At 38.2% G+C, this 285,082-nt stretch overlaps 11 protein-coding genes across 24 annotated transcripts in view; 6 read left to right on the top strand and 5 right to left on the bottom strand.

Annotated features, from left to right (window-relative positions):
* The window catches only part of man1b1b (mannosidase, alpha, class 1B, member 1b), an 18,098-nt gene extending 8,455 nt beyond the window's left edge, over nt 1-9,643 (top strand). For all 3 annotated transcript variants that reach the window (XM_034298992.2, XM_034298991.2, XM_053228842.1), the window contains 5 exons: nt 2,701-2,891; nt 4,769-4,889; nt 5,138-5,332; nt 5,826-5,957; nt 6,793-9,643. In XM_034298992.2, coding sequence (XP_034154883.2) covers nt 2,701-2,891; nt 4,769-4,889; nt 5,138-5,332; nt 5,826-5,957; nt 6,793-6,999 — 846 coding nt within the window. In that variant the 3' untranslated portion in view covers nt 7,000-9,643. The remainder of the gene's footprint in view (nt 1-2,700; nt 2,892-4,768; nt 4,890-5,137; nt 5,333-5,825; nt 5,958-6,792) is intronic.
* A 1-nt stretch (nt 9,644) lies between these two features.
* Nucleotides 9,645-14,967, bottom strand: dpp7 (dipeptidyl-peptidase 7). The gene is made up of 13 exons (XM_026931235.3): nt 14,801-14,967; nt 14,478-14,616; nt 14,245-14,384; nt 13,571-13,734; nt 12,923-13,058; nt 12,706-12,787; nt 12,421-12,587; nt 11,693-11,753; nt 11,448-11,566; nt 11,146-11,302; nt 10,557-10,621; nt 10,337-10,407; nt 9,645-10,149 (listed from the first exon to the last, which is right to left on the bottom strand). The coding sequence occupies exons 1-13, from the start codon at nt 14,873-14,875 to the stop codon at nt 10,047-10,049; spliced, it is 1,479 nt and encodes a 492-aa protein (XP_026787036.3). The 5' UTR covers nt 14,876-14,967; the 3' UTR covers nt 9,645-10,046.
* Nucleotides 14,968-16,701: 1,734 nt separating this feature from the next.
* noxa1 (NADPH oxidase activator 1) lies at nt 16,702-29,302 on the top strand. Of its 2 annotated transcripts, none has more exons than XM_034298915.2 (16): nt 16,702-16,848; nt 17,561-17,744; nt 17,840-17,922; nt 18,148-18,256; nt 20,681-20,812; nt 22,114-22,221; nt 22,326-22,385; nt 23,039-23,076; nt 23,371-23,509; nt 23,632-23,697; nt 24,133-24,211; nt 24,598-24,677; nt 26,216-26,358; nt 26,461-26,566; nt 28,376-28,499; nt 28,793-29,302. In XM_034298915.2, the coding sequence occupies exons 2-16, from the start codon at nt 17,571-17,573 to the stop codon at nt 28,900-28,902; spliced, it is 1,551 nt and encodes a 516-aa protein (XP_034154806.1). In that variant the 5' UTR covers nt 16,702-16,848; nt 17,561-17,570; the 3' UTR covers nt 28,903-29,302. The 2 variants fall into 2 exon arrangements, with proteins under 2 accessions (XP_034154806.1, XP_034154807.1); XM_034298916.2 differs by having other exon boundaries at nt 16,713-16,848; nt 17,534-17,744.
* Nucleotides 29,303-44,164: 14,862 nt separating this feature from the next.
* On the top strand, nt 44,165-116,190 carry whrnb (whirlin b). The gene is made up of 12 exons (XM_053229186.1): nt 44,165-46,321; nt 71,110-71,316; nt 74,799-74,924; nt 87,253-87,458; nt 89,496-89,532; nt 96,526-96,717; nt 97,435-97,647; nt 99,261-99,335; nt 102,043-102,661; nt 103,239-103,420; nt 105,387-105,503; nt 113,786-116,190. Exons 1-12 carry the CDS (start codon nt 45,641-45,643, stop codon nt 113,966-113,968), a joined length of 2,838 nt encoding a protein of 945 aa, XP_053085161.1. The 5' UTR covers nt 44,165-45,640; the 3' UTR covers nt 113,969-116,190.
* A 1,437-nt stretch (nt 116,191-117,627) lies between these two features.
* stxbp1b (syntaxin binding protein 1b) lies at nt 117,628-147,384 on the bottom strand. 2 transcript variants are annotated; one of them, XM_053228937.1, is made up of 20 exons: nt 145,114-147,384; nt 144,932-145,004; nt 133,529-133,578; nt 133,285-133,366; nt 132,031-132,107; nt 130,877-130,955; nt 129,876-129,979; nt 127,695-127,843; nt 126,612-126,696; nt 126,312-126,442; nt 126,086-126,193; nt 124,996-125,056; nt 124,845-124,910; nt 124,549-124,629; nt 123,058-123,196; nt 122,758-122,867; nt 120,960-121,061; nt 120,764-120,849; nt 120,530-120,684; nt 117,628-120,027 (listed from the first exon to the last, which is right to left on the bottom strand). In XM_053228937.1, the coding sequence occupies exons 1-20, from the start codon at nt 145,273-145,275 to the stop codon at nt 119,921-119,923; spliced, it is 2,007 nt and encodes a 668-aa protein (XP_053084912.1). In that variant the 5' UTR covers nt 145,276-147,384; the 3' UTR covers nt 117,628-119,920. The 2 variants fall into 2 exon arrangements, with proteins under 2 accessions (XP_053084912.1, XP_026787189.1); XM_026931388.3 differs by lacking the exons at nt 144,932-145,004; nt 145,114-147,384 and adding an exon at nt 138,929-139,042.
* niban2b (niban apoptosis regulator 2b) lies at nt 142,397-186,610 on the top strand. Its single transcript, XM_026931445.3, has 14 exons — nt 142,397-142,859; nt 152,427-152,557; nt 154,001-154,129; nt 156,616-156,721; nt 157,169-157,336; nt 169,691-169,806; nt 175,188-175,292; nt 175,390-175,552; nt 178,116-178,303; nt 179,347-179,502; nt 182,236-182,349; nt 183,093-183,200; nt 183,281-183,392; nt 184,647-186,610. Exons 1-14 carry the CDS (start codon nt 142,805-142,807, stop codon nt 185,600-185,602), a joined length of 2,607 nt encoding a protein of 868 aa, XP_026787246.3. The 5' UTR covers nt 142,397-142,804; the 3' UTR covers nt 185,603-186,610.
* Nucleotides 186,611-188,422: 1,812 nt separating this feature from the next.
* npdc1b (neural proliferation, differentiation and control, 1b) lies at nt 188,423-217,092 on the top strand. The gene is made up of 9 exons (XM_026931066.3): nt 188,423-188,721; nt 206,078-206,224; nt 210,207-210,299; nt 211,520-211,765; nt 212,489-212,555; nt 212,721-212,805; nt 212,888-212,964; nt 213,727-213,826; nt 214,029-217,092. Exons 1-9 carry the CDS (start codon nt 188,631-188,633, stop codon nt 214,110-214,112), a joined length of 990 nt encoding a protein of 329 aa, XP_026786867.1. The 5' UTR covers nt 188,423-188,630; the 3' UTR covers nt 214,113-217,092.
* Nucleotides 217,093-219,846: 2,754 nt separating this feature from the next.
* Nucleotides 219,847-223,397, bottom strand: LOC113537065 (plasma serine protease inhibitor-like). Its single transcript, XM_026931372.3, has 5 exons — nt 223,241-223,397; nt 221,775-222,397; nt 221,433-221,700; nt 220,675-220,819; nt 219,847-220,381 (listed from the first exon to the last, which is right to left on the bottom strand). Exons 2-5 carry the CDS (start codon nt 222,388-222,390, stop codon nt 220,172-220,174), a joined length of 1,239 nt encoding a protein of 412 aa, XP_026787173.2. The 5' UTR covers nt 222,391-222,397; nt 223,241-223,397; the 3' UTR covers nt 219,847-220,171.
* Nucleotides 223,398-226,892: 3,495 nt separating this feature from the next.
* Nucleotides 226,893-229,886, bottom strand: LOC113537064 (plasma serine protease inhibitor-like). The gene is made up of 5 exons (XM_026931369.3): nt 229,732-229,886; nt 228,845-229,464; nt 228,485-228,749; nt 227,359-227,503; nt 226,893-227,125 (listed from the first exon to the last, which is right to left on the bottom strand). Exons 1-5 carry the CDS (start codon nt 229,869-229,871, stop codon nt 226,922-226,924), a joined length of 1,374 nt encoding a protein of 457 aa, XP_026787170.3. The 5' UTR covers nt 229,872-229,886; the 3' UTR covers nt 226,893-226,921.
* A 2,290-nt stretch (nt 229,887-232,176) lies between these two features.
* On the bottom strand, nt 232,177-241,211 carry trafd1 (TRAF-type zinc finger domain containing 1). 7 transcript variants are annotated; one of them, XM_053229224.1, is made up of 13 exons: nt 240,917-241,211; nt 240,340-240,463; nt 240,135-240,223; nt 239,809-239,857; nt 239,570-239,705; nt 238,704-238,757; nt 238,080-238,497; nt 236,310-236,647; nt 234,898-235,140; nt 234,643-234,778; nt 233,810-234,044; nt 233,119-233,179; nt 232,177-232,716 (listed from the first exon to the last, which is right to left on the bottom strand). In XM_053229224.1, exons 4-13 carry the CDS (start codon nt 239,841-239,843, stop codon nt 232,672-232,674), a joined length of 1,701 nt encoding a protein of 566 aa, XP_053085199.1. In that variant the 5' UTR covers nt 239,844-239,857; nt 240,135-240,223; nt 240,340-240,463; nt 240,917-241,211; the 3' UTR covers nt 232,177-232,671. The 7 variants fall into 7 exon arrangements, with proteins under 7 accessions (XP_053085199.1, XP_053085198.1, XP_026787169.1 ...); XM_053229223.1 differs by having other exon boundaries at nt 240,422-240,463; XM_026931368.3 differs by lacking the exon at nt 240,135-240,223 and having other exon boundaries at nt 240,422-240,463.
* A 683-nt stretch (nt 241,212-241,894) lies between these two features.
* traf2a (Tnf receptor-associated factor 2a) lies at nt 241,895-253,208 on the top strand. 4 transcript variants are annotated; one of them, XM_053229219.1, is made up of 11 exons: nt 241,895-242,136; nt 242,469-242,714; nt 243,111-243,189; nt 245,579-245,677; nt 246,566-246,727; nt 246,842-246,916; nt 247,024-247,098; nt 247,680-248,201; nt 248,771-248,948; nt 249,065-249,213; nt 249,828-253,208. In XM_053229219.1, the coding sequence occupies exons 2-11, from the start codon at nt 242,527-242,529 to the stop codon at nt 250,044-250,046; spliced, it is 1,746 nt and encodes a 581-aa protein (XP_053085194.1). In that variant the 5' UTR covers nt 241,895-242,136; nt 242,469-242,526; the 3' UTR covers nt 250,047-253,208. The 4 variants fall into 4 exon arrangements, with proteins under 4 accessions (XP_053085194.1, XP_053085193.1, XP_053085192.1 ...); XM_053229218.1 differs by having other exon boundaries at nt 241,895-242,370; nt 242,498-242,714; XM_053229217.1 differs by having other exon boundaries at nt 241,896-242,136; nt 242,498-242,714.
* The last annotated feature ends 31,874 nt before the right edge of the window (nt 253,209-285,082 follow it).

The raw sequence follows: 285,082 nt of genomic DNA, 5'->3' as shown, positions 1-285,082 counted from the left end.
GGGGATGTGACATGAGAAGAACCAGTGATAATAACCAGTGAGTTGAGTTCTGAAGCATATGCATGACAATTTTACTAGACCCTGACCTGAGTGAGCCATCATTCTGTATCAGCATTAGTCGATGAAAAGGGGTTTTAGGTTTACTGCACCAGCTTAAATGAAGTTGGAAGGTATCAATACTTGCTTAGCTTAGGTGGTGAGTGGAAGGAGTTGGTGTTGGTCAGCAGGTTCTAGTCGGATCGGAGTTGGAGGATGTTAGAGGAGTTATGGATCGTCGCCGGAGAGAGAGGATGGAGTCTGAGCGGCTGGGAGAAAGGTTGATTCAGGCGAAGTTCGAGGTTGCCAGTCTTGGGACCTTCTGAGGCAGGTTCTCTTGCTGTTCTAGCTCTGTTCGGGTTCCAGCTTCAGCTCCACCTCCAGCTCTGGCTTGGTTCTTTTCTTGGTCGAGGCGTTCTGTGTTTCTGTGTTCCTCTGTGTTTTACTTGCTTGGGCATGCGGTTTTTATGTTAGTTTAGATGAGCCAGCCTCTTGAGGTCTTCAACCAACCGCAGGCCGTTTTGGAGATGATTGGAGATGATTGGAGAGTGGCTTGGCTGGCCCTCCAGCTAATTTGCAAGCGACCCCTCCCGGGTTGCCCCCTTCTTAATGTCCGTGTGATGTGGTCTTATTTACCTTTAATGTTTATAATAAATGTATGATATGAGGTACTGAGAATTGCAAATCATCAACAGCTTCAGCACATGAAGACAAGCATGCAGATACCACACATGACATACATTAGCCATGGCCATTAGCTACTGGGTATAATGGCGTGTTTACAGAAAGAAACAGACTTAATATTATACAATTCCATTAATAGTGGGGTTGTAATATAATGCTGGTTAGAGTACGTGATTTGGAGGTAACACTGGACTTCCCACCATGTGAGAAGTCACCGTGGCTGAAGTGTAAGTTAACTCTTGCCCTCTGGTTTAATACAGGTTGTGGGAATGCATGTTCCCCATACAGATTTAACACAAACTCAACGACTATATTGAAATAAAATAAGGCAGATACAGAGAAAGAAAAGGGCATTCTTAAAAAGTGGAGGAGTCTTAGGCCTGGAGTCCTTCTGCTGATTCAGTTTGGAGCTGAAGCTGAGTATGGTGTAGTGTGATAAATCTCAACCAGTTCCCTAATCCAAACAAAAGGCATCTGTTAAGGGTGGTCAATTCGAGGTCAGTTTCACGGAGGGGTAATTTACACCCATTTTTTTTGGGGGTTTTCTGCGTTCCGATGACCGTTATCATCCCTTAATGTTTAACAACCTGTCGTTTAGCCTAGACAGGCCAGAGCCATCTTAGGTCCGTTGGGTGTGAAGGAATGTCTTTGTCCTCTGTGTGGTTGTAGAGACAGTTAGTTTTCTTAATTTGATAGTCTCGATTCCTACAGTTGCCAACTACTGGCCTATTTCAATCCTATCAGTAGTTTCCAAGGTAGCAGAAAAGTTATTAACAGAGCAACTTGTAAACTTTCTTAATACACAAAACAATTCATTGTTCCCTATGCAATTTGGGTTTAGAAAACAACATTCAACTGAAACTTCTGGTTATTTTATTGTGCAAGTAAGATCAAAACTAGATAGGGTGGGGGTGTAGGTGCTGTATTTCTTGGTCTATGTAAGGTATTTGACATGTTAAAACACAATGTACTTTTATCTAAATTATCACATTTTAATTTGTCAGTTAATGCATTGAAATGGATTGAGTTGAAGTTGACTAAGAGAAAACGGTGTACTTTGCACAGTCTAAGTCACAACTGAAAATATTTCTAAAGACAAGCCAAATATGTGATCACTGAACACCTTGCAATTTAGCAACCCATTATATTACTGAGCACTTTCCAATCTAGTAGCCTTTCCTACACTCATGTACCTTAGATATGTAATGTTATTTATTACTACTAGTTTTTCTAGTTTTTTTTTTTTTTTTTCTCAAAACAACTAATTTAGTACAACTTTCTTGCAATCGTATTATTATTATTATTATTATTATTATTATTATTATTATTATTATTATTATTATTCGCAGTGTACTCAACATTAGGTGTGGTGATGTACAGTTCACGTTTTATGTTTCGTGTCTGTTTATTGACTTATAATTTTATATGCTTCCTGCCCTGGGACTACAGATGAAATTTAGCTAATTCTGGGGCAGTCATAGTGTCCATTGTACCTGTCAAACAAATAAGCAGGTGTACAGGTATTCCTATTAAAACGACCAGTGAGTGTACATTTACTTATTAATATCAACAGATTTATTATTATTTAAACATTTTTCAAATGCAAGACTACTGTATTGCTAGCCGTTTGTTAGCAAACCTAGGTATCGTGATGCATATCGTGTATTGGAGAAAGGCCTTTGATTAATCATGATGATAGATTTGTCATATCGCCACCCCTACAGTACACATCTTTTTCCAAGTATAGGAAGAAAGCGTGCGGGTAAACTCCAGGTTTCACCTTAGTTTGGTGTTTTGTTAAAGAACTATATCAAAAAATGTACTGTGTACTGTGGGATTTAATCATATTTTTTTTTCTAGGTTTAGGCTGACATTGTAGATTGTACTTGTATGCAGTATCAAGGAAGACACTTAGAGGTTGGTGTGTGTGTGTGTATTAAAAAGTGTATTTTACATTCTTTCTTTTCTTTGTGTGTCTAGGATGCAGTAATGGAAGTAATGAAGCAGGTGCACAAACTGGAAGGGAAGCACGATGGCCTGGTGCCCATGTTCATCAACACCAACAACGGGCAGTTCACTCACCTGGGCGTGTACACGTTGGGTGCCAGAGCTGACAGCTACTATGAATACCTGCTCAAGCAGTGGATTCAGGGAGGCAAGATTGAGACCGAGTGAGTCAGCCCGGTGCGGGCGTGTGTGTGTATGCGTGTGTGTATGCGTGTGTGTATGCGTGTGTGTATGCGTGTGTGTATGCGTGTGTGTATGCGTGTGTGTTCCCAGCAGGTACCATAAATCTGTATTATGCAACATGCTCACAGAGTTGACAGCTTTCATTCCCTCTTGCTGTTTGATACGCTCAGCACTCCTCTAACTCTCGACATTTCGGAGTGTGATTAAACTGCATGGTGCCTCTTTACCCTGCTGCATCAAGTGCTGTTGGGTAACACTTTCCCTGAGGAGCTGTGTGTGTGTGTGTGTGTGTGTGTGTGTGAGAATAACACTTGAAATATTCATAGCTAGGTGAGTGAGAGTGGTTTAATCTTCAGGCGCAGATGTGGTTAAAAGTAAGGGCATTCATTTTTCATTCCCTGTAACTGGGCGACATTTGCACAGCCTTTTCACCTGGCTAAGCTATTCTGATCTTGCCAGTGACATGGCTTGTGAAACATCATGGCAGTGTTATTTGTAGACATTATATATATATATATAATGAGTGCACAACGTAATGCATACTAACTGGTCCCTGTGCAGTTTGCTAAAAATGAATTATTTGACAGCTGAATTTTTCTGTTTTTGAATCTGCTCCTCCCTGCATCACATTAGTGTCGCCTCAACAGCACTTATGGCCTTGATACCCATACAACATTTAGCTAGCACTATACCATGGTAAAAATATCCTTTAAAATGTAAAAGCAAATAGAAATTAAAACATGCATAGCATATGAATATTCATTCATTGTGTTGAACTTTGCCCCAAGTTCGGCTCAGCTTGAACTTGATTGACAGTTTTGTTTTCTTTGATTGTTTTAAGGCCAGTTGCAACACTTGTGCATAAATTAAAGCCAAGTGTAGTTTAGTGACTCTGCCTTAATTACAGCTCACACACCACTACAGAACATGGTTACAAACTATACGACTTGAGCATGGCCACAACTAGCTATGAGGACACTGCTGTATGGACCTCAGTATTTTCCGGAAGGGTTGTGCTTTTTTATTTTTTATTATTTATTTATTTATTTATTTTTCAAACCTTGCACATATAACGTGTCTCTGACTGCTGAATTCAGTGTGGCTAGACAATGTAGTTTTACAGCTTTGCAGAGCAACTTGCATGCAGACCCAGTCAGCATTGATGATTGGTTCTCACTCAGTAGACTTAATGGCTCAATATGTTTAGCTCTCCACTATGTTCCAGCTATTATACAAACTGGAATGTGTGTATATGCAGGGTTTTACAGTAAACACCAAATGTTTGGGGAAAGAAGCTGCCACTCATCTCTTCTAGTTCAAATGTAGACAGAAGCTGTAGTGTATGTCTCAGCTCTGTAATTTACCTAGAATTTTAAGTAGAAGGATAATTAGTTCTACCAATACTGCAAAATTTTAGAATCATATATTCTGGGTTAAAAATGGATCAAGCAAAAACATGCATGGGATTTAGTGTTCTTAATTCAGCAATGAATAAACACTGAAGCAAGATGCAACATAAGTTAATATGGAATAGCTTTTCCTTTAATTATTATTTGTTTTTAAAATAATGAATAATGAACTCATGCATTACAGACAGCCTGTCAGGAGGCTGTGGTCGGGTGTATTAGCATGAACTGAGTCTTAACATTGAATGATCTGCAGCACTCCTTTGGCAAAAATAACCTTGGCCCATTTTTTTTTTTTTTTTTTTTTTTTACAGCTCCAGAGTGTATTATTTTTAGTCTGCACCTCAGTGGCTTTTCAGTATCTGGCATCCTGTGCAACCACAGACACATTCCTGAAAATGAAAATGAACTGTCAGATGCTGCTGTGTTTATGTTGTTGTTTATGTATCCAGGTTGTTGGAGGACTACATGCAGGCGGTGGAGGGGATTAAAAAGAACCTGCTGAAGAAGTCTTCTCCTCTTGGCCTTACGTTTGTAGGAGAGCTGTCTCACGGACGCTTCAGCCCCAAGATGGTAAATTGGACTCCTCTGTCTAAAGGGAACTTGAAATGTAAATTAAGTTTCTAATTCTGCTTCTAATTTTGGAAGTTCCCTATGAGTCAGACTTGTATTAGCTTCTGGTGTCTTTCTGTACGTAGCCCATTTCAGTTGCATTTAATAGAAAAAAGTAGATATACAGGAGATTAAAGAGGCCTCCCACAGAAGCTGCCTTAAATAGAGCATTTATTGTGTCTTGCTCTCTGCTCTCTTCTTTCCCTCAGGATCATTTAGTGTGCTTCCTGCCTGGCACGCTGGCCCTGGGGGCGCACCACGGCCTGCCAGTCGAGCACATGGAGCTGGCAGGGCAGCTGATGGAGACCTGCTACCAGATGTACACACAGATGGAGACAGGCCTGAGTCCTGAGATAGTGCACTTCAACATGGAGGCAGGCAGCACACAGGATGTGGATGTTAAAGTGAGCTTGATTTACTGCTTAAACAATTTACTTACTGTATTTTTAATACAGCCCACAATATTACAATTGCAGCACTTTTGATGTCCAGGCTTAAGAACAAAGTGAATACTGACCTCACTTGTAATGATGTGTATGTTTAATTCAGTGCTCAGAGCCAACATGGGCTGAAAACACAGCTCTCACACTGTAGGGGTTTATTTCTACTTAATTCTTAATAGGCAATGAAACAGTATCCGTGTCTGTTCTTGTAAGTCATATTGAAATGTCACTTATTTATATAGTCCATTAAACTGTTTATAATTTTTATAGACATAAGAACAGTTGTGCTTATTTATAGTAGAATCTATGAGGATTAATTTTAAAGTGCCCTTCTACTCAAAGCTGTCTCTGGGTATTTGATTGTAATTGTAAAATGAAATATATTTTATCTGTGGGTGTTAGAGCTGCTGTTAGCTGCTGACAGGCTGAACTGATTATTATTTGTTGTCCACAGCCTGCAGACAGACACAACCTGTTACGGCCAGAAACCGTGGAAAGCCTCTTCTACCTGTACCGGTTCACCAAGGACAAGAAGTACCAGACCTGGGGTTGGGAGATCTTTCAAAACTTCAATAAATACACCAGGGTAGGACAGGAAATAACAGCTGAATGTATTTATTTTGTATTTGTTTGGTTTCTTGGAGTACATAGTAGAATATTAAGGTCTCATATGCTCAAGTTTCACACTTGTGTTGGCTTGCAGCCAGAGCGTGGAGCTGTGTGTGAGCCTGGCTCCAGTTTCTCTGGCTCGGATCTACTCGAAATGTTTCAGATGCTTTGATTCAGCACTTGTGTCCTTTTGCATAAACATTGATCTGATCTTTTACAGCCCACTGATTGTTTTTTTTTTTCTTTCTTCCTTTTGTAACAGTAGTGGAAGTCACAACTTGCCAGTGGCAAAGTTATGCTTATATATAATGTTAACAGGAATGTAATGGCAATTTCATTAAAACAAAGAGTCCTGTGGATGGAAAGTTGTTAAGTTAAAAAACTTAAAAAAAAAAAAAAAAAAAAAAAAAAAAAAAAAAAAAAATACTATTACACATTTAATATTAATATTCATTATTTACAAGGTGTCCCATACAGCCAGCATCATAGGGGAAACTGGCAAAACAAAAGCTTTTATGTACAGAAGTTGCTCTATATGAGCACCATTTTTCTCAATACACAAAATCCTATGAGTAGAACGATTTGGATTCATTCTTCCTTGCTCAGGTACATCATGTAAAAAATGTCTGAAAAAAATATTAAAATATACATTAACTCTATAATGATGGACACCCTGTAGGTTAAAGAAAAAAAAAAAAAAAGAGGGGTGTGTAAAAAGTTTAAGATCCCCTGCTCTGAGGGGTCAGCTTTAATATTTTACTATACACACGTACAGTTTGTCCTGTAGGTCTGACTCTAGCTTGTGTTCTTAGGTTGAAACTGGTGGTTACACCTCCATCAATAATGTGCGGGACCCGAAGTCTCCCAGTCCACGAGACAAGATGGAGAGCTTCTTCCTGGGCGAGACACTCAAATACTTCTACCTGCTGTTTTCAGACAACTTGGACCTTATTAACCTGGACACATACATCTTCAACACAGAGGCCCATCCTTTGCCCATATGGCCAAAGGCTAAGTGATGGACACAGCCTCTCTCTCTTTCTCTCTCTGTCTCTCTTTCTCTCTCACACACACAAACACACACACTCTTCTCTCAGGGCTTTACAGAAAGACTTCTCAGTTCCTTTGATATCTAAACTGCCTTGTTTCTTTTTCCTGTTTTGGGAACAAGAATCTTTTCGTAATTGGATTTTATTTAATTAGTGACAATTTCTAAAAGCATTTACTAAAGACACAAGATACACGCACAAATCAGAATACAGACTGATGAAGCTTCTTTTATTACAGCATAAATCTCATCGTTGCTCTACACAATTTCATTAGTGCTGAATGAGAACACATCCAATTCTCTATGCTGTGGATTATCAATCGTATCTAGCAGGACTGTGCTTAACTTCTCATCCTCCATCGTCAGAGAAGGAGGCTTCAGAGTCGACTGTGACATGATTATAGCCTAAGCCACAGCACTGTAGGGCACAGTGAGAGAGCAAGACGAAGGGCGACAGGCATGAATTACTGTTGTTAGCCTTCGGGTTTTTTTAATCGTTTATATCTGTGCAGTTTTATTCAGTCCAAGAGTTGAATTCACTTTCAAACTGTGAACCTTTTTGTACAGACCGAGCACTTTATTGCGTCCCCCATCCCCTTTGCCATCAAATCTGTCCGTGACATTTTATTTTTCCACTTTGTGTTGAGTTTTTATCCCTTAAAAGGAAAGTTTGTGTACTTATTTTATATATACTATATATTTTTTCTGTGCTGACTTGAGCACAGAGCTCACTGCCATTCCTGTATATAGGGAAAGTAACATTATGTTTTGGTGTTGTAACATTTCTCTGTTTTATTTTGTAATTCTACCTGATCCTATTTGTGCAGGAGTCTAGGTGATAGTATACACCCAAACCATGGACCAGTAATTCATCAATAAACTTAGAACGGAAGACTTGCGAGGAACTTCCCTATTTCGTTGTTGCTTTTTGTTTTTAAACCCTTATTTTGGTAAATCATGTGACGATTATCCCTGCCTCCTGAGCTACGATTGGCTGTTAGTTGTTGTTTCAAAGCCATATAAACACTGGACAGTTAAGGAGCCAGACTGGAAAAAGATGACTCTACACTATATGTACAGAGTAATAGTCAGTCTGTCAGTTTAATTCTGTCTTAAATTTCCTTGTACCACAGCGCTCTTGAATTCTCGAATCTGACTGGTTAGGAGGTGTTGCTTAATTTCTATAACAGTAGCTTGCAGTAGACTTCAAAGCAAATCACAGGTTTATACTAATGCACTCGATCTAATACGCTGTTGTTTCTATAGTAATGACTAACATTATATGGAGCATCTGCCATACGAGTCTAAGACTGATTATATGCAGATTAAAATGTTATTTAAACAAAGAAAAAATTATAGTCATGTTAATGAAATGGTGACGTTTTCTGTAAGGAGATTTGTTTTGCATTTCTGGAATGAGTCTCCAGTGCCAGCGCTTTGTAACAATCAGTGGTAAAGCTGTAATTTTTTTTTTTTAGACACGAAGAATTCTTCAGGATGGAGGGCTTTACATTTTCCTAGTAACTTAGAATAAGCTGCGTTTTTGGTCCTGTTAACTCAGAGAGAGGAAAAAAATGAGGCTGTTTACAGCTGTTATAACATACGTTACAACAGGGACTTGCTTATTTCGCAGGCGTTCCACAGTAAATGTAACTATAAACTGATAAAGTTTTTTAGTTAAATAGTAAATTGTTAGTGTTGGCAGTTTGCTGTGGTTGAGGAAGAGGAATAATCAGTGCCCCCTCTGTGGCTGATTTTCCTAAAACATTTATTCCTTACATATTTCTTATCAGGTGTCATTAGCGTTGTCTTTTTCTAACGTAATAGACGTAACATCTGTGATAGCACATCACCTTGTTCATATGATGACGTATTTTAGACCATGGTGGGTTTAATAGCTGTATCTTGCTCATTACAGCTGACTGAATAGACGTTGCTTTAGTCTGAACTAGCTCAGAGCCAAGAAGGGCTGAAAAGACTGAATTTGTGAATCATGTGTTGTTCTGCTTGTGCCTTTTGAATCTTTACTGAGCAATGATAATGAAGTCTATTTTGATTCCTGAGACTCATGTTTTGTATTGAAATGTCACATATCCCATGAATATGGCTGTGGTTTTAGTGTTTACAGATTTGTTGTAGATACTAAGAAATCTTTTTGTGCTTATTTATGATCGATTCTATGAAGATTAACTTAAATCACTGATCAATGAAACCAGCTCACATGCATTTTATAGTAATGTGTTAATGTACAAATGGCCAATGTTCATATTTTACATATACAATTAAGGGCTTTGTATGTATTTTTTTCCAGTGATGAATGTGCAAGTTTCTTAAATTATTATTGTCCTTCTAGAGATTGACCAAAGACAGTGCTGTTCAAAGACCTGAATTAATTTTTTTTTTTTTTGGGGCGGGGGGTTCTTGATGCTGAAACCAATAATTCAAATTTGTGTTTAATGCTGATGTTGTTAATGTAAAAAAATTTAAGCTAAAGTAGTCTGTCATGGTTCAATGCTTTAAGAGTTTGGACAATGTATGTGATGTGAGGTTGTGCAAAAGAAAAGCTTTTGTCAATAAACAATTTCAAAATCTCTTGTAGAAAGAGATACAAGTGACTGGAGTTTGTGAAAATTATTTTAATCTTGCATCATTAAAAAATAACAAGCAGCAATAATTACAAGTAAACTTTAAAGGAGTTTGATGAATTGCGGTGAATTTCACGGCAATGACAATAGACAAGTTTTCCCTTTCTCCTGAAACATTCCACCTGCTCTGAGAAAACTACATATGCCTCAGAAGTTGCCTTATTTATGGACAAGGCCAAAACTGAGCAACTGTTCTGACTGGGGAGCAGAGCTGATGTCAGGGCCGGAAAGAAAGACGTTTGAAGTGAAGAGAATAGCGTGCCTCATTGCATAGCAACACTGTGAATCAGTGTTTCGAAGGTACTGCTGAAATTATTTGATTACTATATATGTGGAGCTTTAAAATGTACAAACCGCACCATTGAAAAGCTATTCAGAGAATCTTTTCTCTTGCAGCTTTGACCCACTGTGCGATGATGGTGGCCTCCTGCTGCCGCGCCTTTATCACTGATGCAGGATCATATTTGTTAGAAGCCCTGCCAAACAACACAACCGTCATGTGATACCATAAACACAGGTGAGTGCAGGTGAGTGCTGTTAGAACTATTATCATGTAAAGCAGACATGGTTTAGTGTATAACATCACCGTTCCATCTTACAAAACATGGTCATTACTCAAGTCACATCAAATTACTAAAGTGGAGATTACATTTAAGATTTCACCTTAAATCCAGATGATGTGCTCCATCTGCTATGTTGATTGCAATTAAAGACTCACTAAGTGACTTTCTGATCTGGAAGAGAAAAACATAAATAAGGCTCCAATTATCACTTCACCTGAACGTGCTGGAGTGTGAGTAATGAATCAGTAATTACATGGTTTTTTTTGTGTGTGTGTTTTTTTAACAGGATTTTAGGGAGGGAGTGTAGTCTAGGATCTTACCCCTCCGTTAGCCCAGGGGTCGAGATCACCGTTAGAGAAGATGATATTGCTGGCTGTTGAAAGAGCTGGAAAGAATCATGGGCAATATGATATCAATATTGTGACAGATTAACAATACACCTTTCTGCTATTTCGGTATTGTGATATCATTTTATAATATTTCAATTTTTTAAAGCAATAATTACATTCTCTGGAAGCTGAAAGTGAGGTTTAATTAAACATTTCAAATTTTAAAGCTTGAGCTTGTTTTTCCTCCTTTCTGAAGACATTAAAATATCATTAAATTATAGTTTCTAATGTAATACTACTGTTTCATTCTTGTTTTGTCAATGTCATTTCGGACTAATAGATATTAAAATTAAATCTAAACTGAAGTCTTGGAATTTTAAGATTCTATTGGAGGGTTTTTTGTTGTCAAAACTTAGAAGTTAATTTTGTAAATATATTGGAAATATCAGATTGAGATCTGGGGAATTTGGAGGCCAATGTTGTCATGTTTCTCAAACCATTCCTGAGTCGCCTAGCCATCACAAGTTGGCCCATTTTTTCCTCAGAGTATATTTAAATGTGACAAGTGTTTGATGCTCACCATCACCCCAATACTGGGTTTTGAGCCAGCCTGGCCGTGGCAGCACTGCCCACCTCTTGGCGCAGTATACCTCTCTCATGCTCTGTGTAAAGGGCATGGGGGGAAACATGTCCGTCACGTTGTTGCTCTCGAAGCACATCTCGATCTCCGTGCACGCCTGATCAACATAAACAACATGGTTGGTGGCATAGTTGCTATGTCTTGAACCAAAAAGGAATAAATGAGATGCAGTAAAGGGATTGGGGCACAAATAAATTCTTTTTTAAAGGATATGTACAGACAAGTCTTCTAAAGTTAAGCACCTGGTAGTCCCATGCGTAGCTGTTGAGGCCGAGGCCACAGCCTGTCGGATCTGCACACTCCACATACAGCGAGTAAAGGTCAAAGCATGCCTGCGTCCCTGTAGAGTTATACACAATACCTGAAAGGAGGCGCAGAGACATCAGTTAATGACACTAATCTAAACTCAAACTGAGCTGTACTCTCTTTAATCTTCACAGCTGCTTAGGGAAGAGAACCCAGGTTTCCTAAAGGGCAGCTTCCTCACCCACGGTGTCTCTAAGTGCAGACAGCACATCAGTTCCATTCAGCATCACCTCACACGCCACCTACAGCAGAGAAATAAACAACCAATTCATGGCCCAATCAGTCATCCTGATTGCAGAGTACCTGAAAAGCAGTACATATGTCTGAATCCCATCTGGACAATAAGCAGTGCTGCTGCGGAGACGGTAGGAGTGCGTTCACGTCATGTGTTCACAAATTATGGTAATTAAAAGCTTCTGGTCTTTGTCAAGCTCACTAATTACCACTTGGAAATCTTCTAGAGGCTTTAACTTGCCAGTATGTGACATCACATTATAAACTGGGGTGTGTAAACCTCAGGCTTCCACACTACGATATATGATTTTGTGGTGACAGTACACACCATCCAAACACTGATTTTCCTATACCAGCATGTCCTCATTCCTTATATGGCATATTATAAGCCTTACACCATTCAGACACAAAAATCTGCTAACACAGTTAAACTCCAAATAAATGGATGTGTGCATTTTATGTCTAGGTTTCTTTGTGCAGTTATCTTTAGTTTTCCTATACAGCTGACTGAAACGGCACTTATCTTACATATTTGGGAGGCAGAGAGGGAAAATTGTCATGCTGCCATTAACCACACACTGTTTTTAATGCCCCAGAGTGCATTACTAGTCTAGTAGTTTTGTCTCTCTTGGAATATATGAGGAAAATTTGAAGGAAATGGTCAAAATGTTGTACCCGAACAGGGAAAGGAGGCATTTTTGACATGAAGCTGGTGTTGTAAGGGTAGTCCATCATGGCCATTAAAGTAAAGGCATTGCGCAGGAAACCGTTCAGCTGGTGGATGTCCTTATTCGAGGACGGAGTTTTACACAGCGAGAAAGCTGACTGGATACGGGCATAGTCTAGAGTTTCACCAAAAAAAAAAAAAAAGAGAGAAAAGGAGCTTGTTTTAATAAACAGGTTTTACCAACTGACTAAGTGTTTCACAGTTTAATATCCTGATCATTTGAGGATAATGACCTTGCTGTTGTGCCAAAGTCTGAAGCTCCTGGAAAGCTGCTTTCACGGCATCCTTACAGGCTGGCTTATAATTCTCAAAGTCCTGCACATAGTTGGAAAAAAAGCATACTCAAATGCTTTACTTCCAGTAAATAAGTAATCATTTGAACAGCACAGTAATACACGATGTTTGAGTATACACAATGAATAAGTACAATAAGTACAATGGTTTCCTTACAGCTGTAACATCTCGGAAGAACTGCCTGGAGTCACCCAGTCCTGCCGTAGATAAGATCGGAGCACTAGCAGCTAGAGCCCCAGCTACAATGTTGGGGTACCGTATTCTCATGTACACACTCAACATGCCACCATAACTAGAGGGAGAGAGGGGAAAAATGAACAGTAGATAATGGTTAGTTGTGGTCTACATCATGACTCAATGAGAGTGCATACAAAAGCCAGTACGGAACTGAAGGAAGCCAAACAAAATGTAGTGCACAAAGAAAAGGGACAAGGAGACCTAGGAATTATACAGACTGATTACTGAAATTAGTCCCGACAATCTTTTCTGTTGATTTTGATTTTTGGATCATTGTCTTTTTACCCTATTCATAGGAGCACAAACCTTTGCACTCAACTGTATGTTGGTATCATACTGTTGCATATTGGTCTGGATTCCCCATAAATGGTCACATGAGCAGAATTGCAAAGTGTCTTACTGATGCAGAACTTGTACGGACAATATGAGGTTCTATGTCACATCCATTATATACAGTATTTTTTCTTCAAGGTCAAAAACTGGCTGCAAATGAACTTTATATCTCTGCCTATGCTTTTGCCTAGAACTGAACAGCCCTAGCTGTGTGCAGATACAAACATGTCTTACCTTCCGCCAAAAACAATGACGGGGCATTTCTGAGCTCCCAGTTCCTCCTTTAGCTCTGTGATCATGACCGCATAGTCGGCCAAAGCCTGCTCCACCGTCAAGAGCCCGACGTTTTCAGTGTTGAAAGACTCTTTGCCAAAGGGTAGAGAGTTCCCATAATATCTCTGGAATTGGAATAAAATTGAGATATTTTGATAATACAAGTACAATCAGAAGAACGTAGTGTTGTGTTTATGTACATGTAAAAAATAGTCAAGAACTGTACAGGTCAATGTCTTATACAGACCTAACTTGTAACTCCACTTACTGGACATTTTATCAGCTAAAGCACTTTGTATGTATGCAGCATAGTCTATCTGTTGCCAAGCACAATGTCTCATTCTCTAATATGGACCACCACAGGACCTGATATGAGTGTTTCAAGGATAGCAGCATTAGTGAGCTTTTTGAACACCTCTGTGCTGAGAATGGTCCACCACCCAATGATATCTGGTCATATCTGGTCATTAGTGGTCCTGTGGTGGTCCTGTGGTGGTCCTGTGCTGGTCCCTGCCCATTAATGGAGGAGATCAAGGTTTCCCAAATTATACAACGCAACAGATTGGTAACAGTACTCCCATAAAATGGGGTTCAGACATCACTTCAGGATAATATCACATAATTTTCTTTCTCACATGCTCAGCGAATATGACCAGCGCCTCCTGCTTAGCTGCAAGCTCCCCTATAAACCCAGAGTTCAGGGCAAAGTCCCACACGTCCCCTTCATTCCCAGTGTAGAAGAACACAGGGCCATGGCCTTTCCTCCAATACTGATCTAAAGACACAAGAAACCTCTGAGTAGAAAGAAATCTCTACATGGGCTGTGTTGTAATAGAAGTGTTGGAGGGGGCAGGGAAAGGATACACACCTGTGATCAGGTAGCGCTGTGAGTATGTCCCATTGCCCCAGCTGTTGTAATTGAAGTGGTCCAAAATCTGAGTGAAGAACTTCTCCTGAAACTGAGGATCAGCCCCTAATCTCTCTCTTCCTCTGCTTGGCTTCCAGCTCTAAACGCACATACATGGACAAAGGAGGGGAAAAAACATCAACACTGATTTAAAATCAACTTTAACTCAGGTGAAATGAAAACTAAGGCTGCGTCCAAAACCGCACGCCCACCTACACAACCTAGGCTCACTCGATTAGTAGAGAAGTGTGACATTTTGGCAGAAAGTGAAGCAGAAACCTTACCGTAGATAACGCAGAAACATGATGCACACACAGTACAGTTAGAATAAACCCCAAAAATATCCACCGGCCCTCCATCGTGAGAAAAGAAACACACCCGAGTCAAGTTACAGCATAAACAGCGCCGCTTTAAAGTACAGCCGTCATGTGATGCGGGTTAGTGTCACGTGATCTAGTGCCACGTGATCTAGTGTCACGTGACGTGTCCTTGCTCTGAGTCAGTTGTTTCCTCATCGCTTCAGGTCGAAATGTCATCAGAGCGCACAGGAAAAGCTCTGTTTACAAAAAATTAATTCTCTCTCTCTCTCTCTCTCTCTCTCTCTCTCTCTCTCGCTCTCTAGAAACTCATGTTGAAAAAAAAACCGATTTCAAATTAAACCCCATCAGTACAGAATGTGATGTAACACCTTATTTAACACTTGAAGTGTACACAGTATTTAACTATAAAAACTTCACCTAGACTGAACTCCATCATTATTAATTATGATTTCTGTTCTCAGTGTCCCCACTTACTGTGAAAAGTGTTTTCCTGAAAATGTACACGTGTGACACCATCGCCATCTGCTGGACACCTAGTGCTCTGCAACTGCTACACAATTACACTAAAACATTTTCTTTTCTTTCTTTTCTTTTTCTTTTTCTTCTCTTCCTCATCTGATCATACACAAGCCTCGTGGGATCACACAAAAGTAACTGCATAAGTAATAAACACTAAATATTAGCCAGACGACACAAGGCTATCTGAAGTTAAATAATGCCAGTATGAAATATGATTAAAACAGATTTAGAATATATGACATTTCTGATAAACAGCTGTTTATTGTACGACTTTTCATCATTAAACAAGATTGAATCAGATTACTAAATAGATTTTTAAAGATTATCATAACAGACATAAGCACATTGAAGCTTTTCTGTCTTATTAATTGGTTGAAATTTATTTAATACATAAAAAATAAATAAACAAACAAAAATAAACTACAATCAACAACAATGACAACAACAATAATCGTAGTAGTAATAGTAATAATAAAAATAATAATAATAACAATAATAATAATAATTATTATTATTATTATTATAATAATAATAATTATTATTATTATATAAACAGTGTATATTAGTATTTTAATAACATTAGTAAATGTTTTATAATTAATATTACAGGTCATATGTATGTATATATAGTGTGTCTGTGTGTGTGTTTATATATATATATATGTGTGTGTGTGTGTGTGTGTGTGTAATTATCATTAAACAATAACAGTAACAAAAAGAATGATTTTACTATAATTTACTAAAATTATTTCTTTTTTTACTAATAGCAAGACAAGACATACAATCATACAATTATTACTGCGATCATCTATAATAAACCATTATGTATATTTATAAGTTGTATTAAAAAAAACTTTGATAGTAAAACATATATACTTTAGGCCCAAAATTATTGAAATGTTTCTGGGTTTGGATGAACGAGTGACCGAGTTACAGATGTGTACACATACATATGTAATGTCATAATGCAGATATGGCAATCATGGTGTTTAATATTACTCAGGTACAGCAGAACCCGGAAACACTGCTAGCCAGAAAAAAAGTGTAATACTATTAAAACAAGAGCAGCTTTTTTCCCCCTTACACAAGGTTGATTGTTATTTTAACACTAAAGTCAGTAAACTCCACCTTTTTTATGAATGTAAAAGGTAAACATAACCTTTACTCTCTCTCTGACTAAAGAGTCTTTGTTGATAGAATAACCTGTTTTTCTGAATGAGGTTTTCCATTTAACAACTGCATTCTTTCTGTTTGCTCTGTCTGTCTGATACACACACACACACACACTCGGGAATGTCACAGGCAGAGTTTCCTGCTTTCCTGAGAGGTGTGGGTGGGACAAACAGTCATGCGTGTTGTATTTTTTTTTTTTCACAGGGCAGGTAGGAGAGAGAGCATAAATGACCTGCTCTGTAACTCTGGACAGCTCTGGATCTCCTTTTCAACTAGCTGAAGAGATTTCCTACCTTTCTTTTCTCTATCCTTGCCTGCTGGTGAGTAACTTGTTTGATATACTTGATGAAAATAATAAGTGTATTTCGACACAGCTGTAATTTACAGGCTTGTTTCAGGTGCTGCTTTCTTACAGCTTCACCAGTCTTTCAGATGAACTTCTTTTTGTATTGATTTTGTACTTATTGTCAGGTGCAGATATTATATGTTATGTGTTATATAATATTAGTACATAATATTAATTCAGGTACAGAGAAACAACCGGTTCCTGCTATTCTTCATCTGTGTAAACCAAATGACTTCTGGGAATTTACCTCTAATTTAGCCAGAGTGGAAGATATAATGAAGCACAAGGTGTATATTCACTACAAATCTGACATCTTAGTGAAAATATCTTGAATATAATCAGATTTATCTAGTATTTCCTATTATAAAATTACAGTTAAACAAATATAGGTTTATTAAACCTATTTCTAGACATTTTCTATGTTATTTTGCTTCTTTCTGGAAATAAATGCTTAAAACTAGCAAAATTCTCCGCCAATAGAACAAGACTATTTCAAGCTTGAAATTAGTAAAAATGTCTAGAACTAGGTTTTAGTAATCTTATTTGGTTTGCTGTAATCTTGTAATAGGAAATACTAGATAAATTTGACTATATTCAAGATATTTTCACTTGGTAAGATGCCGTTTTTGTTGTAGAGTAGTTTATTGCTGTTCTTTTAGATTCTGAGAAGAGATCCTATCTTCCAGAGATAGAGTCATGCTGTACACTGAGCTTATCCAGTTATGGGACGAGGCCGTGCGAGCCGTGGACAACCGAGACTGGGATGGTGCTCTCACTAAGCTCATTCAGATCTCTGAGCCCACATCCCGCACTCTATTCGTCACCGCATCTGTCCACCTCGCTTTGGGTCAGCTTGAGGACGCAATTAAAGTGAGACTCTAAAAACAACACACATTAAGCGAAAAAGGAAGTGTTATTCTTGTAGCGTGAGATTAATTTCATTCAGGGTCTCCCTGATGTTTCAGGCTCTGGATCGGGTTATTGCCAAGGATGAGAGGCTTGCTGTGGGCTTTTTCCAAAGGGCTGCAGTGCACATGATGGCAGGAAGGTAAGAACAGCTTAAACCAGCATAGATGGTGACTTGCATGACAAGCTTTAACAGTGAGGTTTTGGCCATGATAAACCTGCACCAATTCCTGCTGGATGAAGATTTTTTAAATAGCAGAGACACAGATATCTTATCATGTGAATGCAGCATATCCAGTATCATTACTTTTTTTCATACATTACCAAACTCTCTCTCTCTCTCTCTCTCTCTCTCTCTCTATCTCAGACTGGATGAGGCTCTCGGAGACTGTATTTGGGCGCAGAAGCACATGAGATCCAATGCTGTCATTGACTACAAACAGCTGGGACTGCGCTATAGACTCTACAGCTGGCAGGTTCTACCTCCTGTTGTTTTACATATATTGTAAATTTGATCTTTACATCATTTATATCATTTACATCCACATGTGATCATTTGCCAGACAGCTAAAGACACAGCACTACAAATTATCTGGAAAATCTATATGGTTTCATAACCTGAAGGATTGCCATGAGCTACAAATTCAGTGTCACACTTTGAGTGACAAACATCTAGTACTTGCAATGAGTGCCATTTTTCACAACATAGTTTTATTTTAAGGTAACATTTAACATCAAGTTACATTTGATGAAGTGTCCTGTGGAGAGAATAGCAGCACTGTGCCTCCTCCTCCAGTAATGTCTAACAAGGTTGGAGACACTTGTAGAGGATCTTGGACTCTCCTCCATGCAGAACATTTCTCCTTTATATTATGAGCTTTGTGCATCTGGACTTTCCTTTTCATTTTAGACAAACAGTTTTTAAAAAAAAAAAAAAAAAAAACATTATTTTTTAATAATAGCTCAAATCCAGAGACTAAAATAGTCATTGAAAAACACTTATTTAGTTTCCTTGCAAATATTTCTGTGTTTGTTTGGAATCATTATAATGTTGAAAGGTCCATCTACAGCCAAGTCTGAACCTCCTGGCAGAGGCAAACAGGTTCGGGGTTAAAATATCGTGGTACATAGCAGAATTCATGGTGCCATCCATCTTTATTGATTCCCTGGACCAATAGACAGTAGACAAAGCAGCACAAAGCATCAATGATCAACATCCATATTTTACAGAGGGTTTGGGGGCTTTTCTCAGTATGTAGCTCTCCTATTCTCACCAATCATGGTTATGATTATGTTTTAATAGAAAAAAATACAATTTTTGTCTTATCTGAGCACAACATACAATTCCAATTGTAATTCCAATGGCGCTACAGTTTGTACTGTATGTTGTGCTCAGGAAGAGTTTCTATCCTGGAACCCTTCCAAAGCGTTATTGTAGGCGGTGTCTTATAGTTGATTTTCAACAACTCTAAAGATGAAATAATCTGTGCAATTCTCAAATTGTGATCTTTGAGCTCACTGGTTTCCCAAAGCTGAGGGCTTTCACATATGTGCAACCCTAACAGGAAATTGTTCAACGATTTCCCAAAGATTGGAATATATATTTTCAAAGATGTTAATAAATCCAAAAGCACAACTCTAAGATAAAAAGGACTTTTTACTGGAGGTGAGTCCAAGAACTTGAAGAACTACAACTACAAGAACAAGTACAAGAACTACAATTGCCTCTAAACATTTTAGACATTACATTAAGAAATTAGTGCTGTTATTCTTTCCAGGAAAGGCCTCACACAGTATTTATTGGGGTGCCAATTCTTTTAACACAGTTGTTTTCCCAAAAATGGACCAAAACCCCATTGGGGAAAAAGAAGTGTTAAAATTAGAGATGGCACTGATCCAATACGCAGGATAGGTATTGGGCCAATACCAACAAAACATGGTGGATCAGATTTCGGAGAAAAGAAGAAAGAATTGGAAAGGAATGGAAAAATTTGGAATTGGATTCGGAAAAACTGGAACTGGGAACTGGATACTTTATATTTATTCTATTTATTATTTTTGTAATGTAAGTGATTTTTGGGTGAAAGCTGTGGATTTGTGTTAGTCATGCTTTTAGCTAATTTTTTTTTTACTCAAGATTTCAGTAACAGTATTGGTATCAGAATAGAAAAAGTGGTATTATACCATCTCTAATTAACATAAAACCACGTCCAGAATGTTTAAAAATCAGAATATCACATTTCTTGTGTTATTCATTAATGCTAATTTTCAGGACGTGTGCTAATAATTCTGGAGCTGACTGTAAAGGACTCATCTGTGATTTATAATTTAATATATTCAGCTCTTTCTTTCTTATCATTGCCCTGAATGTGCGTGGAAATTGCTCACATTCTCTCGTCTTCCTTGGCAATACTGGTCTTGGTTTCACCTGTCAGCAAAGTTCTCCTCTGACTTATGCAATGTCAGATCCAGTGCTGGGGAAGATTAGACATATCAGACATTCCTCATTCGCAAAACAGAGCTTTCCTCAGCCCAAACAGGTGGAACGACTTCAGATATATATCAGGATGAAAAAATATCCGTGTGTGTCTATCTTTGCTGCTTCATAAGCAGAAGGACTGGATTCTGTTGTTTATTGAAAGGACAGAAGTATTCATAGTTTTGTGGTCTATATCCTTCTTCCTGGTTTGTGAAGGAATGGAATTTCTTCCCACACATGTACACACACAAATCTGGCTATCTGAGAGAACATTGATGATGTCACCATTAAACACACATTGTGTTCACAGGAGACCTGACAAGCTGCACGTTGTACTATTACAGAGATAATGATACCAAGCAACAGGACAGCAATACTGATTGTGTGTGTGTGTGTGTGTGTGTGTGTGTGTGTTTGGCAGATTCTTTATAACGCAGCAGCTGTGCACTGTAGACTAAAACAGTGGAATAAAGCTACAGAGATCCTGCAGGCTGCTCTACAGGAGGGAGGAGGACGAGGAGGTCAAGTCGACTTGGCCATGCAGAGTGTAGCAGTAAGAACACTCATATACTGATATCACATGCTGTTGTAGGATTTAAAAGTCTGAGTTGACATTCAAGAACTCAGTAAAGATATACACTCACTGGCCACTTTATTAGGAATACCTGTACACCTGCTTATGCACCAGTCTTCACCTGTCCAGTATTGGTGAACCTGTGGCCTCAGATTCCTGTTCTTAGCACGCAGCAATGGAACCTGATGTGATCTTCTGCTGTTGTAGCCCATCTGCATTAAGGTTCAACACGTTGTGCATTCTGAGATGCGTTTCTGCTCACCACAGTTGTAAAGAGTAGTTATTGGAGTTACTGTAGCCTTCCTGCCCATTCTCCTCAGATCTCTATATTAATGAGGCGTTTCTGCCTGTAAAACTGCTGCTTACTGGATATTTTTTTGTTTTTCGCACCATTCAATGTGGCCTGCTGTGCATGAAAATCCCAGGAGATTAGCAGTTTCTGAATAACTAGCTTGTCTAACACCAATAACCATGCCACGGTCAAAGTCACTCAGATCACATTTTTCCCCATTCTGATGTTTGATGTGAACACTAACTCAAACATCTCTTGACCTGTATATGCATGATTTTATGTATCTCACTCATGTCACATGATTGGCTGATTAGATAATTTCATGAAAGTGCAAGCATAAAGGTGTTCCTTATGGACTCAAGTTGCTGGTGAGTGTGTATAGACTATTAGAATTTGTTTTACAATACTTGCAACTTTTCTAGCGCCAATTCATCCTACTCAAGCTAACATAATACTGCAGTAACCTGGTCAGTTTAATTGGCACTTTTACACTTTTACACTTTTATATCAGGAAGAGCAATAAACACTTTTTAATTCCTCCTTCCAGTGCTGCGAAAGGGTGGAATTTCTTCTCACAAAGAAAAATTTCCATTTGTCATACCTCTATGACACACACATTCACACCCACTATTGTTAGAAGATATATTGAAATATTTAGAATTGTGAAAAGTAGTGTCTGTTAACTTGAAGTACCAAAATAAAAGGAATTCTTCATCATGCACTCAGGTATTTTTTGGCAAGATAACCATTACTGTTATCTATCTATCTATCAATTTTATTTTTTTGTACCCCTTACTAAAACCCATTCAACTGTAATTCGGATTATATTTTGTTATACAGTAAAAATAGATAAATAGATATTCTACATTAAGCTATCAGACATTACGTATAAAAGGCCAAAACTCCCTAAAGAGCACACTATATAGTGAATATGGTGTGATTTTGGACATGCAGGTAATCACCTGCTCTGCTCTGTTGTGTGTGTTAGAAGAGGGAGCTGATTGCGCCTCTCCTGGTTCCAGAAGGAGTGGTGTTCCGGCCCAGGAAACAGTACGTAGAGGAGCTTCAGCCCAGAGACTTCCTAGGCAAAGCAGAGGTACATTTCCTTACATTTCACTAAAGTTGCCAGTCTCTTTCACCAAACAGCTTTGAGAAACTAAAGTGGCCAGTAATTATATGTTTGATGTTTTCTTCTTCTAGGTCATCATTTCTGACATCCCGAATGATGACTTTGGTGGTTTTGAACCTCTCAGGTTGCAGGTACGGTTATCTATTTTTAAATTTGATGAATTATAAATGAAGCTGAATCCAAAACAAGCATAGACCTGAGCAGTTGTGGGTTATGGGTTTTGCTCAAGAGGTTAACAGGAGCTCTGTGGATCTGAACTGAGACCTGAGCTTACAGCCTTCTGGCCAGTAATGCTGAACCATAGCTACAGAACCAACACTGCCTCTCCCTCTGGCACAGCTATTACAGATCAGAAATGTTGACGCTTAACAGCTACCAGAAATTCATGACATATTACCATACTGGTAAATTAAACAAAATCTGAGTTGTTACTATGCAAATGTTCAGGCTACATCCCAATGTCTGTGTATGGCTTTTATTTACAGGATTATTGACAGTATGGTGCGCAAAAGAGAATTTTATTGCACAACTATAACTTAGAAAAACATTACACTACAGTTCACTACAGATACATACTGTAGGTACATGTGTTTTTGCTATTTGTGTAGGTTTGTATGAATAAAAGTATTTTCTCTGATGATAATGACATACCTAAGAAAAGACAGTGGAAGGAATCAGCACCGATGCATATGACTTTGCTTTCCCATACAGAAAGCAAGAACGCTGTAGATAACAGTCTTGTAAAGCATACTAATATCGTCCTATCACTATTTATCCTTTTCAGAAACCTGGATATTATGAGCCACAGGTCGAAGAGGGCCAGTAAGTATGCTCATCAATATGAGAATTTGAAGTACTTTTCCTGTTATTGATAAGATTATTAGAAGAAAAAAAAAAACACTGATCCCAGAGTGAAAAAAGTGAAAAAAGAGAAAATTGATTTTGAAGATTTGACTGTGGAAAAAGGAGAATTGGAGCCTTTTGGACAACTGGTGACTGATTATAAATCGCTACAAACACCAAGTTTGATTCCTTCACACAGTAAATATCATGCTTTGATCAAGTTGAAAATGTTTGTGAGTTGACCCTGAACACTGTGACGTTCTCTCCATACAGGGATTCGCGCTACATGTGTGTGAAGAAGGCTTATATTGCCAGGAATGCGGCTGAGCTCACTGTGCCAGCCGGTGCTTACGTGTACGTGTTCAGCGAAGAGGACAAGGAAGGTCTCGTCACAGTCATATATGACGGCCAGGTGAGATTTTCTTGGTGTGTTTTTTTTTTTTTTGCTACTTTCCAGTGAAGCGTGAGTCATCTCTCTGTGACTCACTGATGCTTTTTATGCTTCTCTTTGTGTTTCACTGTCTCATGCTTCAGAGAGGCCTGCTGCCATACTTCCTGCTTGAAACAGTGACGAAAAAAAAAGATAAGAGAAAGAAAGAGGTAAGATTGCACTTCGTCACACTCCAGCAACACAAATGACTTATTTATTCATGATGCCATTTCATCTAATCCAAAGTCATCTTTTATCCTGCTTTTTTTTTTTTTTTTTTTTGTAAGAAACTCCGTTTTTTCTTCAGAGCCCCAGACATTTCAGTATTGGATTACAGTTTAACTTGATAGTTTTTAAACACAAGCTTTGAACAAAGGTTGCTTTATCCGAAGTTGGGTTTCTGTGAAAAGGAAAGGGGAGTGATTGTGTCATCATGAAAGAATGGGACACAGAGAGAGTTTTATAGCCGTCTGGTGTCCTGCAAGCCAAAGGCTTTATGACACAGACCTTATAATGAATTAGACAAATTTAGCATTGTATGTGCAGAGGTGACACAGGCCCTTGCCTCTTATGGAGCACTCATTTTTCTTCTGTGCCCTTTATAGACTGCCGCTAGTGGGATTCCTCTCCCGCCGAGTATGAAGCCCCCTACACGCCCACAGGCTGCTGCTCCTCCTCTTCCAGGTACAATCAAAGCTTATCAGCACTGTTTCCCATACAGGTCAATGAGGAAACAACGCCAGGGTGTAACAGTCAATATGAGTTAATACCCATATTCACATCCTGCGTACTGTGTACATGGTGTATACATTACTTTCTGTATCCACCGTTGCCATGATCCTATCACACACTGGGATTTTGTTAGTACAAACACTAAAACCATCCCTAACCTAAAACCTTCCTAACTTTTCATAAGGCTTGAGGAAGACTTATGAGTTTTTTAATTTCACTCATGCATGTATGATTCCTTGAGGACCTGTTTGGGAAATGTTGCTTAAGCAGTGTATAATATTCTACAAGAAATGCTGAATATTTATAGCCAGTTTGCTTTTTATTTTCCCCGTATGTAGAATTGCCTTCTTTGTACACCAGCAGCACAAACAGCACACCTACACAGCAGAGCAGTGAAGCCCTGAGCCCTATTGCCCAGGTAAGACTGATCAGAGACTGAGCGAGAAGAAAGTCCTGACATTAAGTTGAAAGAACACTAGATATTCTACAGTGTGTCTGAAAAGTCAGGAACCAGTAAGAGTAAAACTACATATAGTTAATTTTTTATTTGTAATTTACAGCATATGTTCTGCATGTTTACCCTTACGCTCTGCATACTCTCTCAGCTACTCTATCAAGTTTTTTGTGGATTTTGCTCAACATATTCTGCTCAACATATCTGCTTGACATATTCCCATTAGTTATTGACATTTAGGACATCCTGTAGATAGGAAATATTCTACATATTCTAGAGCAGTGATTCTAGAAGTAGAGGAAGCATAACATGGCGGTTTGTGAATTTTTATAGTTATTAATCTACTTGACTGGTCATTACAATTGTATAAGTTTATTCCAAATGTCAGTAACTCATAAACAAGTAACCCTATAAATAATGTACACTTGGACCGTCTGTGAGAAGTTCACGGGAAAAAAGCTCTAAGGCTCCAACAAGTAGCAATAATAATAATAATAATAATAATAACGATGATGATGTACACATTTATATAATATTCAGGTGGAATTTATGATCCGTGGAATTAATTTTACAGTTAAAATGGTCCCTGACTATGAAAAGTTTAAGATAGCCGGCGATATTATTCACATTAATACTAAAAATGTCAAACACAGAGCTCTCAGAGGAAATCTGAAGTCATCCTGCTCTGATTTTAACCAATACACCACAATGATATGTTTAGTGGTACAGTCAAAGTTTGGGATGCACCCTCTTTTTTTATATCATATTCATAAATTTCATTTCTCTGTCATGTCATGCTTGTTGGGGGGGAGAGGAAATGAGTCTGAGGCATGCAGTGGTGTATTTTGAATAGCACTTTGACCCCATTCAGTCAGAGCAGAAACCCAAGGGAGAGAAAGGATGGCAGATAAAAATATGAACTGGTCTATTTGAGACCAGAGCACTGCAGGCTGATTGCATTATACAGCTTAATATTGTCTGATCATCTTTTAGAGCATTGATCTGATCATATGGAAGTTACAGCAGATAAAAAGATAATGCTTCCTGGTTTGATATAAGTACAGTATCTGAATATGCACTGGTATAACCGAGAAACAAAAGAAAAAAACAAAAATTGTGCATTAAAGGTGCAGTTGGGAATGTTTGCAAATGCTTCTAGACTTCTACTAATTACATAATTCTATAGATACCATAGACAAAGCCTGTGAATTACAATATTACAATAAAACATCTGGCTATTGTCTTCATTCTGCTTCTGTTTAGATTTTTTTCTGACCCAGAAATTAGCTCCGCCCCAGCCAAAGTAGAGGTTTTTAGCTTCGCTCCTTTTCTCCTAAAAGGCAAATGACCAAGCCTATATTAAGCCTTGATGATGTCCTCATTGGCACTGCAATTCATCTCTCAAGCAGCAAACGCTCTAAAAATGACAAACTGCTCCTTTAAAATCTAACAATTCAATCTGCCCTTTATTAATCATGTCACATTTCTGGTCCTTCTTGCAGACGACGGGAGCAGACTCAGTCACAGTTAAGGTGCACTACACTTACACCATTGCTCTGAGTGTCCCACTAGAGACACCATACCGGGAGCTGCAGGAGAGAATCGCTCAGAAACTAGGACAGCCTGCTGAACTCATTCGTCTGAGGTGATTGTGCCGACCTGCTTTTTCCCAGCTGTAGTTTGAAATCAAGGCCACTCAAGAGGGAAAAAAATGTTTCCGGTTTGTCCTCTGTCTCCTTTCTTACAGACATAAGCAGCATGGCTCCTCCGTCCTGACACCTCTGGAGGAGGATGGAGGTGTGAGGAGCCTGGCTGAAGTGGCAGAAGCAGGCCGAGCCACTTTGTGGTGTCAGGTACTCCATTAATTATTCACAAAGCTCACAACCTCTGGTATTTGGACCTGAACAAAAATAAAAAACTGATTAACACTTAAAGGGGATGACTTTTTTTACACTGTTTTTATTTCATCAGTTATTGAAACCTAATAACATTATACAATCACTTACATATTATTCAAGAATGCACTGTTTATAACTGTGACAAATCAGTGTTTAGTTACATAAAGCCCTGTTTGAGCTGAAATATTCTTTATCCAGAGGCAGTACTTTAAATATAAGTGTTTAATGATGACATCTATACCTTTAGTTCACTATCAATCAGTACTGACCGTAGTAAGTCTGAAAAATAATAGCAAATGCTCCCTAGTAATAGGAGCCCTGTTTGAAATCCTTGTTTGAAATTCAAATCTGAATATTTACTTAAATTCTTGGATAACACTTTACATTAAGGAGCCCGTAACATTATTTACTGAATTATTTTACATGAGCACACCATAGAACTCAGCATAAATACACTATAAGTAACAGTAAAGTAACAAAATAAGATGTAAGTAAGGTGTATTAATTGGTGTCTATTGGAATACAACTAAACTAAATACACCTGCATTAACCAATGATTATTCCATGATTATTGGCTGAATGATTATTCAATGATTATTGGCTGAAAATAAATCCATATAAATTAAATGAGGAATAACACACTATGGGGTAATAAATGATGGGGTAGTGTGATGCAGCCCAACCCAAAGCATAGATAATGTTACCACGTCAAAGTTAGTTATCTTCCAATTACAGCCAGTCCTGAAGTGTTTTTTATTCCTCTCACACAATAGCAATTTGCCAACAATTGTTAGTAATACCTCTGATCAATTTATAGTCACATTTATTGTTGTGCAAACAATAACGATGTCCTTAAAACAAGTTAATTCTTGTTATCACTTACGTTATAGCAGCTATAAAGAGTTGTTATCTCACCAGCCTCTATTTTTTTAATATATAATAAGACGAAAAAAATAAAAAATAAAAATCTGCAGCTTGTTATGTTACTAAGAAACCAGAAAGGACAAAGTCCTGAAGCCTCTCCTGTGTTGAAAATCTTACTGATCAATACAAAGCACTGACACTGGAGACTCCTTCCAAAAGTGTTAAATAAAAGTACAGAAAGCTTCACCATATCAGTGATTATATGGTTTTCTTTGTTAAAATAACCACAATTTTAATTTGATTTAGTTTTTAATAAATATGGAGACTTACACATTTTACTGATATTTCACTGAAATGCTTCGCTATTAAGAAGTAAGCATAATAAATTTGATCATAACTGGATAATTATTCGAAATAACATGTTAAGTGGAAACACAACAGATTTCATTGTAATGGCATCTTTAAATGGCAAAGCTGTAAATTTGCAAACTGTAACTGTAAATTAAAAAAGTACTTATTTATTTATTCATTTATTTATTGTATAATTAACCAGTTGTAATTGTACTACACATATATCTGCTTAATAACTAGAACTTGGCCAACATCTCAGTTAAATGCCTTGGTCTGAATTTTTCCCCCAAATAATTAACCAGTATTTATGAGTTCATACCACACATTTTGTTGATTAGTCCATAATATTTAAGGTAAATATGTAATATGTAAATGAAACATTACCACAAAGTCTTGAGGAAGAGTGACAAAGACTTTTGACCTGCGATTTAATCAATTTAAAACTGATGTTCATTTTAACCTCATAGTCATTGTTTCATTTCGAGTCCAACATCCCAGATTTAATGTCCAAAAAAAAAAAAAAAAAACGGTGTCACTGTCCAATTTCAGGCCGAGCATCCTCTGGCCAACAGGACAATTCTCTACCAGATGGTGGCACTATATGACTACACGGCACAGGGGCCTGAAGACCTGGAGTTCAGTGAGGGAGACACCATCGACATCCTCAGTGAAGGTATACACACACGTACACACACACACACACGCACAGTGTACATACGCACAGTGTACTGGATTCATTCTATTTTTAGAAGTAGCTAAAAAATAAAAAATAATTAAAAATATATATAAAAAGCTAGTTAAGAATGACCTATTTGCTTTGCTGTACCCTAATTTGTCTATATTATATCTAAATGCCTCTTATTTCCTGTTATACAGTGAGCTTTCTGCCACTCCTTCACTTTTCCTCTCATCCAGAGGTACACTGTCCTGTATCTAGAGCAGTTCTTCTTTTATTCTTTTTTGCAGTGAATGAAGAATGGCTAGAAGGACACACAGCTGGAAATATTGGCATTTTCCCCAGATGTTTTGCCTACAGAGACTCTCCAGAGAAAGTCAGTGAAGCGACATCACAATGAAATGATAAATAGTGACTGTAAATAGATTAAGATGTGTTTGCTGAGTAATACTGTGTATAAAAAAAATCTATTCAAAAACATCAATGAACGTGCAGTACTGTATTTAACCCAGCTTTTCACATTCTAATCATATTGATTATATGAAATCACAACTGCAGTTGTTTGCATGTTTCTATTAGTATCAGTGTATGATATTTGTTTCAGCCTGTAATGGAAATTCCACACCATATGACCTTCATTTATGTTAATATTAGCTATGTTATTTGATTACATATTGTATATTATTCCACTAAGGTTAAATCTGTCTGCCAGGCATAATTAGCAGCTACTTATTGTACAAACGTAATAGGTGGGGCAACTGGATGAATGTAACTTCACATAAAACTGGATTGTCAGAGTCTCAGGTTGTCTTTTGTGCTTCATTTCCGAGCAGAACACAACACTGACACAGAAAGGAAACAAAAAAAGTCACATGAGCAGGCATTATTACTTTCATATGAGGGATTAGATATGAAGCTCGGCCATGTTTATTGACCCTACTTTCACACTAACAAGCAATAGGTCCTTCTTGGTGAGACCAGAATTCTTTTTGGGAGCAGGTGGGATTGGTCAGAATTCCTCCAGGAGCAGTGGGATTGGTCAGAATTCCTCCAGGAGCAGTGGGATTGGTCAGAATTCCTTCAGAAGCAGGTGGGATTGGTCAGAATTTCTTCGGGAGCAGGGGGATTGGTCAGAATTCCTTCAGGAGCAGGTGGGATTGGTCAGAATTTCTTCGGGAGCAGGGGGATTGGTCAGAATTCCTCCAGGAGCAGTGGGATTGGTCAGAATTCCTCCAGGAGCAGTGGGATTGGTCAGAATTCCTTCAGGAGCAGGTGGGATTGGTCAGAATTTCTTCGGGAGCAGGGGGATTGGTCAGAATTCCTTCAGGAGCAGGGGGATTGGTCAGAATTCCTTCAGGAGCAGTGGGATTGGTCAGAATTCCTTTGGGAAAGGTAGGGACTAGTCAGAAACCCTTCAGGAGCAGGTGGAAATGGTCTGAATTCCTTCAGGAGAGGGTGGGAATTGGTCAGAATTACTTCAGGAGCAGATAGGATTGGCCAAGAACCCTCCCGTAGCCGATAGGACTGCCAGAAATCCTTCAGGAGCTGGTGGGAATGGTCAGAATTCCTTCAGGAGCTGGTGGGAATGGTCAGAATTCCTTCAGGAGCAGATAGGACTGGTCAGAATTCTTTTGGAAGCAGCTGGGATTGGTCAGAATTCCTTTGGGGGCGGGATTTAAAAACCAGTCTCGTGCGCAATTCTAACGTGAAGCTCGCGGGAGAAATAAAGGTCACGTTCATTGTCATGAGAGCGTGCTTGGTGCTCGCGCGCAGCTCGCGGTGTTTAAAAAGACTAATTTGTTTATATTTAAGGAAATCGCTTCAGCGAAATTCGTTAGAAAATAGCGCGAGCAAATCTAGTAAATGCAGCAGCAGGCGGAAGTGGTGAGAATTCTAACAGAGGAAGTGTGGGCTAAAACTGACGACTGACGTCACAAGACACTTGGTGAGGGGAGGTGCAACAAAATATTACACATTATTACATGGTTACTGTACTTAAGTAATATTTTTTTGCAAGTTTTGAACATACAAATGTATGTATGTATGTGTGTATATATATATATATATATATATATATATATATATATATGTATATATATGTTGACTTTCACTCAAGTGGATATGTGACTCCATACTTCTACTTTTAACTGAATATGTTTTTGACAGAGTACTCATATATTTACATAATCACAGTTTCTCTGTCCTTTTCCCACCCCTGCTCTGTTGACAGGAACTTCAGACATTATGATAGACCTTATTTATGCCTCGGTATCATGTAGCAGCTGATAGCAGCTTTAGAGACCATTACAGTGTGATTTCATATTTATTTTTGTCTTTTATCTCCACCCTTTTACTGATTTAAAAAAAAACTATTTCAGGCATGTTCAGTTCTGCAGAACTTTCCATTACAAGCTTTTCTATAATCTATAGCTTTGTCCTCGACTGATGTTTCAGTTTTATGTTTTTTTTCCTCACTCAGATTAGAGCCAAGTCCTGGAAGTGCTCTTAGCTGAAACATAATGGAGTTTGGGGGAATTTTAAATCTTCTGCAGTGAAATATGCGTAATGCCAGTAAGATGACTGGATTGGGTGTGAATTAAAATAAAGCTGAATAGGAGCCTTAGCAAGTTGATTTAGCAGAATATTAATGAATCGGAGCTACAATTTCGTATTCTTTTAGGAGCCACAAATGAGGTTAATTGAGTTTAGAAGAGTTTAAAGGGATTTAGTGTTGCATATGCTGCCACTTCTTTTTTGCATAATTTTTACCACTTCGCATTTTATCGGCAAGAGTGATTTATCAAGGGCGTTCTAACGAAAAAAGGAGCTTTAGAGTGAGTAGAGGCAGTCAGACACAACACTTTCAGCAGTCATTCATAGTTCTTTCACTACTATGATGTACAGTTGAGTGCAAAAGTGTGAACCCCCCGTCCACATGGCAGCTAGATGGGGAAAAAAAAGAAAAACATATCTCAACTTTTTAAAAGAAACCATTTTCCAAGAGGTGTTTGTATCCTGACAGAAGATAATCAATACACAAATTCAGGAAAACATTGGAAAATAACCAAAAGATTTGTAAGGATGCGCAAGTTATTAGAGAATAGTTATATTACATTCAGAAAGTATGGTGTAACCTGATATATTTTTCTATATTAATAACTAATTAATGTCTATTTTTGACTGTTTGTACTTTATTATGAAGGAACATCCATAAACCTCAACACAATAAATGTGTTAAAGTGTTGTTATACCATAAATAAAGTCTTGTTCTTCTTCATTTCCTTTCATGGATGTGCAAACTTTTGCCCTTAACTTTACACATAGCACATTCTGCCCGTGGGTCTCAGCTAAACCAAATCTCACACTTATCTTCATTTGTTCAGCCATTACATTTCATCGCATATTACAGATTTTAGTCATTACCTCTTTATACTGAAATGAAATGAGGCTGAATGCATCTCCGTGAGGTATCAGCAGTATTGTATTTAATGGTGTGAAAGCCTGGCCCAGGTTCAATCCTCTATGATGTTTGGCTTTTGGACAGTCAGAGTGCAGCATAAGGTCCCTCTCTTTTTTTATCGTACGGTAATCATAGGGTTGGCAGAGCTTTCCGTGATACACTTTCCTCCCTTACTTCCATTAAACACAATGTCGTTAATCAAACAGCAGCCTCTTCCTAGTGCCAGCCCCGTAAATCAGTTACTTCCTGCCTTTCTCCTCTTCAATTTCACATGTGTATATGGTAGTGACAATTTACTATAGCTTACTATGGATTGTTCCAGGATTAAATAAAAGAATTTAAGTACAATAAATACTCACTTAGTGTGGTATACATATATGGTATGACTTTAATAGGAAATGTAGGAAAATTTACTGTTGCTGTTTCAAATGCCATTGAAGGTTTAAGAAGTTAACATCTTTATCTTTGGAAAAGCCAATTCTGTGATCAAACAGTAATCATATGCTTCTATCCTAAATTTATCCAACAGTGTATTTTGCCTCAAACACATCACCAACTAGTTAGTGTAGATTTTGGTGGACAGCATTAATAATGACCTCGCCTCAAACAAATTTAAGTCCTGATGCTATCCCACTTGACTTACTACTATCTATGGCTACTATCTAGTAAATTTTTAGAGTAAACCCCATAATAAGCAGTTAATAGTCAACAAGACTTGAATGAACTCGAACAAAAGATCTATGCACACTAATTTTTAAGTGAGAGAACAGAAAGATGTTTTAACACAGACGAACAGCCTAATAAAAATGAACATCTCTGACATAACACTGCTATCTCACTGTTTGTTACATTTAAAGAAATGTATCTCGCAGATCTCTTAGGTGTGCCAATCTTTGTTGAAATCAGATGTTATAATTTTCTAAGTAATGTAGTGCAATTATGATGGTTTTTGGTTGCGGATAATTGTACTCCAAAGACACTTTAACAACCTAGCTAGTTACTTACCTAGCTAGATAACAGTGATTTCACTTGCTAATCACATTCTTACTAATAAGGGAAAGGACTGAAAAATTTGGCCTAAAAAAGTTTGTTAATTTTGATAACTTACATTTAGATGGATTTTTTTTAAGAAAATCAGCTGTGTTCCATACAGCGGGTGTGGTTCCCATCGCCAGTGTCACAATATCATAAATGGTTCTGTTCACTGCCCATCCCCCACTCATAAACAAAAGATACATAGAGCAAGCTTGGGGCAGAGGGAGTCGTGCCCCGATGGGCCTCTATTGGCGCATGTTGTCGTTCCTATTTTTGACCACTAGGTTTAGTAATAACTCTATGGAAGCTGAGCATGTTGCCCCACGATTTTCTAGAAAGGTGAGCAAATCAATAGAACATCAGCTTGTATCTGTCAAATAGCAGCGTTTTTTAAAACTCACTGGTCACTCAAAAGAGGTAATTAGTATTTCAACAGGACTCAAAATATATATGGGGTTGAGAATGAGCATTTTATGTAGATTAACATTTGTTGAATGGCTGATATCTATGGTTGGGTTCTGCCCCACAATTTAAACTGATGTGCTTAGACCAAGAGTAAGCAAACATTATATACGCTTTACAGTTAATATGATACAGCCATTGGAACAAATTAAAAAAGATAATATTTAGTATGCAAAATGAACAAAAGACAGTGCTGCTTATTGTGTATGGATTTTATGTGCTCTCTTTTCCTTGGCTTATTTTCTCAGTCAGTTATCTTACAAACTAACCTATTCCCCTCACACACTCCTGCACTGATATTTCCTCTGCTCCTTCTCTGTCTGAGTCCAATAAGGAAAGGCTCAGGCCCCTGAGCAGATGCGGTGGTAAGTGGTAAGGAAGAGAAAATCTGGACTTTGAAGCCAGAAGTGTGAGAATTAATTCTGCCACGAGAGATAAGACCCAATACACACACCCACACCCACACACGCTTGTATATATTCCATGACAGTTCAGTAATTACCTTAAAATTATAGATAATGTGAAGGAATCAGGTATCAAGTCTGTGTCCTTGGGCTAACCCCAACCCAATTTGCAAACAAAGTTCTAACATTTGTCTTTGGTGTGTGGGTGTGTGTGTGCATATGCCTGGAGCAATTGAGTTAATTCAATTCATACACAACTGGCTAAGTGTCAGCTTCCTCTGCTGGCCCAACAATTCTCAAAGTAAAGAAAAACACGAAAGTATGGTTTTCTTTTCTCATCTATCTGTTTTCGTCTGCATCTTTATTGTTTTTCACTCAGACTTCTAATGGTGTGAGTGAGCGCACAGTGGTCAGAGACTTAATTCTCGGAAATTTCCGGGTGAGCCTTTAAGGAGCTTAAAATTTTTCAGAAGTCCAAATGAATGGAAAATAATTCATACTCACAGCAAATCAGATGTGTTTATTTGTGTGTAGTTTAGAGTTGTCATTGCAATCATGCATTTTACATATTCAACATATCTGTGGACCTGTCCCAAAAGTCACTGCAGTCTTCTAAAATCTATATGGCACTTTTCTCAAAGGCAGGATCCCTTTGCAGAAAGGATAGACATCAAACTTCATACCTCAATGAAAGAAAAAAAACATTACGAAACACCCTAATAAGTAGGGCTGTAGGACTCGAGTCTGGTTTTGGACTTGAGTCCAGTCTCAAGACATTTTCTGTTTTGAGTTGGACTTGTCTGGGATTTATTGCCATTTGTACTTGGTCTTGTCTCAGTTTTGGGCACTGGTCTAGCTAAAAATGGTCTGGTCTCCAGATTTCATAAAATAATGTTTGTGGTGTCTTCTAGTGGTAACTCAATTATATGCCTAAATCTATTGTCCAGAATGATTCTGCAGGATTCAAAGCTAAAGTACAGGCTTGGCCTCAAAAATGATTGGTTTTGATGGTTTTCAGTCTCAATCTTGACAGTCTCATTTTGCTTTGGATGAAATCTTGATTTGGCCTCGACCCGCTTAAGGCTCTATCTTCACTCCATCTTTATTTTCAAGTTTAGGTCTCTAATAGTTAGTTGGGGATTGATAGTTGAATGATTCCCGTCCATGTTCATGAAGCTCTTCCCCCAGGATCTACAGTGACCTGTATAGTGTCTATAAAATAACTGACAGGAGGCGGATCTGAAAACAAACAAGCATTCCAGAAAGAAGTCAGTTTTCTAAACAGGTTTTCTCAGTGTCTTAATACACTTTTGCTAAGGCCACAGCTTAATGCATAATTTTTTTTTTTTTTTTTAATCTTCCATGGTTTTTGTACAAGTAAGGAATAAAAAAAATCAACTATTGATACAGGACTGTATCAAGGGAGGAGTCCTGTAGGATGATGCTGGCTACTTTTTAATATGGGAGACAACTCTGTATAAGCTATGTATATAGATTTAAGCTCTGTAAACATGAAAGATTCTGAGTTTGTAGCTTGACTGCAAGTAAAAAGGGAATTATAGAATTTTAGATGAATAGTTATAGATAAAAGGTTATGTTTTCACAGCTCCAGGATCCCCAGTTTGATCCTCGGATCCCTGGTTTGAGTGTGGGTTTGCCCCAGATTCTCCAGTTTCCTCCCATCTCCCAAAACATGCTTGTTGGTGGATTGGCTACAATAAATTGACCATGGGTGTGAAAGAGTGCATGTATGGTGCACTGCAATTGACCGCTGTCCCATCCAGAGTGTATTCCCAACTCATTCCCAGTGTTCCCTGGATAGGCTCCGGATCCATCCTCCAACCCTGACCAGGATAAAGCAGATAAAGCATTTTGGCGAGTGTCATAACATTTGCCTGAAATAAAAGAGGAACGCCATAAGTTATACTTGAGTAATTTATGGTCACCCACATCATTGTTATCTAAAGATCCAGTGGCAATGAGTAAAACCGTTAGTGTTAGATTTCAGAAAACTGCTGTTTATCCACAGGTGTTAAGATTGTGGAAAATGTATTGTACTAATATAAGTCTGGGTATAATCAACAGAAACTGAGGTTGTGACAAGATATTGCATGCCCCAAGGATAGCATGTAAATAATAAAGAACAGAAGACCATGTGCTGATCCCTGAGGAACTCCTTGAGTGAGGAAGGCATATCTGTGTTTGCCTGTGACAGCAAAATAATGTTTGCTAAATAGACATACTTGAGATATGGAAGGTTTATAGCATCAAATGAATGTTCAGGGTAGAAAATCAGCAGAGATCACAAGAACACATTTAATGGTGGTCTCACAGTTGTGTACTGTGAAAATGAAAAGAAATGTTGTTGTTAGCAATTGGAGCTTGTACCAGGAACTCCACATTACTCAGCATTAGGAATTGGTCGATAATTCTCTAGCAAGGCAGTGGAACAGGCATGACAACAAAAGAAAAAGTATATTAATGAGATGACACTTCTTAAAGAGAGAAATGGAGGCTGGCTCAATCACGCCAGGCAGTACCTTTGATTTAGAGTTAGAGATAAAGATGGACTTGGTTAAAAAAAGCTCTCATGAATTTGTCAGGTGATCTATAGAGGGTATTATAGTTGTCAAGTGAAGGAGAGGCTGTCAGAAAATGGTGGTAGCCAACATCATGCTGATTTTATCTTTGATGAACCTAAGAAAGTCATTAAAATGACTGGCAGGAGTAGAAACTGTGCCAGAAGGAGGCTAAAGGAGCTTTACTAGAACAGTGAGGTGAGTTTTGGGCTTGCAACCATTTCCATTGATTGCAGAGGAAAAGTGTGGTGAACAAGCAGCATTTAGGGCTACTTAGGCATTTGGTAATGCATGAGTATACTAGGCTATTAGTTTTCAGTATACAGCTCAGGTGTAAACCAAGGAGAAGAGTCATTTAATGTCCAGATGAACCAGTATGTCAGAAATGGTGCCAGTGTAATGTGGCAGAGGCTTGATTGCGGTGCTTTGGAATGGGAATGCTACAAACACCTTCTCTATGGTTATGCTATGATTCTGCCATACTGAAAAATGTGTTTACACCACCTCATTGTCACGCTCCAACTCCTCTCCTACACCCTGAAACGCTCTTGCAGTCTTGTTTGCTGAAGGATTGGAGGCTGAAGGCTGTGTTGCAATAACAGGTGTAAGTTTTGTAGGTGAATTTGGAGCTGAATTAAACTCATGGCTGTTTTGTTTGTCCCTTCAGCACAGCAGAAAAGATCACACAAACAAATATTAATGAAGAACGGCAAATCAGGAAAATCAGCGACTTAGTACACGGAAGTTCCATGTCAGATGATGTAGGCTATAGATGAAGCTAAGTAATCAAGCATAATCAGTTTAGTCACCTATTTTACATTTTTTTTTTTTTTTTGCTCTCTCAATTTGATACTTTAATGCTGCTTAATAATGAATTAATTCGGGAATAAAATACAACTGGGTGTGCTGTTAAAGTGGCAAGATGTTGCCACCCATTATTATTATTATTATTATTATTATTCAAAAACAGCATATCCCAAAGTGTTTTATTCCTCTTACACCACGATTACAATTTTTAATTTATTAATGAACATCGTACTTCATCCATTTATAGTTACATTTTAGGATGTGGTACTTTTGCAAGACAAGTTAGTTCCTGTTATCAAGTACGTTATAGCATAGTAGTCTGTTAATCACCAGCCTCTCTTTGTCCTCTTTCTTCAAATTAATAAGTTAAAAATAAAACAACTCAGCTTGTCATGTTACTGAGAAACCAGAAAACACAAAGTCTTCTGTTCTGAAGACTTTCCCATGGCGGAAAACTAACTGACTGTTCCACAGTGTTGACACTGGAGACTCCTTCCATAGATGTTAAATAACCATCTCCTTACAGAAACATACATATCAAAGGTTATACTTTTTTCTTTGTTAATTAACAACACATTTTTTCAATGAACACCTTCTGACCAATCAGATTTGTGGATTCAACAACTGTTTTATACATTAACGATAAAAGACGATCTTATTACTGTTGATGTGCTTGCATCGGTCATGTAGCCTCATCCATGCTTCTAGCCCCATGATTGGTTCTAGCCCATATCGCAAGGAGAGACTGCTACTGACCGCTAGTGAGTTACCTGTCAAAGTTAGTGCAGATAAAAGGTAGGAGTGAAATTGTGAAAAAAAAATACATTATATGACTCAGGTGTGTTATGTAAATAATAAAGAGGATAGGACCAAACACTGATCCCTGGAGTCTCTCATGCCACAGCTGGACCATTCTTACTGGGTCTGCATTGATGTAGGCCAAGAGGGCACACGTGAGCTCTCTTTTAAACCACAAAATGAGAAGTGGGACACGTTACGGCCTCAGGAACTCTGTAGGATTTCACAAATCAGTACGAAACTACAAGTGTGCCATTTAGGGAAAGTGCTTATGTTGATCATGTGAGCCTTGAGCAGCCGATTTTGGTCACAAATTTGTCTTTTGTGGCATTTTCAAGGAGACTTTAATGAAAAATTGAATGAATGGCTGATCAGTAGGCTTTGTGGGCCAGTTTTGGTTCAAATGTCTGTGTATGTAAAGTATGTCCTCCTTTTATTTTAGGGTGCGTACATGTGAAAGCTGTGATGTACAATGTGCACTGAAAGCTTAATTACACACACACACACACACATGTGCACATGAATTTGAAGACAGCTGAAGCTGGCTATATCTTATTGTATCACACAGCCGTCACGATTATTCAGATTCGTTAATTGTCCATTAATTTCCTTACATGTGGTCTGGTGCTGAGGACAGTAATTGCAGACGAATGATGAGTGCAGCTCCTAATGGCATCATCTCAAAAGACCCTAAATTGACGAGCCAAAAATCCTGAAAGACATGGTGAGAGGTGCTCAGAGAAAAAAGCTGGACATGTGAATTAGAAAAGCTTCTTCATTTACAGCAAAGTGCGATAATAAATCCATGTGTATAAATAGTCCAAGGGAAAGCATGTGACTGACTGTAGACGTCTTCTCAAGGCTTCGGCTAATGCTTCTTTATGAGCTTAAGGGGACACAGAGCTGCTGTTATACAACTGGAGTCTGTCAACACATCTTGTAGCTACAGCGCCAGGCTAAATCCCTTCAAGGTGATTGACAGACTGAGGCAACATGTCATCAGTAAAATAACTGCCAAGTCTTTCAGTGCTACTTTACCGCTGCTGTTGAGTTTGCTACACTGGTGAATAAGTTCTTCTGTGTGGATTTTTTTTTCTCTTATGCAGATGTTATGACTCACTATAATACAGTATACTTGCACAACACATTTCAGAGTTTGTGTGCTATTTAGATAGCACCTGAGGCTAAATGTACCACAGTCATCCCATCTTACACCAATACACTCTCCTGTAGTGAGTTTTCATCTTCGCAGCAGTAATAGAGCTCTACTGATTTATATTGGCATCATTTTCTGAATGACACTGCGTGGAATAAGGTCTACCTAAGTGAGATTAATTTACATTATACCACAGCGCTGGTGAATTGGTGAGAAGGTGTTGATTAATTGCCTATAACAGCAGCTCTGACAGTAATTCAGCTGCAGGTTTATATTAATCCACTTGTTCCAATATATTTTTTCGCTTGTATAGTAACAACTTACAGAGACTTATGTAGTTGATGCTCCACTTAAACAGATTAAAAGTGTGTGCAATTAGTGAGGTTTACTGTGAAGAGATGTTTATTTAGCATTTTTGGAAGGAGTCTTCAATGTCATTGCCTTGTAACTTGTGTCTTGGAGGGCTGTAACATGACACGGTGGATTTTTGTCTTATTAACTTCAGGAAAAAGAGCGGAGAATGTTTATATCTCTATAACATTGTTTCATGGACGTTAAACATGTCCACGTCTATCTTTATTAAATAAAAAAATTGTTAGTGATGGCAAATGACTGTGCTATAAGAAGAATTTGCGTTGGGCTTTGATTATTTTCCTATAAGAGCATACCCTCAAGGGTTTTATTCCTTACATAAACAAGTTTTGGAGCAAGGTTGAGTAGATTTTTTTCTACTCTTGGCAAATACTCACTGTACTATTTTTATATAGCACCATTTCACAATCAAATGCACCAATTCATATATAAATGCAGCCCAATATTTTAGAATAATAATAATAAAAAATAATAATAAAAAATGTAGAAGAATGTACAAATGTAACAAAAATGTTTAATAATATTAATAATAATGACAATTATGATTCGAATTTCAGTAACAAAGGAATATACAAATATATGCTACTAAGCTAAAATTACTTATAGGGATGCTTGATGTATGTTTTGTGGGACTGACATATAGTCTTTTTCATTTCTGTTCTTGAGACTAAAAGTAATACTGGGTTTGATCTTAGATCTCGTTGTGGAGCATGTTCATTTAGTTATTCTGAAGGTGTTAGTTCATTATTGAATATAAACACAAATACACTATATGGCCAGAAGTTTGTGGACACCTGACCATCACACCCATATGTGCTTGCTGAACATCCCATTCCAGATTTCGTCCCCTTCTGCTGTTATAATTAGCTCCACTCTTCTGGGAAGGCTTTCCACTAGGTTTTGGAGCATGGCTGTGGGGATTTGCTCATTCAGCCACAAGAGCATTAGTGAGATCAGGCACTGATGTTGAGTCAGGAGGCCTGGGGTGCACTTCCAGTTCATCCTAAAGGTGTTCAGTGGGGTTGAGGTCAGGGCTCTGTGCAGGACACTTCCACTCCAACCTTGGCAAAGCATGTCTTCATGGAGCAGGCTTTGTGTACAGGGGCATTGTCATGCTGGAACAGGATTGGGGCTCTTAGTTCCAGTGAAGGGAAACTGTAATGCTACAGCATACAAAGACATCCTGTAAAATTGTGTGCTTCCAACTTTGTGGCAACAGTTTGGAGAAGAACCATGTATGGGTGTACTGGTCAGGTGTCTGCGAACTTTTCGCCATATAGTGTATAATAAGAAAAAAATGTATTCGGTATTAAACAGCCAGAAAAGTGCTTGTGTTCATGCTCAGTCTGGCATTCTATACGAGCTGTGATTTGTTTCTGCCCTTTTAGTGTAAGCCAGTGAACAGCGTGCACCAGTCCCAATGAAAGAATTAAAGCATGAGTCAACTTCTCTTGGCATCATTCAGTGTGACATAAGGCCTGACTTTGGCAATGTTTCTAAAGAGGAAAAGTGGTGGTTCAGTAACACTGTCAGTGTGAGACTTAAATAAGAAGAAAATAAGAGTGGGCCAGGAATCCATGAGGTAAAACAAAGCAAATGTCAGGCTTTTCAAATAAAAATTTACTAAGGCTAACAAAATACTATCTGTCAATAAAGCCATTTCTAAACATTTCTAGTCCCTCCAACTGAGATTGGAGTCTGTCTAACAGTATATTATGATTCATAGTCCTTTAAATGAAGGACTAAGGTCTAAAAGGACCGATACTTTGTTCTCATCAGTGTTTTACCAAAGCTGTTTCAAATTTAGAATTTTAACAGTCTACTGTAGCTGATTCTTTAAATGTGTTTCTTTATCATTTACATATTAGGATTTCACAATTCAACACACAATGATCTGTACCAGTGCTGTTATAATAAATATCAATTCTGTTTATCTAATTAAAACCTGATAAATCACTAAATCCAGTTTCATGCTAAATAAAGTCCAGAGAAAGCACAAATTACATGAACTCCATAGATATAGAGTGTAGAACTGTCAACATGTTTATTAATTTTTTTTTTTTTTTAAATAATATTGACTTGTATACTCTTAAAAAATGTTTCTTTAAGGGTTAAGTGGATAATTAAGGTTTCTAAGCTTCCAAAACAAGTTCTACTTGGAATCCTTTCTGCTAAGGAAACACTCTGTTGTAGGGTTTAAAGGTTCTTCCAGAAAGATTACCAAAGAACCATCTTCTAAGAGTAGATCAGAGAAACCAGGTACAAAAGATGCCATGTGGTTTGGTGGGTGTTTAACAGTTAATATAAAAATTGATGATAGACCATTCAGAAAGACAGCTAGGTATTAAAATAAGGTGAATTTATTGGAAGTTTTGTAATCACATTTGTCTGGATTGACCATGGCTGCTTTATCTCACTACCTCTCCTTCAAAGCAAAGCAAAGACAATTGTACAGCAGAGAAGAGGTTTCAGTTGGAGTTAGCACATCATTAGCACCAAAACAAGTCTCAGTTATGTTCCATTTTTATCATTCAAAGCTAATCATAGCTAAAAGAATAACAAATCCCATATAACCCCCACATAGTTCACTGGAACCATGGAGAGATCGACTCTGCGACAGGCTGGCTAGCTAACTTAAGCTTAATTTACACTGTATGACTATTAGCCCGATTTTCTTGTTGCAGACAAAAAAAAATGCACCTTCGTGAAAGAATTCTTTGGATTGAGTTGAGATCGGCGGTCTTAGAATGCAGAGTTAAAATTTTTCATTAAAACCCCAATGCCTGATGTTATGACACTCATCTAAAAGCCACCAATAGGAGGAGATCATGTGATTACGTGAAATTCACACGACAGCTACAAATACGGTAAGGCAATGATGAAATGTAAATGAAACATGCTAATGAACAGAAAAATATCTTTCTGTATACCTCAAGCCCACTCTGAATATGTTTCTGTTTATGCACGAGCCCGCGTCACGCACATTGATGACGTAGTAATTTTTTTCATCGCAGATCTATCGTTAGAGAATCTTCATTGTCATCACAGTCTGTCATAGAATTCAGACAAGAATTTATACAACATGACAATTGCACAGAGTAAAACTTTAGCTAGCTAACTAACAAACACAGGGCACTAGCTAACTAGCTAGAAAGTTTGGTGGGTTGTATATTGGTGTAACATCTAAAGCCCTATCAGGACGTGATTAAATTTACATATGGTCCTGGGGTAATTTCCTATTTTACAGTTGCTACTTTGTGATTTTATTTCTGCCCAGATCTGGCATGTCGGTGTTTTTCTCTCTCATCCTCTGAGGAAGTTACAGGCCAAATTACCTACTGTTTTTCACCAAACTTAGCAGTCGTCCAGTCCTGATAATTTTAGTCCAGTCCAGATACACATGTCCGTGATTTTCTATGCAGATGTTACCTCATGCTGGAAAAAAAGATGTTTGACTGCTGCTACTTGCTGTATTTAGTCTCGTAGCGTGTGTATCAGTGACCCTCCCCCAGATGCTAAACACTTCGTAAATCAAAAAACAAAAAATGGATACTTTCGAAGAGGCACTCAACCTTACGCTTGGTCTGGGTGGTAAAACCTCGACTACACAGTCTACCTGGGAAAGCACATGACACAAACATCTGTTTGTAGAAAATACAGCTCTCTAGAATCTCGCTCCTCCTGTGGCCATTTTATTGCTGTCCAGATGTGAGAATTTTATCACAAAAAAACTGATTACTGACTTCCCTCTGATAAACTGATCCAATCCGAATAGGGCTTAAAATGTAGTCAAGTCGTTCATTCTACTCTGTGTATTCTTCACATCTGTAAAGAGTACTTCAAAATTACAGTTGGGATTTTATATGTATACAATTACAAAACCCTCTGCATGCATTTTCTGTGTTTTGTTTCTGAATCTTTCTTTTCTGTGCTGAAAAAAACAATAGAAACCATCACAGAAATTCTAATGGTTTCCACTACAAATACCATTACAATCCATCAGCTAACCATTAAAATTATTACCATTACCATTATTGGTCCTTAATGGTATCCACTAGACACTAGACATAACATGCCACCAATAGAAGGCAACAAATTACCAGTAGAGACCCACAGGGACCATTAGGGTTTCCATTAAAACCAATACAATTCCCATTAAAACCATTACAAAGTCTTTGAGGGTTTTTATTGTGTAGTCTTTGCCTTCATTTTGTGTCTCTCTTTCCCTTTTGTACACTCTTAAGCTCTTACGAGTTCATTTTTTATCATTTCTTTCACAACAACGTGTGAAATCTCACTAAATCACACAAACGAGGCCATTTAAGACCTGATTCGCGTCATACTCCAAGTAAACCCTGAGGACTAAAAATAACTCGGGCTGAATCCCAAACGCCTCCCTGTTTGACATAAATGGCGCAATGCAAAGCGTTGAAGCCAGTATCTCATCCACTATGAAGTGCACTTGTATAGGGAGTAAGACGCCATTTGGGATTCAGCCGTGTGCTTAAAAAAAAAAAAAAAAAAAAAAAAAAAAACCGGTTCCGTTCATTTATTTATTAAAAAAAATCGCCTTAAGTGTAACACAGTGTTGTTGGTCGCTAGGCGACGTCGTCGCGCGCGCCGCTGTCTGCGTCATTTCCTGTGGAGAGCTCGCTGGTCCGCGCGAGCCGCTGCTCCAGCTTCTTATGGAGAGAGAAGTAGTGCGGTGTGTGAGTGACGGGCGGGCGCGTGCTCTCTCCGCTGCTCTCCGGTGCTGAACGCGGGAGGAAAGTTATCCTCCGCAAACTGAGGCTCTTTTATATCACTGCATCTCAGTAATAACGGGATTGAAATGATCTGCATTCAACTTGGAGGTGTTGCGGAACTTGCTGGGGTCTGGCTCAGGTTCTGAGATTTTTCTGTCAGGATCGTTTCTGTTTCCTTTTACACGCTGATCATCATCATCATCATCATCATCATCCTTCTCTAAAGAACAGCTTTTTAAAACAGTTGCAGAGTTTACTGTGTTGGTAAAGTGCTTTAAATACTCGGGGAAACTATTGCGTAATAATATCTTCTCTGAATGTGTTCTCTGAGTGAGTAACCTTTCCACTGAAGAAGTTAACTCTTCAGTTAATGGAGCATATATACATACATATATCTATAGGGGTGTGTGTGTGTGTGTGTGTGTGTGAGGGATATCTCTGTTTGGAAATCAGCTAATCAGCTTTCTAGCCCTGTATAATTACGAGTAGGCATTTTGACTGTTTTTATTATTATTATTATTATTATTTAATTTTTAATTTAAAAAAAAAATCCCCGACTGCAATGCTGACGTCTAAATTTGCGATTTTTTTTTTAGACTACAGCAATTCATTATAACGACTTAAGAACAGATGTGTGTGTGTGTGTGTGTTTCTTGATCCCGAACACACTTCAGAAGAAGCTTTAAAGCAGCGATTTTACAGAAAATGCACTAAATATTAAGCGGTTATTTCCAGTCTGTAGTCTTTGCTGGTGTGCTGAAAGCTTAATACTGACTTCTAAAGTGATCATTTCACTAAACACATGTTTACTAACTACACTGGCGCTTAACATTCATCTTGTTTGGTCGGAATATGATCAGAATTCACTCTATATTGTGTTATGAGTGATAAATCTCTTAGACATTTGGCTTCAGACTATATATTTTATATTTCTGGGGATAGTGTTGACGTAGGATTCCTTACTGCTGATATTATAGATTAGAAAACTGTTAAAAACACACTAGAGAAGGCAGAAATGAGGAGCAGGATGACGGGTCACTGCATGCCGGGGTCTCGGTGTGCCTCTGTTCCGCATTGTGTCCGAAATGGCACCCTACTCCCTATTCCCTACACACTGCAAAGTGCACTCTGGGTGCTTTGCGTCCATTAAGCTGCACCGTTTGGACACTGAGCTTCTACAGAGCATCGTGTGACTTTAGGACTGCGCCAGATATTCTGCAGCACGCTTCCAGACATGAATAAGAAACGGCAAAAGTCTCTCACTAGTGCACTTTATAGTGAATAAGTGGTTGTTTTAAGACGCACGCACGCACGCACGCGATGAGCTCGGAGCTGGAGCGCGTGTCGCTCAAGTCGCGGGCGAACTCCGTGGGCTCGGGCGGTCGCGCGCTCTCCGTTAACGTCCAGCGGCTGCACGACTCTCTGCACGTGCTGCTCAGCGACACCGAGCGCGAGCAGTTCGCGCACTGCCTGAGCGTGTACCACGCCAAGCGCAACGTCTTCGACCTGGTGCAGACGCTCAGAGTGATCCTCGACACACCCGGCAAACGCCAGCTGCTGCCCATGCTGCGCCTCGTGCTCCCCCGCGCAGACCAGCTGCTGTTCGACCAGTACACGTCCGAGGGCCTGTACCTGAAAACAGAACCGCCTACGACTGCCGTGGACACGCACCACGCACCCGGAGAAGTAAATCACGCAAACGCCGTTACGAGCGCCCACGCGCGCGCGCCCTCGGTGCACTTCGCCAGCGCGGCGGATTTCAGCACCGCGGCTGAAGGGACAGCGCACGACGACACGCGTCACGTGACCCTGAAACGCTCCAAGAGCCACGAGGGCCTCGGTTTCAGCATCCGCGGCGGCGCAGAGCACGGAGTGGGGATCTACGTGTCCCTGGTAGAGCCGGGCTCCTCAGCAGAAAGAGAGGGACTCCGCGTGGGAGACCAGATCATTCGAGTCAATGACGTGGTGTTTGACCGGGTCACCCATGGAGAGGCAGTCAAGGTCAGGGGTGTGTGTGTGTGTGTGTGTGTGTGTTTGTGTGTTTGTGTGTAACATGACAAAAATGATTATTTTGTGGGGTTTCATTTTGGAGTGCACATACAAGGCAATTTCTGAACCTTTGCATGCCCTAAGGGACGTCTTTCTTGCCACATGTGTGAGGAATAAAACCCAACAGGTCATGCTGTAACAGGAAAATAATCAATGTCAGAGTGGTGTGATGCCATAACCTTACCAAAGTCGAGTTATTTTCCAATAACACCCACATCCTAAAGTGTTTTATTACTTTTATACCACAGCAGTTTGCCAACAATTGCATTTATTCTTTTATTAATTAATGGTTTGTCATGCTTTTTTTTTATCCATTCACAGTTATGTTTAATGTTGTTGAACATCTGTGAGGCAAGTTAGTTACAGCAGCCGTAAACACTCATTCCCTCACCAGCCTGTCTTTTTTTCGCTCTCTTTCTTGAAGTTAACAAGATAAAAAAAAAAGCAGCGTGTCATGTTACTGAGAAACCAGAAAGCACTAAGTCCTCTCTGAAAGAGCAGAAAATGAACTGACAGTTCCAACAGATTTCCAGACTGCTAAATGTTTAATAAAGGTCTCCTTACAGAAAGCTTCACCATATCAACGATTTTACTTTTTTGTTGTTGTTGTTGAATAAGAACACATTTAATTATTAGCCTTGCATTATGTGGAGCTTCTGCCGTACAAATCCTTGTGAATGAGCTGTTGCTATAGAAACATTAACATATTAAAAAGAGCACATTAATATAATTTTTTTTGGAGCGGTCACAACTGTCAGAGCTGCTGTTACAGAAAATGAATCAACTCCTTCCAACCGATCAGATTTGAGCATTCAACAGTGCTGTGGTATAAATATATATAAAGTCCTGCATTCTTATGGGGTTCCTAGTGACTTGCACCAATACAGCACTGAGCATCCAAGTTTCACATGCATGATATTATCTATTCCTTAACCAAACGAATGTAATACAGTAAAGCATTATTTTCATTTCCTTGTAGATATATATCAATGCAAATATGAATGAAATTCATTATCGGCTGCACAAATGTGTTTACACACAAAAACAATGTATTATAATTCTTAGTATTTGATTTCAAAGGAATCCAGTACAGATAAAAGATTGAGGTGGTGTGTGACGGATAAAATGTCTCTGTCTTTCATTTTCTTAGAAATGGTTAATGCTATGAAAGGGAAAGGTTTGTAATTGCTGACGGCAGACCAGACGGCAGAGAGGTCAACTACAAGTGTGACACATTGTACAGAGTAGACTGTGTAACTTGTCCATCTGTGACTAACTTTGGGTTTTTCGTGATCATAACGCAAATGCAGCTGCAAATATTCAGTGTATGAAATGTTGTTAAATTAGGCAGTGTAATGGACCTTTGAGTTGGTTCCTTTCTTGGAAGGTTATAGCAATAATTCTATTTTACCTAGATCTGAGATCTAAAAACTAAACACCATGATATTTACTACATGCAAAGTGTAAAAAAATTGATTTATAGCTAACCAAATCATTGACATATCTGCATTATATCAGCAAATTATGATTACATATGGAAAACATAGCTCTTCGTGTTATACCTCCAACGGATTACTGCTGCTTCACCACTTGCACTATAAAACTACTTGTGTACAATTTGACTAACAAGTTCCTGCTTTTGGGATGCGCAACTGCATTTGAATTTTTGTCCTTTCAGTCTCCTCTTGCTTTCCCCCATGTGCTTTCTATACATGTTTTCCTTCCTGGAAAGCTTAATCTGTGCAGCAGCTGAATACATTTCTCAAAAAGAACACGTGTGTACAGAATAAAGAGACGCAGAGAGGAAAGGAAAAAGCAATCTGTGTTTGGCTGTGCTGTTATTTCTTCATACTTCACCATGGACACGGTGCAGAAAGCCCTCCCATTATACCTGAATGAGCCTCTCTCATGGTCACACTGGATTCCTGTATTGTGTGTACAACATGGCAAAGTTCATAATAGGTTCAATAATAGGTTCATTAATGAGCTGCACGTCCACTTTTCCCTTCCGTTCTGTACAGATTTCCTCTAGAGTACTTGTTAAAACAAGAGCTTTTTGTAACATAGCCATGAGGGGGGAGGTAGGTCTAAGTCCAAGGCCTGGAGGCTTACACAGGACAACAATCGATATTTTCTTCATTCTGGCCACCTAATGACCCAATGTTCTGCCACAGGCAGATGATCACTGATTGGCAGTTCTCCCACTTAGCTCTTTCTCCCTGTCTTTGAATTTTTACTGGCTTTTTTCTCTGTTTTCCTGCCTAATTTCAGATAATTGGATAATTGAATTAAAATGGGCCATTGACTTGAATGGACCTGTTTGTAGAACACGAATTTATGCAGCTCGAAAACCCAATGCAAAGCAGTACACTCAGGCATGTGTACACACAGACCTCAGAGGGGGCTTGAACCCCTGCCTCTTGCCCTCAGACTTTATGTGTGTATAATAATTGCAAGGTATATAGCCTTTGGGTGGCTCCCGGAGCAAAGATTCAGCCTGGATTGTGTCTGCGACTAGGGATTCATTTTTGTCGCTGAACAAAATCAAGGCACAATTAGCTCAGCTTCATCCAAGAATAGAATGGGTTTGATCAGATTGGGTTCCAAGAGCTCCATGGCTATTGGGCGCCCCCTGTGATTTAGTGATATAGCTTATATATGCCTCAGTATCTACAGGTTGGAATGATACCCAATCACATCACAGCATTCTCAGGTAAATCATGTTATTATTATTATTACGGGAGGCACAGTGAATCAGGTTGCGTTGCTGCCTCATAACTTCAGGGTTCCCAGTTTGATTCTGAGCTCAGGACACTGTCATTACGGAGATTCACATGGCTCTGTGTGGGTTTTCTCCGAGTATTCTGGTTTTTTCCCAACTCCCAGAAACATTCCAGTAGGTTGATTGCCTATACTCTAAATTACCTCTGTGTGTGAAGGTGTGTACAGTGAGTAGTAAGTATTTGGACACTTTTTGTTATTTTGTTATTGCACATATCCTCTTCATATTTACATGTGCAAAGTCTTTTGGCTTTGTACTTATAAAGATGAACAAAAAAGTATGTATTCATAAGCATAAACAAAGATATGTTTAAAAAAATGAAATTAATAGGGATGAAAAGAGTTGCAGGAAGACCTGAAAGCAGCGGGAAGAACAGTTCCACAGAGAACAATAAGCAATGAATCTTCTCTGTTACTACACTTCACGCAAAATGCTCTGCTAAAAAGAAGCACAGACACGTGTTTATAAAAATTGCACGCAAGCATTTAGACAAATCAAAAGTCTTCTGGAGCAAAATATGAAATAAAAATAGAACTTTTTGGCTCATTATGTTTGAAGAAGGGTTTGCGATCGTGTTATTATTAAAGTCTGTTTAAATGAATCAAGTTGGCCAATTGGTTACAAGTGTCTATGAGTTAACTTTGTCAAGCAAAACAGCTTAGAAATAATTTTACTTCACCTACGTCTGAGGTCTAAAATCTGAAAATGTGATGTTCACTAAATGTGAGGTGCAGTATTCTTTTAGGCACTGGAAAATATGAAGTGAATATGAATATAAAATACGGTTATAGTGCACAATGAAAGGCAAAATGCTGACAATCAGGCTTATCTTACTTGAGAGAATGGAAGTGTGTATATGTGTAATGTCCAGCAAAATCAAAATCACAGCAAGCTTTTCAGTTTGTGGCTGACTCAAGGTTTGTAATGTCCATAAAAGGTAATGATTATCAGATAATGTGTATTTTACAGAATGTACTGCACAGTGACCTGATAAAGTGTCTTGACAGATTTAGGTTGGATGCCCAGATACGGCTGACTAATGGAAACGTTGTGGCTCCAAGTCTACACTTGTTTGGAGGACCAGCATTAATGATGAACATGCCAGATATTAATTTTGCTCATGTGCTGGTTGCAGTGCAATGGCCAGAAAAGAAAGAATAAGAAAAAAAGCAGGCAGCTCAGTGTAGCAGCTTCTTCTGTTAATGGATCAAGCCAGCTAGTAGAAGTGAGGAGAGTGAAAGAAAAAAAAACAGATTTTTATTTGGATATATTGCCTGCAGGATACACTCACTGTGATGTTTGTGTGAATTGATGCTGAAGTAGAACATGAACAGATTTATATAGCACACTAAGAACTTACACTCAGTGCTATTACATTGCATTTTGAAGAAACATTTTTGACTAGCAGGTCTAAATAACCAAGCCGTGAATAACATGTTATAACTTTTTCTGCAAGAAATAATGATTATTATGGTGAATTTAGGGTATGGGTAGTGGAGATGTTTTGTGTGTGTGTGTTCCTTTGCACAACTTGTACAACTGTTCATTCATGCAATGGGGAAAATGTGACTTTCTCTGTGACTTTGTTCTGTTCTCTGTGACTGATCTCCTGGGTCTCTACAGTTTACCCAGAATGGTGCGAAAAACTAAAAAATATCCCGAGAAACACCTGGTAGATGAGAGAGGTCAGAGGAGAAGTGCTATACTGGGTTAAGCTGACAGGAAAGCCTGACAGGAAGCTGACAGTAACTCAAATAACCACTCTTTACAACCGTAGTGTGCAGAAAAGCATCACAAAACGCACAACACGTTGAACATTGAAGCAAATGGGCTACAAGAACAGAAGAGCACATCGGGTTCCACTCCTGTCAGCCAAGAACAGGAATCTTTACCCTGAGCTACAGGCTCACCGAAATTGGACAACATGTGTGTGAAAATCTCAGGAGATCAGCAGTTTCTGAAATATTCAAACCAGCCTGTCTGGCACCAAAAACCATGCCATGGTCAAAGTCACTGAGATGACAATTGTTCTTCATTCTGATGTTTGATTTGAACACTAACTGAAGCTCTTGACCTGTATCTGCATGATATTATGCATTGCGCTGCTGCCACATCATTGGCAGATTGGCTAATTGCATAAATAAGGAGGTGTGCCTAATAAAGTGGTAATCACCTGGAAATCAGCTTGCCCCAGGGACCTGGGCTATAAATACCTGAATAATAAGCTGTGAGTTTAAGGGTTACGTTGCTAGTTATCTATAGAGTGATCGATTCTTACACTATTCAGCGACTTGTTGTCTTGTACATTATCCTAGTTCTGACGTTGCTGAAGGAACCAAAAGTGGGGACAAAATCTTGTCCCAACCTGACCCTCTCAGATGAGATCATCTAGAAGCGCCACATGACTGTGGAAATTTATTTCCTTCTATCTATGATGGAATCTGTGCTTGTGTTTAATGTTAGATATTGGTGTGAGCTTAAAGCAGAGTGTGATTACATAATGGTCAGAGATAGTAAGGTGTTCAAGAGGGAAATAATGATAGGCATCTCATCCCTTCTCGCTCTGTCTCTCTGTCTTTTTTTTTTTTGTATGTATGTGTGGGCTGGTAGCAGTGTGCTTGTTCTTGAACACTGAATCGACATTAGTGAGAAGTGTATCTCACTCACACTGCTTTCTCCCTCTCTCTCTCTCTCTCTCTCTCTCTCTTTCACACACACACACACGGCAACAATGCCAGAAAAAGTGTGTGTGTGTGTGTGTGAGTAATGCCAATCTCACCACCGCACAGTGAGAACTCAATCCTCAGCCTGCACAAAGCAAGACAGCACGGATGCTATAGAGAATATGTCAATTACCAAAATGCTTTGTGCTAATGCAACTCATTACTAATAGCTTGGCTCACAATATTCACAAAAATCACTTTTAATGGAAACTAATCATGCTTTCAGTGAAAAATCCCAATTTGTAAACTTGCACAGAGACTCAGGGTACTTTATTTCCTAGCCTCTAGGATGTAGCATGGTTTCTTTTCGCTATCTGAAAACGTATTCCTGCATTTTTTGCCACTTAGCTTAACCTTTCTGTTTACAACTAGCTAAGCAGGCTGCCTTGACATAGCCTACTGTATATAGTACATGGGATTAAGAGTGACTTTTCCTGCTCAGTTAGTGTCAGCTCCTTTTAAAAAAAAATTGTCTCTATCCTGAAACACAGGAAACATGTTTATATGGAAATATTTGTGCACAAATTAGCAATTCTGGTGCTAATTTGTTGGTTGGTGTCGTTATTCCATAAACACTGCACAATTACTCTTTGTCATAAGTGATAACTGTCAGGTTTAGCTGTTAGCTCCCAAAAACAAAACCAGCCAACTTCTTTTGTCATTCACTGTTTTCCTGTAGCTGACTACACTGAGTACACAAAGTACCACATTGTGCCATTTTATATATGTGCAGAATTAAAATAAATAGAAGTCATTTCATAATCCTTTAAAAACTGTAAACAGTTCACTTCAGCTAGCTAACCAGTGTTAGCTTCTTAACTAAAGCTAGCTAGTGCTGCCTGTGGAGTACAATGTGGAGTAAATTCAGTACCTAATAAGTAATTAAAGGGTATTAAATATAGCTAGCTGGGCAGGCATTGGTGTAGCTAAGCGTAAATAGCTAAAACGACTAGCTAGCTTAGTGGTTACCTACTCTCCTTTGGTAAAATGAAGTATTAAATAAAATAAGGTATTAAATTAAGTGAGCTTCAGTTGTAGTGACTAAATATTACTCCATGACATAAAGAGCTTGCTTAATACTGTAACGTTTATGGTGTCCTCAAAAGTCCTTTTGTAAGTTTATTTATCAGGGGGGACCCATTTAGTAGCATGAGCAGTTCCTAAAATGGACTTGCTTATTGAACCCTCGAGTTCTTAATTTAATCCAAACTAAAATTGTTTTAGCTGTAAAGAAGAAGTAGAATCCTGTCCAGCTCCTTCCCCCGTGCCTTTGAGTCTAATTGTTTCTGGCTAATTGGGTTGCCACGCTAAGCTAATAGAGGTGTAGAGCATTGCTCCTGGTGGGAACCGCTGCGCTCAGTTATTCATCAGTTCTATTCTGTTTCTCATCAGGAACTAAATAATTCATAACAGCATTTAATTAAGCAGGCAGTTGTTAAGGTACGGTGCGCACATGGAGATTTGAGGTTCCTTTCTGTCTGTTAACTTTCATGGAGCTCAGCTTAAGTCACACAAAGAGCTGGTTTTCTGGGTGGTGTGTGTTGTGCAGTGGGCGATTATTAAACCTCCCGAAACGCGACATGATTGCTTTTATTGCTGTGCTGAAATGAGCAGATGTTCTGTTGTGATGCTTTCAGTCCTGCTCATAGGCTCTATGCTGATAGTCACTGTGTAGAGGTGAGAGTCCATAATTACAGTTTTCTATTAAAAAGATTTTATTCTTATAAAGATATTGTTAAATAACCTTGGCTTAGCTGAAGAAATCGTTTATTGAAGTGACACAGCTTACAAGGTTACGATCCCTCATGGGCTTAGTAATATAAATTTAAATTAAAGTCTGAAATAATTATTCAGCATGGGCCGTGTGAAGAGATGGCAACTTAAATCCAAAAGTTATGTCAACATTTACATCGGAAAAGTTATTTAGAGATGTACTAGGCAGATGATTAACTGACTTTTAATGTGATATAAGAAGAATAAAACATTTTGGAATGTAATGTACTGAAATGTTTTATTTCTCTTATAATGCACACTTTGCCATCAATAACAGGTTTTTATTTATTAATGAATAACGTATTGCTTTTTAGCCATTTATACTGCAGTGGATAATGAGCATAGATTTTGCTGGGCAGGATAACATTAATAACGACATCAAATTACATCGAGAGACTATCACACTTGATTTATGTGATAGACTACTATCTAGTGATTTTTTAAATGTAATTCTGTAATAGGAAGTTGACAACATACAGTCATCCAGCATATAGATGTAAATTTGTTCAACAACAGTTTTGTTTCCTGTCACTGTATCACTAATCAGGGTTGCCAGGTTTCAGCAAGGTTTCCAGCCTAACTACATCTCAAAAACCACACAAAAAACTAGCCCAAAACAATTCAGGCATTGGAAAAGGGAGACTTCTTTTTTCTCAACCTTTCCGTGGGAAACAAGGTCACCATGGTGCGCATGCATTTCTGATGCACAGACATTATCCACTCCATAATCCCCCTTTCCTTCTCCCAAACTTTGCAGTATATATTACAATAGAAATGGTTATGTTCATCATGGCACACTGCCTGTGCTTACACTTTGCCTTCGTTTGTGTCCTGGTGTAAAAAAAAAAAAAAAGCCCTGGAAACCGTGTCAATAACTGTCCTGTCCTGGCCTCTTTTTATGTCTCTTGAAATTAATAAAACAAAAACAGCAACAATAAAAAAAACAAAACAAAAAAAACTTAGCAGCTTACATTGTTACAAAGAAAACAGAAAGTGTAAAGTCATCTGCCTTGAAGACTTTCCTTTGGCTTAAAGATTATTGTCTGTTACAAACTGCTGACACTGGAGACTCCTTTCATAAATGATAAGTCATCAATGATTATACATATTTTTTTTAAATAACAACACATTTTTAAATCTGCTTATTATTAGACTTGGATTAAGTGGAGTGCACTCCATACAAGTCCCTGTGAACAAGCTGTTACTATAGAAGCAATAATGTATTGGTGTAAACCTGTGATTTGAATTACAGCCAGACCTACTGTCAGAGCTGCTCTTAGAGAAAATTAATCAACACCTTCTGACCAATCAGAATTGAGAATTCAACACAGTTGTGCTATATGCGATGATTAGAGACTATGTTTATTACTGCATATTATGCTTGTATTTTTGAAGGGTTTTGATACTGTTTTACTTTGGTAGTATACCTACCATATGTTATGATCAGCGCACACACACACACACACACACACACATACACTGGGTAGGTTTGATTAAGCATGGATGATTAAACTTTGCTTGCACAGCTGTGAGCAGTGCAGTTTGGTCAGTGTGTATAATTCTCAAGACAAGCACATCTGAAAGACAGGAAGATATCCGCTGACTTCATCTGTTCAGACATGGAAACGGTCCACTCTTCTGACTCTCATCAAACCATCAAACCCATACACTCAGAATCTTTATCTGCTTCTAATTTATCTGTAATTAATTTCTCCAGGAGCATGTAATGGCTTGCTGGCAGGGATCATTTGAATGTCTGAGCACGTCTCTCTTGTTTCAGAATGGAGAGATGAATGCCATCATTCTAAGTCTGCTGTGAAACTTAATGGCAGTCTAGATAACTTGTTCGCTTGCCATCGACATTGTTTTGTGCCTTTGCTCCTTTTTGTCTCCTGTCATCCCTGAAGATCAGTCGTATAGCTCTCGTAGTACACATTCAGAATATCAACTCAACATTTTCTCCTTCTCTGTCTCCCTCTTGTACACATTTGTTCTATTCTATCCCGGTGCTTACTAAGAACACACAACCTGAGCCTAGGCTGTGAGGTTGAGATCATGCATTTTGGCTCCAAGTATTGACCGGATATTTTCAATTCAAGAATATCTGGTAATGTTTTGGCTTTGAATTTTTCTGGTACTAACCTGCAAAGAACTCATCAACATTTATAAGGCTAAAATGTTTATGGAGGACATCGTTTCCAGTTCCGTCACATTGTGCTATCACTGGTGAATATTTATCTCTCTGTTTTTTTGGGTCAGTGGCCTACTATTTTGCATCTAACACACTCAGTGTAGTATTCTTCCTCAGTATTTTGTTCATCCAGCATTCATCAAGGTTCAGTTATGAACTCTTGTAGTAGCTGTAGTAATGAATAATGTTAAAGCTGCAGTTTGTAATTTGCAAAATTATTTCTAGTCCAGTAATAAAATATAGCTTTTCAAAGATATATTTAAACAACCCTCAATATTTGGACATAATCTGTTCTGTATAACAGTATCTGTAGTGAATTTCCATAAAGCGGGAGCCTGTTTCTTATTATTTTCAATGGAAAAACTTACGATACATTCCAAACACTAAAATAACTATTAAATGCAGTACTACGTCTAATACTAATAATAATATTTACAGCTCTACTCTTTTCACTGTTTTAATAACCTCCATGTTCTCCTCGAGAGTGTGGGCTTTTCTTGGCCTCTTTCTTTCCTCACACCAACCTATTTGGGACTTGTAGTATTGCTGGCTTATGTCATGATGAAAATTGACAATATGAGTGCAATATAACAAAAGATAAACAAAAACGATTGTGCTAATGCACATGTATATAATCTACAGCTGATGCTGGTACACCAGCACCTAGCGTCTATTGTTTTTCCTTGATGCAGATGGAAAGATGGGAATCCGGGACATTGTTAGTTTGCATATCAGGGTACAGTGATTGATAACATTGCCATACAGTGAATCTGGCTAGTTTCTTTGTTTCAGGTTGATTTTTATATTTTTATGACCCTGAAAATAGCTCCAGTCAGAATACGACTTGTGAGGAGAAGGGGGTGGGGTCTGTGCTTTGTATTTACTTCCTGCCAACATGCCAAAGAGAGTCATATTTCAGCTTTCAGGAAAGTCTTTAGTCTTCAAAACTATTTATAGTAGACGATGTCAAAATGTCACCATTTAAAGAGTTGTCCCAGGCTGCCACACATATAAGTTCTTCTGTTTCGGCATACTATGAATAATTCTGATATAACTGTAATGCATAAATTTGGTTTTGACATTTTATGCTTTTTTAAATCATGCTAATCATAAAGAATGTACATTATTATAATGTAATTATACTGTACATTATATCTGAATTGATAAGTTGGGTTCAATTGTTAGACATACAAATTAAAGCTGGATGATGAACAGACAAGCTCAGGTGATTACCAGTAGTGATGGTGATGATGATAATGATGATGGTGATGAATCCATATGCAGTATTTAATAACCTTGACATGCTGATTGACCCTAATCAATGAAGAACAGGTCACAGAGTGAAGTTTTGTGCCTGTGTCTTCTTCAACCCCATGATTCAAAGAGGCTCTATTTTCAGCCTATCAGTGTACTAATGTCTTTCTCAGTAATGTTCTCTGTGTTCCTCTGCAGTCGTATGAATAGAGGAAATAGATCCTGTCCAGGTTGATGTTGAGTTCATGTGTTTGGAAACTAACCTTTTGGTTCGGGCACCAGAATTCATACATATAGTTTGGTGGTTTAATCAAGTAAAAACTCTAGAATTATTGGCATCCGTGAATGAAGTGTGTGTTTTTAGCAAAATGTTGGTCCAAAAATTTATGTTAAATAATGTGTGTATAAAAACATTTCTTGGAATATTCTTTAGGGGTGTTAATAGTCTTGCCATGTAGGTTTTTGAAGACATTTATAAAACAAAGGACATTCCACTTTTGTTTTGGAGTTTATTAAATTTGAATTGCTGCATGCAGTGTGTTATTATTATTGTTATTATTATTATTAGTAGTAGTAGTAGTAGTAGCAGTAGTAGTATAACTTGGCAAACACTGACCACTGGGAGCGCCCACAAATCAACCCTTGTGGCTTTATTTATTAATTTATTTTCTAACTTGACAAGAACTGGCCACTGAAGGCCCTTTTGCAAAGTGTACTTAGCCTCCGCAAATTGTTGCATGCAGCTATTATTTTGATGATGATAATTATTATTATTAATAGTAGTATGTATGTATGTATGTATGTATTTGTTATTTATTTATTTATTTGTTTGTTTATTTGTGTATGTGCATTTTCTGATAGGGTGCCAATAATTCAGATGCATTAACTGAGTAGGACAAGCTTTTACCAGGCAGTAGTTTCTATTTATGACTTTGCAGAATAGACCTGTCTGTTTCTATAAAGAACCTGGGAGAAAAACGAGTGACAGTAAGGAATGCCTAAGGTACAGTCTAAGGCCAAAGAGGGATGGGAGGAAAAGAGAATCCGAGAAGGAGAGGAAGAATGAAAGCGAAGCAAAGGAGAGCAGCGTATCTCCTTACAGATTAAAAGTGACAGCTAATTTACCTGTCCTCTGCAGAGCGCAGAGATCAGTCCTCTCCGCATGCTTGGAGCGGAATCCCATTTAACACTACATATACCTTAGCTAAAGTAAAGCAATGCCTCCTTTTCCAATTTATGAAGAGTGTGCATGTCTTCTCGAGTCAGATCAAGGAGAAAGTGGTAATTTGGTGACACTTTTCGAAAGGCAAAGCTGAAAGATCTAAATGATGCACTTTATAAAATGCTGACCTTGTTTAGCATAAAGTGTCCAACATTGGTCTGATGTCTGAAATAGAACTTTTTACCTTTAATGCGGTAAAGTGCTGAAGTCACTACGTTTTTTTTCCAGTGGTTGAATATGGAGCGTGGTGACTGGCGCCCCCTATTGTGTTTAATCCTGCATTCACACTAGCATTTCCTTACATTGCTCAAATGGCTCTTAAGTGGCCGCTCATCAAGTACCCCAGCTGTAAAACAAAAAGTCCATGGGGTGGAGTTAGCCGTGATCCAGCTCCTCCTACCTGGGCAGAGCTGTACGAAGTTGAGCCAAATGTCCAGTGGGTGGAGTGTGTTTCTGGCTGGGTAAGTGTGTTTAATGTTCTGTTTCATGTTGTACAGCATTGTGAGGATTAGATTTACCACCAATTTGACTACACCTCAGAATTCTTCTTGCTAAAAATTAGATACAAATGTCAGAAGACATCATTCCACTCTTCATGATTTCCACGACCTGTTTCATGAACTTTAATGCGCCCAAACAGAATAGCTTAAAATTTTATTTTGAGTCATTCAAACACTTCAAACACACCCATAGCAGCATGCCGAGTCTTGCCAGCTAGGAAAATACAAATAATCTCACAGTGGGGAGAAAATTCGCCGCCGTTTCTCACTCCCAGTGGTAGTTCCCACATCACTTTACTTCTCATTTGGATAAGCTTTTTTTTTGCGTCACTCAAAATGATGTAAATCTTTCCTGGTCACTAGATCTCGAGCCAAATGAATACCTATGGGAGAACTATCCGTCACCATCATGACACCAGATATAAATATCTTTAGGGGAAAAACGGTGGTTATCGCTCCAGTACAGCTCCAGAGACTTTTAGAATCTCTAAGAAGTGCATTAAAGCTGGCACTCGTCTATAAATTCCACATTATATTGTCAGAATATTTATCTATATATATTTATCCAAATATTATAATATTATTAGTATTAATAAAAATTAATATAATATTGTATAATACATGGAGCTGCTTGACACCATGTATTATTATCCATATATTTTACCATATATGGAAAGCAGCCATAATTTGCTATGGACATATTTGCAGTATATTATTGATTTGACAGATTGATAATATTGATTGATTTGAAATGTTTTTATTTTTATATATAATATTTGGGCAACATTTTGGAACAGTGGGTAGCGTTCCTTACTTACAGCTCCAGTTTTCCCAGTTTGAGCCTGAGCTCAGGTTACTGTGTGGAGTATGTTCTCTACGTGTTCGTGTAGGGATAAAACGGATGCTGACTGCAAGGTTTTAATGATGCTTTTCACTGAAATCATAGTGGAGAAATATCTGGATGCAAGACCAGGTGTGGTGAAATAGTCCAAAGTCCAAGATTGTCACCAAGATTGTTTTTTTTTTTTGCAAAATTATGATATATTTCTTGCTGACTGTTCTGCTGACTGTTCTGGGTGCATCACTTAAGATGGGAAAATTTTCAGATTTGGACAACTGCTTTGGAAATCTGCTTTATTTTTTTTTAAAAAAAACAAAAACTGCAGTTTGTATTTAAAAAACTAAAAGAGCCAAAGGCTTTACTTTTGGTTACTAACGTTAAGGTTGGGGTTAGATTTGGGTGTAGGCATAGCATTAATTAGCTGCATTAATAATTATGGCAATGGAAGGGCCTCACAAGGATAATAAGACAAACATTGTATGTGTCTGTGTGTGTGTGTGTGTGTGTGTGTGTGTCCTAACAGGGTAACATGGGGATAAAAATGTGTGAAGCCTTGAGGCGCTTCCCTCCGCATCAGCAGCTCGTCCTCATCCTTTCCACCTTCAGCATAGGAATGAACTCTGCCATTTACTTTCTACACATGCAAAACAACTCCCACACACTCTTTTAGACCACACTCACACACACACACTCACACACTCACAAAAACACCCAGGAGATCTCTGTTTAGGCACACTCCACTAGAGAGGCTGTGTGGGGCTGAAATGCAGCAATGCATTTATAGAAGACTGGCACTCATCTCTCTCTCTCTCTCTCTCTCTCTCTCTCTCTGACACAGAGTACCTCTCTCTCTCTCTCTCTCTCACTCTCACTCACTCTCTCTCTATCAATCTCTGTCTATCTATCTATCTATCTTGTCCTCGATCTGTCCTAGTGGTCCTGTGGACTGGGACACTGCTTTTCTTTAAAAAACCTGGACAAAGTACATGGGAATTCCAAACCTTTGCTCTACAGTGATGAATAGAGCTGATTTTTTTTTTTTAAATCTAGGTCAGTTTTAAACTTTATCAGGTTATAGCCAGTAATAGCTGCTATGAGTATTTGAACCTTGAATGCTTCTTTTCTGCGTTTCGCCTTACAGTACAATTAACCCTTAGTGGCACTATAAAGTGTACAAATAAAATTTGGACACTATAAACACATCAAGTACACATGCTTATGTGGTGTACAGAGCCTCAGAGTCTTGTATGTTGCACTGTGATATAAACTCACCAACCAGTCATGTGGCATCAGGGCAATGCATAAAATCATGCAGATACAGGTCAAGAGCGTAGTTCACATCAAACATCAGAATGAAGGAAAAATTGTGATCTCAGTGACCTTGATCGTGGCATGGTTGTTGGTGCCAGATGGGCTGGATTGAATATTTCAGAAACTGCTGATCTCTTGGGATTTTCACACACAACAGTCTGTAGAGTTTACACAGAATGGTGCAAAAAACAATCCCAAAAAAACCATTCAGTTCTTTTAACAGCATGAATTCATGGAAGCAACCTGCCTTGTATTGGCAGTGCAGGCTGGTGGTGGTGGTATAATGATGTGGGGAATTGGCATACATTTCTTAGCATGCATTAGGCCTCTTAATACCAGCCAAGCATTGTTTAACAATTTATCAGTGCATTTCTTCCTTAATTTTCCATATTGCCTTATTAGATAATTAGCTGACATTAACTCACATCTGAGTTATCACTCAAACAATTGCACCAGAAGACAGGAACAACATTTGTTATATGTTCTGTCAGCCAGCTGGTTATTTCTATTACAGAAAATATTGATGTAAAATCCCATAACATTTGAAGATCGAATCAAATAACATTACGAACTATTATCATTAAACCCACTCGCTTTTTAATGTCAGCGAAAGGAGCTAATTTGTTTAGATATTGCAACAGCAAGTCTAATTACACCTCTGTAACCCTCTATAATATAATATAATATAATATAACCCTCTATTTATTTATTTATTTATTTATTTTTACAGTTACACCAGTCTTTGCCAGGTTAACACCTCTCCCCTGAAAACACAAGAATATACAACACCACACTCATACATGCCTTACTTTTGCATTTGATCAGACAAATAAAGTCATAAATATCGGTATACAGTCTCTTTTAGTGATTTAGATAAGAGCACAGTGTTGATTTAGTATTCCCGTTCATTCATTATTTTACTTCTCACATCATCAGCTTCTTAGAACATTAATAAGGACTGACATTTAAGTTGTCAGATATGGGATTAATATAAAGCAATACGTATCTGAATACCAATTTATAACCCACATGATTCATTCTAAAGCTCTGGAGGTTCAAAGCTTTGTTTGCAATTTCTTTTCATAGCTCTGAATCATGTACTACACTCAAGCATGTCATCTCTTCCTGCTCTGTCCCTGAAGGCATGCATTCTGATCTGGAGTGCTTTCATTTTAGAAAGGCCACAGCATTTCACAGCCCTAACCTCAGCATGCAGTGCCACACACACTCCACGGAGAAAGAATGAAATGCAAACTAGCAGGCACTTGAGAAAACAAGGTTGGATTAAGAGACAAGATGCAATGAAGGACAGAACCAAATGCAGGAGCATGATTTCTTTTGGAACGGCTACTCTTTCATCTTCCGCTCCTGACAGCCTGAATGTTAACGCCGTAGCTGAAGAGGCAGTTATGTAACATATTTACAACCATTCACACACACAGCAGACTGGAATCTGTTGTTTTTTTTTGTCTTACTGTCTTGTTTTTAAAATGTTCCATGTAAAGACCTCAGTATAAGCAATGCAGAGATGACTGCAAGGGTTGTGTGAAGACGTGCTATCAAGCTCACATACTCTCTGTGGTTTTGTACTGGCTGTCACGTACAAGTGCTCCAGTACTGCAGGTGGCACTATTAAAGTTTCATGACAATTTCCATGACTACAGGATGAAGATTGCCTGCTGCGAAGCGTTGACAGAAACAAATGATAAAACAGGAGGAAAAGGAAACTTATTTTGTTCCGTATTTACGAAGAGAAACAGAAAAGAGAAAGAAGACACATCTGGTATGTGAGACCATTAAAGTTAAACCATTTGTGTGTCTTGATAATCCCTTGATTATGAGTTATAGAGTATCGTCTTCCCGACAACTCGGAGTGACAGACACTCCTCAGAGGCATTTGTGTTTTAATTTGAATTGGAATTTGTTTGGGAACGCCTTGTTTGCAACGATCAATCACAGGCTTTGTTGTGTACCATGTTAGTTCTCCCTGCTACCATGTCAATGAAACCAATGAAGCCAAGCGAAGATGTCCGTTTGCGTGGCAATTACGTCATATTATTCATGAACCGTAGCCAGACATAATCTAAAATATGTTGAGGACATGGGACAGGTGCATACGTCTTGAGTAGTAACAGAACAGACCTACTTTTTCTCTCCTCCTTCATGTTAAACCGTGTTTCTGGGTCTGTAGTCTACAGGGGGTGTAGTGCACATAAGGTTAGTACGGATTGTTCCGGATGTATTCACTCTTTTGCTCAGGGGCAAGAGTATAGGAGCAGCTTCATGTTTCAGGAATGCCAAATGGATAGTTTTTAAAACTGGCTTGTCATATTGTCTCAAAAGGTTTTTTTTTTTTTTTATAAATTACCGTATTCCTGCTGCATGTGGTCCATCACTGAAATCTTATAGCTTCTCTCAGGCTTCAGTTGATTCCGATATAAAATGCATTATATGCAGAGGATGCAGCTCAGTGAAGCTCGTGTTCAATTATGATTTTGCTGAAACAAGTAAAATTAAAAACCCATAAAATTATTTTCTGGCTCAGAGCTGCTTTGAGCATGTTCAAGCGCATCAAGGTGTCAATCCGATCGTCACTCGCTTTGCATTTGGCTCCGGATTGATGCAATGATGCAGCAGAAATGAGATTACCACATTTTGAGGTAATGAACATAATAAAAATCTGGAGGGGTTAATAAAAAATCCAATTCCACTTTGGTATGAGTATGATTGTTGCAGCATAAGCATGTGATGGTTATATCTGGTTATGGCTTACGGACTGCTTCAGTACGCAAAGAAACACAACATAGTTCAGTTTTATATGTTTTTTTTTATTACTTGCACAGATTTATGTGTTTGCTGCATTGCATTCATCAAACAGTATCCTGCTTTACTCAAACTGGTTTCTTGTGCCATGCCAACTCAACAGACAGACCGCTAAAACACCCATTAGTAGTAGGACATATCAGCTATTAAAAAAAAAAAAAAAAAAAAAAAAAATCTTGCTGATACAAAGCTAATACACATAAAAAAACAAAATATTTTGTACATTTTTGGTATCTTCATGACCAGTGGTGCAGGTAGTAATGTAGAGCAGAGCCATGCTAAATTTAAAAAGAGGTAAGATTTGAAATAATACATTATAAAAGGTGTGTTCAGGTGTGCTGCTGAGATGAACCGAGCACACACAGTGACATTTTTTAATGTCATATAATGGGACTTTGTGTACGGATTTTTATATCATTTCTTTTGTGATTGAAACAAACAGCAGACTGACAAAATTTACCCCAAATATATTTTCTGTTTTCTCTGTCACTGTATTTTAAGATAGACATTTTAGTGTTCAACTAAACACAGATACATACTTGTTTACAAGTGCATACATTTTATTTTGAATGCCAACAGTCTAAAATCTGCAATCAGTAAAAAAAATACACAAGGGGGTTAATATACAGATGTCAGGCTAATGTAGAGATGGAAGGGCATTAAACTGTTCAGAAGGTAAATGATGAATGTAGATATAATGACACAGAGGTCACCAGCTGTGCTGTAGTCCGCTTGGCATGGTTTCCTGCTATAAACACTATAAAAAAAAATTTATGCCATGCAATTCATAGCATCTCACATCCTGGTAAAATAGAGGCTTATGTGTGAATAAAAGACATTCCATAAACGTCTACACTGTGGCCTTTAGTAGGCACAATTGGGTTGTGTTTCCTTTAGAAAAGCGAAGAATTGATGGCATGGATTCCAAACATTCCTTTGAGATTCTGGTCCGTGTTGACAGGACTGCATTACATAATTGCTGCAGATTTGTCAGCTGCTCATTCATACCACTAATCTCCTGTTCTATCACATCACATGTTCTATCTATTGGATTCAGATCTGGTTACTGGGGAGGACGTGGAAGTACACCGAACTCATTGTCATGTTCATGGAAGCAGTTTGAGATGACTTTGTAACGTGGCACATGGATGTAGCCATTATAAGATGGGTAAATTGTAGCCATAAAATGATGTACATGGACAACAGTGATACTCAGATAGGCTGTAGCATTCAAACAATGCTCCATTGGTATTAGGAGACCCAATGTGTGACAAGAAAACATTCCCCACACCATTACACCACCTCCACCAGCCTGAACTGTTGACACAAGGCAAGTTGAGGTCATGGATTCATGCTCTCGACTCCAAATTCTGACCCTATCATCTGTGTGCTTCGGCAGAAATTGAGATTCATCAGACCAGGCAACGTTCTTTGACTGTTGAACCCGTCTGGCCATTGTTCTCTGATCTCTCTGATCAACAAGAAACTTCTGCCTGCTGAACTCTCACTTACTGAATGTTTTTTTGTTTTTCATACCATTCTGTAAAAACTCTAGAGACTGTTTTGTGTGAAAATCCCAGGAGACCCTCAGCAGTTTCTGCAATACTCAACCCAGCCCTTCTGGCACCAGTATTATATACACGTATGTTGTACTTACTTGTGATTCACAAAAACAGCTGTAAGAACTGGGCCCTCGGGACCTTTAAGTTTGCACCTGAAGTCAAGGGAATAGGATTTTTTCGGGTGTCTGTGCTGAGAGGGGGTTTCTGCAGGGGGTAAGGCATGCACATTTTTGCTGTGTGGTGGTCTCTGTAGGGGGCAAGGCATGCCTACTTTGGATTAAAAAAGGATAATTTATGATCACAAAAAGCCACAGAGTTCAAATATGAAAAAATTAGCTTGCACCCAACCAAAACAACAACAGTGATGGCATTAACCTGCAAAATCTGCTTGTACTGGCACTCAAATCGAGCCCTGTGAATCCTGGTGATTCCTAGGCATTTGCAAATTTGCTTCATTTAAATGGACTGTTGAAGGGTTTTTTTTCACCCTGCATTACCCTACATTATGTTTGGTTGTTGAAAATAACAACACATTCTTGGATTCTGTATTTGGATCCTCTTCACTATTTCCATTCAATTTTAACCACATAGAATTTAAAGAGACATTACATATATATGCCACTTATCAGGGTGATTTTCACTGATGCCGGTTCAGCGGAACCATAACTCCTTAAACTTCCAGAACCTGAATCTGCGAATCCAGTCTTTCCTTTCCCATTACTTTCACTGTTAGTGAATAATTCATAGTAGATATTGAACAAAATGCTATAAGATGAATAACAGAGTAAAAAGCTGATACTGCCTTTCAGAAGGCAGTATTATCAGGCAGCTGGCCTTGGTTATATTTCCTACATAATTAAGTCATTTCTGACTTGCATCACTGCTGCATCGGCCCTAGCAGCTTTCTTTCCATAACATTCACCTCGTCAAAACAGTACATAGTCTAACGTACTGTATAAGTCTACAGGCACATAACAGCCATGTCTACAGAATGAATCCTCTGAGCTGTCTCTGCTTTTTTGTCTGGACGTGCTGTCTCTTCCTGAGGCCGAGCCTGACAATAAGTTGACTCGCTGTTTGACATAGTGAACTCTCTGCATTATAGCAGGTGTTAATGGCTTATGGGTTTGCTCTGTGACAAGTAAGGAGGCGTTAAAGATTATCTACTGAGGTAGAACTCTCGTCTTACACTCATGATATTTGCACTGCGTGTACTTGGGTGTAGAGGCTTTGTGTTGTCTTGTATGTTGCATTGTTAGTCCTGGGGGCTCAGAACAGATCCCACTGTTTGTATATTCATATTCATCCATGTTTATATGGGTATGATAAGACTGTCAGCATTGCCAGTATTACCTGGCAATACAGATCTTCTGGCTTTGAAGTTTATAGTTTATAAATAGTACACGTTTCTTTTAGGATCACAACCATTGGTAGTTGTTTAGGATCCAGGTAAATCCGCTTCATGCTTTATCTAGTTCAGCTAGACACAAATCCTGAGTAGGTGCACGCTTGAGCAGCTCAGCTCAGAAGCTTCTGTTAATGGTAAGACGTGTTCTGATAGAAAAGCGAAAATAACGTTTAAGATACTTTCATGCTAGGCGTTTTTTTTTTCCCTCTAACACTTCACCACATGTATTACACGTAATCTTATGAGAAGTAGTTACAAGATGAATAGAATGCAGTTGCTTTTTGCAGAACTTCCAAAAGTTTTTAAGAAATATATCTTTTCAGAATAGCAGGGTCCCTGGAGGACTAGTGCTTAGGTCTCAGCGTGCTCACCAGGGAACCAACCCCAGCCAGTGGAGTTGCATAAATCAGTGCACTCCCAGTGCAGGTCCCAGGTCCAGATAAAATTGGGGAGGGTTGTGTCAGGAAAGGCAGCCGGCGTAAATACTGTGCCAAATCAAATATGCAGGCCAGTGATCCGCTGTGGTGACCCCTAACGGGAGCAGCCGAAAGAAGAAGAAGAAGAAGAACAACATCTTTTCAGAATAGCATTAAGTGACATCAAGAGCTTTTTTAATCACCTGACCAATCAGAATCAGGTTGCAGCTAGGAGCAAGCGAGTAAAACCAATTGTGGTGTGGCCCAGATGTGGGTCGCTGCTTGGCATTTTTTTTGGGGCCCACGTATCACATGGAATGATGTGAACCACAGAAATAGCCCACATGCTATTGCCAGAACAGGTTTAATATAGACCTTTGATTTGCTGGAACGACCGTTAGAGCTGTGCTGTTATAGAAAATTAATCAACACTTTCTGACAAATCAGATTTAATTCAACAGTGCTATAGTATAAATAAGAAAAAGCACACAAAGGACTGTGCTGTCATATGCAAATAGTACACACCAAAATTATCATTTCACTTTCACAACGGGGATTTTTGTTTGTGTATTTATTACAGAATGACACATCTCACTTTTTAATGGCTTATAGTGACATTTAATGTTGTGGAATGGCATGAAGACAAGTTAGTTCCTGTTATCACTCATGTTATAGCAGCTATATAACATTCGTTTGCTCACCAGCCTCTCCTGAAGTTAATAAGACAAAAAAGTGCAGCTTGTTATGTGACTGAGAAACCAGAAAGTGCAAACTCCTCTGGCCTGAAGACTCTCCCATGTCGGGAAAGTTACTAACTGCTACAAAGTGCTGGCACCCAAGACACCGTCCATAAATGTTACATAAAGAGAAAACCTCCTAACCACAATATCAAGGTTTGTATGTTTTTCATTGTTAAATAACATTATGTAATCTATAATTATTCATCTTCACATACCCAACCATACACTGTATTACGTGCAGTGACATGCTTTAATTAGCATTAAATAAACCTTATTAGCCTTAGCCTTATTATTAGACAGTCAATGAGCTGTTACTATAGGAACAATAACATATTAGAATTAGAGCACTAATGTAAACCTGCCATTTATGTTACAGCCTGAACTACAATCGGAGCCATGCTGTTATAGAAAATTAATCAACAATGTAAGATTTGAGATTTCAGCCATGCTGTGGTATAATAGGATATAAGGCATACATAATTATGACAAATGCACACAGCACCATCTCTATATAATGCACATGGCGGATTTTATTGTCGAATTTTGGGAATACTACTCTTACTCTTGCCCTGGATGATACTACAAATTGATTCCAGTTTGGTTTGTTAGGGGCTTCACACAGGGTTGCAGGTCTGCTTTGTTCATGCATGAAGACATCTGCTTTACAATTTTTTTTTTGACAAGACGAGCCCATAGGCTTATGGATTATTCATTGAAGGCCTGTCAAAATATTGAAATATTTCTCCATAGATCTCTCCCTCTACTCATCTCTCACTATCTTTCTGTCACTTCCTGTGGCATTCTCTGCATGACTGGTGTCTTAGCCCTGGGGGGTAAATGGCTAAATCTGACAGGTGGTTCTCGGTAGGCGTCTAACAGAGTTTGGTACTTTTTTTTTTTTTTTTTAAATGTAACAATTCTCCTTCTGTCATGTCACTATGTTAATTTTTAAACATGAACCACACGCTGTCCATGGCAGTCAGGACAGATATTCTATTCAGGTTGTCAGATGGTATTTACCAAAGAAAGGCGGTCTTTATTTATGGAATGTGGTATTTATATATGAAAATGACCTGGTCTCTGATGCAGTACTGACTCACACACTTGACACTTCATTCTTCATGAGGTCTATGCGACATGCTTCCAGTGTTTTAGCGTCTCATCTGTAATCTGAACGTTGAGGCACACATTGTTGTGCCTCAGTAAGTATTGGATTCATCTCATTTTATTACATATAAATATCTCCGAACATTGGTCTACATGGCTCATCCAAAGCTTTAGTTATTGAGATTGGACTACTGGAGTGAGAATATCCGGAAGCTTCACCAAATTGTGCAGCTAGGACACTAATGAGTGCAATTTGATTCAACTGCCTTTTAAAATTGCCTCCTCTCTTGTTGATACCCTATGGGCAATTCTAGATCCTATTTAGAGGTGCTCCTGCCACTCTATTATTCATCTCAGTCTGTCTAAAAGGTGCAGTCATGCTTTCTCTAAATTAATTGTAATCTCTTCTTCTAAAAGGCAGCACAGCAGTAAAGAACCCACAAACTGCAATTTTAATGTATACAGTTTATAGTGTCTATAATACTACTACTACTACTACTACTAATAATAATTGTTATTATTAAAACTGGACAGTTGAAGAAAAAGACCAGGTGATATTTTCCAATCCTCAACTGTCCAGATCCTGTGATCCTCCTCCCACTGTAGCCTCAGATTCCTGTTCCTGGTCCTCTGCTATTGGAGCCCGTCAGCCTCAAGGTTTGGAGTGTTGTGCTTTCTGAGATGCTTTTCTGCTCACCAAAGTTGTGAAGAGCAGTTATTTGAGTTACTCTAGCCTTCCTGTCAGCTCGAAACAGTCTAGCCATTCTCCTCTGACCTCTCTAATCAACAAGGGATTGCCGCCTACAGAGCTGCCACTCACTGGATGTTTTTTTTTGTTTTTTTGTCCCATTCTGTATAAACTCTAAAGACTGTTATGCATGAACGTCCCAGAAGGCACTAACAACCATGCCAGAGTCACTGGGTTTACATTCATCATCATTCTGATGGTTGATGTTAACCTGAACCCAAGCTCTTGACCTGTATCTGCATTGAATGATTTTGTTTTTTTTGCATTGCATTGCTGCAACATGATTGGCTGATTGGATAATTGCATAAATGTGCAGGTGTACAGGTGTTTCAAATACAGTGGATGGTGTGTATTTTTATTATTATTACAGCAGCAGCAGCAGCCTTTATTGTATGTTGCCTGCATTGAGTGTAAAGGTAATTCTGCGCTGTATCATGGAATATTTCTGTAACATTTTCTTTAGAGAAGCAAGCCTCTGTGATCTTACAGTTGCTTACTTCTTCTCCCCGAGAAAGTGAATTCGCAAGAGCTTCTCAGTGTATTCATAACCGAGTAAGTGTCAGTCAGTCAGGTAGAACAGAGCCTTAACAAGAGGCTCCAAAGTGTTCCAGACAGACTTTGTGCTATTGATACATGTGTACCTCTGATTCATTGCAGTCTTTTATTCTGCTTCTGTCTCCTTTTTTTTTTTTGCTTTCACCTTCTCGCTCGTTCAAAGGCTCGGAGTCAATAAAGGCCCCATCCTCTGTAAAAACAAGAGCACCAGACTCTTATGAACTTCATCCATTGAGCATTGAGGAAGCGTCTATATACACAGCCTAGCATAAAAAAAACTCCCCAGTTCCTATAAAGCTTTCATATTAAATGTGAGATGGATGGCTGTGGATGTTTTCCAGGGATGAATGGAGCTCAGAGAGCAGGACGGCGACGTTATGAGAGTTTATTTGGTCTACAGGTGTCCTGTACATGAGTGGGTATGGATTCACTCATCCCTTTCCACTCTATCATGCAGAGGAAGTTATTTGAACCTGCGCCCTCCCGTACGCATGTCAGTCAGATCTGAATGTGACATTAACATTTATTGAAATTAAAGTGTGATGAAGAGCAGTAATTATTTATCTGGCTGACTTTGCCTATGTGTGCACTGATGGATTAAATTAACACGCAGACTAAGTGCCGTGATTAATGATATCTGCATAAACAGCGAGACATTAACTCCAGATGTGGAGTGAAATGATAAGGCTTCAATAATTGCTCTCTCGAAAACACACCTCTTTCCCCCTCCTCCTCATTTCTTTCTCCTCTCATATCTTTCCATCCTTCTCATCCTCCTCGACAGGTGCTGAAGGGATGCAAGAAGCTCTGCTTATCAGTGTGTTCGATGGGGCGGATCCCTGGAGGTTATGTGACCAATCACGTGTACACATGGGTAGATCCTCAGGGCCGAAGCATCTCTCCGCCCCCTGACCTGCTGGAGCAGCATACTGCAGGCGGACGACACAGCCAGCGCCGTGGACACGCCCCACAACAAGGGGCGGAGAGAAGGGTGAGTGTGAGACTCACTGCTTTTTTTTTTTTGTTCTCTGTCTATCATTCATATGCCTATACAAAGGTCTGGATAAGCAACTAGCATGAAGGAATGGTGACAACAATTACCTTATAGTGCTTAACTATTAAAATTAGCTCATGGCTATAAATAAGTCATTTTGAAGTCATGTTTTTTTTACTCTTACTTTTGCTTAGAGCCATGGACACTGAATAGATGAGACACCTATTCTCAATAAACACATACTTCTCTGTTCCATTCGCCATTAAACATTCCACCAAAGTGAAAATGACATATCTATTAAAGTCTGTGAAAGCTAATGTCTCCAGCCTTGTAGCTGCCTTAAGCAAAATAATTTACAGACTGAAAGTTATTAGATAAACTGTAACAGAGGATTTGCTACAAAATCTGAGCTGGTTCATGTTTAGACAACAGTGACGTTTTTAAAATATATTTTTGGCTCCGCTACAGTATTATTTGAAGTAATTCATTCGATCCACTGAAATGTTTTTCACCAGTTGGCAACCCTTGCCTTAACCCTTTCTAAGAATCCAAAATGTACTCTCTAATATGTTTACTTCTTTTCTGTTCTTATCTCTCTCGAGAGAGCGAGAGAGATAAAAGGCTTCGCCCTTTTAGTCGATCAACTCTGAACTCTATACTGTTGCTTTTTCTCTCTCAGTCTTTCAGCCTCCTTCACCTCTCCTGTCAATCCCGACTCTGCCTCGTGCACTACTCCGATTTTAACCCCAAACACAACGCTCACTTCCAGCGCAGTATTTGAGAAGGGCAGGACAGAATCCAATTACCAGATATTCTCTACAAGATGTTTTTTTCTAAACTCTCTTGATGATTTGAGACAATCCTAATTATAAATGACAGGCATGTGCTCTGTTTAGAAGCAGGCGTTCACGGCTAGCAGGAGAGGCATTTCAGAACAGTGTATGATATGTTGCTTTTGCCCAAAGGGAGCTGAGTGATATGAGTCTAGGTCCAGCCCAGGCAACAAATCCTTTCTATCTGTCAGCATGATTTATTTCCCCATTTGAACCAGACAGATCTATAGTCATTTATCATATGAACATTGCACCTGCATCTCAAGATGTTTGTGATTTGGCTGTTTAGACTTTTAAGGACTTTGCAGCGACTTTAGAAGTTATTAAGATATTAAATTGCCTGGTATTTGTTCTCTCATGTCATTGCCAGCTAATAAGTGCACTGTAATAACATTTTGGATAGTATTCTTCAAATGCTTAATGGTGCTAAAGAGTTTAAGCTTTTGGAGATGACTCAGACAGCTTGACTCATTTATGTAAAAAAAAAAAAAAAAAAGGCTCAGGTCTCTGAGATTAGAAGCTTTGGTTTTGGTGTCTAATGATGCGGAGATAAATGGCATGACAAAGCATAATCACCCCCAATCAATCATAAAGACTTTTATTAGATGATAGATAGATAGATAGATAGATAGATAGATAGATTGGATAGTGGATATAAAAAGTGTACACACACCTGTTAATTGCAGGTTTTTGAGATGTAAAATTGAAACCAAGATAAATCATGTCAGATCTTTTTCCACCTTTAATGTGATGTAGTGATGGAAAAAAAGTGAAACAAATAGAAACATTTAGAGGAAAAAAAGAAAAATGTACACAAGTGTGCACACCCTGTAATGGAACATGTGCTCAGAATTAAGCTCATGTTCAAAAGTAATTGTTGTACCTGTCATCAATGAAGTGATTCTGATTAAACCCCAATAAAGATCAATTGTTTCTATAATATTTGCTTGACATCTTCTTGGTTTCTTCTGACTGCTGAAGCTGTGGTCCAGCTTCAGCAGTCAGAAGAAACCAAGAGCTAAAGAGCTTACAAAGCATGTATGGGATCTCATTGTTGTAAGGTATCGATCATGAGAGGGGTACAAACGAATTTCCAAACCATTAGATGTACCATGGAACACCACGAAGGCCAACAAGTGGAGAAAATAGGACACCACAGTGACATCACCAAGAATAGGACGTCCCTCCAAAACTTATGAAAGGACAAGAAGAAAACTTATCACGGAGGCTGCCTAGAGACCTACGGCAACATTAAAGGAGCTTCAGAAATATCTACCAAGACCTGGTCACTCCCTGCATGTGACAACAATCTCATTTATTCTTCATATGACTGGGCTATGAGGCAGTGTGGCTAGATGGGAGCCCTTTCCCATGAAAAAAAAAACATCCAAGCATAATTCTAAAAAATACGTTTGGCACAAAAACGAGAGCTTATCACCCAAAGAGCACTATACCCACAGTGAAGCATGGTGGTGGCTTGGGGCTGCTTCTCTTCAGCTGGGACTGGGGCTCTAAAACCTGCAGGCCTCTGTTAGACAGCTAAAGATGAAGAAAAATTTCACCTTCCATCATGACAAAGCACAAATCCAAGTCAACAAATGACTGGCTCAGTCGGAGCCCAGATCTAAGACCTGTGGAGTGACTTGAAGAGTGCTGTGCACAGGGGATCCCCTTGCAATATCATAGATCTGGAGCATTTTTGCTAGGAAAAGTGTAAGAAAATTCCCAAATCAAGTTGTACTAAGTTGGTAGATTCTTACCCAAAAAGACTGAGTGCTGTAGTACAAGCAAAAGGTGTTTAACAAAGTATTAGTTAAGGGGTGTGCACACTTATGCAACCACGTTCTTGTAAGATTTTTCTTTTTTTCCCCTAAATCATTTGTATTTGTTTTTCACTTGAATTTTGTTGGTTGCTATATCACATTAAAGGTGGAAAAGAGCTGACATAATACATTTTTAAAAATTTTTTTGACATCACAAAAACCTGTGATTTAAACAGGGGTGTGTAGACATTTTACAGCTACTGTAGATGATTAAATGCATGGACGGACAGACGGGTGGAAAGAAGGACAGACAGATAATTAGATGGCTAGATGGATGGATGCTTAGGCAGATAGAAGGTTAGATGGACAGATGAATGGTTGGATTGGTGGATAGACAGATGGATGTTAGATGGATGGATGGATGGATGGATGGGGAGATGGATCGATGGATGGTTAGATGGATACATGAATGAATTGTCTATATAGATGGATAGATAGATGATTGGAAGGATGCTTGGATGGACAGATTAAAAGATGGATGGTTGGATTGACAGACAGATGGATGGATTGCTGGTTAGATGAATGGATGGTAAGATGGAGAGATGGATGGACGGAATGGTTGTTTAGATGGATAGAAGGATGGATGTTAGCTGGATAGATGGATGGAAGAGTAGATGGATAGATGGATTGGTTTATTAATGGATGGATGGCTAGCTGAATGGTAGCATGCTGAGAGGAGGCATTAGCTTCATGGAAGCTGTCAGAAAAGATCCTCAATAACTCTTGCTAATACAAGCATGATGGATTGAGTAAGGATAAAACCATTTTACAAATGTTTGGGTCTTTTATGTTTGGGTCTTTTTGTATGTATTTGTCCCTCCAGGTCACCATCTCCTTGGACGATGGACGTCCGCTGGGTCTGATGATACGCGGAGGAGCAGAATATTCCCTCGGCATTTACATTGCCGGAGTGGACCACGGATCAGCAGCAGAGTGTGGAGGTTTAAAGGTAAAACCCAACAACAAATATGGCAGTTACTGAATGAAAATAATTCTGTCAGGTATTAATAATAACTTTAATTATACGCAACCCAAAGTTCTTTACAGTATGTGAAAGAAATGTAAACAGTAAAAAAAAAAGTTAAAGTAAACAAGGACACATCGTGTTATTGATGCAGAGCGCCACTTTTATAGAGCGCCCTGGCTCTCATTACGCCTACTGCTTGGAGCAGCAGCAGCTACATCTGTTACTGAAATAAAGGCAACATGGCATTGACAAAGTCCTACTCTTGTTATGTGTTTGTTTGCTTGACGTGGGAAGAGAACTCAACGGTTTTGCCAGTGGTGCCACTGTTGGAGTATATTTCTGTGCTTTATTGACGTGAGAGTTTATAGTGTAATGGTGCCACAACAGTCATAAAAATAGAAGCTACACTGAATTCAGGAAGCTAGTGTGGTGGTGGTGAGGGTGCACTGGCTTCTGTCAGTTTGCTGATTATTGCAAAAGTGAGAGTGAGGCAAGGTAACAGAGTAAAAACAGAGTATTGCTGATTGAATGTGAGGAAGAGACCTGAGATGTCAGACTCCAGAACTCCAGACCTCCAAACCAGAGAGCAGTACAGAGCTAAGACCGCATTTAATCCAGTTGACACAACCCATTAGCTGATTAGAAAAAAAGCTCTTCTTGGGCTGAGTTTGGAGTGTTAAAAGAAAGAAAGCAGAAATATTCTTTCTGCTGAGGCCAGGACTTGATTTGATGAAAAAAGTTAGGATCAGGGCAAGTGCACACCTGCTGAAGACGTGCACGTTTTATGGCTAATGTGGTGGAATGCTTAATGCAGCATGCTATAGTTTCACCCTTCAGAAAAGATAGCACAACACTTACATCAGATCTGTGAACATTCAAGAATTTCCCTCATGGGATCAATAAAGTATATCTATCTATCTATCTATCTATCTATTCGTTTCTAAAAACAGGTATGATGGCCAGTGTTAACCATTTAAGGTAGAGCAAGTTAGAAACTTTTTATTTAATTATGCTAAGTTATGTGAAACCTAAACTGAAAGGGACACCCTCTGTTCTACCTTTCTACCTTTAATGATTCCCCCAGAAGGAGTATTGTGTGCTATCCTTGTAGAAAAAGGGGTGCCTCAGAGGTTTTTTTTGCATAGGTATAGGTTCCTGGCCTTCTATGGATTCTCTCAGGAGGCCATACTCAAAATCCTTTTGTCTAGAAATACACACTTAGAGAAACAGGTTAACCAACGTTCTTTGGAGGGTTAATGGTTCAAGGGTTAATTTGCTGGCCGCACACTTTCCTCAAGGCTTCTTTTGATGCTTAAGTAACTTCCGAAAGGGGTTCTACTTCTGTTGCAGGGTACTACATAGAACCTTCCTTGGCCTGTTTCTTCATTTCATTCATTTAATGAACCTGCAAAAAATAATATTGAAATGGCCTATAAGACCCTACTAAACATTTTGACAATACACCAGTAATATCTAGAATTCACAGCAGACCATATTGTAGGGGCTCTACAAAGTAGCACTGGAGTCACAACCCCCATTGTCAAGCCCAAGAAAAGCCCAAGCCCAGGACTAGCTGAGCTCAAGCCTAGACTGAGTCTTAAGGGGCTAGAGGCCAAGTCAAGATCAAGTCCAGTTGAAAGCAAGAACAAACCAAGATCAAGACTGAAAACCATTGAATCCTTTTTTGAGGCCAAGCCTTTACTTAAGCTAGCTGGCTTCATGCACTGCGCCAATGATTAGGCTGTTTTCTAGAAGAAGAAATTAAATATGAGACCAAGACCATATTTAGCGAGATGAATGCCCATGACTGAGACAAGTCTGAGTACATCTGAATATCAGTAAATCCTAGACAAGTACAAGTCAATACAGAAAACATCTTGAGACTGGACTTGAGTCCTACAGCTCTACTACAAAGATATTAACCTACAAAGATGTTAGAAAAAACAACAGCTGATGGAGTACGAAGACAAGGGAGATGGGAATTTATGGACTTGTGCATTTTTTTGCGGAGATAAGCCCATGTGAGCTCTTTTTAAATCTCTCAATGTTCAATATTAGTGTTAATCTGTTAAAGTGAGCATAATGAATGAATACCCTTAGTTTATGGTCCTTCAAGGGTTCACAAAAATGCTAATGTGGCCTGGGCAGAATACGAGTTTGACACTCCTTGCCCAAGAAGGACAATTGAATAACCCTAAGAGAGCTGGAAAAAACTTTTTCCTAATAGTGTACTTTCACATTATTTTTATCTGAACACAGAGTGTCTGTGCTGCCCATTGGAGGACGTAATTCTCTGCTCATTGTGAATCGCTGTGTCATTTCATGAGCTGATCTGTTCCATGGAGTAAGCAGCTCATGAGAGATGAAACGTTGGAGTGGCAAATAAGCCTAGTGCTCATACTTCCATTTTCTCTCCCCTCATTCTCTACCCCAGACTCCTGTAAATAGGGTTTTGGGGCCTGAAGCTCTAGCTGCTTCCTTGTGTAGAGAAAAACACCTAAATATTTAACTCTGTTTTTTGCTAATGCAGAACCACATCTCTCAGGTCTGGAAACAGACGTCAGCATTCTCCAGGTCTTTATGCTACTATGAAAATATTAATGAAAAGCTGCTGTTTTTATCTTCCAAATGTTATTTTGTTGGTTTGGTGCAATTGTTCTGATTTGGGTAAGTCACAGTGGAGCTGAAAAAAAAACAAAAAAAAAAACAAAAACAGAATTTATTCTTAAAATGGTGGAACTGAGCTGTGTGGAGGTAATGAGAGACGTGATCTCTTTGTTTATTTATTCTTTCATTCAAAGTATATAGCGCCTTTCTTCCACCCAAGATCACTTTTTAGATATGTAACACAAAATATGAAAAAAAGGAACCTGTAAGAAAAAGAGTAATATTGTGTTAAAGGCGTTCTTGCAGCTGAGATTTGGAAGCGAAGCCACAGAAATGCCTAAATAGACTGATACAGACATGCACACTCATATGTTTAATGCATGGACTCACACATGAACACATAAATACATATCCAGGCCACACACACGCAAATCCTGCACAAACTCACTAATATAGCACTGCTAGGGTTTTGTAAGAGCTGGGAAACATAATCCACTTTACTTTATTTGCATACTGAAGTTCCTTAGGCCATTCATTATATGCCTGTCCTACAAACTGCACGCTCTCTTAAAGCTGCAGTTTGTACTTTTAATACTGTTATCCTGGGCTAGTGATAACCAGTCATCCTACAGAATTCACTTCCAACCCCAATGCAACAACCCTAATGTAAATAATCAGTCTACATGATTGGCCAGATTGGATTTGCTGGATTAGATTAAAATGTAGCTCTACTTCACAGTTTATCTACAAAAAGTAGAATTCCAGCTCTAGAGTGGCGTGACTGAAAAGTGCTAGCCATATTGAATCCCAGCGATGCCACAGCCACCCATAGCCAAGGGAGAAATTTGGCCATGCTGTCTGGGTGGGAGGGATGTTATACTCTCTCTCCCCTGTCAGTCACAGTGACACTAGCCAATAGTGGGTGTCTGTGAGCTCTGTGAGGCAGATAGCGCTTTCCTCTGAGTGTTACGCTGCCCTGTGATGCAGCATGAGCAGTAGTTAAGAAGAAAAAAAAGGGTAAATCGGCAGGTGAACATAATTGAGGAGAAAAATTGTAGGGGGTGGGTGGATATATAACAAGAATTCTACTTACAACAGAGACCAGAGCAATCGGGGTTAGGACTGAGAGGATCAAGAGGTTGGAGGCAGTTATAAAGCCAAAGGATGGCCATGTTATTAGAGAAAAAAGTCATTCACAGGGACTTACATGGTGAACGCTCCAAGTTGTTGTTCTTTTTCTTTCGGCTGCTCCTGTTAGGGGTCTTCACAGCGGATCACCTTCCATTGTCTGCATTTTGATTGGGAACAGGTTTAATGCCAGATGCTCTTCCTGATGCTACCCTCCCCATTTATCCAGGCTTGGGACCGGCACTGAGAGTGCATTAGCCTGTGCGCCCCCAGTGGCTAGGGTTGGCACCCAGCATGGGGCACAAACCCACAATCTTGAGATCAAGAGTCCCATGCTCTTCCAACTGAGTTAGCTGGGCACAGGTGTATGCACCAAGTAAACAGATTTTTTTTTTTTAAAGTGTGTAATCATTGATAAGGTGAAGTGATGTTTATTAAGCATTTTTGGAAGGAGTCTCCAGTGTCAGCGCTTTGCAGCAGTCAGAGGTAAGGCAGAGGACATTGTCACAAGCTGCATATTTTGTCATACCAGTGAGGGAACAACTGTTCATAGCTGCTATTACATAAGTGATAACCGGTACTAACTTGTTTTGTGGGCATTCCACATTAAAAGTAATTATAGATGGATAAAAAATATTTGCTGTAGTGTAAAGGAATGAAACACTTTGGGACATATTGTTATTGGAAAATGATCAACTTTGGGATGGTAACAGCAACTCCTCTTCACATGTGCCGCGTCAAACCAAGCCATTGTTGATTATTTTTATTTTGTGAGATAATCTGATAAAATCAAAAGTACTTGTGTGTAAGAAAAACTGTGGTGGTCTTGCAGATTGTTCCAGATGAAATGGACAATTGACTTTTTAAAGTTTACATCAAGCTCCTTGATTTGTCTGAGCAAATTCAAAAAAACGTTATGCCCTTTCTTTAGATTTTGAATTTGCTCAGGGGTGGACTTTTATCGCGTTTCAATTTAGGGGCTAAAGGATGTAAGATTGACAAGTCGAGGAGGTGCTGAGAAGAGTATTGGGAAAAAGCTCAATGTTTTAGTTACAACTGTGACTCGCCTTGCAGCCTGCAGTGAGCTCAGAACTATAAACTGCTCCCTTAAGACGGTGTAAATCTCTCCCTCTTGGACTGCCGTGAGTAATGCTTTTAGTAAGGTGTTGGACTCGGTGACGTTGTGCCATAAAGCAAAGTGGTAGTAATAACGATCTACCTGACTGTGTGGAGGTGTTTCTCTCTGTGTTACTCTATTTGTGTGGGAATTGAGACAGGTGTCTGATTAGCTTTGCCCTCCCAGTGGGAATGTGAACCTCCCGGGTCGATAACCAGCATTTCATCAATGTGTCTGCACTGCTAGAATACACATCGTCACTCAGTGAGACTTTGTTGAACGTGGTCTGAACACACAAGTCTGTACCATCAGAAAAACTCTGGGATTGTTTGGAGAAGCGTGTCATAATCACAGGTTTGTTTTCCCACAGATGAATTTCTTCTGAACCGCAGCTCGATTATGCAGTTATATTACTTCTGATATGCAGGAACATTTGGCAGAACTGAGGACAATAGATTCATAGTACGGTGCAAAAGTCTTAGACACGTGAAGACGTTCTGTAAAGCAAAAATGCCTTCAAATATAATGAAATTAAACGTTTCCACATTTAAAAAACTAATATAATGAGAATACACAGTAATAAACTAAACGAAGTCAATATTTGGTGCAACAGCTCTGTTTTTTTAAAGAAAAATAGTAATCTCAGGTACAGTTTTAAAAGGAAATTAGTGGCTAGGTTTTATTTTATCTGGGAGAATCTGCCACAGTTCTTCTGGAGACTCTGATTGTTGAACTTGCTTCTTTTCTTTTTTTTTGCATGCAAAACCCAGCAGCCTTCATTATGTTTTTTTGGTCTGAAAAGTGGTCCGTTATGTAATATGTTGCTTTCTTTACTGACATACTGTACAATCATTTTTCTGTAACAATGTAATGTTTAGAAAAATAAAATGTTTTGTATAGATGTCATAAAATGAACACCTATAACAAGATTTGCACTAAAGAAATAGGATGCCTAAGACTTTTGCACAGTACTGTAGCTTTTATTGTTCATTAATCTTTAATTAAGTAATTAAAGGGTAAAGCCTTTGATTTTGCTCTGTAATTTAGCTTTTATGAGCTGTAGTCATTTTTCGCTCCTTATATATAGAAGCCATTCAGGCAACTGTGTTATCGATGCTCGGCTCAGGGTGCAGATTGCTTCATGGTGCATTTGCACCGAGGTTTACTGAAAGTGAACATATGAGCACTGTTTCACCATTTTATCAGTGAGGCTTGTAAATAGCACCATTTATATTTTAATTTTAATGATTCTTGATTGACGAAAATGTAATGACAATCTGGAACCTTTATGGTTCTCACCACATATGGGGGGAAAATATAAATATCTTGGTTAGTTTATGCTGTGTTTGTACCAATATCATACAGTTTGTGCTAGTATGGTGTGTAGTGTACATTTTTTGAAGAAGGAAACTTTACATTTCATGCTGAATGAAATGACTTCAATGACTGGGTGGTGTGATGCGGCCCGAGTCATAGTTACCACTCCATTGATTATTTTCCTATAACAATATGTCCTGAAAAGTTTTATTCCTCTTATAACACAGCAATTTGCCAGCCATTTTCTATTAATTAAAGGACATCACATTTCTATCTGTGTATAGTTACAATTAATGTTGTGGAACGTCCTTGAAACAAGTTACGTATCACTTACGTTATAGCAGCTGTAAACAATCTTACCTTCACCAAACACTCTCTTTTTCTTACTCTTGACAAGACAAAAAAAAAACAAACTCAAATGACAAACTGGAAGGTGCATTTTTTGTTAAATAACGTTTTTTTTAAATATGTTTATGATGAGATTTAGATTATGTGGAAAGTCTGCTGCACAAGTGAATGACTTCTTAACATATTAGAACAAGTGAATTAATATAAAACTGTGATTTGAGTTACAGCCCACACTCCTGTCAGAGCTGCTGTTATAAAAAATTATTCAAAACCTTCTAAAAAAACAGATTTGTGCAGTATGCATATTTTCTTGAGAGAACAAATGCAGCAGATGTACCAGACTGTTTGGTTACAAGCTTGAAATTACAGGTCAGAAAGAGTAGTTTCTAAAAAATATATACTTTTTCAAAAATATGTAGTTATGTTTGACGGTTGAATGAAGAGTTTGTGAAGGCAGTCTGCATCACATTTAAATCCGAAGGATGGTTTTTGCTTTGTGCAGCAGCATCGAGTTAAAGTTTAAATTTGTTTAGCTGCAGTTTGTTGATTTAAACATGAGTCCTAGTGTTGAATAAAACTTTAAATTTAACTAAAATGAAAATGTTACGTCACAATAAGGGTCAGACAATCTGATGGAGAAAGTCAGGTTAAATGAATTGACCTGAGAGTGCGACGTGTCCAGAGGAAAGTAACAGACTCCCATCAGCCCCTTCTGACAGCTCTTTCTCCATCTTTCTCTGTGAACCTCAGAGAAGTTTATCTTGACTGATGCTCCCAGTGTTTGTCCCATCTGCAAGGCCCTATGCTGGGTCTAATTAACGTCTGGCCCCATCACAACCCGGCTGGATATGACTGCAGCCGAGTCTCGGTAGACATGTTTATCAGTCAGACGCGGCCGCCGTCGTCTGGGCCGATCTCGAGATGGATGTAAGGCTGCAGGTGAGGCGGAGGACCTAGTGTGGTCTAATAGTACAGTTTGCTTTCCTGTGTGTTTTATGACCAGCTGGAGAGCACTGAAAGGGAAAAATAGAGTAGTGGCTATCTGCTGTGCTTCTCCTCAAGATAGCTGAGGCTTGCCTTGAATCAGGTTAGTGCTATTGTAGAGAAGAGAGAGAGTCCTTGAGGGTTGGTCATAAGCAGATGCTCCACTTTTGAAAGCAAAAAGGGATTTAGAGACGCAGAAGTGAGTAGTGGAAATGGCACAGAGATTAGGCTAAGAGCAGTCGACCAGTAAGAGGCAAAGGGATGTGCATGTATATAGATGGTGGGAGTATACATATGAAATATAATATAAATATAAAAAGATGCAGAGGTTTAATAAAAGATGAAAGAAGCTTGTCCTCTTTAAGCCAACGATGATCATTGGTAGCATTAAATCAGGTGCTCTGTCTTTTTTTTTTTTTCTTCATTCTTCTGTACTGTACACCAACAAATTATAGCTTCCTACTGATTCCACTGCATTAGCACAAAAGAGGAGGAAAAAACATGCATACATCGATAACTAATCTCCCTCCCGGTCTTTCTGCACAGGGCAGAACAAAGAGGAAAATAAAAGCAAGTCAGTCACCACCCCAGTGTAAAAATGATAGCTGCTTTGTCCTCTCTTTGATAATTCCCTGTTCCTTCTGCTCTCTTCCTGAATCCATTTGAAAGCCCGTTTGACACCTGGCAATTATTTGACAGACTCAATATGAAAGTAATATTGACCTTTGGTAAATGTGTGTGCCATCCATCCTGGGCTTTCATAAAATTCTAGGCCAAAGACAGATCAGAAAAGTGAGAGAAGTCAGAAAATATGTATTCATGTACAATGTTTGGATCTGGATCCAACTCAGAACGTGATCTCACTTCAAACCGCTGTAGAATTCTCAATTCTGATTGGTCAGCAGTTCTGACAAGGCAGAACACTGGGATATATTAATGCACTCATTTTAATACTTAGCGTGATATCTCAAGAACGAGTGATTAGATTTTGGAACTGATCCAGATAGGGTCAAGGTCACAGCAAGGTCAAATGTCTGAAATAATTTTTCTTCAATAGCTTCCTTCCTGTTTGAACTATATTGTAAGGGTGTTTGAGGCATACAAATTTGTAACAAAAGGACTTGTTCATGGCAAAGGCATCCACGTCAACGCTGTTGGTGTAAAATTCTACTGGTTCGAAAAAAGTGTTGTTATTTAACATATAGTATACAGTAACTGTTTTAATTTGCAAAAAAGCAATTTGCTCTGGGAAAGATTTCTGTAAGATAACGTTTATGTAACATTTATGGAAGGAGTCTCCAGTGTCAACACTTAAAAGTAAAGCTGTTCATCTCAGTCTCCAGGGCATATGATCATTATTTTTTTTGTTTTGTTTTGTTTTGTTTTTTTTCAGTAGCAGGACAAGTGGCATTTTTCTTAATGAGAGAGGAAAAAAAACGAAAGACTGGTGAAAGAACAACTGTTTATAGCTGCTGTAACATAACTGATAACAGGAACTAGCTTTTGCGGACATTACATTACATCAAATGTAAATATAAAAAGATTTTAAAAAATGATGTTTTTCTCTCTAATAAATTAAAATATTGAAAAAAAAGTTGAAAAAATGTATTCTGGGGCTTGTGTTTGGTCAGCAGCCGACCTTGTGGTTGATTATTTTCCTATTACAGCACAACCCAAAGTGTTTTATTCCTTATTTATAGCACAGGAACAGAAAAGACTTGTTTCTAATTGACTGGCAGGTGCATGTTAATTTCTCATATTGTGACACTATGAAGTAGATCCAGGCCAAAGGTCCTTATATTATGTAACAATGTTGGAACAAGCATAAATAACTGTTTGGGCTAGACCTGTAAACTGCACAGTTGTCTACATAATTAATTATGATTAATGCTAGAATCCTGATGGAAAGAAATATCCAGGTTATCCAGGTCAGCCTGCAGTGACAAAAAGTCTCCTCTCTCTGTCCTGGTGCTGACAGGGACGACTCGCTGTCAGAAATAACAAAAACATCCTCCCTCGAGGATGTCACTATTGATTTTCAAACTCAACAAAGAAAAAAATGCCATTTGAACCGCATGAACACATTTTCTGGAGCGACTTACAGAAGTGCTTTGGAGTCACTATCAGAAACATAACCTCATGTTAGTACAAATAGGTCAGGATCTAAGAATACTATCAAGCTAAATCCCTTTTAGAGAGAGAGAGAGATGAGATAGTACAGCAATAAAAACAGTACAATTCAAGGATTTAAAAAATAGTGCTCATTTAAGTGCTTGGAGAAGAAGTAGGACCAAAGTGGACTCATATGGAATCAGGTGTAGCTCCTGATTGGTTGGATCAGCAACCATACTGGCTCTTTGTGGATAAGATTAAAGACCCCTGGTATATACTTACTAACTTTCAGTTTTTGATATTTCCAAAGAACAGTCACCTTTCACACTTTTCTCATTGTGTTATGCTGCGTTTGTGATGCAGTGTTAATTTGCCATGTTTGTAACATCTTTCCCCACCTCTAACATTCGTTTGTTTGCTCTGTCAGAGCACGGAAAGCTCATAAAAAAGCTACTTTAACAGCACTTTTACAGTTACAGGCCTGAGTGGCTATTGGTTCTGTTCTACTCCAGCGAACTTCAAACATTCACGCAACACTTTGGAGTGAAATTGCAGTGCAGCGACAACAGCAGACAATAGAGAGTAGCACCAATTTCATTTTCTCTTTTTATCCTCATTTTTTTTTCATCTTCTATTTTTATCCTTAAATTCAATATATTGTGATTTTGATATCATATTGTGATGTCACCCACCCGTAAATCTAAATATGTCATATGTCGTATGTCAAATATCATTTTTATTAAAAATATTTTACTTTCAGTAAAGAAATTAAGCCAAATATGTAAAGTTCCATCATCCATGAAAATTTCTTAACACTGATGTTACAATTGAGTTATTAATATTAATGACACAGAAAGGAATGATTTATAGGCCATAGTGGAAATGCTAGATATATCCTTGTCTTTGTTAGATCATTTCATTCAGTTAAAATAAGCACAGCATATACAAATGTATGACCATGGTATAAGCCTTCACTTCTATAAGGACACTTTGCGTTATCTCTTACTTAGCTGAGGAAGTTGGCCGAGTGAATCTTTAATTGGAAATGTCTGAACTATTGAATTTGTTCAACATCTATGAAATAGACGCCATCTGGACCATCGAGTTTTGTCCTCTGCCTGCGAGAGGTTTTCACGAATGCTTCTCTTTACATTGATTTCCCTATTGACCTGTTAGAACATCTCCAGCGTTGTGCTGTTTTAGCAGCTTGCATTTCATTAAGCCTGAGATCGGGCGCTTTTGTCTGTGGCTTGTGATTGGATAATCTTGTGAGAAGGCAGCGTCAGCTCCCTAAAGCTGTCTCCGTGTCCTCATGAGGTCAAACGCAAAGCCGAGAGACTGAGCACTGTTAACACTGAGAGCTGATTACTGCTACACAAGGTGCTCTCTGATACTGGATTATTACCCTCCTTATAGGTCTTATAGAAGCTGCATTGCAGTTAGAGTGACATTCTCTCACTGTTTATTCAATCGATAACTTTCCCACTTGAACCCCATTTTCTCGATTCTGCATTAGATTAGAGGTTCATTGATTGCGTGAAATGGTTGCGTGAATGTGTTTAGCTGATCCATTATAAAGCAGTGCTCCATGATATAGACAAAAGCAGCGTGTGTTTTTTATCGCTACACACTGCAATCACAGCACGCCATGCAATTGATTAAAAAAAGCAAACTTGGGAACCTGTGATGTGCCATGGTTAAAGGTCAGCCTGCATTAATGTAAATCTTATCAGTTGACACACACATCGCAAACTGAAAAAGCTCTGTGACTGGACAAATATACCCAAAGCAATAGTAAAAGATGTGTGCATTTCTTAATCAAAGGATGTCAGTGCCTTTTCTCTTTAACACCCATGTTCTGTTGATAAAGGTTTATCTGGGTATGATAGCAAAAATATATGTTTTTTTTTTAAATAAGTGAGATAGATACATTAGGTTTTATGTAGGAAAAATTATTTTATGACTATACCACACATCTGTTGTATTCTTGATTCTGATTGGTTGGAAGGTGTTGATTAATTTTCTATTACAGCAATTCAGACAGTAGTTCCCACTGAAAGGTATTTATTAATGCTCTCTTTCTAATATGTAATTGTTTCTATAATAAAAACTCATTCACAGGGATTTGTATGTTGCTCGCTCTACAGGAATGGATAAAAATGTGTGTAATTATTAATTAAGATTTTGTGTAAGGAGATTTTGTGTGTGGAAGGAGTCTCCAGCGTCAGCACTTTGTAACAGTCAGAGGTAAATCTGTAACTTTAAGTTTTCATACACAGGAAAGTCTTCAGGACAGAAGACTGCAGAAGCTGCTTTTTGTCTTATTAACTTTAAGAAAGAGATAAAAGGGAGGCTGTTGTTTAGAGCTCCTGCAATGTAAGTAAATGTAACTATAAACAGATAAAAAGTGCAACATGTCATTCGTTAATAAAGAAAGATCCAGCATATCCTACTGTGTTTAATTCCTTACTTATTCCACCATAAGTAAACAATCTGGAATGGGTCATCTGGATCATTTGGTGAGCAAATCAAACTGATGGCTAGAAGTCAGGAGTCATTAGCAGCTGGTCTAAAAGAGAGAGATAGAATGTATAAGAAGTCAACTAGGAGGAAGGTAAAGGTACAGGCATAGTCCTTCTTCCCAACTTTAGCTATTTCATGAAATTCACTCCATGTCTTCTCGCTCCTGGGCTGCAGGTTGGAGATCAGATCATGGAGGTGAATGGGCACAGTTTCTTCAGCATTGCCCACGATGAGGCTGTGCAGATCCTCAAGAGCTCACACCACATGCTGATGACCATAAAGGACGTAGGGCGTCTTCCTCATGCCCGCACCGTAGTGGACGAGACCAAGTGGATCTCCAGCCCACAAATCGCAGAGAGCTCGGCCAGCGCTGCCCTAAGGTGAGCTGTTCAGGATCTCCTTCTGCTTTTCTCACCAATTACCTCTTAGCTCTTTTTCGCCCCTCACTGATTTCCTTGCATCTTTTTCCAGTTCTATAGAGGAACACTCGGGCACAATAACATGGGATGGTGGTAGTTACAATATACATGATACTCCTGTGTATTTTTTAACCACATCTGTAGTGTATGCGTAATTACAACAGACAGCAATTTTAACACAATCAAAGGCATAATTTATCCTGTTATCCTGTTGAAAGCACTATTTTTTGGAGAATTTTGTAATTATTAGTTACCAACATAGTCAGTGCACCTTAAGTTAAATGCTATAGTGTCTCACTTTACTCCTGATGCAAAGAATTACTGGATGAAAAATGTAGATTATCAGAAAATACATTTCTGTATGACCTCGACACCTTTATTTTTATAATTTTACATTTGCAGGTATATTTTAAAAACGTTTAATGGCAGAATTCATTAGCATCCCCGTGACTTCTATTACAAGTGTGCATCAAGTAAACAATTTTTTCTGTTCTATTCTTAGTACAGATAAATGTCATGACTGTTGTCAATGGTAATCTCACACATCCTGCAGATACAGTAGAAGAGCAAAAACTTTACAACACTGTTCAACAACCCATAGGTAACTATGCAAGAACTAAGCAGGAATGAATGAGTATTTCTTCATTAACACTTTTCTTATTCCTATTAACTACTAAGAACTAGTAGTTAATTACTCTGTATGTTAGTAGGAATTCATTATTAACTTTACAGTAATTACCGAGTCTTAGATTTCTCCTGCAGAATGGCTACCTAACCATGCCTCTTTTATAATTACTACTAATTAATTACTGATCACACTTACCTTAATTCCCAATAGCGATGCCTTATCTTGCACCTGAGTATGTACTAGCTAATATACCTCACCCTATTCCAGTACCTCAGTGTCTAAAATGTAGCAATGAGTAACCAATATTCTCTATTACTTTCTGAATAATTTACTTTTAAATAACAAAACACTAACGTTTCAGTAATTAGTAATGAATTACCATGTGTAATACTGTTCCAGATCATTATTATATACTGATTAACATAGTATCACTTGTCATTAGTACTGAGTTTCAGTCTGTCTCACTTTACATTTAAGTGTTCCAGAGCATCAACTACTTAACTGCTAAAACATCATTAACTAAATAAAAGACATGTGCCAAATAAAGAAATAAATGTAAATACAATTTTCAGACTTGCACATGCTCATATGCAGAACACACTCCAGTCTCTCCTGTCCGTAAATTTCCCATTCCTGTGTGCTCAATGCTTCTGAATATGTTTTGAATGTTGCCTTTGGATAACAATAGAGTTGCCTCTGCTTTCGGTCACTCATCAGATTTCTGAATTTGAGGCCCAGTTTGAACATTTATATGGAGATCACAGAATGATTTTACCATGTTTTGATAAAGCTTAAATATATTCCCAAATTTTCCCGACATTCAGTTAAAGCCATGATGTCCTGAATAAAATCTGGGTCAGCGCCTGCTGTTGTTCTTTGTACTTTTCTGAAAAAGAAGCACCTCAGAATAGCTGTCGGCTGCATTTTGAGTTCGTTTTAAACGCCATATTGTTGAATGACTCACTGCAGACAAAAACGCACATGCGTCATATGCACATTTGTGCGCGCGTGTGTGTGTGTGTGTGTGTGCGTGTGTGTGGGGCACGGCTATAGATCGTTAGCTGACGGCACTCTGAACTCTTGTCCTCTCTCCCTCTCCTTGTTTTCTAATGGAGCCGGGTTGATTGAGAACCCCGGGAGGTGCTCGTTTCCAAAGTGCTCCTCTAGATATCCAAGGTGGCTTGAGTGCCACGCTTCGTTACACTTATAGGCTGTAACACCCAAGGCAGCCTGCGGACTCTTGTCTAGACACATAACAACTGCTTTATGAGTGCAACATTGTGTTTTACCTCCGTAAGACATTAATTGGTGTCAAGATATCAATCACTGCCGCATGGCAATACACTGACAGCTGTTTCTCTTCCCCGCAGTGTGTCAGGAGATGCTGGTGCTGGGAGCTCAGGAAAGGTAAGGCACAAATCTGAAATATGTCACTGTAGGGACACACACACACACCCACACACACACACGCCACTTATTTGTACCATATTAAAAAAGTGATCTGAGCTGATTTACACACATCAACTGTAATCTGGCTGTGATGGACTGATGTCATATACCCAATATACCCAGGATAAGCTCCATGAATGAATGATACTAAGAGGAAAAAAAAACTTGAGAAACAAGAAGAAAAAGAAGAGAAAAAGATGAATGTTGTTCATGTTCAGAGATTTCCATTTATTGCCATTTATTTTAATGGGCTGTGTTGGTGTAATTGACAGAAACTAATTTCTCAGTAATGAATGCGTAGTTAGTGAAGTGTAAGAGTGAAGGTTGTACAAGGCAATATCACTCGACAGCTGGAAACAATTTCAGAGCAGACTTTCTCACTTCCTTTACCCCGTTTCCCTTTTCTTTCTTGTTTTCTTCACTGTCCTTCTTTTGCATCTTCTGAAAAAAATCCTGAATCATATTCATTAATATGGAATGAAAAGGTTTGCCTAAATGTCTGCAGCAATAATGTACAGCTAACCGATTCTTTGTTTCTGTATTTTGCATTTAAGATGCAGAGATTTACTGTAACCCTAATCGTATACACCTGATTCTCACCCTCACAGGAATCAGGTGTCTTGCTTGGCAAGGCTTTGTCTTTCTGTTAGGAGATTGCAAGTCCACTTAGATGAAGCCACTGCTCTCCATGGCTCCAGGTTCAAGAGAGTGTGACTGGTCAGGTCTATGACACTGTGTTAGCAGTCTGAAAAGATGTAGCGACTTCCTGCGTTTGCTTTCACACTCCCAGACCAGCTGCCATGCAGTGGTGCAGTCTCAGCTAACAGGTGTGAATTAGCCTAGACTAAACAGGGTGAAGTTTGGAAAGAAGGGAAGGTAAAAGGAAAGAAAAAAAAGAAAATGAACAGGAAGAAAAGACTAGAAAGAAAGAAAGAAAGAAAGAAAGAAAGAAATGAAAATTAGGAAGGGATGAAATGAAAAGGAAGACAGGAGAAAAAAGAAAAGGAAAAAGAAGAAAAGAGGAAATAAAACGGACGAAATGAAAAGGAGGAAAAGAAGATATGAAAAGGAAGAAAGAAGGAAATTAACAGGAAGAAATAGGAAATGACAAGAAAGAGAGGGTGACATGAAAAAGAGGAAAGGAGGAAATGACAAGGAACAATGGAGGAAATAGAAAAAGAAAAGGAAGAAAGGAGGAAACAATGAGGAAGAAAGGGGGAAATGAAAGGACAAAAGGAGGAAATTAATTGAAAGGAAAAAGGAAATGGAGAGGAAGAAAAGAGGAAATGCAAGGGGAGAAAGAAGGGAATGAAAAGAAGAAAGGTGGAAATGAAGAGGAAGAATGAAGGATAAAGAAGGAAAGAGAAAGAAAGAAAGAAAGCTGTAAGAGACTGTCATTGATAAAATACTGAAATATTTTGTGTTGTATTGATTTTTTGGCACGTTGATGCTCTCACTGCTGCGGCCCGGGTTTGATTCTCGGCCAGGGAGCCATTCCCAGCCACTGGGGTTGTGTGCACAGTGCGCTCTCAGTGCCGGTCCCAAACCTGGATAAAAATTGGGGAGGGTTGCGTCAGGAAGGACATCCGGCGTAAAAACTGTGCCAAATCAAATACGCGGACCAATGAACCACTGTGATTACCCCTAACAGGAACAGCTGAAAGAGGAACAACACCAGGCTTAAGTACACCCTAAACACTGTATACGTATATACTTATACTATACGCACTATATATTTATATACTTATACTATAAACACTACATGCCTATATATGTATACTATAAATGCTATATATTTATATACTTATACTATACGCACTATATATTTATATACTTATACTATAAACACTACATGCCTATATATGTATACTATAAATGCTATATATTTATATACTTATACTATAAACACTACATGCCTATATATGTATACTATAAATGCTATATATTTATATACTTATACTATAAACACTATATGCCTATATACTTATACTATAAACGCTATACACTTATATACTTGTACTATAAACACTATATACTTATATTACAAATGCTATATACTTATATACTTATACTATAAACACTTGTACTCTAAACACTGTTTGCTTATGTACATGTACTATAAAAACTATTTACTTATATACTTGGACTATAAGCACTATTTACTGCAATATTGTGGCATCTTTCTGCAAATTTATCATGTGTTTGAAGCAATTTTCCACAAGTTAAGCTTCAGTTTAAAGACCGTGTGCATTCACACGACATGACATGCTATATGTTTTCTATAATTATACTCTCAATAGCTTTGGGGTGATTAATTTAACTGCTATTATAGGATGAGGCGTAATATAAATCCAGTGATCCATTATAAAACACATCCAGCGAGCAGCACTGTATTAAATAGAAACCTTTACACGGAATATAGTGCAGTGTTGTAGTGGTGTTGTTGCATGGGTTAAAGCCCCGCTGCAGGAGTTTGGCCACTGCAGTGTTGGAACGCTGATGTGTCAGCAGCTTTCTGGACCCTAAAGGCGGGACTCGAATGAGGGCTATAGGGGGTTGGTGGAGAAATAGAGGGGGTAAAAGTGGAGTGAAACTGCTGGTATCGGAAGTCTTTAGTCTTTTTTTCTCTCTGGCTGCCAGGCCACAGATTGCATTAGCGCTGGCGTAACCTTGGAGAGTATAGCTCCGTAAATCAGCCCCCGCTCTCTGTACGGCCCCCACACACCCCAACCCGTTGGGACCTGGGCCCATGGAGCTCTTTTATTAGGATGGAGTGAGTGTGCAGAGTCTGTCATTGACCCCTGCTACCCAGTAATGGCAAGAGAGCAAAGGTATCGCTGAGCATTTAAATCCCTGACAATCCATCAACATCTAGGCAAAAAGAGTCCAACTGTTTTTAGACTTAAACAAAAACCTTTTTATAGGGCTCTTAAATGATGTTTGCCCTCCTCTGAGCTTTACAAGTGTCTATATACACTCACTGGACACTTTAATAGGAACACCTGTACACCTGATCATTCATGCAATTGTCCAATCAGCCAATCATGTGGCAGCATCATGCAGATGCAGGAAAAAAACTTCAGTTAATGTTCACATCAAACATCAGAATGTGGAGAAAATGTCATCTTGACTATGGTCTGGTTGTTAGTGTGGTTTGAGTATTTCAGAAACTGCTGCTCATCTCCCACAGGGAATACTTACGTGACTATATGCAGGTGTTTCATGCCAACGGAGTGAATGCTTATGCAATCACAACTTTTCCGTTTTTTTATTTGTCAATAATTTTGCAAGCTATATAGATTTTTCTTCCCTCTTCAATATTATGAGCTATTTTGTATAGATTCATTATGTATAATCCCATTTCTATTCCATGTTGTAACACTAAAAAACTGTGGGAAAAGTCAATGGGGGTGAATACTTTTGCAAGCCAATGTATTTTTAGAATTTTTTTTTATTAATTGGGAAGATAAAATCATAAGTGATATATGTTGCAAAATAAATAAGACTCATGAAATAAACAGCTAAATATCAAAGAAAAAACATTACTGTGATAAACAAATACAAATGAATTTGAAACATATAATTTTAATAATTAAAAAAACCCAGCCTATATTATTACCTCATGAATATAATATAATTGCTTTAATATATATAAATATATAATATATGAAGTGCTACTGCTAACATATGGACTGAGAGGCAGTAAAATATTATGAGCTCATTAGTGTTTCTATATAGTTTAATACTACATTTTTAAAGTCATTACATTTTAATTAACAATACGATGACATTTACAACCTATTTTTATATTTAAGTGCTTCTTTTATATTATAGCACTATCTAATGTTTTTTTAAAGCAAAATTCCACAGTTATGATGGTGTGAAAATTGCGTTGCATATTATTATTATTATTATTATTATTATTATTATTATTATTTCCAGTAACCAGAGTGGAGCCTAAACAGTACCTTGGCTCACAGCCTTCAGGGATTGCTTATAAAGTATTGATTTTGCAATGGAGGTAGTGAAAACTCCTCTTGGTTGAAAAAAATCCCCTTCTTCTCTGTCTCTATCTCAGCACTTTACCCTTGAGCAGCGTATAAATTTCACAGATTTTTACCCCTGTCGTGTGTGATGAGTGTCAGGATTGTACTTTGCATTTATCATAGCAGCATTCATTTATTCATTTATAGTTTGTGAAGAACGACCCCCATGAGACAGGGCTTTGATGGGCCTGCGGTCAGTGCACATCTGCTGCCGGATTCCACCAGAATGTTTTGCACAGTGATATGACAGAAGATGGGTTATTAGACCATACTTAGCCTTGATTCCAGCTGAGCGGTGACGTCTGGTTCGGGAGCTGTTTCACTGGGGAATTGAATGAGGAGGGATTTTTTTTGTTAGTTTAGTAAAAGCGGTACCCTTCTCTGTCAGTTCTTTGTACCCTTTACATCATGCCTGTGCTATTTGTAAGAAGGATTCCTCAAATTGAATTAGGAGAAAATGAATTAAACGGAATGTTAAAGTATTAAAAGACGTTTTACTCTGAAGAGCGTTTGTGTTATGGGGAATAGAGTCTGAAGGGCAAGACTATGGGGACACTGAAGTTTAATTTATAAAAAACGTTCAATCCAATCTTTTCTAGTTGTACTTTCTTCTTTAGATGTAATTTGATGTATGACATGTGTTCCAGGTACGAGTTATTTCTCTGCTTTGTTGCTAAAAATAGTTTAAATTGCTCCCTCTTGCTTCGTCTAATAACAGCAACACTAGGAGCCATACAGAGCCAGAGAATGAGGAAGCGCTCTCTCTGTGTGTCTCAGCCTGCGGCTGGTTCTAATGTACTTCTGATTAAGGAGAATGTCAAAGAGGAGAAGGCACAAGACCCACGTTTCTGTGCAGAGGCAGCAGACAGTGGGTTAATGACACACAGAAGCAGAGGAAGTGAGCGAGTGAATGAGTGCTACAGACTGACTCATAGAGCCCTTTCATTCCCCAGGGCTTGTGCTACTTAATATTAGCTCTGGTTGAGTGGAGAGACCTCAGAAGTCTGGCCATACACCTGATTCAGGATCTGTTTGCTGTGTTTTACTAAAGCCTACACACTGACCTGAACACACACTTCATTTCACTAAAGCATCTGGTTCATCAGATGTACTTCAAGTAATCATAATACCATTATAGTGACTCAACGTAACAAAATAAAGTTGCTGAGAGGCTTATTGAACTGTATCACATGCATCTAAAAAAGTGAAATCATGTTATATAAGGATTAAAACATAATAAGCAACAAATCAATAAAAGAAAGTTGATCATTTTCAAATAACAGCATGTCCCAAAGTGTTTTATTCCACTTTTACCTGTAATCTGCCAACAGTAATTTCTTTTTATTATTAAATAAGGACATCATTTTTAGACATTTATAGTTGCATTAAATGTTGTTGAATGTCTGAAAAACTAGTTTCTGTTATCATTTATGTTATAGCAGCTATACATAGTCATTCCCTCTCCAGCTTCTCTTTTTCTCTGTCATGAAGTTAGTAAGACAAAAAAAAACTTGTTGTTAACTTGTAGTTACAGCTTTAACTCTGATTATTATAAAGCGCTGACCCTGGAGACTCCTTCCATAAATGTTAAATGAACATCTCCTCATAAGAAAATGTCAACATATCAACAATTAGACACATTTTTTTCCCCCATTGTTAGAGCTGTTGTTATAGAAGATTAATCAACACCTTCTGTCCAATCAGAATCCAGAATTCTTCAGCAGTCAACAAAGGTTTTGTGTTCCCTGCTCAACCGCTCTCCATACCGACATGAAAGCTTTTTTTTTTTAACTTTTATTTTTATTTAGATTAATATACAAAATTAACAACGCAGAAGAAAAGAAAGAAAGGAAAAAAAAAAAAAATTCACACACAAAACATAACAACAAAGCCAAACAGATGAGGTTATCATTTCTATAACATTTACAGTTTACTTAGCTGAGGATGTCTTTACATTCTTTATATATCAACCACTTTTCCCAGTCCATTCTGAAAGCACTTTTTTTTATCTTTAACATATATGTAAGTTCTTCCATCGCCAGGATTTCTTCAATAATCTCAAACCATTGTTTACAATTCAAAGTGATGTCTTTGAGCCAATTCCTAGTTATAGTCTTTTTACATGCCACAAGAAGAATCTTACATAAATATTGGTCACTTTTTGGTACTATGTCTTTAATATTTCCCATAAGCAAAAATAAAGAAGTTCTGGGTATTCTATATCCAAGTACTTCGGACATAACTACCTGCACGTCATCCCAAAAAGATTGGATTTTCTCACAACTCCAAAATATATGTGCGTGGTCTGCTTCTAACTGTCCACACTGTCTCCAGCAAACCTGCTGCCTGGAGACTTGTTTGCTTTTGATCTTAGGTGTTATAAAGAAGCGAAAGCACGTGATTTTTAAATGATGAGTTTCTTTTGAATGGTGGATTCCAATTATATCCAGGGCCTTGAAAAAATATTCATCCTCCAGCCCTTGTTTACACATAAATGATTGCCACAAGCTGGGATTGGTAGAAATTTCAAGTGCTCACCCCCCATTTCCCTTGTTTAGTACTTACTCATTTGATAGATGTTTTGATCCAAAGCAACTTTAATTGAATTGGACTGAGCAGAGGTTAGGGTTAAGTTGGGTCAGGCTTAAGGGTCTTCCTCAAAGGCCCAACAGTGGCAGTGCCAGGAGTTTAACTCAGAATTTTCCAGTCAGTAGCCCAGAGCCTTGACCTCTGAGCCTGCACTGCACACTTGTTGAACCACCTTTGGCAGCTGTTACAATCTTGTTTGTTTTATGTCTTATGTTTGCATGATGTCATGGTGCAATTTTTGGCCCATTCCTACAGGGATAGTTCAGCTACAGAACCTCAGCCTGATTTGACATGTCTTCTCTATGTGTGTTGTAAGGGCCTGTCGTCCCCGGCTCTGGCCCCAGGACTTATGGGGGCTCGGAGTTCTTTGGAGGAGCAGGCCTATCTGCTGCTGACCGAGGCAGAGAGACAGACCATGACCTACTACATCCAGGAGTACCAGTGTGGCCACATCGGCGTGGAGCCTCTTGCTATGGCCCTGTTCGAGCTCTTCAACACACACGCCAAGGTTAAGCCTGAAGATAACAAATGGGGGGTTCTGGATTCCAGGAGAGCATTGCCAAAAGTGCTGCATGAAACAAGAAACAGAAACGGTGCCAGAAATAGCTCTGAGTTTATGACTAGCGAGAATGATGAACGAGTACATTGCGCATTTTAGGGGTAGAAGTCTTGTTGTTTTATTATTTGTAAGATTGTGTTGTTTCAGCACCTACACTAACCTGCTAGTTCCAAAAAATTGTTTATAAACTTTGTTCATATTTCCATTTAGAAATTTCCAGAAATTACTTTGTTCGTTAAAGTACCTTGCTAATGCAAGCTAATTTAACACAATTTTCTGTAGCTACCTCATGGGGATAACATGCTGTCTGCCAGGCTTAGTTAGCTAACTAGCCTAGAAATTATTCAACCAACCCTTGTCAAGTTGAGTTCAATACCAGGAAAACTGCTGTTCTTCATTCAGGAACCATCAAGTACACCGATACTAGCAAGAACTAGCAATTCAGAGGGAAGAAATTAATGTGACACACAGCCTGCTAAAAGATAACATGGGATGAGACTGGTGCTACAAAAAATGATGTCTTCCTTTGTGGATAAAATTTCTGCTTAATGAGACAGGCAGTTGCCTCCAGAATTTGAATGCAGTTTAAATGTAAATTTAGCACTGAGGATTTTATGTGTTGTGTTTACGATGTGCGTAACCCGTGTTTTCCCGGGTTCTCTCCAGCTTACGTTGCTGGCAGAGGTGCGTGTTCTTATTGCGCCTCAGGATCTGGAGCGTTTTGATGGCCAGGTCGTTCACCATGAGATGGAGGCTTGGAGGGTGAGACATGGAGGCCTGGGCCTGCTGCACCACGCCAAGCCCATCTGCAGCTCTCATCCTGAGGGTCATGTCCCAACTGCCTGCCAGATGACTGCTTCACCAATGGGCTATGCTAAGGCAAGTCTGTGTGTGTATGTGTGTGTGTGTGTGTGTTAGCCCGATGAACCTTGTCTGTGTCTGCCAAGTATTTGACTGATTTCGTTTTGCTTTGCCATTTGCCGTGTGTGTGTTTTGTGTGTGTGTGTGTGTGTGTGTTTATGTGTGTATCTGCCCATCTGTCTGTCACTGTGTGGATAAATCCTCTAGATAGTTTTGCCCTTTTCTCTGATTGGTTTGGTTTCTTACATGTCAAAGGTGCCATGCTTTTGATGCTGTAGCACCATGATGCACTGCAAGTAAAATTCAGGTGCTTTTACTGTACATTTTTAGGACACATGAGTTATTCTAAAGAGGAGAAGAAATGGAAACAGGAAAATATAAAATCCATTAAGTATTTTTTTTTTCTTCTTCTTCACATTGTAATCAAATGGATTTGAACTTTCCTGAGCAAGTATTTTCTATGATTTTCTGGTGGTTTATTAAATTCATAAGGGGGACTCCATTGATGTTCTGTGTGCTTTATTTAAAATTTTTGATAATCATGTCACATGCTCTTGCTGGCTAATTGTCTGAGTCGATGTTGGTCATTATTCTGGGTTGTAAATTCTTTCCACATGAATATCATGTAATTAGACTAACAACTCCTTATACTTGCTGCACTGGCTCATTTTATGCTTGACAGCAAACGTTTCTTTAACAACAGCAACAACAGGGTATGGGGTGTTTTATGGTGATTTGGGGGTAGTTAGTTGTAGGGCTGCACAATGTGGACAAAACTAGTATATAGTGATTATACTGCTACACTGCTAAACTGCAATTGTGGGATGACTGTTCATATATTAAGACAAACCCGTGATGCCGTGGTTAAAATTTAGCTTACATTAATTTCACCAAAATAATTGGGATTTAATAATTGGATTTCTATCACAGCTCTATTAATTTCTCACATCTGATTGGTCAGAAGATGTTGTTTAATTTTCTATACCAGCAGCTCTGACAGTGTGCAGTTATTGATATGGTGAGGTTTTCTATGAGTCTATTAGGTGTTTTTGGAGGGAGTCTCCAGTGTCAGTGCTTTGTAAAAGAGATTCTTTAGGTTTTCAACACATGGAGGAGTTTGATGTTTCTTGGTAATATAACAAGCTGTGTGTTCGTTTTGTCTTAACATCAAGAGAAAGAAAAAGAAAGGCTGGTGAGTGAGTTACTGTTTATAGCTACTATCATGTAAGTGAACATAGGAACTAACTTGTTTCACAGAAGTTCCATAAGAATAAATGTAACTATAAATAGATAAAAAGTACGGTATGATGTTCTTTACGTAAAAAGATTTAATCATTGGCTATGGTGTAAGATGAGTCTGTGAATTTTGAGTCTTTGAGACTGTGAATTGTTAAACATAATTTTCTGATGCTTTTCATGGTGAAAAAGGGTTAACTAGCAGTGAATGGTCAGAATGCTCTCACAACACAGTGCACACATTGTGATATTGTTAGATAGCTCATTTTGATATTGCAGATTTCAGTGATGTAAGAGTCACAAAGGTAAGTTAGGTTAGAATTATTTCAGACTGATGTTGTGCCAGTACAGCTGAATTGTTCGTAGGATGACGCAAATGATTTGTGCTTTTCCAGAATGAGTGCAGGATGGATGGAAGCGTGGAGGCAGGACCTGCGGGGGCTTTTAACTCCCTACCGGAAATAGCTTTGGTGAGTACAGTGTGAGGGAGAGAGAGAGAGAGAGAGAGAGAGAAGCCTTGCTGTCACTGAAAGCCATCATGCATGACAAAGCCAGCTGAGGCAACCATTAGGTGTTTAGTACCTGCTTTTTCTGCCTCACCTTAAACACTATAATTGTGACATTATTAGAATGTAATAGAAAATAGCACAGGATTTAAAAAAACATCTTAACGTACCCCAAAGGGTTCTATCTAATTCCAGTTTAAAGACATGTGTCTTATACCACATAACTAATTTGGAAAAAGCTCTAAATGTGTGAAATATTCACAATAAACTTATAACACAATAAAAGCAGATTAGTTCCCTCTACTTGCTTTCAGGATAATTTATTTCAGCTATGCACTCGTAGTTGTAAATGTGTAGTTGTAACTACACTTTAAGCATACCAATATTACAGATAGCAGATAGCAGCACATTGTGAGGGAATTTCATAATGTGGTGACATTTTGAAATGAAATATCAACCTCTGAAATGTCAGGGTGGTTTTCCTATGGTCTAACATGTACTCCTGTAATTATATTGTCCGTTTAATGCACCAGTCAGGAGTCAGCGTATGTGACAGGTCAGCGTTGAGCTGTAACAGATTGTGAATAATAACACATCTGAAATGCATAACAGGAGCTGTAAAAAGTGGGACTTGGGAGAGTGACGTGGAAGCAAATGCAGAGTTTAATTGGGGATTTTACTAAAATCCAGCCAGGTTTTAGAGGACACTGTAAACAAAGGCACATCTGTGATCTTAAACCAGGCAATTAAACCAGGCTTCACATATGCCCTGTACCAAATGGCATACTTGCAGCCTCATGGTACTTCTTTGCGCATGTCTATGAGGTCTGCGAGGCTGTAGGGTGTCCCATTTCTCATTTTACGCTTCAAAAGGATGCTCATGAGCACCCTTAATGCAATCTGTGCCGAAGCCTATATCAAAGCAGACTCAGCAGCAATCTCTTACCCAGAACCCCTTGTGATTGTTAGCGAGGCCTGATCGCAGCAAATGAGTTGGTTGACAGCAAAGAGCAACAGCATGTACATTAAAGGCAATGACTTCATTACAACAAACATTTCAAGTAATAAACAGGTTCTTTGTTCTTTCCTTGCCTAATGCATGAAGCAGACGTGCTGAGCTTTACGCAACATGCATTTTAACATCAGTATACGCTACAAAGTTGAAAAAAAAGAAAATATTTGAAAATATGCAAAAAAAGTTTTCCTTTGTCCCCAATAAAAAAAGCAGAATCGCCAATCGGCGATATGAATCTAGAACAAGTGACAGTTGTGCAAATGTTTTGAACTCGATATTAACTGACCCCATTGAAGCTCCGCCCCCATTCCCCTGTCTCGCATTAGTAATATTTTCCTTGAAGGATGTGGCTTCGCTTTCTGTCAAGGTAAATGGAGAATGGTTTTTAGTTAATTAATGTGAAATAAAGTCTATCAGCATATATCTGAATTGCTAACATTCGAAAAGTATACAGTTAACATAATGCATTGTAATTTTTGGCAAAAAATACAGCAAAATGGCACTTTTTTAATCCAAAAAAGGCTTACAATGAAGTAAAATGTATCAACTAGATCTATGAAGTGTTGAATTGAACACTTTACAAATAATTTTAATGTTAATGATAATTAGAAAATGATTTAAAGTGCTCTTTGCTCTCCTGTAACGGGATTCATTTCATTTGTTTTCGCTATACAGTAAAGACATTTGGGTCAAATCCAGATGTCTTCAGTGTACAGCAAAAACCAAAGAATTGCCCTGCCAATCCTTTCAGAGGAGACTGTCTGCGCAGTACAGTTTCTACCTTAGACCAATGATTTGTGAAAGGATAAACAGTTCCTGGCATGACTATGCATAACTCCTCTACAAAGAGTTGGCAAGTCTGCATTCAGATGCATCCTGAGAGGATTTTACTGATGATTATACATGTTCTTGTACACCATTGTGTAACTGTAATGATCCAAATGTTATGTATATGTTATATATAATGTTCCTACATGTTATGTAATGTTCCTACATGACGTACATATCAGTTAAGTGGTAAAGGTGGTAATACCTGAACAGTCAAGTAAAATAGCCTCAGGACTGGTGGCTGGAATGGAAGTGCAGTTTTTAACACAAATCACTCCTGAGAATCATTTGATAAGCAACTATTAATTTATTACTGATAATTACTCTGTAAATGTAATTCTGTAGATGTGCCTTTTTATGGCAAGAGTAGGTGAATAGGTGTATGTGCACTGAGATTCTCGGCATCACCAGGAATATATTTTATTCTGCATAAAAAAAGAAAACTTAAGATTGAGAAACAGTGAGAGCAACAACTGTGAGTGGAATTTGCAATATCACACCCAGAAGGTGGTAAAGGTACAAGATTGTATTTCTGATACAAAAAAATAATCAGAGAAAGCCAAGCAACTTTACCTTCTGTGATCCTGAATTTTAACCCCTGAGCAGATTACATGTGCAGTACTATGTTACCATGGCAACAGTTAGCTACACTCAGAAGGCAGAAATCCAGGGTAATGCATGGCAAGCTCAAAATTTGCTGATCAACCAATAAATCCTGCTACATGAGACAGGCCCTGTGTGTCTGCGATGTTGTTTTACAGGAAATCTCATTTAATTGGTTCTTACGGAATAAGAATATGAACATCGTGCATTCTTCTACCATTTCAGGATGAAGTACAATCTCGTATCGAGTCTCCACCTAATTTCAGACCACCACCTCCCCCTGTACACGGAAGTCCGAAGGTCCAGCTCAAACGCCCTACGTCTAAACTGTCCCAAACCAACCTGCTCTTTACAGCCCCCTGCAGGATGCACCAGGAAAGTCATACTCTTAACCACACCAACCCACACACACACCCATCCTGCTCAGCTCACACTTCCCCATGCATTGTCCACCACAGCTCCTCCCCCTGTGTCTCCCATCGCTCTCCTCCTCCCTGCTCCCTCCATCGTTGCTCTCCATGTTCTCTGCATCGCTCCAGACCCTCAGTTGCACCGCCAGCCAAAGACCTCGTCCAGTTTCTGATGAGCAAGCAGGCGGCCATGTTGCCACCCCATCCGGAATCTTCAAGCCGCTCGCGAGCTGCCACTCCGACCCCCAGCGGGTCCGCTCGCTCCTCTCCATCCCTCTCACCCTCGCTGCGTATACCTGCACCGCCACCTTGCAGCCCGGAAAAACCCGAGGTCACGATTTCGGCACCTGAAATGAGCCCCAGCATGGCTCGCCACCACAGACTCAACCCTGAGCAGGAGACTGCAGAGGAGAAGACGCGGATCCAACCACGAGGTGAGAGGAGAATTACAAAGCTTCTGATCAAACTTTAGACAAATAACTTTTATTATAGGTTATGTTGTGAACATTTAATTTTTTTCTGCATTTAAAGATTTGAAACTGTTTTTCAAATTGATTATGCTTTGGCGAAATCGATGCATAGATTGGGCTTTGGCGACTTTGGCCTCCATATTGTTACATATTTAATTACTGAGATGAAGATATGCATTTTCCAGTAATATAGTACAATTGTTTTACTACAAATCTAAAGACGTGGCCTGATTAAATAAGGTGCTTCATTGCTTAGTAGTGAGCACAACATATGGGTTAAAAAGAAGGGGCAGTTATTTTGGCCTTTGGAGACAGGATAAATTTACTTTATAAAATATGTGTGATTACATTTGTGCACTGATGCTTGTGTGTTTATGGATTTGTGTCTATATTCATTGACGTGTGGGAGTGTAATGTGTGCCTGCACTTTTATTTCTCTGAAGCCGTAGGTGTTTCAAACTGTTTTGTAAGCTTTCATTGCAGGTACACCTATTGTGTTATCTCTGTGTGCTAATGTGTGTGTGTGTGTGTGTGTTGTCAGGGGCTACTCTATCCCAGCTCTCAGACAGTGGACAGACCCTGAGTGAGGACAGTGGCGTGGACATTGCAGAGGCAGGGGGATTGTGTAAGGACAGCAGTCCTCGGCCTGGTAAAGCTGTATCCCAGAATGCATCAGGAGAGCCGCAGGGGGCAGAGAGAGCAGCACAGGTTCCCAATCACCAGGTGAGGACCAGAGCGCTCAGTGAGTGATACGGACCAAAACAGTGTTGTTTGATGGATGTCTTTCACTACACATTTATAAACAGGAACTGCTCAATAGAAGAACTTTTTTTTTTTTTTTTAGTTTCCAGGAGCTGGGGAGATAATGTAGCAGCAATAGTGAGGACCATAAAACATCTGCATCATTAGTATGATGCATAATAATTCCATAGTTTAATAAAACAGTTATGTCCAATCCTCACCATTGCTTCTGTGGATAATCTCACCAGGATACTGTAGATTTTTAACTAAGAACTGCTGCTGGACTCATAAAGACTGTAATGTGTGTATTCCAGGACTCTTATTCACAATATTCTCATACTGAATGTCCTTTCAACAACCTTAGTACTGTTTAACATTATAGAATACAGTTGTAGAAGAGTAATGGTTTATAATCCCACTATCTGGTGTCACCCAGAAGAGGATGGGCTTCCTTGAGTCTGGTTCCTCTCAAGATTTCTTCCTCTTGTTGTCTCAGAGTTTCTTCTTGCTGCTGTTCCCTCTGGCTTGCTCATTACTGACCTAAATATAAATCTACATCCAGACTTCTGTAAAGCTGCTTTGGGACAGCATCTATTGTTAAAACCCCAATACAAGTAAAACTGAATTGAACATAGAAGAAGTGTCCAGATGAATGTTGTTTCTTTGTCTGATCAGCCATTTGGTTCGCCAGCAGGGTTCTGCTAAATGAATTTCTTTAAATAACATACTTTCAAGGCATTCCACACCTGGGAATTGAGAAAAGTTCTGGGAAAAATTTGGATGTTCTGTTGTCAAATTAATATAGACAGTTTGACTCAAGACACTTTGACTCAAGGTTTTAAATCTGTTAGTTTTAGACTAACCCTATATCATATTTAATGACCTTTTAGAATTGGAAAGAAAGCCAAACATAGATGGAAGATGTGGAAAGTTTAAAAATGAATAATTTGGAAAACATTCTGAAAAGATCTGGAATTTTTCCCCCCCAAGGACATGTTGAGGATAGGTTTTAGTTTTTAAAATTTAGTCAACATTAACAACACAAAAGACATGTGGTTGGCATGAAATTCAAATTTAAAGAGATCTGATTATGATGAAATATGGCAAAAAAAGAACAGTAACATTGTAAGAATGTTATAATTGAACTAAAATCATTGTCTCACTCTACAAAATCAGAAAGAATTATAAACTATTTCTGTTTAATTGTGCAAGTCTTTGAAATTGAAAATTGAAAGCTTGTGCTGATTGCAAAGTAAAACAGGGCCGTCTTGCTTACAATGAGACAAACCTTGCACCGACAGACCAGACTATTCATTTTTTCTTTATTCTCTTTCTTTTATTTCAGTGCTTGTTTATGTTTCAAGCGTTTGAGGTTTTATTGTTATGTGCACAATTACGGTGTAAAATATGTAATGAAATTTTTATTGCATGTTCTTCTGCAACAACAATACAATAGACCTGAACATAATGATCTACAGAATATTATCTACATTTCATACATTATGAGTGGTGAGTGTGACAGTATTGTATATATGTTATATGATGATTTACTCAGAACCATTCAGAGTCCATTTTAAAAAAATAAATAAATAAAACATACATCTGGAACTTTCAGGGCTTGTCAATTGAAAAAGATTAAGAACGTTTCAGGTGTCAAATGTTCTAGCAATTAGTACATTGGAGAAAAAATTGGGGTTTGAAGAGAGAGAAGACAGCAGGTTTCTCTGAGCTTAACCCCATCACTCAGCTCCTAATTTAAAAAAAATTAAAAGCAATCCAGTGTAATAGCTCTATCAAGCAGGGAACTGTCAAGGCTCCTGAGGACACACTGATGATCAAAGCCAGGGTAGGTAGATCATGGGTGTTTGAGTGGATTTTAAACTTTCGTTATTCATTCTATTCTGTATTCATGTCTTTTTCTCTGTCTCTTCCTCTCTGTGTGTTATAGTCAGGGCAGTCTGGGCCTACACTGGTACGGGTGTCCAAGAGTGCTAATACGCTCGGCATTGCTGTGGAAGGTGGCGCCAACACTAGACAGCCTCTTCCACGCATCGCATCTATACAGGTGTGTATCAGCAGCACCACTGACGTGGTCGAATGTACATGTAAAAATAGGCATTCATTCAGGTGCAAAAACTGTGAGTGGTGTCCAGACTAAATTTATTGCAATATCTAAGGGAAACTCAGTTTGATATAATTTTAGCATTTTTTTTTAAATCATAATTTTCAGCCCCATGAGGAAGAACTTCCTGTAAGAGCAATATATGTTAAATGAAAGCCGAGACATTTTTAACTCCTAAACTCTAAGAAAGCAGTAATGAGATGAAAGCGTCTGTTTAACCAACCATCAGACGGCCAAGCTCAGCTGGAACGGCGCTATGAGACATTAAGGTCCTCTTAAAAAGCAATTTTCTGGTGGACACTTAAGCTGCGGGTCAGTGGAACAGCATTGCTCGTATAACTGCCTGTTAGCCAATTAGTCATGCGATTAATAGCCTACAGATCATTTGTGCTACGGGCTTTTAACTGCTTTAGTATTAACTTTACCTCTTTGACCTCTGGAAGTAATAGTCTTCTGCCTGCAGTATAACACTTTTGGCTGTCTCTTAAAGATTCTTTTTTTTTCTGTGTTTGTTATATTTTTTTCCCTGTTGGGGATACAGTGATGATGATTTGCTTTATTTTGTGTTAGATGGTTGTGACATTAGATGGAAGGCTAAAATCTAATATCTATCAGTAGCTAGATGGTGAAACTATTAGGGCTGTTAGCTGCTAATTTTTTTAAGTCCATAATGCTCTATTGAGTTCATGCCATGTTTTCTCCTAATACCAGATACATTAAACAAAAACGCTGTAACCCTTCTGTTCAAAACAAAAAGCATTTACTGTTCTGTCATCTGTCCTTTTGTGCAATTTGTACTTTGACTGGACAATGTTAGTAGTTAATGCTCAGTCTATCTACTTTTAGTTTCTCTTCCAAGGCCATTTTGGTGAAAAAAATAAAGGAAGAGAGAATAAATAATCTACCTCCTTCATGTTTAATAAACTCACGACTGCATTTTCATGTGATGACTTGTTATGGATGAGTCAGTGAAACGGGCTGAAAATGATCAGCCCGAATGTACATTAACTCTAGGGGTCGTTTCACTCTGTGTATTATTTGTCACAACAGTCACTGATAGGCTGCATGAATCTACAGTGTGGGCTAGAAAGAAATCAGCCCCAGCCTCACTTCTTCATACCATTCGGTGAATTTTTCTTCAGTGGTGCTCTTGCACTTGTTTCCACAGAAAGAAGATCCACCTTAAGACATTTGTTAACAGCAAATAATCTGTCAAAAATGAAACCTTATATTGATGTCTTATTATATCTTTGAAATAGCTAGAGGGGCCCTGTTATCATATTTATGCCAGTTGTGCCTGGTGGTAAAATATGAATTAGCATATTCTGAAGTCAGGGCCTGATTTGTTTTATGTTTTTCTGTGTGTGTGTGTGTGTGTGTGTTGGGGCAGGGGGTTTGGGGGAGTGGGGAGGGTGTAGGGAGTTGGGGGGGTGTCACAGGTTTGCATTTTCTTCATTGTAGTTTTAGTATATAAAAATTGCGAGACTTGCCCCGAGTCTCAAAACTGAGTTTTGTACTCCATAGTATGCACAAATGTAATAACATTTTGGCCTGGACAATATGTAAGGAATAAAAAAAATGATGTAGGAAATGAGTGACCAGGTGGTGTGATGTTACCACGCTGAAGTTACAAAGTGTTTTATTCCTCATATACCACAGTAATATGCCCATAATTGCAATTTGTATTAATTAAAGAATAGTTGTGGAACATCCATAAGACAAGATAGTTCCTTAAATGTTGTGAAAGTTTCTACTTCTTGTGAAAATGCTTGAAGTATGGTGTTATGATTTTTTTTTTTTTTTTTGCCATATCACCTATCTTTGAAAAAATTTTGACAAATTTTTTACATGTAAATTTAGAGTTTTTTATTTGAAACTGCAGAAATATCATAAAAAATGAAATGGCCACATAATTCACACCATACCTTCCTTTACTTTGTTCATAAATATTTAATGTGATAGTTTCTATTTAAACCACTTTGACATTTTTGGACTCCAAATAAAGTGCTGCATCTATTGTTATTATTATTATTATTATTATTATTATTATTATTATTATTATTATTATAACACAGTTGAAGAAGAAGAAAGAATGTTGGTTGAAGGAACCCCCTTTTATTTTACACAAACGAGCTTCAAGTTTAATGTACCAGATGTAAAAAAAAAAAAAAAAAAAAAAGGATTAGCATTACAATTAATCTGCTCTTTGATTGCTGTGAGTTTCATCAGTGCGGAGTATAGTGCCGAACCCAAACGACAAGCTCTCGAGATGCCATTTTCCTGATTAGAACACAGCACAGAGCTGTAGTGCTGCTTGTTAGAGACTCTTATTCACCCACTTATGTGTCGCATGTCAGAATCGACCATGACGACATTGTGGGAAATTTGTCTCCAACATATGCAAAACTTCTGGGCCATGAGGTTAAAGTTTCAATTCATTTCGTACTACAGGAGTGTTGAAAAGCTTTGGCGGATTGTAGAGCTGTGATAGCAGTGAAATGCTTGCTATCAGTGAATGTAATTAATGAATTCACTTATTAATTACAGAAATTAACTGAAGTAGATAGCGTTGCTGCCTCACAGCTCCAGGGTCCCTGGTTTGATCATGAGCTTGGGTTACACCTCATGGGGTGCAGCCACTTCAACCTCTCAGACTTCAGCATTAGCACTTTGCTATTGTGTTGCTGAAAACTGCTTTCCAGTGTGGACCAGAGCTGCTCACAGAAAGTGGAAGTCCAGCCGCACAGCATGATGTGCATAATATCAGATGTGTTCTGACTTACACAACTTCAGTGGTTGTGTTCTCTTGCAAATATTCCTCTACCCTTCCTGAGATGGCAGTTTGCAAATAATAAACTCTTAGAAAAGTTAAAACATCATGAAAACTGGCCAGTACACAATGAGTGTACATACAACAGTGACTCAAATCCCATCACCCTCCGCGAGTAATTACTGGCACATTTACCTGACAAAGCAATGGACGAAAGACTAGTGGTCGACAGCAGTGGTTAACCACCATATAGTGGAAGATCCTGAAATCTGAATGCCAAATTTTAACCTCATACCAAAAACAATAGGTGCTACAAAACCACTTTTGCACTTGTCAAGGTCGCTGCACAGCAAATTGATTCCACCAGAGCCAACACATCACAGAAAAGTGTGAATGTGGTGGTATCCAGTCAATGACACCTCGTCAAGAACTGTGCTCTAACAAGACAGGAAGGTGGCCTGAAGTCTCTCCACACTGCAGATTTAAAAGGGCCAGACATGGCACACACCAAATGCCAATAGGCCAAAAGTATGTGGACACCCGATCTTGCTTGTTCAACATCCCATTCCAGATTTAGTCGCTCCTTTGCTGTTATAATAACCTCCACTCTTCTGGGAAGGCTTTCCACTAGATTTTGGAGTGTGGCTGTGGGGATTTGCTCATTCAGCTACAAAAGCATTAGTGAGGTCAGACACTGATGATGAGTGAGGACGGCTGGCACTCAGTCAGTGTTCCAGTTCGTCCCAAAGGTGTTCAGTGGGGTTGAAGTCAGGGCTCTGTGCAGTTCACTTGAGTTTTTCCTCTCCAGCCTTGGCAAATCATGTCTTAATGGACCTCGCTTTGTGCACAAGGGTATTTTCATGCTGGAACAGGTTTGGGCCTCTTCGTTCCAGTGAAGGGAAATCTTAAAGCAACAGCATACAAAGACATCCTGTACAATTATGTGCTTTCAACTTTGGGTTTTCACTTTGCAGAAGGCTCACATATGGGTGTGATGATCAAGTGTCCATATACATTTGGCCATAAAGTGTAGCTAAATTGCCCCTAGGTGTGAATAAGTGTGTCATGCACTCCTCTTGTTGGTACTCAGCACTTGTTCTCATGTTTGTTTTTCCCTGTTTTTGGTCACCAGTTTGATCACCTACCCATTCCCACCCACAGGTCAGCTCTCCCCAGTCATATGACAGCTATGAACTGGGGAGGGTGAAGGCCAACACATGCTTCTTCTGAGACAAGTGAAGCCAGCCTACCATATCTTTTTGAACTGCTGCATCACAGGGCAGTGTAACACATTTAGAGGAAAGCTCTATCTGCCTTCTTCTGCATACACAATCTCACATATGCCTAACAATTGGCTAGTGTCACTGTGGTTGACAGGGGAGGGGTATAACATCCCTTCCACCCAGAGAGGAAGACTGATTTTGCTCCTTTGGCTCCACAGATGGCTGTGGCATCGTCAGGATTTGAACTTGTGATATCTTGCAAATTGTTCTGGTTGTTCTAATGATTTGTTTGATTTCCTGCTATGAGCTTTTTTGTTTTCCTTGACACATGCCTTTGTTTTGATTTGAGTCTTGTCTATGCCCCTGTCTTTGGTGTTACCGGTGATTCCCTGATGGTGTCCAAGTGTTCTGAGTTCATCCCCTCTAGTTATACCCCCTCTATATTTATTCCCTCTAGTGTCTTTATCTTGTTGCGAAGTCTTGTTGATTGTATGGTGCATTTCCGAGCATTGCTTCTTGTTTCCTGTGTTTCCTGACCTTTGTTTCTTGTATAACTTCCTGGTTCCAACCCACACTCATGGTTAATGTTGTCTGCCTGTGATATGACCCCTGCCTGGAGTATTAACTTAAATTACTCCAAAATAAACTACATGCTGATTTTATGCACTTGCATTCTGCTGTACATTACAGAATGTGTGAATGTGTGTCCATGGTGCAAAGCAGTCCCATCCAGGGTGTATTCCCACCTTGAACCCCAGTGTTCCTGGGATAGACTCCGGATCCAGTACCACTGTGACCAGGACAAAGTGCTTCCTGAAGATGAAAGATATAATGAAAAATTGAAGTAATTTTTTTCTCATGAATGACTAAAAAAAGTCAAGTCGATTTTTCTTATCCCACATTGTGCCTGCAGGTTCATGGTGCACCACCCTAACGTTTTCAGACAAGTCACGCACTGGCTCTGTCATAGCCCTGGTGGACTACATTACTCATTCAGGACAGTAGCTATGAAATGTTGATATTTGTCCGACCCTAGTGGCCACTTGCAGTGTGTTCAGTGATAAGGTCACACTCGGATGAGCAGTGGAGGACAGGGCTGTGAAGTTTGTCCTTGTCTTTATGGTGAGAATGATGACACTTGTACTCTCTGTATCAAGTGAGAAATTTTTTTGATCAGGTTTTGCACTTTTTCACAGCAGAATTTAAACTAAATCTTCTTAGTTTAAACTAAGCTACATAACCATTTATTTAAGGAATAAAATACACAGGTGGTAGCGTTATAGGAAAATAATCAGTCACAGGGTGTTGATATTTGGCCCAGTGCAAAGTTATTGTTAAAACCCCAGAGTTGATCATTTTTCTATAATGATTAAACATTTTCCTTTATTAAATAAGAACACATTTTTCACTTTGTTTATGAAATTTGAGTCTTAGAGTATGTGGAGTGTCCACCATACATATCCCTGTATAAGCTGTTACTATAGAAACCATAATGTATTAGAGCGAGGGCATTAATATAAACATAAATTAACACCTTCTGACCAATGAGATTTGAGAATTCAGCAGTGCAACGGTCTTAAACAGTTTATTCCGAAAAGCACCAGCTGATGTAAAAACATCTTTAAAGGCAAGGGCCAAGTGACAGATGTTTTTTCATCAGATTGTGTTATGGCATTTTCAGGGCTGCCTTCTGTTAGAACATTATGGTAGGTGACTTTGGAGCTCAGCTCGTTGCACTTCTGGTATGTCAGAGTATACATAATGGTGATGATGTAACATAGCTTGCTAGAAGAGGTCAATTAGAAAAATGAGAAGTTGAACATTTCAAGAAGTTCTGCAGTATGTCTTGTACCTTGGCAGTTTATGAAAACATTAACATGAAAATCTAATTCGTGACACCGTGACAGCAGTGCTGAAAAAGGTCTCAACACAACCTTACCTGAGCAAAATCTGTCACTTAACTTGTTTGCTAAATCAACTTCAACTGAGATTTGACAAAAAAAAAAAACAGTCCTTATGACAGATGATGCCTAGTAGAATAAGATGTTATAAATGTTTATGTATGGGTTGTATCAGTGCTCATGAAAGGCTTTATGTAGGTGTCATATAATCCTATGAAAAGTTGGTGGTCCATGACAAATGATGTCATCTGAGGCCTATAATGGCATCTCTGTATAAATTAATGTCAAAAACATTTCATTAGGACATCATGTCAATTTAGAATTCTTTTTCTCTGAATGGCCTGATTATTACTGATCCTGTATCTGCATACCACAGCCTGTTTGGGTTAAAGGGTTTATGTTTGCTTGAATGATTGTTGTAGATTTAAATCTTGCCAATTTCCTCATCCCTGTTGTGAATCAAGACCTTGTCATCGTGAAGGAGCTTGTGTACTTTGCTGAAGCTCAGGGTTACATCACTGGGAGCTTGATGCTCCTGGAAGGGTCACCCTTGGTAAAAGATATGAGCTATGGAGCGATCCTAAAGACGCCAATGAACGGCATACCCTGCCCAGATTAGGGTTACTAGGACCCACTCCTAGAGCCAGGTCTTGGAGTGGTGTCCACAGATGAATGCCTGGTGACCGGGCCACTGGCACTCACCAACTGCAAGATAAAGGGTGGAGGTCAGGTGCAAAGCCAGTCGGGTGGCAGGCATGTGATGGACAGTTTGAGAAGTTTGAGGGACTAGACTCTTGCAAAGGCAACTTCCCCATTTGATTAGGTGACAATGTGTTTTCATATGTCTATTATTAATGGCCCGCTGGTAAATCGCTCTCACACCACTCATACTAGCCACTAGCCACTCCCCAAAAAATGGCCAAACGAAAAGTGGACTTTGAAAACAGGGGCTTTCAAAACAGGTGGGAGGCAGAGTACCTGTTTGTTGACATTGAATGTAAACCTGTTTTTTTTTTAAATTTTTTTGCACTTTTCCTGAAATCAAAAGACAGTTTTTATTTGAAAAATTAGCAAATTTTCACCAGCTTGTTCATATTTGAAATATTCTCATTTTGCTTGAAGGTATTGTTAATGAAAAACACAATTATTTAAAATTTTATATATTTTTTCAGAAAAAAATATTGTAGTCTGGCTGTTCAAATTCACATTTCTGTTTAAATCATAGTCAGTTTTAAACTGTTGAATAAATGTTAATCCTGTTTGGCCTGCAACTTAGGCCATGTTTTAAATTTTGGCCCCTTCTGTGATAGAGTTTGACTGCTGTAGAACATTGGAAGGGGTTCTGGCTGGAGTTAGGGGGTCTCCCAGCTTTTGTGCAGGAATGAGTAGTGCATTATGGGACTGCGGGGATGGCAATATGAGTTCACTACCTCTGAGCTCTTCACAGCTAATGAGCGCTGATGAGAGAACAGAGGTGCAGTCATGGAGCTGTCAGGACTGGCCTGCGTCCAACCATCTGTCCATACCTCTCTCTCTCTGTCTCTCTCTCTCTCTCTCTCTCTCTCTCTCTCTCTCTCACTCTCACTCTCTCTCTGCTTGGCTGTCTCTCTGTAGCAGATTGGAGCAGTTCCTCTACTTTGACACAAGGCTGGCTAATGACTTCTCAATACAGGCCGAGGGAACTCACATTTTTCTCCCCTCTCTTACACAGTTTTGAAGAATTGTGCAGTGTGTCTTAAAAAAAAAAGGAAAGAAAAAGAAAAACTTATGGTGTGGCTCATCTTAGTTTCAGTGTCCAGTTCAATTAAATTCAGTGCATTTCAGTTTGAATAGAATTCAGTTAAATTCAGAGTGTTTAATTGCCATTTCAAACAGTGCATCCAGTTGTACTGTATATGTTAATATAAGTTTGTAAAAAAATTAAAAATGCAAAACATGAAACTAGAACTGTAAAATAACTAAGCAATTTAAAAACTATTCTAAATTAAAATAAATAAATCAATAATTGAAAATGTTAAATCTAATAATAATAATAATAATAATAATAATAATAACAAATGTATCATTAAAAAAAATAAATATATAATTTCAAAAAATAAATTTCAAATAAATTCAAATATTTTAAAGTTTGTTAACTTGGAAAATATTAATGTAAAGGAACTGTAAAAGAATTAAACCATTACAAATATCATTTTAAAATAAATCAGAATAAATCAAAATAGAATTAAAGGTTAAAACTATAAATAACTAAATAAAAACAATAAGTAAAATAATTTAAAAGTAATTATTTTATTCTCTCTCTCTCTCTCTCTCTCTCTCTCTCTCTCTCAGAAAGGGGGCTCGGCTCATCTATGTGGGCAGTTGCGGGTAGGTCAGGTGATCCTGGAGGTCAACGGCATGTCTCTCAAAGGCATGGAGCATCGAGACGCTGCACGTGTCATTGCCGAGGCCTTTAAGACCAAAGAGAAGGACTACATTGACTTCCTGATCGCCGACTTTAATGTTGCCCTATAAAAGGTGACAGAAACATTACATAAAGCTAAGCAGACATTGCACCTTAATGAACGTGGACACAGGTGGACAATAAGGACATATACAGGAGGACTTGGCCAAGCTGGAGTCCCGCAAGTAAAAAAATATCCTTCATCTTGCCCGATCACATTGCCTGCTTATTAAACAGACTTTTTTCAGGGTCACAGAAATGAGGTCCTGCTTTGCTTTCATTTTGTATTTGTGTCCCACCAGGCATCCAGGATTTGTTCGTGTTTATGAGGTAGGCTATGATAATGGGACAAGCGCTGAGGTTTTAGGTTGATTATTAAAATCCATCTCGTGAAGCAGCAGGAAAATGAAAGCTTGAAATGACTTGTCTCTGCCCCGTGCTCAAGGACATCCCAGTGCAGACCAGAGATAGATGGAGAGAGCTAATGGATAGTGCTTAAAAACCACTTTGTCTGAGTATGAGCAATATGGATGGCTGGTGGCTTGCCCTCATTTCACTCTCTGTCCCATATTTTAAATAATGATGGGGACTTTATAGCACTTTGGATGCTGCTGTCTAAATGGCAAAACAAAGCTAGGCTTAAGAAAAGCTGAAGAAGACTGTTAGCTTGAATATCATTTCTCATGCAGCCCCAACAACTAATCTGATGCACAAATCACATATCATAACCTAATACTTAGAAGTGATTAATGTGTACTGCTCTAGAAAAATGGTACAGCATACATATTTAAAGGAACATTTTGTAATGTTTAGAGCCCTCTGCTGTCTGAGAGGTGAACTGCAATTGCAATGTAAACATTTACGGACCTTTACTATTTGCCCAAAACGGCCCCTCTATTGTAGCTGGGGCGGGGCTTATTTCTGGGTCAGATAAAAGTTAACAAAAGTCTGAAATTAAGAAACAATCTATTGCATAGAAACTTTGGAAATGACAGTTTTTCTGATGTATCTTTGAAATTATTGGTATATTACAGGTCTGTATGCACTTTCATACACTATAAACTGCACCTTTATGGGAAGCAATGTTAGAAATGTGCGTGATGTGAAAAACAGTGCCAAAGATATTGACGCAGCGGTATATTAATAAGCAACATATCTAGTCTTGATGATGAATATTCCCAGGCTAGCCCTGTGTCCAGTGAGGACTCTGAAGCACTGTATGGAAGTGACGGCCTGGTGTTTGTGCACTTTAAGGAGTACCATTAAGGGGCGTTTCTACTGAAAGACAGGTTAGCCCATTGGGTAAAGGAAGTGATTGTGCAAGCGTAGTTGAACGCAGGTCAAGAGACGACTTCTTCCATCTTCTCTGTTTACCTTCACCAGAGTTTAATATTGCTTCATCACAGCCCATAGTGGTGAGTTTGAGTGATTCTCACCCTCAATAGAGAACAATATCAGAATGTTGAGTGATTTTTCATCCTCAGTGAAGCAGCACAATGGGCAATATTTATGAGTGCTGTATGTTATTGTTTGGCATTTACATTATCAGGATATGTTCGAAATCTTCATGAGGACTTTCCCAAAGAAACCATGTAACAGTGGTTCTGTGACTTAGTTGAGAATGACAAGACCATATTGTTTTGCGGGAATGGGAACGTGGGTGAACGTGACATAATGGGGACATTTTATAGCCTTTGGTCATGAGGTGACAACTTTGCCATTCAACAAGGAAATAAGCGAATGGCGAAACTCCGCTAGTTAAGTAAAGAGCCCGGCGGCCCTCCATTAGTCATAGAATAATGCTTGCGTACATCTTCCTTTTTAATTTACAAACAATATTTTGAATATTTTGGCAGTGCACACAAACAGACAAACATACAGTCTGTTTAGCCACCAGTTTGATCAGTAAATGAAAGAAAAAAATTATAATAAGAGGAAACGCTTGCAGTGTGATTCAATACTCGATTTCTTCCTCTCTTCTCCTCTTACCCTTTCTAGCCCTAGCTCTTATTTATCTCTAACAATCATTAATTAGCCTCAAAGGCTTTGCCATGCTGCTCAAAGTAATGACAGATCTATTTTTAGAATGATTTCTGATGAGATGATAGGATTATTGAGATGTTTATAACAGTATTTTTGACATCAGATATATAATTCACTTAGAATAATGATTTAGTTTTGTTGATATAAATGCATGTCATATCCCCCAAATAGCCCTATATAAACATGCAGAGCATTACTGAAGCTGTGTGTGTGAGTGTGTGTGTGTGTGTGTGTGTGTGTGTGTGTGTGTGTGTATATATATATATATATATATATATATATATATATATATATATATATATATATATATATATATATATATATATACACATACACACACATATCTCGATTTTAATTACCTTAATTATGTCTTTTGTATTTACAGGTATGATATCATGTTATGATATCATGATTTCAATAGCTTTATCGAAACATGATCCTGGTTCATGGATGTAATTAAAACTTTATCTAATAGGGTAGAATTGTCTCATCATGCGCACAGTGCAATCTATTAAATAGATGATCTCCTGCTTTTTTTTTTTTGCAATGTTTGACTCAAACTTAAAAGAAGGTTGAGTAAAATAGTTAATTCAGTGCTCAGCGCTGTTTGTGGGATGTAGGTGATATTATAACTGATTTGGCTTTAAGAATATTAGGCTTTAGTTTCTGATCTGGCAATGCAGTAATAGATGTGCAGTTAGATTCAATATTCTACTGTTGCTTGAAATGTTCATGAATTATGGCACTTTGCAAACATGAATTAAAGGATTTAATACCTAACCAACTGAGGTTTGTGATTTATATTTGAATTATTATTATTATTATTATTATTATTATTATTATTATTATTGTTATTATGCTTTGTAGAATTAGCCCAGAATGTTAACTCTCAATGGACTGCCATCCCATCCAGGGTGTATTCCCACCTCACACCCAGTGTACCCAGGATAGGCTCTGGATCCACAGTGACTCTGACATGGATAAAGCGCATACTCAGAGTTAGTGAGTGAGTGAGTGTTGGCTCTAAGTGTTTTTGCTCAGGTCAGGATGGGGGTTTTGGCGCCCTCGTGAGTCTAAATGTGGGTAAGAGCAATTGGACTACACTGCTGTTTCCACTAACGAACAGAGAGAGAGAGAGAGAGAGAGAGAGAGAGAGAGAGAGAGAGAGATTAAGCCTTGCAACACTGTCTTTAGTGAGGTATTTCCACTGATTTATTTATACCTTACCCTAATCCTAGGCAGACCTTAACCCTAGCTCAGCCCTAACTGTAAGCAAGCCCAAGCCCAAACCTGTAGCCCACCCCCTACCCAAACCCCAATCCTAATCTTTATCATTATAACTATTATCCTAACTCGAACCTAATCATACCACTAGGAAAAGTCTAACCAAACCTGTCTATCCCAACCATAACCCTATTCTACCCTACCGTAGCCTAATATTTAAAAAGCCCAACCCTAACCGAAAGCCTAAACCTAACCATAGTCCAACCATTAGTCTTGGCAAACCTTAAACTTAGCTTAACCCTAATCAAGCTCAACACCCATGAAGAAATCTTTTGGATCTTGTTTTTCCCTATCCCCAAACAAAAGCTTACTTATTCCTTTTCATTTCTGGAAAAAAAAGTACATTTCTTTCATAGTATCTTTCATGTATTCGTCTCATTATAGGGACATTTACTGTTCACAAACAATGAAAAACATATCCACACACAGACACACACCTTTTTATTAGACATCAGTACCACATTTGCTTTGAGAAGATATACTCAATATACATGAATAAGATATATTTCCTTACAGCCTTTGTGTACAGATAATTATTCATAATTGAATTCACGATTAAGTCGTAATTTACAGTCCCATTTTTGGGTTAAATAAATAATGACAGTATCAACAAAAGAGAAAGCAGATCATGTGACAGACATTTGAGGAAGAGAACTAAACTAGAGCAAATAAGAAACAAACTTTCAACAAACACGATCACAGAAGATTAATAATGTGTTAAATGTAAGAATTGAAACGGACAATAGAATAGAAACACAATGCAGCACATCATTTAACATTGTCACACAATATACAAGACAGGTAGTGGAGACCGCAAAAATGATAATATAACTCACAATCCTGAACCTGAAGCTTTAAGAAGAAATCGAAAGAAATGAACTAAAGGTGTATCCTAAGAAATTCACCATAATAAATAACTAATTATGAAACAATTCTGTTTATACTGACTAAAAATCTGAATTTTTTCTCAGATAGTTAAAAATCTAATATGTTCTAAGAATTCCAAATTGTTTTTAGTTAATTAAATCATATTTCACGTGTTTTTCTTCATATACTGAATCATGTAGGGGCCCAAAATTCACCAATTTAATTCAAAACTATTCTATAAATTATATAATTTGACAATACTAGACATCTACTCATGTTACTCATCTACTCAGTAACTCAACTGATGCACGATTGCTCACTTCATCACACTGTTATATTTAGCTGAATTGTTATATTGAGATAAAAGTGGAGGTAGTATTGATTCACCCTACATGATGAGTTATGTAACTGTATGAAACACATCGAGAGGCAGATCTAAACTGTCCAATTTGCCTTTGAGAGATTTTTTTATACACAGCCATATTACAGATATATTTAATAAATGATCAGATTTAAACTTCAGGAAGAAAAAAAAAAGAAATGTCAGATATCAAGCATGAGTGTATGAGTTTCTGCACCTCTGTACCTATAAACACAGGAGTTTTAATTAAAGTCTACTGCAGACCTGATCATCAGAACCAGCAGGAATATATCTCTCTGATGTTCTTAAAGAAAATCTACAGAAGCTGTAAAAAAACACCATTTTGAACTTTGTATTGTATTCTAAACTGGAATGTCTGTGGAATATTTTGATGAACATAACTGAATTGTAATTATTATTTATGTCCCCAGCAGGGAGTGAGTCTTGTGGGAGTGAGGGAGAGGGATGGAAATTTATACCTCTTTTCCACTGACGTAGTGCTGGAGTTTGTTTGCTTTTTAAAAGACAATCCACCCTGAATGACGTTCATCCATGATGTATTTAATGAAATTCTGAATTTTTTTTAATTTACTTTCATGTTGGTTAATTGTTTCTTACATTACCCACAATGCCGTTTGACTACATGTGGTGCAGTGGTGCAGTGGGATGAATGCTGCATTCAACTAAACCAACCAAACCGAAACCCAGGATGGTCTCCTCAGCCCCAAGTTCAGGCCATGACATCGTATCACCATGTCTGCTCACAGCATCAACAGTAAACAAAATAGCACTTTTTTAAATTTTCAATGAATTATATTGTATATCCAAGTATTTGCCTTAGATCAATCAATATACAGACATATTCACTGGTTAAATCTATAACGCTGACTATAGAGTTTGCTGTTTCGAGGAGGTAAATACATCCCTCGTCACACTTAACTTACTACATTGTTGCTAACAAAAGACAAATAATGGAGGCGTCTATGATTCTTTCCCATTTTGTAGCTTGAATTCACAGAATTATGCAGTTCTGGATTCTCCCTTGCTGGATCTCTACCTTAAGAGGGTGATGCAGCGATGCTTTGTTCCTTTAGTCTGTCCAGCTCTCTCACTTTCTTATCTGTATGCTCTGCTCAGCTTCCAAAGCTTCAAATTTCATGCTAATACCATCATCAATGCCATCACGCTCATCATCTTGTAGGACTCTAACTAGCTGAGCTGAGTTTCAGGCACAACTCAGGGCAAATCTGTCAAATATCTGCATTGCGCTCTGGCACTACATTGGATTTCTCATTAATATGACCTTGAACGTGACTGGAAAATGGTGAGTGAGAAAAAAAAAACCTGTTGCACTTTTTTTTTTGGACAAAATTACGTGCCAGCACCATGTCAGTGAATAAGGGCTAATAAAGGATCAGGGGACTCACAGACTGCACTGCTTCTGAGGGATGGACACTCACAAAGTGTCTCAGTCTTCAGCAGTGACCTGGTCCTCCGGAGCTGCATTAGGGTCCAGGAAGTCCGGGTGCTGCAGGTCCTTTAAGTACTTATTGGGGGTGATAGTGTGTGTAGAACCTGTGAAGACAGAAAGGTTGCATGATGCTTAAACTCCAAGGTTCATAGTGTGCGGCTGTTTCACATAGTGTCAGTGCTGCTAAACTGAATTGGTACTGCTTCACCTCCTATTACAGGGATGAGGGATGAGGGAACAACTGTCTATAGCTGCTATAAAAAAAAAATTGCTGAGCAATAAAAATGAACTGTTTTCCACAAAACTACTGCTCCAGTCTTGAATTCTAGTAAATAAAAATATCAGCCAGAACAATGCTTCTCTTGCCAAGACATTCACTCTTACCCTTTTCCTTACAGAGCTCTTACATCGTGCATATCATAAAGGCAGATAGGAGCACTTGAGAAATATAGGGATTTGAAATGAACTGCTGTTATGCTCGGTCACAGAAAGGAACAGGACCATCTCATTGCTATTTAGTTTAGCAGTAGTTCTTGACATTTTAAGTTCAGAGAGCATACAGGTGTCATATTCACTCGAGCATTGAGTCTCCACTACCGAGCTCACCAATAAGAGCCTCCCATTTGCCGTTGGCCTGCGTGACCTCGTAGGCACAGCGCATTTCGCTGTAGGTCACGCCCCCAATGATGAAGACAATGACCCGAGGACCTGTTCGCATTTCTCCTGGGCTTTTATTCTTGTGCCAGTTTCCATACCGTGCACTGCAGTGAGAGGAGGATAGCATCAGAAAAAAGTGTGTTTCTGTGGTTCTATGTGTATATGAGTGTAATTTAATCTTACCTGGTAGCTGTTGTGGTTTTGCACAAGGCTGTACGTGTAGAGATGTATGGATATTGCTTCGGATCCAGTTTATCTTCAATAGCATCCTTTAATAATGGTTGAACATTTTTAAAAATGGGGCATGGAAATGTTGAAAGAAATGATGGTTTTTAAATCATGTTTCAAATTTGTGAGGTTGCAGAACAAGAAGATGTACCTCCATGATGTCTTTCACCATAGGAGTCCATCTGGAGAGCTGGTAGGTCTGCTCACTGATTCTTTCCTTACGATCAGCTTTCTTCTTTCGTGTGGTGGATTGCTAAAAAAAAACAAAACAATGAGATGCAGTGATGGTAGTGCCTTTGTAAGCCCTTAGTGCTGGGCAAAGCAAACTATACATATAAAGATGTTATATACTGGACTATGGTGTGTTGCGTACCAGATTTATTACTTTGTCGTACTTTACATTAACCACATGTACTTGGCTGTCTGCTTTTTGGGTCTTTTTGTTTCTTTTGTTTTTTTTGAATTTTGGTAAAATAATTTTCCACAAGATGATATAAGAAGATATGTAAGGAGTGTTTTATTCCTCTTATACCACAGCAATTTGTTGACGCTAACAATCTTATATTTATTAAAGAATGACACATCATACTTTTTATCCATTTATAGTTCAATGACGTAACATTAATAACATTTAATGTGGAAAATTTTGTGTTGGAAGACTTGAAAGAAAAGCTTCTGAGTGTTAAGAAGCGCTGACACTGGAGACTGCTTCAAAAATGCTGAAGAAACATCTTAGAGAAAACTACACCACATCGACAATTTCACACACTATACAAGTCCCTGTGTAAACTGTTACTATAGAAATGATGACGTATTAGAACAAGCACAATAATATAAACCTGTGATTAGCCTTAGAGCCGAAACTACTGTCAGAGCTGCTGTGGTGAAAAAACAAAAGCAAACAAACATAAAAACACCTTCTGACTAATCAATATGGAGGTGTCAGCCGTATACAATAATGTGAAGCGGCAGACTGAACATCTCTTTAAAATCACTTGTCGTAAACCATACAATTCACAGTGTCAGTCTAGCTGACTGTCTTGTTTTTGTAGGTAACAGTTAACTACTGAGTAATAGCATGTAAAGCTAGCTTATTTAATATCGTGTGATACTAGCTAAACACCAGTAAAACCATCTAAACTACTGAGCGTTATGTTTCTCTGTTGCAGTGGTGTAAGTAACACTATCCAGCTTGCTATATTTAATAGCTAATTATCTCTAGCTGTTAGCTAGATAATTATGTTTAGCTAACATACTTAAATTACAACTGCTTGCTCAGTTGCTATCTCATTTGATAGCAAGCAAACGTAGGCTAACTAGCTTTACTGTTTTGGATTATTTTATGACATTTTATTTCAGTCACATTAGCACATAAGCAAGACAGCTTATTATGTGATTCTGTGTGACGTTCATGTTAGTATGGATATTTCAGCCAATAAAACAGTATCTATGACACCCAGGTGGACCATCTTGGTAAGACGGATGACCACGGATACTACACCACAATTAGCCACTTTTGTATGACATCGTCATACTTCTCCATGGCAACAAATATGCTTCCCAGAATACTTGCTGACATTTTACAGGTTGACATGGAAACCTGCCAGCCGGAGATGTTTCAGCCCTGACTGACCTAGATAATCCTTGTGCGTACAAAAGGTATGTAGACAAGTATTTATAAGATGCTGCTGTGTAGCAGCTGTATGTGCACTTGTGGGCATATAATTCCACCTTTAATTCAATTCATTTAATGTGTGCTTTATTGGCATGACATTGGATATTTTTGTATTGCCAAAGCAACATACAACAACAGAGCAAGACAAGTAGGACTTGAACAAAACATAAAGTGAAAAATAGTAATAGAAATACCAAAAAGAAACAGATGCCAAATACATATTTAGCAAAATTTATCTTTTTAATAAAGCTAGAACAGAGTGGGTCAGACTCACTTCTGAGATGATGGGCACTCCCATATGAGCCATGTTTGAGATGATGTCACTGTCCTCTGGAGGGATCTGCGCATGCTGCAGAAGTTTACAAAGGTTCTCCTCAGTTACACCTAACACACACACACACACACACACACACACACATACACGCACACATAGAGAAACAGTGAAAAACACTAACTAGGTATCATGTGGACAATGCCATGCAATTAAAGTTATGACAGTGTGGACTGATGCTCAGTATTACTGACGCCATTCAAACAGGAAATGAGATTTGTAGCCCGGAAATAAGACTCTAACCATTTTTGAGGAAGATGTAGAGGAGAATGATACGGATTTTGTCGAAGATGGTGACATTGGAGTCCAGGAGGATGGGCACAATCGCTCTCATGGGATCTTTGAGCTTCTCTCCTTCTGCATCTGCACCCATGGCCAAGTCCTGTCAGAGATAAATGAGCCAAAAGGTTACAGATGATGTCAAAGACAACAATTCTCAGAGCCTCTATAAGTGCAATCTGGAGCGTTTCTGAATGCGATCTATGTGTCATCCTGAATAGGTCCCTGATTTGTATTTCCACTTCACTGCAGAAAGCATGACTATTACCTGTTACAACAGTTACAACATTTCAGCAATTGTTCTCATTTCATCTGGTTTTACATGGTGCGATTTCAGCCGTCTTTTAACAGACTGTGTAATAACCTGTTCTCTGTGTCAGATTATACAATGATGTTCCTCTATCAGTAGACTTGTAATTAAAGGAAACTATTACATTCCCTTTATGCCATCATTCAGCACGATCCAGATTCTTGCAGAAAATCAAATAAGAAACAGAGTTTTTAGCTGTTCATGGCTGGGAATAAGAAGACAACATGGAATGCCCAGTCTTCAAAGTGAGCTTGAGGTAATAAGGATATTTTTAATCGTCCATTAGCATGTGTGGAAGCTTTTTAATTAATTAATTAAACTTTTATGTTTCACTGTTACAAATACTGTATTTGTAGATTTGCGTAATCCTATTCTTTTAGATGAATGTCACAGCAGAGTTCACTCTAACAAAACTGTAAGAACCTTGCCTTCGGCTGTCTTTGGTCACAGTGCCCCTAATGTCACATAATGTGTTCAGTTCACCAATCTCATCTCACAATTAAAGAATTATTTTACAATGTGTGATTTTTTTTCTGCAACAGCAAAATTGGGCAAAAAAGTGTAAAGATGACTTTTTAAATCTGTTTTTAATCTGCCTGTGGTTCTTTTTTTGTCTCTGAAACTCCAATATTTTTGAGTTCTCAAAAAAATAGTTAAAGCTTGCATTAATCTCTAAATGGCTTTGGAAATTTCTGCAAAACAGAGAACATAGAAGAGTTTTTTTTTTAAACTGGCTGCACAAACATGAAGCAGCTTTTTGCTTTTTTGTCATGCCACTAAAAGTAATTTTAAAAAGTAAAAGCATTCAAAAAGTCTGCTTTGCCTGTCAGACCATAAACATAAAAAAAAAAAAACGCAATTGGTTGTTAGATAAACAAAGGTTTTACATTACATTACATTAGATCGACTACATTACATTACATTACATTTATCTGAACCCAATATTCTTTGTGAAAAAGTTTCTGTGGTGAAAATGTGAGAATTCCTAAATATACGTTTTTCTTTAGTCGTCTGCCTCACGTGCCAGTCGATGGCTTGAGTGTGTGTGCGTGTGTGTGTGTGTATGTGTGTGTGAGAGAGAGAGAGAGAGAGAGAGAGAGAGTGCGTGCGTGTGTGTGTGTGTGTGTGTGTCTCTATAGCTCTACCTGCTCCACACGGCAGAGTTTGTCTACTGTGCCCTGATATTGCTTCATACAGTCTTCTGCCAAGTGCAGGTGAGTAGAGTACTGTAGAAAAGAGACAGAACATCAGACCTGTCTGATTCATCCTGATATTTTACTTCTGCTTGGAGCTTCTGCACATGTGGCTCACTTTCTGCTGTTGTAGGTGGTGCCACATGGATACACTAAAGAGTTTTGCCCTTGTTTCATTGGATAACCTCACCTGGATACTGTAGATTTGTACCTTCTAAGAACAGCTGTTTAGAAGAACACTGCTCTACCTTGCTCAGTTCTTTCTGATACTGCGGCATCTTCTTCAACATCTGGCTCAGCTCCTTTAGGGTGGTCTATAATGCACATAAAAAGTTAAACAAAGTGTGGCAACCAAAAAACAGTGACTGTAAACATATAATAAAGAGTAGCTGGTAGCACCTTCTCTCCTGTGTTCATCTTTTTACTAGAAGAGAACTCCTTTAGTGATTTTGTCACAGCCCTGTGAGTAGGAAATAGAGAGAAAGAATGAGCAGAGGTGGCTCGTCCACAGGGGCTTTTACCCACCATAATATATATCAGTTGTTCTCTATAAGTCGATGTTCCATTGATTTGCTCGCCTTTCTACAGGTGAGATTATGGGGCTGTTTGGATACTGCCCAATTTAACTCCCATAGAGTTATTATTGGAAAAAGTGGTCAAAATTGGAACTGCAGCAAATGCTAATAGAAGCCCACTGGGGCAGGAATCACGCTGCTCCATGCTAAGAGAAGCAGTAGACAGGACAGTTAATGAGAGCATTGCTAGTCCCAGGCCAAATTGTTAGTTTAAAAACAGCTAGTTTGAAATTACTCCACAGCCACTAAGGTCTCATTTTATAGCAAATAATCAAAATTAAATCTACACTTCTGCAAACAAAGGCAAAGTGTAAGTGCAGACAATGTGTCTGTGATGTACAGAACAAATTTTATTGTAAGATATTAAAAAGAAGAAGAAGGAAAGGGGGATTATGGAGTGGATAATATTTGTACATCAGAAATGCGTGTGCACCACGGTGAAAGGTTGAAAAAAAGAAGGAAAATGTGTCTCATTATTTCAGTGCCCAAATTATTTGGGCTAGCTTCATGTCTTTTGTGTGGTTTTTGAGATGTAGTTGGACTGAAAGCTGGCAACATTGGTCAATGATATTAGCCTCACTGATGACAGGAAACACTGCTGTATCGAGCAGTTGAACAAAGGTACATCTAAAACCACTCGAGCTGCTTGACTGTATGCTGGATGATTGTATGTTGTCAACTCTCAGCTGCCTATTATGGGGTTACTCTTAAAATCTACTTGATAGTAGCCTGTAGCATAAGTGTGATAGCCTCTTGAAGTAATTTTGTTTGATGTTATGCCATTATTAATGTTGTCCTGCCCCCAATCTATGGTCATGAGCCGCTGCTGAGAATCAGAGAAATCGTAACATGGACGCTTCATTTATTCCCATTATTCTCCCATCATGCGTTCATGAACCGCCACTCTGACTTACGTGGAGACTTCAGCAATGTGTTTGTGCCTGAGCGTGACCCAGAGGTCATCATCTTCGTCCAGCAACACTTCCTTCATACGAGTGTCTCCTATTCCAGTCGTCTCATATCTGATTCAGAGACACAGCAACATGTGTACTAATCACCTCATTTCTTAGTAAAACAATGACCTGGCCTTGAAGCATTATAAGTGACTTGTAGCATATGAATGAAGCATTATAAGTTTACTTGTAGACATCATTCTCGATGGGCAGCAGGTCATAGGCCATGGCCTGGAAGGTGAGCTCATGTAACACTGGAGAGACAGGATCAAATCCTCTGTCCAAAATCAGCAGCTGTGAGCGGGCCTTATCTGGTCCCTGAGAGATAAAGAGATATAGAAGAGAGATTGTCCACAAGATGAGAGATTGATAGAGTGATGAGATTGAACTGACTCACTTCATTTGTTCCAGCAGAGTTATTTGCATAATGTCGAGTGAATTTGTTCTGGTGGTTTAGATAATCGCTCTTTTAATTTCCCTGACTCACCTCACCCATAGTGGGATCATCAGCTTTGTAGCCATCCAGTTTGTCCTGCAGCATCTGAGCCAGAATGGCATTGTCTTTATACTCTCTGAAAAGTCACACACACGCACACGCGTACACACACACCCAGGCCACCAGTTACAAAAATTGGACACAGTACTGTTATCAAAAACCAATTCGGCTCACTGTGCTGATACAAAAGACATGCGCTGTTTGAATCTGGGTGAAATTAGAAACTTGTTCTTTCTGAATTCAATTTAGATTTTGCAAATATCACAGCTCGCTAGCAAACATGGTTAGCATGCTTCTTAGCAACTAAAGTAAAATGCATACTTCTAGAGAGGTGACATTATTTAAACTAATAAATAACCTAGTTAAAATTAGCATAATGCTGTATTTAAGTAGCTTGCCTTCTTTCATGAGTAGATTATTAACATCAAAATGAGATCAGATCTACCATCTGAACCATCATAGAAACAACATACTCCATTAAACTACCATTACAGGCAGCAAGTGATAACAGGAATGACCTTGTTTGTGGATACAACATTAAATATAACGATAACTGTGTATAATGTATGATCTCATTCTTTAATAGATTAAAAAAGGGATTGTTGACAAATTGTTGAGAAATTGCTGTGATATAAGAGGAATAAAACACTTCAGGGTGTGGTGTTATAAGAAAATAATCACACACTTCTGTTGTTCTGATTGATTGTAGGAGTTCCAGATAAGCTTTCTGCTGTTGTATTAATAAATTGTGGCTTTGGCATAAGCCAGAATACTTTATGTTATTGTACTGTTTATGTTCTTGTACTGAAGGTACCGGTAGGCAAATATAGGCCCAAATGTCTCTGTAATGATAGGATTATGTGACATTTTTGACCTTGTGGTGACATTTGGCTGGAAAACTGGCTTTTTTAAATCTAAAAGAGCCAAAAGGTTTCCTTTTGTTTACTGACATTAAGGTTAGTCTTAGATTTAGGTATAGCACAGCATTAATTAGCAAATTATATCAGTGGACAGTCCTTACAAAAATAATTAACAAACGTGTGTGTGGGTGTGGGTGTTTGTGTGTGTTCTCACCCTCTGTATCTGACAGCTGGATATTCTTTCAGGGTGGCACACAGGGTGGCGATCTGCTCAGCCAAGCGCTCCAGCATCTGGTTTTTTACATCTGCTTTAAATGGGCTATAAAAGTCCTGAAAGGCATTGACTCTGTCCACAGAGAACACCTAGAGAACCACACAGAAAAGTCCATGGATGTGCACATCCTGCATGAATTCTGTCAGCAAATACTTTTAATGTTAAGCAGAGAATCTGAACTGACTCTACAACATTCTTCCTGTTTTTAGAGTGAACTATTAAAGGAGTGTAAAATGACTGTGATTCAAAGATGACAGCGATATTTTGTGCTTAAACATAGATAACACTTTACATTAGTGTTTGACAACTTATAAGAAACTATGCAAGTGAGAATGAATGAGTAGTACAAAAATGACCACTTGAGTCACTACTATTAACTATTAACAAATCTGAGTAATTCCTCAGTATTATAGTATTATATAATAGTCTTTGAAATATCTTTTTCCAAATATTATCAACTGAAGAAGTTATTTATAGATTGTAGATAATGACTGAAGTGTGTCTATGTTCTTCCCAATGTAATAATGAACAATACTGTAAAGTGAAATACATGAAGTAAACTAATAACTAATAACTAGTTGGCTAATAGTTCTCCAGGAGCTCTGTAATTACTGCTTTTTTCATAAAGAACTACCAAACCATTACTTACTTATTAATTAATGAGTAATTACATATTAATCATTAGTAGTTATTCATTAATTCCTGCTTAGTCTCCTGCATAGTTACCTTGAGCTATTGAACAATACTGTAAAGTGTTACAATACTGTGAAAACTGATGTCAGAGAAATGTGAAAAATTGAATACTTCAAGTCAAGTGGGTTTTGAATTGTCATTCCTCTATGTAGCTTGTGCACATTGGAATGAAATGTTGTTCATACTTGGCCATAGATCAAGTATTGGGAACATGGATGACCCCAAACAATACACAAATATAGGCAGGACACAAAATCACTGTTTTGTGATGACCATCTCAGTCTCTGAGTTTGAACCCTGTTGAAAACCTGAGGTCAGAAGTGAAGAGGGCGGCCCACATGCATAAATCTAAGAATATGAAGAAGCTTAAAATGTTGTGCAAGGAAGAGTGGTCTATATACTACCAGACTAGCAGACCTGCCAGCCTTTACACATTTAGAAACTCTACTCTATTTTAACATTGCAATATGCTGCTATGAATTGTCACTCAAAAGAGCAGTCTTCTCTTTTCCCCCAGTTAAAATGGCAGATGAACCAATCAACATAAGAAACTGGAATGACTGACAGTCGCGCACGTGTTTTGAAATCTCCTCCTGAAAGCCCCGTTCTCTTCCCCATCTCACATTTTTTGGCTGGAAAATGATTAAAAACACTGCTCTCTTGTACCGGTTAGCATAGACATGTTCAAACAATGTGGTCAAGCCCATTGCAGTAGAGTGCATATATACATTACACTGGGTTATACAGTAATCACCAAACACTTCACACTTCACACTTCTAGTGTCTACATTTTAGTTCAAATGTGGACACTAGAAAAGATACATGCACATGTTCTTATTAAGAAGTACATTTTTCTACTTTCCTAAAACTTTTTTAGTGTATGCATCTTAACTAAAACAGATGAGTGGCAGCTTTTTTCCTGGTGGTTCCCATAAAAACCTATATATACTGTATGCATACTTCAGTTTCTACCTTAGACAAGTGATTTGTGAATGTACTGCAGTTTTACCCCAACAAACACCTCCCCCCAATCCCCCACTAGGACTACGCCTTATTGCTCTTCGGGGTCATCAGGTTTGTACAAGCTAATCCTCTAATGCAGTAGTAGATTAATGCATGGTCAGTGTTTGGAACAATCTGACCCTCCTTCTCTCTCACACTCTCGTAATACACTGCCCTGTCCCAGGTCACATGACCACAATCTGTCCCACATCTAAGCACTCTCACAGTCCCACTGTCTGTCACAGGCTGGTTTGATGGCAGCGCGTTAGCCAATAGGATGCAGGATTAGGGATGAGTTAGGGCTGGTCATTGCAGCTAGTCGCAGGATTTATTACAGAGGATGACAGCAGAGGATTGAAGAAGAGCCATCTGGAATATTCCATCACGAGATCAGAGCTGCTCCATTCACACTGTGCAGGTGCTAACCTGTGACTCATAGGGCAGGAAGGCGACGTTAATCTCAGTCAGAGTCTTTATCACTTTGGCTGCTCGGGATTTGGTGAGGAGGCTGAACAAAGAGTCTGGGATCGCTGAAAAAAGAACACAAGAAGATCTGATTGAGGATGGAGGATTTAAAAAAAATACCAAAACAGTTGTAATTATGGTGCTTTCTAGAAAAAGCGCTGTATTATTATTCCTCGAACCTCGTTTTCATTTGCTACTCACACTATTATTTCAGCCATGACTCTTTTTTTCTTTCTCTTTCCTTTCTGTGGCTTTCTTCTTTTTTCTCTCTTTTTTTACAGTTTCTTTCTTTTCTTTTTTCTCTTACTCTCTTGCCCATTCTTTCTCTTTCTTTCTTTCTTTCTGTATTTTTTCCATGCATCCCTTTCTTTCAACATTTTGTTCAAACTTTCTTTCATTTGTTCCTTCCTTCCTTCCTTCCTTCTTTCCTACTACAACCTTTCTCTCTGTCTGTCTGTCTGCCTGTCTGCCTGTCTGCCTTTCTTTTTCTTTCTTTCTTTCTTTCTTTCTTTCCTACTTCTACCTGGCTTTTTCCATTTTTCTTCCTTTCTTTCTTTTAAAAATCTCCCTCCACTCCTACCATCACTTTCAGTCCCTTGCAAGCACAGTAGTATCTCCTTAAAGAAATGCCCAGTACAATCAAAGCTGCATGAGAAACCCCATTTGGTGGTAAATATCAGTCACTGTCTCTTGTATGATTTATTCTGACTGCTTAATCATGTGACGTTCATGTATCTTTGAACTCAATATGCGAGCGAGACAAAAAAACTGGGCAAATTTAGCAAACGAATTGATTAACTCTTATTGTTTTCAATTGGATATGTCTTACCTGATATAAAAGAGACAGACATTAAATAATTTCTATCATATCAGGTACAATCAGAGGAGAGGTGAGCTATGAATGCTGACTGAAATTGTACCGCAGATACTGACGAGACATATCAATCCTTTCAGAGACTCACCATCTGTGAAGAAGACATGAGCTCCTCTGTATGATGGGGCACGGGGATCTCTGAAATCATTAATGAGTCCCTCCACAGACTGTAAAAAAGAAAATACCGATTATATACATGATCACAACAAGACGTTCATTGGAATTATGACAATGGAGATGGAATTTACTAGCTACTATTATATAGTAGTGACAAATTAAAGGAAAAACTAATAAGTATTAAGGTGTTGGGACACAACGAGCTGCCAGAACAGCTTCAAGGGATGTACACATTCTTCCAGAAGACATTTTGGTGTTTTGATTATGGTGGTGGAGAACATTGACTAACACTTTGCTCTAAAATCACTGGAAGGTGATCAACTGTGAAGGCCACAGCATATGAGTTACATCTTTTCTTCAACCCATTCTGTGAGCCCTCATGTCCTGTGGGTTGGGGCGGAGTCATCTTCAAGAAATCAGGACTGTACTGTTCTCTTGGTTATACACACCCACTTGGGAAGAATATGACTCATCTGACTATCACTTTTTTCCACATCTCTACAGGCCAGTGTCTGTACATGTACATTAGACTTTGTAGTGACAGGCTTAAGCACTGAAGCCCAACAATGATATACCTCTCTGTAAAGTTGCTGACAGTCTGATCTCACCCTGCACCGACTTTCTGTCACCTGAAGAACAGTTGTTGTTCTTCACACTTAATAGCATCATGTTCAAACACAATTTCCAACACTGCTTACAGTCTTTCCCATAGATCTAAATGCAGATGTCACTTTAGTCACTGTTCTTATTGAAACACAGCCAGTTCAGCATCTGTGTGACTGAAGACCTGATAATGAATGAGCATGATATGCTTTTATATGCTTAATTGTATCATGTGTGCACCTGTCTGGAAGCAACTTTACTCAGTTATTTAAGATTTTCCTTTAATTTGTCACCCATCAGTCTATACATTGTAATAAAATATAATGCTACCATATACAGTATCTTCTATTTCCACATACAGTTTGTGCATTCAGATGATTATTATATAACAGCCCCAGTAATTGGTAGCTGCTTTGTTTTCTGAGAAGCGTCATCATAACATTAATTGCTGTTAAAGAAACACTAAAATCACAGCCTTTTTATGATGAACTTATTAAAGACGTTGTAACTGATCATAACAACCTCATCCGAGGGGGTTAAAAGATAAATGGACTCCATAGTGGGAAGGGGTTCACGGCGTTTAGTGATGTCCTCAACAACTGCAGCAGAGGAAGAAAAAGAATGAAAATATACTTAATATCACAACTGGGAATAGGGTGTAAATTAGTGTTCCAGAAATACTGCAAGTGTGTATTTGTGTGTCTGTGTTTGTCATTACTCTGTCTTATTCTCTTTGTAGAGAACAAATGCTTACATTTTATGTAAATGTGGACCAAGGAACCAAGGAGATAGAGAGAGAGCTTCTTTCAGTAAGCTTCAAAATTCTGAGTCTACTACCAGAATGTGTTTTTATGCCATTATCACAATTACAGTTTTGGTTAAATGTGTTTATACCACAGTGCTGTTGCTTAAGTCGTATTTGTCACAAGGTGTTGGTTAATTTTCTATAATAGCAGCTGATAGTAGTTCAAATTACAGATTTATATTAGTGTGCTCATTCTAATACGTTATCTATGTCTAGAGATTATAGGCTTGTATGCTGGACACTCCACATAATCTAATAATAAACAGATTTTTAAAAAAAAACATATAATCATTGATATGTTGAAACCTTCTGTAAGGGATGGTTATAGAAGGAGTCTCCAGTTTCAGATTTTGTAAAAGTAACTTTTCCACCACAGGAAAGTCACCTCAGGATAGAGAAATGTACACTTTCCAGTTTCTCGGTAACATGACAAGCTGCATTTTTTAAAATGTCTTATTTAGTTCAAGAGAGAGGGGAAAAAAGAGGAGTTGGTGAGGGAATGCCTATTTATAGCTGTAATAACTCTGAGCTATAATGAGCTATAAAGTGAAACTGGAACTAACTTGTTTCATTTCATTGTCATTCCTAAACATTAAATGCAACTATAAATGGATAAAAAGTAGAACATATTCTTTAACATATGAAAAATTGTTAGCTTTGGCAAGTTCCTGTGGTATAAGAGAAATAAAACACTTCAGGATGTGCTGCTATTGGAAAATAGAGAATCACATTTGGGGTTGTAACAGGAGCTCTGCTTGGAGTCACATAATACCACTTCTTCATTGATTATTTTACAATAACTGCACACCCCAAATGTTTTTTTCCTTCCTTAATAAATTGTGAAATATAAATAGTTCTTGTTAGTGCATCTTAAATTTCAGGCTTTACTGTAAGTCAAATAAATTCTCAGATAAAGGGGCCATACAGTACATGACTGTATAATGTAAAATATGTATAATGTTTGAACTTACTTGTGATTCCTTCAGACATAATATCTGTCATTTTGCAGCAGGATGACAACATTCTCATGCTCAGTTTATCTACCACCAGCACCTGAGACAGAACATTTGCCACAAATAGTTCATTATTACACAGATACCTCACTGTTCAGTACATAACAAATTCACTGTAAGTGACAAATTACATGAGGTGTTTGTACTTGTACAAAAGCATGTTAATTTATTCTTTCCCTTCAGCACTTGAGGAGAAATTTACCTTCCATTCTCCTTTAGTTTTCACCTTCTTGATGACATCGTTCATAATCTCTGCAAGAGGAAAGCACAGTTCTGAGAACACAGGTTGCACATTAACACAGTCTAGCAAAATGACATGAAGTAATAGACAATGTAGGTACATTTATTGAAGAGATACAGTTTTTGAATGGAAAAAGGGAAATGTACCACTATTTTACAATATTTTACACTGTTTTATATTTTGTGTATAAATTACAAAGTAGTAAAAATGTGTCCTGTAATGAAACAGCAATCTAAATGAGGTAAAATGGACAGAAAATATTTTGTTTGGTTTTATGCTGACAGCTTTTAGAGAAGATCTTGAGATAGTTATAAAGGTAAAGGATGGACATACCAGTTATTAAAAAATATTTGTCATATTCAGAAAGGGAGAAGCCAATTTTAGAAATGATATGTTGTTTTCTTCACTATTAATATCTTAATATTATTATTTGTTATAATAAAGTCACATCTATAAAACTAAATGTTGCTGTCAATGAAATCTTTGTAATTTTGTCCTAAGGGTATGCAAACTTTTGCACGCAACCCTACAGCTATGTTCAAACCTTATTCTTATTAAGTTTTATTAGATCTGAAGAGTGTGGTTCATATTTGATGTTCTTTCAGCTTTGCTGTGATTTGGAAAGATGACGAGGGCATGTCAGCCACACTCTAAATATATCAGTGTGTGTGTGTTAAGTGTCTCACACTTGCACATATTGACACACACACCCACAGTCAGGTTCACACTTGCAGTGTGTGAAGTCACATGACTGATATGCCAGCTGTGAGGCAGAACAGAGTCTGAAGTGTGACTGAATCCCAGACTGTTTCTTCTGAGAATACTTGCATATAATGAAGTTTGTCTGATTAGTCTGATTTTAAAGGTGAAGGTTACTTCTACTCTTCTACACTAAATGTGTTTAGCACAGGAGAAAGAATAAGGAAAAATACAGAAGGCCAATATGCTGCTGTGTTAAATTAAAACAGCATAAAATCAAGGCCAGAAATATCGAAACGTCAAGAAAATGGGAAAAACTGATTGCTTAAAATAAACATTACACAAAGTGATTCATTTTTTTCACTCATACCATATAAGTAAATACTTACTAATTTCCTCAAACAAAAATACGATTTTTAAGTAAGTTATTTCAAATTGTGTCTTGTGGTAAGATGGGACCATATTCAGAGTTTTTAGGTTAGGCATACTATGAGCATGTTGCAAAAAAAAGGTACTATATACAAGGAAACACAGTAGGATATTTTAGCCTAAAGCCTGGTTGCATCTGCCAGGAAGTTAAAAATGTCACTAATTGCATGTGCTATTCATTTTGTATATTCTTTTTTGCTCATTTTCAAAAAGACTGTCAATAATTCTGGAGTTCACTGTATTATTGTAAGTGAATGCTTATTAAATGCATCAATATGATATTGAGTATCAGTTATCAGACTGATATTTGATGTCACATCCAAGGCCTCATCAAACTACACCTAGATCACGAACGTGCACTAGTCAGCTGTGGATCATTAAGGACTCTTATTGGAGGAGTATATAAACAATCCACAAACACTCTCACATTGCGAAGTCTTGCCATTGTTTGTCTTTGTACATCATCAAGCTTTATATTCACATACAGCTACTTATTCATATACATATACATATGCTGATGTGTTTGACCCGTGCCTGTTTGTCAATTGGTTTGGTTCAAGCTCTACTAAGCTCTTTAACTAATGTATTTATTCATTTTCCATTGAAATAATAGGGAATGGAATATCATGTTTGAGACATGGTCAGGGATGGTACATTGCCTCGTAGGGCATTTGAAAGTGTTGGTATGCGTAATGACAACATGAACACATGTCCTTTGCCGTTTGTCTTAACTTCATTTGTGCTGACATTGTGATATTGTATAAATTTTTTTAATTGCATTGGTATATCTTTGGTGTCATTATTATGGAGAAGAAGGATACACAGTTCTCCAATTAATCTCAGCAAGAATAGCAAAAATAGAAAATATTTGATTTGAGTTTACATCATTTCCATCGTGCTTATGCCACTACGACGCTTCAAATAGATGACATCATTAAAAAAACAAACTCTTATCTAGTTCACTGTGAGACACAACAATCACTGCCCTAATCTCTTTCCAATCCTCTTGCAGAGCTGTCTGTTATTTCTGTTCTCCCTCATTCTCTCTCTCTCTCTCTCTTTCCATTTCTGCCACAATTTTAAATATATTGATTAATTCTAGAAACTGTTTCACTGCTGCTATGCAGACAACATCGATACACATATACAAAAGAAAGCGCTGCATTGAGTTGATGCTTGAATGTAAATTATTTCCACTGGTACTCTTTTGATAGAACAAAGAGCTAAAGGACTCATTTAGGTAATACATATAAAAAGCCTTATTTAAGCTGGGCTATTAAATTTCAAACTACAGCCTACACTTTCTGGCTGAACAAGCCTTCATCAGGGTGTAGATGCCCGTTATGATCCAGTATGCAATCAGTTGAATTAGGAAAAAAAAGTTGAAAACAAAAGTAGACGTTTAACAAAATATCTGCATGATTGCTTAAACAGAAGCAATGTATGTAATGATACAATAGCTACAATAGCTCCCCATCTTATCTTATCCCACAGGATACATCCCAATTGTTGGAGAGCAAGCCAGAAATGTTTAATAGGGTCATTATTTGTCTTTGGGGACTACAAACCTAGAGCTATTTAAATATTTTAATGGATTGCCTGAGGACCTCAGATTATGAAAATGTTGTAATTCTTTCTGAACCCAAGAGGGTCTCCTTGGTTTTTGACTAGACACCAACAAGAAATTAATCAGCCATTAAAAAAAACTGATTTTGAATACTGGATTCTGATTGGTCAGAAGCTCCTGATTCACTTTCTAGAACTGTAGTTATAGTAGTTCTAGCAGCAAGATTATAATCACTTCAGGAGAGAGGGAAAAAAGAGAGGCTGTGGAGGGAATGGCTGATTATAGCTGCTGTAACATAAGTGATAACCAGAACTAACTGAGATGTTCCAAAACATTATATGCAAATATAAACAGAAATTTGTTTATTAATTACTATAAATTGTAATTGTTGACAAATTGCTGTGGCATAAGAGCAATAAAGCACTTGTGGATACGCTGTTATTGGAAAATAATCAACCATCAGCATTACCCAAGTGTTTCATTCCTTACATGATTACTTTTTACTGAATTGCTCCATTATTAATAAGTTGGAGAAAACTCCATAAGAACAGCTTTGGTGAGACTTTTACTCATATCTGTTTCTTCCTAAGACCTTTATTGTTAGAGTGTAATGGTTATAGTTTTGTGTTACCTAGAGACAAAATATATAAATAGTTACTCATTGAAGGCTTCCATTAAAATTAATTGAGTCAATGAGCCATCTTTTATAGGTGATGAAAAATGTCCCACAACATTCACTGAACCCTGTTACCTGAGGAAATTACCCATTGGAAATCTTTGCAATATTCCACAAGTCAAATGTTCAACAGGAAGTTGCATCATCTGAATTTTGTGAAGATCATGGGAAGAAGAAAAGTAAGTTCTCTTGTTCTTTTTTTTTTTTTAATTAATTTTCAATGATATTGTGATACTGACTAACAGGATCACATTGAAAATACAACCATGTTACCCAAATTGTAGAGTGAATGAAAATGACTAGCATGGATGCTAGTTTACCACAATTTTGTCTATTTGCTAATTCCGTGCTAAACCTTGTCATAAAGTAGAGATATTGATGTCTGAGATTGGTTAGCACATTTTTGAATAGTTATATACCTATTTTCTTTGATTCAACATTGAAAAAATGATTAGAAAATAAAGTTTTTATTAATTTTTACAAAAGCTAAATGACACCCCAAACGTTACTCTAATGAATACATTTATGGTGCTGCAACCACTTGATAAATTGATTTCAGTGACTTCAGTGGTGTTATGACAAGACTTAAAGACTACAAAAAGCAGTTTTTTTCTAGGGGATAAAACATTTTATCACAAAACAAAGACACTGAAGTTGAAAAGGTTGCTAATGTTAACTTAAGACTAGTATAACAAAATCTTTCTCCAAACATGAAGCATTAATACAGGTCCAGAGCCTAGCTAGCAGCCCGTCTCATGTCTAATAGCCTTTTGCATCTAAGCATGCTTAGACAAGGACAAAACGGCCCTGACATTCAGGAAGAACAAATAAAAGAGAATTCCAATCCATTTATCCATTTCTTCTGAGTAGAAGGGTGAATTATTATTCTGTTAAAAGTAATTAGTCAGTTTTTTTTTTTTTTTTTTTAGTTTTTTGGGGCAATGGACAATAAAGTGGACCTCCCCTTGTCTGTGGGATAGCACCCTTATTTTTTTTTTTTGTATTTACCACTATAGGCACATTTATAGATTATATTTCTAGATTATTTAGTATAGATACATACTAAACATATCAAATGTAGTCTACTACCTGAGCAGCAAGGATTTTTTTTTTTCCTGAGACTATAGACAAGAATTGTGTCTTTGCACCACATCATGTTGTCTCCTGCTTTATAGGAGAGTAATATTGCACAGTTGATGTAAATGCATGGCCAGTCAGGCTCAAACCCAAACACTTACTCTTCATTCCAGCAGCACTGGCCAGGGTTCGTACTTTAACAAAAACACAGCCGAGCTCTTTCTAATCCGAGGCATAGAGTTGCCAGATTGGAGCTACTGTTTCAAGACCAAACACTAAAGGTTTTCCCAAATCACTAAACCAAACTGTGCATTTTCAAATGGAATGGTATGCCATGAAAACTACAATGATCAAAAATAAGCTTTAAAAAAGCATTATTTTTCCTCAAGCCCAGTGGGATTGAAAATAGGGCGCAAAGTTAACAATCTGGCAACAGCGCACGCGGATTAGTGCGAGTGTGCATCCGCTTTATCAGCTGGACATGGAAATGAACACTGGCAACAACAAGCCTTAATAATGAAAGGCATTATAAGGGACTAAACTTTTATGTTCAATACACCAGAATAGTGCTGGTGCGTAATGCGCAGTGATTACTAATTAAACTGACATATTAATTAACACAATTAATAAATAAATATGCTATTTTAGTCTTCATTATTGCCATGTGAAATAAATAAATGTAGACAGTCTAGTCTTCTGTATAATATGATCTCTTTGCGTGTTGTTTTAGGACAGTCTGTCCAGGTATTTCGGATTTCATTATTTGTTGGCGCAGAAACGCACAGAACGCTACTCCAAATCCACTACAGCTTTACACATCAACACAATGAAGTTCAACAGCATTTCACTGAATTTAAAACATGCATAAAAATAAACCTTGATTGATTTCAAAGCGTCTGTGCTGAAGACTTACTTTCTCCGACAATCGCTTTCAGCCCGAGAGGAGCCATGATCCACAGTCTGACTATTCCTCTGTCTCTATTCCTCTATTCTCTCTCTCTCTCTCTCTCTCTCTGTAATCCCTATCAGAATCCAAGCTCTTCACAAATCTCCTGTTGAGGCACCACATCATTCTATGATGCGCCACCACCACCAACAACAACAACAACAATATTATTATTATTATTATTATTATTATTATTATTAATTACCATCATCATCATCATCTCTCTATTATACTTTTAGTACACACTTAATCCTGTTCAGGGCTACAGTGTATCCAGAGCCTATCCCGGGAACACCAGTTGCGAGGCAGGGATACACCCTGGATGGGACGCCAGTCCATCACAGGACACCATGTTCACACACATTCACCCACTCACTCACCCAGTCATCTTGTGGCATGCAACCAAAGTAGCCATAGACAAATAGACTTCATGTGTAAACTATAATGAACTTTCGAGGTTACACAATTGTACTTTTTGACCATATAATGTACAGTTTAGTAGGGAATTATTTATAATCGCACTATCCGTTGTCACCCAGATGAGGATGGGTTTCCTGTAGGGTCTGGTTCCTCTCGAGGTTTCTTCCTCATATCGTCTCAGGGAGTTTTTCCTTGCCACCGTCGCCTCTTAGGGTTAAATTCATAAATTAAAAAATTTATATCCTGAATTTATACATTGCTGTAAAGCTACTTTGAGACAATGTCCATTGTTAAAAGCATTCTACAAATAAAATTGATTTGAATTGAATTGAACCATAGGAATTTTACAATTTCCAGAAGAAAGAGGGAGACAATGTAGCATAGGTTATATCCCGGGTGCAGGATTTGATGTCTCACCTAGAATGACTACTTGTACCTCAGCATCCTCCTCAGATGGTGCTGGAATATTGGCAGGATAAAAAACTACATTCGTCTCTGATTCTCCCCCTAACCATGGCACTTCTGAATTCTTGATTCTGCTTGGTCAGCTCTGAGAGTAGGTCCGACTGCCAGGCTTGTAGAAATGTGCTTGTCATAAAATCATATGATATGGTTTCTACGGGAATAACTTAGACAGGTACTTGTATGACAAACTACACCCTATAATTATTGATATGCTAAGGATTTCTCTAAAGAGACTTTTATTTAACATTTATGGAAGGAGTCTCCAGTGTCAGTGCTTTGTAACAGTCAGAGGCAAAGCTGCCACTTTAATTCTCCACTTTTAAGGGCATGTTCATAAGGACTTTTTGGTAGGCTATATAAAAATTGCATTCTGCTGGTATGCTGTAGGGGTGTTTGTGGGCAAGGATCATCAGTATTAGGTAGGAGGGACACAACAAAATTTGCATTGTTGAAATATGCAATTCACATTGTGTAATTCAGCAGTCTATCTATTTATTATATGATTATGCATCTATTGAAATTGCACTATTTAAACACCAGAGGTCCCAATCTGCACAACCCACAGCGTTAATATATACAGCACATTGGGCCCGACAGCTCCAGACCACAACAACCGTCATGCATTACACGTTATACCCTTACACAACCACATTATAACAGTTGCAAAAGCACTCTTCAGTAGCTTTCAAATGACACCGTCCCTGCACCTCTGCAATCTCACGGAAACATCTCACGGAAGTTGGCATTTTAGCCGACTTTGGAGCTCTGTTTCTGGTTACAATGACAACTCAGGCACTGCTACGGAGCTCATTATTTTTCAATAGATCATATTCCCCAAGTCATAATCACATTTTGGGGAGAATTTATTTATTTATTTATAAAGATATGGTGAACCAAAATTACAAAATTTTACAAAATTAAACCTCTGATCATAGCAATTTGGGATATATTTTGGATATACAGACAAAAATACACATTGTTTTGCATTGTTCATGATTCAGAAATTAAAAAAGGAGTCTTTTCAGTCATAATTTTTCCTTATTTAAATTTTGTTCAGAATATTTTGAGAATTGAATCTAATTGTGACCTGAGTATATTGTTTCACCCCTAGGTGAAACATGTGTTGCACAGATCTGGATTTGAATGACAATTAGCTATAGCTTCATCTTCCTCAAAATGGACACAAAAGGGCATTGCTGTAACAGAAATTTTGATGGATACCATATCATTGTGAACATGTCTTAACACTGTTATGTTTAGGATGAAACTGAAACCCCATCTGTGATTAAAGGGTGGGTTTAAATTGATTCTTTCTCTCTCTCTCTCTCTCTCTCTCTCTGTCTCTCTCATAATAAAACTCGACCTTGGCCATAAGCCCTGGTCCTAAGAAAGGCAGGGCCTTAATAAAACTCCATCAATCAGAGATGAGGGTGTGTCACATACACGCCATTTTATTAGTCCATTACTCACTACAACCACCAGATGGCGCCAAATTCACATTTTATCCTTTAAGGTCCCACGTGTAGTCTATTTTAAGGATTTTGCAAGTATTTTGATGTCAAGACTTGTCCATAAGGCTTAATTTACATTTGAGGGAACAATATATTACTCAGAGGAATGCATTGTTGTTCTTCTAGTGTGACATACCATGCAACAAGGTAGTTGTGTAGTTATTTATGTAGTTAGTTATGTAGTTATCAACCAAACCTTTGTGATGAAATGGAAGCTCCACCCATGATTAAAGGGTGCGGTTAAATATATACACTCTCTCTTTCTCTCTCTCTCTCTTCTCTCTCATACTAAAACTCGACCTTGGCCATAAGCACTAGTCCTAAGAAAGGCAGGGCCTTCATAAAAGCCCATCAATCATGATGAGATGAGGTGTCACATACATGCCATTTTATTAGTCCATTACTCACTACAACCACCAGATGGCGCCAAATTCACATTTTAGCCTTTACAGCTTAGCTAGGAACCCACGTGTAGGCTATTTCGAGTATTTTGCAAGTGTTCTGATGTCAAGACTTGTCAATATCGACATGAATTTCGTTATTATTATTATAGTGATATGTTGTAGAACACGTTTAAGGCCTAATTTACATTTGAGGGAACAACATATTATTTATTATTATTTGCATTGTTGTTCTTCTAGTGTGACATACCATGCAACAAGGTAGCTGTGTAGTAATTTATCTTTAATACTTGAATTGTAAACTTAAGGCAGTGCTCATAAGGACATTTTGGTAGGCGTAAAACGCATTTATGTGCAGTGGTGGTGTGTTTGTATGTTTGTGTGTGTTTGTAGGAGGGGAATAATATTAAGTGAAATTTTATATATATAGTAAGAGAAAGTTTAGATATTTAGATTTGAATGACAACCATGGATTTGTTTCTACTTTGTTTTCCTCAAAACCTCAAAAACTGTGTGAATGACTGAATCCTTGTACCCTGTCCTTGTTACGTCACTACACGTTACGTCAAAGCTCAACTCTGGTCAACTCGTTTTTTTTTTTGGACTAAGGCGCGTAGCCTGTATTTTGCGCATGGGCATGCAATGGTGAGAGCTTTCCATCAACCATGCCTTTGTGAACGCGTCCTAACTCAGTTATGTTTCGGATGAAACTGAAGCTCCACCCGTGATTAAAGGGTGGGGTTAAATATACTCTCTCTCTTTCTCTTCTGTCTTTCTCTCTCCCATACTAAACCTCCACCTTTGCCATAAGCACTGGTCCTAAGAAAGGCAGGGCCTTAATAAAACCCCATCAATCAGAGTTGAGGGTGTGTCACACACACGCTTCATGATGAACTGAGCTTTCTTTCCTTCTGATTCACTTCATCGTTTCTGGCTTGAGTAAGCGTCTGGCTTTGTGTTTCAGCGCAGGGGGGAAAAAAGTAGCAGCTGCTCTTTAAAAGTTTTCTGCAACTGAAGCGACTGGATATATCGCTGATTTGGTCGCCATGGGGGATGTGATCTCAAGCTACCTGGATGAGAGCAAACGGGAGATCATTACAGGTGAGTGTTTCTTTCCAGATCCAGAACCAAACAAACAACCAAACAAGCAACCAACACGCTGCATCCCATCCCATGCCATGCCATGCTCTGCGTTTGCGCTAAAGGTGTGGATCACCTTTGATAGATTTCCATGTCTCTCAGTCTGATTGCCAAAATGACCTCATTTCCTAACACACTACTTTGTGCACTACTTGGACTCTTTTTAATGCCTAGTGTCCAGGGAGTGTGGATCCGACTAGGACGCGGTGTTGGTGCGCTTTTCAGTGCGGCGACGTGGCGCGCTTTTTCTCTTTCCTTTAAAAAAAAAGGCACTGGAAAAGTGTTTAACAGATTCTCCACTTATCCAGGGATTGGGTTTCAGCCTTTTTCAGAGTTACCCAGCTCATTTTTTTGGCCACGGGATTAAAACCGACACACTTGCATGAGTCACCTGAGCAGCTGGAGCCACAGTTTCCTCAAACTCTGCTTGCTGTAATGAGGTTTCCAGGGGAAGCTGATACATTGCTCATGCAGCATTATTGCAGTGCTGTTGGCCTTTATGCAAATAAATACAAATGTTTTTTTCTGATCTGATGTGCTCATCCAGTCTAAACCATTCCAGATCAGAGTCTGTGGGTGTTTCATGAATCACAGTATGATCCAGCATGCATAAACCATTTTAGCCAGAACACTGAAGGTCAATCTTTAACCATGTCTGAGCAAAGGTTTGCTAATGTGTGTGTGGTGTCCTCCAAGGTATATCATAATCTTAATATGTAGTGCTATAATCACATTATGCCTTGCTTGATAAATGGTAGATCATTAATTAATTACAGATCAATATTCACATATTACTTTAGTAATATAATCCAGATCTGGGCAGGATTTTTGATCTCTGGTGGGTTTTAGGGAGGGAATGAGTAAAGCGTATTGCATTTAAACGTGTATTTAAGACGACATCTCAGGAATTCGTGGATTTACCACTGTGAGGGAGGAGTGTGTCTGGATAGTACATCACTCGACACGTCTCTTGCAGGGGTTGTTTGGACATACTCCAGGCACTGGCTTTAAAGGTTCTGCCAAAAATGCAATTTCCATTTACAATTTTGTCCAAAATGTAGCTGATCAGCCAGGATGTTTAGTTTGCTTCCAATCCAGTTGGAACAATGTTATCATTCAAGAGGTGGCACAGCAGGTGATGTTGTGGCCTCACTGCTTCAAGGTCCTGGGTTTGATCCTGAGCTATGTGGAGTTTCGCATGTTCTCTCCTTATCCATGCTGGTTTTCTGATGGTTCTTGCAAAGGTTTCCTCCCACTGTCCAAAAAACATGCTGGTGCCTCTAAATTGACCCTACTTGTGAGCAATTGTGCAAATGGGTGTATTTGAGATGCCCGGAGACAGACTGAGGTTCCATGCAGGGTGCATCCCAGTCTACCACACACACACTTTTCCCTGTATAGGGTCTGTATGTACCGTGACAAGATAAAATTGCTCATGCAGATGAATTATCATGTCCAGTTGTGTCAGACTTTGGCCCACAAGTCCTCCCTGAATTTTAGAGTGATGCCAGACTATGTTCTGACAAATAAAGTGATTCCAGTTTCCACAGTTCCAAGATGGCTGCTACTACTCTACAGCTATCAGACAGACTTTTGTCCAGTTTTACTCATAACTGTATGAAATATAGTGACAGAAACCACATAAGCATACAATGTATGAGACTTAATTCAATAAGGTTTGAGGCAATATATACCATTTGCATGATGCTAAAATGGAGACTACAAGTTTTCCTTAAAGTAGAAAGGTTTTGACACCAACATCTCTTAGATGATTGACTACATTGTGGAAAAGAAGAAAATAATGTAAACTTAATTTTTGGCCTGATTATTGCCTGGTGCCTGGAAACAGCAGTGGGGGTTTGTTGGGATGCAGCTTCAAAAGTCACTTCCTGTCCCTGATATGACTGGACAATGGCCAGAACATTGTGAATAAGCCATAACTGAACATTTAGATCAAGTACTTGCAGTTTTGTCGTCTTCAGTCTTCAGACCACAAAATCCAAGACTAAACGTCAAGAATTATTCATTCTTACCGTCCTCTGTTGGCTTAGACGATGAGGTCATCATCCAGAGAAGTATAGGAATAGAAGCTGACCCCAACACTTCCTGTGTAGTTACCCAAGAGCTTTTAGGTTTTTGGCTTATTTTATACAAAGCACTCATTACTGCCAGATTAGGCAGAATCTAATTTGGAGCTTGTTACACTGGAATTTACCTCCATATGCAGCTTTAAAAGGTCACAGGTCAAAAGTAAGACAGAGCTTTGACAGGAAATACCAGAGTAGTGTGTTTGCCCCAAGGCTAAATGTTTTTGCGGGGCACTAATAGGGAGGGAGCGTGCTGCTTCATGAAGCAGGACTCTAACTGTCTTATACATGCATAATTCTTGCTAAATGTTGGACATCTTATGCAATACCACATGAAGTCACAGCATGATCACTTTTATCTGTATAGCCCTCAAAGTGTAGGAGAATGGCTGTGTTTTGTTCATTTTTGACCAGTGAGCAAATTCTTAGTCACCCACGGGGTTGATTGGAAGTCACTCAAAAATGACATGCTGTAGAAATCCTTCAGCTGGAATGTCAAAAGAATTGTAAAAATGTAGCCTCTAAACCTAGAAAGAGGATTATGAGCAGAAGAAATGGGAATGAGCCATGCCATATCCCAGATAACGCCTTCATTAATGTATATCAGTGTATTGTGTTTGGAAGTTTCCGTGATGAGGTCAAGCTTGTGCTCAGTGCTAGAGTCAGCACTGGTGAGGCTCTCAGGACAATTAGTGCATGTGAAGAGCTCAGCAAATTAACGAGCAAGCGTCCGGACAAAAACAAGGCCTGCATTAAGCAGCTGATAAGCACCAGCTTGTGGAATAGTGGAATGATCAGATAGGGGCGTCTCTACCTTTAATTTCCCATGTGGAATTTGGTGTAAACTTCAGTTTTTCACTCATATCCCTGTGCTAAAATAGTTGCCCCAAGGCTAACTGTACTTTTACATAATTACATACCTCTTAGGTTTAGTGTGTCCTTTTTTATGGCTATTATCATTTGAACACCCATCTTGTAAAACCCAGAGTTAAAATGCACCCAGAGACTGGTGGTTATGTTCAAAGTCTTATTTTTATATATGATCTTCATGTTGAACTCAGCATTCTTTCCACAGAAGAGCTTAATTTTTCTGTTTCTGTGCTTTAAAATAAGACATAATTTAATTGTCATTTGATTGACTATGCCGTCTGAAGAGTTAGCTGGAAATCCCGCACACTAACTGATCCATCATTTTTCAAGTTTCTGCCTGCATTTCTGTGAAAACCGAAATGAATTCTGCAAAGAAGTATTGTTTTTTGGAAAATATGATACTAGAGGAGGCAGCAGTAAGTGAGTACAGTGGGTCTGGGGCTAACCTAAAGGCACTTTGTTCAAAGCCTGAAACTTCATTTGGGATTTCCTGCTTGCAGAGAGAGCTGATCTCCCTCAGGAGCGCAGGCTTGAAATGAATTTACCAGCACACGGATGCTCAGTTTGCTGACTGCAGTAATTCTACAGAATCCACAGGCTCATTATAGAATACCTCTGAATATATCATTTTAACCATTAAAATAATGTCATTTAATAAACTGTTTGGTTAGTCATAAAATGGCTTAAGGACATCTCTGCACTTTTATTCTCATAAAAAAATATTAAAAGCTAGGAATGTACATGAAAATGGTGTTTGGAGAGACCTCCATGTCCTCCTAGTATTTCCAGAACGAGTCAGCTAGCTGATGAACTAGCATCTGTTTGTTGACACAAGTGGGGTGTTGGTATCTGAGTCACAATGTGCATTGTCGTGTTCTCAGCTATTTTATTTACCAGTATCCAAATCTGTGCAAATACACCATAACATACAACTACCATTAGCTGTGTAGTACGTAAGCTTTGAAGCTAGAGGTTTCTAGGTATTATGATATCCATTAATCTCAGACTTGACTGGTCCAAAGCTGCACAACTTATATTTTGACCGGTGTTGCACTTTTCACTGGAAAGTAGATAATTCATGCTCAAAAAAGTCACTAGAATTCACTAGATGACATCATCCACTAATTTCCATATTCACTGAATTGTCATGTTCAGTTGCATATCAAAACATATTACATGAAGATTTTCTGAAGACGTTTCAAGGCGTCTTTAGTCATGGCACCATACTACTGTAATTCCTGTCAAGAAAAGCGACAAGAATCAGTGGCAGTGAGGAGTTGGGACATAGACACAAAGGAAACAATAACTTGCTTTTATTACTTGTAAATATCACCAAGAGAGATTAAAACAAAGATCTAAGAAGTGCGTTGGTGGGACAAACATTTCTTATCAGTGTTTGAACAATGGTGAGAAGTGATTGATCATTGGGAACGGTGGTGATCGAGGATAGGTTGTTGAACTATACTAATCAGTGATTGGTTGTTGGGAACAATGCTAATCGGTTATTGGTCTTTGGGAACAATGGTTATTAGAGATTATTCTTCGGGAGTAATAGTGATCAGTGTTTGGTTGTTGGGAACAATGGTGATTAGTGATAGGTTGTTGGGAATAATACGAATCAGTGTTGGTCTTTGGGAACAAGGTTGGTGAGTGATTGTTCATTGAGAACAATAGTGACTGGTCATTAGGAACAATGGTGATTAGTGATGTGAGATGGAGAGCCATATTGAATGCAGGAGAGTCTCTGGCATCTGCTCAAAAAGTCTCTAGATTTGTCTCTAGGCAGTTTTTTTTTTTTTTTTTTTTAAATAAGCTCGCTAATGGTGTTGTATGAAATGCGTCACCACCCCAAGCACAAAAGTTGCAAAATCAGCAAAGCTGTTCCAAAGCTGTTCAACTTAGCTTGTAACTATAGTAGTATCAAAAAAGTCTTGGTTTTAAATGGGGGGAAAAATGAGATACTTGTGTTATGTTTACACATTCGACCCAAACATTGGTCTATACAATCAGCCAACCAGGAGAAATTAAACATTTTATCTTTATTTTTGTGTACAGGGCCAAATTAAACTGCTGTTAGAAGTACCTCTTGTCTGAGGGTAGTTAGGACTGCAGGGTGGATGGGCCTGCACAGCGCTCCAAATGTTGCGTAGATTATTACAGTCTCAGTAGGGCTGATTATTCTATTTTCATAGCATTTGTATAAATTGCGCAAGACGTGGAGGTGAGTGTGGGACCTGGGAACAAAGATGTACTGAGAGAGGATCTATTTATATGTTTATATTTGTCGTTTGGTTTTAAAACATCACTTGCTGGATGAAAATGGTCCTTTTTCACTTACTGGTTAATACTGGTTAGTGTTAGGCAGGGACGAAGTGCGTCACAGAGTATTCTAAGTATCACATGAAACTAAGTCACTTTGTGACTCACACACACACACACACACACACACACACACACACACACACACACACACACACACACACACACACACACACACTTTTAGTCTCTCCCATTCCCGAGGCCCTTCTCATGAACTGTAGTCCCTGCTTTGTAACACTGTGTATTGTTCTCCAGTACTTTTATATCTCAAACCCTATTTATACTCAACTCTGAATAAATACAGTGCCCTCTGTAACTATTGGCACCCTTCATACAAATGAGAAAAAATGATCAATAAAAAGAATAACGCATTCAAGAAGTTATATTTTTAAGTAGTGCACATACTGCTATCAAAATTATCTGTACCCTTACAATTAATATTTTACTTTTAATAAAAGGAAACTTCCTGGTGTAGGGTTGAAACTTTTAAGCATTCATCGTAAAAGGGGTTCTACTTGGACTTTGAAGGGAAACTCAGTTGCAGAATTGAATCTCTTAGGGTTCTTGGCATTCTAACAGGTTTCTGCTTGGAAGTTATCTGAAAGGAAAACTGTTATAGCAGTCTAAATTGATTTTTAGCATTTCAAATTGTTCTAGTTGGAACATTCTCTGAAAGGAAAACTCCACTGTAAGGGTGAACCATTAAGGGTTCTTAGCATTCCAAAGGGGTTCTCTGAAGGGGAGAAACAGTTGTAGGGTTGAATTTTGTACTTCTACTTCTAGAGTTCTCCTTGGAGACTTATCAGAAAGGGAAACTCAGAAGAATTCTAATTCATTCTACTCAGAAACCATTTTGAAAAGGAAACTTTCTGTTGTAGGGTTAAACTTGTAAGTAGATTCAAGAAGGACAAACAGAAAAACCCTTAAAGATGCCAGATGGAACTTCACTCTCTCTTGCTGCAGTGCACACAGTCCTGCACTGAGTCCTAGGCCTTGTGTTCCTTCTTTCTCTGTTACTGAATGTTTGACTAGTGCTGTCAGTGAAGTTCTTAATCATCCTCTATTAAAGCAACACTATTAGAGAGATGTCTGTTGTTTAAAAAAAAAAAAAAAACTGTCTAAAACACTGTGGCCTGGTTTTATTCTCAGCCAACAGTCACACAGCTCGGGGCTCAGGGCACCTGATGGAGAGCTTTGGAGACGTTTGGCTCTGTAAATGGGAAGACTATTTGATAACACTGCTATAATTGTCTTAAATTTATCTATGGTGATGAGATTTCATTACTGTAGGCTAGTGCTCACCTTAAGTGTACAGAGCAAGTCATTTTGTTTAGGATTTGCAGCATGATGGAGGTTAGCGCACAGCACACCGAGCAGACATGTTACACAAACATCCTGAGTGATCACCATGAGCTACGAATGACTTATCCTTTCAGATACCTCTCTCCCACTTCAAGAGCATACACATACTGCATGAGCTTAATGCCATATATGGCTTTGGGTACGATTTCCAGTGTCTTATAGGGGAATTCTTGCATAAACCTAGTGTTTTTATTTTAATGTTAGAACAATTATATCTGTTTAATATTGTTGTTTAATGTCAAGTTATGTAGTATGCTATTGCACAGTATTGCATCTCTTATCCTCAGCATTTTTTTTTCCATCTATGTCCTATTTATTATTCTAGAGTTTGTGACAAGTGTTCAAAGAAGTCTTAATGTCTGTTTAAAGTCAGTTTTAAAGGTCAGTTTTGTCTGATAATTTTCAGTGGCTGAAACTTCAGTGTATCCCAAATTGTGCATTATGTATTGAGCCCCATCAATGTTTGGGAATTATGTTAACCCCCAGCATCCAACCAATCAGGACATGGAAGCATCTTTATCTGCTTGTCAATCATGTTTCCAGTCAGTGTAGAAAGCTTTAACTGGAATGAAAGTTTGGATTTTAGACTAAACCTTTACGTTTCTGGTAAAGTCAGGGACATGCAACTTTCATTCTTGTTTATAGGGATCTCTTGTGGTTCCTTCAACAAAGTTGGAATTAGAAAAGTGTTTATTTTTTAAAGCCTTTAATTCATTGGATAATTTAAACTTCTCTTCATCTATGAATATTTTTTTAAATAAAAGTTTTTAAATTTCACTTTTATGGTCCTGGATATTTGGCAGGTATCTTTCATCTGATGTACTTTATACATGCTACATTTTGATGCTTCATGATGCATTTTGATGGTGAGTTTCAGAGCAGGTGGAATTGCTTTCGACTGTCTCTCTACGTTATGTATGTTTGGCATTAAACAGTGTTTATGCTACACAGAACGTAAATGGCCTATTAAGAGAAAGGTGCTATGGTGGTAACATACGGGGGACAGCTGGATCTATGTGTGTCGTATTTTTTTTTTTTTTTTTTTTGAGTCCTTTGCTGGTTTTTAATAAAAGTGAACAATAACACCCTTAAATTCCTTAAATTCCAATGACCTATTCATGTGCTTAATGAGTTAAATGATAAGTAGATATGAAGTGAAATTAAAATGACTAAGTTTAATACTTTCAAAATTAATTCACAATAGTTTAAAAGTGCTTAAACTACAACTAAAACCTAAAGTTGCTTAAAAAAGTGCAAGAAAAAACAATGGTGCACATTGTAAAAATGGCTTGGTAGTAAAAGTGTTAAATGTAAAAAAGCACTTGAGTTAAAAGCATGAGGTTTCAGGAACATGAAGGGAAAATGGCAAGCAACTGAAGATCCTCAAGGTATTACTTGCACAATACACTTTAAGAATAAAACATGATGGGGTGTGGGGGAAATACCAACACACATGCACACATATGTGCAAGCAACACACATCCTAAAGTGTTTGTCTCTTATATCCTACAGCAATTTTTCCAATTATTCAAGAACAACATGTCATACTTTACCTGTTGTTATGTTTAATATTGTGGAATATTTTATAACTTACTGTGACATAGCAATTCTAAGCAGTCGTTCCAGGTAATGAGATAAAAATGCAGCATATCATGTTACAGAGAAACCAGAAAGCGCAGTTCCAGCTTTACCTCTGACTGTTACTAAGTGCTGACAGTGGAGAATCTTTCCAAAAATGTTAACTAAACATCTCTTCACAGAAAGCATTCTATCACAAGTCATTTTTTAAAATCTATTTATGAGCTGCTGTTATAGACAGCAACATTCAGCAACACACACTGAGCAATCAGAATCAGGCATACGTACCACAGCGCTGTGGTATAGGACAGAATTTATCACAGTGTTGATGTTATATAATCATGTCTAGCAAACCCATTACAACTCATGTAGAGTAAGTTCATCACGTATCTGTCTCATTACATCTCCATTTTGCTGTCTGATTGTTACTGACATGCCCAGGCACTTATTAGAACTTACTATTCATACTAGAACAATAACTGTCCAAGTACAAATGTGACCCTGGTGACCTTTTATCAGATCCCATCATACAGACCCCCATGCATACAGATTACAGCTCTGTTTTCTCTCCTCTCTGCCCTGCAGTCATCATGCTCCTCTCTTGCTGAAAGCATTTTAAACAAATGGGCAGGAATGTTCCCTCTCCCCCTCCCTGGATCCCCACCAGAGCCTACACCCTTTTAAGAATAGTTTCACAACTGAGGCCTTAAACACAGATTTGGAATGTCTCCCATGTGAATCTTGTGAAATTTGGCCTTTTTCAGGAGCACAAACAGGTTAATAAAGAGCTGGCGTGGTTCCCAATGCCGACTCTTGGTGTTGGCACAGTGACGCATACATGCAAGTGCCCTGGGCCGTGAAGTTCAAGCACTGCAAACTGTTCTTTTTGATAAAATACAAAAAGCACAGTGTGAATAGTTGTTAATCTTTAACTCTTTGTAGATGTGCTAAACCTAGTCGATAACATGGATCAGTGTGTGTGTGTATATATATATATATATATATATATATATATATATATATATATATATATATATATATATATTTTATCCTATATTATATATTTTTTTTTTATCCTCATCCTACCACTCGAGGTTGGCTATGAATTAGTATCACTGCACGACAGTTGATATTGATATTGATGCTGATATTGTATTTAGATGGCAGTTATTTATTTATTTATTTAAGATTATACCACCACACTGTTGAATTTTTGAATCTTGAATGAACAGCACATCCCTAAGTGTTTTATTTCCACATCACGTATCTCCTTGTTCCTTTAATTTGAATAGTGTCTGTGTGTTTTGTGCAGCGAGGACAGCCGAAGTCCTGGGCGAGTTCAGGCGTCTCTACGAGCAGCAGTACGCCGTGGCCCTTTTTAACAAGGTGCGCTATGACGTGGAGGGAGGAGGAGGACCTCAACCTCAGCTCCTGCACCGCAAGGTAACAGCTCCATCTTCTCTAATCCTTCTTTTTAATTTGTCATGACTGGCTAAGTGCTCTCCTTCAACAAACATTTTTAGCAGGAAACCCCTGAAGTGCCATCCATGCAAAGTTTTGAGCTGGTTTTGACTGGCTGGCTTTGTTTCTTGACAGTACACCAGGATTTACTGCATTGCTGTAGATGTTCAGTGCTTAATGCTACTGCAGGGTGACTGCCTGTGATTATACAGGTATTTGATCAGACTGTGCTAAAGTTGAAAGTTTCATAAAAAAAGATGTTTTTCAGTACTTCTGTATAAAGACACTGACTTGTGGAGCGCCATGGGCTCAGCATGTGATCTAATGAAAACTGCTGCAGATAAGCTCTGTGTGATAAGCTAGCTATCTAACTAATTTAGCAGATGTTATGATAACCAAAATAGGTTTGATTGTAATGGTTATATTTTGACATGTTTGGTTATTGTTAGATAAATTGCTAAGACTATAACAGATCTTTATCTATAACTAGCACGGGGTATTCCACAAAAATTTGTAAAGGTCTAGTTATGTGCAATTTCTTGTTTACAAAGGTCCGGATAATCAACTAACATGACTGAATGGTTCCAACAGTTGCCTTTTATGTTTAACTATTAATGATTAGTTTATGGCTATATATAAGACAATTCATAGTGGTGGTTACCAACACTGACTAGCACCATGGGCTCTGAATAGATAAGCCACATCTGGTTTGAATTTGTCCATTCATCTTTGAACGTTGTTTTCCTCCTTCACTTTTCTTTAAACAAGCCATGTCATCAATTCACTAATCAGACCAGAGTGGGTAAATAAAATGAAAAAAGCTATGAAAATGTGTATAAGCTATGTGTTGGTCAATACTATGTCTTCTCTTTAGACTGTGAAGTTTAGAGCTATAGGATGGAGTTGGGATTGCGCAAGAAGACACTGGCATGTCCAGGTTGCATATATAATGCACATTCATTCATTCTCTTTGACTAAAAGTGTCTATCATTTAGTAGCATTCAAAAACATAAAGAAATTATTTAGCATGGATTAGTGTAATGGTTTAAAATGACCTATTTAGGGGTGCTTATACTGTAGATAAAAAGAGTGAACTGTTTATTCCACTTGAAGCTACTTTACCCCTTGAAGGTTTGTGCATTTGAGCCAATTCTCAAGGGCAAGTGTGTTTGTGTGTTTGTGTGTGAGTGCTAGTCACGTGATTGGATGAAAGTTAGAGGGAAAGTGACTGTCAGTGGGTGGATACACATTTATATAAACAAAACTCGGGCCTAAAGTACTCCTAATGCAAACGTTTCTGTGTGCACTATAATTAGGGGAAAACAATACGTAACTTTCTGTATATAACACATTCTGAAGTTGACGTTAATGGAGTAGATTGGTAGATTGGAATTTGCTCTCATTTTGCTCTTGTAATGTTTCCAGGTGCCTCTAGAGAACAAGTCCATCTTCTCAGGGATGATGCTGCAGTTTATAGAGGAAAACAAAAAATGGCGGAATCGTTTTCTCTTCGTCCCAGATTCGTACAAGATCAGCTACTATGAAAGCAAACAGGTAACCTGCATTTGGGTGGGTGCAAGAGCAAAGGCAATTTACCACCTGAGTCAGCCAGTTTAAATTGCATATGCAGCCCACATACATACACGGGACAAATTAAAAGAAAAAAAAACAACCCAAAGTGTGTTAGTAAGGTGTCTGTCCACCATGAGCTGCGAGAACAGCTTCAGTGTGCTTTGGCATAGATTCTACAAGTTTCTCCAACTGTTATTCCCTCAGTTGTTTTGATTACTGTGGTAGTGGTGAGTGCTGTCTAACACATCAGTCCAGAATCTTCCACTGGGTTGAAATCTGATCACTGTGAAAGACAAATCATAATTTTCACACTCATCAAACCATTCAGTTAGCCCTTGTGCCCTTTGGTTGGGGGCGGAGCCATCCTGAAAGAGACCACACCCAGCAGGATAGAAATATTTAGTTGTAGAGTAAAGGTGATTTGTCATAAGATATGCAGTGGCACTTCAGCCTAAGAGGGCAAGTGAACCCAAACCATGCCAGGAAAATAAATAAATGCCCCCACAACATAACGTATTAGCTTTAATTTGTCACATGCCTGGATGTGAATTTTCCTTATATCTCCCAGGTGAGAAATTATAAAATGTAAAGTCTCCATCATTGTGGTGTTTTTTTGTTGTTGTTTGTTGTTGTGGGTTTTTTTGCTGCTTACAGTAACTTAAAAAAAAAAAAAAATAGCAAACGCCCATTAACCAAACTTTTCCTGTTGCAACTGGTGTTTCATTAAGTCTAGTGTAAAGACATGACCCATTGTTGGCTGCATTAATTCCCATGAGTCATATTAGGGCGCCAAAAAAATAAACTTTTTTTAGTCTTTTTTTTGTGTGTGTGTGTGTGTGTGTGTAAACACTAGTTTATTCATGTCGTAGTCATCCCGGATGCCGCAATGTAATGTCACACATCGTTAATTCAACATTTCATTTGTTGAGCAAGGAGCTAAGCCAACAAGATACCAATGCCAGCTCACCCAGCCGTAGCAATGTTTTAATTCACCTCTGTAAATATTGCATTGTGTGACATCAGCATTCGTTATTACAGTGTATCAGTGCTCACAAAGTCACCTGTTCTACCCTGTCATTTCCTCCACTGTACAGAACACACCATACATGAGCTTAATTAAGGGGTTTGTTTTTCAGAAATGACTGTTAAAGAGCATAGGAACCATGATAAATTATATCTAATGCTATATAGTCAGCTCCAGAATTATTGGCACCCTTGGTAGAGATAGGTAAAAAGAGTTATGAAAATGTCTGTGTTTAAATAGCTTATTCTTACACTGAGGGGAGATCTAACTTTTAATTGGAGTAAATATATTCTAATAAAATATATAGGAACTCATAGATTTTATGAAAAAAATGCAACTGAAGCATATTTTAAACTGAGTATTTAGGAATGCTTGTCCATGACTTCCTGTTTCACTTGAGGGTAAATATGAGGTGACACAGAGGCCAAATTAGATTAGAGAACACAAAAAATGAAAGGAGCTGAAAGTTTGGTGAAGTTCAAAGGACTTTAAAACAATCAGTTTGGTAGAGAACCTGTAATGAATGAAAGTATGTTTTGTCCTCATGCACAATAAGGAGCATGGTTAGAGAGGCAAAAATTTTCCTCCCAGGATCATGGGTTAGAGGTTTGCAGAAAATTGTAGCATTTTGGGGTCAACAAATCTCCACATCTACAATGAGGCACCACCTTCATGCCAAAATAAATAAATAAATAAATGAATAAAAACTTTGAACAGGGGAATAAAGCCAGACGAAAGCCTCTTCATTCTTCTAATTGCAGACATAAGTGCGTAGAGTTTTCTAGATGCTACTTTAACCAGGTGGTATGACCAGATGAGACACAAGCAGAGCTTTTTGGCAGTGAACAAAAAGCTGGTGGATTTAGTGTAAAAAGAAGGATGATTATACTGAAAAGAACCTAATTCCCACTGTTAAGTATGGTGTTAGGTTGTTTTACCTCCAAAGGCTTTGGGAACTGTGTTAGGATACATGGCATAATGGACTGCATGAAGTACCTGGAGATCAAAAAAATCTGCCTGCCTCTGCCAAGAAGTAGGTCATGGTTGCATCTACCAACAAGATGATGATCCAAAGGGTACATCCACATCCACATCCACACAAAAGACCACAGAGTCAAACGTTTGACATGGCCATTCCAGTCCTCTGAGCTAAAGACTCATTGCTGTTGATGTTGATAAAGCATTAAATGCAGGGGTTCAAATAATTGTCACTCACCTGGTTGTGTTCATTAAATGTATAAATTTTTTTTAAATTAAAGGTTAGAGTTCCCTCAAACTTTCAGTGTGCAACTAAGCTAATTAAACCACAATGACATTTTTTTTCCATAAAATTTTACCCACCTTTGCCAATGGTGCCAATAATTCTGGAGTCTATACTGGAGATACTGATTCTTGACGGCTGATTTCCAGAAGTCTTACTGTATTTGTTTTTATTTGTATCCAGGCCCATGATCGAGGCCTTCATCCCAAAGGAAGCATCAACTGTGCTGGTTACAAAGTGCTGATCTCAATGGATAAGTACCTGGAGCTCCTGGACTCCAGCCTTCCTGGTAAGACAGTAAGAACTCTAAGCAATGACTCTTGAAGTAAAAATGTGTTTTTCTGTCTATGCCTGCTAGGACTTTCTTGTTAGCAATGTTTCAATCTCTGCACTAACCAGGCACTAGCAGGGAAACTGATGGTATATTCAATATAGGAACCCAAAGTAGAGTAACTTGAGTGAAGCAAGCTGAAAATTGCTGGTGGTGTGAATTGTGGGTAACTGGGAGAGTGAGGGTAATAAGATGAAGGGGTGTAGATTGAGAAATTGGGAGCAAGGGAGTGTGGGAAGTCCTGGTAAAGTACTATGTAATCATATAGGGTGTGGCCCTTGACTCATCCTACAGTGGCTGAAGCTGTTGTGATGGTGACATCACATCTGGTGTTAAAGTGATGTATTGCACCTCTTGGTGGAGATTTTGATTCATCTACATTTCTGTGTGTGTTTTTTCCCCAAGACGTAAAAGCCAAAGTGGGCAATTCTCCCTTCCTGAAATGTGCCACACAGTTCCCGCTCATCCTGTGGCACCCGTACGCACGCCATCACTACTTCTGTGCAGCCACAGAGAAAGAGCAGGAGAAGTGGCACGCTGTGTTTCAGGATTGCATCCGACATACCAACAACGGTGAGTCACTCAGCGAGATGATGCAGTGTGTTTGTGGAAAAAACAGTGGAGACCTTTTTCTTTGATGTGCCTGATTACATGTCCGAATCTGAGTAATGTCTTTGTGACCCCCATGTGCCATGACCTCTTGACTGCTTGTCTCACTTCATCATGAACCTTTATGTCTACAGTGATTAATCATATAAGGCAGACAGTCGATTACGGTGATGAAACTGGATTACATTACAGGCCACAGGAGCTTTTTGACAGCAGTATTTTTACAAGAGGGAAATGTGATCAGAGCTCTGCATGCAGTAAAAACATTCTTTCACATTCTAGAGAATAGAAAGAATTCTGTAGCTCAAGGCTATGAGAGGGAGTGTGGGAGTGTGTGTGTGTACATGATGAAGATGAGCTCAACATGTACTGTAAGCATGCAGGAATTGGTGCTTGTTCGAATCATCACCTCTAAAATGTCATAGTGATCTTTGTTAGGCTAACATTATATTCTGAAATTTTCTTTGTTTCTAATTATACCTAGAAGAATCTGGGACATTTTTTTCCTATAAACTGTAACTACACACTCACCATCCACTTTATTAGGTACAGCTGTACACCTGCTCATTCGTGTAGTTATCCAATCGGTCAATCATGTGGCAGCAGAGCAATACGTAAAATCCGACAGAGACAGGTCAAGAGCTTCAGTTAATGTTCACGTTAAATATCAGAATGGGAAAAATGTGACTCTGACCATGGCATGATTGTTGGTGCCAGACAGGCTGATCTGAATATTTCAGAAAAACCCCATGAGCACTAGTTCTGGAGACATCAGAGGAGAATGACTTCACTGGTTCGAGCTGACAGGAAGGCAACAGTAAGTCACATAACCACTTTACAACCATGGTGAGCAGATAAGCATCTCGGAGTACACAACGTGCCGAACCTTGAGGTGAGTGGGCTGCAACAGCAGAAGACCACATCGAGTTCCAGTCCTGTCAACTAAGAACAAGTATCTCAGATTACAGTGGGCACAGGCTCACCGAAACTGGACAGGTGACATTTTTACATTTTATGTACAACTACTTAGAGTGGTTATTTGAGTTACTACAGACTTCCTGTCCAGTCAAACCAGTCTGGTCATTCTCCTTTGACCTCTCTCATCAACAAGCTGTTTCACTGGATATTTTGTTTTGCACCATTCTGTGTAAACTCTAGAGACTGTTATGCATGAAAATCCCAGGAGATCAGCAGTTTTTCTGAACTACTCAACAACCGCCACCAAACATACCACGGTCAGAGTCACTGATATCGCATCTTTCCCCATTCTGATGTTCGACGTGAACGTTAACTGAAGCTCTTGGCCTGTATCTGCATGATTTTCTGTATTGCTCTGCTGCCACTTGATTGCCAGATGTGATAATTGCATGAATCAGCAGGTGTACAGGTCTAGTAAACGGTTAGTGTGTAATATAAGTGTATATTAGATGGTAAGTGTATAATTTTTCATTACACGGTCATTAATGTAGCTTTTCTGAAAATATATTGGGTTACAAATGCAGCTATAGGCAGGGTGTTTGTGTGTTTATAGCCTGTTAGCTAAGAATTATATTAGATCAGGTTGAGATCGTTCAAACTGAGATAATATAGAGATTACATCAGAGATATTAAGGACTCTTAAAACAGTTTATGATGTAAATATAACAATTTCTTGCAATATATAAAAACCTTTTTATATAAAATAAAGGATTTTGTTAAATATGGAATAACTGCTGGGTAGGTGGGGCTTCTGAAAAACCTGTAAGGCTGCAGCTTATGAATGAAGGCTGATATAAAGATAGAGACAATGTTTTGGTCATTATTAAGTTTGTCATTGTTTTTATTACAGATTAAATGAAATGCAAATTAAATTACAAATAGTGTTTGCTTTTAGACTGTTGGTGTAGTTGCATCTTTCAGTGGAGTCACAATGATTGATTTCATATAGTAGAAATGGGTCAAAATTTCTGTCTCGCTTTCTTTCTCTTTCTGTGTCACTCCGTCTTGCCGTTTGCGCAAGTGATCATTTTGTCTTGTTGAAACATGGTGTTTGGTGAATCTTGGCCCACTGTGTTGCAAGTCTTGTTATTGTTACTGAGAAGCTTTACTGAATTGCCTCCCACTCTCACAGTGAGCTGACTGACGGCTTTTTCTGAGTAACCCCGTCATACCACGTAAACAAGCCCACACTTGTCAACCATAGGTCTGAATATCTGTATCTTTCCCACATTTCATTAATTTACAACTTTTGCTTGAAGATATCCTGAAATCACGATTGACCTTTTACCTTTTTAGCTAATGTGCCACTTCTTATTAAGCACAATTCATTAGTATTAATTATTTAAAAGGTATAAAATTTATTTTATAGACTATTTTATACACTATCTACATAGTGTGTAACAAAGGCTGTAGAGAAGTCTGTGTAGTGGACTTTATTCCTTAATATGCACATGTTTGCGTGCAATATTTTGATAGGACCCATACATTTTTTCTATTAAATTAGATGATTGAATTATTCATACAAATGGAAATTTATTTTTCATCAAAATGGAATCGCTTTTGCTTACCTCTTCGGATCATTTTTCCTTAATTTTTTAATTTACCTTGCAACATGTACAGAGGGTAAAAAAAAAATATTTTAACCTATAGTCTGATTCCAATCCAATCAGCAACATATTTAATGAATTGTACTTTTAACAGTAGTATATTAATACGGGCTGTTTTTACTTCTGCTCAATTTAACAGTTTATTATACGTTGTTTCATTCAGCCATTATTCCTGTTACATGTTTAATTTCATCAGATCTTCTTCCAGCTTTCTTCACTAGGGATTTGTTAGTTTATTTGTCCCTGCATGTCTTTATGAAGGAAACTAGTGACTTAGTATAGAGGAGGCATCTCTGTCATCATAGCTGTTTGTTTTGAAAATAAATATGCCTGTGTAATGAGTAACGCTCTTCTTCCTTATACCTTATACTTTCTCACTCTTTATCAGGTAGTTAATGGAATAACTACTTTTCCGTCTACTTGAGCTATTATGTTTTTTCAGCAACAGTTGTTTTGCTTCAGAAGGATACTACTAACTGCTCAACCCAGTTGTGGCTGGTATCAAATGTTAGCATGGCTAAGCCTTCCTGTCTTTCTAAGATAAAAAGACATCAGGATAAGGTTTCATTTTTGGCATCCATATCATATTATTTATAAGAAATGACTTAAAATGGATTATTTTGGTTTTTTTGGAAACAAGTGCAACAGCACCACCAATGGTCATAAGAAAAAATACACAGAATGGTATGAAGATGTAAGGATGGGTCTGATTTCTTTCTAGCCCAGACTGTAGGATCATGCAGCCTGTCAGTGACAGTCTTGTGAAGTGATTACACAGAGTGAAACGCCCCCTAGATTTGGGTTGATATTTATATTTTTCAGCCTGCTTTTTTGACACACATCATCAGCATTGATTGAAAAGTCACACATGAAATACAGTCACAAAATACAGTTACACATCAAATGTATAAATTACACAAAAGGAGAAAGTTTAGTGGTTTTTGTTTGTTACAAAGGGTTACAACTTTTCAGTTTGCCATGTTTGCTGTTCAGAGGAAACATGACATGAACCCAGTAGAGCATTATGGACTTTAAACATTTAAAAGAAATCAGAAATCATGAATGTCTGTATGCCTTTAAGTGTGCGAGAGCGTGTGTGTGTGTGTGTGTGAGTGGTTTTACCCACATCATTCTTATTATGCCATCAATGAGATCTTGTGATATAACGCATGTGACTCGACGTTGTTAACTGTGCCATTAATTCAAGCATGATGTAGAATACAGTCAGAGGTGATGGAGTCAGTGGTATTAGACAGCGGGCAAAAATCTATCAATAGCTCAACAGTGAGACTATTAAGGCTGAGCAATGCATTGAGCAATGCAATGTTCTTCAGGCAGTGCATCAGCCTTACTAACCTTTACAGCATGCTGATGGACTTTATTATGCTGCCTCGTCAAATGTTTGCAGGGAATCGTTACAGAGAGAGAGAAAATACAAGCACTGGCCTTTCTAGCTTTGTGGCTTGCTGCTCTATAAATTCTAGAGCTGTTTTTTTTCCACTCTGCTTCTCTGCTGGAGTTCAGATTCCTTCGTTCTGTCTGGGTGGGAGGCTACAGAGAAGGGAATGCACACTGGTAGTGTGTGTATGTGTGTGTATGTGTGTGTATGTGTGTGTATGTGTGTGTATGTGTGTGTATGTGTGTGTATGTGTGTTTTTTTTTTTTTTTTTTTTTTTTTTTTTTGAAGGACACATATTCCCAAAAAAGGCCTTGAGTGTGATCTCAGTTTTTTCCCCCTGTCTATTCTCTTTTATTGACTTAAGGCTTTTCCTGTTTTTTCTCTTCAATATTTTAATCCAGCCATCTCAAAAGATGATAGTCCTCATGGCGTTCTCTAAGTGTCTGCGTGAATCTTTCCTGGATTTCACACTCCGATTAATTACTGCTGAACTGATGCATGCTTGAAGAAGCTTAAGATTGCGTTTTTAGGATTTAACTCTTTTCATTTGAAAGTTGTAAAGACCATAATCTTGAAAGGAAAGATCTCAAATTTCTGTTGCTGTTTAGTAACTCGTGCCCGGCTCTGACACACACACACACCCACCCACACACACCCACACACACCCACACACACCCACACACACACACACACACACACACACACACTCAGAGGAACTGCACCAAACTGGCTGCACTTGGCACACTTTACTGAAGGTGCTGTAAAGTGAGTGTGTATGTGCAGTCGGGTGAATGTGTATTTGTTTTGCTCATCTCTACTATTTTTTAAAGCTTAAAGCTCTACAGCACACACTTGATGCAACGTGTTCAGGCAAAATTGAGGCAAAGCCCTATAATTCAGCTCTAGTGGTTTTACTCAGTGCCAACGCAAAGGAAGCCCTTTGTTTTTCAGAGATTTTTTTTTGGTGTGTGTGTGTGTGTGTGTGTTTTTTTTTTTTTTAAGCTCATCTCCATAGCACTGTTTGAGTTGTTTTGTATGACTAACACGTAATCATGACTGTCTCACCCAGTGATGTCCACTTCCCTTTCTTTTTGTAATGTTGTGGGCATTTGTTGGAGGATTAAGTCATAATTAAGTTCACTAGTGGTGTTTAAGAAGCCATTATTATGTTGCTTGTGTGAATTACACAGCTGCTCAGATATGCAGTGTAGAGTGTGGACACATAGGCTGGAGGCTTGTCAAATTAAGAACTGAATCCAAATGTATTTCTTTGAAGTTTTGGTATTAAGCTTACTATATTATTGTGCTACAGACACACCTAACATTAGCAATAACACTGCATTATATACTCGTATCACACAAACCATGGAAAGTGAAACTAAATCCTTTCTAAAGCCAAGAAAATAAGAGTAAAGTTATTTTTTCCTTAAGCGTTATGTCTGGTAATGTCTTTTGGTAATGAACTAATTACATTAAAGAATCTCTTTGATCACAGTGCCGATGAATTCTCAATTCTGATTGGTCAGATTGCAACTTTAAATTTTCTGACATGGGAAAGTGTTCAAGATAGAGACCTTTCTGTTTTTATTGATTTCAAGAGAGAGGGAAAAAAGAAGTGAGGGAACGACTATATAACTGTTATAACCTGGGCCACAACAGGAACTAACTTGTTTTGTAGACGTTCCACAACATTAAACTATAAACGGATAAAATGTATGATGACATAATTTTTTTTTTGTTTGTTTGTTTTTTTTAAATAAAAAATTATAATTGGCAAGCTGCTATGGAATAAGAGGAATAAAACACTTCGTGATAATCACTTTGTTGATTATTTTCGTATAACATTATGTCTGATCATATTTTATTCCTTACATGTCAATACTTTACACATACTTTTACACATACTTTTTTACACATACTTTTTTGCTTTTTTAAAATGATTAATTAGCAAGCTGATATTTTGTAAACATATAGTATTTACAAAATCAAAAATAAAATAATCAGACAACGAGTTTCTTAGATATCCGACTACATGGCATAGTAGTGTACTTTATTCCTTAATATGCACCTATTTGCATGCAATATTTTGATAGAATAGATTTTTTTCTATTAAATTAGATGATTGAATTATTAATACAAATTTTTAAAATAAATGTGAAAACTATGAAGGTATGACAGTAATCCATTTTTTTTTTTAATTTTTTTTTTTAGACTTGTCTTTCTCAAGCGTCATTTTGTGAATAAAAATTTGGAACGTGCGCTAGATAGATTTATGCTGCATGACAAAAAGCAGAACATTTTAAATATGGATTTATCATTTAAAATGTGTGAATGTCATGAGCTGTAATTGAGCAGTGAAAAGTCCTGACAGGCTGTGATAATGATAATACAGCCATTATAAACAAGCAGGTCGTACCATTTAAATGCATGAAAAGTGTTTTATGATACACATTAAGCTAGCAAGTTATTGGACAAGTACAGCTGTGATGAGTGGCTTTTATTTAAATAGAAACTCCTGGGAAGTGTAGTTGTAATACTATATAATGATACATGAGTATTTTCTGGGAATTTAATGGGAAAACTGAAAGCATGAGTCAGGAGCGGGTTTAATGAGATATGCAGGTCTGTCCACAGGTCTGTGTGAAAATCTGCACAACTGCACGACTCCCCTGCTTCTCTCTTTAAACACTCGAATGTGATGTGTAACTCAATACGTGAAGTACACGCAGAGGAATGTGGCCGTATCAGTCATTCCAGCAGCATGGCTGGCCTGGGCTCGACTTTCTCAGCGGCTCTTCTGAACTGAACAAGGGGTCGTGTTATTGCTGGAATGCATCAGGGCTTCAAAAATATGCTGGGAAATTGGAGGGAGGGATATCAGAGAAACTCTGGACTGAAAGGATTCTCCAAGTCATGCACAACATTTCACTCATGATGGTTTGACTATTTGAGTTCAGTTGTGGGTTAAGTAAGAAATAAAATCCTATGGGCTGTGCAGTTATAGGAAAATAATCATCGCATGGTGGCGTGATGTGGACTCACATGAAGCAAAGATGATTTCCTGTACCAGCATGTTGCAAAGATTTTTATTCCTCTTATAGCACAACAATTTTTCAATTATTACATTTTACTTTTTAAAAATGAGTGTATTTCTAAGCACTTATAGTTGCATTTAATGCTGCGCAACATCTGCGAAACAAGTTAGTTCCTGTTATCACTTATGTTACAGCACCTATAAACAGTCATTTCTGTCAACATGCTTCTCTTTTCTCTTCTTGAAGTTAATAAGACAAAAAAACTATTACAGAGAAAACTGAAAGACTGGTGGAAAACTTAAAGGAACAGCTTTATTTCTGACTGTTACGCAACACTGACACTGGAGACGCCTTCAAAAAAATGTTGAATAAACTTCACAGAGAAAACTTCACCATGTCAGCGATTCCACACAGTTTTTAAATCTGTGTGAACATCTGTCTTATACACGTCCCTGTGTAAGTTGTTACTACAGAAATGGTAATGTTTTAAAACTAGCACATTAAGCATGTGGTTTGCTGTTATAGGTGCTGTTACAGAAATTTAATTAAATTAATTTTAATGATCTAAATAAATGTAATGAAATTAATTGAAACACCTTCGAACCGATCAGATTTGAGAGTTCAACAGTGCTGTGAAGAGAAGAGATGACACTCCTAACTGTCTAAGTGTCTAATGTCTCAACTCGGTACACAAGCTAGGGCCAAATTTTCAGACCTGTGTATAAACAGCTTGCAATGATTGCAATTTAGCAACTTGATCAGGGGTGTGGGTATGGGTGTGTTCATCAGTGTTCATTTTACAGAATTTATCTGTGTTAAGTTCCACTATGTTCGAGGTGCGGTCTGTCTACACTGGGGTCCCAATAAAATCTGGTATGTGAGGGCAATTAATTTCCCTGGCCCTCTGTCAAGCTGCAGTCATGAGTAATTAGGCGTGGATCTGTCTTGACCCCACAGCTGGGACAAATCAAGATAAAGTCATGATGAGGTTTGAGTAAATCTCGCATTCAGGTTATGCACAATGAAGTAGTAATGTTATTTTTCTGATTAAAATCCTATAAGGCCCTTTGATCCCATTTTTTCCCATAAGATATGTGATGACAAAGTCAGTTGGTCAGTTAGACTCAGGTGTTTAAACATCTTTAAGACCTTAACAGTAACATGTTCATCATTGCACAGTTAAGCAATTAATATGTCTTACCAGAGGACACAGCTGTCACAGTTCACATTTCCATTTCCAGTGAGAAATATTATATCCACTTAATATCCATAACATTCATATCGCTTTAAAGAATATAAACACCAAATATGGTAGCTGTATCTGTGTTCCAGTTTGGACTACATCATGTTGAGTAATTTCCTTTCACAGAGCTGTCAGGTACATGCATAAAATAAATGGCTCTGGTCATGTGACCAGTTACACCAAAATGATCATATGAAACTGATCTAGCTTATCTTTCAGTAAAAAAAAAAAAAAAAAAAAAAAGCACTTGTAGAGAACTGGATTGTGCAGTGCGTAGTGTTACTGCCTGACAGTTGAAGGGTTCCTGACAGGGTTCCGGCTTTGTTGAGCTTTAATTACTGTATGTGAGGAGTTTTGCATGTCTGTAGTTTTCCTCTAGGTTCTTTGGTTTCCTCCCGCTGTCCAAAAAACATGCTGTTAAGTGGGCTGGCTACTCTAAATTGCATTTAGGTGTGTATCATGTATTTCCGCCTCACACCCAGTGGTCTCTGGATACACTCCGGATCCACCTCGACCCTTATCAGGATAAAGTTTTTACTAAATATGAATGAACATCTGTACAACTGCTTTTATAGGCTATACATAGGCCATGAGGCTTATATCTCTCGTTCACTCTTGTGGCTGGTGGGATTGAAAGGGCTAATATCTGTACTTAGTAACAGGAATTTGCTTTCAAAACAGAGTGACAGGAATTTGCTTTGAGACTAACAGGAACTGAAAACGTGTAGAAGAAATGGTCAGAATAGTGCCCACGCCGTGAACCCTGTATGAAGAGGGAGAGAATACAGAGAGAAAAGCATGCTTAATGTTGTATTAGATTGGCAGTGTTTACAATATGCCAATGATTACGTTAAGTTCTTTTGTACAATTTATAATCTATAAGGTGTGTTTCAGATTTAGGATATAAAATGGTATACGCAGTAGAGCAGGGTGGTGGACCATGGTGCTGATGTGGACCCAGTAATGCATTTCAGTCGACTAACTGAGTATGTGGAAATACACTGTAGCAGAAACAATAAATGTCTGCCTGTATTACAGCTAAATCCTCTTTTGTGGTTTATCCAGTGACATACATTTATGTCAAATTCCTTCAACCTATTTAACGTACATGTACTTATTTGCCTTAAATATGCTAACATGAAGTGAAACTTCAGTAATAAATGGTAAGTAATTAATTAAAGCATGTTACGTTTCAGTTTGTGAAATATATTCGCTAATAACAGCTTTACTGTTTTGTATTTTTTTTTTTTATTGTTAGATTTTTCAGCTTGATAAAATCTGTATATTTTTAAAAGTGAATTTAATATGACATAGACATTTTAAGTAATACCACCATGATTCTCACTCCTGCTTAGGAAACGCTGATCTAAATTATTTAGCTAAAGGCAGCACATCGGACCAGAGACATTAGCTCAGAATGGGAAGAGTTTTCACAGTATATCATAGTATTTTTTAATTTGTTTACCCTCCCTGGTCTGATTATTGAGCTGGCAGCATGGCTTGTTTTAAAAAGCTGATGACAAAAACAATATTTAATAATAAATGTACATATGTAGCCTATGGGTTTATTCCCGTAGCGTCAAATTCAAGACAGAGGAGTACATAGCACTAGTCAAAAGTGGTGTTGTGTTGTTTTGTGTATACGTATATATCTATATATATATATAGCTGTAAACTAAGGTAAGTGTTGTGGCCGTTCAGTCATGTTAGCTGCTTAATTGTAATTTTGTAAGCAAGTAATTGGAACGTTACTACTCAAATTTTCTTGAATACCCCAGAGATAGAGTCTTGCTTTCTTCTCCACCCAAGTTCCGGGATATGCCCTGTTGCCATGCATGAATGGAGACACACATAAACACACACACATAAGCACAGCACAACTGCATGTTTGTGTGTGTGTGAACTTCCTGTCTACACTCCTCCAGGCCCCACACCCAGCCCAATTCCAACTTACTTCCCCTCTTTGTCACAAGTCATAAACTCGTACACACACACACACACACACACACGTGTGAGCTGGTATTTTAATTATGGATATATATTTGCTGTAACCATCAATATACACAAGCAGTTGAAAACAATAATCAACATCTGGTTGTTATTTAATGTCTCAAACCCTCAATCTTCTAATGAAGGCTGAATTTGCATGTCGAACCATGACCGTGTTTAGCTGATAATTCCACATGGCAGCCACAGAGGCAGCAGTTCCCACAACTGCAATGTCCTGTGGTCATGCCATGTTGTGTGTGTGTGTGTGTTTGTGATTGCGTGGGGTTGTGTGCATGTTTGTTTGTGTGTCGGTGTATGAGTGTACGCACGTGATTGAGTGAGAAAGAGTTTCACTTTCAACTACTCACAACCAATACACGTGTTCATATACCATCACTCTTACTTCCCTATTTAGGTCATTTTTGGGAACTAAGCCACAACCTGTTTGAAACAGCGCCCTACTCACTATTCCCTAGACACTACATAGTCAGGAGCAGTTAGAATGAAAGGGTTCCTCAGGGGTTCTTTTTTGATGGTAGTACACTACACTTATTTCATCTACTAACTCAAGCAATGCTCGAGCAATGCAAAGAATCTTTTTTTGTAAGAGTGTAATATAGGGGTCATCATGTAATGGTGCACTCTATTTAAAAAAATAAATAAATAAAAAAATAGGGAGGACCTGGGGTCCTCAGAGGTGTCCTAGGCGGGTTCTAAGTCTTGCACTCTACACAGAAGGGGTTTTTAGGAGTTTCCCCAGAGACGCAGAGCAAAGAAGCCCCCGGGGCCTATTTCATTTTTTCTTCTGACCGTCACTGCAGATAAACTCACTGTGTGAAACTGCACCTGTTCACAAGAAGTCACAGATGATATCCACAAGTGCATTATGGGTGAGCTCTTTAGATAGAATTTCCATTTAGCAATCTAGTGTCCCACTGGGGGAACCCTTAAAGGTTTAGAACCCTATTAAGGGTACCTGGAACCACTTCAGACAGGGAAACAGTTAAAATGCTTGGCTTTTTCCCCCCCCATAAATAGTGCTACCGGAGCATCTTTTGTGCTGATATAGGGGAAAAAAATAAAAGGGATCATGTGATGTGTATACTGTAACCATATCGATGCACTTACCAGCTCTAGCTCGTATCAGCTAACTAACTAGTATAGCTTGCTATCTAGATTAGATTTATTATTAACAGCAATAAATCAGTGTAAGGTTAGATAAGTAAAAGTTTAGTAAATCAGTTATAGATTAAAAAATATTCAAGATCTAACTCTTAAAAATCAGAAGATATGAGCTGCTTGTTTGACTTGATGCAGCCACAGTCCCAAAAATAGACAAGTTGTTATTTTTAGTTATGAGGTGATTTAAAAAAAAAATAATAACATTTGCTGGTGGCATTTTTCTTTTTATTACAGGTTTCTTTTCTTTATAGAACTGTTGTCTGTTTTTATGAAATGGCTACAAAATACATTTTACAATCTGTAAATGGTCTGTTGTGTTGTAATGTTACAGTGTTTCCACTATAGTGTTAGTGTTGTAGTGTCATAAGTGTTATACTGCAATGTTGGAATATTGGCAATGAAATATTTTCAGTTCAGCATGTCTCATGTTCACCGGAATTCACTCCTTCATGTTTGTTTTTCTCACTTGCCCCCTAGTTCAAGGCCTGATTGATCAGGAGGCAAAAAAAGAGCTTGATGTCACTCTGCTCTTTTATTAAAAAAAAAAATTGGGACAAAAAAAAATAGGACTAAATGTAAACCATGCACTGGTGGTTGAGGGGAAAAAATGACAAATATGAAAGCACCTTCAAATTTCTTAAAAAAAAAAAAAAAAAAAACTTTGTGTAAACCTTTTTAGTGTGTGTCCTTGTTTATAGAGCTATTTCTCCTGTATAATTTTAGTCATGACTCCAATAACAGGACACTATACAGTGACTAGACTGTGGTTTTTAACATAGCTGGTGATTTCAGAAAACTAATAGTGGGGATGATGGGGAGGAGGATGATGATGAGGATGATGATGATGTCATTCTGAGCCTGTTGATTTTTATGTTTCTTTCTCAGGCTTGTCAGAGGAATGTAAGGTTCAGACCCCGGCGTTTACAGATGCAGTGCGACTTTACCGCCAGGCCCACGGTCAGTACGGCACCTGGGACATGATGTGTGGCGTACCTCCCCAGGTAACACACACACCCTCACAACAGTTTTGCTATAGTTTTATTTTTGTCATTTTTATTTGTAATTTTGTTTCGCTTTGTTAGTTTTAGGATTAGAGTAAAACATTCTGGAGCTTTTTTCCTGTCTGATCTGTAAAGTCTTTATGGAAATTTTTGTTTCCATACATACACATTGGCTTCATGTCTCTATGTTGCATCCTTATTACTGATAATATTTTATCACACCAGGCTGACATGGACATACTCGGAATTCTTCAAACCTAACTGTACAAGTTGTGCTGAGGGGATGTTTATGTAGAAAGGCATGCTTTTCACTGGTAATGCAGTGTTTGGTGTGAAATCCACTGAAATATATCAGACGTTCATTTCAGGGATTGTCTTGGATTCGTAACATTCGTAGTGTCATAAATATTTTATTCACAGACCACTGAGTATATGCAATATATGTTTTACTCCAAAAAATAGCTTAAAATATTTTTTTTACATGTTGATAAGTTGTATCTACTTTGACCTTATTGAGGGTCAAAACTTTATGGCTTAATATCGTCAAATCAATGTCAATAATAAATTCTTATACATTCATTAATGCTATTTAATATAATGAAATGAAATATTATATACTGCAATATTGAAAATGGAGAAAAAAATCTTTCTTATTATAAAAAAAAGGAAATTTGTGTTTAATTGTTCATTTGTTTTTTCAAGAAAGCAAGCTTTAAAAGAGCTCATTTTCAAATATTCCTCTATCCCAGGTCAAGCCTAGTGAATGTTGCAATCCAGTGAAATATCAAAGCAGGAACTAATCAATTCCTACCATTTTAAATCTACTATTTTAAATTAGTTAGTTTCATTTTCAACTGTGTTAAAGCATAGGAGTTAGTAACCACTATGAAATATTCCGTATCAGGTGGACATATCAGTAGCCCGAGACAAGCACATTTCATATCCTGTCTATTTGTTTTTCGTTCCTAGTTACAAGATAAAGTGCAGCAGTATGTGCACAATGCCACCTCACAGTTAAACATATCAAGAGGAAATAAAGTTGCTAGCCAGGCTCAAATGCTATTTGTAAAGCATGGACTGAATAAAACAGCTTATAGAAACTAAACATTCGCCAGGTTTTTTTTTTTTTTTTTTTCCTTTTGTGACAATTTGCTCCATCGAAAACATTATCAAGAGAGGATAAAAACTGTGGCTACTCAATTGTCTACCTCCTGGAAATCCACATACTAGTTAGTTTCCATTAGTTTTAAAGCTCTCAACTAGCTAGCTTGCAATATGTTATTACATTACATTAGCAACTACGTTTTAGCCTAATTCTTCAGAAGATAATGTTTGAAGTTCCTGACTTGTACATGTACTTGGACATATGGTCGTCTCAGGTTTAGCAGTACATATACATATGTGCACTCATATGGAGCAGATGACATGCTTCATTCTGTTTTCCCAGACAAATACTGTCTTCTGCACATTGCATTCATACTCAGCCGTCTCTGTGTTTCTGTAGTAAGGAAGGGTAAGTGGAGGTCACTTCACTCAGACTGCCATAAATCAGGTCATAATGGGCTACAAATAAATGTCATTACAGCCTCTAATGAGCCACTTCAAGCAGCACAGTCTTTGCACAGAGCTTTGTGTGAAACTCGGTCAGATGTGTGTGTGTGTGTGTTATTAAAAGGGCGTGGCTCACTGTTTATCAGGAATTACCTTTGCAATGTGTTTCCTGTATATACCATGTGATACAGATCCCACCTCTTTTGTGAGGAGAAGTGAAAGTTAACTCGAGTCATTTGCAGTTTCTTCTGTACCAATTTCCCCACAAAGCACTGACCTAATGCTTCATTGCATACTTGAAGCAATATGGTTATTTATAACCTACTTGGCTGCTTTGAGCTCATTTCCCCTTATTGTGCCAGGATTCCATTTTAGATATGCTGCATGACTTTTTAATGGGTGAAAGAGAGCCCGAGATCCCTGCAGGCTCTTTTCCATCAGGGTCAGTCCCTCAGACAAATGTGCAGTTGCGTGCAAAAGGTGTGTTTTCATGGCTGTGTGAGATGTTGACACATTTAAATGCGAGTATTTTTGTGCATGTTGTAAGCTGTTAATGGAAAAACACCAGGTCTACGTGAGCCAGTTAACAATTGGGCTATTTTGTCCAGTCGCTGCTTTTTAAATCAAATAGCTTTTAAGTTGTGAAGTCAAGAATAATACACTAGGGGGTGTGCTGTTCTGGGAATATAATCAACCACAGGGTGGGGTGACGAGAAGCAAAGTTACTGTTACCACCCTGAAGGTGTTGTTTTTTTTTTTTTCCCCATAACAGCATGTTTTATTCCTCCTATACCACAGCAGTGTGACATTTGAATTTTTTTTTATTAAAGAATGACATGTACACTTTATAGATACGTTTAATATTGTGGAACACCCTTGGAAAAAAAAAAAAGTTAGTTTCTGTTTTTGCTTATGTTACTATAGAAACAATGGCGTACTTGAACAAGAGCATTAAAATGAACCTGTGATTTGAATTACAGCTGACACTAATGACAGAGCTTCTGATATAGAAAATTAACATTAGCAGCTTCAGTAAAATCCATGTCCACTGTAAATCAGGACAAGGAGACATTTCTCTTTATCTGTCAGTCATACTGTCAGTCAATTCACAAAGCTCCTCCTCCTGCAGGAATGTCTAATCTACGCCATATAAGGAAGAAATTTGAGTCTGATTTCAACCAAAATGACTGATTATTTACCTTTAACAGATACAATAGACTGTATGTTTTTAAGTCTGTAATGTAGTACAGCCTGGTGGTTGGAAACACAATCGACTCGAGATTTCTGACTGCTGATGAATCAACTCTCAAGTCGATTTACTGCTACAGTAAAAATAGCGAGTAAAAATATATCTTGAATATAAGCAAATTCCACTAATGTCTCTTTATTAATTTTTTTAAACAAATATAAGATTATTAAGCCCATTTCTAGATATTTTTACTCATTTCAAGCTTGAAATTGTCTTCTTTTGGCAAAATTATTATTTCAAGAGTTTATTTATTTCAAGAGTTTATTTATTTATTTCAAGCAAAATTATTTGCCACTAGAATAAGAAAATTTTAAGCTTTGAAATTAGTTAAAATGTCTAGAAAAAGGCTTAATGTTTTTGTATTTTTTATGTAACAATCTCATAATGAGAAATATTAGATATTAGATAACTTTTCAGATATCAGGTATACGTCCACTGATTAATGTTGTAAAATCCAGTTGTCTGTAAGACTTTTTCGAAATGTAAGAACACCAATGATCTGATTTAAGATAGATATCATGGTCTATGTGAGCATGTGAGTCCTCTGTCTACACTGCTGCAATGACTCACTGTTCTGTATAAAAACATGACATGTTTTGCGGATGTTTGTGGATTAGATATCTGACCAGATCATCTGATTTGTAACCAACTGTTTTCCCCACAAACATCTTGAGACTGATGTTTTTGATATTGCAGGATAAATTCAGGAGAAGTGAATGTAAGACATTAATAAATCCATTGCCATCCTGGTCTTATGGTTGTCAACTGAGCCTGTTTGAAGCAGTTGTTTTGTAGCTGTGTGCAGCATTATTCTGCTGAATTGAGTGTTCAGCACAGCATTACGCAGTGTTCTCCTAACAGCCCTTAGGCATGTTTGTTCCTGCTCTGTGACTGTACCAGGGACATCATGAGCACCAGGTGACCTGTTTGAGTTTGAGCAATTATTTCGTACGACAGAGCTGCTGAATTCATGAATCTGATTGGTTAAGAAGGTGTTGATTTATTTTCTATAACAGCAGCCGGCTACAAGGGTTATATTATTTTATTGTTTCTATAGCAATAGCTCATTTACAGGGACTTGAATGGTGAAATCCTCCAGTGTCAGCACGTTGTAACAGTAAGACTACAGGAAAACCTTCAAGACAGAGGACTTCACGCTTTCCAGTTTGTACCATGACACGCTGTGTCTTCTTAACTTCTAGAGAGAGAGAAAAAAGAATGGTGAGGTAACAAATATTTAAAGCTGCTATAACACAAGTGATAACACAAACTAGCTTGTTTTATAAACAGATGAAAAAGTATGATGTCCTTCTTTTTATTTAATACAAAAAAGCCATTGTTGGCAAATTGGCGCGGTATAAGACGAATAAAACACGTCAGGGCATGCTGTTAAGGAAAATAAACAATTTTATTGTCTTAAAGCATCTATTATTGGTGCTGTTCCATTCCTACCATACCTTTTATAGTCTTTTTCTGCAAAATGAAAGTTTAAACCCCATTTTCCTACCAAAGAATAAGAATTTCAGTAGAGAACGTGAACGTTATGAGGTACACGTTGCAAAAATGTACACAAGCTAGATTACTGTATGTGCAGGTCGATGTTAGTAAGCCAAGAGGTGTACAGGCGTGGTCTTGAAATTCAGTTATGTAACACTGTTTGTAGCGTGGCCTGAATTAGTAAAGCGGCGCTCAGTAAAGAGCTGTTATCCCCGTGGCTATAGCCTGTGGTTAGTGCTATGCCTGAAACACCCAGACATGCAACATGACCTTATTTGCTGTCTGACAGGCTTATGACATGATAGGAATGAATCATCACAGCTCCTGGGCTTACACAAGATATCACAATCCCTTGCATTTAGCTTCTAGATCTTCCTTCCATGCTTTTTGTAACTGGCTGAGGTCAGCCTGGTGAGGAAAAAGCTGCAGGTCAGATCATCACGGCATGTTAATCTCTGGTATCTACAACATTTTTAAATAAGTACAAATTTAACCACAATCCTTAGTGTTCTCCCAGCATTGTGGGAATTTGACCCTCAGGCATGATGTAACACTTTGTACTTTAACAAGTACAAATTGCTTGTTGGATTGGAAAAAGCCCAGGTGATATTTTTCCAATTTTCAGCTGTCCAGGTTTTGGGGAGCCAGTGCTTACTGTAGCCTGAGATTTCTGTTCGTGGCTGACAGGAGTGGAACCCCATGTATTCTTCTGTTGTAGCTCATCCACCTCAATGTTTGATGTGTTGTGCACTCTGAGATGCTTTTCTGCTCAGCACTTTTGTAAAGAGTGGTTATTTGAGTTTCTGTCAGGTTGAACCAGTCTGGTCATTCTGCTCTGACCTCTCTCATCAACAAGGTGCTTCTGCCTACAGAACTCTCACTCACATTTTTTTTTTTTTGCACTGTTCTCATGCTAAAAAGTAAGGGAAGCTTACAGCTACTATTTTAGCATTGTGTCATCTGTTTAGCACTTGCCTCCAACTGACATGTTGTTAAGTCATGACATGTAATGTGTAACTCATGGAAGAAATTTGAGTTCATCTTTAGCTAGATTTTCAGTTTTTTTTTGCTTCTTTTTCTTCAGATCCTGGCTAACTTGGTGATGGAGAAGCTGCTTCCTGAGCTGAGAGACCTAATCAGTCCACGCCTGAAGGGAAAGATGCAGGAAAGGCAGAAGAACTGGACGCTGGTAATTGAACAATTAACTGATATTAGCAGCACTATTAGAATGGATGGTTTTGTAGTGCTGTGTTAATATCCAGCTCTAATGGTTTGCGTGTGATCAGATCTCAGATGCTGTGTACAGCCTGGTTCAGAGTCAGACACAGTCCCAATACGAGGCCATAGTGCAGAGCTGCGAGGAAGGACGTCCCCCTCTGGAGGCTTCCATACGCACAGACATGGACCAGATCATCACCTCCAAGGAGCATGTGACCAGCAAAATCAGAGGTACTGCAGGATCTGTAAACACAGTCACACATTTTTCCCCAAATGAATTCTCACTTCTGTACCTTTCTCACTATTTACCCCTTTTTTTTTTTTTTTTTGGCCTACTAATGCACATTTTTACTGCATGCTCAGTTTTCATTAGGCGAAACCAGTGCTGACAAACTGCATTCCATGAGTAGTTATGAGGTCTCGTATTTGCTCTGTGAAGGAAACATGGAAAGAAACACAACCTGTAGTCATAGAAATGGGGAAACAGGCTACTTGGGGTGTGTGGGGTCAACAGTTACCTGTGGGATACACGCTGATTGAGGAGCAGGCTGATATTTCAGACATTTAGTGTTTTGTTTTTGTTTTTTTTTCTTTTTCAGCTGCCTCTCAAATACAGAGATGGCAACATTTATAGTTTAGCTGTAGAATTTCAAGAGATGACATACCCTCTGTCCCCTGTCAATCTCAGCATCACCAGCCAACCGTGTGCGTTTGTGAGCTCATGTATGCAGAAGAGGGTAGATAGCTTTTAGAGGTGTAGGAGCTGCTAAATATTAAGTAACGATCACATAGAACTTTTGCCTTGCTGTTTTCTTACTGTTGTTACACTGTTTTGTGTACTGTTACTGTTTGGTTACTGCTGTTACTGTTGGTGCACAACTAAAAAAATTAGCCAGCTCAATTAGCCATTAGACATATTGTGGTCAAATTCTGTTTTTTCTCTCTGCATACTAGGATTTTCTTGTTAGCAATGTTGGCAACTTTGCAAATTGTACCTAGTAAGAGTAATTTTGTTTGTCACTGGAGTGGTACCTTCAACTTTAGTACCCTCAGCATTTTTACATTCTGTTATCTGGGATGGTGCATGTAGGTACTTTACTCTAAAAAGCTGATTAAAAGTGATCTTAAGATCCAGTTCTAGATTTAAATAATTTGTAATAGTGCATTACAGTTATATTTCATGTTGACCTGTACCGCACTAGTGACAAGGAAAGGTACTTTTCCGAGCTTTTTTTTTTTTTTTTTTTTTTTTTTTTTTGGAGAGAGTAGTGTGTTTACACTGTAGAGTTTGGTGTGATATAGTGTGCACCTAATGCATGAGTGATTCACTATAACTGATTAAAATTGAAGCATGGAACATTGGACACTGTTTGCACTCAGCGGTCACCGTAGAAGGGGCGGAGCCACCAGATGGCACTGTGATTTAAATTTTGCTAAATGCTGGCACACCAAGTAAGAACACTGCTACAATGGGATGCAAATTGAAAGTGAAAGTTTTAAACATTTTTGAATTCAGTTTTATTTTTACAGCACTTTTTTATTATTATTATTATTTTTTTATTACAATACAAATTGTTACAAAGCAACTTTACAGAAATCTGGAAATAGATTTAGATCCTTATTGAGCAAGCCAGAGGTGACATTTTGGGTTGGTTGATCTTGTGGAGGTTGTCTTGCCATGGTGTAGTGATGTTCATGTATGATTTGAGTCATTACTCCCCTACAAACATTACATACCACATACTGAAGTGCAGGTCAAAGGTCACTGTCTGATCAAAGATACTGGCTTGTGTCCCAGGTTTTACAACACCAGGTATCTACATTGTTGTAGAATGATTTCCAGAGAATTTAGGGCATCACAGTTCAATCCGGATATTAAGCAATACATTTCTGTGAAAAATCAAATAAATGTTTTGGCTGATTTTAATTCATTATCATATTTGCTCAAAGAGTGTTTTTCTTTAAAAGAATATTTCAGAGAAAAGTCAAATCCAACTTTCTACCCCAAATGCAATTGAAATGTTTGGTGTATGATACGACATGATATAGACATTTTTCAAGCTTGATATTAAATGCTCAAAAAAGATGGGTTAATATTCTTATTTTATTTTATTATAATCTTCTATTAGTTAGGAATATCTAATAGAATTCTATATAATAGGAATATTAGATGTTCAAGATGTTTTCATGATGTATGATGGCAGCAATCTTGGACAAATGGACTCTTCTTCCTTAGCACAGTTTGCTATCATTATGACCTTTAGGCCACGCCTCTTAAAGTTTGAAGGCAGTACTGTATCAAAATGCTTGATGTACTTCCAACATTTAAAATGTGGGGATATGGCTATTTTACATAATCATTTATTTAAAAATAATAGCTGATATAACAAGTATGAAAAATGAAATCTTGTATCAAGTGAAAATATCCTGAATATGGGCAAATTTATCTAATATTTCTTATTTTGAGATTATTATGAATCACTTTATTAATTCAGTCTGTTTTTAGATACTTTTATGCATTTCAAGCTTTCAATTTTCTTATTCTATTTGAAGATACTTTTGCTTCTTTCCAGAAGTAAATGTCTAGAAATAGATCATACAGTGTATATAGTATGATTTATTGTAATCTTATCATAGGAAATACTAGATAAAGTTGACTATATTCCAGATATTTTAACTTGCTAAGACGTCATTTTCTGCAGTGTTAAAGCAAGTATATTGATATTCGGGCATTAGGGGATTTTAGGTGAAACTTTTGATCAATTCTTTAAGACTCTCTATGCTGCCTTTTTAGCTCTGGTGCTGCCCAAGGCTGAGAAGCTCCTGAAGGTGAGTATCGAGCCGTACATCAGCTCCATCCTGGAGGCCCTGATGGAACCCACCAGCCGAGGCTTCTTTGAGGTGCGAGATGTTTTCTTCAGGGAGCTTGTGGATATGAGCAAGAACCTGCTGAACGGCGGAAGCAAAGAGAAACTGGGAGAGGTAAGAGACAATCCTGGCTATTTTAGTACAACATGTTTTTATTCTTGGACCTCTGGGTAGAAAGAGCATCACACTGCATCATGGTGCAAAGCAGAGTTACTGTTACCACCCTGAAGTTGATTAATTTCCTATAACAGCATGTCTTGAAGTGTTTTATTCCACTTGCGCAACAGCAATTTGCCAATAATTAGAATTTTTAATTTATTAATGAATGACGTGTCGTACTTTTTAACCATTTATAGTTACATTTAATGTTGTAAAATTTAGTTCAGAGAGACAAGTTAATTTTTGTTATTCCTTACGTTATAGCAGTTATAAATAGCCAGCTTCGTTTACCAGCTTCTGTTTTTTTCTCTCTCTCCCTTGAAGTTAATGCGACAAAAAAAAATGCAGCTTATCTTGTACTGAGCATAAAAATCCTGAAGACTTTACTGTGGTGGAAAAATTGCTGACTGTTACAAAGTGCTAGACACAGACACTGGAGACTCCTTCCATAAATATTAAATAATTCCTCTTTACACAAAGCTTCAGAGCTGCTGTTATAGAAAATTAATCAACTCCTTGTGACCAGATTTGCTGTGGCATAATAGATTTTATTAATGACACTTTTGATTGACAAGAAGAGAGATTTTTACAGGTAAGGTTTCCCTAGGATGATACAGTTAATGACTATTAATTCCTGTTCTTGTACATTTACAGTTTTAGTCAAATATTTTTCAAGTCAAGTGGGTTTTTATTGTCATTCCTCTATATAGCTTGTATTCATTGGAACGAAATGGCGTTTTTTCAGGACCATGGTGCAACACGTAACAGTATGCAAGACTACATAAAGTGTAATACACAACAGTGTGAGACGAGTTCAGGATAATAAATACACAGGACAATAAATACACAGAAGATGGGCTGTAAACTGTAAGCTATTGCGTAGTGTAGGAGCAATAAGTATAGTTAGTTAGTTAGTTTCCTGCTTCAGGTATATAATCTAAACAATAACCTGCATATTTGAGTTTGATATAACAGTTAGATGTTGTTTTTCTCTGCAGTATATGGAGAAGATCTCCATGCTGGCCTTCCACCCGGTGAAAATGCAGTGCTGCTATGAGAAGGTGGAGCAGCTGAGTCTGGAGGGCCTGCAGCAGCGCTTCGACGTCACCAGTCCGTCCGTGTTCGTCCAGAGAGCCCAGATCCTCATGAGAGAGGTGAGTCTCACCCAGCTGCTCGGTGATCCTGTAGTGACAGCTCCATGGGAAAATGCATTCATGCGTCCACTGCAGCATGGAAAAAAAATGCACAATTAATCAGCACTGAAATCAAGCTGTTTTGGGTATGTGATCATTTAAGCTCATTTCTCTGATTGGCAGATAGTTTGAAGAAGTGTTCAAATGTCTTTACTGCATCTCATGAATTAGAGATGGTTGTATATTGTCTAGTGGGTTATATGTTATGTCTTTTGCTTATTTTGATTTTGTTATTGCGAAAAGAAATGGAAGAATGTGATAAATGTGTTCCTCCACCACTGCTTTTGGTTCTCGAACTTTCTGTAGCCAGGGACTCCTTTAACTGTAAAATAAATCCCATAGAACCCATTAGTACACATTTATTTATTTCATAAACATTATTTAAATGTGTACAATAATAGTTTATTTTTTTATTATAACTACAGATATTTTTATTCCTGATCTTTCCTCTAACAGAGCACGTTAGGTCCAAGTTGACATGATTCATAAGCCTACTTTCTTTGAGTGATTGAGGTTTGGATTAAACCCATTCAACTCAAGTTTCCAGTCAAACAGGCCAATAACTATTAGAACTCAAAAAATAAATATAACAAGTTTAATAGTGGGTTGTGATTTTCACAACTGTAACTATTTTAAAAAAAATCACAGACCCCACTCAATTTCCTATGAGCTGAATTGTTAATGTAAGCGGTAAACAGGTATCCAGAGCTATCTAATTTAATTTCCCCTTTTTGCTCATTCTAAAACTATTGGGAATGCAAACTTTTGCACTCAATTTAAGAGACATTATACCTCCGTGCTGTTGAATTCTCAATTATGATTGGTCAGAAGGTGTTGATTAATTGTCTACAACAGCAGCTCTGACAGTAGTGCCGGCTGTAATCCAAATAGTCATCATTACTATTAACAAATTACACTGGGACTTGAACGGCGGAGGTTCCACATAATCTACACATGCTGTTGTTTAACAAAGGAAAATGTGTAATCGCTGATATGGCGACGTTTTCTGTAAGGAGGAGTTTAACATTTATGGAAGGTGTCTCCAGTTTCAGCACTTTGTAACAGTCAGTTTTCATGATGGTGTACCTTCCAATTTTTTGTTAACATGACAAGTTTTTGTCATATAATCTTCTAAACAGAACGGGAACGAAAAAAGGGGAACGACAGTTTATAGGTAGTGTAATGTCACTTGTTTTGAGGATGTTCCACAACATTAAATGTAACTAGAAGTGGATAAAAGAAGTACAATATGCAGTTCATTAAGAATTGTAGCATGGGAGAAATGCAATTGACAAATTGTTGTGGTGTAAAAGGAATAAAGCTCTTTTGCTGTTATGGGAAAATAATCAAGTTCGTGGTGGTAACGATAACTTTACTTTGTGTTGGGCTGCATCACACCCCATCGTGGATTATTTTTTCTTACAACAGCGAGTCTTGAAGTGTTTTATTCTCTGGAGCGCCATCTTAGCCAGAACATCTGACTTCACTAGCACGTTACAGTTGTATTTATATTGTGTATTTGATTACTTTCTGTCCTGTAGTGTTAGTGCCACTTTCAGCACTAAGCAGTACTGAATATCCTGCACATTTCAGCTGTAATGGACTGATAATAGATTAGATAGATAAGTCAGCTGTAATAACAGGAGATTCTTGATTCTTATCTTATTCTTTAATGGCGTGGAAATGTAAAATGTCTGGAACAAGTACGGGGGGAAATTTTTCTCAGTAGAATCAAAGAACAGTGTTAGAGCATGGGAGTGGTGAGACAAGACTGAACATGCAGGGTGTATTTTTATCAGGGCAGGGTCACAAGTTTCTCACAAGAATCCCAGCTGTTGTAATAGTTGTGTGAGGGCACCACCTACTGCTTAAATGCAAAAGTGTGGAATGCTTTGTGTATTTAAACAAAAAATGTCTATCATGCTATTTGAGGGTTCTTTTTAACTTCAGTTACATGAAACTTAGAATCTTGTTTTAAAATTAGGATTAGGATTGCATGTAACCCATGATTAATCCCAGTTTCAGTTTTTACAGTAAACCTGGATTAACATAAATCATAGTGGATCATCAGCCAGATTTCAGGTTTAAACTTGCAGCTTGGTTTGAATTTACAAAATGGCACTACATTATAAAGCTGGACTGCAGAAAATGAAAGATTGTTTGAAACAAAATAAAGGAACATCTTGGTTGGTTTTCTGATAAAGCAAGCATTGATTTTAATAAAGAATGTGTTATGACCTTACATTGGAAAATTGGAACTGAAATAAAACAAGGACCGAAATGCAGCAATGCATCTAACTTTTTTTTTTTTCTTTTGAGGGACGTTTAGCATCAGCAAATGCAATCTGAGCAGATGTTTATCTGTCAAGAATACCGTAGTTTTACTTTAAGTCACGTAATTCCACAAACAGAATTAACCCTAGATTAAGGTTTTAATCAGAGGTCATGGTTTTAACTGATGATTTGCTAAACTATTTAAAATGAAGTGATGCAACAAAGTTCAAAATAAAATAAACTGTAGATCAACAAATAATTAATTAGCCCTAAACCCTAAACCTACAAGTCATTTATTTAATCCTTGTTGATGCAACCTGCACTTAGAAATACAGATAAATATTATACAGTAATATTGTATATCTATCTTCTCCTCCAGGCATTTCATGTGCGTGTCTCTGTCCATCTTTTTTGTTGCAGCAAATGGACGATGCCGTGTACACGTTCGAGCAGCTTCTCCACCAGAGTCTGGAGGGTCATGAGGAGGAAGACCTCTGCAAAACCATCCAGCGGTGCCAGGACCGAGTCATCAAGGTGGGTCACATGAGGATATCCGTCTGTCAGAGTTGATCAATTCTAGAACTATTGGCACCTTTTATGCAAAATGAATAATGTGTGATGCTGCATGCTGCAAACATTTGGTCGCCTTTTTTTAAAATTTTTTTTAAGGTACAATTTTTAAAAGTTACTTTATATATATATTTGGGTACCAATAAATGTGCCTCTTTTCAGAGAAAATACTAAATACTTAATAGAGTAAAACATTCTTAATAGAGTGATAAGATAATGAGAGAGCCTTTTAAAAAAATTTAGGTTGACAGGTATTAAATTTATTTTTAAATAGACGGTCAGATCCATGAATATTTGGGTATTGACGATTTTTTTAATCTGTCTACCACAGAATATTGGTGTTAATTTTGCAGTAGAACTTTTAAAAAGTGCTGTAATTCTGACACAATTCATCCGATTTGGCTGTAAATACCCTCAAACTAAAGCATACTCAACAATATAACAATAACTTCATCAATATCCAAATATCTATGGACCTGACTGTATATATTTTGGGGTACAAATACTTTTTGCAATTTCGTTAAGAGAAGATAAGAAATTCTTCGAAAAATCGAAGTAGTTTCTCCAGTTGTTTGGAAAAGTTGAATCAAATGTTTATCATTTTTGCTAATACTTTTTTGAAGGGTGTCAATAATTCTGGAGTTGACTGTACAAGCAGATCATCTTTTCCCAGAATGTTTATTTTAATGTTTTTTTTTCCTCTATAGAAATATGACTATGACAGCAGCACGGTGCGTAAGAGGTTCTTCAGAGAGGCTCTTCTGCAGATCTTTATCCCCTACATGCTGAAACAGCTCTCTCCATCCTGCTCTGCTGTAAGACACACACATATTTAATATACTCTCTGTACATATGTTTCATTGCATTAGTATGCTTATCTAACATCTGGCTGTAGGACCTTCCTCGTTTCCAAGAGCTGATCTTTGAAGATTTCTCCCGTTTCATCCTGGTCGAGAACATATTTGAGGAAGTGGTGCTTCAGACGGTCATGAAGGACATCATGATGGGTAAGACATGACACTCAAGTTAGACACAAACTAAATAAACCAAATTTGGTTTGATTGGCTCTTCTCTTTTTTTATCTGTTTATGTGGAGTGTCGCAAGTCCCTGTGAATGAAAAGTTACTATAGAAATGATAATGTACTACAACTGGTGCATTAATATAAACACCGCAGACAGCACTATTGTCTGAGCTGCTGTAATGGAAAATGAATCGGCGCCTTCTGACCAATCAGACTTGAGAATTCAACAGTGCTGTGGTATAAGAAAAAATATAGATATACAGTAATCCTTTATACAATACAGTATATGATGTCTAGGTTTGGCATGTTAGAAAACATCTGCATAGGGGATTTATTTAGTAAAGCACAGGAAATGGTTGTTAGAAAAAAGAACTTATCACGCAGTCAGCTATTTGTTCTAGTCCATGATGGAGTTACTGGATGGTGTTAGAAAAGTACAGATGATGGCAGTGATATTTTTAGAAAAGCATGCTGTGATTTAATTTATTGTGGTGTTACATCATATTGACACATTGCCCAGTCCTAGAGGCTGTAATCATTTCCGTTGTCCTCAGAATCATATATTTTCCACTGTAGAAAGATTTTGTTCTGGTGAGTCCTCAGACCGAGCCAAAAAACCTACAATAAGCACACTATATACACTATTATCAGGGCTAGCAGGTATAAATGGGGTATCAGAGCTAAGTCTTCTCTACTTCTAGGAAAAAAGTGTCAGAATAAGGTTTCTTTTTGGCATCTACATCAGCTTGTGTGGTGTTAGCAAATGCATTGAAGCTGATTATTGAACTTTTGTGGAACTAGTAACAACAGCATTACCACTAGTTGTACGAATATTTGGTTGGATTTAAGCTGGGGTTGTTTTGTTTGGAGTAGAAAAGTCACTAGACAGGAAAAGGGCAATGGCATCCAATCTTCAATATGTATTTAAAAAGTTTTATTTAAAACAGATACTGGCGATTAAACAGTATAATGTTGCGTGTTTGCTGATTGACCACAGGAGAAGGTAGTTGGTTGTTTGCAATGTCAGTCAGATTGCGTTTTTCTGTAAAAATAGGCTGTTCTTTGCCACATCTGGTGATGGAAAAGTACCAGACTATCTTGCAGATGCTTGAACTCTGGTTTGTCAGACTACTTATTACCAGATGGAAGCCCTGTTGCCACAGCTGGATGCAAAATGAATGGGAGAAAAAGCAAAAGAGGTTTCGAGCTCTCTAACTCTTACTTCTTCTTTTTGCCAGCTGTGAAGGAGGCTGCCGTTCAGAGAAAACACAACCTGTACAGGGACAGCATCGTGCTGACCAACAGCGACCCCAACCTCCACCTGCTGGGCGAGAACCCATCCATCGACTGGGCGGGGGAATACGGAGATAAACAGGAAGTGGACGGAGAGCACGAGGGCGAAGAAGGAGATACAGCGGCCCAGAAGAGGCGAAGAATGAAACAGGTGGTCTCTATGATCCAGGTGGACGGAACCAGCACAACGCTGCCCAACGAGTCCTGCTTGGAGGTTCCCAGTGTTCACAACATCCCCGAAGAACAGGGTGAGGGAGATTCTGATGCTCAGTCTTCTTCTGCATCTGAAAAGGCAGCACCCATCAAAGAGGAAGTCAGTGGGTCTTCATCATCTAAGGAGACAGCACCTGATTTACCCAATGGAACTGCGCCAAAACTTGATAAACAGGACGCTGCACCAAAGTCTCCACAGGACTCTGAGAGCAAGCTGGCCATAGAGAATGCCATCCAGCAGATTGAGGATGCAGTCCAAGGAGAAGATGGGGAGCAAAGTCCAGATGGAATCGCCCCGGAGAAAACTGAAGAGACCTTCAGCACCAAAGAGGAAGCAAATGTTGCACCTCAAAAAGAGGAAAAGTTGACACCGGCTGCAAACCAGGAGGAGAAAATTACACCATCAAGCACAGAGGAACCTGCAAAAGTTCAAGAAACCATCACAAAACCAAAGCAAGAAGAGCAAACGGATGCTGCAGAGAACTCATCAGACTCGCGCTCGGAACCCCAGCAGCACGGCACCGACACAGACAGCGGCTTCCAGTCGCCAGCCAATGAGACGGCCGAGGAGGACGAGCTGCAGGCTGACACGGCAACGACGGAGGTGGGACAAGAGAAGCACAATGACTCTGAAAAGGGAGGCGAGGATGCTGGGAAGGGAGCTGACACACTGACAACGCAGACATAGGCATCACCAATTAAACAATTTTGTTATTTTTTAATGGAAAACGCTAGAAACGCCAGCCCACTGCTCACAGAAGTGATAGTTTTACAGATGAGGGTTTTTCCGGTGGTTGGTTTGTTTACACATAAAACATCTCTCACATTTCCTTTACAGCTGAGAGTCTGTTTTTGATTCTTAAAAAAATCAGATCTTACCTTTTTCACATTTCACATTTTTTTTGCACATATTTGAATTGCTGTCACTCAGATGGGCTCCGTCATAAAAATTTCATAAAAACGTCACAAATATCATTTGCTAATTTTTATGTGGCTCGTGCTGATGTTCTAATGCAAAGTGCTGAGAAATGGGATGCTTTTGCCAATAAGACTGCTTGACCCTATATAACTGACTTCATGCCTTATAATAGTCTAGTATTGTATCGTATGCAATTTTATTCAGTCTTTTTTTTTAAATACAAGTTGTGCTTAGACCCAAACTGAAAACACTGAATTTTATTTTTCTGCAGGCCTTTTTATGTAGTTTTATTTCTGTTGGGCCTAACCTATTATTTTTTGTGAATATTCAGATATTTCCTTTACTCTAAATGATTAAATCTGTGTGAATTTCAAATATAAAACCTTATTCAGCATTAAGTTAAGCAGTAACCTTTCTGCATACTCAAACTAAACTCCATTACTGTTGATTGTAATATGTAGCACATGTTTCTGGTCCAGTTCATGTTTCACACTGACTGTATTCAGGCTGAATGCTGTGGTAACTGGAGATTTTGAGTTTGGTGTGATTTGACCAGAAACATTATACATTATTGCATAAAATGTAGTAATAGAAAACCTGCAAGTGTTACCTGGGGGTTTGTGTTTCAAACTGAAATGACAGTCAGAATTGTTAAAGGGCAGATATGTAATTATTGCATCTACTTATTGTGTAATATGTTTATTTATTATCTGATGCACTTCATTGCCTTCTTTATGTTTCATTGAAAATGATCAACAATAAATCAATTACATTTGACATTGCCTTTTCTAGTCATTATTATTGCCACAGTCTGTGCTTCATATCCAGGATAAACACTAAATATTAACTTTTAAAAAAAAATTAAATAAAAAAAAACATGTCTACCCTAATCTGCAAACAGAAATATGGAAGTTAAAATTTAAAATATGGATATCATGACAATTTCTAAATCCAAAGAGTGTATATTTACAGTAATGTTTGTAATGATTTAAATACATTAGTTATAGTTATAGAAGTAGTTATACAAAAATAGTTTAAATACAGGCTAAAGGCTGTTGGTATCTAATGTGCTAGGCTACATTTTGTAGCCTCAGATTCCTGTTCTTGCGCGAGTGGAACCTGAAGTGGTCTTCTGCTGTTGTAGCCTCCCTCAAGGTTTGACGTGTGTGTTCTGAGATACTTTTCTGCTCACCATGGTTGTAAAGAGTGGTTATTCAACTTACCCTAGCCTTCCGGACATTGGAACCAGTCTAATCATTTTCTTTTGAGCTCTCTCTCATCAACAAGGCATTTCCACCCACAGAGCTGCTGCTCACTGGATGTTTTTTGTTTTTTGCACCATGTGCATGACTGGTGCACAGGAAAATCCCAGGAGATCAGCCGTTACTGAAGTACTGAAACCAGCCTGTCTGGGAGTCACTGATAAAACATTTTTCCCCTCACATGGACAAGAAGCTCTTGACCTGTATCTGTACGACTTTATGTATTGCACTGCTGCCACGTGATTGGATGATCTGGATAACTGCATGAATGAGCAGGGGTGCACGTGTTCCTATTAAAGTGAACGGTGAGTATAATGAACAGTACAGTACAATGATTTTCCTACAACCTTTTTAACATCAATACACTAGGTTTTTACATTGTATTAATTATGCAAATTATGCATGCTTAATTAGAAACCTTATTTGCATAAATAAATGCTTATAAGAATATCAGCAAAGCTTTGATATTTAGTGGTCTAGTATAATAAATAGTTGTTTGGGATCATATATATATATATATATATATATATATATATATATATATATACACGCACACACACTACACTATACACTAAATACATTAATACACATACATTCATACATACATAGATAGATAGATATAGTGCATCTTAGATATACAGTAGATATAGTGTGTCACACACACATTATATATATATATATATATATATATATATATATATATATATATATATATATATATATATATATATATATATATATACACTATATCTACCGTATATCTACACACACATCCCCCACACACACTACACTACATACATTAACACACATAGATTCATACATACATGCATATACAGATAGATAGATAGATAGATAGATAGATAGATATAGTGCGTCTTAGATATACAGTAGATATAGTGTATAGTGTATAGTCACACACTATATATATGACACAAATACGTATGAATGTGTGTATACACACCTCACTATATATACTGTACACACACACACACACACACACACACACACACATATATATATATATATATATATATATATATATATATATATATATATATATATATATATATGTATGTATGTATGTATGTATGTATTTGGCTTTCCTTAATAGGCTGAATCCCAAACAACTATTTTTTCATTATTTATTCCTTGGTAGTGCACTTAAAGGTAGGGCGCACGCGTTGTTTGGGACGCGGCCCCTGTGTGATGTGACGTGGCCCGGGCTGTGACGTAGCAGCAGGAGGTTTTTCCCCGCAGAGGGATCCGCCGCCGCCGCGCAGGTGGAAAAAAACAGCAGCAGCAGAAAGAGGAGGAGGAGGAGGAGAAAGAGAAAGAGGAGGAGGAGGAGGCTGACAAACAACACGAGCTGAGCATCATTTGCGGAGATGTTGAACTGATCGCACACTGCTCGCGCTGTGGACGTCGAAAGAGCGCGTGTCTCCGTGTTTATTCCTCCTCCTCGGGACGGAGGGGGGGATGCTAAAGCCCTTAAAACCCCTAAAGCCCTTAGAGCTCTCTGCGCTACTTCTAGAGGGATGCCTTCTTCATCCAGGAGAGGAGAGGAGAGAAGAGTGTGGGCCGCGCTTCTTCTGCTAGCCACCATCACCATCAGCACCACTATGGCAGGTAAAACATGATGGACACTTCACTCATTCAGCACAGTTTAGTGCAGCTGATGGCAGAGCGGTGTGATCATTTGTGGTTCTGGTGATCAGAGTCAGATTTCTTAACAGTGAGGCGACTGATTTACAGATACATCATGGGAAATGTTCCATGTGCCGTCACTGCTCCATAAAGACAGTCAAAACTGCAATGACTCTGTTCCATATGCCATACTCTATACAAGAAATGCATACATGCGTTACATAGACTACTGCAAGTCACATCTGGTGTACACAAGTTGTGTTACATAGGCTACTGCAAGTCACATCTGTTACAGTATATACATGTTGTGTTGTATAGACTACTGCAAGTCACATCTGTTACAGTATATACATGTTGTGTTGTATAGACTACTGCAAGTCACATCTGTTACAGTATATACATGTTGTGTTGTATAGACTACTGCAAGTCACATCTGTTACAGTATATACATGTTGTGTTGTATAGACTACTGCAAGTCACATCTGGTATATACATGTTGTGTTGCATAGGCTATTGTGAATCCTACCTGTTATATACACGTTGTATTGCATAGACTACTGAAAGTCATATCTCTTACAGTATATACATGTTGTGTTGCATAGGTTACTGCAAGTCATATTTGGTATATACATGTTGTGTTGCATAGTCTACTGCAAGTCACATCTGGTATATACATGTTGTGTTAAATAGACTACTGTGAATCCTACCTGTTATATACATGTTGTGTTGCATAGACTACTGAAAGTCATATCAGTTATATACATGTGTTGCATAGGCTACTGCAAGTCATATCTGTTGTATACATGTTGTGTTGCATAGGCTACTGAAAGTCATATCTCTTACAGTATATACATGTTGTGTTGCATAGGCTACTGCAAGTCATATCTCTTACAGTATATACATGTTGTGTTGCATAGGCTACTGCAAGTGATATCTCTTACAGTATATACATGTTGTGTTGCATAGGCTACTGCAAGTCATATCTCTTACAGTATATACATGTTGTGTTGCATAGACTACTGAAAGTCATATCTCTTACAGTATATACATGTTGTATTGCATAGGCTACTGCAAGTCATAACTGTTATATACATGTTGTGTTGCATAGACTACTGTTAATCCTAGCTGTTGTGTTACACAGTTTACTGCAAGTCGTGTCTCTTAGATTTATGTTGTGTTACATAGACTACTTTAAGGCCTACCTATAATATACATGTTGTGTTACATAGAGTACAGCTAATTCTACCTGTGAGATGTTATGTTACATAGACTAGTTTAAGTCCTGTGTACAAGATGCATGTCATGTACATGTTGTGTTACATAGACAAGTCCTATCTTTAAGATCTGCCATCTCCTCTCTCTGCTTTTCGAAACCATTAGTTTAAATTAGATTGTATGGACATGCTAGGACAAGTGTATGCAGGCCGGATCCATCTGGCCAGGGGGAAAACTGATTATCAAGTCGTGTGTGACGCAAGTGTGGGAGAAATGGACCCTCTGATCTGTCATCACCAAAAACCCATAGTGATCATTATGGCTAACACGTGCACAGACACACACACACAAACACACACACACACTATATTGGTTTCAGTATATCACTTTAACAATTCCTCAAAGCAATATTGTGGTAATGTGCACTTCCTGGCATCCATTTAGTGATACACACAGAATTAAATTGCCTCCTGAGAACATGATAACACAGCCCTATAAACATCCAACATCCAGCAAACACCTTGTAGTGTTGCTTTTTTAACCTCTTCACCAAATAGAAGCCGGTGCAGGACGAAAGCCATCGACACGTCAGCAACACGTTCTCTCTGTCACTCAGGCATGCTCTGGAGATAGCAACAGAATGCACATTACACGCTGTGACCCATCAAATATGCACCACCGAAGCGCACACACCCACACACACACATACACACACACACTCACACTTCTACATTCTGAGTAATGACTTTTACTGACATTTACTTTACATCTGCTGTTATCATTGTTAGTTTAATCAGCTAATTCAGTCTTATCTCTCTTACACTGCTGCTGATAATCAGAACTCAGCAGTGTTTACGTTTCCATGGCGCAGGTCCTGAGAGGGTGTTCTCACTGCCACCATGTTCTCTTGCTTATCAAGAGATCTTTACTTAACTCATTGTGAGCACGCTGGAGTGTAAACGAAAAAATAATATCTTCAAATAGGTTGTTTATTAAGGAAAGTAGGTTTGGAAAGTTGAGATGAAGTGGAGATGCAGGTTTGTTCTGAATCTGCTTATTTAATTGATAAAACTGTGACAATCAGAGGAAGTACAGCAACATCTGCACAGTTGTTCTGACCAGTGTTCACTAACCCACACATGAACAGTTCGACTTTTTAGTTCTCTTTGGGAAGAAATCAATAGGAAGCAACACTCAGCCTCAGATTGCTACAGAAACCTTATATTTCCACAAATAGACCTTTATCCAGTGTCCTTAGTGTGCTATACTGTGTCTCAAACAATTATTGGCCCTAGTAACTTTAGTTATATGTTTTTTTTAAAGAATTTTTTTTTTATCTGTGGTAAGCCAGCTTTACATGGCTATTTGGTCATGAGTTGAGATTGGTGGTCTTAAAATGCATAATGTGTTCACAGGTGGCAGATTTAATGCTATTATGACCAAACACAGATTATGACAAAGATTCTGACCACTCTACAACGCTTGTCTAAAAGCAACCAGTAGGAGGACTGCATAGGATGACGCAAAAGTCATGGGACAGCTAGAAATATGGTAGTGGCAATGACGAAACATAAACGGAACATGCTAATGGACTAGCTCATGCTCACTTTGAAGAATGTTTCTGTGTATGCGACCCCGCTTGCACGGGCCCGGATTGCACTGATTGATGAAGTATGCAAAACGTATTCATTTTCTTTAACTGCAGGTCTGTCGTTAGAGAATCTTCACCGTATAATCTGACATGGAGAACATGTTATTGCACAGTCTGTTATAGAATTTATTGGGATCATCTGCTACAATGTGACATGTAATAATCAAAAAAAGACCGCTGAGTATAAAACTGGATGTACCATTTACAAGGCAGTCTGGGACAACCCATTGGATGTTGCTGTGGCAGAATTCAACATTAAGAACTTTAAGCCAACACCTCAACTTTAAGAAACCATAAGTATATATCACCAAAGATATGTGAAAATGTTTTGTTGTTTTATATAGCCAGACCTCAGGTTTTTGCTACAAACTGGTACTTTTTTCCACTACACATGGCCAAGTCCCACCTACATTCACAGAAAGAGAGCATTTATACGACAAGAAACAACCACATACTATTTCTGTAGCATTCTGTCAAACACTGAAGGATATCTTGCTTACCTTTGTTTATCTTGCTCATGTCCTGTTTACTGATGTGATACCATAAAATTTCCAGTGACTCTATTGTGCTCAGATAAGTTCGTTCTGTCACAGTGTTTAAAAATTAGTTTTGCTGTTGAAAACCTTCACATCAAACTGCAATCCTTAAGATCCTGAAGCTTATGGCCAGAAAAGTGTACAACATATTCTCCCCATTGCCTGTGAAGCATGTGAGGCTGAGATGAAGAGCTTGCTGACTCCTCATACCACTTTTTGATTGCAAATTTTTTGGGTCCACATTAATATAGCCCCAAGAAAAGGAAATTGGAAGTCTTGCTAGTTTTAATGAGCTTTGTTCATTTTCTTAAGTCGCAGTTCCTAGGTAGTCTCGTTCCAATATTAATACAACACCTGACACAGACTGAAAGCTATGGCTTAGGGTTAATCATTGTGCTTGTCCTGGATTCAGTTCATGACTGCTGTGATTTAAACACAGCAGCATGAAAAGCAGGGCACGATCAAAGCAGGAGCTCTGTAATCTGCATGATGCAGAATGAAATGCATGAAATAATGGTAAATAGACAAATCCACTTTGATCAGCTGCCATGACACATAGCGAGCTCGAACCAGAGTGTGAGATGAACCATTGTGCAGAGAGCTGATAGATGAGCGTGCTGTTCCCCCGCTGTAGGAAAGCTGTGAAGTCAGTGATTAAGCCAGGTTTGGATAACCACTTTACACCACTATTATATCAGAGAATGTTATATGCAACCGCTATCGATTATTTGGTTGGATTGAGGGGGTGGAGGAGTGTGGTATTGATTTCGCAGGGAGAGATGAAACCTAAGGAGTATAATAGGACTGTTTTGGATCTCCTTTAGCTTTCAATCAGCAGAGGCCAAGATAACGTTATAAGATGGAGGGTTTTTGGTGATCAAAAAAAAAACCAGTGAGTGACTCAGGGTTGATTTGTAAACTACAGAAACAACAGAACGAATGTATGTAAAGCCCCACCTTCCTGAATCATCCGTGTTAGTACTGTAGCTACCTATCTAATTTTAATGATCTCGTTCTACCTGGCCAGTTACGACACAGTTAGCGGTAAACACTTGAAATACTGCCACGGCTAAATTTGTTGCCACAGGAATGGTTCAGAATGCCTACAAATTTGAAAGTTTATATATTATTTTACGCACCTACATCATTGTTTATTTTCCAGTCTAGCTAACTAGCTTATAATAGCACTGTTAGAGCACTGTTCATCTCATCCTACTTGACTTAAATACTGACATTCTAAAAAGCTTACTAACTTGTGGTCATTGATCCAAATGGTTTACAAGTTTATAACACAGGTGATCACTTTTCCTATCCTGGAGAAATGATTTTTTTGCCCAGAAGAATAGTACGTGTTGACACTTACACTTGATTCTGCCATGTTTCCAGTACTTAGCATTAAACATAGAGGGATGTAAACACAAACAAGGAGTCCTTTTTCTCAGATACGCAATATGCCTTGTTTGATTAATTTGTTTCAACTATTTTGTTTTATTATATTCCTTAAGATATTTGGAATAGTACGAATAATTAAAATATTACCCAGCTCAGCCTGGTCAAAATTATAACATTAAAATAATAAAACAGACCAATCACAATTCTCATATGAATATTCTATTCTGTTTTTTTCCTTGTACTCCTATATAGGAGGAACAATACCAGGATATAATTATGAAGTCGTAGTACGAAAGTCAGAACTATCCACCACAACAGAGACTATGCAATAATTTACAGTCGCTAATCCATTTCAATTTGAGTGATGAAGGAAAGTACATAACAAACGGTCTCATTCAGGCGGCATTTAGCATCAAGGACTAATTAAACCTTCATTCTTAATGGAACACCTGACTAAAAGCTGAAGGTGTGTACAGTACTGTGCAAAAGTCTTACCTTTGATATAGATTTTTATTTAATGACTTCTACATTATTGATTCAGTACAAAAAACATTTTAGATTTCCAAATATTAGTTTCCCAGCACAAAATTAAATGGTACAGAAAAATGTTTGTATGTCAGTAAAGAAAGCAGCGTATTACATAAAAGACACTTTTTAGCCAAAAGACATAATGAAGGCTGCTGGGATTTGCTGCAAAAATAAGACGCGAGTGCGACAGTCAAAGTCTCCAGAAGAACTGTGGCTGATTCTGCAAGATGCTCAGTAACACTAACAGCTCATTTCCTTATAAAAATGCACAAATTGTACCTGAGAATACAATTTTTTTTTTATAGAAAAGGGTCGTCACACTAAATATTGACTTTGCTTCATTTATTACTGTTTACTGCTCTATATAGTTATTTAATGTAGAAACATTTAATTTCATTATTTTTGGAGGTATCTTTGCTCTACAGCATTTCTATGCATGTGCCTAAGACTTTTGCGCAGTACTGTATTTCAAAACCCAGCGAAATCTTCCCTCTGTGGCATACAAGCTCACGTGGCACGTGGACTGAAGCTATTTTTGCAACAGCTCCCAAAGAAGTGCTTGATAAAAAAAAAGGCTGAAACTGGCTTTCTGAATCCGTCATGCTGCACTTGTGTGATGAAGCCTGTACACCTTCGTGTGTGCTCGGCTGCTCTGTGTGTGATAATCCACATGTCGTGAGGTCACATGTAAGCTTCTCTAAAAGAGATAGTGGCATTTTGTCTATCCCAAGCAGCAGGGTCAGGGTTAGACAATAAGCTCCCTATATGCATGCGATTATCTGATTTTTCTTTCACTATTTTTCTTTCTGTCCTTCTCCTTTTCTAACAGCATGGAAACACTGCACGATTAGTGTTATTCGAACAGAGCTGCAGTCCACTTGTCCTCCCTAATGTTATTTATACCAGTACACTATTGACTTCTCAAATCTGATTGGTCAGAAGGTGTTGAATTATTTTCTGTAACAGCAGCTCTGACTGTTTGTGATTCAAACCTCAGGTTTATTAATGTGCTCATTCTAATATGTTGTTGTTTCTATAGTAACAGATAATTCATAGGGACTTGTATGACGCTATACATAATCAAACTAATAAATAGTAACTAAAAACTAATAAATAAATAAAAACTATGCTGTTATTTACGAAAGAAGGTAATGTTTATTTAACGTCTTTGGAAGGAGTCTTCAGTGTCAGCGCTTTGTAACAGTCAGTAAGTTTACCACCACAGGGAAGTTTTCTCTCTTTACATGACAAGCTGCATTTCTTTTTGTCTTATTAATCTGAGAGAGGAAAATGAGAGAGATCCTGGTGAGGGAATGACTGTTTATAGCGGATCTAGCTAAGTGATAATAGGAACTAACTTGATTCATGGATGTTCCACGACATTAAATGTGACTAGAAACAGATAAAATGCATGACGTATTGTTCATTAATAAATTAAAAATTGTAATCATTGGCTAGTTGTTGTGGTATAAGAGGAAGAGAACTCTTTGGCACATGGTCTGTTTGGAAAATAATCAACTTCAGGATGCGTCATGTCAGGCTGCATCACACAAACCCACTGTTGATTATTTTCTAATGACAGCATGTCACCATCATGTTTCATTCCTTACACACTGTACCATGAGCCATGCAGATAATTTCACCTATACTGTGTAGAAAGAAAAATGTTTACTCAGAGAGAAAATGTTTATGTCCTTTGATTTCCACTTTAGTCACAAGGCTGTTAGTTCTCTATTGAAATGAGACAAAAGTGCGACACTGACTGAGATGCAGCATTTCTGTGAAAAGGTTACAGCTGCCACTCGTGATGTTTGATGCAAATGAATCATCTCGAACACTCTCAAGTTCTCTCTCTCTCTCTCTCTCCCGCTGTCTCTTATCTCCTTTTTCTGCTCATCCTGCTTTTTCTGCACATTATGCAAGTCATTATGATGCTGGCTATGATTTTGCACCATTATCTTTCTGTCACTTCTTTGAAGTTCAAACAAAATGCTGCTGTTGGGTTTTTTGTTGTTGTTTTTATTTTTTTTAGATGTGAGAAACATTTGCGTAGCCTTTTGTTAGCATTTGTATTGTATCATAAACTGCATAAAGGGATAAAGGTATCTTTACAAGAAAGTGTCATTTCCAGGATTTCTGTTTTCTCTCACAGAAATGATAGTGCTGAGCATATGTGTGGCGGCTCGTATAAACCCCATCGGCTGTTGCTGCGGATAATTTCTGGAAAAGAGCAAAAAATGATGAAAAATCGAGTTTCGACCAGCATTGTGTTTTTCTACCTATAACAAACTCTGCCATCTATGCTTAAAGTAAACATAAGTATATTTTACCAGAACGATGTGGAAATTTTTTATTATTATTTATTATTATTAATAGGCGATTCAGTACTAATGTTAGCATGAACGGAAATTAGTTGAGTGAAGAGACGACGATGAGGCTCAAGTTTAAACGCCGCAAGTGACTCTTACCTCAGGTGATGAGACAGAGACTGATGTGGTTGTTGCTAATAATTCAATTCAATTCAATTTTATTTGTATAGCGCTTTTAATAACGGGCATAGTCACAAAGCTTTACAGAAATAAATACATTAAAATTAAATTAAAGTAAAATAATTAAAGTGAGAGTTCATTTCCCGTTGTAATTCTTTAAAATCTGCCAGTAATGTTTTTTTTTTTTTTTTTTTTTTTCAGTTTTTCAGTAACCTAAGTAGATTAGGATATAAATGTAGAGGAAGGCACAGCATCTTTTCTGTGGAATTGAACTTGAATCTTTAAATGTGATGTGATTTTTCTCCTTTTCTCCAGACTTTAAAATGCTAGATCTTTCCTTCTGATTAAGATAAGTACATACATACTGTTTGTCAGTTCAGGAAAGAATGTAGTTTTCAGAATTATATAGTAGAAAATGTTATTCTACTAAATTCTAAAGGTTTTTAGTTTAACCCTTGCGAAGTTGACTGCTTGTGCTTGTGCTATGTAAATGTGAATGTTTTTTTTTTTTTTTTAAACAAAGACAAACTTAATTTAATGTAAAATAATTAAATTAGTTTATGCAGTCAATTTTATGAGGGTGCCAATAATTCTGCACGATCTGTTACAATATATTTAAAATTCATTCGTGGAAAATGTATATACATTAAGATGTAGAAGTAATTACAGTGCATAGTATTTTCTGTTTCTGCTGTCTTTAAATATATTTCTGTTTCGTAGGGATGGTAAGCAAGATGCTGACCAAAGCATCTGTTGTTTTTTGGGTGATATTCTGGTGAATTCATTTTAATGGAATTGCTTACTTTCCTATAATGATTCCTGCATGTTTTACAGTTTCTCCCATAGAATCTTAGGAAGATTAAAAGGTTCTGCCTAGCAGTAATGGGTTCTCGTGACTCAAAATTTCCATTTATGATGCAATACAAAAGCTAACAAAAGGCTACTCATCTTGAAGTCCTCAGAATACTTCATGCAGAGGTGACATTTGCCTCGTTTCCATGAACAATATTATATCATAGTGTGTTATATCACTGTATCGTGCACATGGCAGCTGGACGAACATGCTATGTGACCATGTATGTGATGGGTTGTTACAAAACGAGGTCGTGGCCAAGTCAGATTATTTCCAAGATGGATGACTTTGAGGGGCTGCAATCTTTGTGGAAATTGTCATGAAATTTTAATAATGCCACCTGCAGTACTGGAGCACTTGTACAATATGTGATAGTCAATATGAAATTGAAGAGAGAATGTGATCCCAAAAAGGTGGTTTTGTCTTTGCCCCTCCTTTGTAGATGTCTTCTTTGCATTAAGTATCATAAGGCCTGTTGGAACATAAGAGAAAGAAGTGGTTAATGTTTAAAAATCAATCAATTCATAGCTCTACAATATTTAGTCCTATATAGGATTTAAATAATTCATAGTGTCTTTCTGGATGTGATTTGTGTGCATGTGCATGTCATGCTACTAATCAGTGATAGGCTGCTGCAGCTTTTCAGACAGTAATCAATCATAAGCAGATATCCTGGTGGCAAACGCTTAGTCATATTCAAATTTAGAAGCCCTGCTTCCTATTTAAGGTCTGTTTCTTTATAAAGAAGCACTTGACAAAGTCAGCTCCTGGCTAAATTGGAAACCTGACAGGCTATTCACTCCCATTGTGATTAACAAGATAAATGGGTTCGTGCATTGCAAAATACCAAGCGGATCAGGAAGCAGACACAAATATGAGCGGGTGACGAGGCTGAAATAGTTAGCGTCTCTATTTTTCACATTGATCGGTTTTCCTGGTGACAGCTCCTGCTCTGGGCTTGCTATTTTCAGCTCCTGAATTTTTATTAGATGTTCTTTTTCCGTTCTCTGGGAGGAATTTGGTGGATGAACGTGTACACTCATCCTGATGGAATTTGTAGAGTCTTTACACAAAGACTGACTCTACTGTTGATTACTGGCTTTATTAGAATAGACTAAAGTTAATTAGGTCGGTGACAGGTATTTTACACCAGGGGGATAAGGATTTATACACCGACCCACATTGTGATTCATTGTTCATTTCCCACTACTGAAAAAGCAGTGTTTTATATCGAGCTATGACGTGATGCACCCATTTATTTTTCAGACATAACTTCTATTAGCGTAATTAAGATATTGATTGTACCATCAAAGCACATGATTATATTTTATAATAAACTATGATGTTTTTAGCATCCTGTGAATCATTTTAGCATCCTGTGAATCAAGAAGCAAACACTGCCTTTTCCTCCTCTTGTCTTTTTCTTTTTCACTTTTTCTCTCTCTTTTTTTTTTAGTTTTAATCAGTATACCCTGACAAACAAATTTGTTTCCATAAACCATTTGTGTTCAGTCATACGCAGGCAGATTGAACCGAGAAACAAACATTCGGCTCTATTAAGTAGCCCTATTTTGATAAAATTACACATCTGTAGAAAGTGACTCAACAATAATAAACAGCTGATAAGAATAGAGGGGGTTATTTATTCCTTATTCATGCTTTATTTATTCATCCTTCATCTTTTGGTATGTAGACATGCTGTGATCTTCCATTCCTACCAAAAACCTACCAAAAACCTAATGCAGAAAATAAGCTACATGAAAATAAGGCTTCGGATTGAGTCAGTTGTAGAGGAGATCATTCATTTTCGTTTGATCAGAGATAAACAATGGTTTTATTAGGTGACTTGTCTCTTGAGGAAGAAAAGTGCAGAACCCCGTTGGGTAGATCAGAGTGAATGAGTGGTCAGAGTGAAGGAAGAATGACTCATGGGAACAGAAAGTTCATTCTTTCTGTTCCCTCTGCTCCTGTAAGACAGGGTTTGTACTTGCTTTTAACTACGCATACACAAGATGGTGGCCACATGTATTCTGCATTCATTCGCCATGTTGATTGTGCATGTGGTAAAATAGAGGGCACAGTATAACATGTCGTAACACAGATATTTTTGTGGAAACTTAAAGTATTAACGCTAACCAATTTCGCTATTACAGTTGGTGTTTGAAAGTTAATAAACCTCTCACGTGGCCTTCAGACCTACTAAAAAGCCTGTTTGAATCTTCAGGATAGTTTATATTAGTAAATACTTTTGAATGTAAGACCACCTTTTTCAAATTTGCGACACAGCTCATGACAACAATCACAATGACATCAGAACATTTTAAAGGGAAACTAAAAGACCTCATTGGTGTGTTTATCATCTCCATGTTGCTACACCGAAATAACTATGGCATGAAATTGCTACCTACATTACATGATGACATGGAAACCTGTCAGACAGAGATGTTTTGGCTCTGGTGTGCCATCTAGAGGATTTCGTTTTTAACTCTCCAGAAGTACATAAGATACACTACACGGACACCTGACCATCACACCCATACTGTTGCCACAAAGTTGGAAGCACACAGTTTTATAGGATGTCTTTGTATGCTGTGGCATTGCAGTTTCCCTTCACTGGAACTAAGAGCCCCAATCCTGCTCCAGCATGACAATGCCCCTGTACACAAAGTGAGGTCTATGAAGACATGATTTGCCAAGGTTGGAGTGGAAGAACTCAGAGCCCTGATTTCACCCCCACTGAACACCTTTGGGATGAACTGGAACTCCAGGCACCCCAGGCCTCCTCACTCAACATCAGCACCTGACCTCACCAATGCTCTTGTGGCTGAATGGACAAATCCCCACAGCCATGCTCCAAATCAAGTGGAAAGCCTTCCCAGAAGAGTGGAACTTACTATAACAGCATATAGGGGAATAAAACTGCAATGGGATGTTCAACAAGCACATATGAGTGTGATGGTCAGGTGTCCACATACTTTTGGCCATGTAATGTATGTGGGAAAGGGTATGTATAATACCGCTTGTGTTCCCAGTGTGTCCACACATGCTCACATATATAACAGGATATAAAAATCCAGTTTGGACTGACCAAAGCACAATTTGAACTGGTCAAATTGGTAGACCTTCATTGCCAGCTGATAATTGCTGGTCAAACAGCTTAGCCAAGTTGTTTGGCCCAATGTAGGGGCTAAATAATGTGATTATATGCACTTACAATGCATATACACTGGGCTTAGTGGTTAACATGTTTGCCTCACACATCAGGGGTTGGGGGTTCGATTCCCGTACTCCGCCTACACAGGGATTTACTCCGGTTTCCTCCTCCAGTCCAAAGACATGCATTGTAGGCTGATTGGCATCTCTAAATTGTCTGTAGTGTGTGCAATTGTGCCCTGCAATGGGTTGGCACCCTGTCCAGGGTGTCCCCTGGCTTGTGCCCCAAGTTCCCTGGGATAAGCTCCCTGTGACCCTGTATAGGATAGGTGGTACAGAAAATGGATGGAAATTTGGACACATATACATAGTGACCCTGTCTGTATTTTCTAGCATTGTTGTAACATCACTAAATCAAAACAACTTGCCTATGAGGTTAGATTAGCATTTAAATCTACCAACACTTATATTTTTAACAGGTTAAAAATATCTGTTAAAAATAGATATTTTTATCAGGTTAAAAATATCTACCCACTTGACAACCTCAGTCTGTGTTTTGAGACCTGGTATCTGATCAGACCAAGTTGAAAGTCCATACTCTTTATCATCTGATACCCAAGAAAGTGTGCATCCCACAAATGGCCCATGTCTCTGACTCGGATAATGTGCATGCTGTGACCACCATGGCTAGGTCACCTTGAGTTTCAACTGAACCTCGGCCAGGCAGAGATCGTTTCTGGCTCATCTGACCTTTTCTGGAGCTAATTTGTGGGTGGGTGGCTGGCTGCATGTGTGTAACTGAGTGTTAGGTTTAGGAACTGTCACCTTCAATTGTCTGACCTGCTCTGTCACCAGGAAGTTACATTAGAGCCCTTGTTTAGCATTGCAGGTTGGGCTTAACGGAATAAAAAAAAAAAATCCAGACAAAAGTGTGGCTGAATCTACACCAAAGCAGCCACGGCTCTTGTTAGATGTATAAACATGTCTACACTTAAAATCTTTAATTGAAAGAAATTCTGCATTCGTGTGTAAAGTGAAAACACTCATCATTCTCACTATAACTATTAACTTAGCTAGCTAATGTCAGTTAAAGGATGCTAATTATCAATGACCAGATTTTACCTGCCTCAACAGTTAATGGAAAGGTTGGACTATGTAATATCACGTGTAAACACATTGCATAGTTACATAGCTACCTCTAATGACTCCTAGTTGTGAAGGAATTCTTCCATGAGGAATTTATATCCCTTAATTAGCTTGAACTCTTGTTGCTAAGTCTCTGTCAACAGTCCTGGACATGTACTTCAGCTTCACTTAGCAATGATGAAATGAAAAATCTTTTGCTCACAAGCTGAGGTGATGATGTCAGTGTTCCTGAGGTAAATAATTGCCACTTGGATATTGTGGAAAATATTTTTAGTCACTTAAGAAATGGGAAACTACAGCTGGGTGTTAGCAGACCATTAAATAGCTAGCATTGAAATACATTAGCTAGGCATAATTAAAGCCAAGAGTGACATGAAATATTAAGTAATGTTAGCTGACTAGTGTTACTGAGGGGTTCTCATTGGAGTAGTGAAATAAGCAGCTAAATAGCTAGCTTGGTAGTTAGCTAGTAGCTCTCTAGCTAATTTAGAATTAAAGAAAATAAGGTATTAAATATACTGACATTATATTGAGGAGCTATAACATTACATGGGGCTGTCAAAGGTTTTTTTGTAAGGATGACTAGATCCCCATTTTTTACATTGTATTATAAGATGGCGTCTCATCTCATTTGACCGAGGATATGGTTTTACTTTTCAGTAATCAGATCACGTCATCTGCCTGGAACCTGAGGATCTGATCATGAGTACACACATTCAGGGCAGATGATGTGCCATGATGTCTGATCAAACCTAAAAGACTACACAGATTTTCTGTTCACCTCAGCAGTATTATATCCTTTTTGAGAAACTAGTCATTGTTTTGTTAGTTTATGAGGATTTCAGAATTCTGTTTGCATGATGCCAATTGCTGGTTAATTTTTTTTATACCACAGAACTGTTGAATTCTCAAATCTGATTGATCAGATTCATTGATTAACTTTCTATAACAGCAGCTCTGACTGACTGTAATAATGCAAACAGTAATACAAATTACGGATTTAGATTAATGTGCTGGTTCTAATACCTTACCATTTCTATAGTAAGTTCATTCAAATGGTGCGTATTCTACAAAACAATGAAGTGGTGAAGACTTCTGTGAGGAGACATTTATTTAACATTTATGGAAGGAATCTCCAGTGTCAGAGCTCTGTAGCAGTAGGTTTTCTACCATGACATAGAAAAGTCTTCAGGACAGAGGATTTAAGCCTTCTGGTTTCTCTATAACAAGACAGGCTGTATTTTATTGGTCTATTAACCTCAACAGAGGGAACAGTGAGGGAATGACTGTTTATAGCTGCTATAATGTAAGTGATAACAGGAACAAATCTGTCTCACAGATATCCCACAACATCAAATACCACTAAAAAACTTGTCCTTCGTTAATAACTTAATAATTGTTTTTGAAAAATCACAGTGGTATAAGGAGGAGTAAAACACTTCCAGATGTGTTGTATTAGGAAAATAATCCAGTAAATAATAGTAAAAAGATGTAAATAATCAACTTTGGGGTGGGAACAGTAGCTCTGCTTCTCATCGGGCTGCCCCATAGTTGATTATTTTCTTATAACAGCACTCCTTGTTGTGTTTTATTACTTTCCTGTTACATTGCTAACATTATGCTGTGTATCCTTAGGTAAAAAGCAAATACATTTGTGGTAATTGGAAATTTGGATTTTGGATATGGAATTTGCATATGGATTTTTTTCCCAGCATAATTTTGATAAAGCATGTAATTTCAGTGAAAAGGTGACTTTTGTTGTTTTTAGCAGTGGAACATGTTCTGGAAAGCACAGTAATATTATTTTTTAGTGTTAAGACATTAGTGCCTGTACCTTCTGCTTAACTGTACATACTGAACATACTGAATATTTTTTGTGTGCTGTGTCATATAGTTAAATTGATTGGATCTTGTGTATATTAAATTATTAATGCACTATATGACATATAATAATAATAATAAGTCATATAGTGCATTAATAATTTAATATACACAAAAATAAATACATTATTTAGACCTTGATAATTATAACTGGTTGATTGAACTGTGATGTTTGATAAAGACTAAAAATAAAATAAAGCCCGGTGTTCTATGTTATGGTTAAAATGTAGACAGATTCTCGGAAAACTGTTTTCCTTCTTCATTAGGAAATGAAATTTTGTCTTTTCTTCCCTGTTTAATGCTTAATGTTTAATCTGTCCCAAAAACATCTGCACCCCCAGCACCCTGGTGACTCACACCTGATGATGTCACGCGCTCTCAGTTGCCATGGCAGTCGTTATGGCAACTGCAGCCAAGGCACTGGAGGTGAAAGCCGTTCACAGGTGCAAGTCAAGGGTTAATATCGATAGCTCGGCTAATGCTAATTATGCGCTTTGCTTTGCATGCAAGCAGCAGCTTTTACTGCATGTTCAACTTTCACACACTCCTCCACACTCCGTGCACCGTCTTGATTAGATGTTTTGCTCGGTAAAGAAGTGTAAGAAAAACACTCAGCTCGTGGCTTGGAGATCGCACGCCAGCTGGTTGTTGGCAGATCTCTCCCTCCCACTTGCCCAGCGTGGAGACTCTAGCCCTGTGTTTCTGTCTCTGAGACATGATATTTCATCAGAGGGTGTTTATTCGCACTGGCCTGCTGTGTTATCTGCACTCCCACCTGTTCACACACGGTGCACGGTGGCGAGGTGACATCGTGACCGCTGTCACAGATCGCTGCTTTGATGGCAAAATGACTCAGTGCCTCAGTGTGTCCTTCAGAAAGATGTTATTTGGTGGAAAAGTTTACTGGCACTGAAGAACGACCTTGACTTAAGGTTCCTTGAAAATAACAAACATTTATTCTAATCTTACCTGTGGGGTTTGGGCTTGTTCCTGTTCTATCTTGACTAGTCATGAAGTCACCTGACAGTGAATCAGTGATATTGGATCAGTATTATAGAGTTGTTTGCGGAAGTTTGTGCCCTCTGTGGTTTTTGAATGAAAGTCTTGGTAGATGTGAGCCAATAAAAGAATGTTACATTACAGTAACTTTCATGTAACATTACAGCAGATGGATGAATATTGGTTAAATAGCTCAATGTTTTTGTAACAGAAAAATGGAAAATTTTGGAAAAATTCATTAATTAAAAAAAATCCATGTCTTTTTTTTTCTATTCATTTGTTTTTCATTCATTTGTAGGTTTTTTAAATTGTTTATTTTGATATATTACTAAATATTAAATTTCTAAATACTAAGTTTTTTTTAAATAAAGTTTTAAAATAGCTTTAGTATTTTTTTATTGACAATAATAATTTATATTGTTCATTTATTCATCTTCAGTAAGCGATTTGTTATGGTCTGGATTGTGATGGAGTTGAATCCCATCCCAGGAACACTGGGAGCAAGGCAGGAATACACCCTGGATGGGACACCAGTCTATCGCAGGGCATCATAAACACACATTTACACACTCTTTCTCAGCTAGATGTAAATTAGTTGCCACTGATCAACCCACTGACATGTTTTTGGGAGGTGGGAGGAAATTGGAAAACCCAGAAGAAACCCATGTGGAGAAAGAAGGAGAACATGTGAAAAGCTGCTCAGAGAGTAATCCCGAGCTCAGGATCGAATCAAAGACCCTGGAGCCGTGAGCCGACAACATTACGTGCTGCACCACTGTGATTGCATGTGATGCGCACAAAATGTAGGAATGTTGCTTACTGTAGCTTTAAATATAGTAAAACCCAGTTGGCATTATAAACAAAATCTACAAACAATTAAAAAAACATGTTCCAAACAGTTAGTTCAAACAGCTTTAATTATTGATGTGCTACACAGCACACAGCTGGCTTGTTTTCGGGTTTCCATCTGCTCCTGAATTGTGTTGAATGTAAAATAAGACCTTTCTTTAACATAACAACTGCTCTGCATTGTACTAGCTCAGTCTGATCGAAATGTACTTGTAATATTTTTTTATTTTGCTACACCGTTAGTGAGCTAACTTGCTGCATCATGCATTTGTTCTCTAGGACTTTCTGTATTTATTAATCATAGTGACATAAAGTGTTTGTTCATTTACAGTCATAGCAGTGTACAGTCATTGTTATTTTCTTCAGATTTACGAGAACAATGTACATTTGAGAAGCTGTAAAAATGTGTTGCATTACAGAATAGATGTAGTAAGCTTACAGCTACTCAATAAAGTCAATTGATTTTTCTTGTCTCCTTTTATTGCATAATAAATAGACTGTATAATCTTTGCCTAATTATGGTACTAAGCAGTCTGCCCCATTGTTCTTTTGCTAGATTGACTGACAGCTAAAAGCTATACTTATATGGATCTCTCTCTCTCTCTCTCTCTCTCTCTCTCTCTCTGTGTGTGTGTGTGTGTCTCAGCCGTAGGCCAGTGCCCCCGAAGCCTTGACTGTGCCCGTGAAGGACGTCATTTTTGCCAGCCTGGCTCGTCCCACTGCGGCCCCTGCCTGGCTCCGCTCATCGAGAACAAAAGAGGGAAGTGTGTGGTCAGGAGACGGAACCACATCAGTAAGTAACTGTGGAAGTCCAAATCAGTGTGTTTTATGAAGGTTTTCACTCATCCAGGACATTTCAAGGCCTTGATATTTTACTTTGGGGGCATGGTGGCTTAATGGTTAGCCCATTTGCCTCGCATTTCTGGGGTTGGGGGATCAAAATCTGTCTCTGCCCTGTGTGCGTGGAGTTTGCATGCTGTCCCCGTGCTTTGGGGGTTCCCTCTGGTTTCCTCCCCAGTCCAAAGACATGCGTTTGTAGGCTGATTAGCGTTTTCAAATTGTCTGTAGTGTGTGAATGTGTGTGCGATTGTACCGTGCAATGGATTGGCACCCTGTCCAAGGTGTCCCCTGCCTTGTGCCCCGAGTTCCCTGGGATAGGCTCCAGGCTGCCCCATGACCCTGTGTAGGATAAGCGGAATGGAAAATGGATGGATGGGCTTTTTACGTCTTGGGAATGGATTAAGCCTCTGGGATAAGTTCAGCTGCCTTAACTTACTACAACTAATACTACAATTAGACATGTCAAAGCCATATCTGTGACCAGGAGGATGATGAATATTAGACTAGTATGCTTTTGCGGTTATGCAATTCCTAAATTCCAACTTTTACAGAGTTTTCCCGTAATATATGGGTAAGTTTGTCATTACCATCATCATCTTCTTTGTCACCGTCATCCTCCTGATGAGCCACGTCTCAGTCATGTCCAGTAGTCACTGTCATTATTGTAACCACATGCTTTTAGATCTGACTCATTTTTTCTGTGGCTTAAATGCTGTATTGGGCTAAGCAGCTGTGTAGACATCTGAGCCTCCACTTTACGTAAAATTGGGATGTCTCACTAACACCAATTTCATTTCTCGTACAGTCTGTGTGATTGCATGTCTGAAGTACACGGTGGTATCAGGAGTAATTTAGCTGCGTAATGGGGATTTTGGAGAGAGTGCAATGACGAACGTTTGAGTCAGAGACGAGATGATGATTGGGGGCCAATAGGTCTGGGGTCAGTAATTTGCTCTCTGTATTTCGAGTGGAGAATCAGCATTCAATCCTACTCTAGTCATCATGACCACCCACTCGTCATCAGCATTCAAACGTAGCAGCGTATTTACCATTTTCCTTTCTTTTCCTTCAAGCTTTCCTTCCACATCGCTCTCTTTCTCTCGTGTCCCATTCGTCAAGTCTTCCTCGCTTTTGCCTCGTCCCGCATCGTTTCCTCCTCCTCTCTCACCCACGCAGCGTTCACGATGCAACAGGAGACGTGAGAGAGAGGAGGAATAAATCAAACACAGCTTTCCTCGCTCGGTGCTGCAGTGCCGAGTGATTCAAAAAGAAATCACTTTCATCAAACACGGCTGGTAGTAATCCCTAGCTCTTTTAATATACGTCTGTAAATCTAAAAAACTATTTAAAGAGGGAGTAAATAAATAAAACACAGCTCTCTGCTCCAATCAAGCTCCTTTACATCAGGTGGAAGAGAAGTTCGGGCTGTCCATATCCTTGTGAATTATGGCACGAGTGATTGTGACGTGTGATCAATACGAAGCAGAGGCAGAGCTAATAAACACTGCAGCAGTAAAGATTCAGCAATCCGTCCACCTCCACCTCTCAGTCTGTCTGTTATTCTCTCCATCTTGTGCATTCAGTGAAGATACTCGCACTCTGAGATTGCTTCAGGATAGACGGCCTGATCCTCAGACACATTCTCTGATTGTTCTGGCACATTAATCAGCCCGACAGCCAGAGTTCATCGCTTTTGCGAAAGATGTTTTGATTTTCATAAAAATGTTCATGATGTAGCTTGGTGTGTAAACAGCGCATGCTTGTGAGGATGCTGAGGAAGAAATTTAATTTTTTTTTAATGGCGCTGTAGTCTTCCATGTTAACTTCTCACTACACTGTCATCACTCCTACCAGCTGAGAGAGAAAAAAAAATCAAACTCTGAGAATTTGTGAGGATCAACCAATCACCAGTTCAGTACTGCTCCACTGGGATTGATTGACACAAAGCCTCCTCATTCCAAAAAATGTCATTTCGAAATAAACAAAAGTCATTGGGAATTCTTAAAAGTGGAAATAAATAAGTAAATAAAAATTGTGAAAAGAAAAGATTTTCTTTTGGAAGACAGAATTTCATTTTTTAATTGTTTTAATAAATAATCTTTAAATAATCTAATTACAATGAAATCTACTGGTATTTTACAATAAGCGTATATAAGCTATAAATTCATTTAATTATTTCCCTGTTTGTTTGTCTGTTTTGTGATATTTTGAACCATTTTTTTGTCATACAAATTTGTCAACTGGTACTAATCTCTGAATCCCGGTTCTATCACGGTTGAGTAAAACTACCTGTGATTAAAATGTAGTATGCTCTTACGCTGGGGTGGACAAATCATAAATCCATTAACTAGCACACAGCGCAAGTGAAAGCGCTAATGTGTTGCTCAATTCTCGTGTTTTGGTTGCCCGGAAACCTAATTGATTTGGCTAAGAAGTAGTAATGAAGTATGGAGAGCTAGTTAGCTAGTCAACGCATAAATACAGACACAAACAAACACATAAATACTTGCGTACGGAACGACTCGGCTAGTCAGTATCCTGTGTGAGAAAATGAATAGCAGGCAATATCTTTTCTGGTTGTTGAACAAGAGAAGAAGAAAATATTGGTGACTATTAGACTGCGAAGTCCACCAGACAACTCTGAATAAAAAACAAAAAACCTGGACGCGTAATCATCTTGTTCATGTTGATTTGTGCAGCCTTGTTACGCTCGTACACCAGAGTACACACTAACACACACCCTAGTGTGCGTACGTTGTAGTTTCAACAGTGTATACTGTTAAACCGTAATGATTTGAGTTACGCAAAGGAGAAAACCTGGTGTAACTTGGAATTACATTCAACTGTTAACGTTGACACCAATTATAAAAAGTCTTTTAAAAGACAAAAAAAAAAACGTTCCATGTTTAGTAGCTGTGGAAAGCTAAAGAGCTAATGTTAAATCTGCCTCGCATTATTAGAAACTGTACCTTTATGGCTGATACATGGAACATTCCCATAAAGCCGTTTCTCTTACCCTGGCATTGTTTCAAATCCTTCCGGCTGCCTGCTGCGTCGTTGGTGTGTATTTATTCCCCTGTCCGTCAGTTGCCATGGTGATGGTTTTCATTCATGACTTTGATGAGGCTCCTCCCCAAGTACCCAACTCTCACGTAGACAGAGGAGCACTGCGGGGCTGGCATACTGCCTTATCCACCCACACACACACTGTGCATACATCAGCATGCGACACCCGCACACACACACACACATACACACACACACACACACACACACAATTTGCAGCATTTTCATTTATTTCCCCTTTTGATCTCTAAGCTCTCCACATATTAAATCCAGTGTAGCCATTTTTGCATTGTTTCAATGACAGTAAAGCACTAGTGTATATTCCTTATAGCCGTGTCCGTAGGTCTAACTTAAACTGGGGACATGTCCTCACTACTTACAGATATGACCAGTTTTATCCCCATTACATTTTGAAAGTGTAGTGTGTTAAAAATCTATAACAGCTTACAGTATTTTGTATCAGTATACAAATCAGTATTCTGTGATTTTTATATAAAAAAAATCAAGTTTGGGCCCTCAATAAGGTCAATGCATGTACAGCTTTTCCACTGTACTTTTAAGCAATATTTTGTTGTTTAGAAATCCTCTGATATATTCAGTGGGATGCAAATAACCTATGTATTACATTAATTCTTGTTAAACCGTATAAATCGAACATCTCCAAAGTTATGATAAAGCTGCTCCTGCATTTTGTTGTAAATAATCCCTAAATGCATACAATCCTGGTACTCAAGATGTTTAAAATGGCCGAGTGTAGAGGGGGTTTTAGAGTGGTAATCATATAATGTATATGGCAAAATTATGTACACAAGGCATTATCAAAATTTACTGCGTTATTTAACAAAAAAATCTTTCTTTCTAATGTACAGAAGAAGTGGATATGCGTCCTGAGCTAGACGAAGAGATCGACTTCCTCTCTTCCATCATAACCAAACACAGAGAGTCTGAGATGAAACACACAGGTAAATCAATTTATTATTTTAAAGCCACCCATCGTTTATTGTCTTTTATATACTGTATATATAGATATTTTTTTTTAAAATGTGTCCACAGAAAAGCACAGAAGCGCCTGATCTAAGAAATCCAGATTGTATGAATTTGCAAATGCCTCCAATCCAACACAAGCCCATCCCTTTCCTCTGATAAGCTGGTGTTATATGGCCTGTATTTGCATGTGCAAGAACATTGGCTCTTAAATGTTATAACTCACCTGTCATGCGTTCAGTACTAGCCTTAGCCACACACGATTATTTTACACTTTTCTGGCCACAAGTTTCAGAATCTTGAAGGTTGAAATCTGGCTCTCCACACTTCCATGCACAGATTTCCAATGGGAAAACAGATTTAAACACTGTGACACAATGAGTTTTTAGATATAGTTGTTGTACTACAAAAAAACATTACAGCATTATGTCTTTAAAAGTTATGAACGAGGTTTGAAGCAGTTATTGGTGAGTGAATGAGAGTCTGACTTTTCCTATTGCCTATACCAGTAAAAATTGTGTCCTTCTGTGAAATTACGTGGTTCTTGGCCGCATATATACTTTCTACCGAAGTCCAGTTTGCAAGACTATTTCAGTAGAGACTCAAAAATAAAATATAAAATAAAATATTGTAGCAGCAACACCACTTCTTTAAACATAAAATGTTTCAATACAGTTCAGGGTGGCTATAAAAGAAATCACACACATACACACACTTACTTAATAGATATAGCATGCATATGCTATAATAGATATGCTGTATTATTGATGCCTTATTTATATAATTTTAGACAGAGCTTCTCAAACTTTTTTGCTCCTAGGGAATCTAACTGTGAAATAAGAAATTTCACAGACCCCCTTAGGATAGATTTATTTATTAAAATAATCCAACTATTCCAGTATTAGACTCATTCTTTAAATGGGAAAAATATGGCTGTTTTTTTTTTTTTTACTGAATAAGAGGATTTTTGAACTAGTGAGGCTTGGATTACACTCATTCAATTTAAGTGACCAGTGAAACAGGCTAATAAAGCTAAGAACTCAATGATAAATATAATAACTTTAAAACGGCGGATTATGATTTCCACCAGTGTAACAAAATAATACAATCACGGACCCACTGGAGTTTGAGAACCACTGGTTTGGGAGATTTAATTAGTTATTTTAAGTTGCCATAACACCTTTGCACTGCTCTTCAGCACCCTCTCAGGCTGCCCCACGTATCAAAGACGATTCGGCAAGGCCAAGGAGTCATCACAGAGGAGAATCCTCACCCAGCTACGATGCAGCGGGACAGCCTGTAACACACACTCTGACCACATTATCCACTACCACCAGCTCCAGTGCCACCAGCTCCAGTCCCAACACTGTCAGTCCTCTGATATCAGCCATGCAGAGCGCCCCGCTCATTGAGCCCTACCCGTCTGAGGACCACTCTTATATCGGTATGCCTTATTTGTGTTATTTGTGTACTCTTTATTGTGGTGGTGTGATGATAGCAAAATGTTCTCATGATTGTTTGCACATTTATAATACCTTTGCATCAGTCAGCTTATATAATGTATTATGAATGGTCAAAACTCTTTACTATTTGAGGTTAATAGTATTTTTCTCTCTGAGTTTGGATTGAGTGCTCTGCTTCATTGTGTATGAGTCTCTGATAAGGAAAATTAGATAGTAACTAAAAACCTTACTCAGATAAAAGCAAATTTTGGTAAAAAACAATGGATTGCAAAAAAAGAATAGTGTTATTTGTACTTTTTTTGTATGATCTTGTATAACTATAGTCTCCTGAATGCTTTCTTATTATTGGTGTCATAATAACATAAATTAGGACGTGTTTCAAGTAAATTAGATGTATATGAGGGTAAAGTAGAGTGTCATATGTGTATGACGTAAATATGTCATTATGTAAATTAGAGGGCGGGACCTAATGGGTGGGATACGCAGATCACCTCTCGTTTTAATGAATCAGGTGCACCTTTGTTCATACACCGTTCCACGCACTCAAACCTATGCTCGTTTCTGAGCATCTTTGATGAATAAGTGCTTCCTCTGTCACTAATCATCCATTAAGGTTTATATCATAAGGATGTTTTTGCATATAATTAACCAGTGGGCTATTTCTGTCTCTTCTCTCTCTCTCTCGTGCTCTTTCTCTCCCTCAGTTACAGCAGGAGTGTGTCTTATGGTGGCTTCAGTGGCTCTGGTTTTGTTTGGAGTGTGCTGGGTGAGGTAAGACCTCAGTCCTGACTCTCATGTGCAGTGTTCACAGACAAAATGAACAACACAAACAGCATCATTTGTTTTCGGTGCCACGCGTGACTGATTAGAGCAGTCAGAACTGTAATTGAACAAATCTAACTGAATGAGCTGCTCACGTTGTTGTTCCTGTGACAGAATGCAGAGAGGAACTCGTCTGGCACAGAAAGTGGACTACCCAGCCTTCGGGGTGATGAGCCCCCACTCTTACGACAGCGCAGCTGTGAGTGAAAAACACACACACATATGCGCATTTGGCAAATTTGAACATATTTGTTGTTTTCATACTGTCATTTCTGTTTTAGTCTGGAGATAAAAACCTGGCCCAGAGCGCTCAGATGTACCATTATCAGCACCAGAAACAGCAGATGTTGTCACTTAAGTGAGTAGATCTACATCACCAGCCCAGATTCACTACCTCATATTTCATTCCTAATTCATATTCATCTAATCATACCCTTAATGGGATTTTTGGCTGCTTCTATTCTATTCTGTGCTTGATAAATACTCCATTGTCCCCATGTATGGATAAATATGCAGGCAAAAACACACTTTATTCTTGCTGTAATGTGGAAATAATACATGCAGAAGTGATGTGATGCAAAGCGGACGGCCATTACCACCACAGCATGTATTATTTTTGTATAACAGCGTGGTCAAATGTGTGTTATTCCACTTACACCACAGTAATTGTCCAGAGATTACAATTTTCATTTCATTAATGAACAACACACTGCTCTTTTTAATGGTTTATAGTTAAAATTAATGTTGTGGAACATTCATGAGACAGTTCCTGTCCTCACTTACATTATAACAAAGACAAACAGTCATTCCCTCAACAGCGTCTCCTTTTCTCTCTCCTGAAGTTAATGGAAAAAAAACCCTGTCGTACGTGTTACAGCTGGAACTACTGTTCCAGCTGTGCGGTTATACAAAAAATAATGCACACCTTCTGACCAATCAGATTTGAGAATTCAACTGTGCTGTGGTATAAACAGAAAATAGCTCATAATACACACACACATACACACATACAGTATATATACATATATATTATAATTTTGTGTGAAAGGGCTTCCATTGTCTTAATACACAAATAATAATAATAATAATAATAATAATAACTGTTGTTCTTTGTATTCAGACAAAGAGATGAACCCAAGATCACTGAATCAGCAGCTACCTCAGATGAGGAGAATGAGGATGGAGACTTCACAGTGTATGAATGTCCTGGACTCGCCCCGGTAAGCAGCAGTTTGTGTGTGTGTGTGAGTGTGTGTGTGTGTGTGTGTGTGCTGATATCGCTCGGAGTGGTCTAACATAGGGCACTTCCCTGCTGGTCAGAATCAAGGGTATTATGTGCCACCTACAGTGTTATATCCAGTGTATATCAGTGTTGTTTTTGTGGTGTCCAGTGTTTGAATCTCTTTCTCTCTCTCTCTTTAGACTGGCGAGATGGAGGTGAAGAACCCTCTGTTTGATGACTCCACCCTTCATCTTCATCTTGACCTGCAAAAAATCTACAACTGAACCTGGACTGTCAATGCACGATCACGTTGAAAACACATCCACAATCTTACACCGAGGTCAAATCCCATCTGCGATCCATGACAAAGACGCCATGAAGAAGAGGAAGGCAGCTGGGAAATTAAAGGAGGAAAGAGGAGAAGAGGATTCAGACTGCGTGGATTCGACTTCACCTAGTCAGCAAGGGCAGCTCCGGTGTTCCTAGACGCTTTCCGTTTTCAACCTTCCTCTCCATCCATTGTTCATTTATTGACTGTTACATTGTATGTGTAGAAACTGGAAGCAAGTTAACATATCTGCCTAAACAAATGATTTGCCTTTAAACATACAGAAACATCTATGGTCCTGTACACACGTGTACACTCTCCTGCATGGATTGAGCATTTCCTCTAATACTCACACCCTACCTTCGGAGGAACGATACACCGGCAACGATTTGAAGCAGTTCGTCTTAGTTTTATGTATTTATTTATTTATTTATTTATTTTTCCAATCGTAATGATGTATCTCATATTTAAATCTTTTGCACAGGAGTTTCTGCTATCCCTAGTCTTGCTGAAATTGTCCACTTTCAGAAGTTACCAGTGTACCATGGCCTTTCCAGTATATGCACGCATCAGTATAAAACATGGAGAGCATGTCAGCTCCTGTTTTCCACACCGCTCTCATACATGACAAAACGAAGGATCTAGTATCCGATTTCACCGGGGATTCTTAACTGGAAGCTTTCTTTAGCAGAAAGGCTTTATACTTTGCACGTTCATGATTTATCTGTGCCCTCCACAGGCACTAGGTGGGGTTTATTGGAACCAGCTCTGGGCTCATATCAAAGTTCCTTATATTCAGTTATGCAAAAAAGCATATGGGCAGCACGGTGGTGGAGCAGGTAGCGTTGCTGCTTCATGGTCCCTGGTTCGATCCTGAGCTTGGGTTAATGTGTAGAGTTTCAAATGTTCTACCTGTGAGTTTCCTCCAGTTTCCTCCCACCTCCCAAAAACATTCCAGTAGGTGGATTGGCTACACTAAATAACCTTAGGTGTGAATGTGTGTGCTTGGTATACTGCGTCCCATCCAGTGTGTATTCCCGCCTTGCACCCAGTGTTCCTGGGATAGGCTTCAGATCCACCACTACCCTAACCAGATTAAAGCATGTACTAAAGATGAATAAATGAATGAAAAATGCACATTATTCAGTTTAAGTGGTAAAATGGTAACAGTAGTGGCTCAATGGTTAAGGCTCTGGACTACTGATCAGAAGATTGTGCGTTGGGTCACTGTTGGGTCCTTGAGTTGCTTTGGACAAAAAGTGTCTGCCAAATGTATAAATGTAAATGTTTCAACTGCACAGAGTAAAAGCAAAACCTGGGCTCCCGAGTGATGCACCAGAAAAGCGTCAAGAGCTCATGAGTTTGAATCCCAATCAGGAGTTTGAATTGCAGGTTCAAATCCCAAGCATACCAAAACCATCCAGAGAGCAAAATTGGCCATGATCTCTGAGTAGGGTGGCATACTCTCTCTCCCCTGTCAATCACAGCAACACTAGCCAATCATGGGTATCTGTGAGGTCATGTATGCGGAAGAGGGCAGATAGAGCTTTCCTCCAAGTGGCATACACTGCCCTGTGACGCAGCATGGAAAGTGCAAAAGAAGTGAACGTTCCCTGATCAGGACAAAATTCTTCATGCATATGATCCCAGAGCTCAGGTCCAATATCAGGACACTACTCAGCCATCGAATCTGCCTTTTTATTTGTACGATATTGTGAATACTGTGCAATGGAAACTGAACTTGTGCATAAAATTACTTGATGCTTAAACATATCAAACACGACATTAGATTTCAAGAGCTAGATTGTAAAATACAACCGGCTGTCCACTCACACTACATGTGATTTTCTGTATGTACCGAAAAGCCACACTATATGATTTATAGACGTCATGATGTTCCTTTCTACCAAAGTAGAGTCAGTGATGGTATTTTCTAAAACTCTAGTTGTGGTTTTAATATTTTCATAATTGTGCACATATGAATAAGCCTAAATGATATAATGTAGCCTTTGTATAGTCTGTATTGGTCTTACTATGCATGAGCTGAAGCTATGAAATGATAAAGGGAGTCCGTAATGCATTTTCAACATTGCTTCATGACCCTAAGCGTACGTACGTGCCCTGCTGAAATGTACCATTTGAGTTGTGGTCCAAACAAATCTGAGAAAACTGACACAGCAACTGTGAAAATTGGCAATTGTGCATTGAATGTGAGCTGGCTGCTGCTCGTCCTTACGATCTGTGATGTGCCCTGTTGTAAATAACTGCAGCTGTGTATAGAGAAGACTTGAGGCCTGCCTGCTCAGTTTGCTGTATTTGTACAAGCCCCTGTCATCTCTGCAGTAGATCTCGCATTGCGCCTGGCGATTTGATGGTGTGCTCGGTTGAAGTATTCGCTCTTTGCTGCTGGTTCTCAGGAAAACTGCCAACAGTAGCAAGATCTTCGTTAACCCTAATCTCCTCTCTGTCCTACTCGTAAATAAGCCCCACGATGGTCTTGGAGTGGATTTCTATCAAAATAGTTTCATGCTTCAGTATGTTGACTGTCATTTTTAAAGATAAAGAAAGGAAAAGTGATCCACCCTTCTTTTAAAGAAGACTTGTTGAACATGTCACCTGGAAGTCTCAGTAGAAGCTGTTACAGTGTTCTCAGTGATTTTCCACTTTAGTAAAGGATACAGAATAGCTCCAAATATTACAGAATCACACAAAAAAACACTTCCCAGCAACTACAGCCTATCCTCTGTCATCTAATGAGTAGGCTGTTATACATTAAGGAAAACAAATTCCTGCATAACAAATTCCTTCCCGTACACGTCTTGCTGTGTATGTTGGTCTTGACTATACTGAACTCTTTTTCACCTAATGAAATTGTTTATCATGCATGTAAAGATAGGATATTATATAAAGAAGAAGAAATAAATATTTATATCAAACTTCTGTGACACTGTGTATTTTTCAGCTAAATTTTGGTGCCTGGAACATTCACATAGGCATGTGTTTTAACAATGAGATTTGTGATGTGGATAAAATAATGGCCTACTAATACTAACATGACAGCAAGAAATGCATAGTTTAGTGCTAAATTCCAGAACCACATTTGCTGGGAATAAATTGTCATGCGTTTATGAGATATATGGAAAGACTTTCCTTATTGAAGCTTAAACTTAAACTTGAGCATGGTAAACTACTGCAGCTTTACATAATATATAATAAACAGCTGATGTAATGATAAAAAAAGTGTAAACTCACTGCCATCTGCTGGCAAAAAGGAACAAACCACAGCCATAACCTGCTTAGGACCAGGAATCTTTAAAACCAGGTCCTGGTCTGATCCACTAAATGAACAACAGTTTGATTTCCCATAAGGTAAGGGACTGTATTAGAGATTTTTAGATTGGTGCTGTTTTTTCTAGAATAACTTTAATCCCCTGTACACAGACAGCACTCTCTTTTCCACCACCAGGTTCACCAACACTCACTAGCCACAAAGGCCCTGAATTTGATTAATCATAGCCTTAGATTTAGTATGTGTTATAAAACAAGAATAAAACACTTCATGATGTGCTGTTATTTAAACAATATTGCATGATATAGTGGATCTTGGGGGAGATGGTGGCTTAGTGGTTAGCACTGTTGACTTGAACCTCCAGAGTTGGGGGCTGAAGTCCCACCTCCACCCTGTGAGTGCAGGGCTTGCATGTTCTCCCATGCTTCGGGGGTTTCCTCTGGGTACTCTGGTTTTCTCCCCCAGTCCAAAGACATGCACTGTAGGCTGATTTGCATTTCCAAATTGTCTGTAGTGTGAATGAGTGTGTGTGCGCAATTGTGCCCCGCAATAGTTTGGCACCCCTGCTTGATGCCCCAAATCCCTTGGGATAGGCTCCAGGTTCCCTATGACCCTGTGTAGGATAAGCAGTACAGAAAATGGATGTAAATGTGTAACTAATCACAGCTGTGAAAATACTCAGTATAACTGCAAGAGTGCAATATTGTTTTTATACAATAGTTCTATAAACAAGAAATGAATATTGAGTAGGTGACATTTCGGACACAATATGGCCAAATGTTCTGTTTATTTTTGCTCCGCAAAGAAATAGATCCCGAAGAAGCTACACTCAGTTTATAGCATGCTGGCTAGCTAGCTCACATTGATTAGTGCCTTCCCTTTAAAGGTGCTTCCAGTAAACCTGGCATCCCTTCTTCCTTTTCATCTTCATCTGACGAGCTTTTATATTTTAAGTCAAAAGTTATATTCCTGGAAATTATCGTTTGCCATGTCTCCTGATGAAGTCGCTAACTACTGTAGTAACCTAGGAAGGGAAATTTTACGTGGCAAACACAGACAAGCGGAGTGATACACAAAGTGAAACGTCCCAGTGTATTTATAAGAAATATAGGCACTCTGGGAATGTCGCTCAACCAATTATATTAGTGGACCAGAGCTAACTGTTGTACATGACATAATCAAGGACGAGGTGCAGCAAAGTGTTCCCCCCTGATACCACAATTCACCAACAAATACAATTTTTATTTATTAAAGAACATCATGCACTTTTGACTCATTTATATAGTCAGACTTAATGTTGGTGCATTAATATAAACCTGTGATTTGCCTTACAGCCATCATTACTGTGAGCAGTGGTGGAAAAGGTACTGAGAAACTATAGTTAAGTGGAAGTATAGGTTTGATAATGTGTCAGTTAAGTATGGAAGTGTCCAGTCAAAAATGTACTCAAATGAAAGTAAAAAGGTTCAGTGTAGTCAAATATAAAAAGTAAATGGTTTTACCTGATGAAATCAAGTAATGTGTTTTTACGTGAAAAGTAATTTTTATTACTTTACTTTTAAAGCTAGTATGCCATTTTGTCTGAAAGGTTGCTATCCCTCCACTGGTCATACACAATATGCATGACTAACCCTACATAGCTTGCTAATGAATTAATCAGAAGTAAAATATTATATAAATAAGCAACTTTTATCAATTTACCAATAGGTATAATTTGACTTGCCTAATTGAATATGTTAGCTAATGGATGCTAGTCTAACTTGGCATTAGCAAATAAAACAGGCTAAGTTTTAAAGCCGGTTCACGTTATTGATGCAATTTTAAAGCCACTTTTAAAGCCAGTTCCTGCAATTTGCAAAACTTGCCTTTTTTTTGAACAATTTAGCAAAACCTTGTTAAAAAACTTTACGTTTTTTTCAAATTAGATGGAGTTCAAAAGGAGGCGCCTCATTTTATGAGTCTTTGCTTACTGCATCATATTAAAACATTTTTACTGAGGTAGAGCTAGTGTGCAGTGTCCTCTAGTCCAATGGCTTATCCATATTCACACACACACACGGATAGCTATAGTGCTAACTACAATGTGTAGCGTGAGAAGGTCGCAGCAGATGACGAATTGACATCATTCTTGATAGGTTTTTTCTACACTTATGAACTTAATTGGATAAGCTGAACTTTAAAAGTAACCAGCACTTTGGAGGTCTAAATAAAAGAGTAAAGAGTGAAAAGTAAGTATTCAATTTCAATAAAATTTAGTTAACATACCTATTGTTTTCACTGAAATCACTGCGATTGTCGCAATTACCCACAATACAATGCATTTTTACCTATGCGGCCATTTTGTTTACCTAGCTAAATACCTAAATATCTTGGTCCTGTCACGCGGGTATACGCACTTACCTGACATATAAAATATTTTATTTAATTTCTATTTTTCTTTCGTTTTTTTAATCTTTCCAATTTGTTAAAACACAACATAAAATAACTGATTATGTAAATACATGGATATCACCTGCGGTATTACTATGTTGCAATACATGAAAGCTTGCTTGCAATATAAATTTTATTAAACCAATTAAAATATATGCTTCAGTTAATGTATGTGGTTTTTCATATTTCTGCAGTCAGCCCCCCTATCCCAATGCACACTACCCCATCTCATCCCTACCCCCTCTTCTATCACTACAACCCTCTATGCTAGACAAGAAAACTAGCTGCAGAGATTGTTATTGAGAGACCTCAGAAATGGCTGGATTTACAATTTTCCCCATAAAGAGGACATTTGTTGTTTTTTGGTCAACTATAAAGATCATAAATGGCCGATCAAACTTCAGCGTTTCAGTTATTCTTGCAGAAAAAAGTGTGAAGCCTATTCCAGTCACTGCTGTTGCCTTGGCTCCGGCTTCATCCACATCTAGAGTGGCTTTATGTACAGCCTGAAGACAGAAAAAACGGACAAATCGCCAATTAATTCCATATGTGATTACATTATCTCTCCGCATGCAGGGTAGTGAGCCTATTCTCCAAATTTCCTAGCTATTTTTCCATATGTAGCTAAAATTGATGGTGATTAATTACATTCAGGCAATGTGTTTAGATTAAGTAAGAGCATCAGTGATGTTCAAAACTACCTACCTAATCAAAACTACCTAATCATTTTTAATTAATTGCAACATGAACGTCCAGCACAAGCACATCTGTCACCATTTTGTGCAAGTAGGTTTCTTACCTCAGAAACTAACAGATTTTTGTCAGAAATCCCAGAGAAGTCAGCTTTAGCTGTAAACATATCCTTAAATCCCATTTCAGACAGACTGCTGATCAGGGAATATGAAGTTTTTAGGGACAGTTTAGGGAGGCAGACGCGGTACTTGCTGGAGAAAGAGAAATGCAGGTGTAGTTAATAAACTAATCCTGTAATTTTCAAGACTACATAAATTATAAGTCATTATCTGAGTTGGATAATGGTCTGTTGGAAACATTTTGTGTTTTATGTGTGCATTTCTAAATCATTCATTAATTCACTTCTACTACTACATAAAAAAAATAAATCAAGTCAGTATAGAAGTAGCATAATTATTATAACTGAGTACTTTTTGAGTACTTTTTCATAACTGAGAAATTAAAGTACCTAGTGCAGAAATTACATAAACAGGCCATATAGCAAAATGTAAGGAGATGTTGCTTGTCTTCAATAAATAACTACAGAACCCCAAAGAATATTAATTCTCATTCCCAAAGGAGCATTATAGCGCTCTACACATGAGGATGAATGCCTTAAGTCAGGATTCATATTATTACATTCAGAAAATATCATGAATCAAACTCCTTATGGTTTGCCTTAAGACAGAAAAGAAGCTGCACTAAACTTATCTATTGTCCAAAAGGTCTGAGAGTCTCTCTGAACATTTCATAGATTATAAGACAACAAAGATGTTTTATTAAACCTGTAATGTACTTGGTGAAATGCCACAACTTCAGAATTACCGTTTTGACATCCATTTTTGCCACTTGGTTATGTGGTGTGGACGCAAAGCTTCTTCCAAAGAGACAATATTTTTATCAGGCAGAGCCAGTATCATGGAGAATGAATCATTGTAATTCAAACGAAGGACTCTGACAGACAGTTGATGATCATAGTAGCTGTAAAAGTCATCCTTCACAAACATCATTTGAACTGGAACGGTCGTGTCTTTATCCACATGGAATTGATCCTCTATAGTATTTTTGGGGTCAAATGGGATGGACCATTTACCTTGAGGGAAAAAAATGGTTATTGAAAACATGCAATGCCCATGGAGAGACCACGACATAACTAAATGATCTTACCTTTAAAATATATATAGTTGAGCAGATACATGATGGTATTTGAATCCAGATTTTCAATAAATTTGCTGATTTTGCCGTGCGTCTTTTCACTGACATAGCTGTTCATCTGATTAGAGGTCTCTTCGCTCTTGGTGAAATCGACAGAGAAGCCATCGGAAAGATAGAAACGCTTAAGCTTCTCCAGGAATTCCGGATGAGGCTTAAAGGTGTCATTGACATAGACAGCAGTGCCCACATTCAGATCTATTCCTGTCCTCTGATTGAGGTTCAGCAGGAGATCGAGGAAGGCTTGGTGCATCTCCTCACTGGTGAAGACAGAACTGTTGAAACCGAGGCCACTGAGAAGCTGTTGATGAGTCTCACCGCCTGCTCCTAAAGACACTGCAGCCAGTGCCATGGACACACTCAGTGGAGAGAAGAACACGTTCTGGGACTGAGAACCAGACACAATGCTTTTGTACAGGCGGAAAGCAAAATCACTGTTCACCTCGTTCAGTGCTTGTATTTTGTTTTCATGGTCATCAGAGTCAGAGTGTTGTTCTGGACGTCCATTTACACTCGTGTAAATTAATGCCAAGGAAAAGCAACACCACAAACACAGGACACTCCGTTCCATGGTGCTTCTAAGAGGAGAAAAATAACAGGTCTTATGGACAATGAATGAGTGATTAAGGATTGATTAGCAACCATTACAAAGCAATTGAGCTTCCTGATCTTTTGTATGAGCTTTAAACTATCGCTCTTTTGGGGTTTGGGGAAGTTTCTATGGCAGGACACTTCACACTGCAAGTTCACACTGACAACTTCATTCATGCTATTCATGTTCAAGACAGCCACAGATTCTCCCAACCGGTCAAGGATGACTTCACAATATCAGTTTTGAGTGAAGTGTGCTCAATCTGGTTGGCAAGCATTAGAATTAAATAATTACATAATTTCCTCCAAAACACCAGAAAGTCCCTACCATAGTGTTTGATTGACAAACATACCTCAATGACAGTGAAAATGCAAAATCAAACAAGATGTCAAAAGGTGTTTATTTTTGGTCGAGTTGGAGCATGAGGATGTGAAAGTGCAATCACAAATGAGAGCATTGCTATTACTTTTTTAATATGGCAGAATCAGAGCAGTTTATTGAAAATAAAATGTCAAATGGACTTGGCATTTGCATTTTAATTTTCCCAGCCATTGCATGATATTTTTTCATAAAAATGAAATTGCAAATATATATATTTTTTTGCAAGTGAATTTGAATTTTGTAATAAATTTTGTGCCCGCACACACACACACACACACACACACACACACACACACACACATATGCGGGAAATTGGGCAATTGCAAATATACACTTTCGCATTTGAATTTGAATCAAGTCTCATGCTCTCATTTTCATACTGCAAAAACATTGAGTGCAATTTAAAAAAAAAAAAAAAAAAAAAAAAAAAAAAAAAAAAAAAACTCACCCAGCTCTAACCACCTTCTGCAAAGTCTCGTAGCCTTGTTGAAGATGTGAAAGTGCTGTTCTTCGTTAAATGTGCATAGACACCAACCTTTACCCTGTTTATTTTATGTTTATCCTAAATCCTTCCTAATCATTAACTGCTTTCAAACAGTGGGCATGAGCACTTATTGATTATTCGAAGGTTGGGTTCACATCAGCGTTTTCCAATTCTGAATCTGGGTATCGTTGCACCACTCAGTTTACTTTCCTTGCTCTAACACACTTCTTGTTATTAGCAAATTCTAAATATAGTTTTTATTTTCAACACGCAGAGTATAGTAAGGCAAACACTGCTAGACATCTAACAGATTTTAAGGATTATTTAGCAAAACAACTTTAATGATTTAAGAAGATGCTGGTCACTTTACTTCACTGTAATTGCACTTCCATATATTTCCTAACTGACTTCTCAAGCCTGAGGAGAACGTCAGTTCTGTGCTTGTGGTGTAGGACTAAGTATGAAATGATATTATCTTAGTCCACTGCTGTCCTATGACCAAGGATGGAAACAGGCGCAGTTGAAGGTTAAATGCATGCTATAATGTTATGACTTAAATATCTGACTCCAATATTCAGTTAAAGATCTGACTCTAATTTATAATAATCGTTAACGTAATTATCTGACTCTGTTAACTTTATGTAACTCATTCCAAACACTTACCTTTTAATTAGTGCTGGAAGTATAATCTCTCAGCGTTCAATTATACATTTAATTTGAACAACTTTATACTAAGGTTTTACTAGAGTGTGACATTACCATAATTGTTGTGTTAGCTCAGAGGTTTGACTTCCAAGCAAAGGCCTTTCCTATTTACTTGCCAGAGGTCTGTTTTAAACGTGTCTAACATACAAAAACTCTAATCAGCATTGTTCATTAACCTTCGAGCATTCATGTAACACACTACCTTTCAATAAGAGCTGCTTTAAAGATAACAATTACATTTAGTATAGAAAAGACAAATAAGAATACAAGTTCCACAAAGAGTAAAAATGGAGAGATCTTACAGAGTCAACGAACAGAGTCACCAGAATAGGAAGCAGATGGTATTGCATAAAAGCCATTGTATAATGCATACCTTTTTATACCCCTGAGCCTCTTTGAAATGTATACTGATGAGACACAAATGAGCGAGACACAATGTATTTTGTGGAAAGATGGCCCCTCAGTTAGGTAGCGCACCCTAAAGCATTATATATTAATTCGGTTCCTGCGAAATGAATTTGTGAAATATTGACAAAAGGTCCCCTGTGTAGACCAGGCGGCACCAGTATGTACATGTGTGGGTGTAGGTGTGTGTGTGTGAGAGAAGGACAAGAACACATTGCAAAAAATATAAAACCAGATCCTATAAATGTTATTTCGTAAACTTGTACAATACTTCTAATGTCACCACATTGTTCACCATGACATATGGATTAAATTGATACCAAACATGAGGAATATTTTAGTGAAACATAGTTTAGATGACTAGACTTAGTTCACATGGTATCTCTGACACATATTCCTGATCATTTTAATCTGACCTGTCCAGCATGATCTTACTGCTACAATTTATCAAGATTTACTGCAGTGCTTCTGGGTTCTGGAATGGCATTTTAGTTTTTAAAAATAATACTTTCATGACTATTTAACTAACATATTGTGTTTATGTTAACAGATTGGCAATGGTCCCTTAAATATGATGTAATCCAGACAAGGACCTGCACATCTAAACCAACCGTGGTTTAAAGCCTATCGACTGCAATATCATAGTATCAAATGCTGCACTCAAATCCAAACCCAAACAGAAACTCCCTGACCACTTAACTTGTTCTGATTCTGTGCTATGATGTTTCCTGAAGCATGACTGAAATATATAATGCATATTATTCCTCTCTAGAAAAGAGCAGGGCTATTGAGGAACAACATTCTTCAAAACTTTTGACAGAAAATGTTGCATGCAACAGCAGGTTGAGGATTGGACAGGAGATAGAGAGAACTAAAGGTTCAAGGTTCGATTTCTTTAAGAAAGGATTAATAAGAGACAGCTTGAAGAACACTGGGATATGGCCTGATATGTTTATAATGTTAAGTAAGGGCTCCCCATCACTACTTATAATTATAAGAGCAGCTTAGATGGAATTTAATCTAGCATACACGTTGTTGGCTTAAAAGAGAGCATCAGTGTATGAAGATCATTCAAAATAACAGACTAATTTAACAAGAAGCCACCTGAGTTAGAGTGTGTTGGACTATTGAGACTTCTTGACTTCTGCAAACACTGCCTGAGACTGGACCTGATGCCGGCAGAGGAAGTCATTTAACAACTGTCACTGGAGCAATTCATCGGCCACCTTCTGACCAGGACATCGGAATGAGTGTCACCAACTCGACTGACTGGCTGAAGCCGCCTGGTTGGCCCTGGACCACATATCCACCTTCACACGGCAAAAAATGACATCTTAGGAAGTCAACGTGTCTTGAATATAGTCTGATTTATCTAGTATTTCATATTATAAGATTACACTAAACCAAATGTAAGATTATTAAACTAATTGTTAAACTTTTGTGCTAATTTATTTCTAGAAAGAAGCAAAATTATCTGCCAATAGAATAAGAAAATTTCATGTTTAAAATGTCTGCAAATAAGATCTAAAAATTATATAATTAGTTGAGTATTATCTTATATTAGGAAATACTAGAAAGGACCAACCATCCTCTCCATCCCCAAAAGTGCTTGTACTGTCCCCAGGGTGAAAGGTGCCGCTGCTGCCAACGATTTCCTGCGCCCCAGCCTCCCTGTCACTTAGGCATGTTTTCACTCCACAAGCAATGGCAATGGAGGTAACAAGGAATCCTGAGAGCTAACTAGGCATTCCATGGGCATACGTGCTCCATCCGCATTACTCAATGTGGATTCGGGACTAAGTGGTTCTCAGCAATTAAAGCATCACATGACAATACTCTGAAGAACACACTTTATTGTTGTTGCATTGATCGACAGGAGAAATGTGCAAGCTGAAGCAGCATTGACCAACCCATCACAGGGCACAATCACACACACACATACCCATTCACACACTACTGTCAATAAAGAGATGCTAATCAGCCTGTAACACACGTCTTTAGACTGGAGGAGGAAACCAGAGCACCCAGAGGAAACCCCCAAAGCACAGGGAGAAACAGGGCAGAGGTGGAAATCAAACCCTAAGCCACTACTTTTGATCCACGCATAGTTCTACTTAATGCTGTTAGAAGCATGTGTAGCATGAAAGGTCACCACACACGACACGTCTCAGCTGTACTGTGGGTGTGAGTTTAATGCAGAGCTGCTGGTTGGTCGGTTGTGAAGTGCTCTGTGACAACACCAGAGGCAGGTGGATTTCAAACTGACACATATTTCATCAATGCATTTCAAGATTTAAACAAAATATGTTAAACATTATACCTTTTATCAAAAACAAAAATAGAGGGCTTCATTCTTGCTAAATGCAGTTTGAAAGGAATCTGCACTATAACTGGCTCAGACTGACTCAATTCTCAAAAAGTGTTTGGAGAATCATCATGAAGACGTATGTAGAATAACAAGCACTCCAAAAATCTACAAAAGACACTGAAAGAAAAAAATGTCTCCTTTTATGGTTTTAAAAACATTTTTTATTATTATTCATTTATCTCAGAATTTTTTGGATTGACAATTTTCCCCATAAACAAGATGTTCTTTGTTTTCTGGTCAATGATAAAGGTCATAAATGGCTTATTAAATTTCAGACTTATGGGTCCAGTACGTGCTGAAAATTGTATTCCAGTCACAGCTGTTGCAGTGGCTCCGGCTTCATCCACATCTAATGTGGCTTTATGCACAGCCTGGGGACAAAAGTAAAATTTCCATGTAACTGGGTGCATGAGTCATGTTTTCCATACAGTGAAGCAAACGTAACTTTAAAATCTGATGACTCGTTTCTAAGTCACAGCTGCAGTCATGCAATGGCTTTAGATTAACTAACACCAAAACTACCAACATCATCTCTGACTACCTGCAGCATGACAAAGATCTGTCACTTATGTGTCATCTGCAGTTTGGCAATTAGCTTCCTTACCTCACTAACGTATATTTCTTCATCAGTAATCCCAGTGAAGTCAGCTTTAACTGTAAACATATCCTTCATTCCCATTCCACTCAGAATGTTGATCAGGGAATATGACGTTTTTAAGGACAGTTTAGGGAGGTAGACCTCATATTTACTGAAAAAAGAGAAGTATTAACAGGCAAGTTTATTAATCAATCTTTTTTTTTTTTAAAACAAATCACAGTATATAAATTATACTTGAATATAGAATTAGCATATAATAGGACATAAATATACAACAAAATGCTGCTGATCTTAAATAAATGACCCCATAACCTTAAAGACTGCAAGAAACAACACTATGAGGAGCACCATGGAGCTTAATTGCTTGGGACAAGATTTGATTCTCTTTTTTAATTTAGGAACAGACAAATAACACTAATTAAAACCCTTTTTCTAGGCTTTAAGACTGAGACAGCCATTTTTAGTCAGTGACATGACCAAGAAACAGAAGGAATGTTTGGAAATTGGAGAACCTCCATCTCTGGAGCGCTCCAACAATCAGAGTTTTATGGTAAAATGTCAAGACAGAACCCATTTTTCAGTAAATATGTATGCGACAGCTCAAAAAGACATCTAAAGGACTCTCAGGCCATAAGAAACTAATATTTAACACTTTAGCCTGAATGCATCTGGAGGAAGCCAAACACGACCAGTCACCTGAGCAATTCTACTGCTAAAGTGAAGCATGGTGGTGGTAGCATCATGCTGTAGGGATGTTTTTCAGAAGCAGGGACTGGGAGGCTTGTCAGGATAAACTGCTCAAGAATACTCAGGACCTCCGATTAATAGTACAGTGGGGTTTTTCATCCAATCTGAGCTGTTCTGCAGAGTAGAACAGGAGAAGATCCCAAAATCTGGGCTTGCCAAAATTGTAGCATTATATACAATAAGCCTTACGGTAATTACTGCTGCCAAGCTGCTTCAACAGGTCTGTGTATATGTGATGTATTTGTCAGAATGATAAGAGGAAAAAAATGTAGTTTTGTCAATTCTAGAAAAAAAAAAAAGAATTTTCTAAATGCACTGATGATGCATTAAATAAAGACATTCTGAAATTTGTGGACATTTCAAAATCTCACAGAATCCAAATAACCTTTTACTCATCTGTCTGTTCCAGTTGGCTATGTGGTGCGGATGCAAAGCCTCTTGCAGAACCGTGAGATCTTTAGGTAGAGCCAGTATCATGGAGAATGAGTCATTGTAATCCAGTCGAAGGACAATCGTAGAGAGTTCTTGATCATAGTAGGTGTAAAAATTATCTGTCTCACACATCATTTGAACTGGAACAGTCATGCCTTTATCCACAGAGAATTTCTCCTTTCTAGTATTTTTGGGGTCAAACGGGATGGACCATTTACCTTGAGGAAAAAAATTCAAAGTGCCGTTATAGGAAACAAAAGCATGCCCACGGAGAGACAATGACACAAATAAATCGACCATTAAATAAGCTTACCCTTAAAATATATATAGCTGAGCAAATACATGAAGGTATTTGAATCCACGCCTTTGATAAACTTCCTAATTTTCTTGTGCGTCTTTTCACTGACATAGCTGTTCATCTGATTAGAGGTCTCTTCGCTCTTGGTGAAATCGACAGAGAAGCCATCGGAAAGATAGAAATGCTTAAGCTTCTCCAGGAATTCCGGATGAGGCTTAAAGGTGTCATTGACATAGACAGCAGTGCCCACATTCAGATCTATTCCTGTCCTCTGATTGAGGTTCAGCAGGAGATCGAGGAAGGCTTGGTGCATCTCCTCACTGGTGAAGACAGAACTGTTGAATCCGAGGCCACTGAGAAGCTGTTGATGAGTCTCACCGCCTGCTCCTAAAGACACTGCAGCCAGTGCCATGGACACACTCAGTGGAGAGAAGAACACGTTCTGGGACTGAGCAACAGACACAATGCTTTTGTATAAGCGGAAAGCAAACTCATTGTTCATCTCGCTCAGTGCTTTCATGTGGTCTTCATGGTCATCAGAGTCAGAATGATGCTGTAGAGCTCCGTGTACACTAATGAATGCCAAGGAAAAGCAACACCACAAACACAGGACAATCCGTGCCATGACACTTGTTCTGTGGAGAAAATAAATAAATAAATAACAGGTCTTTTGACATCTATCTCATAACAAGTTTCACGACAAATCTTTTTTATAGTGAGGACATATAAATCATATCGATTTGAGTGATTTAAAATTGAGCAGCATATTTCATAAGATTATGGATTTTTTTTTGTTTTGTTTTCGGTTTTTAGCACATTTACTCATGTTCTCACTTCCCTAGGTCTATTCAACTGTCTGTTAGAGCTAAGAACCTGCAAAAATTCATACGCAACAAACTCACCCCAATATAGCAATCTTCCCCAAACTCTTGTAGCGTCTTGCTTCGTTGAGTGTATAGCCACAAGTCTGTACCCTATTTATTTTTTTATCCGAATCAACTGTAATCATTAACAGACCCTGAACAGTGCAAGCAGATGACATGAGAGTAAATATATTGATTATATGAAGGTTAATAGTTCACAGTGTTTTAGCAGTTCTGGACCTGGAATACCATTGCACCATTCTTGGCTCTCACATACTTGATGCATAAACAAGCTAAATGACATGTTCAACTCTACAGCTGGACACTAAAGTCCAGTGCATCATTTTTATGAGTGGGATCACTTAAAACAGTAAAACAGTAAGATTCAAGATTTTGGTAGTGCAGTGCTATTGAGAGCTACAAGTGGAAGGCCATATGCTGCATCCTTCTCTCTGTGAACTAGCATACTTTTTAGTTGGGTAGAACGTGGTTCGTGATGCACCCGATTTGTGACTTTTGAGATATAATTACCTGCTCAGGTTAATCAAAGTTTCACACGCTAGAAGGCGAGCAAAACCCTCAACTGCCTCCTACTTATTATAACAGGCATTATATATACTTAAATGCAATTCAATTCAATTTTATTTTATTTATATAGTGCTTTTATCAACGTACATGGTCACAAAGCAGCTTTACAGAAATCCAAATGTAAATTTTCAATTTAAATCTATCCCTACTGAGCAAGCCAGAGGCAACAGTAGCAAGGAAAAACTCCCTGAGACGATAGGAGGAAGAAACCTTGAGAGAAACCAGACTCAATAGGAAGGCCATCCTCATTTGGGCGACACTGGATAGTGCTATTATAAATAATTTCCCTTCTATAACTCTATAGTATAAAGTCAAATGCATGCACTAAAGATAAACACACCAAAACACTAGATAGCCTAACTAAAAAATTTAAGGCATATGTTATAAAAAAAAAAAAAAAAAAAAAAAAAAAAAAAAAAAAAAAAAGGCAGATAGAATACATGCAAAAAACCCAACATAAGCCATGACTGACTTCCTTGCTTTCTCGTGACTGAATTTGAGTTTTGTCTGCATGAAGTACAGAAAAACACACAGCTATCAGCCATTAGTCCACCTATGCTAGCATACAAGCTAAAAAAATTTAGATGATAAATACGAACAGAGCTGTCAAAATCACACACACCAAGAGCGAACAGAAGTGCCGATGAATTTACTCTTGTCCGATTTATAGAAGCTCGTTTCCACCATCTCATAATTGCAACTAAAAAAATCTCAGTTAATATCATACATTTGGGACTTTATAACTCACAACTGCAAGTTAATATTTCACAATTACAATGTTTTATCATGCAATTACTTGTGAATAGTCATGTGCAATACTTTTAAGATGTGAAATATATCAATACAAGCATATGCAGCAGAGTATAAAGAAGAAATATAACCTACCTGAAATATGCTTTTCAACTGAAAGCTACAGTAAATCTGCTCAATATTTTCTCCATATGTGGAGGAAACCACCTTCCATATCAAACTTCACAGAGTCCGAAATACACAAATACACATTACTCATCAAACACACCCTGTTCATATGCAAACCAGAATACAAGCCAGAAAAACTTGACTGGTCATTCACTCATTACCCAAATTAGGGAACAAATAAATGGCTTACCTGTTCAGTCAAAACAGTCCTGAATACTTTGTTCTCTGTACTCTTGGAATCTTTCACTCTCACATGCTCTCGCTCTTACTCTCTCTTCTGATTGGCTGCAGCTCCTGCCGGTCACCATATAGCCGAACTTGTTTCAGCTGGAGCATGATGCCGTTGGAGTCGACTGAGCATGCGGACAAATTTCCAGGCAAATCTGATCACATTCCTTTGACACGGGACTATGAATGATTGTTACAGGATTTTAACAAAAGAATGTATGTGTCTTTTTTGCTAATGAATCCGGCTGAAACTTCAGGCAGATATTCTTACACTGTAATTGATAAGAATAAACATATAAAATAATGTTTGTTAGGGTGTGTTTTTTTCTGCCATCGCTCACAGGTCTTGTACTTGCTATTCACACAATGTAAGTAGATTGCCTCAAGAGAATCAGTTGCTCTCAACTAATGATATAACCATCTGGTACTGAGTACTGATATCCAAAAACACTGAACTGGAATTTTCTGTTCCACTTCTGCACCATATTTTAGGCCATGAATGCGTGGTGTTGACTGACATGACAGATCATGCATATAATATAAGACCCAGCTTGTCTTAAAGCACACCATTGCACCTGTTACGTTCTGCATCGCTTGGTAACAAAAACCTCAGAAATTCAGTTTCATTACTAAGAACATGTTAGTATCAGATCAGTATCTGTGTCAGTGAATACTTAGATACCATACAAAAAATAGAAAAATGGGCTCGGACCATCCCTACTCATATAGTTACATAAGAATGTGACAAACTAGGATGGAGGCTTTTATTGTATCTATAAGGCATTTTTCAAAAGAATATGAAAAGTTTACACAAGTTGATTGCCTCAGCTTGGATTGATCCTGAAACCGTCACATAATACACAGTATGCAAAATAAGGGACAGAATTTAGCTTAATGCAAATGTATCGTCACAGTTATTTTAAGAAGATTTTAAGAAAATAGAAAAAGCTATAGCGTCCTTCTAGTCCTGATAAAATATTAAAGGAGCTAAAAGTATAAAAAAAAAAAATACTGATAGAACATACACACAGGAACACAGAAAAAAAACCAACTTTTAAACATAGTGCAACAAAAGCAAATAGTTTAGAAGAGGAAAGTATGAATCATTTTTAGACGTAGACACAAACACGAAGTATACACACCCTCTCTCCACAATACACACATATATACACGCACAAACTGCGTTTCAACATTAATTAATCTGAGCCATCTCTCTCCCACAATGATTAGTGAAGCTGACACTTCCTACTCTTCCTCCTTTTCTTTTTCAGTGTTCTGCTTCTTGGGCTCCTGGAAGTGGAATTAAACATTTTATTCAATATAGTGTATCAACAATTTACAGATACATAAATGAACAAAAGGAACAATCCATCCTGAATTAACTTGTGCATCAGTACTTGTAATTAATGCACAACTGTGTACTGTGTGTGCATTATTACATTGTGCATTAAATACAAATACATTGTGCATTAAATACAAACTCAAGATACAAACCATCTAACAAAATGGTGAGTGAGAAAAGTTGTTTAAGAACGTTTCTAAGAACATTTTTCTCCTATTAAACAACAAAAATTCTAATTTAGCAAATCATAAATATTTCAATATAAGCATATTTAACGTGTTTCAGATTGGACTTTTCCTTTAACATTTCTGTTTATAAGTAATTTATTCTGGCGTAGTTTAAAACAGTACCTTTGACATTGCCGTGTTCTTTTGGCAGCGACGACCCTCTGCTCTGTCTCTGGATTGAAGCCTATCATGGAGAATACTAGAGGTCTATGATCATGTTTATAATGAGGGACAATACTGAAGCATGAAAAATGTTAAAAGTTTGAGTATAGAAAGGTGCATCACAGCTAGCTGGATTTGGGTTACAATATCCCTCAATCTGACTATTAAGCAACGGATGTCAGATTAAACCAGACAACCTCTATTAAATAAAATTTTTTGAAGACCATACATCTTTTAGATGGAGTGGATCGCTTGATGTGTTGTTTCCACATTTATACCTTCATCATTCTATGAATATGCAAAATGGAAACATCAACACTACATGCTCCTACTTCTCTCCCCTAGGTGTCACACGGTCTTCATTTGCATAAAGTAACAACTCCCATATTTTATGATGCAATAACACTTGTGTGTCATATGTTCCCAAGTGTGATTTGTACGAAATGTACCAATACTGCTGCTGTGAGAATGTTCCCACTTTTCACATTCAAATGAATACCCCTTAAAAGGATTTAATCATAAAACCTGAAACTTTAGAAAACAGGCTGACTTGAAGGCCCTACATTTGTCCTCAGCTCAATTATCAAACAACGCGCTTGGGGATCATCAACTTCCCAGGCACTAGCTAAGACCAACCTAGCTGTGTACCTACCCAGAAGACCCTGCAGTGCTGGAATTGTAGCCTCCACTGAGAGGATCTAAGTGAGATGAGTAAGTCTCCGTGCCTTTCCCCCACTGACTCCTACTCTTTCCTTGCAGCTCTGCATTGGTGTTCTTCCCGGAGGAGGAAAGACTTCTGAAGGCAGACGGCTTCCGCAGGTCCATAGGAGACCTGCAGCTCTGCCAGCCATGGAGAGTTGGCATGAAGAACTCCTCAGCAGGATCTGCTGCATGAAAAAAATTGATAAAAATAGATAAAATAGGTACAAACTAGTCAGTCTGTGTCGGAGATAGATTTACCATCAGATTGGGTTTTTACACACTGTCCATGGATTAATTATGAAATTCTATACATAACTTCTACGTATGCAATTTTTGCAAGATCCCATTATATAGTTCCTAATAAAGTTTAATTAATGAATTATTTCATATTTCATTGAGTGTGTTTTTTCTAGCTGCAGGTCAGCAACTGAGTGAAGCCATTCAGCTGAAGCTGCTCACTTATATACAAAAAATATTTAGAACTTGTAAAATTTGTAGTCACTCCTTTCTATATCTAGAAGGCATTTTTGTTTCCTCTGCAAAACACAACATAAAACTTTCAAACAAACATGTAAGCTTGGGTCATACGTACAGAATACTTGAATCATTGCTGTCCTGTATACAGCTATCAGGCTTGACTAAACATGATGAAACCTCTGAGCAAATGGCCTCAGTTCCCAAAAAAAAAAAAAAAAAAAAAAAAAAAAAAAAAAAAAAAAAAAAAAGTGTGTGCTAGTGTCATACTGCAATGTTATAGATGAGAAAGCATGAGCAGTGCCTCACCCTGGTGTTTCACTCTCCTTTGTCTTTCCGGAGAACTCCTCCCACACCTCTCATTGGTTGAGTGGATGGGTTTCCAAGGAGATAGCGACGCTCCATCCGTTTGATAAGCCGTGGCAGGACGGAGGTCACACTTATCCTATATGTCAATGTACAGATATCTTGAACACAGAATGAGACTGACAAGCCTCATAGCTATGGCTTTTCCAAACACAAACATATTTTCTAGATTATGCAAAATGCACACTGTGGAAATACCTGGTGGTGAAATACGACATTTTCCTCCAGAGTAACTCCACAGAACTCACAGGGAATGAGCACATCACCCTCTACTGGGCTTGAAGGAGGGCTGTAGGAAAGAGGGGAGACTGACTGGGGGAGGTTGGGAGGACTCGGGGTGCGGGGAGTGATGATGTCATCGTCGGTGAAAGGCTCTTCATGGTGCAGAGACGGAGGCTGCTTGCTGAAGGAGGCGATGGCAGAGGCGGGGCTGCAACCCGTCTGGGGAACAATAACATACAAGCAACTGAAGTCACTGAATGCATTATATAAAACGTACCAAGAATACATGCTGGATTGTTTAACAAGCTGAACAACTCAAAATGCTTCAGTATGGTCAGACAGGCAATTACAGTTTAACAGAGAGCAAAAAAGAAACTTTTTATTAGAGCCCTAAATAGTCCTAATGATATTTTTAATGGAATTTTAATTTTTAATTATTTTTAATCTATGCTTATGTCCATTGCCTGATTTGTGCAGGTCACCAACCACCTGTCTCTTTTGTGTTGAAAGTTCTTTGTATTTTGTTTCCATGGTAATGGATGACAAATGGATTTACATGTGCGCAACCTCATACTTATACCCCAGGGAAACAGGACATGGTTACAAGCAACAACAAAGTTTCTGGAGACTGACAGCAAATGAAAAATGTGTCAATTTTGGCATATATATTTTTGAGGGGAAATACTATTATTAAAAAACTGGCTCTAATGAGAATTATTTTTTATTAGAATGAAGATAAGTAGTTTCTCTTATGGCTTGAGTGGAAAAGTTGAGTTATTGTGTGTAAAGTTAATTTAAATGCCTTACACAAAAAGTATCAGTAAAAAGTATCAGTAATTCTGGAGGGCAATGTATTAAAAACTGTGTATGAGTAATAAAAAAAAAATCTATACACTGATTTTAGTTTCAATTTCTTATCAGTCAGATTCAAATAAAAATATCTCCATGCACCCTAGAGTTTTTATTACAATGTCCTACAGCATGATTCATTAACATGATTCATTAACATGATTCAATGAAATGAAAAAAATCAGAAACGTTAGAGAACTTTTTGTACATCTTTTGTTGTATCTGATATTTAAGACCATTGATGTGTAATTGATGGAAATGTCATTGTTTGTTATGTTTATCACCATTTTTTCTGCTGTTGTTTGGACCCCAGCACAGCATTTTCTCTTCCTCTGACTTTCTAACCTTAAAGAAACTACTGCTCACCATTTACAAAGACTTATGATAGATTTATTTTACCTCAAAAAAGGGTGCATCTTTTAGTATGATAGACACCTGTGCACACATATCATATATGTTTTTTTTTTTAGATTAATTTACCTGGTAAATAAATCCTGAACCTATCTGGCACTGTTTACTGTTAAAGACTTGACTCTGACCTGGTGTAAAATGAGGTTCTCTTCTGGAAAGAGCTCTTCGCAGAACTCACAGGGGAGCATGATCTCGGCGGACATGTTAGTGCTAGCTGGAGTGTTGTTATTATTGGCAGAAGAGATCTGGGAGCTGAAGGTGCTTGGGGCAGGTGCTCTGCCTAAACGTCGATCCCAGACGTCGGTCCACAAGCCCTGCTGAATGTCTGGCTCTTCTGTATCTCCATCACTCTGCAGACTCAGGGCCAGCAGGTAGTCCAGGCCGGAGGAGTCGGAATCTGGCAGCTGGCTCAGGGGCCACAGCAGGCTGTTGTTGTTGTTCTCCAGCTCTGCTTCCTGATCTAGCACTGAGGAAACATCACATTCAAATATTGGAAACTGTGCAATTGGTGATCAAAAACATTATATCATGATACATAAAGACACTTCTAAGATACTATCCGATACTATCCTATACTCTATGATACTATTCTATTTAACAGTGAAAAACAATCAGTGTTCAGAATTCTTACAAAAATACTGATAATACTGACATCTCAGAAAATTTTATCGCTTTTACCACAGCGCTGTTGAATGCTATAATCTGATTTATTTTTTTTAATAACAGGAGACAGTTCCGGCTGTAACATAAACACTGGGTTAATATTAATGCCTCATTCTAATACATTATCGTTGCTATAAAACCGGCTCATTCACATGGTCTTGTCCAGCAGACGCTCCACATAAGCAAAAACTTATAATAAACTGACTTTAAAAAGTATCGTTATTTAAAAAAGAAAAACATATAATTGTTGATATGGTGATGCTTTCTGTAAGTGGACATTTATTTAACATTTGTGGAAGGAGTCTCCAGTATCAGCGCTTTGTAATATTCAGCAAGTTTTCCACCACAGGAAAGTCTTTACAATAGGAGTTTGTGCTTTCTGGTTTCTCATCAACATGACAAGCTGTGTTTTTAACTTTAAGAGTGAGAAAAAGAGAGTCTGTTGATAGAACAACTGTTCATCATAACAGTAAGTAACCTGTTTGATGGATGTTCCATAACATTAAATATAAGTTTCACACACTTTCACACACTACTGACAATCTGGAAATGCCAATCAGCCTACAATACATGTCTTTGGACTGGGGGAGAAAACTGGAGTACCTGGAGGAAACCCCTGAAGCATGCGAAGAACATGCAAACACCACATGCACAGAGGCCAGAGGCGGGAATCGAACTCCCAACCCCGGAGGTGCGAAAAAAGTGTGACGTCATTCATTAATAAATTAAAAATTGGAGTATTGGGCAAACTGCTGTGGTATGAGATATAAACACTTCAGGATATGCTGTTATTGGAAAATAATTAACTTCAGGGTGGTAGCAGCAACTTCAGGGCTATCCAGACAGATTCGGGGCTACAGCTCCTTCAACCTAGGAGTGTGTGAAATTGCAGAAAGTTTCAAATATCTTTTTTACTGTATTTGAACAAGATTATAAATACAGTGATAACATATTAATGTATTAATATAAACTTGAGATTTGCCTTGGAAGTATTGTCAGAGCTGCTGTTACAGAAAAAGAACCAACGCCTTCTGACTAATCTGATTCAAGAATTCAACAGCGCAGCGGTATAAATACTATTATCGCCCTTGAAAATATCACGATATAAATTTTTGCCTGTGGTGTCAACCCCACAGATGATTGTGATGGGCAATTTTGTGAGGTGTCCAGTATGAGAAACACTACAGTAGATTTTGTGTAGTAAATTAATAGCATCTAACCATTCTCGTACTTACAGCGAGCAAATTCGTTGTTCCTCTGCGCCGTGTCTCTCCTGGCCCCCGTTCCCACTGCTCCTCTAGTGCTGTTGTGCAGTCTGCTCTCTAGTGGCCGTGGTGGGCCTCTTCGCTCTGTTAACCCAGCACTGCTGTTATTATTATTGCTCCTTTCTTGCCCCCTCAACAGGTTGTGGATGGACTGTGTCTCAAACCATGCTCCAGGAGACTGGGAGGCCATCCTCCTCTCCTGGGGAGGTGTGAGGCTCCCACACAGGGCCGGATGGATGGCTTTCTCCCTCAACATGATGTTGCACTTGCACACAGGGCAGGGTTCGGTACGCGTCCCGCAGTACTCCTCGTGCTCTAGGGCTTGGCTGAAGACCAGCTCCAGCTCGCAGTACTGACACGGGATCAGACGCTGGCTGCACTCGGAACTCTGCAAACACAACTCTGTGTGAATGTCAGTGCCACTGCAACAGGTGACAGTGCAGTGAAAAAGAAGCAAGTCTATATGCGACTGTACATGCGACATTGACTAATTTTGTGATCGTCAAGCTACAAACATTTTCAAGATTACTACTACTAGAGATTCCACAGTGACCGGTCAAACTGCTATGCACAGATAAGTCAACACTGCAATACCTGATGGGTCTCCATGAGCCTCTTTTCAATCTTCAGACCACATTTGCATTGTTCCTGAGGGAATAAAAAAACAAACAAACAAGGTGTAAACTAAATCACCATATTCTTTCTTTAAAAGAGCTCTTTGTAATGTTTAGCTACCCTTCGCTGCCTGTGATGCAAATTGCAACTGCAACAAAAACAGTGACTATGCCTCAGAAATGTAATGGCTCTGTTTCATCTGGAGATGGAGCATATTTCTGGCCTGGAAAAAATTTCAACACAATCCTGAAGTGAAGAAACTAGCCAGAACCAGTACATGGCAACATTACAAGATTTTATAGGGAAACTTCAAAATTATATAATTATATGATTATTACAGGTCTAGATAAACTTTTAAACATAGCTAACTGCACTTTTTTCAGCCTGATTTGTGAGGACATGCAAAATATTGTGGAATACAGTAATATATTTTGGAATATAATTCTGGGCAGATAGGAGGGTCCCTGGAGGACTAGTGGTTAGGCCACGGCGCTCTCGCCGCCGGTTCGATTCCCGGCCAGGGAACCGACCCCTGCCACTGGGGCTGCACAAGACAGTGCACTCCCAGTGCCAGTCCCAAACCCGGATAAAACTGGCGAGGGTTGCATCAGAAAGGGCATCCAGCATAAAAACATCTGGTGCTTTAACTTAACATAAAAAGCAAAGTTCTCTTACCCAAAGCTTGCTTCAATACATGCCTCAAATTGTTTAAAAGGTTAAACATTAAAGTCTTGTTTTATTAACGCCTACAGCACATGTGCTACGTTATGATTAAATTGACTTTATGCATATATTGTGATGTTAAATCTCCTGCGCTCATAGCCACAGCGGTGTATTAATGATACCTGTGAATGCTCCTGCTCTTTATGTTGCAGCAGCTCAGCTCGGGGGACGGGCTCCTGGCACACATCACACAGCGCAATATTGCGTCGACAGTGGATCTCGTGTGTGGTGAAGTTGGCTTCAGGAATGTCATGTTTGCTGCAGAGGTGCACAGAGGAAAATCATGAAACCAAGAAGGGTGAAGTGTAGCGTACCTACACAAGATTGTACAGAAAGAACAGCGGTGAGGAAAAATCTATACCAGTTAGAGCAAAGGTGAGTGTTTTCATCAGCCATAACCGACTGCCCTTCTGTTAAAAGAGACAAGACAAGCTGTTAATAAGCGCACTCGAACCACTGAAGGCACAGAATTTTAGACGTGTAGTCAAAATGATGAAACCTCATGAAAATAAATACCAAATAAAGAACACATTCAGTGATGATCTGCAAAACACTGGGTTCAAAAGTAATGGCACCCCATAATTAAACTGCTTTTTAAGTGCGACATGTGTTTGTGAAAGAGAAAATATTATAAATAATAAATACTAAAATAACTTTTGTCAGAGGAAAAGAAAGTAGTTTGTTCACCTGAGTGGAAATTTGGAATTATTGTGTGTATATTTTATTACTGTTGCTCTTTCTGCTGAAGGGTGCCAATAATTCTGGACCCTAAGAGTCTGAGAAACAACAACAACAACAACTACAACAACAATAACAACAAAATGAATACTGTAAAAACAAGAGAAATGTAATCACTATCATGGTGATATCTGAAGGCAGGTACTCATTGTACCTCTCTACTGTTGCATTTCTGAGTAATGATCCAAGATGGTTTATAGCCTGTTTCCACCCATAATAAAGTCTTCTAGGCTCACCTTGTTTTTATAGACGCTCACTGGAGAAACTGTTTCCTTTACCTTTCGAAAGAAACGAAACAGAAAGATGAGTGTCGATTAATTAACGCTGTTTTCAGACAAGCCCGTTCTCGCTTCCTGTGGAGAAGCAGCTAGCTTGCTAACCAGTCTTTAAGACTCGGCTGACATCGGCGGCGTCCCAAATGGCTTCTCACGAGCCACACAGTGCACTAGATAGACTGCATAATCCACTACTTTATACCCTATGAAGAGCACTGTTACAGGGAGTGGGACGCTACATAGAATGCAGCCTTATCACAACGCAAATCCAGACTCAGATGTCAGGGTTTTTTTAATTTTTTTTTTAATTTAATTTAAAGCATTTTTACGACACTGTTGTGACTGGACAAGAGGAATATTAAGAAAAATAAAAACGTAAACAAAAATGATAAACAAATGCCAAAGTTACCAAAACATAATAATAATAATAATAATAAAAACAAGAAAATATACTACTTTTCACATATGCGGAGTTCTGGTTGTTTTTCTCTCCGAACAGCTACCATTCATGACTGGACCAGGAGAAGCGGCTAACTTGGCTAACTAACATTAATTAACTAGCTAGTTTAATAATCCGTGTCTGTTTGCGGCAGTGCAAAAAATAAATAAATTGGTAAACATGTTTTGAAAAAAAAGCTTAACTATCTTTTAGTTTAAATCGCTATGCTGAACAACTAAGTGAAAGTGTTAAGTTTTGGGTTCGGTGACGGAATTAGGAGTGCTAGCCCTGATAGCAGGACTGACTTCCGGTCAGGTGGGACAACAAATTTCAAAATAAATTAAAAGAAAGATACAGCGAGGATGAAACGATTCAGAAATAAGATATATGAAATATTTAAAAATTGCATTTAAGAATTAATAAATGTAGTCATAAAAGATTTTAACAACATAGAAGAATCATTGTTAAAAATACACACTTATTTATTATAGACTTTTAGTATAAAATTATTTAAAAACCAGAAGGAACGCAAACAACAAGCAAAGGTTTCGTGTTTGCAGCGCCCCCTATCGGTAACTCATTACAACCTGAGAGCGTTAAAACCGAGAGGAATCGATTCTGAATCGGATTCGGATTCTTATTCCAGCTATTGGGAATCGACGGGAAATTACAATGAATCGATTCTTAGAGTGGATTCGACACAATATTCTCAATAAAAAAATAAAATAAAACGCACTGAAAACAAAGAGAGCAATAATACTTAAGTACACACTGTCATGATGTTATAATAGCACATTTATTAACTGCTGTGGTTCCATGTGAACCACTTTTATGCTGTAGTGCACTGTTTTGGCTATTTTGTCTCTGGGTATCAATAAATATCCATGAAATCCCCTGATGCACTGCAATAAATGAATGTTTGTAGGGAGTAGTGCACTATTTCAACCGCGCGTGCGCGCGTATTTGAACCGAATCACTTTCCATCCTGTAGAATCGACTCTAAAGATTCACATTGCATTCGACTCTCAATTCTCAGTGCGTGTGGAATAGGAGAATCGACTCTTTTTTTTGGAACCGACTCCTAGCTCAAGAGAGAGCACAACGCGTACTTTTTATTTACGAAGCTGGGCGTTTTAAAAAAGAACAGCTGGATTTGAGGAGTTTGAGAAAAAGTGATGTAGCGATGGTGGATTTGAGATGCTCAGGCTTCATCGATAATTTGTTGGAACGTATGATGGTAGGGTTTTTGTTCTAAACGCTGATAAAAATGATAATAAACATGGAAACTGTTTGAAGGAATCAGTTAGAAATTTAGAGCTTTAGTCGGGAAATGGGTGCGAGACATGTTTAGGTGTTTTACATTATTTTCGCCAAGGTTACGGAAGTTCTTTAGCATATTTGTTAATCTGGGAATCTACTGTAGAAACCAAAAGCCAAGCGCGTGAGCATGATGCAGCGTGGTCTATAATAGGTCAGTAATGACTATGCGTTAGAGCTGGTAAATAATGGACGTTTGATATAGCTGGTGTTTTTTTTTTCTTCTCTCTCTCTCTAACCCAATACACTGAGCTCGGTTTCATTTCCCGGCTCGGCTTTAGGCAGGTCACATGCTCGCTCGGGAATAATAATGGCTGCACAGGAACCGTCCCCTCCGTCTTCTCTGGAAGGCAACAAGCCGGGCTTCCCGAGGAAAATCCTGGCCAACAAGCTGGAAGAAAAGCATCTGTGTAACATCTGTCAGAAAATCCTGCGGAGGCCGTTTCAGGCGCAGTGCGGACACCGATTCTGCTCCTACTGCTTTAACAAAACAGTGAGGTAAGCGCTCACTGCTATAGAGCAACATGCTAACGACAAGCTACAATAAGCTCACACCTACCTATAAACCGCTAATATCCCAATATTGTCACCTGACACACCCAATAAAACCTTCCTAGACACTGCTGGGGTGTTTATCTGACGGTTTTGCTCATGGCAGTGTGAGTAAAACGCGTGTTTTTCAGGCAAGACGAACAAAAGAAAGGGCTCGGGGTTAGCTTAGTTAGCTCGCCGCCGTTACTGTGACGCTCCAGTCATTGTGCGCTGCTGTTGCCAGGCACATTAGATTAGATTAGATATCGAGACTGTCTTTTATTCCGGCAGATATGGGAAATAACATCACGTTTGACAACGTTTAATGTCTTCTGTAACACATTTCTCATCTTTTCTTTCTAGTTCTGGTCCCCAAAAATGCAGTGCCTGTATAAAAGAAGATATTTTTGAGGAGCCAACATCCATTCTGAAGCAGGGCTGTGTGAGTTAGCAGATTCCTGAGAGCACAAGATCCTTCTTTTACTCACTCACCTTAACATCTCTCCCTTTTATCACTTCTATCACATTTCTCCCTTTTATCACTTCTATCACATCTCTCCCTTTTATCACTTCTATCACATTTCTCCCTTTTATCACTTCTATCACATCTCTCCCTTTTATCACTTCTATCACATCTCTCCCTTTTATCACTTCTATCACATTTCTCACTTTTATCACATTTTTCACATTTCTCACTTTTATCACATTTTTCACATTTCTCACTTTTATCACATTCATAATAATACACGTTGACAGGCAACATCTTTTTGAATTGAATGAGTTTTTCAATCCAATATGCTTAATTTTAGTTTTTAAGACAAAAATAGTGTTGATGGCTGTGCATGGATTTATTTACAAAATAACAGCAAAATCTTAAAAAAAAAAAAAATTAAATTCCCTAACTATCAGCCTGTGGAGATTATTAAAATCAAGATAAATGCATGCTTGTTTAATCTGGCTAGGTATTATTATTATTATTATTATTATTATTATTATTATTATTATTAATATAAATAATTTTTTATGAGTTGTTAATTAACGCACTGACTTATTTTTAGACAATTATAATATTTATAATAATTCACATAATCAATCAACAGCTTGAAGACACCCTTTTGAATATATATATATATATATATATATATATATATATATATATATATATATATATATATATATATATAAAAATCTAATAGCTTATGCTTAAATTTTGGTTCAATGTCAAAAATAGTGAAGCTGATGTCTGTGAAAAAAAAAAAAAATTCCACAAATAACAGTCTGTAAGGGTTCTTAAAATCAGGACAAATACATGCATATCTTAATTTAATCTTAATCTTTATTGTTTGTAGTAATTCATAGAATGATAGTTATAGAATAATAATAATAATAATTATTATTATTATTATTATTATTATTATTATTACAACATCATCATGAACAGGAGCAACAGTAATAATATTATTAATTATGACCTATTAGGGAAAAAACTATTTAAATCACTGACTAGTTGACTATAGACATTTGTAATGGTTAGGTTATATAGCTTATGCTTAAATTTGGTGTCTAAGTCAAAAATAGTTTTTGTCTGTGCAGTTTATTTATAAAATAAAAAAATCTATTAAAAATTTTTAAGATAAATGCATGCATGTTTAATCTTAATTTTTATTATTTGTAGTAATTCTTAAAATGGTAGTTTATAATTATTATTATTATTATTATTATTATTATTATTATTATACTGAGAACTCAGGAACATTAGCCAGCGGGTTCTCAGCATGTGTGGGAAGATCTTCTTGAAAAAGCCTCGCAGGCGGCTCTCTCATCATGCAGCTTGATAAAATGCCAAGAATGTAAAAACAAGACTTCTTTCAAGAATCTAAACTGACAGCTTTTGTTTGTCTAAAGGAATGCTCCAGCTTCTTTCTTTTTTAACCTTATCTCCTATCTGCCATGTTGGTAGTGTACGTGTGATTAGCACACACAGGAAATTTGATATGTCTCTATACTGAGGAAAGAACAGAAAACCTGTTTACTCAGAGCTCTTTACTGTGGAAGTCAAACAGCAGCTGTGAGGCACTTCATAAAAGTTTTTCAGTAAAGCAACAGTCCGTTTTTTTTCCCCTCCAAATTTCAATACAGTGCCAATATTGGAGATTGTGATTTTGTCATCTGTATAAAGATATCATCACAGAACACATAGCAGCCAAGCACATCTCTGTAACTTATGCAGAATATCACAGGTACAATGGCGGCATGGTTTAAGATCATTTGTGTCAGAGTTTTGGTTCCCGAATCCAGTCGATGCAGAAATTCAGGCTAGCATCGGCACACATACTGAAATCTCAATATCTGCTTGGTACAAATTAAAGTCTAAATCTGTATAATTCATCCTTCCTGAGATTAGTATTCCTTTTCAGAGGGAGACATGAGTAGTTATGTGTTAGAAAGTTGAATAAATCTATAAGAACAGCTTTGGTTAGACTTTCTCATATCTGTCTGATCCTAAGAGCGTTTTTTTTCTACAGTGTAATGGCTGTAGTTTGTAATTTGAACAATGGTTGCAAGACTAGTCTTGTATTTGAAATGTTTCAACCACGCCCCTTAGACCTTTTTGATTTCAGAGTAATTAGGCTTTCTGGTATTTGCATGGCAGATAGAAATTAGATGGGGGAAAAAATGCTGACGTATTCCTTTAATATTGACATCTTCACTAGATGCTGTATTTAAAGTCTAACTAAACAGAACTACAGGATGAGCAACAGGATGAACGAGGTGGTAAAGCTGTATGAAGTTCAGGAAACTTTGCAATAACATGATGTAATATCCTGCAGGCTTTTCCTGACAATGCTGCTAAAAGAGAAGTTGAAGCCCTCGAAGCCGTTTGTATTAATGAAGGTTGCAGCTGGACAGGCACCATCAAAGAATATGAGGTGCGTTGAAATCATCCGGTCTGAGTATTGGTGAGATTTTCATCCATCTGTTATACAAATTTGAATGGAAACATTAGATATTTGTAAAAGTGGAATAAAGATATAGCAAGGATTTAGTCATATAAACAATAACTTTAATAGAGTGTGAGGATGGCTGACCTGAGCGCACACAGCAGGATCAGAGAGTGTGCTCATTAAACGTGAGCGCAAGGTGCCGTGAATGGCGTGCACACAGAGCTCATCATGACATCACACAAGAGCACGTCATCTCTGCGAGCACTGAGCCCTGAGACACACGCCTCTCCTTTCCCTTCACTCAGACTCTACACTCGGTTTTTGAGACTTTATGTGGAAAATGTTTAAACACCACAGGTTTTAACACAGCATTTGTTAAATTCGCTCCATACCCAATGTGGTGTTTGCAGGCAGATAACCAAGGCAAGACTGAAAAGTCAGTAAAACCATTTCCTTCTTATTTTGGTGAAATATACTTAGGATTCGAGTTGTGTCAAAGCATGTTATATGCAGGCTAAAATTTGATTTTCCATCTTTTTTTTAACCAGAATTCAGCCACAGTGACATCAGATGGGTTTTCCCAGACTGCCACACATGTATACTTGATCAATCTTTAGCTAGAACATTTTCCAAAACTGTGCAGTATGGTGGTGAACAATTATCAGTTAACAAGACTGTGTTCTGCTGTCGCTCTTTTGATCATCAAGTTGTTCTCTCTTCACAATATTTCCATAATGATGCAATGTTACACATGCTATCCTTCTGACATTTTGGAAATTTGAGTAACATTTGCACAGTATTTGGGTGGAAGGTTCAAATGAATGTCATCCACTTGCTTTTCTACGCCTTTTTTTTTTTGTTTGTTTCCTCCAGGCCACCCATGAGGGACAGTGTGATTTTATGATCATCCCCTGTCCATCCTGCAAAGAGCTCTTGAGAGCCAACGAACTTGAACGTCACAACGAGCGGGAATGCCCTGAGAGGACACTGAACTGCAAATACTGCAAAGAACCTTTTCATTTTAAAAACATTAAGGTGAACTGTCTAGTTTTTACAGGACAAGTGTTAAATGTGAGCATGATTGTGAAACAAAGCCATAAGGTTGACATGCTTTGAGGGGAAAAAAAAATGCTGTGCCTTGCTGTTTAGGCCCATGATGAGATTTGTCCAAAATACCCAATGATTTGTGAAGGCTGTGCGAAGAAGAAAATTCCCAGAGAGAAGGTGAATAAATGTATTATTATTATTATTATTATTATTATTATTTTAAAGTATTATCTGCTGAACTGATATGATGTTCATGCTTTTTCTGTCTTTTATGTGTATGTAAGTATGTGGATCACATTAAGCTGTGTACCAAATTCCGCACCCCATGCAGATTTCACGTTGTCGGCTGCGACATGTCTGTGAGTACCCCCGTATCAACATTACATGCTTTTCTACCTTACAAAGCCCACAATGCCACAGCTATCCATGACTGAGAGCAAAATTGGCCATGCTTTCTGGTTGGGAGGGATGGCCTTCTCTCTCTCCCCTGTCAATCACTGTGACACTGTTGAATCATGGCCATCTGTGAGCTCATGTATGTGGAAGAGGGCAGATAGCGCTTTCCTCCGAGTGTGTTACGCGCACTGTGATGCAGCATGAGCTGGCTTCACGTGTCTTGGAGGAAGCGTGTTAGCCTTCACCCTGCTTGACCAGATTGGGGAGAAAAATGGGGGGAGGGGAGCTATAATAAAGGGTTTTGTTCAGGAATAATGGAATTAAAAGCCGCTTATTTCCAGACTTGAAAATTCTGAAAACATTTGTTATTAAAATGTGAAAATATTAAAAATAAATAAAGACCAAAGGCAATTATTCTGTGTTATTGCAGAGATCGTATTTCTTCTTTTCCATTTACATGGTGTAGTAAATGATTAGCAACAAAATTAACAGCCTGGAATGTTTGAAACCCTGGAAACAGTCTTGACTAAGTGTGTACTTCCAGGTGGAGAAGGAGAAAATCCATGAGCATGAGCGGGCGTGCTCGTATGAGCACCTGAATCTGCTGCTGCACTTTATCATGGGCATCAAGGTGAGCGTGGAGAGCCTGCAGCCGCAGGGCCTGGAGCTGGCCAGCCACAAGCTCGAGGAGCTGCAGCAGTCTCTGTGTGAGCTGGAAGTCAAGCTGGGCCAGCTGAGCGCTGGGGCTCCCGTGCAGGGGCCCTGCGTGCCGTGTGTGCCCGTGCCTAATCCTCCACCTCCTGCACCGCCCGCGCCCACCCTGGCCACCTCATTCACCCCGCTGCCCAGCGCTGTCGGCGCCGCCCTCGAGCTGCAACTGCACAGCGAGAAGACCAAGGTGGCCGAGCTGAGCCGTCGCTGTCAGGAGCTCGAACTGAAGGCCAGCACCTTCGAGAACATCGTGTGTGTTCTGAATCGCGAGATGGAGCGCTCAGCCACCACCATGGAGGCTTACAACCGCCAGCATCGGCTCGACCAGGACAAGATCGAGATCCTCAACAACAAGGTGATGGAGTACTTCGAAAAAAAGAATTTAAAATCGAGGAAAGATCTGAAAAGTTGAGGGCTTAATTAATAAAATCAAAGACAAGTGTGTTTATGGTATATAAAATTATTAATATGCATAAATATTCTTATATTATTCCACTCTTACTTTGCATCATAACAGTTCTCAGGAAAACTTCTATACATATCCATATTAAGTAAGAAATGATCTTTTGTTGTGTCTGTTGGCTGCCTGTTTTCATCAGCAAAATTATGGCCAAACAGCAGTCCGTCAGCTCGTCTTTTGAAAAAAGTTGTGGATATTAATTGACCATGTGCATTTTTAGCCGTGTTCTTGCTACCATTACGTGTCAAATTAGCATTTCAATTCTCCTGTATGTGGAATAAAATACCAACTTAATGCTGGACTCTATTAATTCAATAACAAACAAATTGAAAGTATGGAAAGTTATAGAATCAAACCATTTACCATGATAACTTTCAAAGGCATCAAACTTTCACTGTCTCGTGTGACTCTCTATAGTACTTGACTGTACTCTACTTACGTCTGCCTCTGTGTTCCCGCTTTAGGTTCGTCAGCTGGAGAGGACGGTGGGGCTGAGGGATCTCTCCATCGTGGAGATGGAGAGCAAGATGAGAGAAATGTCAGCTGCCACCTACGATGGTGTTTTTGTGTGGAAGATCTCAGACTTCGCCAAGAAGAGGCAAGACGCTGTAGCTGGACGGGCTCCGGCCATGTTCTCACCTGGTACAGATGCAAGTTCATTATGGGTTTATTTTATTCTATTTTTTTACATTTTGAAAGTAAGTCCTAACTGTTGTGGTCAGACTACCCACTGAAATACATTCCTGCCTGTTTTGCAGCATTTTATACAAGCAAGTATGGCTACAAGATGTGTTTGCGCATCTACCTGAACGGGGACGGAACAGGGCGCGGCACTCACTTGTCTCTGTTCTTCGTGGTGATGAGGGGACACAGTGATGCCTTGCTCAAGTGGCCTTTTAACCAGAAGGTATTTCTCATCATACGTTCATCTGGCAGGTGGCTCAAATGCGACATGTGGGCAGAGTGAATTTAACATTTCTGTTTTGTTGACGTAATAACAGTATTTATTATGTAAAGTTACTTCATGGTGGATCACATCACACCACCTGTCATTGATTTAATTTCCTACAAGAGCACACCCCATAGTGGTTTACTCCTCACCAACTTACCATACAAATTTTCAACAATTACAGTTTTTACTAATTAAGGAATGACACACTTTTTATCCATTTGAAGTTACTTTTAATGCTAGTTGGTGTTATTACTTGTAATAGCTATAAACGTAGCTGTGCATAATATTCTTGCAGCATGGTGGATGATTTTTATGTGCTCATTTTCTTGTCCAGTAGAGTAGGTAGAGAATTATCAGCTTTGTATGGCTAATTTAAATATTGAAGTAGGCCTACTTCTGGCCATAGACACCTGGTTGAATAAGCCTGGTTGATGAAAACTTCTTTCTAAAGATATTAGGAGAAACACCTAGTGGTTTTATTTAAAGTATTATCCATGTACTAAAGCACATTTTTGCATTATGAGAATAAAGCTATAACAATTAAAACTTGTCCAATTCCACGCTCACAGGTCACCCTAATGCTGCTGGACCAGAATAACAGAGAGCACATCATTGACGCGTTCAGGCCCGACATCTCGTCCTCGTCGTTCCAGAGACCTGTCAGTGACATGAACATCGCCAGTGGCTGCCCTCTCTTCTGCCCGCTCTCCAAGCTCGACTCCAAGAACTCCTACATCCGTGACGACACCATCTTCATCAAGGCCATTGTTGACCTCACTGGCCTTTAAGGCTGTAAGGCAGCTCTTTGCACTCCTCCAGCCTGCTGCGGTCGGTTTTCAGTGCCGTTCTGAGGCCTGAGACCTCTAGCAGATCTCTGTTGGGGGGCCTACGCACCCCTGAATGACTCCCATTCCCAGGGCCGTGTTACTTTACATCACTCTACATTAATGTTGCCAACCCAAATTGTGCCTGGAGTTTGTGCAGTTTTGCTGTAATATAGTCAGAAAGTTCTCTCCTTCTTCCCCATAGCGGGAATAGCTGTCAGCAGTGATTGTAATGTAACTATCGGTGCCCGATGTGGCACTTCTGCCTTTTCTAGAGATTGAGAGAGGACTTTTACTCACAGGATAGGAGTCATTTCACCTTCAGGAGCTTTGCTTGTGCTGTGGCCAGTGTTTGGGGCTTGGCTTTTACGTTTCGGTGTTTGAACTAATTGCGTGTTTCTTTTGCATAGACAGACGTGGAGTTTCAATAACAATGAATGATGCTAACAAATTCTTTTGCTCCTATATAGTTCCTTAATCTTGCCTAATCTAATATCTAACCGCTCTGAGTGTATACATCTTCTCGCATCTCCTCTATGTATGTAGTGGTGAACATTGCTTGAATTCCATGAAGTCTGAAAGCGCAGAATTTGGGTTTTTTTCGACCCTGCTTGTGTTTGAGGTATGTGTATGTGCAGGTCTCTGTTTCCTTCCTGACCATTTTTTGGTGTTCTTTGCTGTATTAGTTTGCATGTTGGATCTGTGGAAGATACATTCAAGTTAGCAAAAGAGCAGGTTTGCACCTTGAACCTGAGAAGCGAAGGCAGTTTCATCGTAACTCCCTGTCAGTGAAAAATAACGACACACTGGTGTTAGTTAAACGCTCAAATTATTTGCCTCTCATGCCTCAGTGTAGCCCATCATTTCACTATGAGCAGATAGGATCATCCCAAGAGCAAGGCAGCAAGGCATCTGGGATTTACGTGAACACCCTAACTGGCAGCTTTTAGCCTAATCTGAGTGGAGACGTAGACTAGGACAGAAACTCGTGCTTTCTTGTGGCGTGAAAGGGCTGGTGTTGAATCGTACTTTGGTGTTTTCTCGTTCTGAGTGTTCTCTTGATGTTGTGCTGCTTTGGGCAAAAGTGATTAATGGCCCTCCAACTATAACGTACTCTGTTAACTAGAATTAGCCAAAAGGGACTATTCTTTAGTCACTCCTGTTTTGTCGCTATACTATAAAGGTTCTCTATGGGTTTTACACTTTGTGAACGTACTAGAAACATGTGGTTGTTAAAGGAGCTATGTGTTGTGTAAGTGGTAATCATAAATCGTTTCAAAAGATTGCAAGCATTAAACAAAAGTCACGAATTTACATTCGTTACCATAGCTCCTGTTGTCCCAGGCGACTTTGTGAAATTTGTATTTTAAAAAAAAAAAAAAAAAAAAAAATTGCTCTCAACATGATGTTTGTCATTAAACGCCACGGCGCACTAACAGGACGAAGAAGTCGGCTCAAATATTCGCACATTTGTACTGTGGATGACCGGGGCTAACTCTGGAAGCAAAGGACTACTAATTATTAATTAGTAATTACAACTGCTAATCCTACCTGTAGCACCTTTAAGCCATCTGAAGATTGGATAGGTTCCATAAATGATAGCCCGACCTCGTTTTCTACACGCGATCACCTCGAGAGAAGCGGTAGTGTTTTTAGTTTAGTTTTTGTTTTTTTTGTTTTTAGGAACCACAGAGAGCATCGCTACACCTACACAGTGCATGACTCTTCCATCCTAAGGGCTTACAGCATACAGTACGTCTTCCATACGAGGTTTCCGCTCTGATCCTTTTCCTAGATGGAGTCTGAGATGCTTTTTATTTGATTTTTTTTTTTTTTTGAAAAAAAAAAAAAAACAAAAAACTAAAAAGATGCCTTCATGCTACCGAAGCACCTAGACCCAGCCTATTTTCAAACCAGTTCCGACAGACATTGAAACTTCTCTGTGCACGAGATGTTTCAATAAAGAAAAAAAACCAAACACACATATTGTAAAGTATTGGTTTACTTTGTAGACCAACATTTTATTTGTATTGCTTTTACTTTATTATCTGTTGAAATGCGGTATATGATGGTTATAAATGTGAATGTGTTATATTGCTTATTTAAGTATAAATAGATATACTATTATACGGTGCACACAGTTGTCTGACTGTACGCTGTGCATATAATGAATATTAATTATATATCTAATATAGATTCTATTAAGTAATAATATATGTACTATTTCCTGTTGGGATGGTTTAAAAATGTGTTCGGGCGCTCTTTTTTTTGGGCTTTAGCAAGTTCTCCACTTTGTGTCATCCTACGAGGAAACAAGTCTTTTCGAAAAGATCTGCTGGTTTTTTTCACTGCGATATTAATTTGGCAGTCAAGGTTTTCTCTAGCTTGCTCGTTTCGCCCCAGTGACATTACAGCGCTTTTTATTTTGTAAATAGGTGACGTGCCTCTGTAGTATAGCTCATATGATGCATCCTCTCTCTACATGCCAGCTGAAGCAACCACTGCATGCTGCAGATGTGCTATATTGTGAGTCATATCTATAATGTTAAAGTTTTCAGTTATTTACACAAACAGCATATATTACACTATAACACTTTGCCTTTTCAATTGACATTGCATTATTTGTTGTAATGCATACATTACAGTTTAGCTTGTGCAATTATACAAGTGACCTTCCTATTGTTTGAGTGAAATCTAGTGTGTTCATCCGGATGGTGGGTTGGATTTTTCAGTCCGAAGGCTAGGCTTTGCTAAACACACTACATTTGCTACATTTGCAGGCGTTCGTCTGCAGCCGTTTAAATGTAAAATAACTATCATATGCTATACTGAAGTGACGGTATTTTCTTATGTTTTTACATTTGAATCAAAGCTCTAAAGTTGTTTCTTAGATTACTGATCTACAACTTGTACTTGTAATTTGTGTATATTTAATAAATTGTGTTGCTGGTTTATATCCTTGTAAGACATCTGTCTTGCAGTGCCATAACCTTTCTAATGCAGTTTACTTTGGAAAACTTGTGAAGACCTGCGACTAGCAGTGATGTGTAAAGGTACCGTGATTCTTTTCTCCCTTTATCATGGTTTAACCCTCTGACATCTTCAATAAATGCTTTTCTGACCTCACCGTGATGAAAGAGTGCTGCACTATTTGTCCAGTCACCACATGATGGCACTAGTGTGACGTGGGAGTTTGCATTGGTATCCATTCTCCACTCCAGCGCTGATGCTTCGCACACACACATACACACACACATACACACACTACTCTAAAGGAAAGGCAAAGGAAGTTCAGTAAAATGGCCTCCACTGGGCTGATGGCTTTCACAGAGTCCACTGAAGCATGCTCAATTTACTTTGTCCAGCTCAGCACTTTTCTTCTCGTGAGGTTCTGCTTCCGTTCAAACCGTTTCATATTTTAAGCACAATTAAAGCCAACTTCTTTTTGAAAACTGCAAAAGAAAATTGGCATGAATCTGTCAAAAAAAGGAAGACTTCATAGAGAGACTATCATGCCATAGTAAAACATCGAAGACATTTTAAATCTTATTCAAACAGTATTACAAAAAGGCTGCTTGCCTCGCCTCTATTGTCTTCTGACAAAACTTTAATCACATCTTTAAGAGCTATATTATTATTGTTTCAGTGTTTGTTCCCACATAATCTTTATCCAGCACCTCTGAAGACACCTCAAAATGATACTAAATTTCAAATTTCAAAAAGAACAGAATGTTGTTGGGGCAGTTGCTGAACTGCCTTTATACTTCAAATAGAAGTCAGTTTAGAGTAAACAAGTAAACAGGTTTTGCTTTTCAAGTTTGGAGTACAGGGAAACAAAGAAATGGTTGTTTTTGTAATTGCACACTGCAGATGTGGTGGTAGATAAATTTGCTCTGAAAAATACTGAAAAATTGTGAAATTAAAATACTTCTGACTTAGGTATTTTGGACAAACCTCTTCATTATTAAAAGCTACAGAGCAATTATGGAGCCAAAACATTAAACATTAATGCTAGTATGTGACATTCATCTTGTTCAAAGGAACAAATGAGATGTTCTCCAAATGCAATATTTTGCTATCCTATACATAACGATCCATGCTCTTGCTCCCCTTGCTGTGAATCCATGTCTATTTTGTCTAAAATTTTTAGCCATATGACTGCTTCTCTTTATTGAAAGTTTCCACCTCAGTTAAGTGTAATTTTTCCCCTGCAATCAGGCCTTTTTTTTTCCTAATCTGGGTGATCTTTTCATCTTTAAAAAAAAGGTAGCTGAATAACCTAATTTTATGAGCGGAAGAAAACAGAAGATTTTAAATAGGAAATTTCACATCAATTACTGCCTACTTTAGTTCCAAAGAAATCAGTAGCATGTGTCTGACATCACCTAAGAGAAAACTGAGACAAAATGTCAGCCAAAGTGCAACAATGATGTCATTTCCCTAAGTACACTTGAAAATGTTTGAACACTCATTAATTATACTGTCTAGTTAATTGAAAACCAGATACCACACATGTTTAAAATAAAGCAGGTCTTTGTCTTGCTTCAGACACATGCATTTATCCCATGGGAATACTCCTGAAAGTTATCAGGAAGTGGCAACAGACAAGGTTTGACAAGCTTAGGTAGCAGTTTTAAAAGGTGAGAGGTGAAATATTACCTCATTGTTTTAGGAAAGACTGGGATTATTCACTCTTTATTGAAGGGTTACTGCAGTAGTCAGCTGCTGAAAGTCATCCATAATATTATTTAGGTTGAAAGTACAAGAGAGCTGATTTTAGTTACATATAATCAGTTTATGGTGAGAAATCAGATTCCATTAGATTTCACCACAGGCGTCAATATAATAAGTGTTGTTTGGAAATATGCTATTTATTCCCAAATTTGGCTTCAAACACAAGCTGAGAGACTGAGTCATATGGTAGATAACCTCCACAGCAGGAGGGCTTTAGTATTCATATTAAGCTGGCTTATTGTGCATGCCTTATTTTTTCTTCAGGGCAAATCTGCAGCGCTGTATCAGAGTGCACAGACAGCGTCTAATCTATGGATTAACATGGGGACAATCCTTCTATCAGAGTTTCTTTGTATGTACCACAAAATGTGTCAGTAGATAGGAGGGGCCATTTGATGAAACACGCACTCATTTCCATTACTAGAGGTTGGCTATTTAGGTGCGTAGTATAAGTGTTTAACCTCCTGTACTGAAGAAAATATTATCACGTTGCTTTGAGGAAATGTTAATTTCCATTGGAAAATTTTTAATAGCATTTAGCAGATGCTTTTATCCAGTGCGATTTACAGATGCGCTTTTTTTTTTTTATCTCCATCAAAAAACACATGCCTATGTTAGTACAGATAGGTCAGGGTCTGAGAATACCATTAAGCTGCAAATGCTTAGTGCAACAAAAAATTAGGACAGTAATGGAAACAGTGTAAGTCAAGTGAAGTGGCTCTTTGGTCTTTGTATGAAGACAGCCAGAGGAAGTTCATTCCATGACCTGGGTGCCAGTCCAGAAAAGAGTCTTGATGCCTGTCTTTCTTGTAGATGGTACAGAGAATGGTTTTATAAGTGCCTTCAGGTAGCTGGTCTGTTTTTTGGCTTTGTATGCGAGCATCAGTGTTTTAAATTTGATGTGGGTAGCTACAGGAAGCCAGTGGAGAGATCACAGCAATGGGTGAAGTGGGAGAACCTGGGAAGATTGAAAACAAGTCATGCAGCTGCATTCTGTATCATTTTCATGGGTGTAATGGCACGCAGGGGAAGACCTGCCAGGAAAGAGTTGCAGTAGTCCAGTGTTGAGATGATAAGGGATTAAACAAGCACCCGAGAGGCCTAAGTGGAGAGAAATGGACAGATAATGTTGTAAAGGAGAAACTGACATGACTGAGGTTAGCAATATGAGGAGAGAAGAATAGTGGATTGTCCAGATCTAAACCAAAGTTGCATGCATTGGCAGATGGTGTGATCCAAGAATTCTCTTGGGGGAATCACAAGAGCTTGACACAGGGATACATGTTGAGAAGCTAAAATCTGAATGTCTGAGCGAGGAAGACCATGGGTATAGAGAGAAAATGGAAAAATACCAAGCATTGAGCCTTGTGGGACACCAGTGGAGAGTCAGCATGGAGCAGATGTAGATCTCTTCCATGTCACCTGATATAACTCTCACTCCAGTAGAAGGCAAACCACTGCTGGGTTCCTAATTCCAAGATATGTGAGGATATGCAGGAGTATCTTGTGATTGATCTGGTTGTAGGCTGCTGAGAGGTCAAGAAGTATCAAAACCAATGATAGGGTGGCTTATATAGTAGTATTTAACTTCTCCATAACAGAAGGACTTTTTCTGTGGGTTGTGCTGCTTTAAAGCCAGGCTGGTTAGGTTCCTGGAGAGGGGGTAGGATTGCTGGACAAGAATCTTAGAAACTGAGGAGAAAAATGTTAAAGAGATGGAAAGAGAAGAGGGATAGTGCTGTGTAGGAATCGAGGAGGGAGGAAAAGATCTTCTTATTAAAAATGTGGTAAAGCCATCAGCGGTTAGGATGTTAGGAGTTCGCGTAGATCAGATGCAGGTCCTTCCAGCTTTCCCTTATAGAAGCATGTCGTGGTAACCATCACATCAGAGAAGAACGTCTGTAAAAGAAAGCAGTCTGAGAAGAGATCAACGTCAAGTTTTTGTTTTCTTCACTTTCGCTCAGCTGCCCTTAATTCTTCCCAGTTGCTGCTTGGTATGTCTGACAGGCAGGGAGTGGGGTGAGGACACTTTCTTGTTCTGGAGGATAGAGGGCAGAGCAGGTCAGTGGATGAAGAAAGCGAGGAATGTGTTGGTGGTTGATTCCAGTTACAGAGAAGTAACTGGAGTCAGGGAGTAGAAGAGTTATTAGGATGCTGGAAACTAGGCAGAAAAGAGAGATGGAGTGGAGGTTGCAGCAAGTGGGAGAGGGGTATGAGTTGTTGAAAAGCTGGGCAGAGAAGATCAGGTCAATAATGTTTCCTCTCTTGTGTGTCACAGGAGGGCAGTTGTTGAAGGTCAGGTCAAAAGAGTGCAAGAGAGGGAGGAGGCAGGACGAGTGGAGCTTGAAGTCTCCAAGGAGAATGAATGGGGTCCACTCAGAAGGGAAGACACTCAATAGGATGGCTTGCTCATCTATGAATTTTATTAGTGGGCCAGGTGGGCGATAGATGACAACAATATGAAGATTAATGGGAGAAGTAACAGTAACTGAATGGAATTTAAATGAGGAGATGAAATGAGACAGTGCAAGTGGTGTGAAGCTCCATTTCTGAGACAGAAGCAAGCCTGTGCCACCACTCCTGCCAGATCTTTGTTGAGTATGAGAGAAGGCATGGACAGAGCAGCCTGTATCTCTGTAGCGGTCCAGGTCCTACAGTCTGTGGTCGATTGTAAATCATTTTGAAGAGGGACATTTTAAATAACAGGGGACCCACCAGTCATACATGTGGGATTCCAAAATCGAGCTCTGAAACTAATTTGAAAAGGCATAGAAAATGGACACTTACAAGGAAAATAATTTTTATCATTCTCCTATTGTCAAATTGAGCCCTACATACATGTGACGTGCATTTTAAAATTTTGTTTATGCCTTATGTAAAAGCAATACTCGACTTACCTAATATAAAAAGTGATACTAACACATCTCCCACTGCAAAGGGACACCCTCTCTCCATCTCTACCTCTACTCCCTGGAGAGAAACAGTCGTAAAACTCATTTCTCTCCTCATTCTCCTGCAGTCTGATCTCATTTTAGGCCAACTGTTTCCTGGAGGCTTTCATTTGCCCATCATGCTCCCATTTCCCATAAGTCCCTCAGCCCTGAGGATGGCTGCTGAGCCTCAGCTCTGGTTCTCTGTAAGTAAACAGCTTTAAATCCCTTGGTAACGCAGCACTGATTTATGATGGTGCTTTCCACAGGTGAGGATATGCTCTCATATCTAAATGGCACCCTGACATGAAAAAACTTCTTTGTCTATTATGTTTCATTAAACTCAGCATTAGATTGTGTGTGTTTGTTTGTCTGAATGTGTGTATGTTTATGTGTAAAACCTTTCTCTATCTTGCATCACAAAGGGTGGCCCAAAATCTCCTTCTGTCTTGGCACAGTCTGCTTTATCTAACTCAGTGTTGAGTTGCATGTAAAAATGTTTCACTCCCTTGCGTCATTGTGGCAGGAGCCTGCTGGTAAGTGTGCTTAGTTTATGGCTCCTGGTGAGAGATGTTTGAGCACTGTGTTAGAGGAAGGTGGTTTTAGGCCAAATGGATCTACCTGCTGAGAGCTGGTACTCAAAGTGAAAGGCGCCATGCTGAGAGAGACTAAACTCTTTATCCCTTGTCTTTTTCCATGCCTTTGATCATAGTTTTTAATGTGTTTGTGACTAGGAGCTCACATATGTGATGTGGAAAATCTGTGTGTTCTGCTTTTTCTGTTCTTAGTGGACTATTGGCTAATGTAATGCCAAAGTAGCTTCTTAGTCATTTAGACCCATTTAGCCATTACAGTGTGCTAGAGCTCATATGTGGTGGATTTGTATAGATCTAATAATAACTGGACTGAGTACAGTAATGTTTACTTCATTTTCTTTAGGAAAAAGCATTTGAAATAGCCATTATTTTTAAAAAAATGAAATAGAAACAAATATGATTTATACATGAGAGTGCTTTAAAGTAGACAATACTTGATGAAACGAGCCTTGAGGCAGTTCTGTGGGAACATACACTGGAGCTGAAGTGACATTGTTTACAACTGCTATCAGATGCCTTGTCCATACTAATAGAGGTAAATGTGAAAGCAGTGTTTTACAATGTTTTCAAAAAATGTTCACTCCACAGGATAGGTGTAGGAAGTTCACACTATTGCTGCCAAGGGGTTTGACGTGTTGCATAACAGCTAAATGTCTGTAAGTGACAGTAATGGCATTGAGCATGCAGAGGTCAGTGGTACAGCAGTGAATACAAAGTAATAACTCTTGCTTGGAGAAGAGCTTTGTTTATATTGTACACAGCTCTGGTTAATTTTAAAAGAGTGAGAAAAAGGGACATTGCTGACAGTAACTGTCAAATTAACTCGCTGTATTTTAGGATGTGTTGGAACAGGGATCATGTGACAAACATGGGCCAATCGTAGGATGGTCAACATCAGTGTTTTCAAAAATCAGTGATTTCTCCATTCATGCCACAATTTACTGCAGGTAAAGGCATTGCATAAGTAGGCTCAAGTATTTCAGACCAAATGAAGCCAATTCTACAGTCAACTGCACAAGAATATGCTGGGAAATGTCTTCTTATTTATTATTTTATTTTTTTTGCGTTAATGCTAGGTTTCGCAGATGCTTCTTCATCATTGCAAGTAAAAAAAACAAGAGGATGTATGTTAAAATATTAATAGTGAACAAAAACGAAATGATAACAGTGATATTCATATCCAACAGTGACGGTCAATTAATATTTGGACACTGATAAAAGTTATTGTTATTTTAGCTGTCTACCACAGTGTATTGGAGTTAAAATTAATTAATTAAATTAATGAATATGAGCTCAAAGTGCATACTTTCAGCTTTAATTTGAGGGTCTTTACATCCCAATTAGGGATGTAAACAGTGTAGGAATTACAGCACTTTTTATATGTGCCACAACCTGTGCCACCCCCAACCCCCCTTTTAAGGGACCAAAAGTAATTGGACAATCTAACATAACCTTAAATTAAATCGACATTTTTAATACTTGGTTGCAAGTCCTTTGCATTTAACGACTCACTGAAGTCTGGAACCCATAGACTTTACTAGACGCCAGCTTTCTTCCCAGGTGTTCCTCTGCCAGGCTTTTACTGTAGCGGTCTTCAGTTCCTGCTTGTTCTTGGGGCATCTTTAGTTCTGGTTTCAGCACGTGAAATGCATGTTCATTATTAAATTTCATATTTTATTATTCATATTAAATTTACTCTATGTATATGTAAGTACAGTTTAATAATTTGTATGCCTGCCTTTACCTTTATAACTGCCTCTAATGTCTTTCATATTTTCTGTACAGATTTTGAGTCTTTCTTTTTCAGATCAGGTCTGAAGACCCAAAGGGTCATGGCAAAATTCTTGCTTTTTTCCCCCAAAACTGTTCTTCTGTTCGTGCAACATAGAAGTAAGTTTTCCATTTTTTGCTCAGAAACTAGGGGGAATGCAAACATTTGGACTCAGTTGTATATGTTGAAATAATATAAATGAATGCAATAGACTAAATGCTGGTCATTAAGTCTGGTTTTGTCCAAAGAAGACACATAACTCACAGGTCATGGTTTCTTAGTTTGCCTTGCATCAGCATCCATAAAAACTGTAATTAGTGTAGGAGGCTGACTCTAGAGGAAAGAAATGAAACTCTTTCATGTGGCATCCCTCAAAATCCCACTAGACTGATTTCATTTCTATGGTCACCCTCAGGTCCCATGGGCTATCTTGTGGTATATGTGGAGAAGTGGTGAGACACAAACCCACTGGTACCGATGAAGTGTCTTGTACTGAAGCCTCCAGTGAATAATCACACTCTGCGAATCAGTTACATCACGGTGGTCTGGGTTGGTGATGAAACCTCAGCGATTAATGATAGACTTTGTAATCTGGCCACATTCATCGAGAGCGAACAAAGCAGTGAGACTAGACTAGCTTAACATCCTGAACATCAGTGATCAAATTTTACAAAGTTTCATAGTTTCATTTTAGCAAACTAATATAAGATCAAATTGGGTTTTAAATGCATCAATATAACAAAGAGATACAGTAGATTCTTGCATTGCTGTATATTTTTTGCCATATCATATACACTCATAGTACTGACATGAGAGATTTGGCTTTTATGGGATTATATTACATCTGTTCCTGTAAGAATCATTAAGAAGCAATGCGTCTTGGATCCTCTGAAAGTAACTTTGGCTGCATTTTCTGCTGTCTCATGTGGGTCTACTTTTATGGATCCACATGTTCCATTAAACCAGGCTCCCACAGTATGGGCCTAACTGGAAAGGATGGAAAAAATGTTAAACATAGGAACCAATAGCATGGGTTGAACCTTTCAGTGAGTCACACAAGCCTAGTGAGTGGAACATCCCTACTTCTGGTCTGTAGTTTGTCTCTGCAGTAGAGGCCAAAATCAACTACCAAAAGTTGTTTCTTCAGGTAGTTTTTGCAAAATTATATATCTCAAACATTATTACATAATTCCTCAGTAACAGACATCTAGCAAGACCATACAGAGGTTCACTGAAGTCACTGTAGCAGCCATAGCAAAACATGGGAAGCATAGCAGTGTTGTTATTTTCCCACTTGCATTCAGATTTTTTTTCTAGATATTAATCTCTTTTATTCCCCAAAATCTGGCTTCATAATTGTCCAGTCTTCAGACTAGCTGTGAGTGAAAACTAGCCAATCCCAGCCGATCCCAGTGTTCCTGAGAGAGGCTCCGGATTCACTGTGACTGTCTAAATGAATAAATGAAAAAAATTTTTCTGAACACTGTGTTTAGTGTATAACAAACAGTACACAATGGTTGTAAAAAAAATGGTTCCTCTGGTGTTCAAACATTTTCAGCCAATATATTTCATGAACCACTCCGTACGGATTTATTTTTTGAACATAACCCAACTATTTAATACAAGGCTCATTGTCTAACTGTGTACAATAATATTTTGGCTATTTTTGGAGCCATAGAATTTTTATTCCTGAACCTTTTATTCCACTGGGTTAAGTTTTGGATTAAACCCATTCAATTCAAGGGGCCAAACAAAGAGGGTAATAACTATAAGAACTCATAATAAATATAATAACTTAATGGTGGGTTGTGGTTTCCACCACTGTAGCTAAACAAACCCAGTGCTTCATGACCCCCCAGGCTGTGCTTTGTGGATCCCTGGGGGTAGACCCCACTCTGAGAACCACTGTCTAAGGATATTTACTTTAGAGAGGTTCTGCCTTCTCTAGGATTCACCTAGAGGAACACACTGAAGAACTTTCAAGACCCTTCTACAGTGTGAGAACTAAATGTGATTAATCAGAATTTAGCTGCAGTTCCCCAGCACAGTGAAACAGGTCAGACAGAAATGACCCAACATATTAAACAAACTAAAGGAGGCAGACGTTAGAGTTCAGTAACTGGTGAACTCATTAAACGACTGGTATTGGCTCATTAAAAGAGACGGGGGTGGGGGTGAAATTGCTCCTGGATGGAGCAGGGTCTGATAGGATTACTCCGTATGGTGGGAGGTGCATTAATTGCTGGGATGATTTTAAGCTATGCAGGATTGTAGCACTTATAGTGTACTATGCATATATCATTTCATCCTACATTCTATGTAGCTTTATTAAAAACAGTGGATATGTTTTTTATATCATTCAGTCATCTTCATTAACTACTTTATTCTGGTCAGGGTTGCAGAGCCTATTCCAGAAACATTGAATGCATGGTAGGAGAATTCACCCTGGATGGGATGCCAGTCCACGTTAGGAAACTGGAGAACCTGGAGGAAACAGGAAACCCACATGGACAATGGGAGAACTCCTCACAGACAGTAACCTAACTTCACGATCTCAGGCTCAAACCTCAGACCCTCAAGCTGTGAGGCAGCAACACTATCTGCTGTGCCACAGTGCCACTTATTAATAATACACCTGGCTTCATCCACTGTATGACCAGCCCTCACTGACACCGGTGACTGGATTAGACTTTAAAAGCAAGTAGAACTGTGCTTCCCTTTCCCTTTCTATATCTCCATGGCTAGGTCTTGAGTCAGACAGCACAGTCTTTATGACTCATTAAAAAAGATACCTTTCTTCTTCCATGAAGGAACATTTATCAAAATGATGAATCCAGAATACAGCTAAGTATAAAATCTGCATGTGTTTGTAGTAATTCCATCAAAGGGGAGGAAAAAGCTCATTTTTGACATTTACTCCCGTTTGGTGTTACCTACAGTGTGATGTGCCAAACACTACAACAAATCTCATATGATTTGCTCAAGGAAAGGGATAATTTGGAAGGGGAAAAAACATAGCATGCTTACATGGTGGAAAGTCAAATAAGACTGTGGTGTATTTGAAGTCATCGTTGAGGATGTGTGGCTTGGACACTTGCAAGTTGAAAGATTTAGAAGTCTTGCTTCTCTGTTTTGCGTCTGGATGAATCTTAGACAATACATTTGTAAGCTGGATCTAACTTCTTTATATCAAAGAATGTGTTTAAGGGGTTTGAGGGATATCTATCAGGATTTAACCCTAAAATGGGCATGGCCTAAGGGGAAAACCAAAATCCAGAGGTAGAAATGCCAGCACTGTATGTAAATTGGTTTCAACTAGAGATATGGGTGGGTTTTTTTTTGTTTTTTTTTTACCTGTCCATGATAGTTTCTAACATATTTAGTTGGGTCTAATTCCCAAAATATATTACAAAAAAAACTAGTAGCCTAATTTAAACCACTGTGACTCTGACCATGACTATGTAAATACATCACACAGTGCCACAAGGTCATATTCAAGAACTTTGTTTGTCCCACAAGCTTCATATCTGACTGCTCGCTAAAAACCTCCCACTCGTGACTTCTACTGCGTAAGGATCACAGTTGTGATGCCCACCTCTGTTCCGTCCTAATAATATATTCATATAATCATTACATCCCTACATACCACTGTAAGTTAATTTTCTACTTTTGTGTAGGCAGGAATAATGACTATGCAGAGATATACATGATACTCATATACACGATACATGATAGAGCTATCTGGAGTAAAGACTTTATCTAAATAGTATGTGACTTGTATGTGACTTGACTATTTGATAGCATTCTGTATTCTAATTGGTAGACACTTAGAAAGAAGAAAAGTTTAAATCCTGATTTTCATTTTGTACCTCTGGGGGGGACATTTAAAGTTTCTCCGAAGCTTACAACAAAGGGTTTCTTTTTTTTAAAGTTCCAAGTAAAACTGTTTAGGAAGCTAAAATCCATTTTTTTTTCTAAAACTGTTTTTTTCATACATAATAAAATAAAACCAGTTTTTGGGAAACCGTCTTTTGAACCCTATTGTGTTCAAACAACTTGTTCCTCAAATGTTCTGTAGATAGTTAAGGGCTCTCAGCTTTCACTGAAGCCTCCAAGTAGAACCCCTTTAAAGAGACAAGAACATAACTGTTTTTTAAAGTATCAGATAACCTACACTTTTCTAAAAGCACTTCACATGATGCATGGTGTTTCAGGAATGATTTATGACCAACCTAAAGAAGCGCTCCTCCACAAGAGGAGGGTTTGAATGTACTGCAGCCCCTTACACAAGTCACATGAACTTCACTTGTAAATTTTACACATGTGGTTTATAGACACATCACTTGGTGTGTTTCACACGTTTCTCACATGTAGTGGACTTTTCACATCTAGCGCATGTGTTTTTATTTTCACATATGATCTTTACACATGATTTATTGATTACTTATTTGCTCACATGAATAATTATTTTTCATGTGATTACATATTGTTCACATGATGTAATGTGTTTACTTGGGTTCAATTTCATGCTGAAATGCACTTTCCCATGTTTTTCATGTTGATCACATATTCATATCATTACATGTGGGAAAAAACTTATGATCACGTGAAATGTATATAATTTCTCCATAAATCTGGCTACAATGTTGGTTCACTATAGACTATAGGGGGGAAAAGATAAATGTAGAACCCTCAGTGGTGCTTAGGTTTGTTCCTCTAGGAGGTTCTCTGTAGGAGGGTTGCAAAAAGGTTCCAGATTCCAGAAATCATTACTTACACATAGAAACAAATGAAAATTATGCAAACAAGCACTTTTCACAAGAAGTAAATTGTTGAAACTGCCAAGTTAATAATGTAGAAATATGTGTTTTGGTTTAGTTGTGAGATTTGTGTATTCCAGTGATGTTGACAAACCACATTAAATATCATTTCGACATGTTTAGCTTTGTTAGCATGAAAACAATTAAAAAGAACATTCTGTCTGTTTTACCACAAAATCTAAATCATTCCTCAGACATTCTTCCAGAACAGTGAAAAGTTCACTCAGGCCACTGAGTGCTTTATGGATGTGGCCCATTATAGCCTTTCAGAGATCCATCTATAAAGCACATTTTCTTTCAATAAGTAAATGCCTGAAGAAAAACCTTCCAATGGCTCGAACCTTCCAGTTGCTCAACCAACCGCTGATTTCAGTCCTTGAGTGTTCAAGTAGTTTTTCAAGCTCAGAAAAATCAACTCTGCATCTGATCCTGTTTGGAAGACGTCCTTGTGCTCCACTGCGTCTATAATAAACCCATTATTCTGCGGTTCTTCGGTGGTTTTGTAACCTCAAGAACATTAGTCTCTTTTTGAAAAGTTTGCATCCTTTAGATGTGGAGGAGTGTATGTCTTTCAGCTGCCTCGACACGCAGGCTTTATTTTCCTTTCTCGAGGCAGCGGTTCCTCCGAGTTATGAGGGCCTCTTGGAGCCAGCCATGTTTTTCTTGTCAGCGGCTACTGTTTTCGTTCAAGGGTCTACATTCTCGCTGATCGAGCATTTGGACACACATGGCACTAAACTAAGCTTCTGTCTTCTACATTTGCAGCTCTCACACGTGCGCCCTGGAAGACGTGAGGAAACCATCAGCCGAGGAATGGGTCAAGTTTGCCTTTTATTAGGAAATGTCTTAAACGCTGGGTTTATGATGGGCCCGTTTTCACACTCACACTGCAAAGAGCAGACTGCCACACAGATGTTGGTGCTTTGTTGCAAATTACAGCCGGTTGACTGAGACATAGTGAGGCATTTGTGATGTTTTATGGGTGAAATCGCAGAGTAGCATATGCCGTCTCAATGGCTGTCCTTCATCAGAAAAAAAGCTTACAGTTAAAGCCCAACATATGTCTCGGCTTCAGAGGCACTTGACAAGATAATGAAAAACATGACAAAGTAGCAACATGGGTCAGCTCAGGAATAACAAGCACACCATTTTTATTTTGAAGAAAGGGAAAGTATAGGTCCCGCCATGGTTCTGAAGATATGTCAGAAAATAATAAAGAGAGGTACAGAAAAGTCCTTGTCTCAGGAGACAGGTAAAGGCAAAGATGGAGAAACATGACCCACAGGATGAATGGAAAGCATGGCATGTTTAGTATGTGGGTTTTATCTGTGTGATTACAGCAGTCTTTAAGATTATTACGTGTCACACTGTACAACATGATCCCGATAAAATCTTAACCGAATTCTGTAATAGACTCTGCAATAACGTTCTCCATGTCAGATTATATGATAAACACATCGCTGTCCAGTGAGTTTTGCTTAATCCTTGCTGTCCTTCTTTTGGTGGCTTTTGGATAACCGTCAAAGCAGTGCTCACACTCTAAAACGACTCTGAAACGACTCTAAAACGACTCTAAGACCACTCTTTGTTGTAGGTTATCTTTGGTAGCAATGGCACTAAATCAGCCGCCGGTGAGCACATTGCAACATATCACACATTTATGATGCATGATTTTTGACGACAGCAACATCGGGCCAAAAATCATATAGTGTGAAACACAAAATAATAACCAATAACATTTAGCTTCAGGTAAGTGTTGAGTTATTACTTGGAAACTGCAGTGAAAGCTGAGAGCCATTAACTGTCTACTGCCCATTTGAGGAACAAGTTGTTAAAACACAATAGCGTTCAAATGATAGTTCACTACCAAGAACAGGTTTTATGCCATCATTGATTAAAAATCACTTTTAGAAATGTGTTTTTATGGGTGCTCTGGATGGTTACAGATTTTAGCTTCCAATATACCTTCTACTTGGAATGTTATAAAATGTCTATTGTAGAGTTTTGTAGTAAATATGCTGTTTTAACTAGTAATACTTAGTGCATATTTTACAAATTGTGCATGTGCCTAGTAACAAATATGGAAAAATTACCAACAAGATTTACCTTCAGGTAAGTGTTATGTAAAATTATAGGTATTTCGGGACATTTCTCATCATTAATTACCTGTTTTTCAGAAATACTCTTATGTTTCTTTAACGTTATGAACGTTAGTATACATGGTATTTTCACATTAGTTACTATGTACATACATATTCTGCTTCCAAATGATGGCTTGTTCAAGTACTATGGTATTTACAGTAATTATTGCATTGTGATAAAAGTTCAGCTGTAAAAACCTGGAAGTTTCACACGAGTTACTATGTGCTTTAAAATACAAGGTGTCCCAAAAGTCTCCAAGCAGAGGGGAAATTAACACTTAAGCAAAATGTCTTCCAAAATTTTTCATATTTAGGTTATATTATATATAATTTTTCAGATAGCCTTTAAGAATGCCTTCTGGTTTTGAAGCTGTCATGAAGTTGAAATGGACTTTAACAGGAAACATGGCAATCACCCCACACACGACACTGTTGCCAAACTTATTACCAAATTCAAAAAGACAGGAAGTGTTGCGGACCAACCGAGAAGTGAACGTCCAGGAATATCCACCGACGAAGGCGCAATCAACGCGGTGCTATCATACATATTGCCCTATGTATGGAGACTTTTGGGACACCCTGTAGAATATGGACAATACAAGACATCTTATAATTACTGTATACTTATTTATTAAACCTTGAATATGAACTGTACTGCAAAATAAATACAGTAGAATGAATACAAAAAAGTGCTACCAATGTTTTTATACAACATTATAATATAAAGAAATTTCCCCAGTCTTGTACACTCTAATGAACTCCACTCATCTTTCACTGGATATACTTTACACTGGTAACTGGATTTTTTTTTTTCTCTCCACAAATCTTATTCTAGCCATAGAATGTTCACTTTGCCTTTTTGACAGATTGAAACTCTAAATGCGAAATGCTGTAAAAGAAACTCAGGCTGCACCATACAATTCCAGGAACTATTGGCTTGTTATTCATTTATTCTTCCAAAAGTATATTATTCAGTAACTACTATGAATGATTCATTCATTGTTATTCAGTTAAAATAACTGTTAGTTAAAATTATTGGCAAGGTCTGTAGTTACAAGTGTGAGGAATGTGTAGTTTGGTTCCACTGATGGGCTCTGTTGGATTTCTCTCTGATTTTTTTTTTTTCCTGATTGCAACTTCTTGGCTTAACATGACAAACCTCTGATATGCCCAGTTAAATGCTCAAATATGGATGGAAGTAAAATATTGATTATAAACATGGTAATTGATGTGAAATGGGCATGACAGTTTTACAAGAGGGATAATTTTGTCGATTTTTTTTAGAATAAGATAAAGAGCAACCCATCACATCCTACCTCAAATTGAGTCCTGCAGTAATTGTAGTACATTCTTCCGCCGCATTTCTGCAACATAATTACAACTCTTTAAGCACCAGCAGAGAGATTTATAGCTTTGAAAACACTATCTAGATCTCTTTTGATTTCTCTTTTGAAATCTAGATTTCTTCTGTACTTTTGCATGGGAGATCATTCAGTGCAGTGATAGTTATTGGCAGGATGTGCTTCTGTTTAGGAGTGGGTGTGGAGGTATCTGGACAGTTACACTATATTATAACAGATGGATCCAGAGAAGGAAAAATGCTACAGGTCCCTTGATGATCCTGCAGAGAGAGAAGGGCAGAGAACTGGACATTTCTGACATGTGGTGAACTCAACGTGCCCTCCTGGAGCATGCTATAATAAACCGGGGAATTCTCAGGCCCAAAGCTGCGAGCACTGCAAACACTGTTTCTTTTAGTGTTTGGCCATGTTATGACTCGTGCAATGGTACTATTTTCCTTTTCTTGACATTTTTGACTGAAGAGTGGAAAGCATAACATTAAAGCAAATCACTGGCTGTTTCAAAGACATAAATTGAGAAGTATTGACTGTTCGGTCACTGATCTGTGCAGTGCTGATGTATTCACAGGCCCCAGGATGCACAGAGCAAGGAGAGTGGTGAGGAATGCTGCATACCTAAAGGTGTTGTTAAGACTTAATGGCATGGTGCGTTGCTTTGTACAAACACACATTCAGGAACATGGAACAGTGACATGACAGCTGGTCATGATACTGAATAAGAGAACTAAAACAATTCTACTATAGGAACTACTGTTACTATTATAAAACCATTAGGGAGCCTTATAGCATAAGTTCTTATAGTAGGCATAAAACTATTACACACACATACACACACACATCACAGTCATAAGAAGGCAGTCCAGCAGAACCATTCCTGCTTTCGATTTTTTTTTAAATCAAGTCTGCAATCATGTCTCTTCTAAATAGCAATCATGAAAAACAGAAAAGCTGTGTGTTCCATTAGTTAGCTCCTTCATTCAAATCACACAAATCTTACAGTTCTGTCTTTGCTCCTTCATGTATTTTGTACTTTGTTTGCTTAGTTTACTTCTAACTTTTCCTCCAAAGGCATAAAAAAATCCAAAAAATGAATTATTGACAAAGTAAACCACCTCATTTATGTTTATTACACCCAAGACTGTATTTCACTTGTGCCTTCTCAATCAATACTAATGATGTGTTACAGATGTGTCAATAAAGTGAGCTTAAATAAATGACCCACATTGGACACTAACTCTAGGGGGCGTTTCACTCTGTGTAACCACTTGACATGACTGTCACTAATATACTGCATGAATCTACAGTAAGGGCTAGAAACAAATCAGCCCCAGTCTCTAATTTATACATGTATTTTTTTTTCTTATGATTGCTGGTGGTGCTGAGTTCTTGGTTCCACATATGTAAAAACTTCAGACAATTTGTTAGCAGCAACTAAAATGTTGTGGATGGCAAAATTTCTACTGAAATAGCCAGCTTTGTCCTTCTAGTCCATTTATAGGCTAACCAGCTGGTCCTGCTTCAAAATATCTGGCCCATGACTTTAGAGTTAAAACAAAGATGAGCTGTTTCTTTGAATTTCATCTTAAAACTGTAAAAGAAATCATCAAACGAAATCTATATTCATTAGTACAAATGAATGAATCGAGTACAAAACTTTTAAAAAATATTTATGAAAGTAAAAGTAATGGTGGAATATAAGGAATAAGATACATAAACATTCACTCAAGAAGGTGGTAAGAAGTTTTGTAAAGACACAATAAGATGCTTGTTTACTGTGGTCTAAGTTTTTCTTTGTAAATCCAAGAAATATACCAATTTTAGGTCCATTCATTAACAAAACCTAACCTGGTGTGTTCAGTCATCCTGCTGAGCTCATAACTGGCGCCGTGTGCACTGACCTGTGCCATATGCTTTCCTTTTTTTTAAGCTGGAATGACACTCAGCAGTAAGACAAACACAGAGCGATGTGATGGATTTCCCCCTCTGACTCAGTGTTTCAACCTCCACATTTCTTCCAGTAGCCGGAGAACTCTAAAGGGAATGAATGTATCTGCTCCACTGAGAGTGAGGAAAGGAATGACCTCACTTCGGTCTGTAGACCTCACTGCTAATGGTGAGGTTCCCCGTCTCATACACAAATGGAAAGCACATTGCAACTGAATGATTAACCACATACTCCTGGAGAATTACTTTGCCTATTTTGGACAATCACAAAATGAGGTGTTTATGCCATGCAATTCCTTCTGAATACCCACATGATGAAGCTTTATAAATACACGTAAGTCCTTGATGTCATCAAATGCTCTCAAGGATGAGATTTGGGAATTTCATAATGGTTCTTAAGAAGTCACTTATTCTGAAGATCTTATTTCAGAGTCCATTAGGGGTCCAAGCACAAAGCTGAGCAGTTCCAGGTTAAGGGCTTTGTTCACTAGTGGCTCTCTGGCAGTCCTGGGATTTCAAGTTACAACCTTCCAGGCACCACTACAGAAAATAAATCTTTGCTTCAGATGCTTTGCCCATATCTCATGAAACATTTTCAGAAAGACTCAAAATCGTGAATGTTGCAATCTGATTAGCGATCATTGCTTTCTAAAAGGAAAGCAAACATTTGAACATCATCACAAAACAAAATTTTCAGAGCAAGATATCATCAGTGGCTTGGATAAAGCTCAAACCATCACGTCTTTAAAAGTTATTATACCACAGCACTGTCGATTGCTCAATTCTGCTCAATTCTGGTTGGTCAGAGGGGGTTGGTAATGTTCTAACACGTTATCTTTCTGTAGAAACAAGTTACACAGGGACTTGTATGATGGACACACTATGTAAACACATATGTATTAAAACCATATGTAATAGTTGATATGGTTAAGTTTTCTGTGAGATGTTTACTTAGCATTTTTGGAAGGAGTCTCCAGTGTCTTAATAGTCAGAGGTAAAGCTATAAGTCTTCTGACATGACAAAGTCTTCAGGATGGAAGGCTTTTCAGTTGCTTGGTAACATGACAAGCTATTATTAACTTCAAGACATACGTATATCTATAAACAGACACAAATGTACAATGTGTACTTCTTTAATAAAGAAAGAATGTTAGTGTTTATAGTAATTCAGTAATAGTAACTCTGCTTTTGGGCAAGCCGCATCACACCACCTTGTTGTAGATTATTTTCACAGCATGCCCCAAGTGTTTCATTCCTTATGTAGAGAATTTTGTTTACAACAGTTAGTGTTGAGTAAACTTGGTATAATATCAACAACTTCCTAGTAAACTTGGTATAATATCAACAACCTCCTGCTGTGAAAGTAGATGGTTCTTGGTCTTTTTTAGTTGAAGTTTAGACATCTTGCAAGATTAACACCAACTTAGCTACAATTTAGATGTCTTGGATCTGAGACTTTTACACAAAACCTACATAGATTTACTTTCTCTGAACCACATTTCACGTCAGCTCCATTTGGAAATATTGTTTATCATGTAACCCAAAATTTTGTGCAGTGGTTAGGAAACAATTTCCATATGAAATCAGATGCAAGGAAAATTTTTATCTGGGATGAAGCCAGGAAGTTTCCAAATGTATATACTGCTCATGTGGAAACGGAGGTCCAGGTCTAGATACGCCATCAGATTTCTGTATCATGGTATGTAAAATTGAATTAACCATAAATGTAAACTAGGAAAACAGCTCCAGGCTCCACCAGTAGACTAAACATCTTCAGTTTACCAATCAAACCATTTATGTATAGGCGTCAGTATATTTCTGCAAATGGATTTTCAGGTTAAATCATTTTTACCTAATGATGACTAGTACACTTTTTTATGGAATTGCGTTATTTTCTGACTGTCTCCAACTCACACCTGAGTCCCATTACCTTCCATGAGGTCCCACTTTAGTCTGTGGAAATAGTACCCATTTTTTCCCAGACATCCAGGGTCTGAAATGCTTTTTGATTACTACCAGATGCTGTATGACCACCTACAGACTGTGATAAAAACAAAAGATGCTGATGCAAATCATGCATAAGGAATAATGACTTTAATTTCTTCTCGAGAATACAATGTGTGTATTTTTATTTAGTTTTTATCCTAATGAGTGAGAACATAGTTACTGTGTTTGACTTTCTTTTTTGTTTTGTTTTGTTTACTTTTTTGGTGGCTGCTAACAAAATACTTGTAATAAAAAATTCTACCAATTAATACGTTCTACTGTACCCCTGGCCAAAGCCTGTTTATCAAACGTTTTCTTTCATTTCTTTGGGTTTCAATACTCTACATTATGCTAGTCTGGGATAATGTGGCTCAATGTAGAGTTGTTGTGAGTCTGCAGGAGACCTCATTAGACGATGTTTGCCATCTGTATTTGCTCTCAGAAAGCCGAGTCCTAAACCCTAGCAGAAAACAGTATTGATTAACCTTCACACAGTTCCTTCACTGCATCCCATCATGCAACTGCATCAATCCTTCGCATTCACAGTTCCCCCACTTCTTTTGTTAGCGGTCCCGGAGCTGTGCTTGTCTCCAGTTTCAGATCTGAAGCAAGACAACTCCAGATGAAATCACTTTCCTGTTGCCATCGCTTTTTTTTTTTTTTTTTTTTTTTTTTTTTTTGGTGAAATAGCTGCACAGACGTCTTTGGTGACAGGAATCGTAAAACATTTTTAACACTTACCAAGTTTGAAGAACATTTAATGCTGTTTGCTTGAAGCCTTAAGGAAGCAACCATCTTGGAGCTATTATTCAGAACCTAATCACCAATAATGACAGTCTCCTCCAACCCTTCTGGAGAGCTGACCTACAATAATTCAATTTAATCAGATTTTAGATGCTTAATCCTGGGTTGGTCACTACTGCTTTACTGCTCATACTAAATATTTATTCAATGTCAGAAACGAATTTTTATTTTTTATACACACATAGTAATCCTGGAGCTGTGAGCCACCACTCATACCTAAATAAAAAAGTACACTAGCTCTATTTGGGCTAGTATTATTGGGTTTGAGACATTGCCAGTAGCTGACTGTAGAAAAAGGATCAATATCGGATCTTTATAACACTTTTCCCCACAGATCCTGGACAAATCTACTGTTACTGCAATAGGAGTTTGAGCTGCAAACCTGTCCTGGGTCTCTCTGGAAATCTGTCCACTAGGAGGACGTAGACACCTAAAACCAACAATTATACCTGGACCAGTAATTAATGGACAAACTCTGTGTTTTCTTTCCAAATTCAGCCTCTTGTGCCATTAATATCCCCAGCTGCTGCACTAGGATTGGTTAGTACATTTGTCCTTTTTTTTCTTGCTCCATCTCCTCTCAATTTGTTCATTGCCAATACTTATCCACTAGCTTACTCATACCTACCACATGACAGCTACCAGCAGGGTTAACTTACTTCCTCAGAGACACATGAAGCAACTGCATTATTTGTACATCACAGGGCAGCTGAACACCCTTGGAGGACAGCGCTATCTGCCCTCTTCTGCATACATGTGCTCACAGTCACCCACGACTGAATAATGCCGCTGTGATTGATAGGCGAGAGAGAGTACGCCATCCTTTCCACCCAGGGAGCATGGCCAATTTTGTTCTTTTGGACTCCCAGCCATAGATGGCTGTGGCAGCTTCGAGATTGAACTTGCGATTTTGAGGCTTTGGGTTGCTTTTGCCTGCCACAAGACGGAGCCACTCTGCTCACTTGTATCTTGTTAATCAAGTGCACCTCTCTATGCATTTTTTAGCTGTGTATTTTATCACTTGAGCAAGTTCTGCTTCCTACCTTTGCCTGGTTTTCTCTCTGATATTTGGATTTTTGATCTTGGATTATTTGGACTGTTGTTATCTGAATGATTATGTTCCTTTAATTGAAATATTCAAAATAGTATATTTTGAACCCTGGTCTCTTTTTTGGACTGTGAATTCTACAAAACGTGAACACAAATAAAAATATTGATTTAATATTTCAAGGCCACAGACTAAGTATCTCATAGCCTTGAATTACGTTGTGGCCTCGAGATACCAAAGCAAATTATGGCATGTGGTTAGAGCACATTTCTCGCACCCAGATGACACTAAAACAATCCCTGCTCAGGGACAAGTATAACAGCGGTCTCCTGTTGATGGGATGAATACTTCTGTTGTGGTACTCGACAGCCCACTCATAAGAAGTCTGCTGATTGGACAGTTGAAAGTTAGGACTGACAAATATCCGAGATGGTCAGAATATGTGTGGGGAAAAAAAATTAATGCATCTTCGATGCTTCTCAGGTTCGGTTGTTCAATAGTATATCGTATACACACTACCATATTGTAACATTTATTTTGATAGTATGAATGTTTCACAAGTGTGAAAACAATATCCTTTGTCTGTTGATGTATGATTTTTATTTTTTTTCGGCAGTAGCGCAGAATCTTTTTTTGCTGCATCCTTATTGCAGCAGAGAATTATGGCGCCTGTGATTGAACACATGGTTTCAAACCTTATTGATTTGTGGTGTTCACAAGAGAAATCATCTGCAAGACTAAAAGTTGAAAGAAATAAAACCATCAGAGTATAGAATAGGTAAAATAGGATAGACTTGCTGTAATACCAATTGTGATCAATGTGGGGAAAAAATTCTTTCCAATTAGATGGAATACAGCATCTCAAAAGTACATGTAGCAAAGAAAATTATGGTTCCTGAATTTCAAGTACATTTCTTTTTTAGCATTAACTCCACAGCCATTTCCTCACATTCTAAAATTGAACATTTTTACTATATATTGTTGATAATCTTGGTGCAATCTATTTATGTTACCTTTATAGTCTAAAATGGTCTCAGGCTTGGACAACATCTGCTGAAGATGCTGTGAAGTGAGTGAAGTGGTGGAGGAGGAATCCTTTGTCTCTGATTTAGAATAATGGAAACTGGACAATCAGCTGACCAATGATGTCATTGGGGAAGCCCTGACCTCAGCCATGGTGAACAAAGCCAGGCCGGAATAAGCGCAGCAGCTGCAAACAGAGTTCACTGGTGTCCCAGGCGTTGATCTCCAACACACACACACACACACACACTTTATCATCAGGGAGGGAAAGAGCCTAGTAGCTTTTAAAAGCACTGCTCTTTGCAAGTCGACCTCTATTGCATGGGACTGAATGGTGTCTGCAAGTCAGCAGTAAGGATAGTTCACCTCACTTCATTCACTTTGCTGTGTAGTTGATCTTCACAAACCAAACTCTCCTGTGACTTTAGCGTATTGTGCTGCAACAGTCATTTTCCTGAAACTGTAATTCTACTCACTGATCTTCTATTACATTTGTCCCCATATTGCCTTGTATTTTGCACTATAGGGTTGTAGGGGAGAAATATCTGTATTTGTATTCAGAACCTGGTATAAACCAGAAGAGGTTTTTTTTTTCACTATAAACCCTAACAGTATGCCTTTGGAAACACAGGATAAAACCCCAGAGGTTGAAAAGGCAGCACTGTCAGCACGCTGTCTGAATTCTGGCTCTGACCAGCTCCTCAACCTCTGCTACATCACTCCAGTTCACAATCTGTCTCAATTTTAATTAGTCTAATGTGTATGTTTTTTTGTTTTTTTTTTAAAATCCCACTCACACAGTTGTTACTTTTGTTTGTATTTGCCTGTGATATTTTCTAATGAATTTAATTGGGTCTGTTTCCCAAAATATAAACAAACTGGTAGCTTCATTAAAACCAGGTAGTTGCTAAAGATGCTTTAAATGTCTTTGTCCTGCAAGCTTCAAATCTGAAAAAAGTGCACATCCTGTTTGCATCTATATACGTATCTGTTTATATTAAATTATCTGTTCATTTCAGATAATATAATCAGTTACATCTGTATTTCACTATAATCTCACTTCATCAATATTTTGTCATATTGTATAGTATGTGTTTATAGATTGCAAATTTAATAAAACTGACTTTACTTGAAGCAATAGTGTCTATGTATTTACTATTTTTCAAATAAAAAATGTAAATCAGTTGATACTTTCATTTCACTTTATTTAAAAAAAAAAACCCAATGAAAACATAGAAAATCCTCACATTATATACTTACATCACATTACATTTTACTGTTATGAGGATTTAATTTAGAAGTGGCTGATAATTTGACAATTTGCTGTGGATGTCAAGTTTACCTGAGCTCCAGTGCTGGGACTTAATGGAAATGTAAACCATTTGTAATACAATTTTTTTAGTTGTTTTAAATGTTTTAGTTCTATGCTGACATTTTGGTGTTGCTTTTTGATGTTTATAGCTATGATTCGTCTTGTCCTGCCAATTGTGCAAGTTTTCAATCTTTCAATCTTCTGGTGTTATACAGCATTTCGACTTAATTAGTTAAGTAACCTTAAGTAACCTAGCTTGTTGTTTTTTTTCCTATTATAACATTATACAAAGTAATTCCAAAGAACTAGCTAGCAAAAATAGCCTTGCATAGCTAAATGAAATTGTCACCACTGAATGTCTTCATACAGTAGGCCTATTACATGTAAATGTATTTGTATTAAATGTCATAGCCAATTTTTCAGTTATGATGATTACAGTTTGGAAAAAAGGCCAGTTCTAAATGCACACCACTAGATAGTTAGCTAGCTATACACATGCTAATACAGATCTCAGTTAAATAGAACAAAAATGTTGAGTGAGATATTTATGGCTAAACAACTACTAACTGTCCATTTTCATAAGAGAATAAGAATCTAGCTCTATTGTAGTGGAGCTGTATATACTGTAGGTCTGATATTAGGCTAGTTGTTATTACATGAAGTTAATCTACGTTTCAATTGTATCAACACTGAGAACCCCTCAGAATAACATAAATCAAACTGCATAGAAATATGGTTTCAACACCCTCCTATTTAACCCCTTTTCAAATGCTGTTGTCTGACAGATCCATTTCTCAGTAGGATCCAAGGAATCAAATGATTGCAAATTGATTTTCCAATCACAGGCAGTAAGACAGAGATAGAGCTACAGAAAGCCTTGAAATATACCGCAGAGTTCCTTCCTACCTTCAGCAGGGACTGGATCGTCTCCCTCGTGAGTTCTGCTACTGTAATCAGCGCAGGATGTATGAAGCAGGATGTCCAGCTCCTTATAAATCATCCCCCCTGCTGCTGTGCCTCAGAACCACACTGTCAACTCTACACTTCTGCTTGTGTGCATCCGGACCATACCTGGAACGCAAACACTACAGCATAAACTACACTTCATATAGAAAATAGCTTGGTTTCTTCTATCATACTGCAGGACCAATTGGACAAAAAACAGAAGGATGAACAAAATTATTGGGTGATTCCACAGTTGGCCTTTGTAACTCTTAAAAATGAAACTGAAAGATTAAAAATGTGTTACTCCATCTCAGGCAATATCTCATGCATTTTGCTCTTAAAATAATTAAAAAAAAAAAAAAAAAAGAATGAAAGAACCTACTTTTCTTCTTCCCATGACTTTCAGGAAATTTGGGTGATGTAACTTTCTGTTGAACGTTACATCACCCAAATTTGAATTTGAATGTGTTCAGGTAATAATGCTGAGTGAATGTTGCAACACAATTGTACATTTTTTCATAACCTATAATGGATGACTTGAGGAAAAGGATGTTTCAGACATGAGATGTTAAATGGATTTACACAATAATGCAACATTAATATAATTTTTTAAGTAAAGTGAAGTGAAAGTGTAGTTATAGTGGGATTGGCAAAGTGCTGTAGGACATTTTTACCTGTATTTAAAATGCCTTTTATTTTACATACATATTTATAACTGCGGTAGTGGGACATAAATGGCACCCCAGTTATGGAGTCACCAGTTGGGTGTCCTTTCAGGTTCCCCAACAGACTGTATACTCTTAACTCATATACTGTATTTTGTATCTTGAGTTGAAACTGGTGGTGTGGTTAATAAATAGAGCCATTCTTTCTTTTTTGTCAGTTCCTGTATTCATGAAACCATTTCAAATTGGTGCTCATCCAAAGGGCACTAAACAGGACTGGAAGAGAGCATTAAGTGCCTTCTTCTGCATACATGAGCTCTCAGATACTTGTTACTGGCTAGTGTCACGGTGGTCCACACAGAAGAGAGAGAAATGCCAATAATGAGAACCAATTATGCTCTCTTGGACTGCCAGCCATGGAAGGCTTTGGCATTGCAAGGATTCAAATCTCTTAAGGTCATAGCAAATGCTTTACAATTATGCCAAAAATAATGTGAAATAATGTGAAAAGGAGTCATTGAGAGGAACCTAGAAAAATACCTGGGGCTAATCTTTGTGAAGAGGCGGCAAGTTGGCACACCATTACTGCCTCCCGGTTCAGTCCTCAGCTTGAGTTCTTGTCTGTGTGGAGTTTCACATTTTCTCCTTGTGTCCATGTAGGTTTTCTCCAGGTTGTCCAGTTTCCTCCCACCTCTCAAAACATGCCGGTAGGTGAACTGCCCTAGATTAATTTGCTCCTAGGCATGAGTATGTGAGTGTGCATGATGCCCTGTGATGGACTGGCATCCCACCCAGGCTGTATCCCTGCCTCATGCCATGTGATCCTGGGATAAGCGCAGGACCCATTGAGCAGAATATTAACGAATGCATAATATTTATGAAATCTGGTGCAAACAAAGGAACCTTTGGCATCATCTAGCCCCTAACAATACAGCTTCCTAAGATTTCAGCATTGATCTAAATCTAGCAGAAGGTAATTTTATATGTGAGCTAAAGCATAGACATATTTACTGGGGGGGATGTTATCATTCCAACATGACCAGAAGGTGGTTAATGTCACAGCCAGTGCAGCAGAGGGCAGTAAGTTCTGCAGAACAATGACAGGAACAGCCACAAACCCCCATCAGGCATGGGAGGGAAAAAACATGACCCCTCTAATTATCAGTCTATCGACCCATGTCTAATAGGATTTGAACTATCCAAGTCTCCCATTTATAATCCCACTCTCAGTGTGTAATGAATGTCTTTTCTGCTTTGTCCATTAAATATCCCCCCATTCCTACTACACACACCTTTTCTGAACACACTGTAGCATTTTTCTAGCATTAGCTGGTGAGAAACTGGCCATGGATTGCCTCAATCAAACAAGAGGCTCATTGTGATGTTTATTGGATAACAATTACGAATTGCCTTATTAAATGATGAAGTATGCTTGTGTGTGTTATGCTCGTGCTGCTAAAGCTGCTCACCAAGGGAGCTGTGATGAATCTAAACATGGTTGATGCCTGCTGTGAAAAGACAGCAAACTGCTACACCAACCCCCCCATCCCCTCACATCCAGATCCCACGCATACAACTCTCTCCCACACACTAATCCATTCATATGATGGATTAATTTTGACGAAAGCCTGGAGTCTGAAGCTTTCCATATGCCCTGCACAGCATGTGGCCTGTGATTGCCTCCGTCGCTCACTGATATCATTGCCCTCGCTAACAAGCCGTGGTGTGCCCACGCCATTCACTTCGCTTCCTGGTTTTTTTTTCCCACAAGAACTTTCCTTGTAAATGGAAATGGAGGCATACTTTTTCATTACAATTTGATGACTGCAGATTGCTTTCAATAAGGAGTAAGTACATTACATTAGCAGTACTGCATCTTGATGGCTTGTGAGATTATTGGGGTTCATTTGCAGGAATAAGCCTGCTTTGCACTTTACAGGGTAAATGCTAAAGACTATGTTTACATTAGAGTCACCCAAATTGTATTTTTTTTTTTTTTGCTTCAGTGGGACACAGATCTAATTTGACTTTTTTTTTTTTTAGCTGTGTGAACACAAAAATGAAGATCTTTTCAAATCAGATATGAGCCACTTTCGTATGCGACCACTGGCACGTAATAAGAATTATAATCAATTCACATGAACTCACATCTTGTTGGATATATTTACATTACAAGGGACACAAATCTAATTTTCTGCTTTAATTTGACACATATCTGATTGTTTCAGTACTGCGTATACACAGAAATCTCATCTGGATACATATCTGATAAGTGGCTATGCGCATGAATGAGAGCAACAGTAATCCTGACAAAAGTCCAGCAAAACAACAATGAAGAACAGCAACAACAGTGACTATTCAGTGGAAGAACTGGTGATTTACATGATATTTGGGGAATTGAAACAATTCAAGCTGAACTGGAAGGAGCTTACTGAAACCAACTAGTGTTTGAAAGAATTTGAAGAAATTGATGTGTGCATGTGGCAAATTTCTGGGAACGGGGGCATTCACATTAAAGACAGAAATGGGTCACTTGAGGTTACAATTGCGAACCATCATGATACACAGATCCAATCTGAGCAAAAAAATCTGAACTGTGCAGAGAAGCTTGTAATATGAATATAGCATCATATATCACATCTGATAACAATAAGCACCCAACCAACCTTCAGAGCAAATCATCATTTCTGTGAAGGCTTTTCCTATGGTTAATGTGTTCAGTTTATCACTACTGTGATCTATCTCATAAATGTGCATTTTTTTGTTGTTCATAATGCATGTCAAACTACACAATGTTAGTGAATTTTAAAATCAACAATCCAGGGTACATGTATGTCTAAACTAACGACAGATACAGGATACTTAACCTACATCACTCTAGCAAGTGACAAAGCGACAGATGATTATTCATTTGCTATGTATGTGTGTGACATGGAACTGCGATTTCATCAACAAAGAGATAGCATGACAAGCGACACTTGAATTGATTTTTTTCCCCTCAATTCTATACAAATTAGTTATGATGGAGGGAAGTGACAAATCCAAACAATGGGCTACTTGCACAAATACTTCCGCATTATAACCAAAACAGCACTTCTGCTTCTGGCTCATCCACTATTATAGCAACGTAGCACTATTATGTGCTATTTCACACTCATTGTCTGCAGGAGTTCCCGAAAACAAACTTCAGTGACATTCATCATATACATACTGTATGTAAGAACACTTGTAAAGCTCAGCTAAGTAAGCTGCAGAAAGGCATAGACTGTATGCTTTGTCGAAAATACCTATTAATTGAAACAAACACCCAAGCTAACATAAGCACAACACTGACTTACTGAGACTGAAAAAAAACCCAAATGTTAGACTTTGCTCACTCGCTCATTCACTTTAACGATTCCTTAGACCAATCCTGTTGCATGTAGGGTCCGACGTTTCTTCAGTTCCCCACTCACAACTTTAGTTCCTACCTGCAATTAGTTCCCATTTCCTGTTTGACACCCAAAAATGGAAGAAAAACTTATAACCATTGTTTATTATTATCGTGTCATATACGACCTCTCAGTAAATGTTTCTAGAGACATTACAGAGAAAAATAAAGCTTGGAAGTAAGTAGAAGAAATTGTTGATGAGCTAGGTTAGTGTATGTAGCCTGCTTTGCTAATCTGGTAATAAAGCTAGTTAAAAGCCTAGCATGTAACATAACCATGTAAATCAAAAACAAAAGTGAAGGGTATTAATCTCATAGTAGGCTGTAGGTTATGCATTTCGGCTACTATTGTTTTTCAAAAACTGGATAGTGCACTCCAACAAGCGACAAACTACAAGTGAAACAAACACGCTAACATGCTAAGGCTGTAAACTCTGATTTGAGCAAAGCACCAGAAAGCAATAAGATTTGCAACATTAACATAACCAATGAATCAAAAAATTGGCCACAGAGTGTGACTTGAGGAAAACTGAAAATAGACATCTTCAAAAAGAAAAAGGAAAAAAAAAACAACTGACTCTTTCTACTCTCTTAAACAGGTGGCCTGGTCTTTATATCCAGGCTGAGACTCAATCAGTGAATGAACTCCACCTGTGTCCCATTCACACAGCCTGAATGACGAGGTGGACTAATTAGTTAGAAGTCTCTGGTCTGGCTCTTTAGCACTAATAAATGCCTCTTCAGCCATCTTTATGGCTTTCGAAGAGTTCTAAATTATTAATTTATTACCAAAGATGCATAGAATACACATTGGTGCACAGTGTTGGCTATAAACTAGGTTCACTTGGAAACAACAGATAAAACGCCTCTGTGTGTCTCTTTTTCTAACCAGGTCATGCTTAACAGCTCCAGTATTTCATACAACTCAGGCTGTACTCCTGATTTATGGCCGTCACTATTAGTTACTGCAGCTTGTGCCGTTAAACACAGAGCTGAAGGTGATTAGGGAACAGGTCAGGCACTGAGACGCAAGGCCTTATAGAGAACCAGAGAAGCATACTGAAACTGGGTCGTTCCCTGGAGCTTGTTCAATACATAATTATGCAGAAAGGCCTCAGTCTGGTTACTGTCCTCTCTGTCTGTACTGCACATTCTGTAATGGACACTTAGCACAAAGTCTAGTTTGTGAGTTCAGATCACTCCCTCGACTAAATGGAGAGTGATTGTGGAACTGTCAAAAGTTTGGGGAACCTGTGGGTAGACTATTGGGTAGCAGATGTTGCACAGTATGAAGAAAACTACTAGTGGAAAAAGAGTCAGATGAGAATTTATTGGAAGTTATACCACAGAATTGTTGCTCAGTGCTCAATTCTGATTAGTCAGAAGGTGTTGATTAATTTTCTATAGCAGCAGCTCTGACACTCACAGTGCCAGCTGTAATTCAAATCACAGGTTTATGTTAATGCGCTCTTTCTAATATGTTATTGTTTCTATAGTAACAAATCATTAACAGGGATTTATGATGTATGGCAGACTCGCCGGATAATAAAACACTAATAATAAATGTCCTGTTATTTAAAAAAGAAAAATGTATAATCATTGATATGATGAAGCTTTCTGTAAATGTATCATTTATGGAAGGAGGCTTCAGTGTCAGCACTTTGTAACAGACAGGTTTCCACCACAGGAAATCCTTCAGGACTTTCTGTTTTCTGAGTAACCTGTTGTTGATTATTTTTCCATTGCAGCAGTCCCCCTGTCATGTTTTATTCCTTACTTAACTAGGAAGAAGGTGGAGCTTCAGTTATTTAAACTCTATTTTAAATGTTTGCCTGATTAGGAGCCATAAACTTCATTACTGTTACTATTAATGTTAGCACGCTACTGGAAGATCAAAGTTCTGTCCATGATCATGTTTCACAGTTATTACCAATTTAGTCCCATTTCCTTTAACACGCAGCAGGCAGGAGACGTTTTGTAACTGCTGAGCTACCTACTGCTGAAATATACCTTGACATCAAATTTCTTAGAAAATTATCCTCAGAATTTCTTCTGTCAGTGGGAATGAACATGTTTGCAGCAGCCCGTCCTTGGCAGTGTAACATGGACAGACCTCCTGATAATATTTTCCACCTGGAAAGTGTGAGACATGTCGGTCCATCTGGTTTGTGGGTTTCTTTGTACTTTGAGCTTTACTGCAATCTGGAGGCTGGCATTACTAAGTACTTAAAACCTCTTCCACTTCAATTATCTATAAAAAAAAAAGCTTTTATGGCAGAATAACACTTCACGTTGAGTGAAGTCAAAACTCTCTCTGCTGCCTTTTTTAAAAATTATGCGGCAAGATCACTAATGTCAGATGCTACAAACGTTTATCTGACGCACATGTGCCTCCGGGGATGCTTATCTTAATACGCAATAATTCAAAGTGTCCTCCTGTAGCACGAGAGGCTTCTTTGAATGTGGTGTTTTTTTCGCTGTGTCTATATGATTGAAAATGTTTTCCAACAAAACACTTCTATTACAGATAAGAAACCACAGCTTGATAAATGTAAGACTTCATCCAATGTATATATCTCAGTGAACGTTTCTGTGTTTATGAAGGACAAAATACTGAGTAGAATACTAAGTTTAGGCATGAAGCATTCAAATTCTTGAATGCTGAGTGTGTGCCTGTACTTCTGACTCATGTTGTGCTGCTGTTGATGATCCGTAATGATTTGCAGTTCCCAGAAACAGTTTATGTCCCAGGCTCACCCTTGTTTCAGTGGATAATCACATACATACTGTAGATTTGTACCTAAGAATGGCTGCTGTAATCATAAACACTGTTCTCTGCTCATCCCAGGATTCATACACATCTGCTCATACTGAACATCTTTTTCAACACACTTAGTACTGTTTGCCTTTTAATGATATACAACTGTAGAAGAGTTTTGATTTACAGTATAATCTGGTGTCACCCAGAAGAGGATGGATTCCCTTTTGAGTCTGTTTCCTCTCAAGGTTTCTTCTTTATGTCATCTCAGAGAGTTTTTCCTTGCCAATGTTGCCTCTGGTTTGCTCATTAGAGAACTACATCTACATCCAGATTTCTGTAAAGCTGCTCTGTGACTATGTGTATTATTTAAAGCGTTAAATAAAATTTAATTGAATTAAAATTTTGCTGGCAAGAAAGTTAATTTATGAAAGGACACAGAAGGAATTAGCTTTCATTCAAATGTAAGCACACTAGCTTTTAGTCTGGTAAATTAGAGCTAAATTACTCAGGAGAGTTTGTTGCAGTCAACACTTTTGTATTACAGATTTCCAATGCTAATAAACTTTGGTGAACTTCCATCCATTCATCCATCTATTTTCTGTACCCAATTTTCTATTTTTTGTACATCCATTTTCTGGAATCCCAGGGGACTCGGGGCACAAGGCAGTGGACACCCTGGATGGGGTGTGAACCCATCACAGGGCACAATCGCACACACACTCAAGTCAA

This window comes from Pangasianodon hypophthalmus, chromosome 24 (assembly GCF_027358585.1).
Source record: "Pangasianodon hypophthalmus isolate fPanHyp1 chromosome 24, fPanHyp1.pri, whole genome shotgun sequence".
Lineage (NCBI taxonomy): Eukaryota > Metazoa > Chordata > Actinopteri > Siluriformes > Pangasiidae > Pangasianodon > Pangasianodon hypophthalmus.
This window is presented reverse-complemented; position numbering and strand designations above follow the sequence as displayed.

Excerpts from the sequence above, each read along its gene's own strand:
- noxa1 (XM_034298915.2), top strand. The coding sequence starts at position 17,571 with ATGCTGTACACTGAGCTTATCCAGTTATGGGACGAGGCCGTGCGAGCC. Across the intron at positions 17,745-17,839 it reads AGCTTGAGGACGCAATTAAA|GCTCTGGATCGGGTTATTGC; the intron begins GTGAGACTCTAA and ends CTGATGTTTCAG. Across the intron at positions 23,698-24,132 it reads AAGATAAGAGAAAGAAAGAG|ACTGCCGCTAGTGGGATTCC; the intron begins GTAAGATTGCAC and ends TGCCCTTTATAG.
- stxbp1b (XM_053228937.1), bottom strand. The coding sequence starts at position 145,275 with ATGTATAAGACAGTTAGAGTCCTGCTTCATGAAGCAGCACGCTCCCTC. Across the intron at positions 132,108-133,284 it reads TATGTCTGAAGGAATCACAA|TTGTTGAGGACATCACTAAA; the intron begins GTAAGTTCAAAC and ends CCTCTGCTGCAG. Across the intron at positions 123,197-124,548 it reads AACTCTGCCGTGTGGAGCAG|GACTTGGCCATGGGTGCAGA; the intron begins GTAGAGCTATAG and ends TATCTCTGACAG.
- dpp7 (XM_026931235.3), bottom strand. The coding sequence starts at position 14,875 with ATGGAGGGCCGGTGGATATTTTTGGGGTTTATTCTAACTGTACTGTGT. Across the intron at positions 14,617-14,800 it reads ATGTTTCTGCGTTATCTACG|AGCTGGAAGCCAAGCAGAGG; the intron begins GTAAGGTTTCTG and ends ATGTGCGTTTAG. Across the intron at positions 10,150-10,336 it reads GCACATCATCTGGATTTAAG|GGCTTCTAACAAATATGATC; the intron begins GTGAAATCTTAA and ends GTTGTTTGGCAG.
- LOC113537065 (XM_026931372.3), bottom strand. The coding sequence starts at position 222,390 with ATGGAACGGAGTGTCCTGTGTTTGTGGTGTTGCTTTTCCTTGGCATTA. Across the intron at positions 220,820-221,432 it reads CAAAAATGGATGTCAAAACG|CAAGTACCGCGTCTGCCTCC; the intron begins GTAATTCTGAAG and ends CTCTTTCTCCAG. Across the intron at positions 220,382-220,674 it reads AAAATCTGTTAGTTTCTGAG|GCTGTACATAAAGCCACTCT; the intron begins GTAAGAAACCTA and ends TTCTGTCTTCAG.
- npdc1b (XM_026931066.3), top strand. The coding sequence starts at position 188,631 with ATGCCTTCTTCATCCAGGAGAGGAGAGGAGAGAAGAGTGTGGGCCGCG. Across the intron at positions 212,806-212,887 it reads ACTCTTACGACAGCGCAGCT|TCTGGAGATAAAAACCTGGC; the intron begins GTGAGTGAAAAA and ends TTTCTGTTTTAG. Across the intron at positions 213,827-214,028 it reads AATGTCCTGGACTCGCCCCG|ACTGGCGAGATGGAGGTGAA; the intron begins GTAAGCAGCAGT and ends CTCTCTCTTTAG.
- LOC113537064 (XM_026931369.3), bottom strand. The coding sequence starts at position 229,871 with ATGTCATCTGCTTGCACTGTTCAGGGTCTGTTAATGATTACAGTTGAT. Across the intron at positions 229,465-229,731 it reads GGGAAGATTGCTATATTGGG|AACAAGTGTCATGGCACGGA; the intron begins GTGAGTTTGTTG and ends TTTTCTCCACAG. Across the intron at positions 228,750-228,844 it reads CAGCTATATATATTTTAAGG|GTAAATGGTCCATCCCGTTT; the intron begins GTAAGCTTATTT and ends TTTTTCCTCAAG.
- traf2a (XM_053229219.1), top strand. The coding sequence starts at position 242,527 with ATGGCTGCACAGGAACCGTCCCCTCCGTCTTCTCTGGAAGGCAACAAG. Across the intron at positions 247,099-247,679 it reads TTGTCGGCTGCGACATGTCT|GTGGAGAAGGAGAAAATCCA; the intron begins GTGAGTACCCCC and ends GTGTACTTCCAG. Across the intron at positions 248,949-249,064 it reads TCCGGCCATGTTCTCACCTG|CATTTTATACAAGCAAGTAT; the intron begins GTACAGATGCAA and ends CCTGTTTTGCAG.
- niban2b (XM_026931445.3), top strand. The coding sequence starts at position 142,805 with ATGGGGGATGTGATCTCAAGCTACCTGGATGAGAGCAAACGGGAGATC. Across the intron at positions 157,337-169,690 it reads CATCCGACATACCAACAACG|GCTTGTCAGAGGAATGTAAG; the intron begins GTGAGTCACTCA and ends TTTCTTTCTCAG. Across the intron at positions 183,393-184,646 it reads CATGAAGGACATCATGATGG|CTGTGAAGGAGGCTGCCGTT; the intron begins GTAAGACATGAC and ends TCTTTTTGCCAG.
- whrnb (XM_053229186.1), top strand. The coding sequence starts at position 45,641 with ATGAGCTCGGAGCTGGAGCGCGTGTCGCTCAAGTCGCGGGCGAACTCC. Across the intron at positions 74,925-87,252 it reads CAGAGTGTGGAGGTTTAAAG|GTTGGAGATCAGATCATGGA; the intron begins GTAAAACCCAAC and ends CCTGGGCTGCAG. Across the intron at positions 103,421-105,386 it reads CACAGGTTCCCAATCACCAG|TCAGGGCAGTCTGGGCCTAC; the intron begins GTGAGGACCAGA and ends TGTGTGTTATAG.
- trafd1 (XM_053229220.1), bottom strand. Across the intron at positions 238,758-239,569 it reads AAGAGCAGGAGCATTCACAG|GAACAATGCAAATGTGGTCT; the intron begins GTATCATTAATA and ends TTATTCCCTCAG. Across the intron at positions 236,648-238,079 it reads GAACAACGAATTTGCTCGCT|TGCTAGATCAGGAAGCAGAG; the intron begins GTAAGTACGAGA and ends ATGTTTCCTCAG.